The sequence below is a fragment of the Anopheles maculipalpis genome, chromosome 2RL (assembly GCF_943734695.1).
Source record: "Anopheles maculipalpis chromosome 2RL, idAnoMacuDA_375_x, whole genome shotgun sequence".
Lineage (NCBI taxonomy): Eukaryota > Metazoa > Arthropoda > Insecta > Diptera > Culicidae > Anopheles > Anopheles maculipalpis.
The window spans coordinates 69,792,106-70,030,126 of NC_064871.1; the positions used below are offsets into that span (position 1 = coordinate 69,792,106).

Here is a 238,021-nt window from a genome sequence, read left to right on the forward strand (position 1 = left end):
TGCATTCGAACATTCCAGCTTAAAGAAATCAATTCATGTCTTTATCTTAATTCGATTCGAAACACCCACCCCCGTACCCACACATCCGAATGTTCCGATACGAGTGTGGAATGTTCCAATGCTGAACGTGGGGACTAAGCAACCACCAACGTTCCATGGTTTCTAGCTCCGAACGGACCGCACCACATTCGGCCGTGAAGGTACGTTTCGGTTCTGCTGGTGGAAGTTTTTTCCCCGGATGAAGTGTGCAAGAGCACACCGTGTTGTTGTCATGCTTGTCCTAGTTATTCGCTGGTTGGTCGGCATCTTAAGACGACCCGTATCGGATGGTTGGGTATCTCGGTATCGTCGCACCACTCATGCCCCTGCATATGTTGACACTGGTGCACCGAACCACAACAAAAGCGAGGGATGACGCAAACGACACTGAGGGTGCCAGTTGGATCGGATGCACGTGAGATGCATCCGACGTAGAAATAAACGATAGCGATAAGGTGGAATAAATTTTATCCAATTCCTCTCCCTCTCTCGCTCGCCTTTAACCCTATCTGTTTCTCTCTCAGATGCTCTTTTTAGAAGGAGAGGAAATGTCAGATTTTATTGTCCCACGTCGTAAATGGACGCCAGTGCTTTGGTATTTGGAAAGGCTACGTGGTTTCGTGGAAGGAAAATCTTAGACCAGCGATTGGATCATGATATCGTTGCCGTGGGAGCAGAACTGAGCCCAACTTCCGGCCAGTCGATGCTGTACGTTTAGGAGTGCGCTGTCTTAGATGTTGTGCGAGAGTAAATCTTTACCATCTTGAAGGCAGTAGCTGCACGCGCATGGTTCTGTATGCTCGTTCTCCTCCCAATTAAGCGAGACTCTATGATAGAGAGTGTGTAAGGAAGACAGTATGAAGACGAAGGTTTGCTGCAAGCCACGTTCAAGAGGAACTTCATCATACACACCCGAGAAGCGATGGTGGTTGTTGGTGTAATCAGGACGTGTCCGTACGTAGACATCCGGGGACTTCCGGGACTCCAGGAGTGCCTGGGCGCACCGGAAGAGCAAACAACCGTTTGTGTACAGCGAAGGAAACTTGTGGGTCTTGTTAATTATGGTTATCTTGGTGTGCTTCGGGGGGTCTCGAGTGCAACACAAGCCATTATCTCGCCTTCTGTTTGCCAGCTTTGAAGCATTTTCCTCCACATTGGAGACTATGGTTGCACACTCTGCCGTGGACGTGTGCAGAGGTCGTTTCGGTTGATAACAATTTTGATAAAATCCTCCCCCAAGTCCCAAAAACCGAGGCGTCGACATTTACGTCCGCAAAACGTTATGAAGGTGACTTGCAGGTGCTTCTATTTAAAGAGACGATAAATTGTCGACGTACTGACTTTCCACGAAGATGGGGCTTTTCAAGTGTGTGGCTGCAAAGCGGAAGAGATGTCATACCCGCTTCGATTTTACACGAACCAGATGGTGTGTGTGTGTTTGTGTACGCGAGTTTATGTACATCCATTGGTTTGAATCAAGTTGATTGCATGCTTGAAAGCTACTAAAGCGCTTCCCGCTAATTGCGTGTCAAGTGTGAGAGGTATTCGTCTAACGTTTCACTGTTCATGCCAACCGCTGAACAAAAATACTTCCATAGCATCGCGTTTTAGAGGCAGAATTGTCTGCAAAAAAAAAAAAAATAACCTCTCGAACCACTAAAGAGCTTGTGGCGTTTGGTTAACCATTCTGTTCACTTTACGATGTTTGAAGTCGAGCTACTAGGTTTCAAGTTTTCCTTCCAGAAGTGTTGATAGAAATGTAAAATCTTCCATTATCTCCAGAAGCAGCTTGTGTTGCATTTTCGGTAATGCGGCTTTCGTTACTTTAATCTACATTTTTACCTACCATGAAGTAATTTGGCATACAAAACCAGTGTTATTTCATTTGGCGTACAGTCATGTTTTCCAAGGCTGCTGCAAGATACGGTTGCTTAAGTAGACGGGCTTTCGTTAAGCGGAGGTAAACCTAGATTTCTAATGTCTGTCGAGCACGGGAACAAAACATGTCTCGGAATTTTACTTCAAATATTGCTGCTAAACACGCACACAAATTGTGCTATCTGTGTAAAAGTTTAAATTTATTTTATTTGCGCTGGTGAGGTCGAGAGTGTGAAGCTTTGCTTGGTTTGCTTTATAATTTATTTCATTCAGAAATAGTTTTAGTCTAAATTGCTCTTAACGAAAGTAGCTAATAATTTCTCTGCTGGTCGATCATCGCCCAAGATTTGATGGGGCGAAGATTCTTTTCATAAATATCGTGAAAAAATACTAGAACACTTATACTTCTTGCTTCTTGTAGAAGAAGCAATTGACAAGTACGCATTAGAAAAGCAAGATCATATTTTACGGATGAATTACATAGTTCAAATAAAGGACGTTAAAGCTATCTCAAGTAACTACTGACTATGGTCAAACCGATGCGTTTATTGCATCACTGCTAGCTGTAATAAAATAGTGGTAAACCTGAACAATTGTATCCTATTAGTAGGCGAAACATTCTTCAGAACGTTAATTAAAAGGATTTTCGATGTGTAAAGTTACGAAGAAAAACTATGTGTCCTATAATTAAACCTTCCACGTAAATTATTCATCCAATATCACTTTCCAGAAGCATGGACATATTCATTCATAAATACAATCCACAAAACAGGTGCTGTGATGTAGTGACGGCAGTAATTACAGCGAAATAACGTCTCTACGTTCGAGTACCAAAGTGTTTGAAATGATTGTTTATGAAGCGTTATTGTCTTCGTGTAAGAACTATTTGTCTGTAAACCGACAAGGGTTTGTTCCAAAGCGTCGTTCTGTTTCTGCGGATCCTGTTCAATTTGTCTCTGAACATCTCGCAAGTCATTCACCCAGGCAGCCATGGGCATGGATGTTGTGTAAAGCGATTTCAAAGCGGCATTTGATTCCATAAATTATTGCTTACTTCCGGTTAACGTTGCCCATGTACACATTTCATTAGAAGCTATCGAATGGCTCACATTATACCACAAACAGATTGGGACTATCATGTGAAAACAGGCAATATAACTTCTGTTGTAGTTTGTACTTTATAGCGTGTCCCTGTTTATGTTTTATATGAATGACATTTAATTAGCTATACCAGACCATTTTATGCTATGTGTGCAGACGACAGAAACATATAAAGTCTGATAACTAGTAAAAGCGTCTGCAAAATTATACAACATTGGATAAAGAAATTCTCTAAGTGGTGTTTTATCTGTTAGCTTTGTGTGGAGATAAATAAAGTATAATTCTTTAAAATATTATTAAAAATTCCACTTTATCCGATTGCTTGAATATAAACCACTGTATGGTACAACCAAAATTTGAGTCATTGTAATTATTCTTGACTATCAAATACACTTTTCTCAAGTTTTTTAAATTGTGATAGGCAAGTATAATCGAGTTTTAGACTCTATACCAAATAAAATAAAAAATAATAAAAGATTCAATAAGCCCTAAAAAAACCCTTTGAAATTGGTGTTTGCACTGCTCCAGAATTTAATTTCGTGACTTGGCAAATTCAGAAGTTTCTTTCTAATAGAATAGACAACTAAACATCTACGTATTCTTGACCGCAGTTTATTCTCTGATTTACCACTTTTACCAAATGAAATACCAATACTGAAAATTGATAAAGAATCAATATGCACCTGAACGAACGCTTTAAATTAGAGAGACGTTAAGAGTGCCTGTAAGAATGTACTTAACATTAACAAAACACTGCCTGTTCCAGCAATACTTCACTGACACATAGGTGCAAATAATTTTGTGAATTTATTAAGCTGTACGCAGGTAATCTGGCGCCGTTTGGAAAAATATCTTCAGAAAAAGGACAGTAGTGGGCTAAACCCCTTAGGAGACTTAAATATTCAAAGACCGATAAGGGAAAAAGGTCTTTGAACACCGAGACAGGTGTTCCACAGGATGTACATCCGTGAAAAATTGCGAACTCAAGAATTATATTTTACTGAGTTCGATAAATTGAGCAGTCGCTGATTAATGAAGAAATTTTTTTTTTCGTTTATTTATAGAGGCTTTGAGCCTAAGAGACTACATTCGCCTCTCGACAGTATAAATAAGTGGCATAATCTAATTCAAAACTATTGCAGGTGTATCTTAAATATTATGGAAAACAAGTGCGATTATGGCATATGATAATGGATAAGTTAAAACTATATAAATGACTGATCCGTAAAAATCGAATAAGGCGGTTCTGATGAAGTTTGTCGGGTGATGGAGTTGCCGTGTCATAGGTGTCTAGTTGGCAGGTGGCTCGGTGTGTCGTGCATCCATGGCAATCGGTGAGGATGTGGCGGACACTTATGTCAACACCACAGTAACAGGTTGGCTGATAAGTCTCCGGTCTGACACATAGATGGCGCCGCTAGTATTAAATGCATATTATTTTTATATAGCACCAACCTTCAAATGATTCGTGTCAAAATTTGACGTCTGTATGTCAATTAGTTTGTGAGACAGAGAGTCTTTTGTCAAGCAACTTTTGGTTGCTTGACGAACGAAAAAAGAACGAGACGCGAAAAAAGTATTGTTCCACCAAGACAACGCACCGTGCCACAAGTCATTGAGAACGATGGCAAAAATTCATGAATTGGGCTTCGAATTGCTTCCTCACCCACCGTATTCTCCAGATCTGGCCCCCAACGACTTTTTCTTGTTCTCAGACCTCAAAAAGATGCTCGCAGAGAAAAAATTTGGCTGCAATGAAGAGGTGGTCGCCGAAACTGAGGCCTATTTTGAGGCAAAATCGAAGGAGTACTACCAAAATGGTATCAAAAAATTGGAAGGTCGTTATAATCGTTGTATCGCTCTTGAAGGGAACTATGTTGAATAATAAAAACAAATTTTGACAAAAAAATGTGTTTTTCTTTGTTAGATCGGGGACTTATCAGCCAACCTGTTAGCTGCAGAGGAGTGTGTAAGGCGGGTATGACCTATACGAAGGCGGAAAGTGCGATTGCGATTCCGGAGTGACCCGGAATCCATCATAAAACGATTTTGTGAAGGAATTGAATGGATGAAAGGGATGTCGTGAAGGAATTGAATGTGGAGGTCTTTGGAGGTGCCGTGTTCCAAGGCAGCCAGAACACTGGCACTGTCGCTGAAGATGACGTTCGGTCGGTCGGTCTGTAATCCCTCGTCGGCGGCTGATTGAATCGCTATTGCTTCGGCGGAGAAGATGGAGGTGTGATTAGGAAGTTTGATGGCGCAGTTATCATTGGTTGAGTGGATCGCACCGTCGGTTGATATGATGAAAATTCTTGTGTTTAGTCTTTATTTAGTGGGTAAAGATACTATTGGCGATGTGGCTGTTTTTTTCCGGTTCCCCGGAGAGAGCGTTTGAGTTCCCAGTCTATGGCAGGTGTACGATGATACTAGGGACGTATTCCCCGGCGGGTGGATAGGATATATATAAAGTTTATTCCATTTAGAATTCGAAACATAATCCATATATAATAAAGGTTTCATAAGGACGAACGATTTCGTTTAACAGTATGAGCAAATTGTTGCCTTATTGACGTTAATATGAGGTCTTATGTTGAGCTACTAATGCTACTTACTAATTACTTATCCTAGTCCATTAAACTACCCCTATTTGATACTACTTAAACTAACGCTATTGTGCCTATGGATAAGACTGTGGGTGGAGGCTATAGATAAGCGCGAAAGGATCCCCCCTACAATGATCCCGAAATTTTGCTGATAGAGTTTCCAATATCTCTTTTAGAGGTTTCACGTCGGCTATCGCGTATATGTCCGTGTTTCGAGTGACGCAAAATTTTGTTCAGCATGACCTGGAGTCTGCAGAGGTGAGTCCTCACACATGAGTCCCAAACTGGTGCCGCATACGTTACTGCCGGCAAGAGGGTGGATAGGATGATCGGTGGTATCTGTTGGTTGGTTAGTGTTTGTAGCTGCGCCGAGTCCTTTCTCAAGGATTCGAGCTGCAGCTTCCACTAATCGGTTGGTGATGATTTGTTCCATAGGAAGGAGGTCGCTTTCGCAGAGGAGTGAGTTAATCAAACTGGTGTAGAATTAATCAAAATGCAGAAGCCGATTGCAAAAGTTCAATCTCACGTTTGTCTATTGAAAACTGAAAACTGAAGATTGATAAAACAAATAATAAGAAGTAGCAAATAATTTGACCACGTCATGCTTTCCAAGATCTGGCTAATTTTAATATTCAGTCCAGTTTGGCTCACTGATAATTATCACTGACTTAGTACTAAAACCAACGTTGTGTGGAACTAATCATTAAACGAAAATAATAATATCTTTCACTATTTGTATAAATAGTAATAAAGTCGGTCGACACACAGTTACACTATGCAACCTTTACTTCCGGAAACATGGTCGATCGGTTGGATAAAATGATATTGGAGGTTAAAATACTATGTTTTGTATACCTGCTGGCTCGTGCATTGCTATTCAGGTGCAAGTTAATGGTCGTGGTTTCATGGTACTATTTTGTTGCACTGAATGATCCATTACTCTACCCAGACCGGTCAATGCAACCACTGCATTCGCGCTGTGGAAATGGCTATCCGCCTGTTGGTTGCACGATCAATTATTTAAGAGACTTCCATTTGCGACCGAACGGTGTATACCGTGTGCTTGTGTATGTGTGTATGTGTTGACAGTGTGGAACTCCAGTGCCCGTATGATGAACGGTTGATTAAATCCGTTGATAGGTGAAATTGAAACGTGCCGAGCTTCGAGACGGTGCAGCGCAACATGTGTTTACCCACGCACGGCGAGCAAACATTTGCCATGGACGGGAAGGGTAGAGCACAGTGAGACAAGGGGATAGGAAAAAAAAGCGCTACTAAAAAGGCAATGCTGTGTACCACTTTTCATTGGAAATCGGGTTACTTTTGTGTGGGGGAGCATGTGAGAAAAAAAAAATACCGAGGGAAATGGAGCTTTTTCGAGTACATTTGTATGATTGCATCCAGGCGAATGAGAGTGATGGTGATGTTGTGGAGTCCCTTTTTCGTACGCTTAAGGATTGCAGCCCGTTTATCTTCATTTGCGTTTCGGGCCGTTAAATTACCACATCACTAGCTTTGTGGATACAGGTGCCATTTGTGTTGGTTGATTTTCTTCGCTAGTGATTTTCATTGGTTTTGCAGCGTGCATGTGGTCTCTACTGCTGCTGGGCAAATGCTTGAAATGATAGAAAATTGTGACGAAAGCAAATAGAAACCTTTGATTGCAGTACTGTGCTGTTTTATATTTGTAATTCGTTTACCATTACAAATGGAATTCTCGAAACGATCCATGCATGATACGAAATTTTGAAGAACTGTCATATTGTACGATTTAAATCTATTTATATTGAGGTGGCCCGCTGGTCTGGCGACAGCGGCGTCGGTCTTCAAATGGCAGGACCGGGGTTCAAATCTCATCCGGACTGTCCTCCCGTAGTGATGAATTACTAACCAACTGTGTGGTATCGGCAGTTTAGTAAGCCATTTCGATGGCCGGCGTGACCTTAGAGGTCGTTAAGCCAAGGAGAAGAAATCTATGCAACGATTTCTTCCCAAAAAGCAAATAAGGATATGTAGCAAATAAAGAACAAATTGATTTATTGTTTTAAAAGAAACGCTTAGAATACCCTTGAATTAAGCTTGTTGCTCAATTTTGTATGCTTATTTTAAATTATGTTTAACTCGAAACTGAAACTAAATTTGCTCCAGCAGTACACATTAAAAATCCAGATTCGAATTAAGGTTTTTTCTATAGAAGGACTAGGCCGGTTTGCTAACCAAATTAACTTTTAATGGCGCCAAAAATAATAGGAAACCCATTTTAGGATCAAACTTCGAAAGCTAACTTTGGTTTTGTTATTGTTTCATCCTAATCCACAAGTCAAACACTGAATTCTTTCATCAACCATTTTCCGTTCCTCATTTAATCCAGGTCGAAACTATGACCGAGAAAAGTTCGCGTTACCAAACGCCCTTTTATGCGTCGATTTTCGATACAAACCGTCATCGCTGCGAATGGCACACGCCCACCGCGACCGAAATTAGATATTCCAAGCACGTCCATCCACTTCGAGCAATTATACGCGTCAGCCCGATTTACCGATTCATTTCCAATCGCACTTGCTTTGGTCGGTTTGGCTCGCATCACAAAAACCAACAGCCTTCACACGCAGCAAAATGCTTGCCTCGTGACTGCTACGGCACGCCAATTTGACTAGCAGCGTTTGGCAAAGTTCCCACTACGAGCAACTTCAATAACGGCCTGTCAACGAGGGCTCCCCTTGTTTTGGTGTTGGGGCTGGGCTCACCTATGGCCCACTATGGCAACTTGTTTTCTCGTTTGTAGCAAAACTGACAGCAATTGGAACTGCCGATCTAGTCGATAATGTTCAATTGTGAAACATTTTGTACACGCGTACTAACCACATGACGTTTGTTTGGTTAAAGCACTGTTACAACAACGATGCTAATGGTATGCGTAGGGCAAGTATTCGTTCAGTGAGGGTATACAGAAGTTTTCGGAGAGTTTGTTTTTTAATTCTTTATGAAAAACAGCAGAGAAAGAGTGAGTTCAGCATTTTTTTCTGGAATGAAGTTGCTTTTCACTGTGTTTATCTTGCCGTTTACGAACAAACTTCTTTAAGGGAATATATTACACATGTTTCGTTGATAAAGTTGTGTTCTGGCATGATGAACCGGGAAATGGGGGAGACTCTAAATAAATATTTCACTGCAAACAATGATGACACACAAATTGAGACCGATGCGTAAAAATAAAGAACTTTTCGATGAGAGTTCATGAAGTAAAAAACGAATTTTTTTGGAACATAGGTTAATTGACGTTTTGGAATCAATCGTTGTGGAATAGCTGAAATTGTACTTAAAAATAGAACTGCTAAAAGCAAATTATTATTTACTAACAATCACTCCATCAAAATAGAACCGGTTGTCTATTGATTATGAACCGACTGATAGGATATTAAGACAGTTTGGTTAAACTTCTTTTCGTTCATTTTGATTCAGAACCACTTTTCGGCGGTTCATAGCTTTCTGAGTAATTAATGCCCTTTGTTTGCTTTTTCGTTTCGGCTAACTTAAGTCCCTTATCATTTTCTTCTTCCGAATCTTCTGCTCTGAAGCCACACCCTTAAGATATGCTTGTCTTCCAAGTGACCATTCGTGCGAGCTAGTGTCGCAACGCTTAAACGCTTACGAAGCGTTTCGCCCAAACATGATGTTTGTTGTATTGACATGAACGTTTAAAAAATTCAACATTCACTTTAAGAAGTGATTTAGCTTTCTGCTCGCATGCTATGTATTTGTCGCAAATTTCGCTATCTCAACAAAACATAACCTGTGTTTATATACCTTAATGTAAAAATATTCGTTTCTTAAAGACTTGCTTTTGAATGTTTGTTATCTATTAGTTGTTATACTGCTCTTAGGCCGTTTTGGTTGACCTTTGCATGACTGAAATTTATTTATATTTGAGAATGACGACTGAATCTCCGCCTTATTCTCACACCACTGAAGTGTTTGACGTGATATTTTCCCCTATTCTGAAGAAGCTAAAACAGCACCAAACACCCTGCAAATATGTAAAGAGAATTTATTAAATGTGAAACAAACGGGACATTTATGAGGGCCTCATCAACGTCGTTCAAGTTCATGACATAAAACCAACGAATTCAGACGTCAGCCTGAAACAATCCCCTTGTTAAACGCATAGTTGTTTTGATTGTTGTCATTCTTTTTCCCAAGCCCTTTAATCTTGGTTATTGGGTGGTAAGTTGTTTGTTATTTGAAATACACATAAAAATCACCATTTTAACTTTAAAAGATGATCGAACACAGATAAGCAGCTTGATACAAAACAATAATCCACTTCTTTACAACAGTGTTACTAGGTGAAATTCTTTAAAACGTAATGTAAACACTTCAACAAATTTGTATTTTTGACAAGATTATTCTTCACACAGTAAACACATAGCAGCGCACGCGGGGATGCAAAAAAAACTTTTCACACGTGCGTTCATTTGCAAGCGCAGCTGGTTATGATGTGTGGCAAAAGTTCACTCGCAAGCAGTTTTCGAATGGTGCCTTCAGGATTCATATCCACCATACCTTTGGTGTATGCCTTCGGTACCGTCGGTACTGTCGTTGAGCTTCCTTTGTAGCATCAATCTCGCCCAGCGCACAGGCCTCATCAGGCTCATTCCAGTGTCTAGTGCATTTTGTGCTTCTGCTTAGCTGGAGCTTTGCGTTACTCTACGCGTTGGCCAAAGCCACGACCAGAACCTTTTTTTCTTTTGTCTCTACCATCACTCAGAAAGGTGAACAAAAGCTGCCAGTCAGCAAAAGTCAGTCATGTAAAACACACCCATCCAGGCAAACCCTGGCAACAATCAGAAGTATGTTTGAACCATTCACGCTGACATGGTGGCGTTTTCAGCTCCTCGTCCCAAAAGTTGCTTGATCTGTTTCGTTTTCTATCTGCACGCGCGCTTGCGAGGGCAAGTATTTGCGCTCCGGTTGCTGCTGGTAGTGGAGGGTATTTTTTCAGCTTTGCGCTTGTTTGTATGGTTCGCGTACAGCAGAAGGGCAAGAAAGTACACTCACTCTGTTCATTCTTTTTACTTACAATTTTAAAGGGGCGCTTGCGTGTGTGTTTGTGTATTTTTTTTCTTTCCTGCTCCCATCATGAGTGGGAAACATTCCCTCAACCTTGAGAATAGATCCTACGGGCGCGCCTTTTTTTTCGCTCCTCGTTAACACGTTACAGACTTTGGCCCATGGGTGGAAGATGATGGAATTATTGAATTGCTTTCCTCGTGTGAGAAGACTTTACTTATTGTTTTGCGTTACACTAGAGGCTATCCTATTTTGCTTTGTTGTGATTTTTTTTTTGCTTGAGATGGATGAAATATGTATTTATTTATTTTATATTTGAGTATTACGGCTCTCCGCCATATTTTCGTAAGAAATTTGTATATTATCGACCTTTGGCCTGACGTGTCTCCCAGTTCTTATGGAATATATAGATCCGTTTAGATGTATTTCTATGAATTCCGTCACATTCGAGAACTACAATATTAAAATATTTATAAATTAATGAGCTGAAATAATTAATAAATTTATGAGCTGATTGGTAAGTCATTTACTCCTTCTTCTATGCGTTATACCAGGTATACTCGGTTTAATATTTAAATACAAATAAATACTTGATGGTTTTTAGCATTTGATATATTCTATGTAAAAGCTCGTCACATAAATCGGCATGCCAAATTAACCTTTAATACGAAGAACATAATCTTTTCCAGTCTTAGTTGTTGGTTAGCACCTTCGATTTCACAGGATCAGAAGCTGTTGTCGGTGGTCTTGATGCTTGTGATATGTATGGAGCGTGCTGCTTTTGAGGCTCTGCAAAGTTTCTGTGGCTCCCCGGTACATACATGTTATCAGCATCAGAGCTATCAATAGCAAACCACCATGTACGCCAAAGGTTTGGAGATTTGAAGCTAGGCCAGCAAGGACAATTAGTGCGTCTATTCTGTTTGTCCACGAAAAGGAACAACACAAACGACAACCTTGGACACTGCCAGCAAAAATCCAAGAGAATAACCAAGCAAAAAGTTCACACCACACCACCAAGAGGCTTAATGGCAACAAAACTATCAGCCGAGCCCACCCGGAATAAGGTGTATGCAAATGGTGTGAGAAGGAAATAAATCCCACCCAGCCATACTTACATGAATTTTTAGATAAAAGCTTTCCAACTTTTCAGTTAAAATGGCGGGCTGTTGTTCAGTGAATACAAAAGACCTCAAAACAAAATAAAATTAATTTGCATACTCTAAACTTGTTTTTTTTTTGTAAAATTCAATATTTCTAAGAATGAATGATAATATTTAAGAGGAATAGAGCTGAAAACCCCAATTTTTTTCTATGGTTTTACCAAACTTCTTTTCTCTAGCTCACTTTTCCTTTGTCCTGCTCTTGTTGTAAGTAGTGGTTAAAAATTATTAGTTTGCAGATCTAATAAAACTCTTAACCTTTGTTTCAACGACCAAACATACACCCTTAATTCTATAACCACCTACATGGGTAGGTTATACGACTTGTATGGGATTTTTCATTACTACGCGTTAAATTGTGCATATCTCCGATTCAAGCTATTGAAATGACTTCGTTTTATAAGGCAACTTTTCCGGTTTTAATTAATGAAATGATTTCTTATTTTTAGTGAAGCTGCAACATACAATTTGACATCTATGAATATGCAAAATATATTCCAGCCCGTTTTTAACAAATAATATATGAAAGGATTTACAACAGCTTAAATTTATTAGAAATTAAAAATCTTAAGAACTTATAATTCAATTTCTTTATCATAACTCCAAAATTTTAAACAACAAATTAACAGCATTTAAGCTAAGCATATAAAAAATATGTTCTGCTATTTACGCTGATTACAGTTATTTTTTCCCCATGAGCCTGAAGCGCAGACGGGTTTTTCACATTTTCTATATGCTTTTTTCTAGTCGATTGCCGTTTTTCACATAGGTTACAGTTACCTTTGTGTTTTACCCTGTCCTGACGCATCACGGATTTCTTCTATGGTTGAATCTACATTTTCTCGCAAAGCTGAAGCTAAAGATTGTCCCAACATACTTTCTGCCCCACTGCGTGGTCCAAAATGTCGCATTATTTGAATATTTCCTGAGCAACGTTGTATTTCTTTTGCCACTAACTGTTTGCAAAGAGCTTTTAAAAATAGGCGTCTGTAGTTTACAGATCTATATAGAAATGAATTATTTTCTTTTTTTAATTTTAACGGCGACAAATGCATCTACATCCAACATTTTAAAGAAAAAACGCCAGTGGCCAAAGGAAGTATCATAGTTTTCTGTATCATAGTGGAATGTTGACTACAGTAATACAGCCCTATTTTTCTTGGGAACATATGAGCAAATGACAACGTTCTCATTGAAAGCAAACAAATATGACAAATCTTCTCTTCCCTTAGGATTTGAAAAACTGTTTGGAACAAACAGTTATTGTACAAGCTAATATATAATCTGCCATCAGTGAGATGGCTTCTTCATCTTCTTCTTCTTCGGTCGAGGTTTTCCTCGATACGGCTCAGGAATCCAGCTTCCTGGGCCTTCCTGCGCTACTTCGTAGATTTGTTATAACTAACAAGCCCTGGACCGGCAACTTTGGCCATATGTCTCAATTTAACTATTACCAAGGTGAATCTTACGACTGTCTGGATTTCTTAATGCTTAATGTTTTGCTGTGTTTTGAATTTATACTGGTTGGTCTGACGTTTTGCTTGCTTTCTTGTTGTTTTGTTTATACTATCTAGTTTTGTTCTTTTGATTAGGTGTCGTTGATTCTTTTCTTTTGTGCTAAATTGGTTTGTTTGTTATCAGAGTATTATTTTGTTTTTTTTTTTTTTTGTATGAAATTAATGATTTTTTGAATTTCACTTATTGTTCTTGATTTCCAGCTGTTGATAAAAAAATTTTCCGTTGGAAGATTATCTCTTCTTCTTTCTAGATCCAGCCTTCTGCATTTGAAGACTCTATGCTTTCTTGTGTCTAGGCTGTTGCAAATATTACAAGAGCCGTTATCTATAATCTTTTGTTTGTTGAGCCAGTAATTGCTGTAGTCGTGGCCTGATATCAGTCTATTAATCAGTTTGATTTCTTTTGGCAGTAACTTCATATTGTGATGCCACATCCTTTTTCCTATCTTGTTTTGGTATTTTTCATATTTTTTGCCTTTGACTGCACACATTTCTGCATACCAAACCTCTGTCTCTCTTTCGGCCTTTTCTTGTAGCATACTTATGGCATCCTTCAAATATCGTGTTGTTAACTACTAGGTTGCTGGTAATACCTTCTCTGGCTAATTTATCTGCTATTTCATTACCATCTATGTTTACATAACTGGGAATCCACTGTATTCTGGCCACGAGGTACTCACAGTTGTTTATGATTCCACTTATAATGTCTTCCGTGTATTTTTCTCTTGTAGCTTGCTCTAGTATTATGCATGATGATTTACTGTCGGTGTGGACTATTGGCTTTTTGATTTTTTCGAGAGCTGCATATTCCAAAGCTTTTTTTATGGCGTACAGTTCAGTTGTGCAAATTGATGCTTTATTTTTTAATTCAAAGGCTAGTTTTAGCTCTCCCTTGTTGTCATTTCTAATATACAAGCCTATTCCACAGCCGTTGCTGGTTTTGCTACCATCTGTGAATATTTTAAGTTTTGAATCGTCATTTTTAATCATTTCTATGCTTAGCTGTTTAGCTATTATGGGGTTGCAGTTTTCTTTGCTGACAGTCAAACCTGGAACGTTTGGCATTATGTCAATGTAATGATAGTTGTTTTTTAGATTGTTAAAACTTATCTTAGTTATTTTTTTCAAAATGTCTACGTTTTCCTTATATATTTGTTCTATTGTCGAGCTTCTTTGGTTGTTGCTTTGATCAGGTACTTGGGCTAAAATGTGAGCGTTCCTTGAGGGTTGCGCTGTGATTTTGGCTAGCTGCTTAGCGACTATATATCTACTTCTTATTGGGAAAGGAACTTCATCAGCAATTGCATGTAAGGAATTAATGGGGGTAGTCCTAGTGCACCCTGTCACTCTTCTCAGAGATTGGTTTAGAAGTGTGTCGATGGATTTGAGTTTGGTTTTTGTGGCATTGAGGCTAAAAGCTATTCCATATTCCATGCTTCCTCTGATTAATGCTCTGTGAACTTACTCTTTTGTACACAAAAGAGTACTCCTATGATCCACCCTGGGCAACCCAACAATATCTGTAACAATCCTAAAGAACGATTGCTCGGAACAACAATCATCTTACATACAATTCCTAGCATAAATTGATCTTTCCTTAAATAAGATAAATCGCGTTCTTTTCGATCATGATCAACTGAATCAATTAAAAAACATTAATTTATTGTTAAGAAGACTGATTCTAGTATTGTTTGATTTATTTAAATCAAGATTATTGTTTAACATATCATATTATTAACCTTTATCACTCTCCCATATCCCGAATACGTTAAAACTCTTATTTGAAAATGAAAAATGTCCAATAGGTACTCATCTATTTGTATAAAATTCTTGAGAAATAATCACAGACACCTTGTGAATCTACATTTTACTTTTTGGCTTTAATTTTATTACCAAACAGTCTGCCAATGAAACACCGTCATAATCATGTTTTTCTTCACCAAAACATTTTAATGTCCTTTCACACCTATCTGGCTCGGTTTGGTGCAGTTTTACGATCAAAGTTGAGTAATTTGCTTCTTGGGCCTTTTTTTTCTCTCTCTCTCTCTAGTAATCATACCCTTTGCGACTGATCGAGCTGCTCCGACTGTTCCTTCCATTTGTTTTACAAGCTCCTTTTTTTTTAATGTCACCAAATCTAACACTGCGTCGAACGGATGACAATTTTTACTTCCCGTGCTCACACACCCGTTAGTCACCGAGCTTGACATTAATTGCCTCCCAAAAGAGCAGAACGGCAGTAACAGCAGCCAGCGCACAAAAATGCGAAATAATGTCAGCGGCAGAGTGGTCGGTGCCGGGCTGGGAAAGGATTTTCTTTGCCTCAATGATAGGATTTTAAATTTCCTCCGAGTCTCGTTTGTTCCATTTGTTTTCCACCGGTAACGGTTAATGGTGTTCTTCTCTCTCTTTTCGTTTCGTTTCTTTCGGTGGTTTGTTTTCCGCGTCTTTTTGTGTTCCCAGACTCGTTCCCGCCCTGAAATGCTTGCCAAGCTTGCCGTCAGAACGACGTCAGTGAACCTCCTTTTTTTTTTTTTTTTGTTGGCCCCAGCAGTGGGACACCACTACCCGCTGCCATTGGTTTCGTGAGAGAAAAATCCATTTCCCGCATCATTATTTCTTCCGGTAATCGCAATTCTATCATCCATCAGCGCTACATAAAATGCGCATTCGAGTGGTAATGGCTGGTGGCTGAGTTTATTGCGAAACATCATCATTACCCGTAGCTATCATAATGTGTCGTCGTCACCATATTTACGACCCCATGGGGGGGAAGCGTACACGACGGTGAGTCAATAATGGCGTTGTGTCTTGAATGGCTTCAAAGAGGAAGCGTACATCCGGCACTGTCTGTCTGGCGTGTCGATGCATGCCGATGAGTTAAATCGGAATTTCTTACACAAAACTGCCCCCGACACCAACTGGTTGGGCGGTGGCTAACCTCATCACAGTACCACCGTAGGTGTTTGGGAAGGTGTTTTGAAGTATTAAAAATATACTGCACTCACACACATGCACACACACACACACACAAGCAAGGTGTTTATCTGTACGCGACCAACGCACTTGGGTGTTGCCCGACGTTACATTACACGAACATTGGTTCAATCAAACGCTCCTACTCATGCGTGTTATGAAACGGAACCCTTGGATAGATAACGCAAAGCAAAAGCTGTAAGCTTTTGATGCGGATTCTCGTCCACCCCAGCTTCCTCTCCATCCAAGCCAAAAGGAAACAAAACAAACAAAAAAAAGGCATCATGCAAGCAGTCGCCGTAATAGATGAGATATTTATGTATCCCAATCTTGTACGCCCAGAACACAAAACAACAACAGCAGCAGCCAAAAAAAAAAGGATTCACTTCTCAGGATGTTGCTCTTCGTTACGCGAGCCGTTAAGATTTGGGGATGGTTTTTTTTTCTTTCTATTTCGTCTTTTTGGGGCTGCTGTTAACCCAATGATGTGTAAATATTTGGTTCCATAAAATTTCGTTTGAACGAAGCGCTTTACCTTGCTAGGCGTGGGTAGTTTGATGCTGTGCGTTCGCGTGATGTGATTTTGTGAACTACGTTAAGCCCAAGATATTATGGGTTAAGGGCACGTGCATTAGGTTCGTCACAAATGGACTTGCAAAGTGAGTTAGGTACTGCTAAGAGGGGACGCTTTGTTCATCGCATTGGGTTCAGAGATTAATGTTAATAAGCAAATACTTAAGATCAGAAATTCTAAATTTTCTGAAGGTTCTTTTGAAATATCATTTTTTTAAAACGGCGTAGGTTTTAGTTAAAAATATGAGTAAAGACGAGAATTAGTTATAAGTAATAGAACCATGAACAATTTCAAAATAGCCTTCGTTCTAGGTTTTCTTTCATCAACTCGCTGGATTGTGAATGATCCCTGAGAAGGCGTGTTTTTACCCTTTCACGATCTTTGTCCTTCCCATTTACTATCCTGTTGATTATATTTGCCTTCTCGCTTGCAAGACGTTGGAAACCCTACAAAAGATTCCAACAAACATCCTGATTTCGTCGCGATACGGTTGAATCGATGGCTTTCAGCGTTCTGAGACGTTGTATGTCAACGTTTATCTTCCAAGATGGCAACGCTCAACTGATAGCTGTCCAAAGAAGCTTGAATAGTTAAAAAAAACATAATAATCTATATTAAAAACAGAACTGACTTGATTGGGTTGAGACTAGGTAGGAGTAGAACTGTCATTTTCGAGTCTGTTTAGACTCCCAATCGATTCTCAATCAAATCCGATTTGGTTGAAGATTCAAACGAATTGCAAATAAAATCTCAACTACCAACTAAAATTATCTTTCTCATCCGGGCCAGATGGCATACCATCATGTGTCTTGAAGAAATGTCAAATTTTTGTCCCAATTCTGTTTCGTCTTTTTTCAAGATTGCTCAGAAAAGGAAGTTTTTTAACCATCTGGCCATCCTCTGTGCTATGTCCAAAGTGTTCAATTCTCTGTCCTTGTTCAATCCTTCCCGTAGTGTCTAATTGCATTTCTCCGCACCAGCATGGCTTTATGCCCAAACGTTCTAATTCGACAAATCTTATGTGTTTTGTGTCTGTTATTATATCCAACATTGTCTGTAAACGTCAAGTAGACACTATATATACTGACTTCAAAGCAGCTTTTGATAGTTTGCCAAATGACCTACTGCTTGCAAAATTGGAGAAACTTGGGTTTGGAGGACCAATCTTTTCCTGGATCGGGTCCTTTCTTTCGAATCGATCTTATTCAGTCAGATTGGAACACTCGTTTTCATCGACATTTGTAGACTTGTCTGGCGTTCGTCAGGGAAGTGCACTTAGTCCTATCCTTTTTACCCTATTCATCAATGACTGCATCAATGTTCTTCCAACTGATGGACATCTTCTTTTTGTTGATGATATCAAAATCTTTCTCCCCATGTCTTCGTCTTCCTACTTTCGATCTCTCCAACGCTCTTTTAGTGACTTTTCTGTTTGGTGTTTGAACAAAGGGTTGGTGCTCGGCCCCCCTAAATGCTATGTCGTCTCTTTCGGAAGGCCTTCTGCTGGTCGGCTGTTATGGAACTACTCCTTAAATGAAAGATCTTGGGGTCTGTTTGGATGAGGGACTCTCATTCGATGAACACATTAACCATGTAGTTAATAAAGCTAATAGAGCACTAGGCCTAATTTTCCGCATCTGAGTAATGGCTTCTAAGATCAGAGATCCTTTATATTTAAAGGCACTGTACTGTTGCTGGGTTCGCTCCGTTCTGGATTATGCAAGCGTAGTGTGGACCCCAGCCGGAGAAAGCGCTATGCCGAGAATAGAGAGGGTTCAGAGGAAGTGTACGCGCATCGCTGTTCGTAGATTTCTACACGGTTACACCGTTCCTGTGGCCTTATATTCTCTCCCCTGCCGTATGTTGGGTTTAATAGATATTAGTCCTACTTCATTGCATGTATCCTTTCCTCTGAACTCGAAGTACCTTCACTTCTATCTTCGATACCCCTGTATGCCCCTTCTCGTTGAATTCTTGATAGGCCACCCATATTCATCCCTTCCCGCCGTTCGGTTTTTGGCCAGAATGAACCTTGGTTAAGATGTTGCGTGTCTTCCAACAGAGATCTCGAGCTGTTCGACTTCAACTTTCCTATTTCCAACTTCCGAACCCGCCTTCTAGAGTCCACGACCTTTATTCCATAAAAAGCCTTTACCTCTAATGACTCCTTATCATAATTTCCCCCCATAATTACCCTAGTTGAGGGATATACATACATCGCGTAGCCCGGAGAGGCAGACAATTTGAATTAAAATAATTAAATAAATAAATAAATATAAATCCAAATCGGATTTCATTTGAATCGAATGTGTAAAGAAAAAGAATCTTTGACTCAGTCTAGTCTAAAAACTGCTAACACTACATGTTCCTTACGGGAACAAACCGGATCTGAAGCATCCGCCGTTAGGTGGACCGATTACGCGAATGACTGACCGAATGCGAAACTTTCGCGCAGTTTCTTGGCGTTTGCAGATTCACTTGGATCAGACAAATAGGCTTATTCTTGCGTCGACCAGGCCAGTTCCTACTAGTGGATCGGGGTATCTGCTGAAAAGTATCCAACCGTGTCACCAAGTTCGGCTAGCGATGATTTCCCGGATCTCTGGAAGTATGGGCGACACCAGCTCTGGACTTGCCAGGAAAAGGTTTTAACCGTGGACAAAAGCACAGCCGATTATACCTTCTCCTAATTCTTCTGACGGAGTGGGGAAGCACTGCTGGAGTGAGGGACCAACATCCGGAGAGGCAAATGTGAAACTTGCCCGAACCTGAAAGTACCTTTAAAAGACCTACAAGCGATCGCATATCGCCTTCTCTAGGTTTCTATTGCTCTTGAACTTTCTTGTCAGCGCGCAAGTGCTCGGTGCGATCGCGCACCACTTATGCTATGTTGACATTATGCTACTATGCAGATGTCAGCCGCTGAAGCGATGGAACATTGCTCATGCTGTTCCGTTGATCCGCCTGATCTTGTTTATGTTTGCCGTTGCTTGGCGTGGTCCTATACCGATCGGCGAGTCAAGCTTCAAATTAAAATAAAGATTTTTAATTTTAGCCTTTTTAAATTTAATAATATTATGTATTATTGTTGTATTCGTTCAATACAAACACTGTATGGTAACTTAAGACAACTGGGGTACCAGGCGCCTCCATTGCACTTCCGTTATTCGTTTTGGTGAAACAAATTTGATTTGAACTACAGTGACAATACGGCGTTGAGCCGTCACACTGAATTAAATAAATAATAAATAAAATATTAGCCCAAAACTCTTAAACCCCGCTGAACAAAAAATCACTTCTATTACCAAACAAGTCATAAGTTAAGCAACCTTCACCCGTCCTGCTACCACTTGCTGAGCTTCATAAGCAGCCATGTTTCATCCGGTGCTTAACCAGTGCTTGACTTGCCAAACTTCATCAGCCACCATACGAATTGGCTCAATATACACTGCACCAATCGATTCTCTTCCGCCCGTTTTTCTCCGTTTTTAACTCTTCAACAGATCAGTCCCTCTGAATTGCGAGTCGGCTGCGGATTTCGATTAGCATTTCCATCCTCATCGACATCGTCAAGTGAGCCACTCTTGCATGGACGAATTGAGGACGAGCTTTGTCAAGTGACACGCTCTTTGGAGCACTTCAATGGCGGATAACTCTTCGCGCACAGCTGAGAGGTTGGCTGGTGGTTTTGGCTTTCATATATCGACCTTGAACTGGTGACAGTGGCATTTTTGGTCGTTATTTTTTCCTACGCCACTTCCACTCGATTAGTCCCACTATGCGATGGTTGTTTTCTTTTGCATAAAACGATAAAAGATATAGAAGTGGATACAGCATCTGTTTTTTCTACGTCAATAAGCACAGCACGGGGTTGTTTTATTTTTTATCATTCTGTAAGAACGACCTGTCTGTAATGCTATCAATTTTGCTTTGCTTTTGATTAAAAATGATTTTTTATTTTTCTTTTTACTGTAAAATATCGATGTAATACCCGTAGTTTACTTGTCTTCAGCGTTTGGAAAAGGTAAGGTTAAAAAGAGAAAACGCACAATCAAGGCGAAAAGCCATCGACACCTATTGAACGACCAAAAAGATGACCTTCAATGCTGTAAGCATTTCTTGAAACCTCATTAATTACCACGTGACATACAGACGCTCTATTTCGTGCAGATTTTACATCACCTGAACATAAGGGAAAGGATAAAGGCAAGGAAAACCCTGATTGAGAGTTAATTAAATTGAGAGGACACAAATTTTACGAAACCTAGCCATTCCTGGATTTGTGTCCTTTTTTCTTATAAGACGCGCAAGGGCAGGTAATCATTCAGCAAAATTGCAAGCATTCGCTGTCGCCAGCGCAGCCTGGCTCGGCAAAGCTTCTCATTTCAATTTATGTTTAGTAAGGAGAAAAAAACAACGCAACTTCCCAAAAAGAAAGCATCTTTGCAACGGAAGCGGCTTACCACGGGTACGGGAAGTGGCCATTGACTGGTGAAATTAAATGGACCGGAATTCAATTATCTTAAAAGGAATCAAACGACTAACCGGGCCGACGGGACAGCGACACTGAGTGAACTATATCTTTTCTATCTGTTTTTTTCTTTTTTTTTCACTTTGTCGTTTCGTTCGCTATCGAAATGAAGCTTAAGCAGCTAACACTGTGGCGACGGCGAATGGCGAAACATGCGTCCGGATGAATCTTTCATTCGGTGTGAAATTGTATCTTGTCGTTGGAGTGCTTCTGCTTTAATCTTACGACCCACAATCTCTTTGCCGAGTAGAAATCCTTTACCAATCCCGAACAACGCAACGATGTGTCAAACGCACACAATTTGGAATGAATTAAGGATTATTCACACTTTAGGCCCCCTGTGTATGGGCAAGCTCGATGAAAATTGTTCAATGCTTGATATGGGATATGATAATCAGCATTTTTAACTGATGCTGTCACTCAGCTCATCATAGATGAATAATTCGTAACATGTTTTGGTCATTTGAATCAATTGCATCTTACCTTTCGTTCTGTCAGGTCTTAAAATTATTGAAATAATAGAGTAAGTTACTGTGAAACTGTACGCCAAAAAGAGCTAAATATTTTCACAAATATTCACAAATATTTTCATTCTTACTAAATTCAATTTTTTTTTAATTTTCAGAGCACTCTTTTAGTTTACTCATTTACTTCAGGAAACTACCAATTTTTTCAATACGAATTTGATAACCACCAGGCGTCTCCATCATTGCAAAATATTGATCGTGGTCACTCTCGATATCCTTTCATTATTTATTGGAACAACATGTTACCAAGCAACTGAAGATATGTTAGTGATATCACACACACAATCGATTCTACCTCTGCAAGCTTTCAGTAAAATTGATTCTTTTACAGGTCGTTTAGCATTACCGGTTAGCTAAAAGGAACTAAAACCTTCCCACCCCTGATTTCGTGCAACTGGTAAAGGGGAGAATACTGTGTGTTGAAATGTTATGTATGAACCCAACAAAAAGACGAAACATATTTCCAATCGGAAAGGTATCGTCAAACCGAAGTCGAACCTTTGGTCCTGAATTCACATTTCAATCCTCCATCCTTTTTCTTGTTGCTTTAAACTCCTTTTAACCATATGCCACGTCCTGTGCGTGAGGGGCTATGGATGCAAAGAGCGTAATGATCGATATAAAGTCCCAAAACTGTGTCTGTGTATGAGTGTTACGGAACCTTCCGTAAGAGCAATTGAAACACGTTTTGTAAGACTTATCGGGCTGCCCGAGCCCAAGCGTAATGACGAGCTGATGGTCATCGATGAACGGTGTCATCTTTATATCCGGCTCGGGAAAGAAGTGTTCTGAAACGGCACTGTGAGCTGGCGAGGAGCAGGAAAACCGGGATAGCATATTTTATAAATTGTTATGGAGATTTTCGCCAAAGCTTTAAGCTTTTATCCCCGGGGGATGAAACGCATTTTTAGGGCTCTCTTGTAAATCAATTGAGCAAAATACGGATGGGTCTACTGGTAAGCTGTTTCGGTGTTTGTGGGATGCATAGTAAGTAGGGATGTCTTTGGTAGGCTTGCTTTAGTATCCGAAACCCAGCTTAGCTTAGGCTATCAACCGGTAGCTATTCTGTGTTCCAAGATGATGTAAATTTCCTTATTGCATACCGCTTTAGCGCTGAGGCTTAACCTAGAAATGTTTACCTTCCACTGGGTTCAGATAAATTCTTGCATTATTCAATAGGTTATTTTCTTAATTTCAAACACACTCGAGTGGAGTAGCTGTTTTAGCCGATTAAATCGTTCATTCGTGCTCAGATCAACTGATTGATTGATTGATTTATTGTGAGTGATAGTCGTGCCGGATGGTCTTAGGTCTTCACCAAACGATCTACATCCGCAGACGATAGAGATGGCTGTTAATTATACCGGAAATCTGCGAAAAATCTGTTCCCGGAAGTGAATTCCTGCACCTGATAGGCCTAATGTAGATTAATACGAGTGTTTCCAATTTCCTGCCATTTCTCGCTGTCGTACGGATTTCTTTTGACGTTTCGCTCGCCGAATAAATGCTGGGACGAGAAACAAAAAACGCAACCAAATCTAGAAATAGAACTACGTCCATTAGACCATTAAGGGCATCGGTTTCGTAGAGCAGCCTGATCGGTTTCAATTCTATTACCTTAATTCGATTGCCATCCGGACGGCAAATGAACGAATCGTCCAGTCCAGTGGGACGAGCGAGCGAAGAAAAGCCACCAGATCTAATTGTATCACCTGCTACAGGTCTCCACCACTCCACAAAAGGTATCAATGTCGCTTTTTTTGTTTGAGCCACTTCCCGGTTAGGGTGGATTCGATTCTCTTACACCACACTAAAAACCACCATTCCACAATCTCAGTGCGCTTGAAGCTAATGAGCCTTGACATGTGGGCATGTAATTTTTTCATTGGGTCCTGGAAAGGTTTTTCTCAGAAATTGTGGCATTAAAAACGATAGTTTGTTTGGATAGTTTTTTTTGCAGCTCGCATTTTGTCAGCCCACTTCCTAATGGTGTGTGATATTTTGTCTACGCCATATTTATTTTGCTCTTCAATCACGGCTCAGGAAAAGCAAACCGCTCGACCGAACATTCCCCTGTCGGTAACGATTTGAATGTGTGTATGTCCAGTGGTGGTTGGTTTCGGCCACGTCATGTGTCATTAGGCATATTTGAGCGTTTGACATTTTCGGCGGGCTGGAAAGCACAACGCAAAGCAAAAGAAGAAAATCAACGATGGCACGCTGGACACATAAATAACGGGTGGGTATTAGTTTATTGACACTAATAGGCCAGATAGACGCTTTTTTTGTGGCGTTTGTGTGTTTGAAGGCTAATTAACATAAAGCTCTCTAAACGTGCTTGAACCGTGGGAAGGGAAAATGCGAAACGAGTCGCAACCAGAAGCAATTTGTGTTGTGACAATTTTATGTTTTTATTTCGTAGAAAGTAGGTTGTGTATGCAATTTGTTATGGTTTGATTAAATGTTCACGAAGCAAATATTTAAATTAGTTTTTGCATATTTATATTTATCTATTGCACAGCCATCTGCTTTTGTACAAATTTATGTTTTTATTATATTTAGCGAGAAAATATTTGATTAGAGCACTCGTACAACTGAACACTATTTAGTACCAAATAAATTTCGCACAATGTCGCCATCAATTCTGAGTGCACAATAATTTGCTTGTCACCTCAGTTGATACTGTACACGCAGTCTTCGAACGCACCTCTACTCTTTCCCTTAGCACGAGATCTAAATGTACTTCCAAGATCATCTCATCCCATCCACCGTATGTTTATTCGAACACTCTGCAGCACTGCACATAACCCTTGCCAGTTATAAGCCTTGACAAAATGATTATGAATGGCTTAGCTGAGCCATTGTACCGAACAGTGTCCGGTCTCAACGCCTGTTTCACGACCAAATTGACCCAGCACGCGAGGGAAAATAACAAATTTATACTGCTCCGCTGTGCTGTACGTGCTATACGAACGATAACGAACGGTTTTGGGGCTAATAAGCTTTCGATGTTGCAGCATCGACTCCGTTTTTCCGGCTGCATTAGCAGGCAACCGATCCCGAAGCGGAGAGCTCTTTCAAACTCTGATTAACATTCATAGTTCATCCGTACCGTCGCTGCCGTCGTTCAACGTCAAAGTCGAAGCGACAAACCACTGAACCGGTGCGACAGCTACAAAATGAAAACTACAAATCGATACGGTTGCCGATAAATCTATTTATCATTCCGGTACACTCGTTATGCACGCTGTGTTGGCCGGTCACATACACACTGTTGTGGTGCAGCTGAACACGAAGATTTATAATGAACGACTGAATAATTCAAAATTATAAAATCACTGCCAAATGAGGCTGAAAGGGTTCGGGACTGAGCGGATCAGAAGGGCAAATCGAACCTTACGGATGATAGAAGCATGATTTGAAAGGTGAAAAAGAAGTCATACAGGATAAGATTTTATTATTCGGCAAGACAGCGAATAAGTTTGCGTTGAATGAAGTTCAAAGTGTTGTACTTCATGCGTAAGTTTAAGCAATTTTCTATTATTTTCATCGGCTTTTGGTGTTCATATAACAAATTATGGTTGTAGATTAAACCGATTTGCTTTCATTCATTATAAATTAATATAAAAAAATTGTATACGTTCTTGACTAATCTAACTGTTAAATACACTACATCGGCCACCCAATGGATTTCTAAACTTGCTGATACGAATTTTCTGGATAGTCAGTCTTCGGGTGAACGATCGGGATGCGATTTGAACCTCGATCCCACCGTTAGACAGGTTCATTTCATTGTTTACACGTTTTCAAGCTTGTGAGATTATTTGCTGTGCATTTTATGGATATTTGATATATTCACACGAGCTCTACAACATCAACAGATCAAAGCGTGGTCTCTCACTCGAATCGAATAACATCCTTTCCAAAGGCTATATCCAACAGGCTCCAAAACGATACATCAATGGTAATGGGAAGATTATCTACATATCTTACGATCGTGATTTTCGCCTACATTCAGCGAAACGCTTCGCCACAAGGAGCGAGAAAAAAGGACGTCCTAAACAGCCCTAAACCATGTTTGACAGACGTGATAAATTCACAAACAAACTGTTCGACAACCGTATAACTCCGGGGCCGATGGTTGAAGTATCGATTGGACGTTGCGTTGTGTTTCACATACGCAGCCATAGATAAACGTCGGGATAGGGACCTCCGATGAAGCTATCACAGTGAATTTATGATTGAATATTAAATAAGTCTCGTTCAGACACCGGCACACCAGCTCTCATCTTATGACTTACGGAAGACATACGAAGGTGGACGAAAACGGAGCTCAAAGCTTAGGACATTTGTTAGATTAAAGATTGCACAAATCTGCTCGAGGATTATTAAGAATGGCGGTTTTTTTTGAAGGTTTTTCTTTTTAAATTTAACAAATACATTTTATTCGATACATGCAAAAGTATCAGAGTTGTAGTGTGGTATTCCATTATTTACTACACAAATCAGAAGAACACAGAGTGGTACCTTCTTGGCAGAATTTTTACACTAGCGGACTTTTATTACAGTTGACCAGAGTTTCCCCCTTATCTTGTTCAAATTTATCTGTGACATTCTAAATTCTATTCCGTTATTTATACTCAAAACTATTAATCTAATCCTAGCATAAATTATTAACTATCTAAGTATCCCGAATTATTAAATCTTTAAGTAGTATCTATCCTATTCTAACCTATACCAACTATCTTCTACCAATCATAATCTTACCATCACACAATATCTTACTACAATTCTATAATCACTATTTTGATATATCTATTGCTATAATTATTCCTATCATATATCTATAGATGGTGTTGCCTATGTGCAGGTGCCACAGTAGTATACCATTAAAGTATAGTATTTAAGTTACGAGATTCTCCCTACAGAACTTGCAACATTCAATAACCTAAATTAATCCAAATAAAAATTGATTTTTCTTTAAATAGTCCTTACATGGGGAATATAAAACTTCAAGCTCAATTTAAGCGCTAAACTACTGGCACCAGCATTTGTCAGTGCTGCAAATGCAATTAAGTGTAAAATTGGAAAAAAAGGAATTAATCGTTGGTGATTTAGCAAATTGGAAACTGTTATCACTCCATTCACAACGCTCCTACGGTAATGCTCCAACTTGCCACCAAAAGTGTGTGTGTGTGTGTGTGGCAAATGAAATGGAATTGAAAATTTCCCCACGGAGTGCAGCATGCCGTTTACTCCCTATTTCGTCCATTGTCGCTGTCGGTCATGGAGGACATTATTATCCACGGTGTTGTAAACTGGAAAGACACATTAATGGTTGATTTGTGGAGCCATGTGTGTGTGTGTGTGTGTGTGTGTGTGTGCAGAGTGGTGAAGGTTGTTGCTCTCGTTTTAACTGGTTTTATGGTGAAAGAAGTTTAATAAAATATTTTTTTTTATCATCCTTTGTTTTTGTGGTCTTTCTTGGATTTTTAAAATATTTAATTACATATGATATGCTACATTTTCATTAGAATTGAGCTTTGATTATTGATTTATTTTATATCGAGCCGAAATAGTTTCAAATTACGATAATAATTTTTAAAAAAGGCAGCAATGTGCACGAAAAACTCATCTTACTGATTGATAACTACTTCGCAGAGGATTATTTTAATTTTGTTGCGGTTCATACAAAATTCAAAACACAAGTGTATGGGTGTGATACACATTCACCACCAGAAAAGCTGTTCCCATCGAACGGTGAAATGTATACCGTCTTCCGGCACAAAAGACACAATATTCCCACTGGCAAAGTTTTTACTCGTTACGCTATGTTTTTCATCCGATTTCATGCTCTCCACTTACCGCGCATTTTGCCGGTTCACCTTTGCCTCCTACCTTTCTTCATTATATATGAGCAAATTTTAATCGGTTTTGGCGAAACGAGCTTTTTTTTTTGTCAGATCGGTTTTGTTCGCTTTTGGCGCAAACCAAAGTTTATCTGTTCCGCCTTGTTCCAGCTTGCATTCGTTTTAAAGCAGACACACCGACACACACACATACTGGGTAGCTTCTTTGTGTAGCTTTTCTTTGTTTCGTTTTATAAAATTTCCTCACCAGCATCAGTCACTGAAAAAATGGAGGAAAATGTCAGGTTTGCCTGTTGCGAGGGTAGCATTGAAAGAAAGGAAAATTTATGTGATTTCTATGGCATTAATAAAATTATATCAAAATGATGATGAAAGTCAAATAACAGCCTAACAATCGGCCAATACGAGCTATTTACGGGCGACCGGTGTTGATATTGCTTAAACAGATCAAAGTTATGCTCGCGAAGAAAAATGAATAGATCATTAAGAATAATATTTTATGGTTAAAATTCCATAAAAATATTTATGTGAAACCGATAAAGTTTATATTTGGTTTCATTGTTCCGATCGTGATTCCGTATTCTTAAGCATTTATGTGTATTAAATATAAGTTAATCAATCTTCTAACATGTTCTTTACACTTTGGTTTTATTCTATTTCAGGCCACATATAATGCTCTTTGCATAGCACTGGTCCATGACTACCTATAATAGTGGTAAGTTAATCAAAGTTAAAGTTAAAATTATTTTAATTTATTCTTATTTCGAAACATCGAACCTACCGCACTACTAAGGCCGATAAGGTTACATTTGTTAACATCCAATTAACTCTTGAAAGTTAAAAAACTGTGACATTTAATTTAGTAAATGATGTGTACATGTTTTTTATTCTGTACCGTTTACAATATTTTTTTTCCAATTCTTTTCGAACAGAATCCAATCGCTTGTGTTGCTCGCTTTAACTGAAAACCGTTTGTGAAATTGATTTTGGTTTAATTGGTTTTTCCACCGATTTTATTTTTTCATTTTCCATCTCATTTTCAAGCTTATCTTGACGTTGTTATTCCTTGAAAATGGTGAATATTAGCCGAAATTTAGACGTCACCAGATTCAAATTACATTATTGACATGCACTCAGTGGAATACAAATAAAAAGGAAACATTTTTCGCGCTCTAGTGTCAATGAATGGACGAAACAAACAACTTTGTCCAGCGAGACCAAAGTGGATGCCGTCAAATTTTGAAGTCTGCTTCTCGGAACATCGTACTTTTTGTTCAATCGTTCATTTATCCCCGGGGCAGTGGACGATATTGTTTGTAATCAGATATTCGATGATGATAGCACACCAAATTGACAATATTGGATGCGAGAATGGAAGTGATGTGGGAGTTCGTGAGGGAAGGAAGCACACACCGATGTAACCGTTGCAGTAAAAGTTGAACGATTTGGAATGAAACCAAAAAAAAAAGGAAAAACACAAATCTCCAAATCAATTCGTTGCCAACATAAAACAATACCCGCTTAGAGGTCAAACAACGCAACTCGAGTGTTTTGTACGGGCATGTAACGCGTAGGTTGGTTGTGCTCTCTATTTCAGCAGCAAAAAAATGGTTTTCAGTTTCAATTTCGCGATATGCCCTTGGGTTGGGTTTTTTTTCCAGTGCAAAATTCCAACTGGGAACACGGTTTTGCTTTTTACCAGATCGGCTGACATGTTGGGCAGTTTAATTTTATTTGCAAATTTGTCACTTCTCGCAACTAAAAACCGATCCCGTTTAGATGACAGGATTTATGCTGCTATTTTGCGTGTTGAGATATGTTTGCGATGGTGCGGAAAATTGTGCGGACTGCTGTTGAATAAAATGGTTTAATATCGCATAGCTTTTCAACTGCAACTTTGTTTGATTACTGTAGCTCAGCGGAAAGTTAAAACATCGCGGAACTTATGTGTTGCGTTATATTAATTTGTGTAAATTGTGTAAATTGAAAAACTTCATTTCAATATCATATTAAAAATCATTAAATTTTGGAGCCGGTTTTCAGATTGATTATCAGTCAAAGTTTAAAAATAATAATAAAAGCTTCCTCTTGGCCTGCTCAGGATTGAGCACGTCGTGTCGGCATGGCCAGGTCTCCAATCAGTTTCTAGGAAACTCGGTCTAGGGCTGCAGTCCTCCATCTACGGCTGCATCCGGTCTAATTCTTGGTGGGGCATGAGCCTCTTGTTGCATTTCAGCTGCTTGATGGCACTGATGACTTCGGCCAGGGATGGCGGAGATACCATCGTCATCGTCATGCTGGCTGTTGTAGTTCTGCACTCCTCTGCTTCCTGCGCCTAGTTCGGTGCCTCCTGCATCTGTCAAAGGAGCACTTCCACCTATTGATCACCCGTGCCGCATTCAACATCCTGTAGAACTTGCGAGCTTCCCCCGACTGGGATAACTGCATCAGTAGCTCGTCAAACTCTTCGAAACTCCGCTTCTTGTCCTGGAAGAGCCGGATCTGATGCCTCCTCAGTCGTCTGTAGTGTTTTACGTTCTACAGGGTCTCGCGCTGGAGCATGCGGGTACGCGCTGCGTTCTTCGCGGCTAGTGCTCGCCTGCACTCATCATCAAACCATTCCTTCCTGTGGTTACGTGTCACGCGGCCAATTGTTCGCTCGGCTGTGTTGTTGATGGTTTGCTCCACCATACGCCAGTGGTCATTGAGGGACATCGCCTCCTTGGTGATGTCCTCCGACAGCGCTTCCCCAAGCGCATTTGCGAAGTCCCTTGCCACATCAGCTTGCCTCAGCCGATCTTTGTTGAGCCTTGGGGTAGGCTGAAAGCGCAGCTTATTGGCCTTCCATCGATAAGAACGTGGTCAATCTGGAAATATGTCTGTTGTGGTGATCTCCAGGTGTAACTGAACACGAGGCACGAGGTACGTGCTAGTAGCCGGTGCTGCGAAGAGTCATGTGCTTGAAGGAGGTGAAGTTCACGAGCCGGAACCCGTTGTCGTTCGTCAGCTGGTGGTCACTGAATCTTCCTATCGTGTGTTATCCGATGACAATCTTGACGCCATGTTATGGGCAGCGGTCGTACTCCCTCTCCAACTGCGTATAAAAACAGTCTTTATCGTCATCGATCCGCTTCCAAGGTGCGGACTGTTCATATTGATAATGGTCAGATTAAAGAACCTTACGCGGATCCTCAACCTGCTCATCCGTTCATTGATCGGCCATCACCCGATGACTTGCTTTCGCATCTCACCTATGACCAGGAACGCCGTACCGAGTTCATGCTTTTCTCCACCACTTTGGTAGATCATTGCGGTAGGGCCGCTCCGTTACTCCTTTCCAGCGCACCTCCGGAAGTGCTACTACTCCGAAGCCGCGAGCCCTCACTTCGTCCGAAAGAATGCGGGTACTTCCGGGTGATGTGAGGGATCTGCAGTTCCATGTCCCAAGGCCAACACATTACGGACCAAGTTTCAATCCGATTCGAAATGTGTTGGTTCCCTTTCGTTGCAATGGTATTGGGGGTGGCTTGCAAGGCCTCTCCTCAAACCCCATGGCTCGTCAGAGGGCCTACGCATCCTAGCTGATTATAATCCCGTAGGATGCCAGGACAGAAGGACAACCAGCCGCCCCTTACCTGGAGAATAGGCGCTGGCCATCCCCACCCCCGCTCAATGTAGCCATATAACCCATCTTCCCAAGGAGTTGGGTTTCTCCGTGTACCCAAGCTGAGATATTTGGAGAGATATGTTACCATTCTGTACGCCGTGGACGTAGTGAGTCGGAGTAGGGTATGGAGATCCTATATCAATTTGGATTGAAGATTTGGTATTTGGTGACAACAGCACCTGTCTTCAAACGGACAGAACCGAAGTTCAAATCCCATCCGGATCGTCACTCCGTAGTGAGGACTGTCAATCTAACTACGTGCTATCGGCAAGTCTAGTAAGCCATCAATACCCGGGGTAACCTAGTAAGAAGGGTCGATAAGCCAAGAAGGAGAAACTTGAATAGTTGCTTGCATTAAGATTCTCCAAGACAACCTCTGAATAATACAATAAACTTGCCAAACTGTAGAACAAGTATTGGAATAAATATAAAGTCGGACGGACAAAATGATTTTGAGGAATTTCTCAAGACAACATCAATCAACATTTAACATCAATTACAATATATAATAACAATATTGTTGCATTACATTGTTCAAATACGCATTAAATGTTACAGTAAACTCAAACTCGCTTAAAAAAAAAATTAACGCAACTGTTACTGGAATGTTTTCCACTACACCGCCACAACACTGCATCCGATGGATGATCACTTTTACTAAAGCGTCACTAATGAGCCAATTTCTTACTGATTTATTGTTAGAAATTTGTCAACAAGGACACGGCGCAGAAAATCCGGCGCCCAAAGGTCCCATCTGTTCGCCGCTGCCATCGGTCGGTCAAAATGAACTATAAATTTAGCGAAAATAAGCGACCGATTATACCTAATTTTCCAAAGCACTGCCCGTCGGCTGACTCTAGATAATCTGTTTCTCTTTTTCTTTTGCTCCTGCGGCAACACGCTGGCGCAAAACAACATGTACGCTCGTCAATGCTATCGATAACACGGGGTGATGTCAATCGTAGCCAAAGCAAACGCAGTATGCCACGCCTCTAGGCGCCCGGTAGGGAAGTGGCAAAATGGTGCCATCAGCAGGTTCATTTTTGTAGCCGTGATTGGAGATTTTTCACCTCATTGCTTATTGGATGTGTTGAAAATGCTTGAATCAACACCGCAATTCACTCAGCGGCACGACGTGGGAAGGATGTTTCTGACGCCTGCTCTGGCGTTGATGAGCTCTTAAGCTGCGAGTGAGCTTCATGAAGATTCTGGCATGTATGATGTGGCTTAAAGGGAATTTTCTAGCACCGAATGGTAAACACCATTATGGTTCGGAATGGTGCTATGTGGTTGTGGATGAAATTTCGCGCTGCGGCTGAAAATGATTTCCTTCTGCGTCGATGGGTCTAAAGAAGGATTGCTTTCATCAATTCATGTATTCTCATCATGCGACAATTTGAAGTCATTGGAAAAAAAGGCTCTTTGTTAGTTCAGGCGCATGTTTTGATGCTAGTATCAAAGGATCAAAGGATCAAAGAGCAAACTGGTTCAACTATTTGCCAACAAATAGGCAGAATTACAATCGGATACAGGATAAAAATTGCACAATACCACCTGTGTCGAAAGAAGCATTATAAATTCGGTAATATCGTACAAAACAATATCTCTCAGGAGATTCATCCTGAACCTAGAGTTTTGTCCGAGTTAATCAAAGCAAATTGTATTTAAATTGATCGAAGTGGTTGAATCTTGATTTCGCTGTTCATACGAAGAATTGGGAATCGAATGTTTGAGAAATGTTCCCAGTCGCCAGTTCAGAACACAATTTCACAACCCTTTTTTTCCCTGGGCGTGGAAATTAATCTGAAAGTAATATCAAAGTTCGAGCTCACAAATTCTAAACCAGCCATAGGCACGCAGAATAATGGGTTTTTAATGGTGATCGTCCAACACCGAGCAAGTTCGTCTCCTACCCAGTACGATGATGAAGCAATTTTGTCAAGCTCCTGCTACATTAGCGCCAAGGGAACTGTCCAGCAGGGGATGGCTTTTCTTTTCGCGTCACAAAATTTTCCGTTCTATTTCCCACGCGCAGTTCTTTGGCTGATGATTTTTCATCACACCACCTTTCGCGGTTCGTTCGGTTTTGCTTATGTTTTACGTTTTGTACTAAATGATTTTTACTGATTTCGTTGCGTTTCTTTTTTGGGTGCTTTTTTGAGAGCATTTCCCGTTCCAGCTTATCCGTTCCGTTTGGCAGCGCTATCGGAGCAATCGAAATTTAAAAGCTCATCAACGAGCTCACTCCTTGCAGTGAAGGGTACGGAAAGCAGAACGAAACTCGCCCAGTCCAACGGTGTGAAATCAGCCGAACCTAATGCCCTCCACAGCTATTGCAAATGGAAAACCGTGTCTTTATGGACTGTCGGGAGCTACTTTCCTAGTTGCCGTTCGTCAGCGGGCGTCTGATCCATTTCAGCTCTGTTCCGTCGAATCTTGGCACACAAATGGAACGGCACGGCTGTGCGGAGAAGCTTCGAACGGGCGGCTGGTGGTGCTGATTGTCAATGAGGATAGTCGGATTGCAGCGATTGAGCTCTTTCAGTACTGCCCGAGCTAAAAACCCCCGATAGTGTGGGTTCGCTGGCAGAAAAATTGTGACGAGAGAGTGGGAAACACTACACTCATCAGAAGGGATAGAAGGTTTGATCCGCTTCGTTAGTTAGCAACAACTCAACCGACCCAGGGAAGGCAACCAGCGTAACAAGACAATTTCGTAGCGCAGCTTTCAACGTCGATCCGGTCTGAAATTGGCCTATCATTCTGAACAACCGCACGAAAGAAACTTCACCACGCTGTATTGCAAAGCTCGAGATAAAGAGACAAGGCTTCCGTTTCCGGTTTTGAATATGCTTTTGAGTGCCACTGGCAAGGATGTGTGCCGGTTTCCTTCCGAGTTAGAATGAATGTTTTGTAGAGCAAAAAAAAGAACAATTCTTCATTCGCTTGCTAATAGAACGCTGGTGCTGCCGGGAATGTACATGTTCTATTGTTTGGTAGCAGCGGTAGAGCCTTGCCAGCAGATGTCGTTAATATATACTTCCGGTTAGGTTTCTAATCAACAAACAACCGAAAGGTCGTAGAATACAGTGGTGATGTATGCAAACAATAACTAACAGCCTTGAGTCATGGAATATTGAAACGTAAAAAAGTATTTTTGTATGAATAATCAGCTTATTTACAGATCACGCATCGGATCGTTGATTTTTTGTTGTGCCTCGTTTTCAAGACTACCTTTATTGTGACTCGTTTTTAACACTACTGCCATATATGGTCAATGTGACTCTATTTCTCCTTCTTGTCTGAGGTAAAGAGGTAAGGTCACGTTGGCTAGCTAAAGACATCTTCTTCTTCTTCTTGACTTAACGACCTCTAAGCTCATGCCATCCATCGAAAAAGGCTTACTCTAGACTGCCGATACCACGTACTTGGTTAGTCAGTCCTCACTACTGTGGGACGATCCGCGGATGGGATTTGAACCCCGGTCCGGCCGTTCGAAGACCGCCACCGCTGTCACCTACGCCACCGGGTCGCCCCAAGCTAAAGACATACTAGGCTCATTTATACCATTCCGTATGATGAGCAATCCTCATTACGGGGAGCAAAATTCAAGCAACAGCTGGGGATGGAATTTGAACCTCGGTGAAGACGGACGGCCGTTTGATAGTGTGATTAAAGCTTGCATTAGAAAAAGGGACACTTTAGAATGTTGACTTTCTCGCCTCTCGTAGTTGGATAGTCAGTTCTCGTGTCAGTACGCTACCTTAAAAGAATTCATGGATTTGATTCTTTATTCCATTGTACCACTCGCAGCAAATTTAACCTATAGCATCTATAAACCCTAACAGCGAAACTGGATTGAAACTGTTTTTACCGCAAAATGTGAAAGTTATAAAATGTTTATTCCAGCACCTCCTTGAACCAATCAATGTACATGGCTATACGATGCACTATGCGCGGTGAGGAGGAATTGCATCGACCATGGCTGTATATGTTCACCAGGTACTCCGTGAAGAGATTGAGATCCTCATTCTTCCTATAAACGATCGGAGTTCCGGGAGCGTAACAGTACTCTTCTGATCCTTGCACTCCCGGAATCATGCATGTTATCCGCGGATCTGTGAAGGGCCTGGCATAGCGTGCATTGCAATCCCTCAAATACATCGGATGGATGGGCTGCAAACCACCTGTGAAAAGAAAAGAAACGTTTATAAAGCTGTGGTGGTGTGATGCTCGCCGTAATGATTGCTGAATGAACTTTTGCTTACCCCCGGTCAATATCTCAGCCTGTACTGGATTATGGGTCATGTTCTGCCACAAGCAACCTGGGAAGACGGTAACGGTAGGTTGTACCGGCGTAACAAGCTTCAACAATGCGACGTTATTTCCAAACGTGCTAACATTAAACTCCGGATGTACCACTGTCATTTCAATGGGTATAAACGCGATATCGTTGGAAAACTGTCCAGCTTGAAACCCACCTAAGCGCACAACATCTGGAAAGAATTCTTTAGACGCCACGCAGGAAGCTGCCGATACAACGGCACGCGTACTGATGAGATATCCGATGCACTGAAACCGTATATTGGACGCTTCATCCCATCCTATCTCAGCCTTCAAGCAGATAATATGTTAGAAAATCGGAAACTTTGATGAGCTATTCGATTTACACCTACCACATGAGGAAACCTCGTTTTCAATGGTTGAAATCCATCCCAACGTTGCTGACGCTCTTTTCGTAGGTGTGCGTAGCGTTGCTCGCACTCGTTAAACTCCTTTTCGATTGCGCTCGGAGGACCTCTGATGTCCTGATTTGGGCAACATACTACCGAACCGTTCGAGCAAAGAGTTACCGGCACACCGTTGGCTATTCGCTGCTTTATGCTGGGACATTTATCATGCGAAACACATAAGCCCTCAACACCTCCTCCATAGTTGCATCGATCGTTCAATACCAGATCGGGATTGATGAAGATCACAGAATCTCTTGAGCTAGTCACGCTGCCCTTATTGCTGTTGCCAATTTCAGGCAACAGTACCGATTCGATCCACTGCTTGTGAGTGCTGAACCGCACAGCCACGGCCGCTTCTCCGAAGCCACAATCCCGTCCAAACAAGTTCATTCCGTAAGCGTAGTTAAAGTAACGCGAAAAGCGCCATATTTCTCGTTCGATAGGCCCACCAAACTGTTGTTCACAAGTGGCAGGCACCAGAAATGGTTTGTTCTGGAAGCAAATGTGTTCAGTTTGAAGACCGCGTCCTAGTAATGCGCGATACTGCTCGGCCAGCTGACATTCGTTGTTGGACTGCAAAGTCGCACGAGGTGACACTCCAACGATGCGGGCATCTTAAAAAAATATTTATTAAAAGCGTTTTTCTTATTAGAGTTTTAATCGTTATTGTCTTCTACATACCGAGCTCAGTAACTTCTTCATCGACGTTGTATGGCGTGAGATCAGCACGACCTTTACCGATGACCTCAAACTGTGGATCGGGAATGGTTTCATTGTACCAGACGCATGCTGGCACAACTGTTACCGCAAACGGGAGCTTCAAAATAGCGATATTGTTATAGTAACGTCCTGTTGCTGGGCTGTACCTTGGATGGATGATGGTTTCAGTAATATTGACAAAATTTCCATTACTCAGCTTTACTCGTTCTGGGCTTGCCCTGAAATGCAAACGGACAAAATTTAAAAAAATATAGGCATTGTAGTTAGTAAATCATTCCTTTTCAAAATACCCCATATGAGATGCACATTCCGCCAATGTTGCAACAGCGTCCCGCTCAATCAGAGTACCGGAACAGTTTTCTCGACGCGGTACTATTTTATTCGCCCAAACAATGTCCACCCGTTGCCTGCTGTCACCACTCACCAGATGAGCCTTGTCCGAGTTGTAGGTCTCGTAATTGTTTGACCTCGATTCAACAACATCATCTTCGTACTCACGCACATGTACGTAGCGTAGAGCACAGGACCATGGTTCAAACTTTTGAGCCGTGGCTGGTTCTCCTTCCCGCTTCAGCGTCTCAATTATCCAATCCACGAAGCTGGACACACGGGCATACACACCAGGATTTGCTTGTCCGCATGGTTTACCGAACGAAGTGACGCCTACTAGAAATGGTGTCATTTTGGCGTTATGAAGCAACTTCACATGCAGTGGCCCACCGGAGTCTCCCTGTTAGAAGCAAGAAGAAGAAAAAAAGGACAATTATTCTGGACGATTGTAATCATCCCGTCCGGTCTTACCGGGCACGTATCCATCTTCTCATCACCGGCACACAGATGATGTGCATGTAGTCCATCGCGCAGTCCACGCTCGGACGAGGTGTAGAAACGCGAACACTCAGTGTTGTTCATGGGAGTAAGTTCGACCTTCAGCAGAATGTTTGTTTTATCCTCAGCTGAAATGACATCATTCATCATCATTCGGGAGTTTTAATTATAGTTGTGGGATAAACTGCTTGGTTTTTACCTATCGTACGGATTTTCTACATACCAAAACCTGTTTTACCCCAACCCGCTGCAAAGAGCTTCGGGAAGCGCACCTCGTCTTCTAGCCAGAGGCAGGTCGGTGCAACCGTCTCATGTACACTAGATCGAAACCAAAAGAACAGGAGCAGATAGCGTGGATGGGAATAAAAACACTCTCTGACGTACACTTCTCCACCGTCGGCCGTCTGTCTTGTACGAAAATCTCACATGATATTCTTTTCGAGCTGCATCAGCGCTACATCGTAGTACTTGGCACTAAACCGGTGCTGCTGGTGGCGTATGATCTTCACAATTCGTAACTGCTGAGGGAACTCATCGTCCTCATCGCTGTAGATGTTGAGGTCACCCATTCGTGCCACATCTGGCGCAACATCTCTGAAAGTAAAGGGGGAGGCGATGAGAAACGAGCACGAGAGGCGAGTGTTATCACATACTCATCGTTTGCCGCACAGTGGGCAGCAGTGAGAATGAAATTCTCCCATATCAGCGACCCGCCGCATCCCCAGATTATTTTGCCATCCGTTCCCGTCCAGCCGATCGCGGCGATGTGAGCGAATTCGCGCAGCAACGCAGGACTACCGTAAGCCGGTGCCACCGTCCATTGGAACCCGTCCTTCCAGTTGCGTGTGTGACAATCTAGTTAAAAAAAAAAAAAAGCGCGTTATTGATCTTACAATTCGCGTTTTTTATCGGCATCTTTCACTCACCATCTAGCGATATTTTGTCAAACGGTAACATCATATCCATTTGATCTTCCGGCAAATGTGCAGGGATCGGGTACAATTTGGATGCACCTACAATTTACAACAAACAAATTAACGTTAACGTAACAATAAAGTATTGTTTAAGGGCAGTAACTCATACTCACTGTATGGTAAAATCACCACCACGCACATTACAAGTAGCGTCAAATCACACGCCATTATCACTGCACTGCAGCTGATCGTTTACTAACGCACGCTTGAAGTTAATTATGCAGTGGAAGTGATATTTGCAGCGGCAACGGTTACCACCTTCTCAACCCTTACGCTTTCACATACACCTTCATGAAACCGGTTTTAGTTCGCTCTGCCGTTAGCATCTCAGCAATAGAACTTACAGTTCTATCAGTACGATAGATTTCACGCATGCAAGAACGATAGGCGTGAGAGCTGTGGAGGAAGCTGGGAATTCACAAGGGATTATGTAGTATGGAAGGCAAAACCCATTTTCTGTATGTACAAACACAAGATCAAGCTATAGATCACAATCAGTCATACAAGATGAGAAGTATAGGCTTTGATTGCAGCGTCAAAGGTTATTTATTGCTCAAGGAAATACCATGATTTGACGGACGGACGTAACCGACTGATCTTCTAATACGAACTTCGCAAGTTATCCAGTATCCAAGGAACGTATTCCGAAATGCGTGCATTGATGAGAGGATCATCCGTTCCACAAGTTGTGTTGCTAAACATTCCTACCAAGTACTCGACTGGTGCCTCTTTCGTTCCTTTACCTCGCCACACAATTGGATCGCCTGCCGTAGGACAGGTTGATGCCATAGAATCGGTAGAAATGGTGCAATATTCCCCATCGTTTAGTTTGATATTTAAAGCTCGCTCACAGTGTGAACTATACATCGGATGCACTTCTTCCTGTTTTAGCTGTGATTCGACTGCAATAAAGACGAGACTGGGCGTTAGCTTTGGGCGGTTTTTTTAAAAGATTTATCTGAAACTTACCAATGGAGTGTATTTCCGAAACCAAGGGAGTGTGTGTTTCATTCCTCCATAGACAGCCAGGATAGACAGCTGCCGTAGGTTCTATGTGTTGAAATAGCATCAGCAGAGCGACATTGTTGGCTCCAGTAGTAGCATCATACCGGGAATGTGGTATGATGCGTTTTATTGGTGCACTAATGGAGGAATCTTCGTACTGACTGCTGATGGAACCCAACCTGAGAAGGTGAGGCTTGCGGTTTTTAATCTGAGTACAGCCAGCGCTGGTGATTGCCGTGCCTGTTGTAATGAGATAACCCAGACACAAGGTGTACAGCTTGCGGCTCGGTTTTTCCTCCCAAATAACCTCCACCTGAAACAGGAATAATATATGACGTAGATTGTCTAACCATCGGCAAACCATCATCAAAGCGTTACGCTTACTATGTGCGGTTTTGTTTTGGGCAGCTCCGGGTTACCAATGAAGTTCCTCCGGCGAAACGATTCGTATCGATTTTCACAATCCTCCACCTGTTGATCCTCGTCGTGCAGAAGCTGTTCATCGTCCATGATATTTTTCGGCAAGCAGCAGACAATCGTTCCATTCGTACAGAATATCAATCCTTCTCTTCGATCGATACGGTGCCGAATTCCTTTACAACGATCAACGGGAACACACAGCCCTACGGAACCATCATATTGATCGCACCGATCGAATAGCTCGAGATCAGTGTTGATGAACAAAACCGCATCTGGTGATTTATTGTAGGCTGATCTGTTCGGCAGCAGCACTGACTCCAACCAGTGCATATGAGTATGCAATCGTACAGCTACACCCGGCTCACCGTATCCACAATCTCGCCCAAAAAGGCTTATTCCGTATACATGCTTAAAAAAGCGACCCATTCGAGTAATCGTGCGTTGAAGTGGTCCTCCATTGGTGAGTTCACACACTTCTGGTACCAGGAATGGATCATTCCCAAAACATAAATGTTGCTGCAGAAGGCCTTGACTTAATTTCTCCTGGTATTGGAGGGCAAGTAAGCAGCTGTTGTTGTCGTACGCGAAAACTCGAGGCGTTAGCTGCATGCTGCTTGAATCTGGAAGAAAAAGCATAATTTAACACGCACTTTAGTCACTCCAATTGGATCAAATGGAGCTCTTGGCTGCCTACCGTGTATTGTTCGATCCTTGTACTGATAAACGTTCAAATCAACACGACCGATGGTGGTTATTTCTATTTGTGGATCAGGTAGTTCTGCAGCATTCCAAATACAGGCAGGTAAAATATCAAATGATCCGTTGATTTTCAGCACTGCTATGTTGTCATAGTAGGAACCTTTGGTGTGATTTGGATGTACGTGCATCTCTACCACAGCATATTGCTTTTCCTCGGTTTGATCATAATAGTAGCCCGCTCTCTTGCGATGTAGTACACGTGTAGGAGGTACTCTGTAAGAAGAAATTACCCGTTTAAAACTGTAAGCTAACTTATAAAAATATTTTTCGACTATTTTACCCAGCATGCACTGTACAATCACCCAACGTAACGACTGTATCATGATCGATTATGGAACCCATACAGTTATTTTTCTGCGGCGTGACTGAATCAGGCCACCTCAGCAGAACCATCTGCTCATCCACTTCCGTCGTAATGTACGAACGCTGTGCATTGAACGTTTCGTATATGCCTGACTCGTTCGCTACTACATTCGATATGGCCAATTGTCGTATGGCAACGTGTCGCAATGCACAGTCCGCGGGATCAAACTGACTGTCCGTCACCTCCGGGGCACCATTTTTTTGCAGTGTTTCCACGATCCAGGAACGAAATGGTGCTACACGCGTGTACACGCCTGGATGAGATTGTCCACAAGGCAGTCCGAACGAAGTTAACCCTACAAGAAACGGTGTGACTTTGCCATTGTGCTGCAGTCGTATGTGCAGCGGACCTCCAGAATCACCCTTGAAAATATTTCAAGCTGTTTAACCTGATTTAACCATCATTAAAACTTGTTTTACCAGACATGTGTCCATCCTTTTATCGCCGGCACAAATATGATGGTGATGAAGTCCATTTCGCAAACCTCGAACAGTGGTTGGCGTGTAATGCACTTTGCAATTTTCGTTACTCATCGGTTTCAATGTAATTTTCAGCAGTATAGGCGTCTGGTCTTCAGCTGCAACAGTACAATTTGATTCATTGTTAGGTGGAGGTGTGTTTAGCCTTCAATTTAAGACAACAGCTTACCAAACCCTGTTTGACCCCAACCGGCTGATTCGAGCTCCTTAAATCGTACTTCCTGATCTAACCATAGACACGCTGGAGCTACTGTCTCATGGACACTGGTGAAACGTCAAACCGTTCAAATGAGAATTTTAAGCTGAGAACGGTATTCTTCCGCACTTACGTGATGTTTCGCTCTAACTGTAGCAATGCTATATCGTAGTATTTGCCACTGAAGACGTAACTTGGGTGGCGAAATATATTCACGATCGCTAACTGCTGTGCATACGCATCATCTTCTTCGCTGTATATGTTTAGATCGCCGAAACGCACAACATCGGGTGGAATGTTTCTATGGAAGAATAAAACAAAACCTTGAATCAGTTTACCGCGGACTGGTTTACTGTGTCAGCGCAATCGCGCACTCGTCACTCAACTCGTCATTTGCTGTGCAGTGAGCGGCCGTTAGCACGAAATTGTCCCATATCAAGGAACCACCGCAAGCCCACACAATCGTACCATCCTGCCGGGTCCATCCAATTGCTCCGATGTGTGCAAACTCAGTCAAAAAAGCAGGTTTAGCAAACGAAGGTGCTACTAAACCTCGTCCTCCAAAATTGTAGTACCTTAGGTGACAATCTTTGACAAAGAGTTAAATCGTTTAGTGTTATATTTATTAAACTGTCAGTGAGAAATCGCTTACCGTCGAGCGTAGTACGTTCATTCGGCATGAAGGCATTGTCTGCGTTCTCATCTATTCCAGAACCGACGGGGTAAAGCATGGCAGAAATTACTATAAATGAATTGCACAAATAGAACGATTAGCTCAGACGATTTACGCTAGTTTAGATGAGACAAGTTAGTTACACTTTATAACACCCAGCAGCACAGCTAAACAGACACGCTGCATCGTAGAACAGTTAATCGCAAGAGCTGAGACGATACTGTGAGGTTTTGTTCGGAATTCCTAGGATAGGAACCGGATTGCAAGATTGCTTTGGAGTCGCAGAGGGCTCTCTTCATGTTTTTTTTACGCTCGCCAGCGTATAATTCTCTCCAGACACGACGCATTTCAATGTATAGGAAATTGATCGCGCTTGGATCGGAGGCTGATAAGTGCACTTGTATTTGATGCGACTATGCCATAGATGGATAGGCCATTGCAATGCATAAATTTAAAAACCAATCTTAACTAAGAAAACATTCAAATTATTCTCGTTTTTGATTAGACATAGACAACAAGTTTACATTTCGCATGTTGTACATCAACAAATAGAACAAACATTTTATTCTTTTTTATGAAAGATCTGACCTTATTTCGCCTAAAAATCTTTGTCTTCTACGTGGTTTTCTACGTGAATGTAAGATCAATATAACGCTTTCCGACTTCGTTAGGTCACAAATATTCGTGCAGTCAAGATTTTTGATCAGTGGCACATTGTATCCATTTTTTCGGGTTTACGAGTTTACTTTTTCTCATTACTCCGAACAGCGTCGTAAAAAAAAGGCTTAGCGACGACCGACACCGCATGACTCGAAAAAGTCATTCTTCTGCTCACTGAGCGCCTTTCGGTAGCGATTTGCTTTGTTGGCATTGTTCAATGAGTGACAAATTTTTGCTTCCGTCGCTGTCAAACTTACCACCCGTAGATTCCACCCCAGTGTGGCACTGACGGTTTGAAGAATGTAACGGATACGCGACAACTCATCATCATCATCATCATCATCGACGCTTTCATCATGGCGCGTGTGAACGGTGCACGGTGATGTAAAAGGCACGTCAGCTTATTAATGGTCTTTACATATTATGGTGTCCGTTGTTCAACCACACCCGCACGCCCGGACGAGTCAAATAACTACTTTCAAAAGGCGGCTTTGGAACTCCATCAGCTCTGGCTCATCGTACAACAAAGATGGATAAGAATATACAACCGGGACAGGTGAGGGTGACTCACGTGACTGATGAAAATATGACACGCGCAAACCTAAAGCATACTTCAAGAATACTGCAAACAACATTCAAGGACCTTTCTCAGATCTTTCGAACAGTGGCGAACGAGGCGAACAGAAGAAAAAAAAACGAAACTAAACAAACAAAGTGATTTATGAAGCTCCTTTGCCAACAAAGCACAATTCTAGAAAAGAAAAAAAAAAGAAAGCCGGACTCCATCATTCCATCTTGTCTTCAGGTGTTTCCAACGGAGGGAAAGAGTTTGTAATATCTTTCCCTTCGTCAAGGAACACCGGCTTAAACACGTTCCTTTAACACGATGGATGCTGCGTGGTGCGATAGTGCCGCTGATAGGTCCTTGCCTTCGTGGCCTCGTTTTCCGACCGAGAGAAAGGCATTCGACCCACACCTTTTGTAGCCATTTTTCACGGTACGCTTTGTTTCTTGCTCATCACTACATGACCACACCATTGTGCGGGCCGCCGTGTTGTTGATTTTTACGCAATGGTAGCTTTCGCTCTTGTTACACTTTTCGAAATTTTTAAGCTTTTCTTCGAATCCATAATCCACACGCCTTGAGCTTCTACAGCGTTGCTGTTGTTGTGTAAGTGAGTAATGTCATGTTTCACCCAATGCTAGTCATCAAGCGCCTACCATCATTCGTCTAGCTCTATACGGTCCTGAACGGTGGGTTCCGGTGGTTACGGTTTTCGCTTTTCGTTCGTTCCGGTGGAAAGCAAATGAATGGTGATGAATGCCATGGTTCCGTTGGAGGCTTGATCCGTTTGTAGGCAGATAGGCAAGTAGGAGGCCTTTTGTTTGTTGCCGTTACGTAGTTGGATTGTTGTGGAGTCTATAAGTGATAGTGCTAGAATTTGTTTTGCATAGTGTGCACCGCATAGTGTTTTATTTACTTGAAATTATTAAGCAAGCACATTACATTAAAAAAAAAACTATTTCATGCTCAAAAAATCATATTTTCACTGCATCACACGAAATCACATCGCTTGAGCAATTTTGATTTGGCCAACCATAAAAATGCTTTAATAATCTTTACTCACAAGTATAGTGTTCTTGTTGTACTAAACAATTTTAAGTAAGTTCAAGAATACTCAGTGCGTTTTACTCTGAAAACACCTACCCCCGTGGCTTAGCACAGTTGATATTTGTAGAACTTCAAATTTGCCAAGCATTGTTGAATTTTTCAGAAATTGCTAGTGTAAATATAATTTAAGAAGAATTAACATTACGCCAAGGGAAAGAATTGCACAAACGTTAATTATTATTTGATCTATCATTACTCTTTTTTCTATTCCTTTAGTGTACGGTGAGATTTCCGTAGCATAAAATAATAAATACGTTTTTAAAGCTTATAATAACTGAACTCAGTTAACAAAACCATCCAACACAAAATAAAATAAAAAAACACAAACAACGAAAAACGTCAAAGATATGGTGGAACCGTGAGACTGAGAAAGCTTGGTATGAAAAAATGAAGCACGTAAAATATTAAATCAAAACCGTACAACGGAAAACAAAGTAAAGTACAAAAGAGCTATGGCTCAGTTTAGATATACGAAGAAGGTACACAAAAGAGCCGAGCTTGAGAAGAAATTATTGAAATTAGAAGATGAGATGTGGCAACTCTTAGGCAACCTTAAAGGAAACATCACAAATCGAGAAGAACAAATCTTTAATCACCAAGACAAACAAGCAGCGAAACGCTTTTTGGAAGAGAACTTTAATTAAAAAAAAAATAGAAATAGAAGAGGTAAAAGAAAAATTTACCAAGGCGAAATATCAAGTAACTTAATGAATATAGAAAACTGGAATGATATATTAAAAAGAAAAAAAAACACCTCTCCGGGACATGACAACATATCCTTTGAGATCTTAAAAGGTCTCAACATTGTGGCAACCAAAAAGTTTGTCGATGAAATCAACAACATGTGGAAAACTGGAAAAGTAAAAAAGCAATATAAACAAATCAAATTAATAGCTATCCAAAAACCCCAAAACGAGCTCAATGAAAATTATAGCGTGATAGCAGTGATACCAATGCTTACGCAAATGGCAAAATCAGAGGTCTTAAGAAAATTAGAGAGACAAGCTGCCGAAAGAAACATCATCCTTGAGACTTCTTTCGACTTCTCGAAAAAATCGAACTACAAATCAGTGCTTAAATCTATTACTAAATCAAATATCGCAAAACAAACGCAGAAACAGATACACCGGAGTCATATTTGTAGACCTGGCAAATGCATATAATAATGTCAAGACGGAATTGCTAATAAAGGTTTTAGAAGAAAAAAAGGTAACAGAAGATATCAATAGGTGGATTGCGGGATTCCTTTACAATCGAACAGTAGAAATACAAGTAGAAAAGGAAACTATTCGAAAACTTGTGTCGGATGGACTGCCGCAAGGAGATGTTCTATATTCAACCCTGTTCAATATATATACAAGCGCATTCCACAAAAACAAAAATAAGAAGGACGTAGAAATCATCCAATATGCGGATGACTTTGCCATAATACAATCGGGAAAGTCACTAAGTGAACTAGAACAAAGGTTGCAAGAAACAATGAATCACTTTAGCGAAACTGCAAAAGCATTACAGTTACCTATAAATATACAAAAAAGCAAACTGTGGGTAACGGAACCAGAAGCAAATTCCATAAAAATCCAGATAGGTACAGAGACGGTACAACAAACGGACTCATACAAATATCTGGGCATATGGTTAGATGACAACTTTCTTTCCATAAACAAATAGAAGAACAGAAAGATAAAGCACGAAACAAATTCAATGTACTAAAGCACATATGTAACTACAAAAACAATCTGAGCCCAAACAAAAAAATTGGAATACATCGCACAATCGTAAAAGGTACACTGGAATACAGAGCATCCATTCTAGGAAATGGAAAAAAGAAGCAATTCAAGACAATGAACAGCATAGTATCACAATCAATTAGAAAAGTATCAGGTTGCAAGAAAACCACGCCTTTGAATACATCATACGCCCTAAACTCCGAAGTTCCATTGAACTACAGAAAGACGTACTTAGCCTCAAAATAATTTTTTAAAACGGTTAAACATTCTCCTATTCACAAAAAAACAACTGGAAAAAAACGGAAAAAGAAGAAAACGAAAAAAGAACTACATGGAAAGATTGTATGAAGACAATAGAGAAATTATACAAAACATAGAAGACATAAAACTGAATAATATAGACCATAGAGTAAAAGTTAGAACACAACTAGGTAAGAAACTATAAAAAAAGCACAGCTGACCGTAGAATGATGGAACTAGAATACAAGAAAGAAATCCAGGAAGCAATCAGAACAAAAACACAAATTTTCACTGACCGTAGTAAAACCACGGAAGGTGCTGGGATTGGAATATTTACTATGACTCACGGTAAAAACTCCTCATACAAATTTAAGTTTGAAAAAAGCACATACATTACTTCCATAGAAATAATCGCAATAGAAAAGGCGAAATGACAGGAGAAATCAGATGGATTCCTGGTCATTTAAGCATAATGGGTAACGGGAAATTCTGACACACTAGGAATAGGAATAGGAAGCTGACACACTAGGAATAGATTCACAAATAATTATAAAGAACAAATTGAGAATAGAGGACGCGATAAAATGGCCAAAACCAAAAAGATAGAGGATACAAAGCAAGAAATTTGAAAAATTTCAAAATAATTTTGAGATCATGCCATGGCACCGAAATAAAGACCCATCTGCCACAGAAATACGGAAAATGAATCGCATCACATCAGGACACGGTCTGGGAAAATACTGGTTAGAAAAGATGAAAATCGTTAGCGAGGCAAACTGCGATCTTTGCAAGGTGCCAGAAACAGCCAGACACATGATCTGTTCAAATGTTCCAAATATAACCCGCCCCTAGGACTGTCTTTCGAGGCACTAGCAAAGCATTGGAAGGATGAACATGGAAAGTGTGTGAAGGAAATAGTTAGCTATGTAAAAAGAAACAAGATAGAATTCTAAAAAAGGCAAACAACTGACCGATAACCTGCCGTAAGCGATCATCAAGCGAGAAAATAAACCGCCGATATGACTCTTGGAAGTCGAAAGACAAAATAGAGAGAGGTAAGCCTCTGAATATGAACGGGTGAGCGAAGCCTCGCGCGAAGAAGAAGGAGAAGAAGAAGATAGGTTAAGCCTAGGTTATACTTAAAAATATCAGTACCAGGGTTTTTTGGTTGTTGAAAGTTTCCCAAAGGTCTAATGGCCTCGCCCAACACAGTTTTCAAATGTATTGAATTAAGTTATATATGTATGAGAAACGAGATTCAGCACCAATGGCAAACATATAATGTAAAATGAAATCCATCAATAAAATACTCCTACTACACATTACTATTACTCTGAGAATACAAAACCACAAATCAAAAAACCGCTTTTGCCGCGCCCAACGTGGGGCTCGAACCCACGACCCTGAGATTAAGAGTCTCATGCTCTACCGACTGAGCTAGCCGGGCTGACGAATGAATTAGCATACATTAACGTGGAAGGTAGTAGTATAGTACCAGTTTGATAGTTCATAGCGACAAAAATACACAAAAAAAAATTTTTTTATTTTACTTACGAATTTTTTTTTGTTTTTTTATATTTAACAGAACAAAAATTCAAACTAAATTCATGGAATAATCCCTATGAATTGTAAGACATTACTTGAACCGTACCGTGACAAAATTTATTTATTTTTAACTTATATTATTGAATGTGTAATCTGCAGCCACCATGAAATGTGGAAATTATGTACAATTCCAATTTGCTCCCTTACTGACTCTATAAAAAAGGCAGATCACCATTGGACAGAATACATATAAAATCGGTAATCTCAGAGCTAATCATTGTAACGAAGATATGAAGCTAGAAATTGATGAAACTTTGCTAAAAAATTGATGACACAATAATTGTGTACCTTGGAAATGTTTTAAGACTCAGCTACAATAATTTACAAAATAGTTTTGCTATTGTTTTGTAATTGTGTAAGCTATTAGTTTAACGAATAATGGTTTGTAGTGATGGAGTTAAAAGTTAAAAATTTTAATTTTTAACCGTCAATCGACGATGAAAATTAAATGGAAACTAGTGGCGTTCATGGTATGTTACATTTAAAATTTTAATATGATCCAAAAACTTTATTTGGGACTTAGATCTTTGCTGCAAAATTTTTGTTTTGTTTAACTTTAGACGTAAAAATTTAAAATAATATTTTCATCAGAATTAGGATGTTTGTTTTGACTGCCGTTATCAAAATATCTCGTTTGCTAGACTCATTTATAAATAGCTGTACTCCTCGAACGGTCAGCAAAGTCGGGATTTAAAAATAAATCTGATCATGATACTCACCGTTTCTTCTTGACCTCAGTTTTTCAAAATCAATTTTTCTAAAATTCATTTTTAAAAATAACCGACCATGCCCGGGAATTTGCACATTACAGAGGCGTTGTTATCAACACGGTGGTAAGCCGTGTTTAACATCACGGTTTATTTATATAAATCAAATAAAAATAGTTTTATATACATAGTCTTGATTTTTGGTTCTGTTTTAGCGACAGCATGTGAAATATGTAAAATATTTATGTTTGACATAAAATTCCAAGCTTAGAAAAACAATGACAGTTCCAGTAAAAATTCTAAATTAAAATTATCCGTCAGATATGCGAACAACAATCATTTAAAATTGCATAAAATTGCAATCTTATGATACATTTCAAGTTCTACGATCACATTTAAAAACAGCTTTCTGATGCAAACAGACGGAACTGGCAAACATTCTACAGTATGCTTGATGGCAGTTGAAAATTATTCCTTTAAAACACTTCAACGGACCAGTCCATTGTGCCGCCGCAACCCCGGAGGCAAACAACTCGTCGAAACATTCAATCAAACCTGCTCGTGCACGATTGATCCCTATGCTCGAATCACTTGCCCAAGGTAACGAAAGTCTATTAAGAAGAGGAAAGATTCGGAAAACCTCCGATCAACAGGAAATCGATGTCCGGGCAGCAATCCGTCCGTCTGTCACGGAGAACGACTGGAAAGAAAAAAAAAAATGAAGGAAAATGGATTTTTTTTTCGTTCGCTCGCTTGTGATCGATGAAGCTAAAATTCTTCCTTTTTTTTTAAGCGTTTCATACTCTTTCAAAACCTGTCAGTAGAACAGGCTGCACAAGCACCGACGTCAAAACAAACAACAAACATTCGCACCCGGGCTTTCCCACTAGCAAAGAAAAGTCTCCGTGGTAAACACGTTTTTCTGTTTTTTTTTTTTGTTGATTAGTTCTTGAAATTTTGCATTTCGATTTTTCTCCCATTTTTGCTACCTACTTCCTTCCGGGTTGAGGCAGAGAGCAGCTCATCGAACATTGTGTACGTTCGTGTTAAACATTGGTTTGGGAGTGAAAAATCTGTCAATTTGGCGACAGCAGGAAAAACATGAAAGGGACGATCGAGTGCAGATAGTAAACGATTTTTTTTAGATGCATTTTAGAGAGAACATTTTATATTGTAGCTGGACTTTGGCAATTGTACGTTTGCCATTCATGATTTTGATGTTTAGTTTGAAGGCAATAAATTTTTTTTATCAATAAAAAACCGTCATTTTTCTCAATCGCTCGACCGCACACTGGCTAAAAATCCTAACGATTCGTGACGTGTTTTACCGTCCCATTGAAAACAAAACTGATACTAATTTGTGTGAAATGATAAATAAACACGCCAATAAATACTTTACCTTTTGTTTGCGCTTTCTATTTACGAAAAAACAACAACGTTATTTGCCTTCTGACTATTCTGCGGCACGCACCAACTGGAAGAAACCATTCAAAGTTGTTCAATTTAATTTGTTGCCAAAGTTGTCGAGTATCTCGCCCCGGGATGTCATGTAAATGCTTCCTGCCAGTTCTTCAATTTCTTCTCCGTCGAAAGAAAAGGACACCCGTAGGGGTCGATCTTCACGGAATTAGTTCCTTCCCAATACACAGATTGTGTTCGCTGCTGTCCAAAAGGTTTATGATTTTTCATTTCCAACTCGTTTTCTGCCTTTGCGTGTGGTGGGGTTTTTGTCTAACCGCTCGTTCAAAGATTGCTTTCTACGCTTTGGAAAATGATTGTTCCTTTTTTGCGTACACCGTGCCTGCATGCTGTAACGCTGGTACGAAGTAAAAAGGGGAAAACTTTTTCTCCCATAATTCCTTACCGAAAAACCCCCGTTCGGATTGGAGGGACCATTTCTTGAAGGTCCTTTTTCCTGAACGCGCTTAGAAGGGGATGAATTTTCGGAAGCATTTTGCCTGTCTGTTCCTTGGAAGCTAGAGCTGCCCCAGGATGGTGCCCATTTCCATCAACATCATTATCAGTATCATCATGATCGATCCGATTCGGTGTTTTTTTTTCTCCCCCCTTCGTTCTCCTACTTTCGCTTTTGAAACATGGCGTACTGTTGTTGCCTTTTGTTTATTCCGAAAATTACTCCTTTAAGGAAGAGATGGCGAGCAGGGCGCGCACACGCGGAACTTTCCCCGGAAGAGGAAGTTTTTCCGATTAAATTGCCTGCTTTTCCTGCTCGAGGCTTGTTTCAAGCGGTTGCTTTTATTTATGCTCCTTAGAAATACTACGGTGGGAAGGCAAAGACGGCGCCCAGTTTATGATGCTTGGGATGAAATATCCTGCGGTGGTTTTGTAAATGGGTTGAACGGTTCTATCAGTTTTGTGAAAATTTTACTGCACCGAAAACCCGGTTTCGTCAATCAGCGGGCACGAGGTGACGATTTCCGGACCGGAGGTATGCAAAAGCAGCGCGACTGATGTCGATAACAGCCACACCAGGAACGGCAAAAACGAGCACAAAAAAAAAAAAGGATGATGCCGATATGAATTTGTCAAGCGGAAGATAATTAATTCCACCGGATCATGATTGAAGATAAATATCCGGTCGGTCGGTTTTGTCGAGAGTTGACGGGACAGGATAAATGAACTTTCCAAGTTGGAAAGTGACCGAACGAAAGTGGTTTACTGAATGGAAAGTCAGTGAAAACGCATTGCGCACGGGACAGTTGTAATGGAGATAAAGATTTTCACCGATTAGGGAAATTTTGTAGAATAAATTATAATGCATAAATTATAAATTATGATCGCGAAATAGAGAGCATTGAACTGTAGTCTAGGTGACAATTATTCTTCTTAAATTGATGAATATCTTCAATTTGAAAAGTATTATTGTCTCTTTGAATTGGTTCATTGATAGTGTTTGCGCATATAATTTTCTCTCCATTCCATTTGGCTTTTGATTGGCTACCAAAATTATTCTAACCTGTTCTTATATGTATGTATTGACGGCTCATTGGAAACGCTTTCTGATCTAAGTATATTACTAATTACTTCACAGAAGGTTTTAGTCTAACTTCGGATAACTGGCGGTAGATTGGACAATTCGGAACAAACCACCTATGAACTCCTTGACATTTTGGAATAATATGGAGTACAAGTGTAGCATATCTCACCATACCTTCTTGCAAACCGATTTAACACACACAACACGAGACGTCGGGGATCACAGCGAGTTCGTTGCCTGGAACAGGTGAAGGGAGACCTGTCGGATATCGGGTGCCTACATGAATATGAAGCTGCATCCAGGGATCGAGTTTACTGAAAATCTATTGTTGACCGGGTCATGTCACGACGACGTGCTTTTTAAAAGAGCAGGCCAACATGATGTTAATGATGAAACTGCATAAAAGCTGCAATACAACTGATTCGAACATTGAATGCAAACATGCATATTAGAACTTCTTCTTCATCTTCATCTTCTTCTTCTTGGCCTGCTCAGGATTAAGCCCGTCGTGTCGACATAGCCAGGTCTCCAATCAGTTTCCAGAAAACTCTATCTGGGGCTGCAGTCCTCCATCCACGGCTGCATCCAATCTCCGACAGGTTTGCCTCCACTTGATCTAGCTGTGCTCCTCTACGCCTCGTGTCGAACAGGTCGCAGACGAGCACTTTCCTGGCGGGACATGAGTCCGGCATTCTTATCACGTGCCCCAGCCAACGTATCCTTTCGGCTTTGACTACCATCAGGATATCAGCACCGCCAAACAGCTCAGCCAGCACGTGGTTCAACTTCCTTCGCCACACGCCCTGCTCGCATAGCCCTTAGCACCAGCCGTTCGAAAATGGCGAGTGCATTGGCGTCCTCCATCAGCATAGTCCAGGATTTGTATCCGTAAAGGACTACCTGACACATCAAGGTGCGGTAAATCGTAACTTTCGTGTGTTGTTGGAGTCTTCTGGATCGCAGGAGTTTTTGGAATCCGTAGTAGGCACGATTCCCTTGAACAATGCGCCTTCGGATTTCGGTACTTACGTTGTTGTCCGAAGTTACGATCGTAACAAGGTAGCAGAACTCCTCTAACACCTCGAGAACGTCGCTGTCAACTGATACTCTGCTTCCGACTCAGGTTCTATCACGGTCAGAGCCTCCGGCAAGCAGGTATTTTGTCTTCGTCGCATTGATCCTCAATCAAATTATATTGGCCTCGCGTTTCAGTCGGGTTTACGCCTCGCGGTGTAGGAGGTGTGTGATATTAGAACATCAGATTAATTGGAAATTATCCAGATGACTCTGAGCTTAGAATTAAACAGAATCGAACTGATCACATGTAGCTCCCACGGGTACTAAATTTCAGTAATGCGTTTTCAAGGGAAATTCAACAAACCCAACCAAGGTAATTCAGTTCCCACAAGCATTGCACATAATTATACACAGTGTCAAGTAACAATCCGCACTACATGTACAACATGGATGCGCCATCGCCTATGACTTATCAAAATTGAATAAACAGGGAGATCAAAATACAAGAGGCATTTTCCACACTTCAAAAGTTGTTATGAATAAACGGACGCAGTTGATAATCTTGGCTCATCCCAAACAAAGTGTTATGCGTTTCTTTCATAAGAAAGAGAGTGTGGTAAATATCACACGACATGGATCCTCTTAACAATACACGACACAGTGATTTCTTTTTACCATTACACAAGGTTATGATGCTAAAATGTGGCTCAAATCATCAGTCATCAGAGGTCAAAGTTTATGGCATGCAGCATCCTCTATCAGAAACCCATAGCTGATCAAACTTGTGTTTTAGAGCCTATGATCTTCAGATGTGAGAGTTAATGGCTTTAGGGTTTTGTTCAATATCTACTCGATGAATTGATAGTAACTAGTGCATTATGATTCACGACTCAAATCCACTCTAAAACCTTGTCAGCTTTGTTTATTATTAAGGAGGAGAAATGATAATATTCAAATTTAGTATTTTTGAAATAAATTGTTTATTTCAATCAACCTAAAAACTAGTGTACAAAAGAAAATATGTAAGGACGACGTACAGGTTTTACAAAGAACATTTAAGGATATTTACATCAATTACAGTGTTACATTCATCCACAATTGTTGCAAACAAACGTGGGATGGGAATCTTCTTACTTATACTAATGTGACATACAATAGGTAAAAGGAGGGAAGGGAATTAGAGGTTATGGTTTGGAACGATGGCTTCCATAGTCTGCATCAGTATGCTCCAAGCACAGGGCAAACTTGTGCTCCAGAGTTTCTGGCTGAGAGCAGACTGAGCAGGCTGAAGGACCCCGATTCATCCTGTCGAGCAGCAGCCTGTGTGTCACCTTGATGTGCATTAGCAAATACAGCATCGAGCGTTGGTCTGATGAAAGGCTGTAGCGGGTGACGTTTTTCCAGCTCCATCACCAATCCGTGGAAGGTGACTCTATAGCCACTTTGGAGTCTGGAAGTCTGTCGACCATCATTTGCCGCAAACTTTTGGTTGAGACTGTAGGTACCGGATGGTATGCGAGCTGCTGGATTACCATCCGAAGGTACCGATACGTTGTGGCAATGGAGCCTATATTCGGTGGATTCTCAGCACAAGCAATGTGCTGAGCGCCTATTGTTAGGCATCCCTGCTCAGCAACGCTGTTGTGGTAATGGCGGGAATGTGGAAATCATGCATGCTAAACATCTTAACAATACCTAATGGAAAGAGACATTTTTCATCGCCAAAGAAAGAAGTAATATTTCATTCCCAAATTTCACACAGACTCTGAGAAATTCTGTCTGACTCAATTCAACTCCACTTACCTATATGTCAACAGGAATGCAAGAAATTCATTTTTAAATAGCTAAAAGCGCCTGTTAAAACATGAACTATACCGGTGCACGTGTGCAGACCTTGCTCATCTCTCTGTGGAGAGTCTCTCTAGCTAAGCTAACGCCTCGATGTCTACAAAGTTCCATCAAGGGAGTTTCCCAACTGAATTCTTCAGATTGCCTAGCCGGTCAATGAAATGAAAGATATTGTACGTTTAGTCAGCACCTTGTTGTTATGTTTTCATCGCGTTAAAAGTCTAATGATTCTCTTCACACACATACCCCCTCGTCCCCCATTACCTTTAGTAAACTTCAAATTCCTTATGCAAATTCGTCGAACACTTTCAGATCATCAAACTTTAAGCTCCCATTCCACTATGGTACAGTAATTAAAAGCACTTAGTATTTTAGTGCGGTAAGTGAGAAAATTTGAAAGTTTTATTCGCCATTTTTTTTTTGCTTTTAAGATTAGAAGACACACCGACACCACCGACGTTTCGACAAGCTTTCAACGAGCGTACATGAGTTAATGAGCATGATTCTGATCTGCTGATTGTGATGTATTCTGCATTAGAGAAGAAAGAGAGAGAAAGAAGCAAAATTCTATAGTCCTCATAAAAATTTTTGCTAGCCCAACACTGCCCATTTTCTTCTCCCAGTCGCTTGAAGCACTTCGGGCGAACACGGCTGGATGGATGGATCGGCTGAACTAATTATGCAAAACTTTCCCACATCACTAGCCACCACACTACGAGCCTTTTAGGTGAAGCTGGAAGCTTTATGTCCCCAAGCGGATAGATGACCATAAGGATCGGCAGTACGGTGCAGCTGGTACACATTTCGCCCCGAAACTTTTTCGCTGACATTCGAGGCACATTTCTTTGTTTGGTGGAAAGTATGACCGAAGAATGTAGGCTTCAGAATGGGGATAGAAAAACTTTAAATCAACCGTAAAACTATGAACAAAAAAGTGTGTGGATAGGTAGGAGGAAGGATCAAATAAAAGGCAAAGCTTGTGCTGTAGCCCCAGGCGATGAAGGGTCACTCTTTGAAGGAGTGGAATTTTTTTTAAATAAATAAGACACATTTCCTTTTCTTAGTTCCTGGTTTTAGCTTAAGATGTTATAATTAAATACTGTGAAAAAATCTTCTCAAAGTTTTCTTAGTCTATTTCATCCATTGGTTATTCGTATTCTTCTTTTATTCTTTAAAATGTTTTTAGCAGAGATATCTGCCTAACTCTTGTTATAAAACTAAAATTCTTTATAATTTAAAATCACTCAATTTCTTTTCTATCAACTTATTAAAAGACTGAATATATATGGCTCTCCGATTGCAACCATCCAAAGAACTACGTTTATTGTTTGAGTATAAAACATTATGATTTATTCCATCTCATGCAAAGGAGAAAGCTTTCCCACCAAGAAGACATGCACTCCCTTGTAGAATTGTTTCTGTTGATTTAACACGCCTGGATCGAAATCAAGCGAAGATTAATCGATCAACATGCCAGGCAGCCCTTGACAAACCGTTGGTCTGCCCTTTTCGAGCCAAGGATTTCCGCACATTCTCACATACGAAAGATCAGATCCACCGTCCACCTTGCCAACAGTCAAGTTTCGATGTGCAACTCTAACAAAACGATCCCTCATGGAAAGGTTGTACCGGTCGGTGCCGTGTGTTTACTTTCGCCCTGCCTGAACAAACTCCGGGTCCGGGCTCGAATGAATACCGGCTCGAGGAATTTGTTGGCGGCATCCTGCAAAAGCGAGAGGATGGCGTGCAAAGTGGGCCCAAGCGTTCGCTTGCTCGCCCCAATCAGTCAGTGGCAATAAATTTTCATTGGTCCTGTAAAATTTGATAGGAGCAAAATTTATAGTCACCCCATTTCTTCCGTGCGCAGTCCAGAAAATGGACCAGCAAATATTTGCCCCACTGATTGGCCACCGTAAAGAGGCGCGTGGGAATAATGGAGAAGGAAATAAGGAGGCAAAAAATTCACACACACACACACATTTTTTCTGCGGTTTTTCGAGCGAATTGCTACGAGCTTTATTCTTTTACACCGGCATGATTAAGCCTGTGCTGGGTTATTTATCACACAGAATTATGTTTCATATTTTAATGACTTCAGTGATCTTCACCGCACATTCCAGATGGCTGTAGAGGTGATAGTGAGGCTGTAATTTCGTGCAATTTATCAGCTTCTTTAAGGTTGTTTATATTGAAAATTCGATCATAAGGATTGGTTTAAAGTGATGTTCAATAATTGGAAAGAATTTGATACCGCATCCTGGGCCTTCGAGCAATGAAAATCTTATTGTTTTATACAGACCTCATCATAATCAAAATCATCAAAGAAACCTTTATTCCTTTAATTGAGGCTAAAATGTCAATAGGTCTGTCGGGCTCAGCATGTTTCTAGTTTCATCCTACAGTGCAACCTAAGCCCGGACAAGCAGAAACGACTCTGTATTGCCGGATGGAATCTTCGATAATCTTCCTTCCAGCTGTTTCTTTTGCTGCTCCTTCTAGCCGTCAAGAAAAGTAAGAACCATACCGTGTCTTGCCGTTCTTATCGTGACATGCTCAAAATTTAATATATAACATTCCACCGGACGATCGATGCGGTCCGTCTAAGTGGATTTGGAAGCGCTCCACTGGATGCATGCGTAAGAAAGGCGGACCGGAGGTCCCTTTTTTTTGTATTCCTTCATGTATCCATGGTAGGTGAGCATTGACGTTAGACGTTAGGAAGGGTGGAATAAATTCTACACGAAACAAACCATTTCCAGCCCGGGAATCGGTGAAGTCGATCGCCCAACAAGACTCAGGTGGTATTTGTTCACACGGGAAAGCGAAAGGATGAGCAGCTTTCGATGGCGAGTAAATACAAAAACTAGAGCAACATTTCTGTAAAACACGACCGCAGCCTGAAAACCCGGTCTGCCTAGTGTGTGTGTGTGTGTGCCAGTCACACATAAATAAACTTTTGAAGTGCCACCGGGAGGTGAACTCGATCCATCGGGTTCGAAAACGGAACGAAAGGGCTGAAGGATAATTTATTGGTTCATCCTGCTGTGGCTTGAAGGGGCACGACGAAAAGGGGCCCTGGGGATGGGAGGGAGCCCGTTGGTCGGTGATGCTCCGATGATGCTCCGAGATGGAAGGACTAACGAACCTAAGCTTCTTTGTTCCATGGTTGGGTGCAATGCTTGCCTGGGCTTGTTTGCATCAAAACCGCATCTCGATAGCCATTAGGGAGACCGAAATGTTTATCGAGCATGTTATGTGTGAAATTGTTCAATTTTGCAAAATGCAATAAAAGCTACGATGTAATCGGTAACAACCACACAGGACACCGGGCTGCCCGGACCGGGCAGCCGATGTAGTACAGGATGTGCACAACAAACTTCGTCCGGTGTGAGCGTTGTGTTGTAAAATTGCGTGTAAGCAGAGTGAATGGCGTTGTTCTTTGGGAAGAGTGGGGCGAAGTGCACTAGTTCAGTGTTGTGCTTTATGCTATTATGGTTTTATTTATATTCCTTGCTTTAATCTCATTTAAGTCAAATAGCTTACAGCAGTTTACGAAACATCCGGAAGGGTTTAACATAAAATTTAATACGCCAGATTTCAACTGAGTTCATTCAAGTTCGTTCGAGAATTTTTTTCACACCTAACGTAGCTGACCTGGATGGATGGCTGTATGATGCTGTTTTTTTACGTTATCTTATGAATTTTCTACTCTTTCATTGGTCAGGTGAGGGATTATGAGGTAAAATTTAAATGCATAACTCAGTTACAAACGGAAACGTAGAGCAATCTATGCCTTCCGATGTATATTTCATAATACATGCAGACGAATGTACGAATGTTAGACTCGTGACCTGCTAGAGTTCGACCTTTGACAGATGAGAAGTACAGGTGTCAAGATTGTTTTGCAAGATTAATATTCTTTCGATCATTGCCAACATGAATATTGGCTGGTCTCAATGTTTGACATTGCTTTTGAAATATTTGTGCCGGAATTGACAGGATCATAATTATGTAAAAGAATTACATCTACACAAATTCTAAACTTATACACACTGCCTTTGTAGTTCGTTAAGTGGACAAAGAAATTGCTTGACATATCGTTGAAATAAGGATTTTTAGTACATCTGACACTAACTAACTAGCTAACTCATTCAACTTTTATCATATTTGGAGGGTAGATAGATATATCATTCTCCCTAAATTCAAGTGCACCTTATCGGTTGTGGATGTTGTTGCTGCCAGGTATCGTTCTGATGCTGTAATCTTCTCTAGATCCAAAGGGTTGGTGCCTCTTCGTAGCATTGCACCGTGAAGCCTGGCAACCAAAGCATCCGCTACAAAAGCATCTTATTTTTCGTTTATTTATAGAGGCTTTGAGTCTTAGGGACTACATTCGCCTCTCTCCTGTATGAATAAGTGGCATAATCTAATACAAAACTATTGCAGGTGTGGCTTAAATATTATGGAACACTATTGCAACTATGACATATGATAATGGATTAGTTAAAACTATTGCTTAAATTTCTCTGTATAAATGACTGATCCGTAAAAATCTAATGAGGCGGTTCTGATGAAGTTTGTCAGGTGATAGAATTATCGTGTAATCGGTGCCTAGTTGGCGGGTAGCTCGTTTGTCGTGTATCCGTGGTTACTGGTGAGGATCTGGCGGACACTGATGTCAACACCACAGAAGCTGCAGAGGAGTGCGTAAGGCGGGTATGACCTATACAAAGGCGAGAAAGGACTCGTTGGATAAGGCTGGATTCGGTATCTTCCCATGAAGCGGTGTTGTGCTTGATAGGACGGAGTTTGTTGCTGGCGTCTACGTTGTGCCATGTGTAGTTCCCGTGTTGGGAGATGATGGTGTTGGTGAAGCGGATGGCATCACGGCGTGAAAGGGTGTTGTGTGGTTCATCAGGGCGGAGCCGACCATTGTTGGCAAGTTGGTCGGCTTTCTCGTTTCCGTTGATTCCGGTATGACCCGGAATCTAACAGAAAACGATTGTTGGGGATGCAGGTATGGAGTCTAGGAGCTGGATGTGGGGGTCTTTGGAGTTGCCGTGTTCCAAGGCAGCCAGAACACTGGCACTGTCGCTGAAGATGACGTTCGATCGGTCAGTCTGTAGTCTTTCGTCGGCGGCTAGTTGAATTGCTATTGCTTCGGCGGAGAAGTTGGAAGTGAAGTTATGGAGTTTGATGTCGCAGTTATCATTGGTGGAGTGAATCCCACAGCCGATTGAGTCCAGATGAACGGAGCCGTCTGTAAAGATATGATGAAATTTTTTTTTTGTATTTAGTCTGAATTAAGTGAGTAAAGGTACTATTGGCGATTTGGCTGTTTTTTCCGGTTCTCCGGAGAGAGCTTTTAAGTTCCCAGTCTATGGCAGGTGTACGGAGGGACGGATTCCCCGGCCACCCGCCGGGGTTGATCGGTGGTAGTTGTTGGTTGGTGTTGGTAGTTCTGCTTTTGATCTGGTGATGAGTGCAGTTACGTCGAGTCCTTTTTCAAGGATCCGAGCTGCAGCTTCCACCAGTCGGTTGGTGATGATATGTTCCATAGGAAGGAGGCCGCTTTCGCAGAGGAGGGAGTTGATTGGACTGGTGACAAATGCACCAGTGGCATAGCGGATTGCTGTGTAGTAAATAGGTGCTACTCTCTTCACAAAGGTTGCTCGTTCGCGTGAAACAATCTCGTTGCCGTAGAGCAGTTTGGGTTGGAGCCAGGCATTGACTACAGAAGCATCCAACTCACGCATTCTGCCAACACCAGTCACAACTTCACGTCTTCCAAACCTAATTCAATTGGTTCAGTCATCTAATGTTGTCACTGGCGATCCTGACGCCTGCAAAACGCATGGAACCGATAGCCACAAAAACTTTGTAAGATTACAGAAGCATTGCTATGTCTCAATGTGCTATGTGTCCTTCAATTTTTCCATCCGATAGTTCTACCTCTTCTGACATTTTGTACTCAGAACTTGTCAGACAAAAGCTTATAAATGAGGAATCTTTGACTTAGATCTATCGGCTAATGAATTCTCCGTGCCTCTATTGTTGGTTATCTGCCAATTTGTTTTTAACAAACATTTAATAAATGCGATTTTTTGTGCTTAATTTTAGCAGGTATTTATTTCTATTTTGGCTGGCAGCTAAAGTGCAACGAAGACGCTATGTATTATTTCAGAACGTTCGTTATTAAAATGCACCGAATACTTTATTCTATTATTTCCGCGATGCTGATTTTATTTCTTTCGGTTCCGTTTCGTTTTTAAAACCAGACATGCTGTAACATCCTACCGGGAACACAGATTTCTTGGCTGGAAGGCTCTTCTTTTTGTGTGTGTGTCGCTTCACACCGGTTGACATTGCTCGGCAGAGAAAAATACCATTTGCAATTGCAGCACTTTGTAACGTCTTCAGTTTCCGTCCAAACCGCACGTAGCCCTGAAGGATATTCTTTCCTGCAAAAGGAAATTGAAACGAGCAGAAACAGAATCCTTCTTTGGTATGAACCAGAATGCTACCACGTGTATCTACATAGCGAAATCTAATGTTTAATGGATGGCCTTTAGGGTGAGATCGCACCGTATAATGATGCTGTTTGCATTTGTAGTACGCCTGTTCTGTGTTTTTTTTCTTCCTAGTTTTATTTTTACCATTTCTATACCTTCGCTGAGTTCCTTACTGCAACGGGATAGTTGATGTATTCTTCATTCTTTCTTTGTAATTTCTTTCAAGCATGAACATGATTCAATATTATGTTCGTTTCTGTTTCATATAGTTGATATAGAATCCCTTTTTTTGTTCTTTCTACTGTACGAAAATTCTTTATAAATACTATAATTTGATTAACAATCGCAAAAAAAATGGACGGAAAAAGAGGTTATTATTACATTTCTGTATTCATTTCCGTTCAGGGCATGTTCAAGGCAAGGCAAGACACTATCCTTGTAGTTCGTATTGTTAGATTTATACAAACAAATTCCACAAAAAGATGTACAACGTTATCATTTTGCACAATAATGTACGTCTGTTTGTCAAAACCATTCTTTCTAGGTCACAATAAAAGATATATTCTCGTGCCGTTCCTACCAACCCGACAGCTCCACCGATCGATAGTTCATTCAACATGCAATCGGGTACAGCAACCAAACGAATCGGCGTGCCTACGTGGAGAGGAGAAAAACAGACAGGTTTAAAATTGAACTTACGGAAACGATTCCATTAAAAATTGAACGAAGCACAAGACGAACCGAAGGGTCACTCTCATCTTCCGGGCACGTGTGTCATTTTTCGCACACTCCCGACACGCTGCATGAATCTTCGCCCCCCCCCCCCCCCCAACCCCCGGTTTTCTTTTGTCCACCGGGTGAAGCGAATCCTTTCATGTTGGTTCTTCTTTTTTTTTTCGTCTGAATGTGTGACCTTATTTTCTGCGCCTGATGGGAAATGCCAGACAGAGTGGCAAAGTTCAGGATGCTCCCGGTTTCATATCCGGCCAGTTGAGCGGGAGAACGCTGAATAATGCAAACAAGCGAAACTTTCAAACCAGTTGTCACGGGTGCAGCTAGTTTGGCCGATAGAGAACGTAACGTGGGATAGTTCAATAAAATTGGTCAATCTATATTAATGAAGCAAACTAACGGCGAACCCGCTTTAGAAGATTTGACACAGTGTTTGCTCCTAGAAGAAGCGATTTCATGTTATGTAAATGGTTTTTTTGTAACTTAAGGCTTGACCTTATCATCTCGCCACTAGGAATTCAGTCTGGTACATCGGTGGTAGAGGATTGAATCTCTTAATTATGAAAATTTTTATTTTTATTTACAATTGATTATTACGGTCCAGTTCCGTATTGTCATAATTATGAACATGTTAGTCGTAAAATACAATTTATTAATTTGATAAAACTCCCAGTCATTTTAACTGGTAGAGTTTCACGAGACAACACCATGTGTTCTTTACTTCATTGGGTAGAAAATATCTGTGAAATAGCTTGTAACGAACATTTAGTAAAAATTAGACATTTTTTTTTCGGCACAATAGTTTAAGGAATTTTAGTTTTTTGAGTTTAAGGAAAGAAAAACAGATTCTTCAAAACTAAAATTAGTTCAAAAACAAAACTAATAGTTCAAAGGACGTATAAACATTGCGAAAAAGCGTTAGAAAACATCCCGAACCTGGAAAACTAAAACAATGATTCGAAGAAGGGCAATATTTTACAGTGACCGCCAAGAAAATAAGATCAACTGTTAATGCACATCAGGCAGAAATGATTTGTTTTCATTTATTTTTCAAACATATTTTGGGGTTTTTTATGATTGCACAAACATTGATGAATTTTTGGAGAAAAACAAAGATGTTATAGATAATTCAATTGCTGGTGATCATTTTACCATAATTTGGTAAAATTATACCTACCAAAAGTATCCAAAAAGGATTTTGGAAAAGCGGACATAACTAATATTATTGACGGTTTCTGTAGATGATGGCATGAAATAATTAATAATAATGTTTAGTTCTACCATAGAACCTAACATCGATCTTGCTCCGTTCTTTTCCATCAAGGTAGCTCTAGCCAATGGAAAACTTTCGTCAAATCGAATCTCTCTAAGTTGTTATTTCAAACTCAACCCTTCAACCCTCATTTGTGCCTCTAGGTGAGCGTGCGGTACAAATGTTTCTAACCTGCGGTAAGGCGTTCGAACAATCTGTCGAACCACACGAAAATACACACCGGCGAACGGCTGCACGAGTGCCTGTTCAGTGGCATCAGCTTCATCCAGAAGAACAACCTTATCTACCACATCCGAATACACAACGGAGAGCCTCCGAGGTGCTCAAGAAAGTCAGTCCGCTCGATTGCAGCATGTGCGGCAAGAACTACTATAATATTAACATCATTAGTTACTTACTTATCAGGCGCTACATCCGCTTTGCGGTCTTGGCCTGCCGCAGCACAGTCCGGAACCACTCACGGTCCCGTGAGCGGTTCCTGGGTCATCCGGTGCCATACGTAAAACATGGTCAGCCCATCGAAGCCTGGCGAGCCTAATTCGCTCGACGGTGAGGTCGTCATACAGTTCGTACAGCTTGTCGTTGTAGCGGCTCCTTCATTGTCCTTCCACACATACGGGGCCAACAATCCTTCTGAGCATCTTCCTCTCGAACGCGTCTAAGAGGGCTTCATCTGTTTTGGACAGGGCCGCCATGTCTTAGGGACGTATGTGAGTACTGGGACTATAAAGGTACGATACAGTCCCAGCTTCGACCGTCGCGACAGGTTTTTTGAGGTGAGATGTTTCCTCGGGCTGTAGAATGACCGGCTGGCTGCCGGTCCTAGCGCGCAACTCCGTCTCTATGCTGTTTTCAGTGCTGACTTTTGACCCGAGGTAGGTGAAGTTTTAGACGACTTCAAAAGTGCGATCACCTATCCGTAAATCACCCCCATGTAGCTCCAGATTTCTTAGTAGGGCCGCTGACGTCGTTAATATGCAACCCGAGGTTTTCTGCCGCCTTCTCGATTCTTCCCGAAGTCTCTACCTCCGACTCTCGGATGGCCCTCTCTAGCGTCAAGTTGAGTAGGAGACAGGCGAGCCCATATCCCTGACGCAGGCCTTTGGTGGTAGCAAAGGACCCTGAGAGTTTTCCATCCATCTTCACCTGGCATGTGACGTAGGTCATGGTCATTCAAATAAGCCTGTTCAGTTTTGCCGGGATTCCAAAAGACCTCATGGCCTTTTAGAGTTTTACCCTAGCTATGAAGAGATGGTACGTGTTCAACTGCTGTTCAGCCATTTTCTCCAAGATTTGCTGCATGGGGCAGATCTGGTCAGTGATAGATTTTCCGTTTCGGAATCCTCTTTGATAGTTTCCAACTATCTGTTCAACGAAAGGGACAAGCTTATCCTGATTTTTATTTTAGAATTAGGAAGAATATTTTGTAGACGGTATTCAGCACCGTACTACCCCTGTAGTTGTTGCAGTTCAACATATATCCCTTCTTGTAATGTGTGTATGGGATAGATGCTGCCGTGATTCCAATCACAAGCCATCGATTCGCTATCCCATACCTCAGTAACAAGTTGATGATCCTCATTTTCTAGAGAGGCTCCCCCGTTTTTGACCAGTTCGGCTACGATTCCGTCCTCATAATGTCATTAACGATTCGTACGATTCTTTGTTGACCTTACCTTGACGCCTTACTCTGACTTTAAGGTTGTTAGGATCAATTGGAGTGCATTGTCTAGATGCTCTTTATTTATTCTGCTCCTTTCTGTTCTGTTTATCAAATTATTCCCTTCGTATTTGCCCTTAGCTGCGCTTCAGCCCGTTCCTCAGGATCCATTGTTTCATATACTACGCTGGTACAACTCCTCGTCTTATATATCTTCTCTCTGTTATCTCTTTCCTTCCACGCAATATAGCTGTTATTTCCTTCCTTCCACACAATATATACACAAAATGGAACATCCATGTCAGGAAAAATCCTGAATGATCGACTTTGTTGTAGATGACATTTGTCAAAGGAAATAAAAGTCAGTCATAATTATGTGTGGAATGTTAACACGTTTGTTTGCGAATAACGTTGTTGGTTTTCATTAGTATCGATATGTTCCTCGGGTGTATTCGGCATATTGAAAGGCGACATTTTATTTTAGAACACCACAATAGGCGTCAATGATGAGCTTATTGATGTAATTTATATTCCTCATAGACAAAAAAGGAGAACTTTTTGTGCGATTAAATGCTTTTTGAAGATGAAATTAACATCAATGTAAAAAAATGTACAACCATATCATTCCATGTATCGTACAGCAGCAGACTTTTTTACATAAAAATCTGCTCTAAAATCATTTCACTACAACGTGGTGGGAACAAAAAAAATATTTCTATAAGAACCATTAATTTCTTCAAATTCCTACGAGCATTGCAAACAAAAAATATTTGCACACCATTCACCGCGGAGCACTATTTTTCCAGGCAGAGATTTTCCGTGAAACACTCTCACCACCCCGCACGTGGGAGGGTGTATTAAATTACAATAAATTTTCCATTTTTCTTTTCCCGTACCATCCCTCCCCCGTTTCAAAAAACGGGATGGTTCGATCGCTTCTCCATCGTTTGCAGTACATAATGAAATTGAAAAGTGTCCCCCACTTGTGTGCTGTCGCATCGGCACTCGGGTGGGTTCAACAGTTTGTCGGTTTTCAATTGGAAAAGCGATGATTTTCCCATCCAAATGCTGGCAATGAAAAAACCATTCACAAAACCCGGAAATCATTTTCAGCAGTGTGTTGGTGTGTGTGTGTGTATGTGTGCCAAGAACATCATACCATTACTACCACCTAGCTGCTAGTGGTTGGCAAGAGGAGAGGCTCGTTTTTTTATGATTATTTCACTTCAAAAATCCCAGCATCAATTCTGACGAGTGCTTGAAATAAAAGAGGGCAAAAACCAAGCGAAACAAAACAGATACTCAAATAAGATTTTCCAACCAGCTCCATTTCAGCACGAGCTGGAAATTCTTAAATGGCAAGTAAGAGCTTTTCGACCTTTGCGCGGAAGCGAAGACAGACAGACACACAAACACAATATGCAGTGGATAAAAAGACGATCGTTTAAGTGAAGCATTCTGCAACTCATTGAACAAGGGCTTTTACTAGGAGGAGCAAAAAAAAAACGAAGCAAAACAAAAGGAAATAGCGACAGTTTTCCTAGCAAAACCGCATCATTGGAGGTGGGTCGCGCGTTTCGCGTTCCATTCAAATTTATCACAAAAGTGATACCGCGAGCACGAATTTTAAACCACAATGACACGAGGACTTTTTTTTACGATAGCTTGAAAAGACTCTTCATTCCCATTCTTAGCCCGTCCGCGTTCCGTTTCCGGTATCGTTTGACTGACAGAGTCTGGTTTACATCATTGTTTTGTTCTCACTTGCCCGCCAGCCGCACCATTTTTGCACCGAGCACATCTCTAATACGATCAATTTTTCCTCCTGTTTCATTCGCAGATTCGCCCGGCTACGAGCTCGTGTGTCAAACCGCGACGAAGAGATTCATCATACCGCACATCCGGGATAGGAAGAAAATACATGCTTTCCGTGCATGGAGCGGTCGAAGCCGAGAAAAAGTGATTTAGATAAATGTGATTTGCAATTTTCCTGCAGGCCAGCGTGCGTCTTAACTTCGTGCTAGTGGAGCCCCGCTTTCAACACCCGGCAAGTGTGACGCATGGCGACCACTCAAACCGCGGACTAGCATTTCCGCCAAACGCGGCGCAAAGCGATTTTTCCATTATTTTGGTTCTGTAGGACAGAAGAAAAAAAAATCCCAAAATAAGTCAAAAAAAAACAGAAAACAAACCCATCACTTCCACATCCGGCCAGAACAAATAATCGTAGCAAACGAGAGGACACAAAAAAAGCAAGCTCCGGACTGCTATAAAGGAGCTTTCGTCGTGGGTTACTAGATGTAGTCGTTTAAAACCCGATTGCTTGCGCGATAAATGGAATGATATTTTTTTATCTTTATTTTCGCTCCGTTTTTTCTTCCCTTTCCTAGCGCGTTGTGTTTGTGTGTGTGTGTGTGTGTGTGTGTGAAATCTTTGAAGAAGAAAAACAGCCAGCTGACGATGAAAAGTGGCATTTTGAAAGTAGTGAAATGAATGCAAACGGAAATAGAAGCCCCGCCGAAACGAAAATAACACAAATTCAGCAAACCAAACCACCAGCACAAACTTGCTGCCCAATCTATAAGGTGCAAATGTGAAACCGGGAGCTTTCGGAGCAATAAGAAAACAGTGTGCAGTGTGTGTGTGTGTGTGTGTGTGTGTGTGTGTGTGTGTGTGTGTGTGTGTGTGTGTGTGTGTGTGTGTGTGATAGTTTGTTTGTTTCGAAAGAACGGCTGCAAACACATTGGAAAGTAGAATCTACATTTGAAAGGGCGCCAGAAAAACGGCTTTTTGCAGTGCAAAAAGAAAAACACCCCGGGAACGCAGCCAAACGCGGTCGGGATGAGATTGAAAAATGTGAGAATTTGCTCCAGCTGTGACACTGGTGCCGTCGTTGTTGGAAAGTGGCCCAGGGCGGAATGCGATCGCGGGTGCTCCCGTCGCGCACCGACGCACCGCACTCGGTAGGTCTTGCCAAAGGGCATTAACCTCGTCCAGGAGGGAGGAGGAAGAATCTGGCCCGTGTCCCGACCACCCACCCAGTAACGCCTGGAACGGTTCTATTGTGGTCAGGGCCAAGTGGGCAGTTGGTGGTGTACGTAACGATTCACTCAAACACATACGCGAACGGAAGGAGCGCAGCAGGGTGCCAAGTGAGAAGTGCGATGGTGAAGGGGTTCGTGAGGGCAGTCGTGTAAAAAAGAAAATCTTCCCCGGTGTAGGATAAAACAAGTGAAAACTCCACCCAAGCTTTTGGGTCGTACGTATGTGTGAAAAATAGAAGTTTCGTGTTGCTCTCGGCTGAGGAGCTGTGCGAAGGTTTTGCATTGAAAATATAAATTGCATCCCGGCTGCACTTCGCTCGCGAGTGTAGCTTACGTTTCGTCGGAATCGGTGGCCGAGTAAAGGGAAACCACAGGCGCAAAAGAAGAAGGAATCGCTACCGGAAGTGGAGTAAAAGTGCCCGGAGGGAAGAAAATCGTTTTGTGAAGTGATTTCTTACTACTGTGAAGCGTGTGCTTTTGAAGGTGGTTAGGTTTGTGTGGTGGTGGTTGCAGAACGGAAAAGGGAAGAGGAGTGAAAATAGCACAAGTCGTTGTTTGCGGCCACCAAAGCATAACAACCCAATCACCATGAAGTGTCACAAGCGGCTTACGTTGGACATCTGGATACTGCTGGCGTACGTGCTAGGTAAGTGCTTGGTCCCATGATTTACGGCATTTTAGGGGGAGGGGGGAGGGGGGTGGGGTTGGTAAAACCGAAAGAAAGAGGGAAGACATTTTTCTTTAGAGTGTGAAAGAATCGTTCGTTTTGTTGTGGGGGCAGTGTACGAGAAATGGATTTTCCAATGGTGTCACCAAGGGTCCGGGGTATTTATTGCTTAGTTTCAGCATAAAGTAATAAACTATCTCAAAAAAACCGGGAGAGGGAAAAAAACGCTCACTCTAACCGAGAAGCCAAGCATTGTTGTTTGCACCGAAGTACATTTTCGTATGCAATGCAACTGCACATTTTTCAGGTGTTTTTATGAAATATGTGCTGTGTCTTGAAGGCGTGTTTCTTTTGGCGATTTGTTTACGTCGTGTAGTAAATTTTGCTTATTTTTTATTTTGATAGAAAAACATGACACAATTACTTTATAGAATAATGGTTCTTTACGAAAATAGCTCCAAAAGTTAGGGCGAAAATTATGTTTTACTATGGAAAAAATAATTTATTTATTTAACACAAAGTTTTTAAAAGGATCCAACGGGTAGGATTCTACAAGGGAAAATCTTTCACTATCATTAGGAAGGGAAATTTTAAAAAAGCCGACCCTAATTATTTCAAATCCCGGTCTAGCACTTATTAGTACAAAAGTGAAGAGTACTTCACTACCAATAACCTTCGCCAAGGAATGTTACAGATTACTCAATCTAAAATCTAGCATGCGTTGGCGACATATTAATCATGGGTTTGTATATTGGGTCCTGTATACCGGAAGCTGGCCAAAAGATTGAGTAAGACGGACTAAATTTATTATTGGAGTTTAACGAGGCTAACTAGTTTTAGCACCGCCATCCGATCGCACCTGCGAAGTTATAGCTTGTAGAGTGTCTGCCACTGAATACTTACTGCTCAGTAGTCAAACAAGCCTCTCTCCCTTTTTAAAACTGAAGACTGTCTGTCTTCTTAGTTTAGTTCAAGAGCAAAATGCTCAGACTGATGTTAAGCTCTGTATTTGTGTAAGCAAATGGAAGAGTCACTACGATAAGGAGTTCTACAATGTGTATGTTGATCTCACATTCGTTGCTGCGAATGCTGCTGCTAGGCCTAGAGTCGTTTGTTGCGGGACTCCTGGACAATCGGATCGACTCGCCGGGGCCTTAGCCTATACGTCCCGCCGAGATCGTTCCGAGCTAGATCGATTCTCAACGTAGCCGATTTGGCGCCTCTGATCCGATTTTATGCATGTGCCATTTTTACATTCAACAAGAAATGGGCCGCTCTGTACGTACACAATTAGGGACGCAGAGCGCGACAGGTCTGGTTCAAAACGATCACACACGGCGTTGAATTCGCAGCAAATACTGAGGAACGAATCAGAGGCACCAAAACGAGTACGACGTTCCCCTACGTCAAGAAGTGATCGGAGCACGGAGCAATCTAGCCGGGGCGTAAATGTTGATTGCAGAGAGCAGCGCCGGCGTGTCGATGCGATTGTCAAGTAGACCTACGACAAAAAGTTCAGCCAGCCACGCAGCGCAAACCGTGTAAATTTACGCTGGAATCCAGGCGAGCCAACTTGCTTGCCGATATGAGCCACCACACCACGGATGAATATTCCACCACAGACCGAACTAAGGAGCAGTACAGCATCTTAACGGCAAGCGGATCGGTAAGATCGCGCGCAGCTTCTTCAGAATGCCACGATGTGCTCTACCTGGTCATGGAAGCTCAACTTATCGTCAAGGAGTACTTCTAGATCTCTGACGCCACTTTTACGGACAAGGGCAGTGTCGTTAATGGTATACGTGTATATAATATATCTCCAAGCCATTCGTACAGCACCAGAACTGGAACGCACTGAGAGCATTCTGGAGATGCAGCTGATCTTCCTGGTTGCGTATCGCAAGGTACAATTTAGCATCATCCGCGTAAAGTAGGTGGCTGTCAGGAGAAAGCACACGTGTGACGTCGTTCAAGATTGTAAAATTGTTTTAAATTGTATTCGCGGTGTGCAGTGGGTCGCACACCGCACACTAAGTTAACTTATCTCGTCCACGTTTATTAAAGTATTGTGCACTGATAATGGTTCCGGAGGGCTCCCGATCCGTGAAGTCTTTTTGGGCCATACACATGGACAGAGTCCTCATATTCTCTGACTTCTGTCTTGGATAGATTCTGACGGAAACCCTTTTAACTGCCTTTGATCGCATAATAAAGATCCTCGGAAAAATCCTCCACTTCACAAAAATCCACTAACTATCCTCCCACAAGCCAATTCAGTAGTAAGCCACGAGATACATTGGGCTGGTAATGTCATAAGTAAAGCACCGGATGTATCAGCCCGTAAAGTTCCGTCAGGTTTAACACTAGAACCGCCGATGGGATTTTTTTGTCCCATCGCACTCGAAAAAAGTGTGTTACTCCGCTTGCCGTCATGACAACCCATTGAAATTTTCTGACTTTTATTTATTTTTAACGATCTTTCGAATGCGCCCGTACAAAATTGTGTATCCGATATGGTACTTTAATAAAATCATTTCTAACCTAGAACCGCCGTATGGGACATTGTTGTCCCATATGCAAAATACGTTGTGATGGCTGATATTCATGCTGTGAACGAGTGTCGGATCTGCATCTGCAAGTCTGGCACCACTGGCGTGTACGGGTTTTCATGATAAAGCATGTCAATACGAATAGGACAATAAAAGTGCATGAATGTTTTGGCTGTCATCAATCAGCTAGTCTCCCTTATGAATAAAAAAAAAATCAGCTAGTCTATATTGGCACCATTTTTGTACACTCTACCGTAATTTTATTGGTAACATTGGTTCGTGTGAGCATCACCTGTTGGCTATTTGGATCCTCAGCACAATACTTACTGGTTCAAACAAGTACCCTACACGTTTCGACTTGTCGGCTTGCTTGGACGCTGTGTATGCTCTCCAAACACCCGCACAACCAGTGTGCCTGGTGCACTTAGGACATAGAAAATCAAAGTTTGAAACTGTGTGTTTGTACATCTCGATCAAGTACGGAGTTGATGTAGTTGAGTAAATGTGTAGAAAGTACTCCGTGAAAAGTGCTAGAAGAAGGGAATCAATGTTTGGGCCATGTACAACGCACTTACAAAAGAAAAGAGATTTAGACGCGACTTTCCATTCAAATTGAAAATAAAAGCGCCAACGCTACTACTAAGTCTACTTACCTGTGTCAGGTGCTGGAGGTTCTCTTCGGCGCTGCCATGTTCGAAAGTCTTGTCACGAGGGCAAAAGTGCTAACGAATGCTTCACATGCAATAGACCAGTATATAAAAAAATGTACTAAAAGTGTTTCGTACGTATGCGTTTCATGTGAGCCTGGTTTTGACGCAGCAGTGTAATATTTAGAAACCTAAATATGTGTTAAAGATGCATCAAAATAATTAATCTAGGTGTTCCTTTTGCTTTCGAAGCTTTGTCCTCTTCTTTTTGGCAATTTAAAGCTGTATTGACATCACATTTTTTTTAAATGTTTCTGAAGGGACTTACAGACGCCCGCGTAGACCCAAACAACTTAGAACGAAAGATTTGTTTTATTATCATAAAAACCCTACTTATCACTTGATTGTTTAAATAATTTATAGCTCTAAGTCTTGATTTACTGTCGTTCAACCCTCGAAGGAATAATTATAAGCGTTTATCACTTAAAGTTCTATAATTTTATATTAGTGTAAAGAAAACTGGCCTTGATATCCTTGGTTGGGCAATTAATATTGATTTATTTATTGATTGAGTTGCTAACAAAGCTTTATTTTACCTAATTATGATGTTTATGAATTGTTTTACCACAAGAAACCCTGAGGTAATAATAAACATGTTAAAATATGTATAGATAACGTATGGGACGAAATTGTCCCATATGGCGGTTCTAGTAAGGTTGAAAAACCCGGCGGTTCTAGTGTTAAGTCGTCTTCATGGACAGAAGAAGCTAAAGAGGCCTCAATTGATATAGAGTGATGGCGTTGATGAGTCCTTCAGAAAAGCCGGGAAATAGGTTTCGCAGATGACTGCGCTAGACCGTGAACGGTATCACAAAGCTTTTTTTTACTAACAATTTATTCTTGCTGGTTTAATTCCATTAGGTTTGATTTGAAAATAAAAGAAACAATTATGATAATTATAACACATTAATACTATTTAAATCAGAAACACAAAAAAATATAAAAAATATCAAAAATAATAAATCCTGCATTGTTTTTTAAATGTATAAAATATTTTTAAAAAACGTATAATGTGTTAAACAATACATATTTACATTTTCCTCTGAGGAGAGCACTGGCTTCAGTGTTTTTAGCGAGTCCACTGAAGCTTTTTTCAAATTGAGGCAGCCATGCAGTGTTTACACCGCAGAGCTAGCCACAATATTTTACGCACTATCGATGATAGCAGCGAGACCTTCGGACCAGTATTTCATCTTCACTAATAGCCTTAGTGCTATTGATGCTCTGAGATCTTCGAAGGCTGTTAAAAGTCAGGACTTCTTAACCATCAAAATCATTGAACTGCTTGGCTCAATGTTCGATAAGGCGTATAAGATCTCGCTTATTTGGGTCCCTTCTCATTGTGGCAATGAGAAGGCAGACTCACTGGCCAAAACAGGCGTCAAAGAAGGCTCTTTTTACGACTGACCTATCTCGGCCCAGGAGTTCCTTCGTTTCCCACAGCAACTTTTCCTGTCTCACTGCCAGAGCAAGTGGGAGGCGGATGATTCATCTTCCGATTCGCCAGAGACAGCGGTATTGTCCTATGATTCCACGTCTCCATCATCTTTCCAATCCGACAAGTTATACCAAAAAAAGTTATACTTAAAAAGTTTTTTTGTTATGTCAAAGCACCCAACCCATCACCCTTATTGATGTTTGCAGAACGTTTAATGAAACTATTATCTCCCTTCATTCGTACCTTTCGAATGCAAATTCCTGCGAGCATCGAGGGACGATTGTTATTTGCTTGTCATAAGGAATGCACAACTACCACCAAAAAGCATAAAACTCCCCGCTTGCTTTATTAAACCACAAACGAATTTTCTCCCCACACATTTCCCACCCGTTGACCTAGTTTCGGCCGCAACGAATTATGTTGCGGATTTTGCTGCTGTTGCCTTCGCTGCATATTTTTGTTTTTCGCTTTTCATTTCCTTTTCGCTATTTCGTCTCAAATTCTTGAACGGGAAAATGAAACCTCGCCGTACGAAAACATTAAAAAAATGAAATGAAAATTGATTAATGCTTTAATTGGCCGATTTTCCAAACGAATGGAAAGCGCGATGCGGATGTCCAGCCAGCACCAGCACTGCGATAGAGCTTTTAACGTGCATGTACACGTTGCTTTTTTTTTTGTCCTCTTATGAGCCAAAAATAAAGCATTCATTTTGGTGCTTCTGGTGTAGCCCACGCGATGCGGAAAGCAATCTAAATTGTGAATACCCACAATCGTGATGGTGATTCGTTTGGCTTAATTAGAAATTCATGGATAAGAAGTGATGGAGAATTCATAGCTTTTGATAAATGTGACAATCCTTGCTTCTTGACCGCTAGCGCTTGATTGTGTGATAATCCTTTATCGTTTATGTTTGCTTTAGAGTACTTATTGCAGTATATTTGAGTAAGAAAGCTTTGTTTAGAATAAATCATTTGAATATTTGCAAAATTGTTCCATTTTCTTGCTTTCCATCGATCAGTTCAACTGTTTTGCGCCCAACTATTAAAAAAACTGTACAAAATTGGAAGTATTTTTCGTCACTAAGAACATCCCATCCAGTTGAAATTTCTTATTCGATCGCACGCTCCTTCACAAGTGGGCCATTTAAGTGATGCTGAATAATGAAAACGCTTTCTCACCTGCATTCTAAACAGTTTTTCTTTCACCATTGGCTTTTTAGATTAACGTGTTTTATTCTCCTTTTGCCTCTCTAAACCACTTTCCATGCTGAACTATTGGACAAAAAAAGGTTAGAAAGCTAAAAGCACTGCAATGTTCCCAGCAGTGCATCCATTTATTTTCATCACCTGCATACTGCGCCCGATGGTGCCACAGCCGGCTGCAGATCGATTCCTTTTTTTTTGCAAAAGCTTTTCCGCCTCACTCGCCATGCATTTCCACGCCCTTTTAGACTTCAAGAGCACCTTCACAATAAACCACATATCCGGCGTCTCGAGTTTGGGAAAAGTATTTTTCCCCCGAGAAATAGAGCGATGTGTAGAAGCATTCGAGCGATTAAAGTTGTTCATCCGTCGTGTGTGTGTTTCGTGCCATTCTTTAAACTGCCTCCACTCACACACACACATACGCCGAGAAAGACGGTTACATTTGGCACATACATCGTGTCCGTTGACAGTGAAACAAGCAATCGTCCAAGCAAAGAAAAGTCTCCATTTTGCCATCTTTCTTCTCCTTCAGACAGATGCTTCCTTGGAAAAGAAAAGGCTCTCCTGTGTCCTTTCATTTTGTCGGAGCTGTTCCATAAATCTTCCAACCCCGGTGGTGGGCGGGGGTTGACCTGCGCTCACTCGAAATGCTCACTCGCAAGTGATTTTTCGTTGCATTTTTGCTGCAAAATGCTGCATCCTACTCCTACTGCCAAATGTTGCATTTCCTTTCGCCACCCGTTCAAAGGCAGCGCACTGTCTTTGTTTGTTTGCCGGGACGGAAAACAAAAGAGGGACACTGCTTTCCGCCGAGAAAGCGCAACCAGCGGAAATAGTTTTCCATTTGCTTCCCACGTGTCGGTGCTCTAGTGCGAGTGCGAGCTCGCAAAGATCTCGAGCTGCTTCCACAAAGCAATCGACGAAAGGCTCATGTCGTAACGGGGGAATGCATCGCTTCCTACGAGACACGACGTTCGGCCGAGTGGAAAGCTAATCGGTAAGAAAAATGCTTACTACGGGAAATTCGAAATCAATACCATTCTCCAAATGGTGCACTGGAAGAAACTGCCGTTTTTCTTTCAGGTTTCTCCATTTACAAAAGCTTGAACTTGGTGCTCTCTCCCCATCGCTAACATGGTATCCGAAGACAGGAAACTAGCGTATTTTTAAGTACTTTATCGTTGTTTCGTTTTGCTTCATGATACTGGCACATTCGGAGCTCAATTATACACACATGTACACACACACACACACACCCATGGTCCTTGAGAACTGTCCCGGTGGTGATAAAATTGAAAAGTTGCTACACTGTCCACATCCGCTCTGCTTCACTGGGCACTAGTGGCAGTAGTGGTGCTTCGTGACTGCGACAGTACGATGGTCCATTGCGTTCTTCCCCTTCGGGACGGAATTGATACGTTCGATTGGACGCGCAAAGCTAATGGATTTCTTATTCGAACTTTTGCTAACTTACTGCCGATACGGAACGTCTCACAATGGGACAATGTGACACTCGCCGGATGACTTTTGCTCATATTGCTGTAAAACTTGATTATTTATGGGTTTTGTTTGTGTTTGTTGCGATTTTTATATCTTCGATTGTTTGTATTAAACTCTATAATTCCTTTACTCTTTTACGCGCTTTTATTCGTCTCTTTAGGCTGTCTTATAGTCAATTGGCCCGATTACAGGGCTACGCAACAAAACTCCAGGGTATATCTAACTATCAGAGTGTACGCTTTTTCGGGCTGCATAAAAACATATCCAAATTTGACCGGCTAATAATTTAAGATCTGAGGCATTTCAGGGAAAATGTCAAGCGTTTTTGATGGAGTCGTTTCTTGAATATACTGATCGATGGTACAAAATGATCGAAAATGCTCAACATTATCCAAAAGTGGATTCTGATCTGAATTCTCTGTAGTGTATCGATCTCGATGCTTCCGATGAAAATCTTCGCAAAGATCGTCCACGTACGCGTCCTAAAGTCGGTGAGGATTCTAAGGCATTTCTTCAGTAAGAATAAGAGCAAACAGTTGACGCAGCTGCGAGGACATCCGAAATGAAACAGCTTCCTCGAGTGCACGATCTCACTCGACATCGTCTTGCAAAAGTCCGACAGCCGTGGCTGCCTGTTGAAAGGAAGCACAAATGGTACTTTTTACAGTCCGTAGATCCATAAATGACGTTGGACCCTTTCAATAGCAGAACGTTAACCTAAGGCAGTACCGTCCACGCAACCGACGTCCATGCAACCGACCACGATATCGTTGAGATGATCTCGGGGAATCCACTATTTCTTAGGACCGTTGTACCACAGCAGTCGTCGAGTTGGCTTTGCAAACGAATTTCGTGATACGTCAATCTGCATGCGGTTACATCGTTGGCCATCAGCTCAAAAAAATAGTTAGCGCGTTTAGCATAGTCTGATGCAATGACGGATTAACCTGAGCAGTGGGGGCCCCGCCAAACAGGGGGCTTCACCGACGAAGGATGCCTCGTGGAACGGGGAACCTTGTCGATCAGAGGGTGGGGGGGGGGGGGTTCTTCGATCAAGAGGGACCCGCCAGACAGAGGAACTTTATCGATCAAAGAGCCTCGCGGGTTAGGAAACCTCCTATGGGAATTATACCCCATAGGATGTGTGATTTGTGGAAGTGACGGAGCAACTACACATCCAAGTAGGGGTCTACTCTTGCAAGTCACTTGCAAGACTTGCAAGGCAAGTCTACTCTTGCCTACGGCGTCGTCCTTCTCCATACAATTTGTATGGCGTCAAAAGTTGACATCCAAGTAGGGGAAAAAACTATGCTTTGCCCATTGCAAAATTTGTATAGCGATTACATTAGTAGTTCTATTATCTCAAGGCACTACCTGTTGAGTAATATTTCAGATTAATCAATATAGAATTCGAATTTCAATGAATTTTTTCATAAGAAATTCTTTGTCTCTGAAGTGGGTCGTCGCTTCTTCTCCTTGGCTTAGCCCTCTTAGGCCACGCCGGCCATCGAAAAGCTTACTAAGACTTGCTGATGTTGATGTCTACCCCTCAAACCTATTCACAGGATTGAGATGACCCAATTATTTAAAGATAATGTTAAAGTATTTAATTCTTACGACAGAGGTTATGGGTGTAGCTAAGCGATACCGCTCAGTCACAAAAGACCCAGCCGTACAATCATGTAAGGGACCCAACAGGGTGAGGATACACGACCTCAGCTGTACAACTAAGCATTGATATTAGTCTTTGGCTGGAGTCCTTACTCGGTCCTACGGTACTTGGTCGTACAAATCTTTTGTATGGGGTTTGACAGATTTAGGTCGTGCAAGGAACTGTCAAAGTTGATTAAGTCAGACGTCACTACTGGATAACCCGTGCATGCAAAAGATTTGGACCCCGGTCCAGCCATTTTAAGACCGGTGTCGTTGTTACCTCGGGTTAATTCTGGATACCTTTTGCCTTTCGTGATGTGCTGCGTTAAGTGTATCAAAGGTATCTAAACTAGTCAGCTCCGTCACGATCCATAGTTTACTGGTGGATAAGGACTTCATCATGAGGAATTGAAGGAAAACAATTTGAGGTGTCTTTGTTACTAGACATTTTTAAACATTTAAATCTGGTACAACGAGTAACTACACCAGGGCAACATGAAATAGAGCCTAGAACAAGAACGTCAAAAGAAAACACTAGTTAACCCTAAGCTTGACTACGTCTGAGTTTCCCATGAAAATCTGTAGCCTATCTGTGGATGTTAATTAGAATCTTACAAATGTGTACTCTTCGCAAAACCACTGAAAATGGCGATTATTGTAAGTTCTAGAGCCACATGCATAAAACGATTGTGATAACTACTAGAAACCCGCTACTAATTTGAACTGGTAGGACTCAGTTGTTGACATGATTAGGAAACCTTGGACACAAGACTTTTATCCTTTAGATTACCTAGCATCCACGATAACTGTCAATATGTCATCCATAGTGATAATAGTGCTCGTTGGTACTTGTTAAGTGAGATAGAACTACCAATTCCTGAGTTTTTCTGAGTTCTGGTTCTAAAATTTATCAAATAGGAAATCTTCAAGGTTTTTTGTACTCAATGTACTATGTATTCCTATTCCTTGTCATGTGTCAAATGTCACAAAATGTTTAATCAAATACAAAAATTTTGGTTAAGATTAATACATATATTTTTCATATAAGAGGGAGATACTTGGCTTATAGTATTAATGTTTAAAATCTCGAAGTAATGATACTTCTTATTTCTTATAGCAGTAATATTCTGCTAAATTCTTGACTGATTAACGAATAAAACCATTTTATGGGCTTTAACTTTTCGATATTTATCTTTTGACTCCAAATGTATTGTTGAACTATGTTGTGCTGACTTTTCATCTGTCTTTACGATGGGGCTACATGAAACACAAATCCATTTCCCACAACACAACACTGATAAAAAGTTTTGATCGTAACAAGCAAATAATAATGCTCCCAACTACTTGCACTTCCTTCTTACTGCTTCCGTCACGATTTTACCATGCATTCGGTGTAGCCACTTGGTACAAAATGCTTCTATTTCTTCCTCCACACATCTTTTATGGCTCGTTGTTATGCTGTCAACACGTGAGCTCGCTACTAAACTTTTTCCATTCCGGATCCGAAACCATACATGCCTGACGGTGCATCATTGGAATTTTCAATTTTCGTCCATTGCCGCACGTTCAAACCGCCGGGCAGCTGGACGGCATCTTCACTACATTTATCCCCGGGAATCTGTTTGATCCTTTCTGATTCTCTGACGCCAAAGCACCCAGAAGGTCAAGTGAATTGGTCATTACGCGAGACGGTATAAAACTGCCATCGTCATAAACACCGTATTTATGGCGCAAAAGTTCACTCACAGTTATCGCCATCATTGGCCCGATGCTCGGCACCGCTAGACGACGCGCTAGCCTTTGCTGATGATCACTGTGGTTGCCCCGTGGAATCGCCTACTCGACCCGAGATCGTAAATACATTGATTACATTTGATGGACAACGATCGACCCTCTCGTGCGTGCGTAATGAGCCTTCGAACGTTTCCTGGTGCATGGATTACCGATCCCAGCGATATGGCCGATAGCACAGGGAGAGGAGGATTTCTTGTTGTTGTTTTTTTTTTTTATAACCTTGCCAATAGCAATTTGGCACTCTTTATCACAGCACCAGTCGCGGTCCCGATGGGGCAAAATGTACATCAAATATTTTTAGCGAATCCCCACAGCGCAAGTGGTCCAATAATGTTCCGGGCAATGTTGTGGTGCTCCTTTTCCGGGCACTATTTTGCGTTATATATTGTGGCCAAATAGTAGCCGCTTGGTTGGCGATTTGGCCGGCAACCAAATGAGATTTTTCCGACCTTTTTTCTTTGTGCTCCAAAAAGAAAGGAAACCAACTCAGAGCTCATTTGCATTCGTAATGAGTGCTTCACGTTTGTAATCGGCAAGGTTGCGGATTTTTCATTCCTTATTGGAAAGCGGTTTATTGGTACAGCATATTTGCATCGTGCGGCTTTGAAAACGTTCGATTAGAGCTGGAAACAAACTGTTGTGAGTGTGCGTGTATGTATTTATTTCGCCATTCGTAAAGACGTTTTAAGATGAAACGTTAATAGAGTAAAACGTTAATGGTGACAAATTTATTATGCGCAGCGAACCAGTTTATGTCTGCATTTATTACGCTTTGTAGCCAATGCTACATGAAGTTGTGTAAATAATCGACGTACCTTAATCGGCTCCAAAAAAAAACCCATCGATTACAGACAGTCACAATGGGGATTTGATAGTCGCGCAGTAAAAAGTTGACCGCAAAAAGCGATGAATAATCCTCCCATCAACTTCAACATGGCGATCATCTGCTGCCGGTGCCATCGAGAAGGACTTGAGGAGCGAGATAAAAATGCTCCATCCCAATGCGAATGTCCTACTGACAGTTATTTACGTCTGCTTCGCTCCTTCCGCTGGCCTAAAACAACAAATCTGTATCAAACGTTGGTCCCATTCGATCGATAATAAACAACGCTAAAAGAGCAAAGTCACCACATTATGTCCATCCAAACGCCCTTTACAGCACCGAGTTATGTGTGTGTGTGTGTTTTAGCGGAAATGAAATAATTTTTCCGACCCTACGACCATCGTGAGTGGAGCGATCGATTGATTGTGCAACCGCTGTACGGATGCATCGATTAAACCGTGGAACCGTATTGGTGAACACAGCGAAGGGAGGGAGAGAGAGCGGGTGCATTTGGATATATTAATGCTTATTTTTGTAGTCTCACCCATAAACGTGGCAAATGGCGGTTGTGCACTTATTTCTCACACACACACACTTTGGCTAGCGTTCGAGGATTTATGGCCATTTCAACGAGCACCGATGAATGATTGGCATTCGGAGGGAAATTAATTGATGCCATTTAGGGGGCACTGTGTGTGTGTGTGTGTGTGATGTTGGGGTCAGTTAATGAGTCTCCGGGCGATATGGGTTTTTCGGTTTATGCCCAATTTATTATGCGTATTGTGCGCTCGGGGAAGCGCAGTTTGAACGGAAATGGTCGTGAAAAGCATTTTTCCGCTCCGGGGCAAATGTTGGGTGGAGAGGATTTGCTATTCAAATGCTTTGCTTTTCCCAAGGCGCTTGGTGTTTGATTGAAATCTTTTGATTATTCCTGGAATTTTGGTGAATGATGCTAGCAATTTGGCCATTATCATATCCTGCCTGGGATTTGCAGCAGTTGTAGCTCTATAAGGGTTATTTATAACCATGTGTGACACCTGGTTTGCTTTATCCTGTTCAACACAACGCCCTGTTCGCCCAAAGTCCTTCGTATAATCTCCCTTTGCGGATCTTCTTAAAATGCATGCAAGAAAAATGGCGCCACGGCCTAACCTCAAAGACATGGGGGGGAGCAACATTTGTTCTACACAACTTCGGACGTATCGGAAAGCGTTGGGCGAACCCTTTTTTGTTCTTGCTTCCACTATTGAACATTGCCACCATAAATTAGCACTGGAGTGGAAAAGATGGAGAAGCTTAAGCTTCGACTAACGTTGAACGTCTTAAAGAAGCACCGAACATCCCCTTTTTTTGCCGTAGGATATCCCACCCGCAGTGTAGTGGACGAGGCATGTGTAGTCTCTAGCCTTGCGCTAACGAATAAATCTCCTTTCGCAAAACCTACAGCTTCGCCGGCGTTATCTGTGCCAGAAGTGACAGAAAGAAAGCACACAGAGGCATCATTGCTATGCAGAAAAGCCTGGGTCCCGGTTTTATGCTGCAACTGGCAGACCGGCAACGCTTATAAGTGCAGGCACCTTTTACCATTCATGTGAAGGCGTTTGGTATCATATTGTGTTCATGGCGTTCCGTTTCTGGTTGGACATTGGGTTTGTGCAAACAAATGTTCAATAATGATGGCACAGGAGAGATGCAAGAAGGTACCGCAGCAGGCGGCAACACGTGCATAGGAACATGAATGCTGTTGAACGAGGCGCACGAGTGCCATCTGACGGTGGGTAACGTGAACCACACTGACAACACACACTAAACCTACTGTCCCGAGCAAAAGCTGCACGGGTAACGTCGATGAGACGCAGTTTGGAGACATTTTAATGGATCATTGTGCTCGGTATTTTTGTTTGTTCGGTCATCGAAGAGCTACACGCATCCCCGTAAATGGCGGCATGTGCTCGTGTCTCGCTTCTTACGCACCTCTTTCACCCAAACGCGGCCCGGGATATATGTTGAGGCCAGCTGGTCCGCTGTGGTTTGCATTTGGGGTTTTCTGCTGAAGGTCGTAAATTTTGCAGATTATAAATTCCACACAAGCGCAGCTAATGACAGCACGACGGTACCTACCCCGCGTTACCTTACCCGTGGGGTTGTGTCTATCTGTGTGCGAAAACTGTACCCATTTCGATCGGTCATTCGGCGAAGGACAATCCCGGTTTGATGTTCGTGAAAAAAAAAGGACGTAATTAACTATGAACCAGTAGTAGTTTCAACAGTAGAAGCAGTAGTGTGGTAAGCACACCATCAGTTGGACAGCGTTTCGATGGCGGAAAGTTTTGGAAAAACACGCGACGTGTGTTGCTCTCAATGCAATTGGATTTTGGAATCAGCGGGCCTTTTTTCTCTTAATTTATGGATCCACGCAAGGCAGACGGTGCCTGAAGCGCACATCTGAATAGCTAACCGCCGCTCTGGTCAGCCATCAACGCGAATGTCCGGAAACGGTTCACGAGATCCTGCCGTTTTATGAAGTGTTTCGAAGTTTCATCAACTACACTAGTGTGGTTTCGGGTAGTGCTAGTGGTCGATAAATATTTTTATGTCCTTCATTAAACACAAACCGTAAAAAATGCAAACTTTTTATTGTGCTATAAATTTCTAGCTTCTATTTTGTGTTTTGCTTTGTGTTTGTGATTTGTTTAGATTCGCTTCCCATAACAAAAGAAGTGTTTTAGGTTTAAAGTTTGCCATCTTCTTCGGTAGACTTGCCCGATATTGGACAAATTCCATTTCGACTCCACCTTCAACCTTCAAAATTGATAAGTGACATTTAATCTATCATACACGTCAATAATGATTTTGCACATAATGAAATTAAATCTAATCAATTACTGAAAAAGCAAACTACTTCCGAATTTTACTCCCTACGTCCGTCATCCGACTAGAACGCATGCTAATGAAGGCGTTATCGTTCATTATTTAATAAGCAAACGTTCATCCAAGCACCCCGTGAAGTATTCGTGAGCCTGTCGTTCGACATTTCATGGGAACGACACATTGCCGCCTGATATGTGGGAGCTGCCATTTTTGAGCCGCCCACGCGCATAAGCTGCACACATCGCACGAATCTCGGCAGGAGCCAGCAAATTATACATGGGGGCTTATTAAAATCATTAGAGCGAAACGGTTAGGGTTCTAAAATATTTTACCTTCAAACCATTGCCACCCCCACTCGAACCATTTGACGAGGGTGTGAGAAAGAGACTGAAAGTGGATGGCTTTCGCATCCTGGTATCGTGCAGCTTTTCGTATGGTGAATTTTCCACACAAGCCTAATTGTTACGCGTGTTATATCCAGCAAGCAAAATCAACAGTCTGATAAAACTGAAAGCACGAAAAAATTTTGGAAACTACACAGGAAAATGGTTTCTCCAACTCGAGCGCATAAGAGGAATGAGCGCACATGAAGGCGGAACGATTTTCCAGTGGCTGCCAGGTCGCTTTCGAGATTCAGCAGAAATCTGATTAAACTTACGCACAGCGTTCCACACCAGACAAACGATGCTTAGGCGCGTGCAAATGAACGAATTAAAAGATTAGAATACGTCGACGCGTGTCGAGAGCGCTCGATGGAACGACGACTGCTTCGAAGCGAGTGCGCGACATAAACCCACAAAGAAAGCAAAGTAAGACGATAACTTTACCAAACGCTCGTGGCAGTGTGTGCAGATATGCTGGCTTCACCCCTAAGCTACCGTGAGGCGGAAAGTTAAGAACCTCAATCCACACCGCAGCACGTGATCACAGGTTCCGGTGGGACTTATTTCTTTAAGCACGCACAATAATGATATCTTCAGGGGCAGAGCAATGCTTAATCCACAATGAATTTCCCAACAAGTTACCTTCCAGACCGCTTTGCTCAATCTCTTTGGGGGATTTCTTTTCGTTAGTAGTTATCTGGCTGTGAGCGAAATAATATCTTCTGTTTCTCTTTCAAACGGATCTAACGCACACACACACTCCTTTTTTCGGAAGAAGCCCTCTCATGCAAATAATTTCTAATCTGCTGTGTGGGTTTGAAGGTTTTTTTTTCAAAGCTGCATTAAGATATTCTCAGCAAAACATTATTCGCTCTGTTCATTTTGTTGTAAAAAGGAGCTTTTTAAGTTCATTCAATAGCTCTAATTTATCGTTTACTGTATTGTCAATCACTAAGTAGTGTTTTTTTATGAAATTATTCATTGAAAACCTTAGCAATTATTCAGTTTTTTTTGTTATCGGAAATGTAACAAGATTTTTTGCGCACCTTTTAAACTTTTTGCGCCATATCTGATCGATTCAAATTAAAGTTCGAAATTTGTTTCGAACTACAGCTTCAACAATTTTCGGTAATCATATCGTCTGCCGTAGCGCCATCTGCATCTCAACGCTCGTACTATTACCGGTCGTTTTTTAACTTTGACAGCTGATCTTGGCATCATTTTGTTTGGTGTGCATTCGGAAGCTGTTGCCGCGAGACTGTGTTCCAGTGTAATTTTAAAGTTTTTCTTGACCTAAACTCCGAAATGGCACGCAAAGCAGAGGTGCAAATCGTTAACCCACCCAGCGATGTGATATCGACGGTGAAATTCTCTCCCAAAACCAACCAATTCTTGCTCGTCTCATCGTGGGACACCAGCGTCCGGCTGTACGATGTTGTCAACAATACGCTGCGGCACAAGTTTTTCCACTCCTCACCGGTGCTGGATTGTACTTTTTTGGTAAGTTCTTGTGCATCGGCGACTTTCGTGTCCGGCGCTCGGATCCCCTTTTAATCCGATTATCGCTTTCGGTGGGGTTGCTTAGGATTCCGTAAAAACCGTCAGCGGAGGGCTGGACAATACGGTGAAGCTGTACGATTTGAACACACACATGGAGTACAACCTGGGAACGCACGATGCAGCGGTGAAGTGTGTCGAGTACGCGTCCATGGTCAACGGGATCCTCACCGGAAGCTGGGACCGGACGGTGAAGCTGTGGGATGGTCGCGAGAAGGAGTGTGTGGGAACGTACGACCAGAGTGCCGGCAAGGTGTACTCGATGAGCTGCATCGAGGAGCGGCTCGTTGTGGCCACTTCCGACAGGAAGGTGTTGATCTGGGATCTGCGACACATGAGCAACTACGTCGAGCGGCGTGAATCGTCCCTCAAGTATCAGACCCGCACCGTGCGCTGCTTCCCGAACAAGGAAGGGTACGTGATGAGTTCCATCGAGGGCCGTGTGGCACTGGAGTACTTCAATCCCAGCCCGGAATGGCAGAAGAAAAAGTTCGCATTCAAGTGTCACCGGTCGAAACAGAACGATATCGAGCATATCTATCCGGTGAACGCAATTAGCTTCCACAATGTGTACCATACGTTCGCCACGGGCGGTTCGGATGGGTTCGTAAACATCTGGGACGGGTTCAACAAGAAGCGGCTGTGTCAGTTTCACATGTACGACAGCTCAATTTCTAGCCTGTGCTTCAGTGACGATGGAAGTGCATTGGCGATCGCTTGTTCGTACATGGAAGAGGCTGAAACCCCGCCGGAACCGTACCCGGAACCGACCCTGTACGTACGTTACGTGAGCGAGCAGGAAACAAGACCAAAGTAGGATGACTTGGGTGAACGCTGTAAATGTATTGCATGTATTAACTTAAGTTCAGTTAAGTAGATTTTATATCGATTTATGTGCGCTTGAATTCTGTGGGTAGGATTGAAGAGAGTAGAATGTTTTACCAGAAAATACAAGAGCATATCGCCGCTAAAGACACACTTTAATTCAATCGAATCAACTAATGGACCGGACGGACACAGAGAAAACAGGAAATGTGTGTAGGGCAGCATACAGGAACCATGTAAGGAGCATACATCCGTTCGTATGGCACTTCATTCTGACGAAATTCGTTTGAAGTTCAATGAGGTATATTGACGAGCATTTCTCTTCTCTCTCCGTGTGCGCCTGCGGTGAACTGCTTTGCTCCCGTGCTCCTCGAACAGCACATATGAGGGATTGTAACCAATGCACTTTAATGAAATGGCATTTCGGTTCGGAATTCAGTATCGTCGGACAAATTAGCCTCCGCTTCAATCTGTGGGCAGCGGTCGCTGCTTTCTCGAGGGAGCAAGAAAGCAGATGAAAAGAAAGATTACACAACTATTTCCGCCCATATGGGCGGAAGCGGACGTAGCACCGTGCCGGAACTTTTCCCAGTGTTCGTGCAATTTACCAAATAGCATGCCCCGGATTTGGATTGGAACCGCACTGGGCAACATCTTTTGTTTTCGGCATTCCCGCATACGTCCGCCATACTTTAACGATGGCCGTTGAATAGCGCACAACCGGAATGCTGCTGCTAAGCTGTCCAACTCTTTTACCCCAAAATCTGCCCGTCCGAGGTTGGGGAACGTTGGTTGGCGAATCGGTTTCTTGAATGGGTTGCAGAAGATCCCGCAAAACTTGCAGCACGTTTCTAGCTCGGTGTAAAGTTTGCACATAAAATTGTGTCCGATAAACGGAAAGACAAGTGTAAGTCGTTTCTGGCAATGGTCATGGTGGGCACCATTTACTGCTGATTCGTCTTGGCTCCATCCGTATGTAACTTCCAGTTCGGGAGCTATTACTGTGCTCCCTTCAGGCGGTAAGAATGTGGGTTTGTGTTCGAACTTTTTTTTTTATTATTCGTTCTCACGCTCCTCTGCTTGGCCTGGGAGAAAAGAAATTTGAAACAAGCGTGGAGGAGAGTGTTCGGTTGGCAGATTTGCCGCAGTCTGACAGCAACGCAAACTTATGCTGGAATGATACCACCAATCAAGCTAGCCATTTTCGACATGAAAGAACTAACGAAACGTTATCTTAACACTACGATGTCAAAAACTTTTTCTCCCTCTCGCGCGTGTAACGGTTAGCGATACGATTCGAGCGTTGAAGTTGATTTTATTTGTGGCAGAAGGAACTGCCGTCCTGATATCACCGATGAACAGATTTGCTTTGATCGAGTGTAAATTGAATTTGCAACTTTCGGAAGCTTAACCAAACGGCACTCGCAAGAAGTGAACTGCCAAAAGTTCCCTAGTGCCCTAGTAGACGTCTAGCGTTACGGGATGCCAGTGTTGCTCTAGATGGATCTGATAGTGCGTGAAGATACACAGAAAGCTTACAATTCCCAAACAAATTGTTTGTTAATTGAGGTCAAGGTCATGATTGTGGGGGATTTTTTTTTCTGCACATCATAATCTTAAAATCCTTAAAGAAATACGTTTCAACTTTCTATCCATTTTGAGGATTTTCTTCTGATGCATTGCACCTCCATAACGCTCAAATGCCATTTGATGAACTCAGCGTTTTAGGTCGCAGCTCTTACACAAGAATAAGATCGAAAAAAATATAGCTCTCATATTTTTGGAGAACGTTTTTTCTTCCGATCCCATCTGTTGCCGGATTCTGCTATGTGCAATCCTTTTTCTAGTGTAAGCCCGCTAGGTCTTCCAGAAAAAAATCTAATGCCACGTCCCAGTAATGGAAATAAATGAAGCGATTTATACCATGCACTGGTACTCACGGTGCTCTCGGCCTGTGGAGCTGTGTGCCCCACTTTGTATGAAGCTTACTCGCGGTTGATAGAAGTGGTGTAAAACTTTCTTTAGATCTCGCAGTCTCCGCAGTTCGTAAAGGGCACGAAACCATATTCCGAAAATCGCACATCAAGGTTAATCACGTACTACAGCGTGTGTTGTACTACGACGTAGTACTACGTACCAGCACTTCCAGGACGTGGTGGTTGGATGAAAGATGAAAGTGAATGGCATGCAATATGTTCCATTCGCTGGAATACGGCACGGATCGCCCTTGGTGCCCAGAACAACAACAACAACTATATCCCGGGACCCGGGAAACGAAAACGGATGCGAGTTTATATTACGGTCACAAATTTGTCTATATGCGTTCAAGGATCTCTCTCGAACAACACCGAGCTGGAACCGGATACCGAATCTATCCCCTGGAACGGTTTTGTGCTTGTGCGAAAATGTCATTACTTTTCTCGATTGCTACCAGGCAATCTACGTTGATGACAATCGTTACTCGTCGGATGTTTATGAACGGTGGTAGAATTTTGGAGGACCCAGTTCACTAGTGGCAAGGAAAATGGCGAAACCTCTGACCAGTGAACGAGCGAACAATTCCCATTTGCGGGTTAGCAGCAGCAGCAGTAGCAGTAGCAGCAGGATCGTAAATAGTACTTCATTACTTTTTGCCTAGAAGTTTGCCGTTGTAAGGACGCGGATGGTTGGTTTGCATGAGCATCTGCACTTATCTGGACGCTACGCTGCTGTACCTTGCTAAACTCTCGCCGTTCCGGCATCCGGTATCCGGCTAGGTTAGGTTTTGGGCGATAAGCTACCCATCATCAACACTGCTATCTTAGAAGAAATAAGAAAATTACATCATTTATGAATGATTCATTTAGTGAAGCGTCGCCGGTCAGAGTGGAGAAAGTTTGCGTTCGTGTCAACGACTGTCACGTTTTGTCGTGAATCGATTCACAGTTTATGATATCGTTTCGCTGTCATTCGCTAATGTTTCGTACCATCTGCTTTCCGACGCGTGCAGTTGTGGAGGCCTCTGTTTTAATCTTGCATCCTAGAACATTTCCGAAAAGCTGGAATCTTGGGATGAGAAATAAAATTACTTCACCTTATCAAGCAAGGTGTTTTCGGTGTGTTTGTGAAGAGGCCATCTCTTGGGGTCCTCTGCGCGGAAATGCTTTGACAAAAAAACTAAGTACGAAAATATGCCATCAGGACACTCTCTGTGCCTTGGACTATTTGCTTTGATATTTTTTTCCTGACTTCTGTTAGACATTTTGTGCCTATTTTTCCTTTCAACCCTAGTGTCGGTACGGTACGTGCATATTTCGTTCGTCCTTATCAGCGTGGAGACGGTTAACGAGCAAAAGAAAGTAAACTTTTACTGGGCAGCTTGGGTAACAGTTTGCTCCATTTTACATCCTTTGGAACGCGGCAAAGGACAGAACGACGTGAGGAAAGGTTTACGCCAAAGGTATTATTGCACCTGAACCTGTGTAACTGTCAGCTCCGTACGTCTTACAATCTTTGGACATTTCTTTTCGCCATTTTTGTTTTGTTTGTTGGTGGGTGTACCGATGATATAAAAAGAATCCGGAAGAGTTTTCCCGCGTTCGGGCTGGGCTGGGTTACAAAATTTGGGTAAAAGCACGTTTTTATCTTTTATCGTGATTTGAATGCCGCGCTGACCCGGTATCTAAATGTGAACGTCGGTACACGCTTTGCTAGTCTAGTTTTCCGTTCGGTTCGATTTCAGTTGTTTGCTTTCGAAGGTTCTGTGTCCCGGCGAACAGCATTTCACATTTCTATTGTTTGCATGATAAGATAGCAAATGTTTGCACTATGATGAGGTAGTGTAAATTATTCAGTAAAGATTGTTCTTTGCGATTTGAGTTTGTCGCTACTGAGAATGAAAGGACGTGTTCGTTACAATGGCAATCGCTGCACCGGTGCGGGTGGGATTATTCGAATGGAAAACCCCTTTCATAAACAAATGTTTCCACCATTTACACGCTTTTGTTTCCTAGCTTTATATGAGCAGTTTTTTTTTTTTACTACAATTTTGGAACGAGCGAAGTATGAAGAGTTATAAATCGATTGGAACATAATTTTTTCCCCTGCTTTTGGTTGTTCTTTTCTGCAGGGTTCATTGTAAAAATCAATCCTTAGCAACGTGGTAGATCAGGTTGGTTCTTCTGAAGGGCAAGATCCCCGAAGAAGGGTGCAAGATTAAATATGCGGCACCGGTTGATTCCCGGAAGTACAAAACCTTTCGGAATGTGGCGCCGGACACAAACCCTAGGTGAAGGTACTCGTCGGTGCTTGATACCAGTACGGTTCCGTTGAATGGCATATCCACCACGTCGGTCACAAAAATTGGTAAACAGTGGTCCGTTACCGATGGTTACATTGTCGTAAAAAAAGGGGGGAAAAAGCGCCAAACATCCTTCATAATCCTACGCAAAGTGAAATTTGGAAGTTTGCTGCCAAGAATCCCTCTCAAAGCAGATTGAAAAGGGGAAGCAATAAAAAGATCTAACCCGAACGAGGAGAAGAAAAAAAAGGATCAAATCCTTCAAGAGGGAAAAATAGAAATGGTTCGCTCACGTTTTTTTATTTAGCAATCATTGATGGAAACACATTAAATTTTATTCCGTCCAGCAACCAAAACGGAAACGGATTCGACGCTACAAGCAACCAAAAATTTCGTGTCCAATATGCAGAAACAACAGAAATCCAGCGCTCATCTTTACGACGCTCATAAAAGCCGATAATGCAAAAATCTTGTTGCTCCAGCACACCAGCGTTGTTTGCAGCGATCTGGTACTGTTGGTAATTAAACGTATACTTTGCACCGTTCTTATCGGATTACTTCCTAATTGATTGTTTACCATGCGTCTTAAAGCGATCAAGCATGTACTTGGAGATTCGTTGTAAGCTAATTTTGCTTACGAGATAGGCAAACAAACAATACAGCGCGTGATACTGTTTGCTTCCTGTATGACTAAACTCGAAGTACTCAAGCTTACTAACAATGTATCGTTTATATTCACGTGTTGGGGTGTTGGGTGAAGAAGCAATTTAAAGAGAACCCTTCCGAACGTAGGTGTATTTAAACCAACAATTTTTTAAAAATGTCTTCCAAAGGCTATCGACCCAGACTACCTACCACCAGTGTTCGGCTGCATCATTCCATAAAAGGGCAGCTTTTTTCTTCATCCTAAAATTGCTGTCTATTCACGACTCTCCTCGCGACTCAAAAGCCTATAATTTTCTTGCGCACTACTGTCTCCCTAGAGAAACAGCTTAACGAGCGCCCATTGCCTGCAAAAGTAAAGTAAAGATTTGTACCGTACACGAGCTCAGTCAGCGAGTGTTTCTGCATCATGGATGGAAAATAAATTTTTCAGCTACCAGTTGGGTTTGTCTCGATGAGGTTTTACTGTGCCTGTATTTTTTTTTTTTGGGTCTTCTGCCTCATCTGCCGCACTGGTTGCAGCCATCGCATTCAGATCCTGCAGCTTAGTTGATAATGATGGCAAAGGGGTTTTTTTTTTGCTGTTGTTGCTGCTGTTGCGCTGTGAGCTCCAAAACGAGACCTAAGAGAGTCACAAATTTGCACGCTTTCCGCTTACACGAAAACCTTCGCCCAGAGCTTCGCGTTGGTGCTTTATAGCTAAAGACAGGCTGTTGCTTGATAGAAACGAATAGAGGGGACAAGATCCGACAGACGCAGATAAAATCCTTCCCAAAAACGCGAGATACCGGTCCTTGTGCCGGGGAGTGTTCTCACTAGCAAGGCACACGATGGGAATTTATTTGCATTTATTTCATAGCAGTTGAAGTACTGAGGAGCAATGAAGCAACAACAAAAAAATCGTTGTCTCCCTTTGACAGGCGAGACGAGCATAAATCTTGATCAACGAGAAAAACCAGCAAATCCTTTCGAAACACCACCAAAGGACAAGATAATACCGCGCAATCAGCGGTGGCAGTTCGGGGCGAACACACTCCCCCACAGTCAGGTGATTAATAATGTTGACGCAGCAATAGGAACTGATTTCCACGGTATCAATTCGTCGTCGGCGAAAATTGTGCGTCTTGCGCGCCGTAAGCTTCATTCTGTCAGCGATGCTTTGCGCGGAACGCGGTGGCGTCAATGTTGGGCAAGTCTCTTTATTAATATTTCCACGGTTTCATATCCTTCCTAGAACGCTCGTATCATAAAGTCATCATGAGCGAAAATGCCATTTCGTCCGCGGGCAGACGACAGGCGCAACGAAAACATAAATCTGTGATAATTTCGGTTTTCGGCGAATTTCGATCCATGAAAAGTCATCAATGTTGGTGCTTCGTTCGCGGAATGGTTCGCGCACGGGGTACCGGACCAGCACCCAGGGACAGGTGTCGTAAAAAAAAATAACCATTTTTATTTCCGAAGCATATCCTCGTTAAAAGTCAACATGAAATCCAAGAACGCTGGCGACGAACACGCTTCGCTTATTTACACTTAAGCTCAACTATATACAAATACTGATACGGAAGTACTGGTAACGGGGTTGTTGGGGGAGGGAGCAGACGTGGGGGAGGGTTTGCTTTTCCATATCTAACGTGTCGAACTCGTCCTTGCGAACGATGATGTCAACGTGGCACGAGATTCCGATAGACGCATCAAGCAACACCCCACCGGCCCAACATGCTAGTCACGCCGCACAGGACAAGGGCACCAATAAATCCGGCGAAGGATGTCTTTACCGCGGCACCGCTTGCACCACCGAGTATACCCGCCGCTGCCAATCTGCTCGAGGCCGGCGTTGTACCCTCGTACTGGTAAATCAACCCATTGTCGGCAAACGGTTCACCGGACGCGCCCGAGTACAGGAACTTCCCATCGCTGTTGAACAAGTTGTCCGGCGTGTAAACGTAGCTGAGTGCACCCGTCTTCGCACGCAGTATGCGGAAGTTCACCTCGAGCGGGTTAAGGCGACCGGCGACAAAGTTGTGCAATCGGTTAACCACCACGTACAGGTAGCCTTCGTGGTCGATGCCCATACTATCCACCCACTGGATGTAGGTGGCATCCTTCGCGATGATCTGCTGGTTCTTCGCCGTGAACGGCTTGTAGCTGTCCCACTTGGCGATGGCATGTTCGCCGAGCAGTCCGAAGTACAGCACACCCTGATTGTCCATAAACATGCCGTCCGTTTGCGACTGCTTTTGACCGTAGTCTACGACCGCTTCGAGAATGTCGCGAGGGGTCGCACGGGCGTTGTACTCCGGGTCACGCAGCAGGGATGCTGGCAGCGAGTAGACGTGATAGCTGGACAGTGGGCTGTAGTAGACGTTACGCTCGTAGTTCTGGCTGTTGACAAGCGTATCCGAAACCGGCTGGTCCGGGGAAATGTTGGGATTGTAGTATGGTCCGAGTGCGATACTGTCAATGTGAATCGAAAAGTTCAGCTCCGTACCGTTGACGGCAAAGCGGACCGCATTGCGAGCTGCCCGCATCGAATTGTTCTCTCGCACCTTCCACGACTTGAGGAGTCGGCGCGAAAACACCACTATTCCTGGATCGGCACCACTGTTGTCGGTGATGTAGGCAAACCCTCCGAACGCGTCATCTACCACAATCTTGTTGAGGTAATTATTACCGGCAGGTACAACCGACTCCGGGAACTGATAGCGCAGAATGATGCTACCGTTGCGTTTGAGGTCCAGCAACAGGATCTTCGGCGGGCAGACGACATGATCTTTACCTAGAGAAGTTGGAAGAGTATAGGAGTTAAGTGATTTGAGTTGCTTTTTTTCAAACCGATCCCACCAGCGCTCACTTACCACGCGTTAGTGTCTCGGTGCGTCCCGAATCGACGACCCACATGATGCCGTGCTTGTCCACCGCTACGCCCTGGACAAACTGTAGCGCCGAACAGTTACCCCGTTCGTTCATCTCCCACGACGGGAACGGCACAATCTCCGGATCCGTACGGCCATTGTTTTCCGGCCGCACAACGTACCCAAGCGTCGCCGGAACTCCCGGCAGCATGCGCGGAATCGTTAGATAAAGTCGGTTCGCGAACGGCTTACAGTCGGAGATGAGCACGTTCTTCGGGATGTAGTGTCCACTGTACAGGGCTTGCGCTCGTTCGTCCTCATTGCTGAAGGCAAAATCGAGCACGTTCCATTCGTACACGACCCGGAACTGCTTTTCGCCCGACGCGATCGGTACCGAGGGTGTCGGGGGGCTCAGACTGTCGAGTGACTGTAGACTGTCATCGTTCGACTGCTGCCCCAGTGCACACCCAATCACTAGCACCAGCGCGATCAACCTTCGTCCCAGTGCCATTGTCAGGGGTTACCACCCGAAACCGGTCACCGTTTTAATCAATTAATTTGACGTCTTTTCTGCTGCAAACGATCACAAACGCCTCACTTTGGGCAACGAGTATCTCCGGCTCCGGCGTTTTTTTGTTGCGTTGGCTTATACTTTGGACACACAAATTAACCACCTTACTAAACGGTCCTATTGGTGACCCGGTTCTTCTTTCTCTGAGCACCGGCCGAACACTGTTTGTGGTTTATGCGCGACGGATTCAGGGACGGTGCTAGCCGCCCATAATAACGACACACAAACACACTCGTCGTCTAGCGCCAATTATCACTTCACTTTGGTCGTGCGTTTTGCTCTGGGAAAGGGAAAGACGCAATGAATTGGTGCTGTCGATATCACGAGCTTCGCTCCGGCCTGGGAAGGCCGATGATACGCGGGGACCAAAGCATGCAGGTGGCATGCAGAAAAGAAGGTGTTAATTTAATTTGCAATAATTACGCGATCGCTTCACGCGCAAACGATGATTCTGCTCGTGGTCAGCCGTAGAGTTTAAAGGACGACTCTCGGTATGTACGTTTTGGACATATTGCTCTCGATAACGCAGCACAAATCGTCACAGTCAGCTGAGCGGAAGGTGTGCTTGCACGGTGGCAGTACGATTGAAGGTCATCCTAATGTAAATTGCATGCGACCTAATCGACGTAAAGGCGTGTGATACGTATGAAGAAGTGATAAACTTTTCTGCACGTGAACGTGAAGCGGAAAAGCTCTGGGTGGGAGGGTGGGGGGGAGAAACTTTTCCACCAAACCGAAGGTAGAATCTTGAAAAATTAATTAATATGCTTCCAGCATGGTGAAAGCCTTTCCATTGAAGCAGATATTCCCATTTGCCGCGAGGATGAAGGATACAGGCGGTGTGGCATCGCCGGGTAGGCTTCTACCGCACGTACATCAAGTACAAAGGCACGCGAAAGTTTTTTGATGTGGATGGAGAGCTTTTCTTGTTTAAATTTTCACCCCCAAGGGAGATGGGGAGCGAACGAGAAGTTCGCTCACTTCCGGCGGGTTGTAATTCATTCTATTTTATTACTTCCGCAATGGCAAGTGCTGGACGTGTAACAGGAACGATCGCTACGGTTGCTTCCGGTCGCGTGGGTTCTCCCGTCGCGTTTCGGGCAATGTTAGGTGCTCGCTCAGGGCTCAACCATCAACGCCGGACGTACCGCATGGATGAAGGTTTGCTATTCGCGGTGCAAATAATTGCAATTTTTCATCGCAATTATGCTAATTTTAAATGGGAAAATTGGTAGTTTTCTTTTTTGCTCCCCTCGTGTACAACAGACCAAATGAAACACGCGGTGGAGGAGGCGAATGGGAGGAGGGTACTAATTGTTGGAGGGAAAATTCGGTTTTTTCTTGTCTACAATGGCTCCATTTTATTGTGATCTCACACGAATCATCGAAAGAGTCGAAAGCGAAACGTCCGTCATTTTGTATTGGGTGCTTCTCTCTACACCGGGGGACCTGTAAAAGGAGAACCAAATTCCCCAAATATGTCCTGGATGCATCGCGTCCCAGCAGATAGAGAGCGGACAAGCTAGTCGAATAAATTTGAATAATTAAATTATGCCATTATTTGCATTCGGTACCACACCGTACCGGGCGGGCGTTTATCGGCGGTAAATCATTTAGTAATGGTCCACCACCCGACACAATGGTTCGGAAATTGATGCTCTTAGAGTGGCAGAAAGGGTGTTCTCGATTTAAAAAAAAAATAACGCGATGGTTGATTTTATTATTTAACACAAATCTTGCTCGCTGCCCGGCAAGAGTGTTGTTTGGTCTCAGTTTTTTCGTACTTCTATTTTTGAATCATCCCTGCCCATTCGAAACGAAAACAAATAAAACAGGGGGGTGTTGTTATCAACACGCCAGGCTCGGTTTAATACGCCAAACACGAGCACTGGCACCTCGACCACCGAAGCCGCCAGTCAGTTGGTGCAAAAATATTTATCCACGCTCGGTTACGACAAGCGACACTCGATTAGCACATTGATTTGTAGCGGCAACAGCAGCTCAACTTCAAACTGACGGCCAAATGGGCAAATAATTAATCAAACTACAGCTGATGTGTCAATGCAAGGGGTAAGATTTGCCGATGGCTTGGCTGCAAAGCTGCAGATACATTCTTCCCGCACCGTGCGCGCTTGCAGCTCTTGGAGAGTCAATCTGGGATTTAATTGTGCTATGATTGATTGCCATTTGTTAATCCTTGCGAATGCAGCTGAATTTGACACGGCTCAAATCACAGCTGGGCCTGTTGGGACCCGGTTTCACCGAACAAGCTCGCCGCCCAAGTTCAAGTGCATCGGGAATGTCGTTCGTAAGCCAATAACGGCATACTCCGGAGGCTCTAATAGGCTTCCAATATAGTACGTTATTAATATTGCAGCAGCTTGTACCGCCTTTTGCTTACAATCTCATAAACCACCAGCGAATCCGAACCATTAGCGGTTGGTACGCAATTATTTGCTTAAGCTCGATGTCAATCTTCAACCCTCAGTGTTGCTGGTTTGGTCACAGCAACGATAACCAACACCAAACGCTGACCGGCGCGTGACACACTGTGGTGATGGCGGTGGTGGTGGTGATTTGTTTTGCCATGATTGCGATGATGTTGCGATGGAGCGTACTCGTTATTCCTCGCACCAAGCACACGGTCCACCGAATTAGAGACCGTTTAACGAAGCAACAAACAATCATCGATCGAAGACGCTGGTGAGACTTGCCAATCTCAAACCACCCCAGGAGTGAGAACCCTTCCCCCCAAACGTGCTCCAATGAGCCTGATTGATTGATCTCATCTCGTAATCATTAGGCGGCTCCTCCAAGTCCAACTACAGCTTGAGGGAGGAGATGGATATTACCGGACGAAGCGGGGATGTAGAGACGTATGTATTGCGCACAATTAATTCACACGTCAATTGCATAGCTTGATTTTCTCACCAACGGCGAGATCGAGATCGAGTTTGCGAGTAGTGGACAATTAATTCCATGATGCTATACCTCCGGAGGCTTAATCGTGGGAAACTCGTGCTAGAGTAACGATCATTGCCTTCCGAATGCAAATCTAATATTCTCCACACCATCCTGCAGTGTTCCGGTCGCGAGATGACTCACGCGTGCGAGTGTTCTCTTGGGTGTGCCGGGGGTGACACTAGGTTTTCTGCTGTACATATTATTAAGATGTCTAGTAGGAATATTGAAGCATAGAAGACAGTGTCTGTTTGTTTGCGTTTTCGCCGAGCAGTGAAACTCATCAGCTCAATGTCGCGTCTTCACACTAAGGACAGGGCGTGTGCATCCCAAAGACGTACAGGAAACGGACACAAACACAAAAAAGGCCGGCTAGTGCACAATGCCATACAAATCGTTTGTTAAAGGCCGTGGTTGTTTAGCACGGCGGAGACCCGCATACATCACACGCTTCATGACCCCTGCCCGGATACACCCGCCGACGAGTGTCCGAAAAGGGCCAAACACAGCTCGACGGCACACTTTTCTCGTCTGCCGCGCTTGCACAAGTCTTCCAAGTGTATGCTCGGGCACGCACAACCGGTCACATGGTATCACATGGAGTTATGGGTTTTAATTTCTTCGCCCGAACCATTTTCACTTTGGCAGCGCCGACACTTTCGGCCTTCGGTATAGATTGCACGACAACTATGATATGCCGTCCGGAAGTTCCGCACCGATACGAACTACACTGCCACACAGTCACTTAACTCACTTCCGAATTGGCCGCTCGAACCGGGAGGGTGTAAACACTCGACATAACCTTTAATTATCACAGACCAAACCAATCGACCCGCCAAAATAAAAACACGTAAAAGTCGTAATTTGCCACCCGGCCACTCCGGGGTTTAACCTCGACAATGCAGAAGGTCTTAGAAGAGGCTGGTGCGTGACACAATTTTTTAAATAACTCACTTCGAACACACCCTCGTTGTGGCGATGGGGGACACGGTTGTTGTTAGCGTGCGTGTTGCTGCAAGATCATCCGAACCTCAACTGAGCGCCATCGCCGGCTATCGAGGTGTAGATATACACTTCACGGTCTCTTGCCAAGCACACCGTCGCACATCACGTCGCCGTGGATCACTCTCACTACTGCTTCTTCTTGTTTGGGATCGATCGGTGGTGATGATTGGTGAGGAAGAGTCGGTCCTTTTTCGGTTGGGTCTGGTGGATGGTGTATGGGGTGGGGATCATCAAATAAAGAAGCAACAAAATGGTAAATTATAATGCGTGTTAATTGTAACACTTTTGGGGATGATGGAGGAGCAGGGAGTGGCGTGGGAGAGGTGCACGTTATATTTACAATCCTCTGATACAAGACGCAGTTGATGTAGAAGAGATCCAAATAATCCGCATAAGTGATCATGATGAAGAGAATAGCTGAAATGTCATACCGTGCGTTTGATATTCTTCACACTTCATCACGTCAGGTGGCATCTTTCGGCGACAATCTTGACCCACTCGCCCTGTCGGTTGTAACACTACAAAAAGCTCATTGAAACCCATCATTTTGCTTCGGTTTACCGATTTGTGGTTGCTGCTTTGAAGTCAGCCTGCATATGGACCTGTCGATCGGTGCGTAAATTGTCCATCGTCACCTAAACAACATGGAGACCTAGATTAAGGAGGAAGAGGGGAAGAAGAGGGGAGGGGAAGGGAGGTTATAGTATTTCTTGCCCATCTGCAAACGATTCGAGACGTTCTTGAGATAATTGGCGGAAGGGTAAATGCTTCGAAAAATTTATTCTATTGATGATACGCTATTGCTGAGGTACAACTTTTTGGAACAATTCTTGTGCCTTGTGACGTCTCAGTTCAGTTCAGTTAGTCGAAGGAAATGGAAATTACTATGTTGTCAATAGGTGCGATTTTATGGAGTTCTTTTTATGGTTTTATGATGGCATCATATCTTCAAAGTATTGTACCGATCCGGTAAGCTGTTGCCTACCAGTCTGATCACCTTCTCCTTCATTAGCTTTTTGTGTGTGTGTGTCAGAGTGACGTTTATTGGAGAATGAAATATTATCTCATTTAAAGTAATTCCGGGAAGCAAGTGCATCATCGCATCGCTAGTAGAGCCCATTTCAAAACGTGCCCATGTTGTCTTCCTGTCGCTTTGATATGATTCACTCGTTATATAATGCCTGTAAACATTCCCACGCTCATATATCCCGGACTCCGACTGCTACACGGCTGCGTACGAACGCCTTGGATCGATTCGAATTATTATCCGGACTGCCTCCACGCTCTTAGGTGGATTGTGCAGCAGAAATAGTTTTTCATGACATGAATACTAAATCAGTGTAACTAATTGCCACTCGCACTCATCGGGCGTGTGGTGTATAGCGTCACTGTATCGACAGCGCGTTGTATTGTAATTATAAACTACATTAGCTTCCAGCAGTGCCGGGTAAACGTCAGAATGGTTGGTGTCGGTGGGCACGGGCCACGATTTGTTTACTATCGTTGGGGCCTGGAGACGGTACGATGCTTTCTGGAGGTTACGTTACGATGACTCGCATCCATCCACGGAAGCTGGCTCGGGTTGGATAGGTTGACCGATCGCTAGACTCGCTCGAATGGAACGCTCGCCCGTTGCCGATAGGTGGAGATTCAACAGATATGGACTTCCACTCGATGGTTGATATACTAAAGGCAGGTATGGTTCGACCACCACATTACACACACCCGTGACGGCTATCGTTTTGGCGGTGACAGGATACAAAGTTTCCACGACTGAGCTTCAGTAATTATAGCCCCGGGTGTATGGCGAAACAGGTCAGCATCGGTGTGTCCCTTTCCGAGCACTCGCACCGTATCCTCGTCCGGAAGCTTGGATGCTTTTTAGCAATCTCAGGACCTATTGCGCACTTGGCGGTAGAACTTAATGGGATGAACTAGCGACAAACACATAAACCTGCTCGTCCTCTAATGGTAAACTGATTTGAATTTATTCTCTATCGGTTCTATCACCGCCTTAGTTTGATGAGCCGCTTGACCATGACTCGGCAAGCTGACCGCTCGCTACAACCCTTACGGTACGTCCTCGGCGGGAGTCATTTTATGCGCTTTAATAGACAACCGTTTTCGATGCCTCCCCGGATTGAACCGCCAAACGGGACGGTTCATCTCACCATCCATCGGGCAAGGTGTGTTACAACAGTGCAGGAAGAGAGAAGAAAAAACACATAAATGATAGCGTTTATTTTGATTGAAGAATAAATTATCAACAACAAAAAAAGTGTTGATCGTAGGTGTGGCAGGTTGGCACATGCTCTCTGTTCATATCACGCTACCAAAATGTGATTAAAGTTAATTGGAATCGTTGGGTGCGTATAGGTTTTTTTTTTTTTGTTTTACACTTGCCCAGCGTGGCAGCAGTTGTGATTCATTATCTGTGGGATATCAACAAACGCGGAGGGCATTTTTAGTGGGCAATAAAGGTAATAAAAATGGACTCATTTTTCACACTATTCACGAATGGCTGCTACAGTTTGACAAGCTATTTGCTGTGCTGGCAGCTCGTTATCGTCGACGAAGCGTGAATATTGGAGGATTTGAACAAATATGGCATGCAAAATTAGTTTATCGTTTTTAACTTTTACCATATTTTTGCAGACATTGGTGATGCATCTACTTCTTCGTCTTTTTGTTACAACAATCGGCTGACCTAGCTAGGTCACGTAGACGATTACTAAACTTTTGACACCACGTAGTTGGACTGTCAGTCCTCACTACGAGAGAAAGCTCCGGACGGGGTTTGGAGCCCGATTTTGCTTTGTGGAGACAGACTCCTCTTGGACTCACGCCCAAGAGCCTGCCGTTTTTCCTTCACTAATTCGTTTTGTCTTTTTCTGCTCTCCTTTTATTTTTGTGATATTTATGTCTAAAGAAATTAGTCTATTTTTTGTTTTAAATAAGTTCTTTAAGTTCCAGTGGCATTGACCCCAGCTATCTCGTTAGTTCTTTGTACTGATAAATGTTTCTACTCCGTTATATGCATTCGGAGTGTTCTCATCAAAGTTATATTTATCAAAGTTCCATGGAAGCTGAACGCACCTCGCATGCTATCCTTGCTCTGCTCCAATGTCTCCAATGACATCGGAGCAGTGTCAAGTTCAGATACAATGACCACCGTACCGCACAAAACTTCGCCAATATATCCCCAACCCGCATGCCGATAGAGGACCAGCAAACCGCAACGAGCCACATTCCCATACGGTTAGCAGTGCGGACCATAGCGGGCGGATGCTTCGACTCACACGACAGTTGGATTTGGCCACTCACGCTTAAACTGGTTTTTATCGTACGCCTCCAATCCCACCTCACCCTGAACGCGCGTTCTGTGACGTCGAACGGAAGCGACACGTTCAGCATCGCGAAGGCATCAAAAGGCGCTCGTCCGGCTCTAGTGGATTAAGCGATCACGATCACACCGTCGTACCCTCCCCACATCACGGCAACGATCGACCGACAATGACCGACCTACCGCTGAGAGCGCTTGTGCCACGGTCCGTGCAGGCTCCGTTCCGCATCATTCGGTGGTTCAGAGCACTACGCAAGCGCTCGCTGTGACTCGTTCGAGTGCCTGCTTAATCCATCTTCGCCCGGGCACCTTCGACGGTGATTTGCTCGAGTGCTTGTTCACTTTATTTGTACTTCCTTTGATGCGTGGTTTGCTGTACTTTGCTGTTGTTGTTGTCGGACGCATTCGGTTAACAAAACCGCGCAATGTTCTCGGCGAGAACGGTTTCGAGTTCACCTTGCGCGATTCTCGGTGAGGCGTATTTATCGGTCATTGGTTGTGGTTTCGCAAATGGAATGTTGACTGGGTAAGGTGCATCTCATATTTTACTTTGAATAATTTAATTGGCTGTTTTGTGTAGCAGGAAATATTTGTTTCGAAGTAAAACTTCGATTCAGTTATTGGCATTGAAGATTAATTCGTAAACTGTTCAGTACTAATTCAAACTCGGAACATAAACATTGATGTGACAATTATCACTTACGTGAAGCTTCCTCGATTTTCACTTCTTGACATACATTAGCGAGTTTCTAAAAATAATATTCTAGCTAAACATGCTGGATTGACGTTTCCTGTACACACCTGAGAAGCATACGAGTAGATGAATTGAATACATGTCGATCCATTTTCTTGTTATTCATCAACACCTGCGAGATTTTTGGGCGAAAATTGTATCTATAGCGAAGCTTGATATACTTGGTTCCCGCTGCATCTTGTAAATGGTGTGTTGTCAAGGATCATGGTAGATGGTAGATGGTAGATGATGTAATTTTATTTGGAATTTTATAGAAAAACAAGATTCTATAAATTTTTAAACTATCAAGAACGGAATGAAGGAATGATCGTGGGGTTTGGTAATTGAAATTGCTAGGAACTTGGTATTTGTTACAAATATTATTGCATGATTTCGTAATCAGTATTAATCACGCAAAATGTCCTGTAATTAAATAGCATTGGTTTATCCTTCCAGCTTATAATAATTTCTTGCGATTTAGAACACCTTACAGGGTTTTCACCGGTTTTATTGACACATTCAGCGCGTTATAGAATCGTTCGAGCATACTATTGACTCGTTCGGCGCGTTATTGACGTCTTCGGATGATTGTATTGATTTGATCGGCAGTGCTATTGACAACCCTTGGTTGACACATTTTTCTCACAACGATACAGGTTGTGGTTGGCGTTTTACTCTAGATTTAAGACACAGTATTTCATAATTTTCAAAGATTTTACACGCTTCTAATCTCCTGATTGGATTACCTGATAGGGTTGAGAAGAGCATTTTCGTAATCCTTCCTTGCCCGAGGAAGTAGTGATGTGCAGATCCTCATTTTTCCCGGAGAGGGATTCGGATCCAGAGTTAATCCGACTCCGACTCATTGCTTCAGAGTAATACGGACTTCACGCCGGAGTCATCCCAATTAATCCGAAGTCCTCTAAGCTATTTCTTCGGATATAACTGCAGATTGTACTGTGGAATCATTTGCTGTGAAAGACATTTGTTGCAAATGTCATTGCTGCCGATATTTTCCTCTCTTCCTTCTGGTAACCCACAGAATTGATGTGGTGGAAAAGTAGAATAGAAATGTAGTCTACAGTTGGATTGTTAGCCCAAAAATATTCATGTTTGCCAGGCACCTCTGTCTCATTCAAAAGGGTGTTCTTAAATAAACGAAATGGGTTTATTATCAACAAAAAGGCAAATTTGTGTCACAGAAAAAAGTACTTTTTCTTGTTTGGGAAGATGGCGAAGTACTAAGAAAAAAGCGGTTTCGATTTCGAGTTTTAAAACGAAGTCAAATCGGGAGTTGACACCGGATTTTGAGTTGACAATTCGGAGTTATCTGCAGTTTATTCCGCTGTCAAATATCGGAGCTTACTTCGGATAACTTCGGAGTGAAGTCCGCATTAATCCGGAGTTATACCGGAGCTAATTCGGAGTACTTACACCGGAGTATACTTCGGATTTTTTTGACCCATTGATTGATTCTCTCCTCGGACTTTCCACCGCTACGAGGAAGTAGCGGCTCACGTTAGGATCGGATATCGAATCCCATCCGATATCTTATGTCGCGCGTTGTTGTTAACCTCTAGGCTGTGGCAAATGTGAAAAAGAAGTGCTATATCGTAATCTATGTATTACAGTCTTTGTTAATTTTCACTGCTTAACTATTTCACTGTAAATTCTGCGTTGACTTTCGTTCTTCTTTTTCGCCTTTACCACCTGTGTTGACCTACTAAACCAATTGAATGGAGGATTTTATATCGAGAAATTCCCGAATTTATGAGAATCATACAAAAAATCCTTGAAAAAATATCTTTTGTAAATTAAAATAACCGTGAAACTGGTTGTTGACAAACAATGTTAGCGAACAGTGTCCATTTTTTGTTCATCATACAAAGAAGTCCCTGCTTAACAATAAACAATTCGTTTTTTTATTTTCATCTTGCTCGTTCTGAATTCTATGAAATCTCTACATGATGTAGCAATCTGCAGAAATAACTGCATCGTCAGACCCCGGCAAACCTGGCACTTGGATGACGCTAGTTTGTACAATCTGCAACGAGTAAAAGAAAATAACACAAAATCAACCACCTAACAATCTACCAACAAGTTGCATCTTTGTCAAATCATGGCTCGAAGAACAATCGGACACATAATGTGCACTTTGCCTCCGTAAAAAGGTGTCAGAAGAACAAGCAAAATGCTTGTCTTGTACGATGCTGTCTGACTTGACCGAAGACGAGCGTGCAGCAAGCTAAAATTTGGCTCACTAAAATGTTATTCATTATGCTGGCAATCTTTTCTCCAGTTTAATCTTCCACAGAGGAATTATTACAGAACCCCTTTTCTATGACGATGACGTAGATAGAGCGAGTGAGTGAGTCAAAATAGGAGCCAAAAGAAGGACGGTGGTGTGCGTTAGCTTCATCGTTTGACTTTTTTTTTTCATTCATCAGTACAATTCTCTTCGCTAAGCTTTCAGCAACTCTTTTCACCATCATGTTTTTTGCTGTTGTTTCATTTTGTACTCTGTCCATGTTACACTCGATGTCCGAAAGCCACCGCGCTGGTTGCTACCCTTGCAAACAGGACAGCTAAAAAAAGGGCAACAAACACAAGCATCAATTGTATCGTAATTAATTATGCTTGAGTTATGTTGACGCTTTTTGTTGGTGTGTCGTGTTTTTTCGGTCGTGTTAGCAACTGTTTTCTTTCGGGTGTGTTATGTCGAACGGTTTATGACAAGATTTTGGATGTATAATAAAAAAAACAGCAACATTGCAGATGCATCCGGATGTTGATGGTTGTTCGTTGTATGATTACGGTGAGTTTTTGCATCAATTTCAGCCAGAATTTTTGCTTATAATTTTTATTTGGCACGAATGGAATGTTTTCCGGTTGAAACTGAGGGGTGTTGAAGTTTTTTGTGTCAAAGAGGACATGTCGTCCCTGGAATGTGATAAATGATCAGTGTAATAATCACGGCAGATCGAAAAGTATTACGCATTGAATGCTTTGGTATGTGCCCTATTAATTCATGTGTTTGAATTGAAAAATTGTTCCAATGCTATAATATAAATAATGAAACTCAAAGTAAGACAGCGAGTAAAGTTCCCAACACTAGATATATGACCTCTTCATAATTATGAAATAAAAATAAAAGATTGAAGCACATTTTTGAAAGTGAAACTTCTGCATCGAGCAAAAACAATCGATGGCACTGAGCATAACAAAAACTGGGGTGTCCAATTTGTTGCCTTGATGCGTTACATTCATACATCACTTGGTCGCCCTTCAGGTATTACTTTACCCGTTTATGGTCTTTCCGAAATGCACGGTGAAAGTTTTACCGGCCATAGATAACCCTTCGCGTGGTTTGATGAATTTTCTCCCATCTTGTATGACCGTGTCATAAACGAAAGGCGAGTGAAAAAGCGACTGCAGAGAGTGAGAGTGTTGTCTGCGTCTTGAAGGTAGCAAGGAACCATCTTGGTAATTTCAATTTGACCCCGTAAAATGTTGAACAAACGTTTCACCAAAGATGGCAACAGATTGTCTGTTGTCTTTGGCTTTGGATTTGTTTTATCGCCTTCTCCCTTGATCTCTTGTTGACAAATCCGGGATTGCGGAGGTTGGATGTCTTTTTTCCCTCGTGCGAGTTTTGCCATCATTGACAAACCATTGTTCAAAAGATGGGGCATACACTGGCTCGGAACAGACGCAATTACGCAAATGCAACCCCTTTGCCGCGCGTGTGTGCTTTGAACATTTGCAGGGACATCTTGCGCTACGGTGTGTTGGACCTACTGGACCTTAAGGGATGTTTCAACCAGCGCCGGTTGAAGGTTACGCACGATCGAACACAGGCTACCAGACTACGTGTCGCTTTGATAATTAAGTGAGATAACGCTTCTCGTACGTAACATCGATGGACCGCAAGTGAAACGGATGAGTAGAATTTTAATGCTGTCCGCCATTGCCTGGCGCTTTGTTGCCGTGTAAGGGGGCTGAAGGGTTGAAGGTACGGGAGATGTATTTGCATGGTTCTCCTTGCGAAGGCGGATGACGATCCGCGTGAGGGTCGCAAACAAGTGACACCGGACCTGATCTCGCCATCCATTCTGGGACGTGGTTGTATTTTTATGAGTTATTGTTGACACAGAGCATGTTTTGTTGAGCGGCTGGTAATCAGCAGCATCAGGTAGTGTCTGCATGTACCGCACTGAGTTGGATATTTGTCTTAAAAATATGTTACGATGCAATGAATCAAGGTCAGTCTCTTATTTCTTCAAAATCGGTAGCTACTACAGTATCGGATAATATTTAGCATCGAGTAATATATAACAGTATTATAATATTGCCTTCAAAATTATATCTTATACTTTCCTGTATCGTTTATCTGAGATTTCGTAAACAGGCGATAAAAAAGGAAATTCATTGCCGAGAAAACATCCGTGGAATTATTAAAGTTTCAGTTTTTAAATAGCATTACTTAATTTTAGAAGTTTCACAAAATAAAAAAAACCAAAAATTTTGTGCTGCTTAACGTGCCGTCGTACTTGATAATAAATAAATAAATATAAAAATAAATAAAAGTTGAGGCTACTCAAGTTGACAATTTCTGGAATCTGGACAATCTGGAAAGGTCTCAAAGTTCTACTGTTTCTTTAGAGAAGGTTTTTTTTTTATTAATCCGGAACAAGCTCGGGATTATTCCGGAGTAAACTCTTCATTTCTCTGGACTAGTTCCTCCAAAGTTGCCCCGGAGTTACTCCGGAGTGCACTGTAGAATCAATTGTAGGTTACTCCGGAGTAATCTGGAGCCAACTGCTGATTTTTATTCGGATTTAAACCCGAAATCTAAATCGCTTCGATTCCGGAGTGATTCCGCATACTCCCAAATAATTTGCAACACCAACAAATAACAAATTTGAGTTGCAGAACAAATTTTTTTTTGTTTGAGAGTTTGTTGTAATAAAGTTTTTTACCCACAAATAAACAAGTTTGCGCAACAGAAGAAATGTTTTTTTTTCCAAAATCGACAGCGACTTCGATTTCTAATCCGAAGTGAAATCAGCAGTTACTTTAAACACCTGCATGATCCGGATTAACCAGCAGTTGATTTCGCAGTAATAATTACTCCGGAAAACTGCGGAATAAAGTTGGGTATGATTTTTCTTCTTCTTCTTTGGCCTGCTCAAGATTGAGCACGTCGTGTCGAAATGGTCAGTTTCCAGGAAACTCGGTCTAGGGCTGCAGCCCTCCATCCACGGCTGCATATGATCTCCGACAGATTAGACTCCACTTGATCCAGCCAACGAGCTCGCTGTGCTCCTCTACTCCTCAGGCTGAATGGGTCGCTGACGAGCACCTTCTTGGTGGGGCATGAGTCCGGCATCCTCATCACGTGCCCCAGCCAACGTATCCTTCCGGCTTTGACTACCGTCAGGATATCAGCACCGCCAAACAGCTCAGCTAACGCGTTGTTCATTCTCCTTCACCACACGCCCTGCTCGCACACACCGCCAAAGATATTCCTTAGCACCCGCGGTTCGCAAATGACGAGAGCATTGGCTTCCTCCGTCAGCATAGTCCAAGACTCGTACTCGTTAAGGACTACCGGACGTATTATGATGCGGTAAATCGTGCATTTCGTGTATTGTTGGATTCTTCTGGATCACAGGAGTTTGTGGAGTCCGTAGTAGGCACGATTCCCTTGAACAATGCGCCTTCGGATTTCGCTGCTTATGTTGTTGTCCGAAGTTACGATCGTACCAAGACAGCAGAACTCCTCTACCACCTCGAGATCGTTGCCGTCAACTGATACTCTGCTTCCGAGTGGGGCTCTATCACGGTCAGAGCCTCCGGCAAGCAGGTATTTCGTCTTCGTCGCATTGATACTCAATCTAATTCATTTTTTTTTTTTCGTTTATTTATGGAGGCTTTGAGGTATCCAATTCTATTGGCCTCGCGTTTCAGTTGATTTGCGTTGGGTATGATTACTCCAGATTAAACCATATTTAACTCCTCATTACTCCAGAATAAACTCCGGATTCATCCGGAGTAATTGCTGCGGAGTTACTCCGGATTAATCCAATTTCGGGAAAAATGAGGATTTATTCATCACTAAAACAAATGGAGAAATTCTGACTTTGTTGTTGTTTTTGTTGTTGTTGTTGGGGCTGCACGGTGGTTTGGCGACAACGGCGCCGGTCTTTAAACGGTAGGACCGGGGTTCAAATCCCATCAAGACCGTCCCCCCGTAGTGAGGACTAACCTGACTAACCAACTATGTGGTATCGGCAGAAGAACATTGTCTTTAGATAATTCGTTGATCTCAATCCTGTGAATGGGTATGAGGTGGGACATCATCATCATCATTTCCTAAAACTTTTCCCAACCATAGCGTCTTTTCTGTCTAGCTTATTTTATTGGTGAGCTCTAAAAAATAACCAAAAAATTAGTCCACTGTTCGCGCGCGCATATGTTCGTTTTTCAGATCTTTGTCCGCTCGTGATTGATTTTCGATTGACTCGATCGTTTCCCAACTGATCTCGGGGCAGGCTCGTCCTGCCCCTTTTCTGATCCTTCTTTTCTCTCCTTTTCTTCTTGGCGCCTCCTAACTGACAGGGCGTTGGGAACCTTATAAAGTTTCCAACAGTCATGTATCAACATGACTGGCGGCCTGGTAATGGAGGCAACAACGGTGCCGAGTCTTCACACGTGAGGACCTGAGTTCAAATCCCATCCTGGCGGCGTGTGTCGTAGAAGAAGTCATATGTTTCACAATGAGAATTTTGCAAGTGTTTACAGTTTAAGAGAATTGTTCGAAAAAAAAAATCATTTGAAGCAACATCTTTAAAGTTATCTCTCGCCATTTCACAAAAGCCTCGTTATACTGCCACACATTCCAATAACCATTTCGCAATCGATCACATGGTATGACCTGATTCTGTACCAAATCGATTTCAAGCGAAATGCACACACATCCGCACACTGAGCCGAACGCAAAGAATCAATCATTCGCCAATTTTCCTCCTCGGGTTTTCCAAACACACTACCGAGGGAAACGGCATATGCATGTCTAATATATTATTCAATCAGTCCAATGTTCGGCAGACGACAGACGCTTGTCATGTAAATTCGTTTTCCGATCGAAACATCCTGTTTGTCGATAGTAAACACACGTTTTAACCGGCCTCGCCATTCTTACATGGCGAGGCCGGAATTGTCTTTTGAGTATGTGTGCGTGTGTAGGAAACGCATGCGATCAGTATTGGTAGCTGTCCGTACCTTTAAAGCAGGACGAAAGGCAAAGCATATGATTTAGAAGCACAAACACTCGTCACTCGCATAAAACAAATAAGTTCAAATGAAGCATAAAATGAACAATCATTTATCATGCCACATTGTGATTTGCTTCTGCTTTTGCTGTTGCTGTTACCATCGTCTTTGTTATAATGTTTCGGAAACAAAGGAGTGCAGCGACAGTACATAAGCACAAAAGCAAAGGGTGTTCTTTTTATAGCAACAACGCAAAAAAAAAAGAAGATAACAGCACGATAAAACATTAAATGGATCATGTGAGTAAATTGTGGATTGATTGTTCGCAGCAATTGATCGGTGAAATGTGCGCTTAAAATGCACTCACGCATCGCATAAAAAAGGAGCATAACCCTCCCCCTGTTACAAGCATAAAGTTCTTTTACAAGGAAAAGCTTTCCGTGCTGTAGGTAACCGTTGCTCGGTTGCTTCCTTTTTATTGCTTTACATTTTTATTTCTCAAGATCTTGTGGGGCTTGCGTAGCATTGCAGCCGACGAGCGGTGACTAATTTTAAAAGCTCATCTGTTTTCCTGTGAGATATGAACAGAAAAATAAAAAGTTATCCTTTTTCTTAACAAAAGAGAAACCTGTTTTTTGTTGTTGTTGTGAAAAAAAGAAATGTGTACAAACGTGCTTAAGCAAACAATTCCTTTATTTTGCCATGCCAAAAGAGCAAGAAAATCTGCAGTCAAAAGCACTTGAACCGTACAATCGTAAAGATTTTGCCTGCGTGAAACGGCGCCATAAAAGTCGTCCCGGGTACGTACTATTTACATTCAAATTTATTAGCCCAAAAGTGCTGCTGGGGTGTGTGTGTGTGTGACGTGCTGAGCGACTTGGTTTGGAAAATCGACCACGTTGACATGTCTCCGTCATGCCTAGGACAAAGCAGCACGTCGTACGTACATTGTCATCGGACGAAATAATGTGTGTCCTTATCGATAAGCAACCGGAAACGAATGGAAACGTGTGTGTGTGTGTGTGTGTAGCAGTGTTGCCATCGTTTCCGGAAAATCACAATGCTTCGGTAAGCGAGAATGGTTGCCGGGGAATGTGTACGTTTGTATTTGGTGCTCGGCAACGGTTATAACCCTCAATTAGAAATTTGATTGGCCGTTTTAGCTTTACGGGAGCAAAAGGCGCACCCCATTAGGTTAAGTGTTTGGCCATTTTGAATGGCAAGCACCGTGTTGGGTAGAAAGACGAATGCTGGAAGGAAGTGTTTTAACCCCCATCCCCCGCCCCCCCCCTCGCTGCCTTTTCCTTCGCAAAATGAGAGCGATTCGAGCGATTAAGTTTAAGTGTTGTTATTCTATAACTATTATCATGATTGTCGTACGGTCACCTAAACATAAATTCACACACTGCTCATACGAGCAACACACATTCCGATTTTCCAATACCGGTTCGGTTGGCAGAAATCCGTACACCCCGTCCGGATCGTCGCCTTTTTCTCTTGCCAAGAGATGTGCTGCTCCAGAATCAGGACAGCAGGAAGCTCTTTGGGGGCTCATTTATTTTAAGGATACCGTCACCAACACAGCGGCCGGAAACGACTATTCCGTCAGAGCGCAGGCAAGAGCAAGCAGCTCTTGTACTCCGGGAAAACCTACGCTTACGCTCTCCGGCGTTCAACGCTTCGGCTAACGTGTGCTTGGTGTTGTTGTCATTGAAAATTATAAAAATGTTGACTGCACTTACGTGATCGGAGTGCAAAATGGCTGCTTAAATTGGCTTCCTTCTAAGCACTGGGTGGGGTAGATCGGTTGTTGCGACAAGGAAACGAAATGTCACCTCCCATGAGGTGGTTATACTGCTTTATTTGCTTTGCTCTTCGTTCTCGCTTCCTTGTGGAGGAACGGCTTTAAAATATCGTTAACCATCGCAAATGGCGTAACGGGCGCAAGGTGATGGGATGTGGTGCGGTGACGAGGATGATAATAGCGTTGAAGCTATTTTCGCTCACTTCAGTGTTGTGTGGATGCTGCTTTTTTGTAAGGGAATGTATGATTTGCTTTAAAAAAAGGAAAAAAAATTCTAAAAATAGTTTCCTGTGAAGATGGTGCTGATTTTCAGAATGATATAAATAGTACAATGAAATTCTTTAAGGCAAGTTTGTTATTCGTATCATCAGAATTCCGCGAAAATAGTACAATAAATATTCTTTCGAAAGTAAGCATGTTGTTCAGTTTTCCATATGTAACGATTTCTTTGAATTTTTGCATTATTATGTTACCAAAGTGTCACACAATGGGTTATGCCGTTATGTACCGGTGAACATTTGTCCTTAAACTGTGAATTTAAATCTCATTTAGTATCAGCAAAATAGGAGTTGGATGTACAGAGTTAAAAGGATATAGTTGTCTTCTTACGAGAGAGGAAGAAAAAGTAAAATGACTTAGAAGCTTTTGTTTTGTAACATTAATATGTTAACTGTTGGAAACTGTTATAAAACTCCTAAAGCAACAGTAGAATGGGAATAGAATGGGAAGCAACAATAGAATGGGAGCTAAGTGTAGAAGAAGAAAAAAGGACGGATCGGCAAAGAGCGACACGAGCCTGCATTGGGATCAGTGATGCAGCATGCGATCAGTCACAAATCAAGAAAGGAACGAGCACGATAAGCTACCAAAGTCGGACTTTTTTGTTGGTTTACTCCAGCCACGAAAATAGAATAGTGTAAAGCAAAAGATGCTGCGCCTCGTTTTCTAACACTAACGCAGTTGCTACTTGAAAGTATTTACTTAAGTTTTAATGAACTCTGCATCAACTTATAAATAAACCTTGTGTTGCGTTCAGCAACAGAGCCTCTCCTGGTTCGCGTTTCGGATATCACAGTTTTTGACAATATCGAAAGTAACGCGTCGGTAACTCTACAAATCCTTTATTCAAATTTTATTGTAGTTATCCGCTGCTTGATGAAGAAGGGCTAAATCATCGTGCGCTGCTTCCTTTTATCCACTAACGCTGCAGTCAATTCGTATTCGCCCTGATTAAGCCTTGCTGTCGGTTTCGACTAATCCGCTCCGATCCGATGACGTGGACTGTTGCGTACGCGACACCTTGAATTTAGTTTAACTGCATAAATAATTCTTCAGCCTCTTAACTTAATAATGGTAAATTTTTTTTAGCATTGTACATGAGAATGATCTAACCCATGATTGATCTTTCTTCTCCATGGGTATTGTGAGCGAAGACACGAACAAATAATCAAAAGGCGTCAAAATACGTCACCCTTATTGACCAAAATTGCCTTAATAACCTCTACTAATGGGGCGGCCCGGTAGTATAGGCGACAGAGGCGCTGGTCTTCAAACGGCAGGACCGGGGTTCAAATCCCATCCCGAACGTCGTTCCCCCGTAGTGAGGACTGACTAACCAACTACGTGGTATCGCGGCAGTCTAGACAGCCTAGAATTTCGATGGCTGGCATGACAATACGGCGCAAGCCATCATATTTCAAAAAAATAAAACCATTACAAAGGGATTTTTCAGAACAAATTTGCCTTAGTAGTTTAATGGCTTGGTTGGCAGATTTAGTCAATAGGGACGATACGTTGTTGTTGGTATGCTAGATAAACTTTTACAAAACATATTAAGTAAAGGTAGATAGGAAAATCTCAGTACTCTTCTCTAACGAGGGCTAATAAGATGTGCTTAACTTTGCAACCTTATGCTAGGCAGGGTTGTCGGACTCTCATAGGAAAAAACGTCCTCTTTCTTCCCGGAGTCCATCTCCTATATGTGTATCCGATCCTGACAAACACTAATGACAAATTCTCTCAGATAGGCCTCTTAATCCATCAAAATCTAAAGGAAAGCTATATAACCGTAGATGGGGATGGGGCCATAGATTTTGAGACACAAGTTAGGTTGCTGGCTGCCATCCGGTTATACTGCAGTCTAAGAAAACATTTTTATTTTAAACAGCTATCTCCACAAACATTTATACGACTATAACAGGTTGGCTAATAAGTCCCCGGTCTGACACATAGAATGCGCCTCTAGTATTAAATGCATATGACAATACGGCACTGGACCGTCATTATTAATTATAAATAAATATTAAATGCATATTATTTTTATATAGCACCAACCTTCAAATGCTTCATGTCAAAATTTGACGTCTGTATGTCAATTAGTTTGTGAGACAGAGCGTCTTTTGTCAAGCAACTTTTGGTTGCTTGACGAACGTAAAAAGAACGAAGAAGAAAAAAGTGTTGTTCCACCAAGACAACGCACCGTGCCACAAGTCATTAAGAACGATGGCAAAAATTCATGAATTGGGCTTCGAATTCCTTCCCCACCCACCGTATTCTCCAGATCTGGCCCCCAGCGACTTTTTCTTGTTCTCAGACCTCAAAAGGATGCTCGCAGGGAAAAAAATTGGCTGCAATGAAGAGGTGGTCGTCAAATCTGAGGCCTATTTTGAGGCAAAACCGAAGGAGTACTACCAAAATGGTATCAAAAAATTGGAAGGTCGTTATAATCGTTGCATCGCTCTTGAAGGGAACTATGTTGAATAATAAAAACGAATTTTGACAAAAAAATGTGTTTTTCTTTGTTAGACCGGGGACTTATCAGCCAACCTGTTATATGAATTCTTGTATTTATAGTGCTTACATACGCATCAGAGTCATGAACCGCGCCCTTTATCGACCCTTTATCAGCTCAAAATGGGAGATAACATTGACAAAATCTTTGTAAATCAACCGACTAAGGCACCACTAAGGCAAATTTGTATTGAAAAACCCCTGAATAGTGGTTATTAAGGCAATTTTGTCAATAGGGGAGGATGTGATTGCTGAGCGTAAGCCAAAACACCAAAATAACTGATCCGTAGACGGTAGCGCTCGGCCATGGCCGATTTAGAGGATTTCTATAGCAAGAATAGTTTATCGATGACGTTCATCGTAAATTTATAAATAAATTTGCAACTTTTAAATGAAACAATGCTTCTACAAAATCAATGCGATAAGTAGAACAGCTACAAGAGATATGAACTAGCTGGCAAAATGTTTAAATCTTTGAATTCATGCGTCATCGTGAATTATAACATATTATTACATCATTCTACCGTTTCGACGATGTTTTGGATTCTCATTGCGCATGCATCGCTGCTTAAGCACTTTACACTCCATGTCTGGTCACATTCACGAGCCATGGGCTTTTAGAAAACGGGAAGAAGGCGTGTATCGGCGTCGGTCGGCACCACGGCTCACGCATGTATGGACCGAGAATTAATATCATCATCATTCGCGACGTACCAGAAAGGGTCGAGACACATAACAATAACAGCAATGGCGACGCCTGTTAAGGGACGGTGGTAGAGAACGAAAATCGTGCATCACTTTCGGTCAAGGTTAAACCGACCGTTGTGAATTATGAATTCCTCCGTTGAGCTTATCATGCATGCTTAATGGTGTTGAGTGAGTGTCTTCGAATGGTGCCTACCAAAACCTCTGCATCAGGAGTATTGAGAGACGGTATGGTTCGGTCATTGCATTAAATTGTTGTTGACTTCAAACAGAAGAGTAAAATTGTGTGCAGAGATCAAGACAAGTTGGACATGATTGAAGTTGCATAGGTTTCGGGTTTCATAATCGAATTAGAGATGCAAACACAATATTCAGCTTTAATGGACAAAGTTTCTTGACATGCACACAACACTGTCTTTAAAATGTAGACTACAATTACGCACAAAACTAGTAGGATTTGCTCGTGACGGATTATCTTGAATAATTACTAGCTCGGCTAGCACTAGATCCGCTTTATTGATGTAAAATGCTGATTAAAACTTTCTCATTTTCTAACACCTCATGGTGTAGCTCCCATGAGAGCAATTCTATTTTTCATTAAACTATCGTATGCCAAATACTAAAACAAAAATATAATAATTAAACTATCGCAGCAATAAACAACGATTAACGCTTAAGTACTCCCCCCAGTGCTGGTCTCAAAATACGTTTACGCTAGTCAACTTTGCTAATCACGTCACAGTACGTCTACTGTGGAAGCGACCACAGTTTTGACTCGTTCAGAGGCCACTTCAATCGACTTTACCAACTGGTTAGTGATGCTTTCGGTTGGAAAAACACTGTCAAACTTTTCACCGCCTCACCACTCACTCACACACAGGCAAACGCTTCCACACAGGGTAGCTACAAAGTGCGCCGTGTGTCACGACCTAACCTTAAGCACATCAACCTGCCTTCCAAGCCTAGCTCCGGACGGATCCGGACATGTGTGATAAAGTGTGCTTGTGACAGTGCCGCCCTGTAAGCGTGGTTTTTCCTCGCAAACGGAGTAGATGTTGGCAAGGTGACAGCAGCACATGGCGTCATTCGGATTCTGGCGTGGATTCGGAGAGTGATGCAAGCAATGTTTAAATGTATTACAACCCTAATTCTCTGCCAGGCGGTGGACGGCTTGGTTCGGGTTGGTTGTAGCTATAAAATTAAGCATTGTGGTTTGAGCTTTATTTTTTTGCATCACCTAGACTAGAGCTAGCGTGTCAAATGGTGGGAATGGAAACGAGAGAATCGAGAAAGTCAACTTGCATGTTGGTAATGTCGCGGTGTAGCTTCGAAAGAATACGGAAATGAAAATGTGTGAAAATCTCATTTTTTTCACGCGTAGGTTGAACAGTTTTGATTGAAAATGTATATAAAATATTTATTTTGTACTCTTCGCTGATAACAAGCTTGTCAAGAGGGAACCAATTCCGACATTGACCTTGCTCTTCGCCTTTGAGCACACAAACAAGCACACAGATGCGACATGATATGATTGAAAATTCTGCTGGAATCAATGTCGTGACAGTCATCATCGTCCGTGGAAATGTCAGGACAAATTGAACCGTCGATAGAATATGTCCTCAGTTGGATGCACTCCAAAGGTTGAGAGTAAACATACCGTCGCCCCATTCCGGGAAGCTCGTGGAAATGGACGTATCGATCTTGAAAATTTTCAACTGAAGTACATTATCCGTGAAGATATTTCTACCGGGAGTCGGTGTGCTATTGGATGGAAGTTTGGATTTCAATTTCTGTTTCGTCAAACGTTCGATCTTGTTTGACATCACAAAAAGAAGCTGATTTCATTATAATAATATCACATGACCAACTAACGATTTATGCAGACTTTAAGAAGGATTTTTTTGGAAAAAGTGGGTTTTGATACTTTAAAACTAAAGTAGCTCTGGTTAAATTTATATCGTTTTTCTAATAAATTTATTTTGCGATGACATATCAGACAACACATTCACACATACTACACACAACTGTACTCTGAGTAAGAATTGCCTACGGACGACACGTTTACCTGTATCCAAATCATTCCAGGGGATTGTGATTGTGACCAATAATAATTACATGATTGAGATCACATCTGATGAAATCCTCGATGCAATTAAAAAAGCTGCGTCGCGAAAGTTTCCTAACCCTGATGGGATCCCTAAGGAATTTTATCTTCGTGCATACGAGATAATCCAAAGGGAACTACATCTCATTTTGAATGAGGCTCTTGAAAGAAGGTTTCCGCGAAGCTTTGTTGACAGTGTCATAGTTCTAGTGAAAAAGAAAGGAGGTAAGGGCTCCGTTTCTTGCTTTCGGCCCATATCCCTGCTAAACACCGGCTACAAGCTACTGTCGAGAATTATTAAACTAGGCCTTGATTCTATAATCAGGAAGTGGGGGATATTATCGACAGCGCTAAAATGTAGCAACAAACCTTGCAACATTTTTCCATGGAACCAGTCTGCTCTCTGTTAAGGAGAGGGTGGTTGATCTCAAGAATCAACGAAAGCGTGGTAAGCTAGTTTCTTCGATCTATCACAGGCCTTTGACAGAGTTAATAGAACTTTTTTGTGGCAAACTCTTCTAGTGAACGATCCTCCTCCCGTATCCTTGTAAATGGAAACCTTTTCCCGTCGTGTCCCATACGCTGCTCTGTCAGACAGGGCGATCCTTTATCCATGCACCTTTTTGTCCTTTACCTGAATCCGCTCATCTCCAGATTAGAAAGTATTTGTTGCGATCAGGATGACCTGATCAACGTATATGCTGACGACATCTCGGTGGTGACAACCTCCCTTCCCAAACTCGAGGAGGTTACAACAACGATATAGAAGCGTTTGGCAGAACCGCTGGGGCGAAGCTGAAAGTGGAACGGCACTGGACATAGGACACATCACACCAACAACCATCCCGATGCATGTTCCGTGGCTGCGGGAAGTAGAAAGATTTCGCCTGCTTGGCATATTGTTCACGAACAATATACGGGAGGCCATGGGGCATAACTGGGAAAACGTAATCCAACAGTTCCGCTATTTGGTCAGATTGCACCGAGTTAGAGACCTCAATTTGGCGCAAAAGGTGGTGCTTTTGAAAACTTTCTTTCTGCCCAAGCTTTGGTTTGTTGCTTCGGTGTGTGGCGCACGATCGATGGACATCGATTTGGCCTCCAAGACTCCAAGGTCTTACCTGTGGGACGGATCTGGGGGTTTTCGAATCCTATTAACCCATTTGGCTCTTCCACGCAACCGAGGTGGACTCAATCTTCACATTCCCATAATTACCGCAAGAGCGTTGCTGGTGAATCGGTACGTTACAGAGCAGGGTTCCCTGAAAATCTGGACTCAGCACAAAGATTGTGCTGGGAATCCTCTGAATATAGGCTCCATTGCCATAACGTATCCGTGCCTTCGGACGGTAATATAGCAGCTCGCATACCATCCGGTACCTACAGTCTTCCAGACTCCAAAGTGGCTATAGAGTCACCTTCCACGGATTGTCGATGGATCTGGAAAAACGTCATCAACTACATACTTTCATCCGACCAACGCTCGAAACTGTATCTGCTGGTGCACAACAAGGTGCCAAACGGATTGCTGCTCGACAGGATGAATCGGTCTCCTTCAGCTTGCTCATTCTGCTCCCGGCCAGAGACTCTGGAGCACAAGTTTGCCCTGTGCTCTAGGGTGGCTAGTGCTTGGAGCATGGAAGCATAGTGATGCAGGCTATGGAAGCCATTGTTCCAAACCACAACCTTAACTTCCCTTCCCTCCTTTTACCTATTTTAAGTCACATTAGCATAAGTAAGAGGATTCCTATCCTACGTTTGTTAGCAAACTACATCATCCACATTGTTGGAAACAACAATGCTATGATTGATGAAAATATCCTTCAATGTTCTTTATAACATTTCGTCGTCCCTACATATACCCTGTTTTTCTTTTTTAAGTTGTTTTAAATAAACAATGTCTTTTAAAAAAAGATTGGTTTTCAAGCAGTTGTAGATCAACATCTTCTTCTTCTAGACTTGACGACCTCTGTTAGGTCACATTGGTCATCTAATGCCTTACTAGACTTGACCTGATATCACGTAGTTGGATAGTCAACTATCTAAACGTCAAAACGGACCGGATGGGATTGAAACCCCGGTCCAGCTGTGGGGAGACTTGTGTCGCTGTCGCTTCATCAGCAGGCCGTCCTTCTTCAGTTCTACATCTTATATTTGTATGAAAATGTTCCGCTTAGATTAACAAACTTTACTTACCAAAAGAAACGTGTGTCTTCAACAAAACAATTAATTGCAACACAATTAATGTCGCTTAGTGTGTTTTCACATTATTTTTCCATTTTCTCTTTATTTTGCACCGTATCGTAGCTCAATATTCACTCGTGGCACAATACGACTTTCTGTTTTATGTTACTGATTGATCGATAAATGTCCTAACAGTTGTGAACAAATCGTTGATTGGTTTATTTACGCGAATGGACGGTCAAAAAGCTGACCGATAGCAGTGAAACGGAAGTAGCCGAAACAAACACACACACACACACATACACAAGTAAAGCGTAAAAGTAAAGTTCGCCGGTTCGCCTACGAACAAAATGTGAAGAAAAACTTTTTCTATTAACGCCACCAGCTCCGATGTGGGTTAGGTTCCGAATGGGTAAAATATTGGATAACTGGAATTCACATGTTTTTTTTTTCTTTGCGATGGAAAAAATATACATCACGAGCCTGTGGTAAATGGTCGTATGCGAGTAGGGATTAGAGGCAAGTACAAAAAAAAAGGTTGACATTTTGCATTTTTTTGTCTTGTTTATCTTCTTCCAATCTATCATAATTGACCGCACACACTGGGTGCACATTATCCTTTCGAATCTAATTTTCTTTTGCTTTTCATTTGACATTTGCGGTTCGTGGATTTTGCTATCCCTTACTCGTTCTTTCTTTTCGTGAAACATGTGATCTTTTGGTATTTTTCCTCTCGGTTAGTATAGCGACAATTGTGTTCTGCAATACGTCTTTTATAGTATTTCTTTTTCTTTCTTCATGCTCTTTACATTTTCATGTTAGTTGCACTGGTGTCATTTGATTTTCGTTCTTCTTTATACCATTAAACGTATATATCTTAAACAGATCCATCAAGATAATGTTCTATAGACGGTTTTCGTTTCTTGCTTTCTTGTGTTAGGCAATTTTGTTGTTTTACCACGTCTTTCACATGTCTTTCCTTCAGTATATTCTTATACAAAGAAACTCCTATCCCTTTCTCGCTCTATCATTATTTTTTCGCTCGCTTTTTCCTCGGTGTTCTGTCACTCTTATATGCAATCACTTTATCGGCGATAAACTTCTTCTGTAGAACGAGAAGAACACAACCTTGCTGCCAAAAATATTCGTGCTGTCCCTCGATATTCATCACCCGGGAAATCTTTGACCCTTTTCACTAAACCTTTTTTGTCCCCCAGTGCCGTTCGAACGGGGTTCGGATGATACAGATTCCGTGTTGACTTTCATGGATACCCATGCTCGGTGGATAGAAAATTTCACAGCGTATTTACGAGCGACGGGAGTCAAACGATTTGTGGTAGCTTCTGTGGTCCCGTCAAGGCGTACAGTTGTGGTGTACGGTGGAGGTAAGGGGCCGGGGTGTTATTATTTCACCCGAAAAATAGCACCCACATCGTAACACATCGGCATGGCGGAGGAGATTAGTTTGCGAGTGGCAAACAATAACCTCACGATGTTCGAGATGACCCCGTGCTAGATGGTAATAAAATGAAGAGTTATGCCCTTCTTCAAATCAGTTCGGTGGATGGGATCGATCTCGTCATCCCCTTAGGCTTAACTTCATTTAGATTGATATCTAATAGGTCGCTGGAAAGATTATTAAAGGATGATGCCGTGGTGATTTGTGGAAGATTAATTTATACAATGCCATAATTTCCACAACAAATGAAAAGCTATTACGCTACCTAAAATGATTTTTAATTGATTCAACGTAAGCGTTTAATATTTGTTATAATTTCTTATTTTACATTTATTCAAAATATTTTATGTTTCTGTCAGGACACAAGTCCCACCATTAAGCCATCTTTCCCATCGTATGAAGCATCCTACAGCATTATATAGCTGTCTTTTGCAACACACTTCTCCGCAAACCATAAAGACAAACTGGTCTATCCGGGTACGATTGGGCGAGATAAATCGGATACGAAACTAGGTCATGAAACCGGCAACAGCAGTAGCTTCCCCAAAAAGGTGGATTGTGGCTACCGATGCGCTTAGGCCGTGCGATTGAGAATGGTGGATGGTGTGCGTTATGGCTCGTTAACTGCTGGCAGGATTGTCGTAGAAAATCTTCCCAAACTGATGACTGGTACGGCCAAGGTTTAGGAAGAAATAGAAAAACAAAAAAACGAAGCAAAAAAACAACCGACAGACGAGACCAGAAAATCCTCTGAAGACATAATTACGTGCATTAGCAGATTGTTGAGGATTAGCTACGCTAGTTGGGGAGGGGCAAAGGAAATGTGTTTTGGCGCCGGTGTGAACGTAAATGCGATTGCAACTGATTGAGTGGCTTTTTTTTACGTGTCCTGCCAGCCGAGAGGAGCGTGCGGAACACGGTACGTTGATTGGTGAAAGACAAATTAGGGGAAGGTTTGTTAGAGCAAACGAATGTTTGGGTCGATCGTTCGCTGTGTGGTGATGTAGATTATCGATTTCGTGTATAAATTAATTAAAAGCAATGAGATTAATTTAGTCTTTCCGTTCTGCTCTTGCGTTCTTGCGGCAAGCGAGTGCGAATGGCGTTGCTCTGGCTTTAATTGGGAGTCGCAAACGGTTAGAAATTCAACTGAATTGGCTAAACCTTGACTTAAAGCGTGTATGCAATCGAGCCCAGCGCCACATACAAGCATAACTTCAGGCGCAAAAGAGAAAATGCCGAGCTTCGTGCAATGAACGTTCGTTTTAGCCAATTTTGTGCATCAAAACCTAATGAAATTTATTCAAAAAGATCCACCGAATGTGTTTTTTTCCTCGACAATTTTTTTTTTATAACTTTCTCTTTTTCGTTGCCTTAACTTCTTAGACGATTGCTCGTTAACTGCTGTTGTCTCCTGGTGACTGGTTTCACTGGTATCAACCCCATCCCTGGTAGTACCGCCTGCAGTAATACGCACTGAAACGAAACAAGACAAACTTCCCGAAAGGAAACGGGGTGGACCTGCAATGCTCCCACTTTTTTCCCGAGATTTATTGCTTTGTTTATTTGATTAATGGCAATAAATCGTTATCTTGTTCTCGTTCGCCTATTCTTGCCCGATTGGAGCATTTGCACAAGAACAAGCCACAAAGACCATCACACCAGTCAACCACAACTACCGTTGGAACATCCTGTTCCCCCTTCTTTTCCTGTCAGGGGGCGGAAACGGAACAAATGAACCGGACGTGGTCTACGACACTTGGTTTACATCATTTTTTGTATTGTTTCGAGAACGACAAGACACACACACACACACGCACAAAATGGAGCAACTTCCCGTGTGTCTGCTAGCTTCAGTGTGAGGGGCAAAGTTTTACCCATTTTTCCCTTTTTTTCCCCCAAATTGACATTTGTCTGTTTTTCCTTTGCTTCAGCTTTAGACACCAGGTCGCACCCTGTCATCTAATCAAATTGCAAACGCCATCCGATCGTTCTGGCCACCGCATCGAATGGTGTGTCGCCTGGCAACAGACCCATCCTGGAGGAAATTTATAACCATCGAAAAGTCACACTTCAAACACCAAACACTGTCAAAGCCACCCAACCGAAAGGAAAAGGTTTCTTTTACCCGTTTCGTTTCGTCAGCTTCTTATACAGTTCCATTTTCCCAGCACTGTCAGCTACCCGGCCAGACAAACAATTATATCGACCTGCGAGTGAACGACCATTCAAGCAGAGGGGATTGTTTTTTTTTCTTTCTTTCTCTCTTCTGCTAATTCCACAAGAAAAACATGACCCACGTGGGCCATTGCTGAGTAATGAAATGGGACAAGTTCTTGCCCCGATGGAGAACACTACTTGGGTGTATGCAAATATAGAAGTGGAAACTATTAACATCGCTTCGGGGTGGAATTGAATGGAGGCACGGCAAAAACAGCACGGGGCCAGAGTGCACTTTAATTACTCGCCTTTTCCTCACTCAAATGCAAATGAAGCATTTTTTCGGTGGAGCAAGTTTATGGGAGAGCAATGTCGCTGCGCAATGCAGTCACAAGTGCTTGTTTAAATGAGTTAAACGAGGGGTGTGGCTTCTTTGGATTGCTACACGTAAAGTGACTGGGAGGGAGAATGGAAGATGCGATTCTTTGAGTGCAATGAGGCACCTAAGGTAAAGTCAATTTAATGTATGGCACATTAGGTTTTGTAAAATATTAATAAGTGCTGAAAATATGGTGCTTAGCAAAAATAGTTATAACTTGACCTATTATTGCTAAAAATGGACGACCCATTTTATGCAAATATTATATTTTTAGTTTTGCAATTAATGTGTCGGATGCTAAATTAATACAGCTTTCAATTATAAGACAAAGAATTAAAGAGCATGTTCTAATTACTTAGCACATTTTTTAGACTCATCGCTGTTTTTTTTTTTATTTTGTAATAACGGCCAGGCCGTATTCCTTAAAATCTTATCTCAAATCTAGCTTAACAATTCATCAAACTTATATCCTATTTGGAGGGTAGACATTTTCTTCTCCCTCAATTTAAGTGCACCTTATCTCGGGTGAGCTCGGTTGTGGTTGTTGTTACTGCCAGGTATGGTTCAGATGTTGTCCTCACTGTTTCCGATAGCGCCTCTTTGGAGTACCGTGTCGTGGAGACTAGCAATTCTCTCCCTTTTCTTGTGGATACTCCTTGGTGTTCCTCACACCATATAGTTGCCAGCATTGGCATGTTATGGCTGGCGGCCCCACCATTGACAGAAAGCACGAGTCCGAAAGCCACTACAAGTTTATGAAGCTACAATAGCATCTAACTCACGCATTCCGCCAACAGTAAAGCCGCCAGTCACAGCTGCACGTCGTCCAAACCTAATTCAATTGGTTCAGTGATGTAATGTTGTCGCTGGTGACCCTGACGCCAGCAAAACGCAAGGAGTCGACAACCACAATAACCTTGTAGGGTTACTGCAGAATCGAACCCTGACATTCCGTCAACGACAAGGTCGCCAGTTACGACTTCAGATCTTCTAAACCAAATTTTAATCGATTCTTAGGTCGAAATAGCGATTGGCGCATACCGATGCCACCATTGCGAACGTGTAGCAAACATAAAGGGGAAGGGACGATTCCCATCTTTTTGGCAAAGTCAAGCAGAATCCGCGCATATTTGTAGTCTTTCTGTCCTAGGATATGGCGCATCGGCACCACCGGGGAACTTACTGATGCCCGAACGGCTGCTAAGAGTCCGGGTCTAGCCGCATCGAACTCCACACATGACCTGAGGATGTGGTCAAAGTCGTGATATCCGTTGTTGCTAGAGCTACAAACCTTGGAGTTGGCGTTACCTATACGTTGAAGATGTGCATTCATCGCATAATGGTTCGACATAAGTCTCGACATCATGCGAATAAACGCACGATCTACCGGGAGCCCGTGAAATCAGGGACGCAGGGAAACCAGTGGTGAGATGGAGTGCAGGAACCTCCCGTAGATCATCGCTGTTGACAGTAAAACAAATGAAAAGATAAGCAATACCGGCTTGTACGGCTTTGAATTTGAAAACTTCCATAACACATCATCAGTAAACAGTAATACCTCATGGTTAGATAATAATATGGCTACATCACATATAGGAAGTGTTGTTGAACCGGGCCCTTGTCCCGTTCAATGGATTGCGACTGGAGGATACCTCCGATTCAAACTTTCAGGACCGGAGAATGCCTCCGATCCTTGACGACGAATAAATGAGGGTACCTTGAAGACCTGAGGATGCTTCCGACTTCAATAAACAGTCTAACAGTCAGTATTGGTTAGAATGCTGCTTTATTCAAATTCTTACTCGTTAAATTGTACTTTAATAATCCGCAGCCAGCAGATATATCTAATCTAGTTTAATTGTTTTCGTTCGCTCTCCTGATTACTATGGAGCACTCAGGTGATAGTCTGGAATAACGCTTAGGAATACTTATGTGAAACACGTTCCCAATGCTTTACGTTACAATTTTACAACCTATTACAGCCCTTTGCTTCGGTGACCACTGGCGATTGAAGAGGGAGAAACGCTAACATACATCGCACAAGTAACAGACGTCACTTGTCGGGTTGTAAAGTCTAGTACACTACACACAACCGTTCCTCCACAACAGGAGCGTATCCATCTCACGCCGTTAGAAGAAACTCAGGTTGTCAATTTTTGCGAGGAGTATTTTATGCGAAACCAAATCGAAGACTGCCTTTAGGTCTCCATGGATTGCGTCCACCTGTGTTCCGGAGTCAAGTTGACGTTTACAGAAACTGACAAATTGGACAAGACTTTGTTGAGGTTACGTTTCGCTTTAATCGTATCTGAACGATCTACTTAACACGTACGTGCTGGCCGGCGGTCAAAGGATAATAGTGCCCTACTCTATCCCTAGAATTACATCTACTAGCTATACTATAATACTTTACTACAGTGAGATGTCTGAGAGTGGTAAATTTAGAAACGAGGTAAAGGAGCGTATCGTTTGATCAATAGATGATGATGATCAACCACAATTTGTAGAAGTTGATCGTATAGGTACTTATATAGTTTAAAGATGCTGCTCGTAAGAGAGTTGTGAAGTGAAAGTTTGTACACCTTTACTGCAGCCTTTGGTGCTGCTGTATAAGGTGGCGTCAGAGAGATCGGAGAGATGCGTTAAAAATGGTTGCTTATTAAAGATCATACACAATAAACCATTGATTAGTAACAATCCTTTCATATTTCAATTTCCGAAAGGAAACGAACCCATTTTTACTTTTTGAAGAGCAACAGTATCAGTATTGTTTTCATATGATTATTTATCTCCTATCGAATATGTAATCTACACAACAATTCGTATACTTCTGCCAAGGATTGCTCATCTTTCCTAACAGAACAGCTCCTTAATTCCCTTCTGATATGTTTCTGTAGAATAGAATATCTTATTGTCAAGTTTTATCGAGAATGTAAGGATCATATTGCAATACGGTTTAATCATGAAGACTCATGACTGAAGAAGAGTTTAATGAAGAAGACTCGGTGCTTGAACGAATCACGTTTAATTGAATGTTCTGTTGAATTTTTCCTTAAGCAAAGAGACTCTTCAGCAAGCCTCCCAGAAAGGAAGTGGAAAAAATCCAACGCTTACAAAGACCAACAATAAATCCCACTACTCTGCATGAGAGACCACCAACATAGAACGATGCGACGCACATTTAGCTATTCATCAGTCTGATTAGTGTTTGGGTGTGTGTGTAGCATTGGAAAAACGTTCTCGCACAGATTGGACAGAATGCCCCACACCCGGGACACAAGTCACTGGTTTGTGTGCCATTTTCTTCTCCATCGGCAATTGAAAGCAACCCCGACAGGGAAAGGCTCGGTTTGTGGCATCACCGGAAAACGCCTTTCTCGTGAACCGTTTAACTATTAAAGACGAATGAAAAACACTTCCACGGGGCGCGGTGCACAACAAAAAGAAACGAATCAAATGATGGAAAATTCAAAGGAAGTCAACAAAAGGGTGCGGACGAAGGGGTGCGAGTGCGAGATGATAAACCACCCGACGGAAGCAATCAACGTGATGAGCTCGGATGATGCGTAGTGCTTGCGAGATGACGTACCGCGATGGCATGTAAACGCCTTTTGATGCGTTGCCGTCACTCATCCCGCCGTCTAGACAAACTACCGGCCGGGCTGTTGGATGTGCTGCGTGGAATAATTAATGGTAACTTTCTGCTGATGGTGATGCCCACACGGGCTTTTGCGCCTGGTACGGCAGAAAAGGCTTTTCCGTCTTGTTGGTTGGTTGTTTTTGGTTGAAGTTACCATTCGTTTCATCGTTTGAATTTTCTATGACCATCGCATCATCGCCACCATTAACCGCAAACGAGAGAGACGGTGTGTACGATCCTTTCGGTTATTTGCGTTCCCGATGAGTTTGTTGTGATTTGGCTGATCTCTTCTAAAAACCTTCACTTCAGGGTGCTTGTTGGCAGGAAGCTTGGGCACACACAGACACACAGGTAATTTTTGCGATACGCGACTTCCTTCACGCTCCATGTCTGAGAGGTCTGGTCTGGATTAATTTTTCCACACACAAATTTCCATCATTGTCTGTGCGCACACTGGCAGTGGAGGAAGCTAGCGAACGAGCTGAGAAGCCCGTCCCATTGTGCCGTGCAAAACAATCGGGTCGGGAAACAATCAGAAACATCTTCAGCATCGTTGTACGAGGGTGGAATGTTTTATGGTTCGGGTGTTGATGGTGCCGAGAACTCTGGTTGGTAAAATGGCAAGAAAATGGTAACATTGTTTGTTCATTAAAGGGAACTTCGGCTTCCAAATTCCTGCTCGCTAATGATAATGGCTTCTGCCGTGATTTACGGTACGTGCGTCAATGTTTGGGGATTATATGAGGCGATGTTTGTGTGTATGTGGTGGAGTTTTTTTGTAGCTTGTTGATGAGTCTTGTTTGCTTTCTTTGAAGCACTCGTTGACATGCATATCGCAAAAGCAACGCATAGCCCTTTTTGTGCGGGCTATCCTAATTAGTTTACAATGCTTCGGTTGCCAAATTGTCATGAATAGTTAGTGTTTCGTGTAAGGATCCACTAACGACACTTGAGATCTTGGAGAATGGAGCTTAAGCATCGTCTAGAACGGAAACAAACACTACTGAATATATTATTTTCCTCTTCCAAAAGGTATAAGAGCTAGCTTTATATAAAGTGACTTTACATGCAAGCGCCTACATGTATGCAATATTGAAACATTAAGCGCATACTTGTTACATGACACGGAAAAGGTATGATACGCTGTACATTCGGACGCATAAAACTCATTCCTTTCATCATTTACCTAAGGACCAAATGAATGCAAACCCCTCGCTGACTGTCAAAAATACGATGATGCGACATAAAATAAATAAAGAGATTGAATCCGGACAAAAATCTCTCCACCAGACAACGCTATGCGTACCACGAAACAGGATCGCCCTAGCCGTGGATTGAAAATTGTCATTCTCGACGTGTGCGGTGGAGTCCGGACGGACGTCCTACTACGAAGAAAAATGTTCGCCATCGGGCACGACACATAAATTTTAATATTTTATCACACTCACAACCTATTTGGCAGCGGCGGCCCAGGGGGAAAAAAAACGAGCGAAATAAATAAAAGAAAATATTCAGCGGACAGCGACAGCTACCATTCTCCTGAACGCTTTTGAACGCTCTTTTCGACTGTTTTGGCCATCGAAGGACGCTTTCAACCGGCGAGCGAGATTGGCAGGATATTGGATCGCATGTATGTGGGTTTTTTGTGTGTGTTGTTTTTCGGGGTCAGCTTTGAAGGCTGGCGTAGGAAGAATGTTTTATGTCTTTTTCGGTGAATTTTGTTGAGCGTTTTTTTTTCTTGAACGTACAGTACACACATCCATTCCGGCTGGAGACACAGAAAGGCATATATTCTGGTGAAGCAGGTTTTTACTTATTTTTTCAACAACAAATTTTTCACATATTGCAAGACGTCAGTCTGTGTTTGATGACGTGCTACAAATTTCTTTTCGGCACTTCGGATGCATTGTATCATTTGTACAAAATAAAAGGACAACGAATAAAGTCTGTCACAGCGTTGCGTTTGACGCTCTGTTCTTGAAACGACGATCCAAGGAGGAACGCTAAAGTGCGTATCTAATTTATAGCGAGCAATAAAAATCGACAATCGAGCGATAAATATTGAAAACCGTGTGCTTCCGTATCGAAGCAGAAGAGACGCATTTTGGCATGAGGATTAAAATTGTCGTAATTATGTGCGATGTTTGTCTTGAGAATGATAACCTGTTTCTATCAAATCGATCTTAGTTTCGAAGACATATGTTGGAACATTGTTTTACTTTTTTGTAAATCCTCCGACAGTCGACTTGTCGGAGGAGCGGATTGCGGCACACAAAAGATTGTTGTTGTGGTGATGGCAAGGGAACCAACTGTTCCTCAAAAGACAATAAATAGGGGGCGAAAAGGCTTTTTGCGCTCTCTCCATTTTCAAAAGCGAATCAACTGGTAACTATTAGCTGCGACAAACAAAACTTATCCGAAATTAAATCCGCGAAAGAACATTGGTGCCGTGACCAGGATATTTACAACCCGAATACTCGCGATTTTTTCGATAAGTTTAGCATAATCCACGCGCGCGCATTTCGGTAGTTAGCTCGCATTTTAGTACACTACACTCGAGTACGCAACTTTCGCACCGTTTAACAAAATGCCTACTCAAACAATTTTGGCTTCACGAAGGACGATTTTGCTCACTACTTTGGTGCGACACGAACAGTTTTTACGGGAATTTGATCCCGAGCGAGACTCCAATGCCGTGGAAATACGACTTAATAAAGTCCAGCAGTTGGCAAACGATTTGGAGAACATTCAACAACAGCTGGAAGATGCATCAACCACTGTTGAAGAATCCGAGCATAACGACGCGTTGAGGCAGGATTTCGAGCCACGCTTAATCTACGTGGAAGGCGAATTAAAAGCGAAAATGAAGGAAATTTCGCGTAATGAGGCCGCGCAGCAAAAGGCTGGCAACAGCTCCCTGAAGGGAATAAAATTGCCCACCATCACACTCCCGGAATTCAATGGTGACTACATGCAATGGTTGACCTTTAGGGACACTTTCGAGTGTCTTATACACGACAACGTAGATTTGCCCGCCATACAAAAATTTCACTACTTGCGTGCAGCGCTGAAGGGTGAAGCGGCGCAAGTTATCGAGGCGATTACTATCAGTGCGGCAAATTATGACCAAGCTTGGAAAATGGTCACTGCAAGATATTCCAATGAATATTTGCTAAAAAAGCGTCACCTGCAGGCCATGTTTAGCATGAAGCCGATCAGGCACGAAGGTGCGTTGACCCTTCATCAGCTGGTTGACGAATTTGAGCGCCACAAAAATACGCTTCACCACTTGGGTGAAGATACTGACGCTTGGAGCAGTATTTTGGAGCATTTATTGTGCACCAAGCTGCCAACAATCACGCTCCGTGATTGGGAAGAGCACGCTTCCAATGACGAAAATCCAAGTTACGAGAATCTTGTAGTTTTCTTACAACGTCGAATGCGAGTACTCGAAACATTGTTAGTAAACAAACCAGATACGTCACTCGCGGAGCCTATCACACACACGCGACGTCCAAATTTACTGCGCGCTACGAGCTTTGCGACCGCCGATAGAGAACCTCACAGTTGCCCTGTATGCAATATGCCTCACGCCGTTACGCGATGCCAGCGATTCCTTGCTATGGATCCTGCACAACGATACCGAACAGCTTTAGACACACGAATTTGAATAAATTGCTTGCGGGACAATCACCGAGCGCGTGATTGCTCCTCGCAATACAAGTGTCGACACTGCCATTTAGCGCACCACACACTACTACACGCACAAGTTTCACACGGCACATTTCCCACTGCACCCACCACGCCAGCTGCGCGAAATGCTCCCGTAAATGCACCACACAGCACTAACGATCACATGGCGAATACACAAGCACACTACGTAGCAGCACACGCGAGCAAGCAAACGTACGATCACGTTTTTCTCCAAACTGCCGTAGTTCGGATAGTTGACGCGCACGGTGTCGCTCATCCTGCGCGAGCACTTTTAGATAGTGCGTCTCAGCCTGATCTTATGAGCCGCCGGCTTGCTCATAGATTAGCGCACAAATGCGATGCGATTAACATCGCACTTATCGGAGCGGGAAATTCGAACACCCCGGTGACAAAATCGGTGCGTGCCAACATTTCCTCACGAACGAGCCCGTATGAGTTGAGCGCCGACTTTTTGATAGTAGACAACTTGATAGGGAATCTGCCAGCACATGACGTGAACGCGAATGATTGGCAAATACCCTCGAATTTTATGCTTGCTGACCCCCAATTCCATAAGTCGGCACCGTTAGATCTCATCCTCGGTGCCCGGCATTACCACGAATTCTTTCAAAGTGGGGCACAACATAAAATCTCGTCAGGGCTTCCCGTCCTCATCGAAAGTGTGTTCGGATGGGTCGTGAGCGGCTCAGCATCGTCTTTGAATCCTGCTGAGGAAAACTCGAATGCAACATCCATCGTTTGCATGAACACTCTAGAGGAATCGCTCGAACGATTCTGGAAAGTAGAAGAGTTGCAGGATAGAGATTGCTATTCACCTGAAGAGCAACTATGCGAAACACTTTTTAAAGAAACCACCCAACGCGACGATTCGGGTCGGTATATCGTCCGTTTACCTCGACAGCCTGACTTTAACGTGAAGTTCGGCCAGTCCAAGACAACAGCATTAAGACGCTTCGAATTGCTGGAAAGGAGGCTGGAACGCGATCCACAACTAAAAGCGGACTATCATCAATTCATGAAGGAGTATTTGAATCTCGGTCACATGTCGCCGATAAATGTTGGTAGGGAAGAGGAACCGGCCTACTATTTACCACATCATCCCGTTTTTAAATCATCCAGCTCAACAACGAAACTGAGAGTAGTGTTCGATGGATCTGCAAAAATGAATTCTGGTTATTCATTGAACGAGATATTATGCACCGGTCCTATCGTGCAAGACGATCTGCTGGACATAATCTTACGATTCCGTACTTACAAGGTTGCGCTTGTGGGTGACATAGCGAAAATGTATCGACAAATCTTGTTGCATCCTGATGATCGTCGATTGGTTCGAATCTTTTTCCGTTTTTCACCACAAGCCCCGATGCAGATTTTCGAACTCAACACCGTTACGTATGGACTTTCGCCTTCATCGTTCCTAGCTACGCGCACCTTGCTTCAGCTCGCAGATGATGAAGGTGCTCACTATTCGAATGCACAAGCTGCCCTGAAACGAAACTTTTATGTAGATGATTTCATTGGTGGTGCCAATACAGTAGAAGATACTGTACGTCTTCGCCAGGAGCTATCGGATCTGCTTGCGAAAGGTGGATTCGAATTGCGCAAGTGGACATCGAATCATCTAGGTGTTCTCAGCGGTTTAAGTGCTGATCAGATCGGCACCCAGTCATCGTTGCAGTTCATTCCCAATGAAACGGTGAAAACACTCGGTATCTCCTGGCAACCAGAATCTGATGAGCTGTGTTTTGATTCGAACGTTTGTGTTGAATCAACATCCTCAACGAAGCGATCCATACTATCAGGCATCGCGAAGATGTATGATCCGCTTGGGCTGATTGCACCTGTATTGGTCCGTGCAAAGTTGCTAATGCAGGAATTATGGCTGCTAAAATCCGGCTGGGATGATCCCGTTCCCGAACAGATCTACAACAAATGGACAACGATTAGTGATGAATGGCAATCTCTAGCTACGTATAAAACTAATCGTCATGTTCTTTTACCTGATTCACAAGTAGAGCTCCACACGTTCACCGATGCCTCCGAAGCAGCCTACGGAGCCTGTATCTACGCGCGTTGTGAAAACGAGGAAGGAGAAATACGGATCAGCTTACTAGCATCGAAGTCCCGAGTAGCACCTCTTAAACGCGTCACATTGCCGAGACTCGAACTCAACGCAGCTGTTTTGGGAGCCCATCTCCATCACCGGGTCCAGAAGGCGATGCAGATCGATAGCGTCGAGTCCTTCTTCTGGTCAGATTCAACTGTAACGCTGAAGTGGATAGCATCTCCACCCAATACGTGGAAAACATTCGTGGCGAACCGTGTTGCTGAAGTGCAGCGCTTTTCTCATCCGCGGCAATGGCGACACGTTCCTGGTTCCAGCAATCCGGCCGATTTGGTCTCTCGCGGCATGTCGGCAGCGAATTTCATCAAAAGTCGACAGTGGCGCTCCGGTCCGGATTGGCTAGCTTTTCCTTCATCGTCATGGCCCAGCTCAAAGCCTGATTCCATCGACGGAGTGGATCTAGAAATCCGGCAGATTGGTGCGTATAATTGGGTACTGCGTACGTTTTACGCGTAATACTCAACTGAAGGCGCGCACACAACCATCATTACACCACAACGTAGCACCACTAAGCATCACGCCAGAACACTTGGAAGCAGCTAAAGCTGTGCTTTGCAGATTAGCACAGCAGGATGCCTTCGCTCACGAAATCAAGCACTTGACAAAGGGAGAAGCATTATGGAAGCAGTCATCGATACGCAAGTTAAGCCCCTTCATCGACGAGACGGGCGTAATACGAGTGGGAGGACGATTAAAGCTCTCGCAGTTGCCGTACCAATCGAAACATCCCGTGGTGCTTCCTAAACAGCATAAGTTTACCCGTCTCATGGCTGAACATTACCACGAACAACTTATGCATGCTGGCGGAAGACTTCTACTATCCCAGATGAGAGAGCAGTATTGGCCACTAGACGGACGTCGACTGGTGAAAAGCATCGTGCGGAATTGCTTTCGCTGTATTCGCCAAGATCCCGCATTGGCACAGCAACCCATTGGTCAACTCCCATCATCACGCATTACACCGAGCCGGCCTTTCTCCATCACTGGAGTGGATTACGCCGGACCGTTCTACTTAAAGCCTGCGCATCGAAGGGCCGCAGCTACTAAGAGCTACCTGTGCGTATTTGTTTGTTTCACCACGAAGGCTGTTCATCTTGAACTCGTGGGAGACCTCACAACCGCAGGATTCTTAGCCGCACTACGACGTTTTACTTCGCGCCGCGGCCTACCGTCCCACATCCATTCCGACAACGGTAAAAATTTTGAAGGAGCCGAACGCGAGCTCAGGGAGCTTTTTCAGATGTTCGACGACGAGCAACAACGGAACGTCATTGTTGCTGATTGTGCAAATAAGGGCATCACGTGGCACTTCACTCCACCGAAAGCTCCAAACTTCGGTGGATTATGGGAAGCAGCAGTCAAAACCGCGAAAAGACATCTCTACCGGCACCTAGGCGGCACGAGGCTGTCTTACGAAGGCTACTGTACCGTGCTTCAACAAATAGAGGCAGCAATGAACTCCCGACCATTGTTACCACTATCCGATGATCCCGACGAACTAGCTGCACTAACACCGGCACACTTTCTAATCGGCACATCGATGCATGCTGTTCCCGAGCCGGACTACACTCAACTGAAATCGTGCACCCTGGATGATCTTCAGAAGTGGCAGCTGCTAGTGCAACGTTTTTGGAAACATTGGGCCACCGAATACCTACAAGAGATGCAGAAAAGTTACACACGGCCGGGCAGCAACAACAACAACATACTTACCGGCAGGTTGGTGATACTAATGGACGAATCTTTACCTACTACTCGTTGGCCTCTAGCACGCATCATACACACTCACCCCGGAGAGGATCAGATCGTGCGCGTGGTAACACTGAAAACCGCGAAGGGAATAATAAAGCGTCCGATAACGAAAATTTGCATCTTGCCGCTGCGCACCGACAACGAGGACAACACATGCTGATAGGATCACGGTTTTGACATCCGTCAAGGTGGGGGAGGATGTTGGAACATTGTTTTACTTTTTTGTAAATCCTCCGACAGTCGACTTGTCGGAGGAGCGGATTGCGGCACACAAAAGATTGTTGTTGTGGTGATGGCAAGGGAACCAACTGTTCCTCAAAAGACAATAAATAGGGGGCGAAAAGGCTTTTTGCGCTCTCTCCATTTTCAAAAGCGAATCAACTGGTAACTATTAGCTGCGACAAACAAAACTTATCCGAAATTAAATCCGCGAAAGAACAACATATCTTGAAGTCTTGAAAAAAGTAATCTATTTTAATATATTTTCCTTTTTTTCAAATATAAGCTTTATAGTAAAATTTTGTTAAAAAGGAAAACTTTTCAAGACTCAGTAGCAAACCCTGTCGCATAGTTTTTAGCGAAGTTGCTCTAGCGAATGCTGCTGTATGCTAACTTTCCAAATCATCCATATTTAAGAGTGGTTTCGAAATGCAAACTTACTGCACACTCCGCTCAATGTGGCCTTTGGCAGGTCATGAAAGTTTCCGTAGCGCCTGTCGAAAGTACCGCAAAACGCCCGAACACGGTATTGTAATCAGTTGCGAGAAACCTTATGCCGGAACATTCGGTGTACTATCACTCGCAAGAACTTTAACTTGACCCCGGCAGTCACTAGGGCAGTCGTCTGGTTGGCACTCTGGACGCATTACAGTGTAAAGTTGACAGTACCGTTGCTAGTGACAAGCGAAATGACAGGTCGAGCACCGGACGAAAAGTTTTTGCCAGCGCCAGTGAAGTTTAATTATAATTCTATTAGTTCGTAATTTACTTACGAATTCAATTTTGTCGCTCGATCGCGTCGTTTCGAGCGCTGGCGATGGGTCACATGCGATGTTTCTCTGGTTGCTGCCGCAGAACTATTTCGCTGGTGAAGAAATGTTTGCAACGAGATGAGGTGAAGTTGAAGTAATGGTGTAATGGGTGAGCCTGATGTTCGCTTAATCAATAAGACACCGTTTGTACGGTTCTTAAATAAAAGTGTTTTAGTAGCAGATGACTAGACTTCTTTATACCTGACAGGCAGAAACATACTTCTTTTCTACGTTCGAACGGTCCTAACAATATTCGATACTCAGGACGGCTGTGTAAAAGACCGAGCCACACCGAAGCTAAAGAAATTTTACACCACCAAAAATACATTGTCAGAGTAAAGTGTTGATTTCATCGTGCGTTCTACCGCCTTCAATATTGGTCCATTTTCATCTGCATACGATATTAAGCACTTTTGCCATCGATAATGATGACGATCGGGATAAAGATATCCATCTACTATCGTTTCTAATTTGATTTCGCTAAATTGTCCCATTAAGGACCGATCCGCTCCTAATCATTTGTCTCCCTTACCCTTGTGCTTAAACATTGTTTGCAAAACTTCACATAATTGACGCACTTTTGAAGAGTAAGTGGTGATGCTTACACCATGGCCAACACGTTTAAGCACAACGGTGTAAGGCAGATCACGTGGAGCAACGGAAATTTAAATTTTATAACCCATTTGTTTCTTCTGCCGTGCGATTCCTTTTCGCTACTCTGCTTGTACAAGTGCTGGGAAAGTGCTTTCCTTCAAATGATACCCTGCGTCTTGAGCAATATCTAAACGTTTCTTTCTTCTCACCGTTTTTTTTCTTTTCTTTTCAGGTAAGTGCCATCTCTGATCATCGCCGCGTGCACGTCCTTGCTGGAGAGAGCAATTCGAGATAAGTAGCTGCTCCATTTAAATTACTTAGCCCATGGCTGCATCTACCGGTGGACATTAAACGTAGGTTCTATCACTACGAAGTTTGTAATCAAATTACTGCTAAATGATTTGGGAAACATTTCACTGAAATGATCAAATGAGGGGTCATAGTACTCGTGCAAGGCAAACACTAACGATATTACATTACGTGATGCTATTGCAGCAAAAAAAAACCTGTCTTCATTACGGGGAATTAAATCGATCGCGATGCCAAGAAAAAGATTCGCACGATGGATGTGCAAGTGTGTCATTACCACCTACTTTCTTGAAGAAATTGTTGACGCATCACAACACCTTACAAAGGAAAAGTCGTCTTTTCCTTCTTGGACGATGTGTGCCGGAACGTTGATCCCATTTAGCACGCTTTTGCGCTGTTGATTGCGATCCTTTTTCCGTGTGAAAAAAAAAATAAGGAAAGGGAAGAAACTACTTAAACTGATTTTAATTCTTACGCTTTGTGCAGTTGCATCACGAGCTAATAAATCCTTCCCGCCGATTTATCAGCTGCAAGTGGTTATTACTCTTTGCTTAATAGCGTTACATGAGCAAATATTTTCCCGCTTGCAGTGTCTTGTGCCGTTCCGCACAATGTAGCTGCTGTGCCGTGAAATACATTGATAAAGAGAAATGGAAGAAATCATTTTAAAGGTGTGATCTGGCCATAAATTTCTTGCGAATGCAATGAAAAGCGGAGCAGTAATGATTAACGCGATGACTGCCTTACACCCCGTTGCGTTTTCATAATGCCGCTCAAACGACTCTGATGAGCTCGTCATTAAGTTTGCGCATCGTCTTTTTGTAAACGCCGTTGATTCTGGCTAGGTGAAATGGTCCTGTGAAAGCTGATACGTTTATATTACGACTGGGAATAGATTTATTTATCACAAACCTAGCTTTTTGCCTAAAGAAATAGAGTATTTTAAGAGATTCTAGAGCCATTATATTTTTTAAAATAATTTCTGACGATGACGTGACACATATTTTCAAGTGAATTCCCTGACTTCCCTTATTAGACACAAGCTTCTTTAAACGGACTAAGTTGTGCATCCAAACCGAAGCGAACAACGAAATTATTTTCAACGTTTCCTGTGGGAGGAATAAATCAGAAATTTCAATATTTGTAATTGAAAAATATTGCGTAAACTTCCTTGGCGCTCATTTCTGAGCCCCCTTTTTCGCACTGAGCCGTTACTCAGAAAGTTTTATACAAAGAAAGAGCATTGAATGTGAACGTTACGTAGAAATTGATCGCAGGTGTGTATATACGTATGAGTCAGCGAATAATTAGGACTCACTCAGGAACGCAGACGGCGCAACTTTCCGGAAGTGTTTCCACTTTGGAAAATACCAAGCAGCTTTTAATGAAGCCAATTTTTGTTTTGGAATGTGGAAAGGAGCAAGTAAAGTGACGTTCGGTTCTACTGTACCTGATGAAACACTTACCCCTGTTCGTACGAGCAATTTCTCAAGAAGCTTCCTTTCGGTTCAAAAATGACAAATCGCCATTTTTGCACTATCGTGGGGCTACGTGACTTGGGTGGTGATGAATTTTTAAGCATCTCCATTATCTCTATTAACTTAATTATATTTCGTAAAATATTTTTGGCGATGGTTGAGCGATAGACACGCTTCAAGCATTCCATCAAAGGAAAGTAGCTATAGATGAGGGCGTTTTTTACTGATTGAAGTTCAAAAAGAGTTTTGATAATTTTTCTAACTGAAGTTTTCTATTGAACAAAGCATCGACAATGTTACACAATAGCTTTATCAGCAAAATTTGCACTAAATCAAGTGTGGATACGTGAATATAACAGTAAGAAATATAACGAAGAAAATATAACGTTTAAGAAACATTCGCCTTGAAGTCTTTGTAGAGGAAGCTTTTAAACTGGAAGCTGGATATGCTTTAAACGAAGACTCATCTTTGACTACATGATCGTTTTGTAAATAACGCTCCTTAGACTACCAAAACGCTTGAAAGGTCCTTAAAAAAGAAGGACTCTTGGTGCCTTGAAACATTAAAGAAGATTTTTTGAAAGCGATCGAACTTTGAATGACGAGACTTTTTGGCCTTTTTGACCCATAGTGAGGACTGATTATCCAACTATTATCTATGAGTATCGGCAAGTCTACACAGCCATTCGTTGGCCGGCGTGAGCTTAGAGGTGGTTAAGCCAAGGAGAAGACCAGTACTCGACAAGAAGGACTTTGAATGTCTTGAAACATATTATTTTTATTTATTTATTTATTTACAATTGATTATGACGATCCAATGCCGAATAAGGTTAAACCTTATTCTTTGCCTTATCCTGGGCATACTCGGTTTATTGAAACATTTAAGATGATTTATTTATCACCATTTACTAAGTCATACAAAGTTCATAAATAAACTGAACAAATAATGATTTAAAAAAATAACATCGAGCTAGCTCTGAATAATACTTTAGCCACACGCACCAGTCACCAATTTGTTCTCACCCATTTTAATTATTTTAAAACATCAGCTAATGAATTGATTCGGACAAACAATGTGGTTTTGCAATGCTGTGACTGTCTGGTTTTATTAAGAGGATTACCGATACAAGCAGCTAGTCTCTCCGTTGGTCAACTTCGTTGCAAGCTGTGGGAAGAAGTAGTAGACTTTTAATTGAATTTGCTACATCACCGCGCGCTGCTTTTCCGATTCGATTATTTGCTGTTTCACACCATTCGCCACGTCTACACTGACTGCTACAGTTGATTACTGGCCGCTGTTTGCGGGGTAGGATCGCCAACAGCTTTCCTCTTACGTTTCGAGAGCAGTCTTAATCCATTCCAATGATTTCTATGCGAACGTTGTAGCTGCTGGTATGCGTGAGAGTATCTTATCGGTATCGGCGTAATGCTATCTTGTAACCTGGTTGGACATTACCTTTCTCCACCATACCCCACACACGGCAGGGCAGACACCTTCAAGAGCAGTGTGGTGAAAAGTTTACACCAGCCCCTTTGCTTGTATGTTGGTAGAAAATTTTGTGTTAATTGATTTTAGTATATTCCAGCTTGCTCACCAAACCAGCCGAGATTGTTGGCATGGCATGAGGGGAAGGGTTTGTTTGTGGGTTGAGGTGGATACCTTGCTCGTGGCATTTGCGGATTTCTATGGATTGAAGATGCGAGAACCTTTGTAATCTAGTTAATGGGGCAACCAGCACCAGAAATTGCATATTTATGAAGGTAGAGGTTGGACAAATGCTGTTCCTCCTGCTCGTTACTACACATGGAGGACCTTTGGGGTGTTTGTTGTGGTTTGTTGGAAAAGCACAAAATGAGCACATTCAATTACCGTTCTGATTTGAGGGCAGAGCTGAAAACGGTAGGGTCGAACCGAGGACACATATTTACCGGCGTAAAGGGTTTAATTGTTAAATGATGTTTTTAGTTCAGTTTTGTGATTAGATGAAATAGCCTGTAGCCAGGTCCTTAAAATCATTATTTTTGTTACGGGAAGGTATCAATTTGTTTTTGTATTTAAAAGTCGTTTTATTACATAAAATGCATAAACAACTTTCAGAATATGTGTTACACCGCAACTAGTAATGGAACAACTAAAAAAGACACGAAGACACGGCAACACTTAAGCCTCAAACTACTGTCAATAATTGCACAGAAAACAACCATTCCTGGCCCATAATTATCTAACAATCTGACCAAGGTTTGAGGGAAGCGTAATTAAAGAGAACAATCGTCATTTAAACTTTGGCACCAGACAGACTGTGGTTTTTTAAAATTATCCTTAACCCAAACCATCCCATCACTGTCACTGCCTTGCCATTGTGGCCTTTCCTCGCAATGTTTGTTGTGCTTTCCAATCCCAAATGTACACAGCCATAAAGAAAAACTCATAAAATTGTTTGCGTGCACAGTCTGTTTGCGTGTGCTGCTACCTCCTGATGCGTGTGAAGGTTAATCGTGCTAAACATTGGCATTTATTTGACGTTCCTCGTCTGACAAAAGCATCGTGACGCACTGCTACAGCTCCCGTTCCGGACGACCGATTTGTGGCTTGCTGTGTGACAGCTTTTACCAAACAGAAAATTTGGAACGTTTAAGAGCTTCATTTGGAACGAATATTATAAAAAAAACACACACACACACACACACACACAAAGCACGTCGCTCCACTCCCGATTCTCCTATCCACCATACGGCTATTATGCCAGTTGTGTAATCTTCCATCAATTAGCTTTTTGGACAAGCTTGCGTCGGTTGTGCTATGCTCGCCCAGGGTTTGGTCTTCTCCTCTGGAGGCCTGTAAAAAGCCAGTCTCTAAGGAGCTTATATTTACGGTCGTTGAGCTGCCGTGGACACCTTTCCTACTGCTTTTTTTACGGGAGATGGGGCTATGAGTGCTTCCGTTCGTGACACTAGCAACACCACCGGATTTAAGGATCCAATTCTTGTGAAGCCTGGGTGCAGGATCCAGCCGCAGTAGCGAACGATGGTAGCTTTGGTTTCTAAGCTCGCTAGCGGGGTCGCTAGCATTGCGTTGAATTCATTACGTTCTGACCGTGTGTTCTGGCCCGGACTGGACCACCCGGACACGGTGCCATAGGTGGCAACTTGCATCCCAACCCAAGAACCTGCGAAGCAAAACTGGAAGAGCACGCGGGGAAGCCTTAACCGGAGCAGAAATGGTAATTAACCTCAATTATGAAAAAGGGACTATTTATAGGCAACAAACAGAAACCAGTTGGTTATGGTAATTTTTGGTTTTTCCTCTCTTGTGCCTGTGCCATCATACTCTTCCGATTCATCCCTAACATCCTGCCCTTTTTTTATGTGGAGGTAGCTTTGCTCCCGGGAAACACCTTCATTTTCTGGCCTAAGGAAGGCTTGACTGGGAATAGGATTATAACAATAGCAAACAGTGTCTCGGATTTGGTGCACTGGAGCCGTTTCGTTCGGTTAGCTGTGATTTCGTCGTCAACCACAGTGACCGCAGAAGCCACAACAGAAAAGCCTTCCGTATTCAACAGGAGTGCTGAGGGATGTTTGGATGTTAGACAACGAAGTTGGAGTCTTCCTCCGAGAGGGACAGTTGTGGGATGAATCGTTCAGTATAGCTCATTCTGGTAGAGATAAAATCATTTCCTTAATGGTTACATGCAGTTGCTTGTTCATTCAAAGTCATATCTACAATTGAACTGATGTATGTTATTTGTTCTACAATTGTTTAATTGTTGATTTTAATCAAGATTTAGTAAATGCATTGGACATTTACTGGAATTATTCTCTTAAACCAATTTTGCATCTCGTTTGTTCTAAAATACTTGTTTTGCGTTTTGATTTCGTTAGGGAAAAAAATTGTACGTTTTGAAATCGTAGATTTGTGCTTATTTATTTCTTTATGTAAAGTATGACGGCTTGCGCCATTTAGTCAATTTGTGCTTACGCTGATTTAAAATAATCGTGCGTTGTTTAAAAATTCTTTAAATTTTTAAAGCATGTTGACATAAGCTACAAATAAGCTACACATTTTATGTGCACAGATGTTGAACTATGTTGAGTACTGAACTATAGGAGTTAGTAGTATAAGCAGTATAGGAGCTTAGCTGTAAGCAAAAGCATAAGCATAATTGTACTAGTGCAAGGAATAAAATAAGCAAATCAGAACCAAAACGGTATAGAGCTACATTTTGCCGGAGTTATTTTCGCTACTTAAAACCTGGTCCTCTCAACCGGATTTTATAAAAATGTTTGAACTAAAAACTCTCGCAAACTCTCGCATCCCATAGCCTCACAGATTTTGACATCTGAGTTTTACGTGGATGATATGTAGAGCAGAGCAGACGAGGAGATTGAACAAGGTAGATTGTTCTGTGCCGTAGTTATTGATTTACTACTATCCGCTGGGTTCTAATTACGCACATGGGTCTCGAAATCTAAGCAGTTATTAGCTTCCTACCGAACTGTGCGATATGGGAGAGGAATCGAAATCCACAAGTGGTCTTAAAGGAAGACCTCGTTGCTGATTCGTATCGAAGCTTGCTTAATCTCGCGACCACTAACTGAACTATCTGCAGATGGGGGACATGGAAACCTTGAAACCTTGAAACGTTTTCTCATCCAACGAAGCTTCGTGTAGTAGTAGTAGTAGTAGTAGTAGTAGTAGTAGTTTATTCGAGTGAAAATCAATGTGTACAATATACAAATATTACATTATTTTAAAGGGTTCGATCTTGTCTTTCCTCGTTATTGTTAAGTTATTTTTGACCTTGTCGATTTTGAACGCCCCGATTAAATTAACCGATCTGGCGTTTGAAAATGAAAATTTGTTTGCGAAAAACCCACATCAATAAACACATTATAATTATATAAATCTATGCTTAATCTAGTTTATATCCTAGTTTTTACGTATTTATCCTATCTTACTCTATTTTTATTCTTACTTTTTCAAGAATAAAATTGTTATAGTAAATTGTTAATTTCATTATGTACTGTTCTATGGTATTTATGATACACCTTCTGTGTGCTGAGTATGTCCTGTACCATGGTGGAACATTTAAAATAGTTTTTAGATATTTGTTCTGACAGATTTCAAGCTTATTTTTGTGTGGTTTAGCGCACATTACCCAAACAGGGGAGGCGTATGTTATGATTGGTCTTATTAAAGCAATATAGAGCAATAATTTGTTTGTAAAACTAAGCTGTGATCTTTTGCTTAGAAAAGAGAACGGTGCACGAAAGATTTTTTCACATTTTATAATTGTGTTTTCTGTATGATGTCCAAACGTTAATCTTTTGTCTAGTAATAAGCCAAGATATTTGACAATTTCCTTCCAAGGTATAGGTGTGTTTTCTATATGAGGTTGCGTGGTTGGAATTTTATTTGCACTCGTGAACCGGGTAAAAAATAATGCTTCCGATTTATCTCTATTTATTTTAAGCTTCCAATTGAGACAGTACTTTGAATAACTATTAAGTGCATTATTAAGAGTTTTAATTATAGTCTTAGCTTTTTTACCATTGGCACTTACTGCTACATCGTCAGCATATATGTAAGTATTGGTTGCAATCCTTCATTTTCGGTTTGTCAGGGATGTAAATATTAAACAAAAGACGAGAGAGTACACTTCCTTGCGGAACACCTGCTCCAGGCATGTATGTTTCTGATGTACTAATTGAAATGTGGACTAAGTTTTTATAAAGCGATGTATAATGTGAATTAAATTCTAATGAAACTTTAATTTTAGTAGTTTAAAGGGCAAAGCTTTATGCCAGATGGAATCAAGCGCTTTTTCTGAATCTAATAATACTAAAGCGGTGGATTTTTTTTACGTTTCTATTTGAAATAATGCTCTTTTTCAGTCGATCTAATTGGTGTGCTGTAGATAGTCCTGGGTGAAATCCAAATTGACATTTTGGAATGATATTGTAACTGTCGGTGTGGGATCTTAACTTTGTTGCAATAATCTTTTCGAACATTTTTCTAAGACAACTGAGAAGGCTTATAGGTCTGTAATTAGCCGCTAAAGTATTGTCTTTCCCTGGTTTTAGGATAGCAACTACTCTCAAAATTTTCCGTTTGATCGGAAAGTATTTTTTATTGCTTTATTATTTATGCTATCGATCCCAGTGGGTTTTTTGGATTTTAGATTTTTTATAATTTTTAGAACATATTTTGGCCTAATAAGTTCTCTTGGGATTAGCAATACGGCCTGGCCGTCCCTTATGAATAAAAAAAAAAGTGCTCTTGGGACAAAGTCTGTGATAGTTTGATTATTGGAAAAATGATTAAAGGTCGTATTTACTTTGTTTTCTTGGGTACTGAAATTGTTGATGGTAGTGTTATGTGCTTTTTGGAAATGCGATTTTAGAGACTCACATTTTTCGACAGGGGTCAGCAATATTTTACCATCCCAAAAGCTTGGTGTCAATCCCAGAACCTTCTCATGAAAGTTTCAATGTAAGTCGGCTCGATCGTTTCCAGAAAAATCAGGTTTTCATGCGTCGTATTTGGAAACCGCGAACGAAATAGACAAGCCAATGAGATAATCTCAAAGTTGGCACTATGGTCCTGTTGAAAGGAAGACAACTTGCTGCCGTTGAAATGAGCTAAAGGAAGAGTGGTAAAAATATCGAGGCAAAGACGGATACCTTCGCGTTGTTGATGTTCGGCACAAAGGATGGAGTGTATCGTTGAGTGATTTCGAAGATTTGTATATTTGCCAGTGCAATTTTAGACATTTTCTTCTTCTTCTTCGTCTTGTTATTGGCTTAAGATCATACCGGCCAACGAAATGGCTTCCTAGACTGCCGATACCACGTAGTTGGTAAGTCAGACCTCACTACGGGGGGACGGTCCGGATGAGATTTGAACTCCGGTTCTGCCGTTTGAGACCGGCGCCGCTGCCGTCTACACCATCGGGCCGCCCTGACCTGAGATATAGATAGGCTTATAAAAATTTAAGCTTGAACTGCTGGTAGAAAGTTACTTTACCTATAAGGAAAAGCATAAACAAAATTGTATTAATGTAAGGAATAAAATAAGAAGTAGCAAATCAGAACCGAAACGATGTAGAGCTATATTTTGCCGGAGCTTTTTTCGCTACATTAATGATTAATCATTTTGTTCATACTTTATTTCCCCTTTTTTACCCTTATTTACGGTATGAGGCACGTGGAAAACACAATCTCAACATCGTTTGTTTGTTTGTCTGCAGCGAAAACTTGAAGTAAGAGAAACTGTCATCTTCATGATCAAAAAGATCTATTACGACCCGTCCGAAACTATGACACGCTACCACAGACATGTGTCTAAAAAATGCTAAAACTCCACGGCTACACTGCGAGACCGTAGCAAGTTTCATCAGCTCGTCAACTCTTTCGAAACTGTCTCTCTTTCTCGGTTCATGTCTGCCCTTGACATTTGGGGAGCAAAAACTCCGAAAAGAGCGCTTAGCTGGCTGCCTGTTTCATTTGACTTTTTCAAACGTTTGATCGTAACTTGAGACGTTTCGTTTTTGTCCGCACGAGGCATATGTTTTGTAACGAATTTTGCCCAATGGATGCAACGTAGACACCTTCTCGTTCGTACCGTTAGAAACAAAAACCCCACTAAATAATTACTTGCTTTTCTCGGTGCAACTTGGTATCCCGATTTTCATTTGCCGTATGGCATTTTTCCATGACAACTTATCAGAGTTTACAACGCAAAGAGTTACAACGCAAAATAGACAATACACTCACATCCCCGCAGACACAATGTGTTGGTTTGGGGCAACAAGGAAACATGATTAATTTTCTTTTTTCTGGACGAGAAATCTTTACTGTAACGCTGGCTGCAGGAAAGCGTCGTACAGGAAAGATGAGTAAGTTTTTTTTGTGTTTTGTTCTTCAAAGCTTAAAATTCATTTATCATGACTCGTGTGAGTATGTGTGCGATAGATTTTCCTCGAAGAAGAGAGAAAGTCTGACAGCGATGGTCGTTCTCACTGCACGGAAGAATTACTTTTGAGAGCTGTTCGCCAAGATCGGAAGAGTGAAAACTCACATGAACGATTGTTTAAGAAGTGATTTTTAGAGCAGCTTAGCAAGAAAGTTATCTTAAATTCAGGGAGCTTTGGTTTTTATAAAACATGGCAGGATTTTATTCATGTTTTTTCACTCCAAAGCAAGATGGCACCATTCAAATCGACCGCTTGAAATAGTTTTCTTTGCGTCTCTTCTCAGTCGTCCATTTGCGTTAAAAATTCAACTCATGAAACACTATGAACCTTCACTGGCTTTTTTTTTTGTTTCAAGCATATCTAGCCCAGCTGGAAAATGGTTTTCCCGGACCGGAAAGGTTCTCCTATTTTACGCAAACCACCAACAACCAGGCGAGCAAAGATATCAGGTGCATCTCGGTGTCACATTGTGTCACCCCACGGAACCTCATTACAGTTCTCCGTGGGGTTGCGAAGTAATCGACGAAGATTGCACATGCTACCGAAAACAGCCCGCTAGACGCCGAGATTATGGCACGCGTGCCATAGCCGTACGTGGGAAGGAAACGATTAGATTAATAGCCTCACACCAGGCGACGGGGAAAATTCTGCTGCGAAGAAGCTACGAACACAGCGGCACTGATTCTGAAATCTGTCCCCGACATTTTCCAAAACATAATTATCCCGTCCGAGGGTCCGGAAAATGTTACTTTTCTAGCTAGGTCGGATCGCACCGGTGTTGTTGTTGTGCTTTCTAAAGATTCATGCTAGCTCCAATTGCTTTTGCGTACTGTATGTATTGCAACGGATGTTCTTAAAGCTTCCGGGGATAAGAAGCAGCTCAAATGCAGCTCTTCACAGGTGGTGGTCGCTTTACAAAATGTTTCCCATGGCCGTCATGCACGGTGATTTCTACTGCAAGGACTCCTTTCATACCGAAAACAGTTGCACTTACATTTACTTTGCTGAATGATGTTATTTCATTGCTTCAAAAGACAGTTTTTGAAATGAACAAATGAAAGGTTAAATGAGTTACAAAATCACTTGTATAATATTCCATTTTACCGATGTAGCACACTTTGTTGCAGCTTCAAATGCGATGGTTTTATTTTCACTATTGTACTTTCCTCTTGCTCATTTCCTTTAGCAAAACAAAGTAGCAAAGACGCTCGAGAATAATGTAGCTCAGAATGCTCAAAATATACAGTCAATCACGGCTTCAATCTCTACGCTTTACGATCGGCAACAGCAGCGTTGGTCTTGGCCTGATTTGACTGCCAATAAAGGACGAGCAATGCTTGGTATTTGTCATTATTTACTTTCGCCATCCCGATGCGCCTCGATTCTTGCCATCCAATGAATAATTTATCTTTCCCACGAAGCAAACGCCAATGCATCGTACTTCGTTCAGGCTTTGGGGATTTCTTCCGATGCTTTTTTTTTTCGTTGCTCGATGCGGACATAGAAGTGCTGGCAGTCTCTGCATGCCATTGGTAAATGGTGGCCGGTTCATGAATTTTGTTGGCTTCCCTTAATTCTGCAATCTACGGGTGACGCGGGATGACTTCCGTAAGCTGCAGATGATGCTGTTCCCAAAGGAGAAAGAAGGCAATATCATTCAGTGCGAAAAAGAAAACGCACTCGTTCCAATCCATTAAACATTGATAATATTTATTGTTAGCTAAATTAGTTCAAATTTATTAATACGTTTCGTAACACATTCAAGCAATGTTTTCAAACTAAAACAAAATTGTAACGTTGCATTATTATGGACGTTTTTTTCTCTCTTTAGACGCCATAAAGAGGTTCAGTTATTGTTCCAATACACTGTTTTGCCTTATGCTTTCATTTTGTTTGTATTTTCCGCTGTAAAATCCGCACCGGGCCTAAGCCACATGGATTACAATTGTCGATGAACGCATGAATATTCCTGCACAGATAATTTTCATCAACCTTTGAAATGTTCAATGACTCCCAAAGGCTATATGTGTGTCAATTCTACTAAAAACTCAGCCACCAGTAACGCCCGGAACTACTGAAAAATACCTAATCTCTAGCTTTTGTTAAATGATTCCTCAATTTCATCCGTACTTTCAATGAGCATTCCATTTCCCTGCAGCTGGGAGATTCCGAGCACCGAGCGGGAATTTCAAACAGCTGCAGCTTGAGATGGGAAATATGGCATGGACATGGACATTTCATTGCATTTCAAGCATCTTCCGGACGTTTTGAAGCTCCTCCGGCACAGCTAACGCACCACAGCCAATCAGCCAATTGTTGAGAAATCTAGTGGTCCTTTCAAAAAGGGCCGTTCTTTTCTCTTTTTATGGCAATGAAAATGCGATACAATTCTTCGTACTCCGCTTTGTATTCCCCGATCCCGTAACGATGTGTGCTGCTTTTACAAACCCTCCCCAACTGTGCCACATGAACCGACGCGAAACGGTTCGAAATAGCTTGAGCTAGTGTAGAAACTAAGCACACCGTGCGCTTCGCACGCTTGTAGGTGAGTGTGCGATCGATTGCCTGAAATCCTCTGTCATCCATTAGCAAAATCATGCCCGGATTTTACGCCGCATCGGTTACGTCTGGTGCGATCGTTAACGGGATGCCAGTGAGCGACTTTTTGCATCAATTTCACCAAACAACCCCGGTTGTGGATTTTCCGTGGTACATAAAATTCCAATTCCTATAAAAATTGACTACATTTTCCCGTGCACCGTAAACGGTAGCGTTGAAAATGCGGTTACGTGTGTACAGTGATTGTGCTTCAATCGGCACTATGAGCCACAGTTTCGTTTGGTTTTGTTTGCACAATTTCTCTGCGGAAATTTCGATTAAATGGTCTGAGTGGTGGGACAGTACTATGTTTTATTGATGGGGATGCATTCCACAAAGATTACAGGCACAACCGGCATCATGGTATGGATTCTTTCGAGAGCTGTTTTGAAGCTTCCTTTGTTGGTGCAGAGAATAGAAAATTAAAATACTGATGAAAACAGCTTTTTTTAAAGGCAGAAAGTTTAAAAATTTTAACGCTTTAACAAAATTCTATCCATAAGCTACAAAACCGGACGTTTGATAGAATTCTATACAGTTGTAAAGCAAAAATGAGTGCATTGACATCGAATAACTGTGTGGTAGTAAAGCGTTATAAACGTTCCTTACCCTGCCGTTGTAAAATATCGTATAAAGTGCACGTACCGAGGGGCACCCATGCATTATAACTTAGCCAATGGGGTCTGATAAAAATATCTTCCATCCACTCGCCTTGCAAGCGGTGAAATCCATCATCAGTTTACGTTCCATCAGTTTACCGTCGGATCGTGACAAACTAGTTCGACTCGACGAGTCTGAAATCATGTATGGGAATTTTACATAACTTGCGCTTGTGAGCGTATTTTACTGTGCTACACTTTAAACGGCTATTAAAGAAAAGTTCCCTTTAAAACAAAAAGTTCAACGAAGTTATGGCTCATCTTGAGAAATAAAGTGAAGAAATTCAATCTTAACTACTACGCAACGTAGATAACTCTTTCTTAATTATTAAAGTTCATTGAAAAAACCAATAAAATTCAGTTGAAAGGAAGTAATTAACAACACTTTGATCTTACTGATCTTTTTGCTCACCATAATGTTGCTACTCTTGTACAAAGAAAAAACTGCACTCTTAATCGGATATTGGAGTAAAGTATAACCAAGAAGCAGGAAGCTTGACTCCCTACTAGAAGCGGAAGAAAATGTTTCCAAAACAGTTTTTATTCTGCTATTTATGCATTCTATTTATAACCCAAAAGCATCAAAGCTTTTAAATAGAATAAGTTCTAACAACAACACAAAGAAGAGAAAACAAGGAACTGCTTTTACCCATCTGCCTTCTGAGTATAATGTTGATCGGGAAAATTTATTAACTTTTGCGCATACTTCCATTCAATGTATGCTGGAGTGCTGCGAATTGCATGAAATAATTTTCCCGGAAGATATAAAAGTAGCTTATCATGCGGAAGTTTAAGCAGCTCTTGCGAAATGGTGTTAGTTTTTTCCCAGAAATGTGCTTGCTGAATAATTGGTGTTAACGTAATTGTGATGTATATGAATTCAGCTTTTTATTCCTCCGATGATTTTCTATTTGAACGCTGATTTGATACAAGTGTTTTATATAAAAAATAACATTTATTTTAGTTATACTACTTATACAACCAACTTTGCCTAGGATAAGGCTAAAAACAAGGAGGAAATGCTTTGAGGTTTTTTTTTACAAAATCGGCTCAAAACCCCTCAAAAGAAGCTTTTTTTTTAAATTGTTTTCAAGACTCAGTATTTGACAATATCTTAAAGAAGAAAGCATATTGGATCCTTGTGCACGTTGTAAACAATCCGGAAAATGGGTTCGAATTACCGATTTGCATCACGTACGCTGACAGACTTTAAAGTATTGCTCGTTGGGTCCGATATTGCAAGCAAAGGCACACAGACAAAAAAACTAATCCTACAAAAAAAAAGCGTGAGAAAAGGGTTCAAAGGGTTTCAAAAGGATACTGTTTCCGGTAGGAGTCAAAGATTTTTTTTTTGTCGCTCTGCTGACCAAACGATAATAGAATGGTTGATGAAATGTTTGACCTTTGGGTTGGAGACCGATGCCATTTTGGACCGGAACCAAGTATCAGGTTAATTAAATCTTCAAGAAGCGAGATTTTGTTGCAACAGATTTCATTTGAGTATTATGTTGGTCACTGAGCAGTGTCAATTTTGCAACGTTTTGATCTTCAGTTGGTAACTTCGCGTAGAGTACAGAAAGCAAATTGTTTAGAATTTATCGAATAAAGAGGTTTACACATTTCATAAATTTATTTTTATTCGTGTAGAAAGGCCTGGCCTTATTGATATAAAGCATTTTACATATAAAACTCCTTTCACTTTAGTTGCAAGACATTGGCTTCATATATTAATTCCGGGTGAGGTCGGTATAAACTTATTTTTCCAAAGTGACAGGTCATTGCGTTGAGATCAACAACGATCTAGTACTAGGTCATGTTGATTTGTCGATACCCCCGCAATTGGGAAGACAGTTCTCACTACAAAAGATCGGTTTGGATGGGATTTGACGCTTAGGCCTGTCTTGTGAAGACTGGCGCCGCTGTCGCATCTTCCACATCATTTTCATTAACGCATTTTTACTTAGTTAGTAAGTAAATTTTATTTCCGTTATTGAATTATTTTCGTACAATACTGGTTTGATAGCTTATAATTGCTGAGTTCTAAGCTAGGTTCACTCCTCATCGGCGTATTCCTTCATATTAATAGCTACTTGGCTGATGTAAATTTTACGATTTATCGTGATTTGAAACTTTTTGTCGAGGGAAAGAGTTTTTGAAATTTAAAACCATCGAAAGCTATGAAAAAGTAAAGCTATTGGATTTATCATATCCTTAAATCCACTGATTAACTTAGACACGTATTAAATACTAATTTCAAATGATATAACCTACAGACCAACAGTTTCCAAGTGCAGTTCGCTCAGGATTTCCCACCTGCTGGATGAGACCTTGGCATTCTATGCCGATTTTTGTTTTTCTAACATTTTCATTTTGAGTGAAGACTTTACGTTTTGTACTAAGGAGAGAATCTAAGAATAGCCTTGAAAGATTTGTTTTGCGATCTTTGCAGTTTTAGGTTGTGTGTACGTGCACAGTTTGACCATACTGGACACGCATTTTTACAAAAATACGTTTACAACAAAATGAAGGGCGCGATTTAAATTCCACACCTTCTTATTCTTCTATTTTTTCTATTTTTTCCTTTCCCCCTTCTTTTATCTTCTCTTCACTGCACCAGCTTAAACCTATTTTCAGTAATTGGTCTGTCAAGGCTTAAGTTATACCGCACTGTCCCAAACATACCCTGGGTTCTACTTCCACTCGATTTTCCTTTTATATTCTCATACGTATTGGAAAGTTTTACAACACATAATATACATAACAAACTGCAAAGAGAAAATCCGGATGTAAGGCAAACAAAGGCATGCCGGCGCAAAAGGCTCGGCATAAGGCCTGTGGTCTCTCGACACGCAACGAACGGATATAAAAGAGAATTAGCGGCTCAAACCGGACAGTTCAAACTAGCTCCATTAGATTCCTCCGACTGATCCTGAACGCTCTTCTCTGGAGACGGCTTGAGGAGCTCTACGATGCAGCCAACACAGCACCATTTGACGACATAGCAGACAACATTATCAAGCGACTGCAAGTATCAGCAGCAGCCTCAACTCACCAACTGGTGCACAACCTTGTATTTAGATGACAAATTATTTTGTTAAGTAGTTTGATTAGTTTTTAAGTAGATAAGATTATAAGTTTGTACTAACCACTAGCCTTAGCATTTTACATATTAATTATTATTCTCAAACACCTGCCTCTTGGCATATATTACAGCAACAGCGCTGAAAAGCTTATGAGCTGCGCCTCTCAAACTAAAATTAATCGTGATAAAAAACCGTTGACATTCTAAAGTCACAGAAAACAGAACATAGCGGATGGTTTCCAACATAAGAAAAATAAGAAAGTGTCCTTTAGTACGAAATCAACGGCTTCAATTTCAGTGTCGTAAACATGCCGATGACTCATTTCTTGTAGTTAGTAAAATTGAGTGGAAATGCCATGGTTGTTACATTCAAATCTCTCATAAGGAAAAAACAACTTTTATATATTTATACAATGTCATTGTTTACCAGAAATTGTACACTTCATAGCAAATGAACGTTTTTATCGTTTTTTGCTGTCTTGTTAAAACCAGTGATGCGATTGTAGGGGAATTAATGCGGATGATTATTATTTTTATTACCTTTCATCTGCTGGCGACGAATGTAACGATTACGATGGAATGTAGATTTTTATTTCGTTTATTTAAATCATCGCTGCACAATCAAATCCACAACATGTTATCTCAGCCACACGTCAATTGATCAAACCCGAACCATACGTTTGGCCTCTGCCAGGCTTGGAATTTCGATTGCAAAGTTTTAGGGTCATTTGAAATTTTATTTCCACCCAGCGTTCAATTATTATCATTGTGCACCGGTTAATCTCGTGTCAGAAACAGCCGTAAGGTCATGAAACTTCCCCGTACCAGCACATTCACCACCGTGGCAGCTGCTAATGAACAATGTGGCCGTGCACGCTTGCGAAGCACCGAAACACGGGATAGAAATAATCAAACGTACGATGTGTGGAATTTATTGCCTGTGCGTAATGTTATTTAAGTGTGACATTTGCAGCCGGCCCACGGACACTATTAAATCACTTTAATGCAATCTGCATCCCAAAAGCCTGCCAGCCAAGCGCTTGGTGCTTTGCTGTGCTTGGGGACAGACGCAATGTGTAGCGATAATGAGGGCGTTTTTCGTTTGATCCACGGTGGTGTTAATTTTCTGGTCAATCTATTACGTGCAACACATTATCGTTTGTAAATGTTGACAGATTTTTAAGCACATAATTTTCACACATGTTTTGCTGCATAAACTGTTGGATTTGTTTGTACGCGTTCAAACCAAACGAATGTTCAACAAAACACGTCGCAATCAATTTCTACGTGCAATTACTTCATGTACTACGGATACTTTATGAATACTTATGTACTTTTACTTGTGGCTGTGTTATGCGTACATCACCATAATGCAAAACTTAAACACAGAGTTTGAAATTAATCGTTAACAATTGCTTACAAATGACTAGGCGCCTCCATCAAGAAAACAATTCAATAGAATTTCGATTTTATTTTTTATTAAGTAAGTGTGTCACAATTATCACATTTTTTTTTTTGCTCTTTCATGAGTCATTCAGCGTTTGACTCATAATGAAAGAATGGATTATTAAAATATCTCATTAAGAGGCGGATCAAAGGATCATTGAAACGACCAAAGATCGCCTAAGAGTAGCAAAAAATTTGAACGTTTCCTGTCAGTTCTTAAAACGACCGCAGAAGGAAGTGGTGGAATACAACACAATGGAGACTAATTATGTATGGAATGTATAGAACTTTGGTGCCGTTTGGTACTATTACAAAGACAGACAGTTTGGCTTCATCCCTATTGTTCGACCGTAATACACTAGGGGTGAAATATTTAAAATTGGGATCAGAATTCTCTGCTATGGAAAAAGTGTTTTTTGCTGTGTAAAAGCAAACATAACGATGTTTCATAGGTCGCTGACTCGGAAAAATGTAGCAGTGTCCCTATCGTAGAATACATAAAATTTTGCTGGCGGTGCGTTTTTTGAATTCATTATTCTTTGTGTTAAACGTTTGAAATAGTCATTGCGAATTAAAACATGTTCCTTGAAAGCGAGTTTATTATATGCCTTGTTGAAATAAGAAACCACGGTTTTGAAACATTTTTAACCTTTCCCGAGTGAGAACTCTCCATGGTAAAGCCCCTATCCATGAGCGTTCAAATGCAACAAACCATACAGGAAGTTGAAAACAAAAATTGCTGGGGCGCTTTAAGTACGGTCACCCGAGAAGGACAACGAGAACGGTAAACAAGCGTTTCAAAAACGTCATGTAGAACAGGCATCAAAACCCAGGAACGACAACGATGAAAGCTATCCATCTATCTCACTATATCCATGTCCACTTTTCTAAGCTACCTCACTGCTACTGGGTGCACTACTGGCGAGGGTTATTCATACACCAAGATGATTCTTTCAACTTGCCCACCACCCTAGTGTGCAGCACCCTCCCCAGCGAACGATAAAGGATGTGCAAAGAAAACAACTTCCTGTATCTTTCATGTGGTTTCCGTTAGTAAAATGTCCATCCCTTCCTAGAAGCTGATCATGACAGCTCCAAACCAACATGACAGCAGTAGCAACCAAGTTTCCGTCGAAAACTAACACCAGCAGTAAGAAGAAGTAGAAAAAAAGACAGCAAATTGAAATGCTAAGAACTCTCCATGCGAAGATTTATGCTGAGGCACGTTTCTCATTTACCAACACTTTACCCTTCTGCTCATCCTTACACGTTTAGATGAATCGGACTACAGCGGACTAAAGGAAAATCTCACCATCAAGACGCATCGCGTTGAGTTGAGCTTTTCCCTGATGAAGGACATTTTCGCTCTCGAGAACCGAAGTACACAATTACAAATGTCCGTTTTCGTTTGCTGCTGCAGTGCTATCCCCGGATGATGGCCACAAGTGGCGGAATATGAAACATGCAGCCATAAGGGTGATCCGGTTTGTGCTTTCCTTTAGCGAAGGTTGCCACCGTTACGGTTCGGTGTTGGATGACATGCCCGTGCTGGTGGTTGACTGGTTGTAGGCGTCTAATTTATTTGCGAAATAATTATCATGTAATAGCATTAGGAACAGGGTGCTCGGTCGTGCCCGCTCGCTCGCTCTCTCTCTCTCTCTTTTCTGGCCTCTCGAGATCAGTGTTATCTCCGTTGAAAGTCGAGTAGTCCCTGGATAAACGATCCGTTTCTTCGTTTTTCAGAACGTACCAGGCTGGTTTCGCTGGTGCTCAAGTGCTAGATGAAGCGTGTGCCACACTCATACACACTCTTTGTCCTTTCTCAACACCGTTTGCTAATGACGTCCATGTGACTGTGTTTCCATAGAAACCGGGCTGTAGAAGAAAGCAGTAACATCACAAGAACATGTACTTTGCACGCCAACTCGTTTCTTCCATGCGTTGCGATACTGTGCCTAAGTTCTGATGGGAACCGGTCACGGTTTGGTTCCATCCCTTTCCCAGAGGACAGGCTAGATTATGTTAGGTTAGGTTATGGGATTTTGATGTGCGATGCCGATGCCTTTGATTACAGACGCTGAGTGATGTCTGCAAAGTCACTGACATTGGTTTCTATTTGTTCCAGTGTCGCTTACGCTTTCGTCACTGTCACTGGGCCTGACTTGTGCACGGTCGGTTGTTGGGATCGTTACTAATGAGTCGTACGGTAATTACATGAGTGAATTAGCTCGTTGGGGATGAATTTATGACGTTGTTAGAGTGTGGTGGTTCTTTGGAATTTCCGTGCCCCCCGCCCAAGTTGATTGAAGCCTAACGTTCGCCCGATGACAGTAGATTCATTGTTCAATTAGAATGGAACATTCCACAGGGAGATGTGATTTGGTTTCATACAGATATATAAGAATATGTGACAGCTATGTGCTTTAGTTTGTCTATAATGTTTACATCTTAGACTTGCTGATATTCTTTGCTTACTTTTATTATGAAGGAACTTGGCATTATCTTAAGTAGTAAAGAAACTCTTTCACGGGTTTTGACGAATTTTTACCGGCTGCTACTCCAAGACGACTAACGTCTATCTTTTGGAATCGATGGCGCAGGATAGGGCGGTTTGGATGTTCTGGTATTTCCAGTAAATGCTGCTGCAAATATGCTGTATGTTGGTGGCCGTACTCTGTTGTTAAATTGTTCGCTATATTCCATGTGATTTTTTCGCTTCGACCTGATTTGTAGTCATTTTTTCCCATCTCGTTGTCAATATCACGGTGAGAATAAAAAGAAGAAATAGACTGACATTGACTTAAGCCGTAACGTATTTGCTATAAAATTGCTATAAATTACTAACCCTTGTGCTAACAAGACGTATGTATGACACTAAGAGATACGTCTCGGTCCTTTGGGGACCTGCTGCTTGTAGCAATTATTTACATTCTGCAAATTGTTACCACAGCCTATTGCTGAGAAACTGAAACAGCCTTAGCTCCTTCGTTCCAATTGCGTTTTTACTGGAGAAATATTTTAATAATCTTAATGATATGTGCGATACACTGAATGCATCAAGGTTGTGATATTCACTTCCATGAACTCCATGATGACTTACAATGTTAAAACAAGGACACTCAAGAAAAACCCAGTGTCAACGTTTCTCTAACGTCAGGACACGCATTGTATTGCGACTTCCTGATTGAGTTTCAAATCCGCTCGATGGGCCTGGGTAAAGTCGTACCCCGTTGGTGTTATACAACTTCTATCGTTTCCTCCTGCTACGGATTTGAAAAAAAACCTCTAATTAAGATAGCTAAAGCATCCGAGTCAAAACCTACCGTGGTTGCAACGCGGTACCTCTATTTGAAACAATCCATAATATATCTTGCTTCACAGGATAGGTCCGTTTTCTAAAGTGGGATTTGGAAATTGTCTCTAATAACACGATGGAGGTATATGGGAAATTTGGCATTGATCTATTCCCTTCTGCCATTGGGGTATTCCATTCCTCAGGAGGCTCCCTAACCCGTGAGATCCTATGATCGGTGAAGCTCCTTTCTCCGGCGTGGCCCCCCTGATCGACGAGGCCCCCTGGTCTGCGAGGCATTCTTCAGCTTGAAGGTGGCATCCCTTTCGAGTTGGGGGCGGCCCTCGCGGCTGCTCAGTCTGCTTATAGGAAGATCCGACACTGTTCCCAACAATTATTATTGAATGCAGTTTTCATTTGAAGTGTGAGAATTGCACAACAATATCCTTTTTGGCTTTTGTAGGGATTCCATGCAGGTGTAGCACAATCTGTCTCATATCGAATGGCGGCTCTTGTTGAGCACTTTACAGAAATCCAAACTGACGTTCCGAAAGTTCTGGTTTTCTTCCAAGTAGTTGATGAACTCTGTCTTTGCAGCAGCCTGCCATAACAATTGTTAAGCTACGGAGCAATGCTTAAGATTTATTGAAGAACTTAAACTTTCGATTCGTTTCGAGCATTAAACCAGCCTAGTTCAGCCTGTCATATGTGTTATTGCAACTGGTTCTGCACATTCTAGACGTAATGTGAATTTGAAACCTTTTTCACATGAGTGATTCTAGTGATCACAGCTCCAACAACAATTAAGCCGATCTCAACCTTGGCATCGTCAAAATCGCAGTTTTGGATGGAGTCCAGATTTTTCACTACACTCAGTTTTGAAACAACTCATCAGTATAATATTAGCCTATAAGAATGACTGCCTCTTTAAATTCTCTCTTGTCCAACTAACAGCCCCTCCCATAGATGAACGACATCATCATCATCATCAGACAAACTTACAACCACAATCACTTCACGAGTTCTTTGCAGTAACGAGTGCCTGTGTGTTGGTGTTGACTGTATAGCAAAAGATTTAAAATGCTGATCATAGCTCTGACAACGCACTCAGCAGTAAGTTTTGTGCCCCGATTCTACTACTGCACCTAACCTGTACTCTCTTCGACGAGCTGCAACTTCTTCGCCCAAAGCAAACCGACACAAACATACAACAGCCACACCTTAGCTTTGAAATCATTGTGGCTGAAGGAACGCCACACGCTGTACTGACAGTTTGCTGAAAATGCTCGCAGCACTACGTCAAAGTTGTTGCACGCCCGCTGTGACTGGGCTGTTTTGCGAAATAACTTCCTCCCCAAGAAGAAGATCTTGCAAGCCTTTTCGCCAGAAACCGAGCAGCAGCAGCAGCAACCCGTTGTGCAAACTCGAAACTTTCTTCTTCGTGCTTCAAAAATGTTAAAATGAAAGTGACGTACAAAAGTGTCTCGTAAATCCATTGCTGCAAAGGAAAAAGTTTGCATGAGTACTATTTTTGGTACTTCTTTTTATTTTCGCCAAACTTTTAACCGGCTGTGTTTGGTTTGGCTGGAGGTATAAACTTCACTTTCTTCTTGTTGTCATTTTTAAATTGAGAAAATGTCATCACTACGCGTCGGCTGCAACTTATCAGACGATTCGATTCTGATAACATGCCGGCAGTAGAATACTGTTGCCAGTAGTAACTTTCATGTTCATTTTTCTGGAAGAAACTCGGTGCCAAACATGATAATAAACAATGAAACATGCCAACCAAGTTTGTCAGACAATAATAAACGTTTTGGTCTCTACACATCTCACCATATCGTACACCATCTATCACATATATGTTTTCGCTCCAACCGACCCCGAAAAAGAATCATAACCATAAACGCATACACAATCGAAAATGTACGTCCTGTTCGGGTTTTCGCTAGTTTTGCCTCACGTTTTGCTGCTGTGTCTGTACTCAATACGAGTTCCTTTCCGTCGTTGACTAACCAAATGGCAAAGCGTTTCGCTGATGCTCCGCCTGTTCCGGCACCGTTACGATAACAAACTTCTGCCAGTGACGTGCTGATGACGTTGCCATTATTTGATGCGTTCCCTCTGTCATTCCTGGTTGTCGCAATTGTTAACTGGCTACCCATTTGCTTCCTCCCAGCACGAGTCGCTTCTCAACTATTTGCCTTTCTTCTTCTCAGAAAGCACATTCATCGACCGGAGATGAAGCATTGCGCTTTACGGTTTCACCGGTTCCCACACCAACACGTAACACAAACACACGCACACACACACACACAGCCATCAGCGGGCAAAAACTCAATGCTCCACTGCATCTCATGCTTCGGTGAAGCGTTTCGTGCATATGGCACGATGTTATTGTTTTTGTTCGTGCGCCAAACACAACATAACCTTATCACACAAAACATAAACCCCGGCCACATCCATCCATCCCGGGCTGCCCGGGTGTACGGCAGCCCTTGCGCCGTAACGGTGGAGATGACAGGTCCTGTAGTTGTTATTTTTGTTCGGTCTTGCCGTTGCTCCATATTGTCTGCAAAAGGCCGCGCAGGCCATATAAAACTCTTTTTATGACACTGTTTTGAAAAGAGATTTGTATGCGATCAGACCTCGCGACCATATGCTTGATGGCTCAATCCTTTCTGGTAGCACCCGGCATCCGGACGGGAGCTTCATATGAGATGAGTAAATAATTCCTACGGGAATGTGACGTTTGGTTTGTTAGTTTTTAGTTTTCCACACGTCCTACAGACAATCTGTGGAAGTGGAGGGAGAAGGTCTTTATTGGATTGAGCAAGAAAAAAAGATTGTTTAAAAACTAGCAAGCAATAAAATGACTTGGATATAAAATTTTACCAACAAGCTACACACTTACCAGTCGTTCCTGTTTATGGCATTTGTATTATCCTCAAAAACCCCACTCCATCTGCGGCATTCAGTCCCGCTCGACTGCTCTCTGACACTGACTTCCGAGCCTGAAAGTTAATTGCTTTGAGCAGCAACCCTGTACAGCCACTCGCCGTCGATCGATTCCACTGTTGTTCGCCTGACGATGCATGGTTGCGATGAAAATTAATAACTAATTAACTTCTCCCGTAGCAAAATCCTGGTCCAGTTCAAACGCAAACCCGAGCGCCTTAGTGCGATCAAAGCACAGAAACACTTTCGACGTCCCAGCTTTTCGACTAATTTTGCCGTGTGAATCATTCGCAACGCTCTTTGAACTTATGCTAATTCATTTTGTGGAATGGAAAAGTGGAGTAAGTGTCTCAAGGCCCCAAGATATAGCGTTTAGGTTTCTGCGAAGCAGCACGCGCCATGCCGGAGAGTTCACGCGCCGTTCCGGGACAGTGGCGCGGTGAAAGTGAAATTTGTATTCGAATTGATTAATTAAATAAACTATTCACGACACGTACTCAAACGCACGCCTGGTAGCGGAAAATTTGGCTATAAAGTAGGATAAACGTAGCGTGTCGTCTACGAGAGGGTTTTATAAGCAAATAAAAAAAATTATTAAAAATTAAAAAAAAAATGTGATTTCTGGCTAGCGTAGGAATAAGATAAAAAAATATTGCACATTTAAACTTGTATTGATGTAGTTTGTTTTAAATTAAATCTAAGTTGCGATCTGCAAAGGCCACAAAAATGCTTAAATGATGGCTTTACTGAAAGCTTTTATTTAAAAAAAAATCTCTTTTTTTACACAAGACTGTTGACATATAAAGTTAGGAATAATTCACAAGACACTACCCACTGAAAGGAACGCCGGTTTTGATGTCCCAAGAGCAGATTCTATCCGGTTCGTCTCGCCGTACACGGGACCGATTTGGCGATCCAGTACATGGCTGTCTAACATTTCCTGAAGGTAGAAATGTCTAATAAAAAGCCTAAAAAGAACCACACTCAATCACTCATGATGGCCTGATGACTCATGATTTCAAAGAACACGTCGTCGTGACATGGCTTGGTCAACAATAAATTTCCAGGAAACTCGATCCCTGACTGCAGCTTCCCATCCATGTAGGCACCCGATCTCCGACAGGCTTTTCTTCATCTGATTCAGCCAATGAACTCGCTGACGAATACCTTCTTACCGGAGCATGAGTCCGGCATCCTCATAACATGCCCCAGCCATCGTATCCTGCCGGTCTTTGCTACCGCCAGGATGTCCGGTTCTCTGTACATCTCAGCAAGCTCTTGGTTCATCCTCCAACTCCACACTCCATGCTCGAACACACCGCCAAAAATGGTCCGGAGGATGCGACGCTCAAACACGCCAAGAGCGTTTACATCCGCCGCTCGGAGTCTCCAAGACTCGTGACCATATAGGACCACCGCGCGAGTCATTGTGCAATATATCTCACATTTCGTGCGGTATCGAAGTGGTCTGGATTGTGCGGTATCAAAGGACTGGATTTCTGCAGACGTTGAAGGCCGTTGTAGGGACGATTCTCCTGCACAATGGTCTCCGGATTTCGCTGCTGACATCGTTATCCGAAGTTACGACAGTCCCAAGATAGCAGAAATCCTCTACTACCTCGAGGTTGTCGCCGTCGACTAACACGCTGCTTCCCACTCGGGCTCTACCGCGATCACGGCCTCCGGCAAGCAGGTATTTCGTCTTCGTCGCATTGATCATCAATCCAATTCTTGACGTTCTCGCATTCTCCAATCCAAATGTTCACGTTTCAGTCGGGTGTACGCCTCACACACCTTCACTGTCGACTTGCCAATGGTGTCAATGTCATCTGCGAAGCCAAGAAATTGAAGAGACCGGTAAAGAATCGTGCCACGGATATGGTTGTCTAGCTCCGCGCTTCGTATGACACCTTCCAAGGCTATATTGAACAGTAGACAGGAGAGCCCGTCCTCTTGCCTCAGACCCGACACTCTCACTCTGCACAGGCCGATCGACTTTCTAGGAAAGTGGTGCTTATGCATTATGTTCCATAGCTCATTTCGATCTATGATATCGTAGGCCGCCTTGAAATCGATAAACAGGTGGTGCGTAGGGATCTGGCACTCTCGGCACTTCTGGAGGATCTGCCGAAGAGTGAAGATTTGGTCGGTGGTGGATTTGCCTCCAACAAACCCCGCTTGCTAGCTTCCGACGAAATCTGTAGCTAGGGGGGCAAGTCTGCAGAATAAGATCTGGGACAGGGTGTTATAGGCGGCATTAAGGACTGAAATGATAGTTCGAGCATTCCAGTCTGTCACCCTTTTTTAGGCTGGGTGAATAACGCCCAGTTTCCATTCCTCCGGTAATTCTTCCTGTTCCCAGATTCTCGGGATCAGTTGGTGCATTTCGACGGTGTGCTTCTCTGGCCCCATCTTGAAGAGCTCGGCCGCCAGTCCATCACTACCAGCAGCCTTGTTGCTTTTAAGCTGCTTGATGGCGTTGGCAATCTCATCCAGAGATGGCACTTCGTCCTCTGCACTGTTGCTGTCACTGATGTTGCTGCTGCTTTTGGCTCGTTCTGCTACTTGCATCAACCTCTCCTGTCTTTGTTCCATTCAGGTGTCCTGCAAAGTAGCACTTCCACCTTTCGATCACCTTCCGCTCTTCTGTCAGGAGATTTCCGTCAGCGTCCCGACACAACGCGTTTTTAGGAGCAAATCTACTCCGTGTCTCTTTCAACCTCCTGTAAAACGAGCGGGCGTCCCCTGACTGAGAGAAAAAGAAGCACGAAGTTCCTAATTTTGAAGGTTAATTAATGCCAACACAGTCGAAGCGAGGGTACGGTATGTTACAATGTGTTGCGCTACTTCATCGAATTTTCTGACGGATTTCTATTTTGCGTTTTGCCAGTACACCGCGAACCAGCACCGGCACACTTGTGCAAACTCCACATGTTGCCATTTTAATATGTGCCATAAAAATGTCTTCATATTAAAACTTATTCCACTGCTGTTGCCTCACCCTTGAATTGGCAGGTTAGAAAGTTCCAACACATGTGTACCAAAACACTGACACGCACTCACACACTTTGTCAAGTGAAACTTTGCGCCAACCATATTAATTTGCTGCCGGTTGCAGGTTGCCGATTTGATTGCCCTCCCTTGTGAGGGTTAGCGTCTTAATATGCCCATTCGGGTAAGAAGTGGAAACAACTGTTCAGGGAGCAGTGGGTGAAGTGAGCTGAAGCAAAGGAACCGTACGGAGTTTGCACTGCAATCGTAATAAAATCACGCGCGCCACGCATTCAACTTTCGGTAAATCTGTCTGTGCAGACCGTAAACATAATTCATTTTTATGTCCCTTCGTCATCGATATGGATTTGAAAACGCATTGCCATATGTGACGGGAGGACTAGCAATTGAAACGAGCGGGGCCAGTAGATTGGGCAGAAACTTTTCCCAATCCAATTGCGAGACAATCGCTCGGGTGTCAAAAGCGCTTCGCTCCGCAAGGCTCAGAAGGTGCGAAAAGAAGGGTCACACCATATTTTGGTTGAAAATACAATTCGGGAAATACTTTTCACACAACAATTTCATTTATTGCCAGCCCTCGCTGGCGGTAAACTTTTGCACCATTTGTGCGTGAAGCCAAATTATTATAGTCTAATATTGGAAGGTGCTTTTCAAAACGAAATCTGTGCCAGCATGTACCTTTCAAAGCTCTTTTTTTTTGGTTGATTTCTCCTTTTGAAAGCTTTTGTAAAATATGATGATTGAAAAATATGTTGAAATAATACCGTTAATATCAAGTACAAAGCAGTGAAAAAAAATGGTTCAAGGCTCATAAAAGACCATCAATCAAACAAAATGATTATTCATCTACGGACCAATATTCTCTCAATCTCCATCAATCGCCAATCGATCGGTAAGTCAAACTGCAGCAAACGGGTTTTTTTAGTTTATTTTTTTAGTCTTTAAAGCAGTCTGATGATGGATGATTGGTATCATGTGTTGTTTCCTTGACACAGATCCGCTCATAGGTTTTTGGGTGTAATGATTTGATTACCGTTTTTTCCATAAGTTGTTTAAAGCGCACTATTTTGAAGCATTCATGCAAGTGAAAATATTTCATGTAATCCTTTCAATAACATTTCTCTAGGAATTAAAGTAAAATTTATAAATGTTGGTACGCGGAAAAGATGGCACAACCCATTGCACAAAGCATTTAAATATGTAAATTATTTACAATCCTTTTACATTTGTGACTAGGCTAGCTTAAACGTGTCATGAACTATGTCATCGGATTCGAATGTCATTAATCTGTCGGATTAATTTCCAATTTCGCTAATCTGGTAATTCCATCAACTATAACTGTGCTATTTTTATTATGGAAAATCTCAAAAAAAGCATACGCTATCGGCAAGGATTAGTGAATTTTGCTGCAATCGCTTGATGTGTTGACTGATGGATTTTCAATCTTTAGCTGCCTGCTAATCTTGCCGTCGTGTGAGTTTTCCCACCGGTAGGTGATCGATCGATTTCAGGCCGAAATATTTCCACTCGCGTAAACCATCCACGTTTAATGCGATTTCCGGTGCTGCAATGCCGTAGATTATTTTCCCCTTTAAAAAGATTTACCTTGATTGTGTTGTATTTTTTTTTTGTTTTCAAATTCAACTAAGAATCAATATGTTCAATTGGTGCATGGTTTGCGTACGCTTGTCTTTTGGGTTTAAGGTGAGCACAGATTTTTCTTCGCTTCATTCCACACAAAATACAAATTTATCACACACTTCCCCGGCTCTGTGTGTACGTGCACACGGATGTGAAAAACGACCTCCATCGAAAAGGAAATGAAACCCACCTTGTACTTACTCCGGTTGTTTGCCGCTAGAATGGATTGGGCTGTTGAATTTTACTCTCTCTCTCTCTCTCTCTCTCTCTCTCTCTCTCTCTCTCTCTCTTTCCCGTTCCGGAATTCAATCAATGTTTCACTTAATGGCTGATAACTCGTACCTTTCCACCCGGTGAAGCATTTTTCTTTCCTGCGTTGGCATTTTTCCTAAGCCTAGCCGGGGCAGGAACGTTTAACGAAAAGTGGCCGGAAAAAGGTGCTTAGGTACACGCAATTGATCGGGAGCATTTTCCACGCTTCGCTAGCACCGTCAGTTAACGCAGCTCGTTTCACCTTTGCGGGCTTTAACCGGCTTAATGGGAAAATCGGAAATTCAGTAGCGAATAAAAATAAAAAAACGGTAGATACTAGCTGGTAAGAAAAGGCAAGCTGGAATTCTACCAAGAACGTTTCAAGTGATTGGTTGACGTATTTGATGGAAAAGTACTCTCGATTTCACCTGTTAAATGGTGTTTCGAATGCGGAATGTGTCAGTTTGATGTATCGAGTGTATAGCGACACGACAGGTTCGGTATGTGGAGGATGCTTTAGGTTCTCTGTGATACAATTTTGGAAGTATAGCTCGCAGTGGAAATTATGCAGGGATGACAAATACCATGTTTGAATTCGAAATGGATGGAATAGGAACGAATTGGAGTCTCGTTCCTTTTCCGAAATAATTTTAAATATTCGCGCTTGATTGTTCAAATTAAAATAATTTTATTTATTTTAATTTTAAATAATTATCCACCAATAATCATATGGATGGTTAGGGTATGAATAGATAACAAAATTAATTTACTTTTATTTTAAATAACCATCTCCTCGTCTTCTCTTCTTGGAGCACGTCCAACTCTCTTCTTCTGTGTCCAAATAAAAGTCAAATTATTTTTTTTCCCGTTCTCTAAATCCTGACTGTGTGAAGGATCTGGGCGTTTTTGTCGACTCTAGGCTAACGTTCGCTAGTCACATGGGCTAACAAAACTCACGGAACTGGCGCTGCGTCGGTTGGCTTCGCATTTCCGCGATCTCGGGTGCCTGCGCGCTCGTTACTGCTCGTAGGTGCGCACGACGCTGGAGTATGCCTCAGTAATTTGGTCGCCTACGAGCGAGTCCAGAGGACCTGCACGTGGTTTGCTATGCGCAGAGTGTTTGGAGGCACTGACTCAGCTCTGCCTTCGTATCCGACAAGTTGTCGGCTGCTGGGTCTGTTCCTGTCTATCCATCCTTTCTGCGCCCTCGTCCTGGCCGTCACAAAACGGCGCACAGCAGCAGATGCGAATGAATCCTATGCTGCGCGCTTTTCGTGCCTTTAATTCGTCTTCAGACCAATTTGACTTTCCCCTCTCCCTTTGCCACTTTCCGTGCTCGTCTTCGCGCCACATCCTTTAGTCTACTTGACTCCCCTTGACCTCTTTCCCCTTAACGTTAAGTGATTAAGTTAGTGTTTTTAAGAAAACGTGTGTAGTCTTAGGCAAACAAACTGTGCAGTGAGATAAGTAAATATATAAATAAATTAAAATAAATTAAGAGAAGTGTTCAAGACAAGACTTCTACCACACTCAGCCATATTTGTTGAATGTAGAGCTCTAAAGAGGAGTTCTGCTATCTTAGGACTGTCGTTACTTCGGATAACGATGTCAGCAGCGAAATCCAGAGACGCATTGTGCAGGGGAATCGTGCCTACGATGGCCTTCACCGTCTGCTTAGATTCAGAAGACTTCGATACCGCACGAAATGTGAGATATATTGCACACTGACTCGCCCGGTGGTCCTATATGGCCAAGAGTCTTGGAGACTCCGAGCGGAGGATGCAAACGCTCTTGGCGTGTTTGAACGTCGCATCCTCCGGATCATCTTTGGCGGTGTGTTCGAGCATGGAGTGTGGAGTTGAAGGATGAACCACGAGCTTGCTGAGCTATACGGAGAATCGGACATCCTGACGGTAGCAAAGACCGGCAGGACACGATGGCTGGGGCATGTTATCAGGATGCCGAACTCTTGCCCCGCCAAGAAGGTATTCGTCAGCGACCCCCAGTTCGACACGAGGCGTCGGGGAGCACAGAGTTGACCGGGTCATGTTGACCGGGCCATGTCACGACGAAGTGCTCTTTAAAAGCGCAGGCCAACATGATGATGATGAGAGCTCTAAATTTAATTTGAAATTTCTTTAGTAGTTGCTAAAATCAAAGTTCCGGTTTGGTGGCCAAACAGGGCCGGTCATTACGCCGCAGAACCAGATATCGAATCGGATTGGACTCGCCTCCCCGTACGCATTACTGACCATCATGCTGTGGGTAAAACGAAACCACAGAAAGCCAGCAATTGCAAACTAAACTAAACCACTTAAGGTTGCAATGCTTAAAAAGAATAAGAAGCAGAAGGTCACAGTTCTTTCCCTTAACTTGATCTCATCTCCATAGATAGACTCCAGTGGGTGCTAACTTTCTACTAAGATTCAAATTTTAGCCTATCTGATAAATATTTGAATGACTATCGGTTCCAAGAAGCTTTCCAAGCACGTCAAAACGATTTCCTCTTGATTCGGACCGGGAACGCACACTTCAAACGAAGAAATTTTGGGGCACGTTTCCACTTGAAAGGGGATCCATCCCAATGCGGATGCCTCGTCCCATTTACGACTCCAACGTGGGAAGAGATTACCGTTTGATAAAAATAAATACCATATCGTTAGAAGACTTCTAATGCTGTGAAGTATCGAGGGCATCTGTGGCCGTAGAGCGATGTTCAAAAAACCGCCATCTGTCAGGCGCTGCCGTTCCGCTTCCTTTATCGACACGCATGCCAAACCGTTTGCGGTGTGACAAGACATTGGCATATTTATGAGCGGCCATAAAAATAAATTGAATGCTACCATTTCTGCCACCACCGTGTAGGGATATTGCACTATAATGCTCGAAGGTGGTGGTTAACATGTGAGTTAGGTGATCATTCTGAACAGCTTGTCATTTGCAGGACGATTGGGACACTAGGACACGATTCAGCAGTGTAATAAATACGAATTAATTTTTAGCTCCAATAAGATTTCAGTGATTGTTCCTTGCGGTGGTGGAAGATTGGACATTTTGCCTTGAGATAACCTAACAAAGGTTGAAAAATCTCAACTTCAATCTTTTTGTTTCATGTAGTTGCCGTCAGCAATGCCATGGTCAAAACTCAACACCAAAAATGAAGCATTTTCATTTCAATCTACTTGTTGCTGTTGCTCTGGAACAAATTACAATGCTGTATCAAGATTTATTTATGTTTTTTTACAATTTCATCTAACGACATCATTCACTTATCAAGCACAACATCATAAATGGGCCTGTACTGCTCAAAAACAGTTTTGCTGCTGCAACAGTTTCCGAAGTGATTTTCTTGCGAATTTTTCTTGCGAATTTAAACAGACATCGCCCACTGGCGACACGTCAACAAGCGACCGACATGCGCTCGAAAATCAGCATCTCGAGGCATTGAAAGTAAAATTTAACTTTATTGAAGTAATTACCTGTTTACAACCGTCGGAACGCTTCCTGTCACCATGGGAATGTTACGCCTGGAAACTTTTGTTTTTTTTTTTTTTTTTTTGGTACTTCAGATGAACCTCCACGTGCCCAGAAGTCGTCACACGAATTGAAAACAACACCAAACAGTATCAACTAAAGCACAAGGCAGAATTCAGTCGATGAAGAAAATCAACTCACCGTCTGAAATTCATACTAACAAACTGCTCTTAAGGTGTGCTCCCAAGCAGGTACGGCGAATCTTGTCAACATCTTGTTAGTACGTTGGGCACCTTGCTCGCTACTCTCCCAGCTTCGAGCTAATTACGTGTGGCAATGGCTTCTTTTATGATGCTTCATGGTCGTAAATCCGCCGTAGGATAAGTAGCAGGGAAGGTAGCTGCTTTAAGAATCCGTAAGTCGGTACGAAACTGACTGTCTTGGTCACATTTTGGGGCAAAACGGTGCTTCTGCAATCGCTCGTTTGCATCCGTAGGGCGTTGAGGTTAATTTGAGCTAGCTTAAATGATGCGACGTACTCAAAGGAATTTAAATAGCATCAATTTTAATGTTAAGAAGGCAAAATAGAGTACGGAAATCAAATCCCTAGACCAAAAACACTGACTCATAAATTAGTCACCCATAAAGTTTGCGCCATTCCCTCCCATCCCATTCCCTACGTTGGTAAATTAATGTCCAGCAGGTACTTTATGCTGTGGGGTCGTAAAAAAAAGCTTCTTTTCAGTGTGCTTCAACAGGGAACCCGGAAAATGGGGGAAGGAAATAACTTGCAGTGACACTGCGGGGCCAATTTGGGTAAAGGTGAATAAATATTTGGCCATCTATGAGGTGAGATCTGAAGCCAACCCAACTACTACAGGTCGCTTCGGTAGTTAATATATCTTTATGGCAATAAACCGAAAACACCCGCTGCGCAAAGATTGCCTTCTTGGGGTTCGGTGAGCGGTTGAGAAGAAAAACCATACTTTCCATTCGTTCAGTAGACATTGGTTCTTTTACAAGCTTTCGGACCTTCACCGCCGCTTCTATCAGGTAAGATATGGCTGATCTTGTGGATCAAAGGAAAACGGAACAATGCATAAAGTTTCCCAAAAATCCCAAAGTCAACATTTTTCAACCTTACAATACCGGGGCGGGGCAGCTTGAGTTCTGCGCAAGAAAAGGTACGGTGAGGCTAGAGCTAGAGTGCTAGATTTTTAGAATACCATCGTGTGACATTCCTAGCCGAGTAGCGAGTCAATGAAAAATGAAACCATAATTTTATGGACCTCCACTTTCATCGCTCCCCGCTTTTGGAATATTTCTTCCTTTCGGTGAGGTTGAAGTCGTACGTTGTGGCCCTGCCTGTGCATGAACCCGCTTCCACTGTAAGCATAATTTAAAGCGAGGGTTCTATTGTGACCTTCATGCTGTGGCTCGCATCTATCTTTCGATGCAGATTATCGTCATACCCGATATCCCGGAGATAAAGTGCGAGTTTATGAAGCGGTAAATAATTAAAATACATCCAAGCAAGCTCATTTGTCACGTTCGGCGAACTGTAACCGGCTGAGTTATCCTGCCTAGTTACGAGCGAACGGTGTGTTTCCTTCCGGTGGACTTTTGGGATGGCGCTGTTTCAGCTTGTTTTTTTTTTTTTGGTTATTTTTATTTGGTGATTTGATGATGGGTTTATAAAATGAAGATGCATATCTTTTCCATGGGAAAATGCTGAATTCCGTAGGATCACGCAGAGAACGAAGCATAGAAAGAGACGTGGGCAGAACATCATTGAAGGTGTATAAATTAAATGTTTAAACAGGTTAGCCGTATTGCGATAAGAGTGTCGTAGTTCACCTGTATTTTGTGATGGGATTTCTATGAAGTATTTGTTGAGGAGTCTTGAGGAGTCAAAATGAAAAAGAAGATATAGACAAACTGAGAACCTTAGTTTGTACGAAAAAATAGTTCAGAAGACGTGTTCTGTAGGCTCAGAACTGTTATTAAAATTTTAGAATAAACTGTCGTTTAAATGTATCCCAAAGAAAATAAATGTTGTTTTCCGTTTTCTTGTTCTACAACTCTGCTCTACACCGACTCAGAAAAGCCTCCAAAAGTATCCACGGATCATAATTTTACACGGTTGGCATTCGTCTCCAAATACAAAGCACATGCTGTACCCCAATTTTTACGACTAACACAAGCTTCATCGTACCGAAGCCCCACGTGCAATTGCAATTTTCTTCCGTGCTAGAAACGTACCGGGACACGTACCTTTGCCGGCGCAGCGTTAGGAAACAGGCCCGTTTTATAGTGAGAGAGCAAATCGCACCGTGAGAATATTTCGGAAGTCAGGTCGACGGGCGACGATGTAATTTATGGCAAACTAACGCTATAATTCAGCGGGCAAACACAAACTTTATTGAAATAGGACAAGCATTTTGCAGCTTGCTCTCTCGCTTCGTGAGCAGTCTGGGGCACTGTTTTCTTTTCGATTTTACCCGGCACTCATGCGAGCGTGAAGCTCCGGGCGAGCAGCCATCCGGGCTGTATGCGTGCGAATATACTTTTGAAGTGTATTTCGTTTCCTTGCACTGGGGAAAACTTTTTCCTGCACACTGAGCGTACGTGAAAAAATCGCTTCGGTTGCAAGGTGGAAACTGTGTCGAAAGGCGGAAAAATATATATTTCAAATCAAGAAACTATATACACACACACACAAAAAAAAAAAACAAGTGGCACATCCCTCACGGGATCCGGCAAGCGTTTCTGGTTTTTTGACTGTTTTGGCTACCACATTTGGTCGAGCTTCTGTCGCATGTGCATTGAAATTTGGCTTTTTTTGTGTGTGAGTCCTTTTACCCTGATCCCGTTTCTCGTCGCTCAGCTGAGCAAACACTCAAAAGCACTGGGAAAACTCAAAGTCAACCTTCTGGCAAAACTACTCCTTTGTAGCAGAGCCATGTTGCTGCGGGCTTTATTCGGAAAAGTGTGCACCGATAAAGGAACTGGCTGGCAGTTGGATCATCTCAACCAAGTCTAATGTTGGTGGTAGAGTCTAAAAGAACACTTTAACCGACCTACCACCACCGCGCCTATCCGGTGCAGTAGTGGCCACACGAACGGTCGGGCGCGAAACGAGCAAAAGGGAACATGGACTTCATGTATTTATCTTCGTTGCACTGCAACACACAGGCACGGCAGCGTTCGTTTGCAGAAGGATCTGTCCGGAGTTAAAAGACACCTTCTGTACAAACATCGAAATGAACTGGTGTATCGTGTGTGTATGTGTCCCGGTGTGTGCGTACACTTTCCACCGGGTTATTAGAGGTTTATATTAAAAGGTGAAAACGGCATCATCGTTGGGAAACACCGTACATGCAATAGGGGTAATATTATTTGGCACAAGTATGGGTACTTTGTTTGTATGAATTAGGCACTGCAAGGATTATGGTGGAAAATGAAGCTTTAAATTGAGAACAACTTCAAGTACAGAATCTTGTACAATTCAAACGGATACGAAGGTCAAATTTTATTTGTTTATTAAAAAAAATGGTATTTATGCTTTCTATAGAGTAAATGACAGATTAATCCATGCGGAGATATTTGAAAAACAAAACGTTGTTTCAAGATATTATAAAAATAAGTTATGGGAGGAGTATTTGAGTCTTGTCCAGGTATTATTGGTAAGACATAATGGGACTGTTGAGACTTAAAAAAGCAATATGATTATCTCAAAACACTAAAGAAAAAGTTATTGCAGGACGCAACAACCCGGTTACAGGGGTATGCAACTTAACTCCGACTACGCAACAAAAAACAGGTGTATATCTTTATACCAGAGTGTTCGCTTTTGCGGTATGCATTAAAAACATACTCAAATTTGACCAGCTAATTATTTAAGATCTGAAGCATTTTGGGGAAAATGTCAAGCGTTTTTGATGGAGTCGTTTCTTGAATATACTGATCGATGGTACAAAATGATCGAAAATGCTCAACTTTATCCAAAAGTGGATTCTGATCTGAATTCTCTGTAGTGTATCGATCTCGATGGTTCCGATGAAAATCTTTGCAAAGATCGTCCACGTACGCGTCCTAAAGTCGGTGAGGATTTTAAGGCATTTCTTCAGCAAGAATAAGAGCAAACAGTTGACGCAGCTGCGAGGACATCCGAAATGAAAAAGCTTCCTCGAGTGCACGATCTCACTCGACATTGTCTTGCAAAAGTCCGACAGCCGTGGCTGCCTGTTGAAAGGAAGCACAAATGGTATTTTTAACGGTCCGTAGATCCATAAATGACGTTGGACCCTTTCGATAGCACAGCATTAAACGAAGGCAGTACTGTTCCATGTGCGACATAGGACAGTACCATGAAGCCGACCACGATATCGTTGAGATGAATGCGAAGAATACACTGTTTCCCAGGACCGTTGTACCACAGCAGTCGTCTGGTTGGCTTTGCAAAACGATCATCTGCCGAAATTTCTTGATACGTCAACGTGCATGTGGCTACATCCACATACAAAAATCACGTTAGCATAGTGTTATGCAGTGACCAATTAACCTATGGGCGGAGTTGGTGGCCGCCAAGGGAGCCTCACCAGACAGATTAGGGAGCCTTACGGATTCGATTATGCGGATGAAGGCACTCTCCTCTCCCTCCGCAAATTTGATTTTGTTATTTTGTTAAAGCTCCTGGCTTCTGGCGTTGGACCCCGATACCTATTCCGCCAAGGGCCTCCAAAACCTTGCCTTGAACCGCCTCTGTTCCCCACGTTGAATACAGAGTTGAATACTGAGCGTAATGACGGAGGCCGGCATGATACTACCCGTGGACTGCACTTCGTTGGTGTTAGTCCTCACTGGATCATATAAGACTGTAAGTTAGTCATTATAAAAGCAATACGTCTTCTATGACGATGCTCGGCTTGACGTTTGCGGCGCAATCGTAATGTTTTTCCAGCACATCTCCGCAGGTGGGGCCGCTGCATCTTGATCACCGGTAACCGTTTGAGGCACTCGATGCTGATCATTCATTTTATTACAGTAAAATATTCTCAACCGTGAATTACTTAACTTTTTGCAATCGTAAAACCAAACGCCCATTTGTTAATTATTCTTTATAATCATTCTGACCATTTCATAATTATTCTGAAAGACTTGTATTATTGATGTGTGATTTCGGGGAAACATTTTAGATATCATGAATACGGGACCTCTACATATCCAAGTAGGGGTAAAGTCTACTCTTGTCTAGAGCGTCGGCGTTGCACCTACTTGGATAGTAGGGGCAAAAACAACGCTTTGTCCATTGCAAAATTTGTATAGCGATAGACCCTACAAGGTTATTGTGACTTCATACGTTTGAGAGACGTGAAGTTGTGATGACGTGACGTTTGGAGACGTGAATTACGATGAGGCAGCCCGGTGGTGTAGGCGACAGCGGCATCGGTTCTCAAACGTCAGAACGTTCACAAAGTTGTGGTTGCTCCCGAACTCGTGCGTTCTACCGATGGTGGGCCGCGAGCCACAACATCCAAATGCTGGAAACGAAAAGGAGTAGCAAACAACACAAAGTATCCTCAACGAGGGGGATATATTGGGAGCCATTTGCGAGTCCCCACGGCACGATGCTCCAAAGAGACGCTGTCCCTCTGGAACAATAAGATGCATTTGAATTGAGGGAGAGGGAAATGTCTACCCTCCAAATAAGGCATAAGTTAAATGAGTTGTAAAGCCTAGATATAAGATTAGATTTAAAGAAATACGGCCCGGCCATCATTACGAAAGAACAATTAAAAATGGAGAAATTTGCTAGACATTAATTGCTTGCCAGTAACACAATAACAAACGAATCTTTTTTCTTTTTTTCTTTTTACGGACACAAACAATTGAACTAGTTTTTCTCAAAACAAAAAAAAGCCTCAAAACATTGTAAAATCAATTTTGTCTGAAAAATTTTTCAGCACAAAAACAAAATTATTTAAGAAATTCATAAAATCTCTTCGGAAATAATTAAAAATAAAATGAAAAGCGTCATCAAGTAAGCGAAAAATGTCAAAAGGATAAGAACTAGCTTTTTTACGAAATTCGTATCTTCTTCTTCCTGGCTTAACGATCGTAAGATTTCACCAGCCATCGAATGGCTTACTAAACTTGCCAATACCGTAACCCCGGATTCTGTCGTTTGAAGACCGACGCCGATGTTTTCAACCCACCGGGCAGCCTCGTATCAGTACAGTATACAGTTTTAGTCAGGTTAAACATTAGCCATAATGTGGGATATCAATGCCCTACTTCATTTAAGATTCACAAGAACAAAATGAGACCATCACATGCAAGCAATTAGTTTCACAAGCACTGCAATTTTGTCCCAAAACAAAACGACCATAATTGATACTCTTCAAGTTCACATGCACATGCAATTTATTTGTAAAAGCAGCTTGCGCTACGATTATTGAAATATTTATGATTCGTGCCACTATAAACTATTCAAGAATGTGATTTGATCATTATTGGCACCTTGTTGGGGAAAACAGGGAGGTTCAGTATACGAGACGGTAGCGCTGTGGGTTTTCAAACGGAGGGACCAAGAAACAAATCCCATCCGTACTCGCCTCTCGGAATGCACTTGATTATCTAGCTACAAAATCAAACGAATGTAAAGAATCCAGTGTTGGCAGGGCGAAACCTTTTGGAGAATAATTAACCTTTCATATTTGTACATCTTATGCTAAGAACCAAACCTCACCAATATCATGCATGTAACTTTCATACAAAAAGATAGGAAATTAGTTTTCATATAAGATAATCCATCCAACACATGGTCATTTTTCTTCCCAGAACAGACTTTGTTAACTGCTTCGTTCAGCTCAACAACCCATATCAGAACCCTCCATTGCGCGGGATAAATTAATTTAATCCCATGATCCGTCCACCATTTCTGACGCATCATTTATTTCAAATGAAAAATGATTGTCGGACGAATGTGTTGTATTATTTATTAGCATCCATGGCGAAACGCCACCACCACGGTACGGTTGGGAGACCAAACTAAACCCGTGCACCACATGTCCATCGATCTTCAGAGAGAACAGGCGGAGGAAAACCTGCTTCACTGGCAAACGGTGTCTTCCAGATGCAAACGCGCACTGTTTTATGCAGTGCGAACACTAAATATTCCTAGCATTGCGTCTACACTTTATCTCCCTCCGTCCATCGGTGGTTGCTGATGGGAAGATAATATCCATCAGCTAAGATAACAGATTCATGGCAATGTTTGCTGGTAGTTATGTATCCGCATTGTTCGGCGCGACAGTCGAAGAGCGAAAGCCGCAAACGAAATCGTTCGTGACAATGCGCATCACACCGGCAGGTTATACGGCAGGGAATGTGCCCATTCCCAAAACGACCACCGGATTGGTTTAAACACCATCGCAATCGACCGCACGTAAATACGATTCAAAACCCAACAAATTTCCTCGTCGGTGTGACACCATCGCTACTGTAGCTAGCAAATTCTTCCGACAGCCACACCTCTAACTAATAAACCGCAAAACGGTCCCCCATTGCGTAGCATAAGCTTCCCGACACGGCGAGCAAAACACGGCGCACCCGAGTGGGAGTGCAAAAACCGCCGACTGCTGGCTTTTGCGTGATCGATGTACTGATACAATTTTCCTTCCCATCTACCATCTACCGTGCCCACACTGTGGCGCGTTCCAATTACAGATATCACCAGCGGTGGCGTCCAGCATCATCAGCCGTTCGATGGATATAAATCATTCCTCGATACCAGCACGGCCCATCTGCGGGCGTACGTGGCGTCCGGTTCGGTTGCTGCCGCATCCTCCAGCCAGTACGGTGGCCAGCTGCATCACGGTCAGCAGCCACAGTCGGGCCAGCTCTCACAAACCAAATGGGAGGAACCGTACTTCGATGACACGACGCCGACCAATGTCACCGGACTGGTAGGCAAATCCGCTTATCTGAGCTGTCGGGTAAAGAACCTGGGCAACAAAACGGTAAGATGCCACTCACTGTCTTCCCAATGTGTTACTTACTTTTCCCCATCCCTGCAGTACCCTACCCATCCCGCTCATCAAACTCATGTGTTGTATGCATTTTGTATGCTGACCCAAAAATAACAGATCCCATACAGTTTGGTTCGATATGTCCGACAGCCACAGGGAGTTTGGCAAGGCAAGGCTTTAGCAAATAAGTCCTAACGGGGGATGCTGAAAGAAAGGATTACACCGTCACTCACTAGGATGGCTTTTGGTTTTAGAAGTGTTTTACAAATTGAAATCTGCAGTTCGTAAGCGAACCGGTTACTTGTTGAGGCTGATTTCCTGCTGGCTGGTTGGTTTCAGTTTGAGGCAGCTGATTTAATTCAACCGGCTTAATTTTGCATCGTTGATATAACGTGACGTTTTTATCAGTACAATGCCTTTGGTTAACACAGTTTTCTCATGTGCAAAAGGTAGTACGAAACTCGCATAATTATTGATTTTTGTTTAATTTTTGGGCCGTATTGCTAGACTTATTAATACCACGTAGTGAGGATATACAGTCCTAGCTACGGGGGGACAGTCTGGATTGAATTTGAACCTTGATTCTGTCGTATGAATACCGGCGCCACTGTCACTTGTACCACCGGAATTTTTGGCCCAATTATGGAATATTTTATTTATGAAAAATTTCACTCTTTAAATTTTTATCGAATAACATAATGTTGGATTTGAATAATGTTAGCTAGGAAAGATTTCACTAATTTATAGTCTTGTGTTTGTATTCATTCTTGACAACACTACGACCTAGCGGTATAAACTGTACAGATTAGGAACAACATAGGAAATGAAACGCATGAATTACAAATGAACTCTTTTGGATGTAAAAATGAACCACAGACGACGAATAAACCGTAGAAAATTGTAAGCTCGTGAGTCCATAAGCATTTTCAAACACAACTATCACAAATATTGGCTACGCCTTCACTAGCATCCATACACATCACTTTTATTTGTTCATTACGCTTTGAAGGCGTTTTGAAACTTTGACTGAAAAAAAAAAACTGAAACAACTTTGAAACCTTGAGGGCAAACATAAGGGCGATGTGAAGAAACAGAATTGAAAAATCAAAAGACAAAAAATAGTCAATTGAAAACGGAATTCATCATAGAATAACGTATGAACTCAATTTGTAAAAGTTTGTAATAATATCTCTTAAGCTCCGAATCGCATATATTAGTTTGCAGAATATCGAAAACAAATCTACTTTTTTATTTTGAAAAATTTGGTTTTTAAATGGTTTACAAATCATTGCACAAATGTATACTAAAGTGCCCTTAAAATAAAGTGACTTTACGCTTTTCTTTCTGAAAAGGTTTTTTATTAGGCCAAATGAAGGTCAAGTAATACCCTTCCGATGCAATGCACCTCTTCCACCTCTTCTCCCAATTCTCTAAGCTGGTGGAAAACGCAAATGCTGGGATGTCTTTAAGTTCCGCCGTCGCTGAGGCTTCTATCTCCTCGATAGTGTCAAAACGGTGTCCCAGAAGCGGCCGTTTTAGCTTGTTGAACAGCTAGAAGTCGGCTGGTCCCAAATCTGGTAATTGCAGCGGTTGCAGAACAATATGGGTGCCAGTTGTTGTGAAAAACTCCCTCAAAATGACGGCACCAGGAGAGACTTCAGCCATTTCAACCCCAAAACATCTTTCAGGATGGTCGAGGATGATCGAGGTCTTGGAAATCTCTACACTTTTCAAAAGGCCTCGTATCGTACCGTACGATTTGTTGACCACCAAATTCTTGATCCACAAGCTTGGACATGGTCAAAATGGACAAAACCACTTAGCGCAGCTCCGGAAAAAAATTGTCACTCCTAACGTGGCAGAACTGTCAAAAACATACATATTGACAAACGAAAAATAAAACCAAAGGGGCTTCTTTTGGCGCGCGAAATTTCACATGCCAAGTGACCTTTCGGACACAGCAGTACATAAAATAGAAAATGGTTTAATTATTATTGCTGAAAAATGTGTTTTCAGCTAAAACAATATCTTTGTTGGAAGTAAAACAACATTTCAACAAAATTTAAAACTAAACAAAATAATTTTACTGCAAAACGCAATTTTTTTCTTAAAAAAGGGTTTGAAGAAAACAAATTGCTTTGTTCATATTTTTAGTGAGATCGAGAAATTGTGACTTCATCGTAATATTTCATCCACACACGTGCGTTAATTTTATATTTACCTTCATGCTCTTCTCAATTCCATCAACATTCCGTGAATGATGAATCTCTGGTTTTGACGTTGAGGCCATCCATAATTATTCAAATTATACAACTTCAAACAACCGCTGCACGGTGCACGTGTGTACAACATTTTATTTCGATGACTCGCCAGAAAAGCCAAAATTTATGCAAACATTTCTCCCTCGGGACACAACACCACAAGTCGACGCAAGTTACCACCCAGCAAAGGGTTTCTACGATTCGATTAATTTTTCGCACCACATCAACAATGCAAACGTACCCCGAAAAAAAGGGTTAAACTCGCGATCGCGGAAGCTACATGACCTCGGGAAAATAAACATTCATTAACGGAAAGACAAATTAATTTACTTGCGTTCCCGTGTTTTTTTTTCTCTCCCCGAAGTAGCGGTGTTTGCTAACAAATGCTTACGGAAAGCGGAAGAGAAAGTATATGCTCAACAATTGCTGACTTTTGAGCTCCATTAATTGCAAACATTAACCTGAAATAGCGCACAACACACCAATCGCGTTCGAAGGTAAGCGACGAAACCTACATTGATGAAAGTTGCTTTAAAAAAAATCGCCACACAGGATGGGCTCCGAGTTTGGCCATTCGGAAGGAAAATGGCTGCAGCAGTTCGTAAATTTTCATCCGCTAGCCATAATTAACAGGTTGCCCGCACCCGTCGATTACAATGGCTAAAAGAGTTATGGCCAGGCGTAGGGTCGTTTGGTTTTAACTACTTTCCTTCTATCTCGCTGCGTTCGGAGTCAGCCGGTAAAATCGACCAACCGTTTGGAACTTATTTTACTTTTTGATGTACTGCCAAACTGGAGTGTCGTTTTGGCTTATCAAATTTAAGACGCCGCTCGCGAAGCAGTCCGGCAAAAAGGGCGATGAAAATAAACGGTCCGTGGGACTGATTCTTAATTGCTTTTTTCTGGTGGATTGCCTGAGGCACAGGGTCGCCTGCACAGTTCGGTACTATTGGTAGCAAGAGAAAGGGCCATCAAAATTATCATTTTCAGATGAAAGAAAATTTACGGCATCAAAATTATATTTCCAGCAGGAAATAAGGACTAATCTACGTCGTTCATCTGAGTTACTGTATATGGTTCAAGCTTATTTTGTAGATTGAATATAATTCTCGCAATTTTTTGGAAAGAAGAGTGACATAACCCTTTAGAATATACTCAAATGAGTTTCGAAATGTGCCTGGTAAATGATTTTAATCTTCTTAATCGTATTAATGCAAAATTTAATGTATTAGTAAATATTAAACAGGATCTCATAAATATTTAAAGGAAGCTTTCTGTTTATTTCTTACTATCTCAATGCAAACAGACATCCGTGATTCTGCAATTTGAAAGGGAAAAACTTTAAAAAAATGTTATAAGAATTGTAAATCATACTAGCTGAATGCAGTATTTAACTCACGTTGCTTTCTCGGCAAGAATTTCAATTCTGGACAATTTGGAAATGTTGAATACCAAAACAATCTTTCCATCATCGACAATCTCTAGTATCTAGCAAAAAAAAAAAAAAAAAAAATAGGAAAAACTTATCCCACACCATGCACAGGTTGGTTGAAATATTTGGATTGGGCATGCTTCATCCGGGTCACAGTCTCCGGAGTGTAAAAACAACGCGTGCCTAATCGTGTCCAGCAACTGGCAGCTGTTACCTCAAAAACTTCTCAAGATGAATGGGTACTTTCAGCGTAGCTTGCCTCACGCGACCACTTTTTCCACGTCCTCGTCCAGCAAGAAGAAAAAGGTCGATAGCCGCCTTTTTCGAAAGTCGTTCGCCTTCGAGATCGTTCGAGAGGTTGGATAATTTGGTATTCATAGCCAAATCGACGTTGGCAGGCAAATCGTGCCTGCCGACAGGCGGCGAATGGAAAGAGCGGGAGTCGTAGCCCATCAAAACTGGCTCTACTCGAGATGGAAGGCTTTTCGCAAGAAAGCCATTGAGAAATTATTAAGCACATTAAATCCTGCCCAAAACAAAGTTCCACTTTCAATAGTGTGCAAGGCAGGGAAAGGAAAAAAAAAGGTCCCATCCCATCCTGTCCCAAGATCCGGGTGCTCCAAGAATGAAAATCCATTATTTCGTGCCATCGTGCACAGCCCTGATCCTGATCCTCATTTTTGAATAATCAAATTAAATATTTACTCTTGACGAACAATTTCTCATTTCATGCTACTCGACGCGCGCACACACACACCTCGCCCTGTGGCATTCCAATGTGACACCGAATTGGAAAATACTGTCGGACGGATCCGTTGACACGAATGGCGGGGATTGATGGGGGGATTGCAGGTCTCGTGGATAAGGCACCGGGACATTCATATACTCACCGTCGGTAGCTATACGTACACTTCCGACCAGCGGTTCCAGGCCACACATCACAAAAACATTGACGACTGGACGCTGCAGATCAAGTGGGCCCAGAAAAGGGACGCGGGTATTTACGAATGTCAGATATCGACCCAGCCGGTGCGCAGCTTTTTCGTGACGCTGAGTGTCGTAGGTAAGTAGAATGTTAAATTTTGGTTTTGTAATTTTTGTAACAGTAACAGTAATTGTAACAGTAATTGAAGAATAATCAGTTTTCATTGCAATAAAATAATAGTCAGAATTGCAAAACCTTTTTAAACTGATTTCCACAATGTTTGACTAATTTTATTTTTCTTCCTAAACTATAAGGTAAACCTTGCTTATACTTCTTGTTTCGACGGTTCCTTTTGCTCAATACGCCGGAAATCGATTGATTACAAACTCTCGCGGGTACCGTTTGGCTAACGAGAACAAATCTTGAATGTCGAACCTCACTGCTGCTATCGCGTAATCCGTCTTCGTTAGTGGCATGTGGCCTTGATTTGCATTTAGAATTTCGCTTGCAAACCAACGCTGAGGCCTACCACAGCTCTATACGAGCGCAATCCTCTCCTCCCCCCCCCCCCCCCCTTTTCCATGAGCTATGTTGTAATTATGTCAATCAACCCATTTCGTATACGTATAATCAAATAACATGTACGGGTGAGTTAACTGGAACGGAATTGATTTGAATTCCATTATAACGTTTCACCGGCCGGAATGGATGTGAAATGCGATAGCTCTTTGGCATGCACCTTAACCTGTGCAAATACACTCCCTAGCTGTACCCTCGCAAGTTTGCAACATTAAACATTTTCGAAATCGAACTAAAATTTATCGAACAATTAGCGAGTGGAAAGTTTTATATTGAGCGGCATTGACAGTACAGAGTGGGTTAGTTATTTCTGTACACACTCACACTCACACACACACTACGCCGCCGAAAATAGTTCTCGTGGGAGAAGATTGATTCCATCAGTTGAAATTGGCATCCTGCGGGCGAAGGTAATTTAAATCGATCAAAGGTGCATAATCAAACATGCAAATGGATTAATTTTGCTTTTGCTTTTTACATATTGTGATAACATGATTTATTAATAGGTGGATGGCATAATTCCCTCTCTAAGTTATGCTTTTGTTGTAAATTTTAGAGCATTGGACCCATACCGCTAAAACACCAGGCGGCTCCATTACGGCACCAGGCGTCTCCATTGCGAAAGAACATTGTCACAATTCAATTAAGAATATACCTGATTTTTAATCATTTGTCAATAAAATGAAAGCTGCACAATCTTGTTAAAATGGGGACGTTTTTCAGATGTTTCACGAAATTTCCATTTTAACTAATAAACTCGAAATAAAATCGTGAAATTAATCTGCCAGAAGTTTGTGTGAGCCTTGCACAAAGAAACATTGTAGCACAGCAAACATAATATAGTCTGTTTTTGCTTTTCGTTCACGTAAGCTGAAGAAAATAGAAAGCAGGAATTTGGCGCTTCCGGGAACTGTTTGTTCAAAACCAGTTCATGCTTCACCGATTATTGTAGGCATGTAGGCGAAAACAGGTGGCAAAGATCATCGAGCACGATACATTAGAGTTCAAGGGCAAAAGGCTGACTGAATAATAAACACTTCGGTGCTTTTTTTTTGCGCTCACAAATTGATCATCTTACTTTAACTTCCGGACGTGTTAAAATTGCACAAATTTGATTTCCTATGAGTTGCCTGCTGATGTACGAAAATAAGAAAATAAAATAAAACCTAATAACCCGGAGTCGTACAATTTGCAGAAACTTGAGGTTGAGTTTTTATGGTTTGTTACAAGAACGAACAAGCCTTATTGCTTATTTTGAAAATAATTTGATCAATCCACTATCAAACTTAAACGCATTTTTGTCAACGCAGATTATCTTTACCAGTTATCTACCTCTACAAAGTCTTTATTTCATGTTATGTAATGTCATCCTTTGTAAAGTCCTTATATCATCCTATCGGAAGTCTGCGATTAAACGGCTTATCGCTTCATAACAATGCTCCCACTAACAAAAAAAAAAAAAACGTTAGACTGAAATTTGTACAACCTTTCACTTCATTCAAAGCTACCCTAGTCCAAAGATGTCCGGATGATTCCACTTAAGGATGGCAATGAAGTAGCAACAATGGAACCTACCTTTCCAGCAGAATGTCGCTCACCATCGTCCAAAATAAATCGTTCAATTGTCCTTCCGCAGTTGGCAATGGTCTTTTTCATGCATTCACTGCCGTTGCAAGTCATCGACGATGGAAATAAGCACCCGGAAGGTGTAGGGTAATTTTCGCACAAATGCTGCCACACAGACTCCGGAAAGAGGAAGTCACTCCTTCGCTCCGAAACTTTCCTCCACCAAAGCCAAAGAAAGCCTCGCTCGCTCTTTTCACTCTTCAGCATCACGTTATTTATGCATCGAAGCATTCTTTAATTGGGCCACCGCCTCGAAATGTTTAGTTCGGTTGCCATGGACTGGAAGAGTGACTGAGGTTATTCGGGCGGCTTTTAATGAGAAAACTCCTGCATCCGGTGATCTCGGTAGTTGATGGTAGGGAACCGTTGTGGCAAGCATTTCCAGGTCGCCTCTAATGTGTGCAGCGCTTTGAGGTCATAGATCGACGGGGGGGGCTTTTTTTTGTCTTCTCCAGAGAACCGAAAAGTCTCATCAATCCCAATCCCACAAGTACCACAATTCAAGCGAAAAGTTTTGCCGACAGTGCGCCTTCAGCGTTGCGATCTATGTTGCGCCAGGAATGCCGTACTTCCTCATTATCTGACGTCTGTTCTGTCTTTGAGCATTATATAAACCAAACGGCCGGAAGCACACACATACGCGATTCGTGCGTGTGCGTGGAACATTGAGACGCACGTACGTTGTGTAGCTAATTATCGAAGGACTAGAATCTTTCCATCCTGCAACGTGAAGGATAGGTTTTGTGGTGTGTGAAAACTTTCACGGTACGAGCTGTTGGTAAGCAAAATAATGAGCATCAAAGTTATGTTACTCTCCTGCGTGTGTGTGTGTGAGTTTTCGTACGAACCCTCCAACATCCGACCATAGTCACCGAGAAAATTGTAGGCTTTGGGTTAACCAAAACCCTTTCCTTTCACGCCTCGTCCCAGCCTGTGCAGCGATTTGTCTGCATGGGAAAGCATGTAAAAAAAGCTCGCCCGTGGCTCATTACGTTTGTGTAACGGTTGACGAGTTTAATTGATGCAGGGAACCGTCAGCTGGTAAAAAGCGCAATTTTTAACACTTACAACTGGGCCGGAGGAAAGCAAAACTCGGCCTGGGGTGGCTAGACTTTCGACGTACCGGTGGCCAGATTCCTCTAACCCATCCAATATAAACGAGCAAACTGGATGAGGATAATGAGGCATCAAAAAGATTTTTTTCCAAGCACTCTTAATAGGCAGCCAACGGATATGTCAACGCAATTAATCCACACCGTACGCCTCGTGAACTGCTCGTTTTTCCCATTACCATTTATGCTTGGTAAGTGCGCTGGATGGGTACACAAATTTGAAACCATTTTTGGGAATTGCTTTACCATCGTGCGTAATTTCTTAATCATCCTAACGACTGGATTGCTCTCGGTAGTAGGCACATGGTGATAACTGTTTTTGCATGTGTGTGTGCGTACTCTTTTTCAATACGAAACAGGGAAGTACCAATTACGTTACGTTTAATCACATTTTAGAGCTAATCTCCGTGATCACAGAAAAAGGGAAAACCGGTTTAATAAAATATCCTTCACAAGTGTTTTTTTTTTTATGAAGGACATCAAATGAGGCCAAATGAAGAGTGTGACTGAATGCAACCAATTTGATAAAATAAAAGGGAATAAAAAGTTGTAGGCACACTTTCAAATTTAAAAAAATACAGGTGTGATGTGATTGAATTGAAGACAGGGCCTTACGCTAATTGTAAAACGTTTTATGGTAAGCATGAATCTCTTATTTTTACAACAGTAGATTTGCTCTCGCGTCTTGGCTACTGCAATCAATTTCTTCCATTTTTGTGTATTTTTCATGGTCAACTTTCTAATCTTGTCTCTTTCAACTAATCTCTTTTCAATATTTAGTTGAATGGGCGTCGCTTTCGCTTATTTTATTTATTATTTCAATAATATTCGCCAAAGCGAGCGGTCTTGTCATATGATTCCACATCCTCATTACAGTATTTTCAGTTCATAGAGTGTCACGTAGACATCATGTTTGGAACCGTGGGCGATTTTTGTCTGAACAGTAATAAGACGTTTTGTTCGGATTGTTTGTTCTGTCAAAATCGACGATTGTTTTAAACATAGAGATACTTGTTCTGCGACCTGATAAACACTGTATCCTTCCAATTCTAAATTCGTTTTCCAACATTCCCTTTTCGTGATTTGTTGTGTTGTACATGTCTTAAGATTTTTTTTTTTGTCCTTTGTGCCACGGGTGATCCGATGACGGGACAACAGCATTTGGGGGGATTTTCAACACTGCCGTAATAGGGACACAGGCTACTTCCACAGATTTCTCCAAATCAGTTCAGCCTTGACACAACGAGTTTGGTTTTGTTGGCTTTGGGTTCGGGAGTGTTTGGCGGATCCAGTCTTGAGAGTAGTGAAGTTGCTCTTGCTGCTGGGAGAACTGAATCTGTCAATGTTGGACTGTTCGGGAAACACTGTACACAGGAAAATATGTGTTTGTACTGTCATAACAATGTATTTGTATGCTACAGTCCAACGTCTGAAGAGATTCACAATACCCACAAAACCAAAACGTAAAAAACTTCCATCGCTGTAATTGTCAAACCAATAGTACCAGAAATAAAACAAATGCTTCCACCTGAGGAATAACACACATAGACAACACTAATAGACCTGGACAACAACCCCACATTCACAACCGAACATGCCCGGAATAAGGCAAATTATAAGGAGGAAATGTCTTAATAACAATGTCAAATTGTCAAATGTCACACATTCAATAAATATCACACATGGTGTTGACAATAAGGCAACGTGCTGTCAAACTTAATAATAAATAAAATAAATAAAAAATTCAATATTTTTATGGGACGCTAGTCCTTCTCGCAATCATTACAGTACAATAGATCCTTAGCGATCATAAAGTGTGATCGTTTTTTAGTCAACCGAAAGGATTATTATTATTCAACAGCCCTATTAAGGCAATAAATCTCATCAAATCAAATACAGAATGCCGCTCGATACTCCTTGTAAACGAAAAATGTTCGGCGATCTTTCTCAACGTGGTAGATAGTCAAACTTCTCGCTTCTCACTTTTGTAAAGTTACTTCACCGTGGAGTGCGCAAAACTTAACGACAGGTTGAGTCGGCTAGGCGACTTTAGATGTTCAGAGCGAACATCCCTTACTAGCTCGTTGGAGATTTTGAGGCCTTACTGTGGGTAGCGGGACACTAAAAGCTCTTATCGAGTCAAAGCCCAAAAACAAACTTCTGCGTTGACCAAGATAGATAGCTTTATTGACATTTTTTTTTTTGATGAGGTTTTTCCTAAAGTTCATTTTCCTTAATTTAGGTTAAGGTTAAGTTGGAACGTTAATTCGAAAACAACTTTTTACGTATCCGTATGCTTATATCGCTCAATAGTTTTTCCCGTTAGTGAAAAGAGCATAAGACTTTTGTCGTAAACACAAATGTAATATTTCGTCTTTTGGATGGATTGCTCGACTGTTTTGTTCGTTCGAATCAATTTTGTTTTGTCTGTTCATTTAACTGTAGGGTTAACCATCTTGCTTCCAATTACTTTTCGTACGGAGACAAGAGCTTAAGTTTCTCGGCGCTAACCAATGTGTCGGGTTTTGTGACAAATGTCTCGGTAATATTGTGCTGGTCGGTTGCGGTGCGATCGAATGCTGTGCCTGCTTAAAATGTGTCGGGTACCGTTCTGATTTCGATTTATGCCTAATTGCTAACCACTGTCTGTACTCCCGTGCCGGTTGGTGTCTTGTGCATGCTATCACGCCGAGGGCAATATCAGGCTAACAGGGACAACTGTTTATTCTCTTGGCTAATATGCTAATTTACACTATCTTACTCTAACAAGTTGATCTTTTTGTAATGTTTATCATAGTTCACAGTTCATCTCTTCCTGTTAGCCGTAATGCACATTGCCTGCATTTTGGCGTATACAGTCATATAAGCATTGCGTCAACTACTAACGGCAACTACTACGTTTTGTTGTTCGTGTTATGTCATGCAATCGATCAAATAGCTAGATACGCAGTTCCCGCACTCTTGATGATATTAAGAATACTTAATAACAATAAATTGTGTGTCTGAAAATATGACATGCTGAATTTTTTGTTTCAATGCGGTTCAAGCAATGTCTGTGTTAATAAAATATTGTTAAGACGTATAGCAAGTATGCTACAATTGATAAAATGGGAATAAAACATTAAGAAATAAAAAAATGACAAGTGTGACGTGATGTGATTGAACTGAAGAAGGGGTTTCACGCTAATTGTAAAACGTTTTATGGGAATCTTGAATTTCTTATGTTTACAACAGTATGCTTGCGTCTTGGTTGCTGTCACCAATTTAAATCCATTTTTATGCATTTTTCACTTTCAACTACACCTTCGTATCTTTTCTCTTTCTCCCTTCTCCTTTCAATATATACGTTAGGGCATTCGGGATAATTTTGACAGTCACCTACGGAGAAAGAAAAACAATTTTTATCACAAAATAATCATCGAGGAAATTTTTTTTGTTTTAGAAATAGTAGCTTACCATGTATTTTATTCATTTTATTCAAAATATCCGCCCTCGGCTTCTATTACGGCCTCCACCCGTCTCCGGAATCGGGAACAAGCCCTGGCGACAGTTTCCCGGGGTAGGGCCGCGAAAACGGACCTGAGCTCCGCCTTGGTGTTCCTGGATGTTCTGTTGGTGTCCCGTTTCACCGCGCCCCACACGAAATAATCCATTGGATTAAGATCCGGGGAGCTGGGAGGCCACACATTCGGCGTGGTGAAGTCGTTGTAATTGGCCGCCAACCACTTTATCGTTTTGGAGGCTGTACGGCACGGAGCGGAATCCTGCTGGAACACGTACGGTCTGCCGTTGGCCACTCTCGTGATCCAAGGCTTTACGACGGTGTCCAGCATGGAAAGTGGGGCGGCATCACGTCCCCTTCCGATGACACGCAGGAAAACACCATCACCGTCTGGGGGAACTTGGTTTGCGGCACCTGTGGCACGTCCGCCGGGCAGTAAGCCAGCCACCGGTTGTTCTGGGTGTTAACCGTGTCGGCGGTTGTCGCGTCCGGCGCGAATCATCATGATGCATGTGATCCGCTTCCACAATGTACTCTTTTTTGGCATTTTTTTATCAAGGGATGCTTTTGCTGCTTGTTTTGTACACTTTTAGCTGTCGAATGACGTATTGCTTGTTTTCCTATGCCAACTCCATCACGAGTTATAAACAAAAATGTAACTGTCAAGATTATCCCGAACGCTTGAAAGGATTGGGACGCTAGTCCTTGTTGTAATCATCAGAAGAATAGATCCTTACTGATCACAAAGCGTGATCGTTTTCCATTCCACCGAAAGAATTTTTATCGAAAGTGCCATAAAGTCAGGAAGACAACATATCTCACGGAGTCATATACAGAATTACAAAATAGTTTAGTGACCTAATGTGCATCAGCATTGCACCCAAAATCCAACAATCCAGAGATTCTTAGGAACCCTTTTCCTCTTCTTTTGCATGGCTCTGCCACCTCGAGAGATCTTCGTCTGATTTTTCTGGCGTTGTTTGACTTCGTTTTAGCTGTATGGTTAGTTAAGTGTAAGGGGAGGCCATAGCGATTCAATTTTTAGTCCTGGTATGTGAAAATCGGCGACGTTACAGACTTACCCACTACCCATCAGAAATCAGGATTTATCTGGTTCTTTTCTAAGGATTTAAAGGATGTTCGAATCTCTTTTTGACTTTTTTATCTTTTCATTAAATTTTGTCTGTACTGTATTGATGATGTGCTGAAATCTTAGGCTTTTTTAAAACCCTAATCGAAGTAAATGTGTGAATTGATACTTGTGTTTCGATGTTTTTTCTGATAGCAGATCGTTAGCTTGTGATCATTTTATCGCTCTTCTAACTGGCGCTGAATCCAATAAAATTCGCACAACCTTTTATTTTCAATAAGTATATGAATAATCAAAGCAAAAAAAGCAATCGTTTCTGAATATGCATATCAATTGACACGTACCGTAGCCAACTCCCGAGGCATTCTCAAGTATTTAGTGAAAAAGTTTATATCAAATGAACTCTCGCAAAAATGGAAACTTTTATCTGACCGGATTCTACAGCGCTTCCAGCAAATACTCTCTGCCCACTGGGGAAGCGATCGCGCAGTTCGGTACGGTTTCGGTCTGCTGGTCAGGGAGCAAACCGACATCGAAATGAATCGTCCGTGTAGTCCCGGATCGCTGCAAACTCAATCTCATTAAAAACTTTATTTCTGCCCACCGTTGGCCACCCTGTCTATCCCACCCTGTCGAGCCGACGCACGAAACGTTCGCCAGCCCGCTTTCTCCTGGTTTGGGTTTGTGATGAAGCGTTTATTCTAATTTCTCCAGCCGTTGTTCTCACCTACGATCTTTTCCCTTGCATGTTCATCTTTTTCTCTAGTGCTTGTGTTAAACGAAAATGTTCGTTTTCGTCTTGCGTCTCGCCAGGGAATGCAACGGGAGTGATCTTTTATTTCATTTTTTTGACACATTTGCACCACAAAAGGTTCGCTCCCTGTCGTTAGGTTTCAATTTCGTCAGGAGAATTGAAATAATATGTAAATGTAGCAGTTGGTGCGTTGGGGTAATGGGTGTGTGACAATTTTAAACAGATGCTTTTCATAAATGATGGACACAGAGGAAACATAAAATTAATTAATGTTACAAAGTTTGAAATTTGTGAAAAGATTGCTCATACATATTTTTTGGTCTAATATTTCAATTGAAATTGTATATCCAGATCCTGTTGTTACGCCGAAATGTCTTCAAAGCTAACTAGAAAAATGACCAAAAAAAACATTAATGTAGTTCCGGTAATAGCCGCATTATGTAATGTGCTTTCAACTGCCCGCGGAATTGCTGCATATAATAAGCATTAATTATTGTCCATTTATTTTCGCTAGTTTTTGCTATTATTTAGCAATAAATCTACCAACGGTACGTCACATACATGTAAATGAATTCACAGCGAGTTTTTTTCTGTTACGAATGAAAATTTTTTACGAAATTAATTGAAGAAAAAATCCACCTGTTTTTGTAACGAAAAATACATAATTTACGATTTTTTTATTTGCATCGAAAAGTGGTTGCAAAATCACAACATACTACAAAGAATTTGCATGCGAATTATTTAAACCAGCAAGGCTCTTTTAATGCCGAAAATTCTGTATTAAAAATGATTTTTGCTTCCATAAATTTTTCGAGCTTATAAAAAGACTACCTTTTTAATTACTCAGATGCACCCAAACAACTGTTTCACAGTTAATGCTTTTAAACTTCCAAAATCCATAGCTTAAATTAAACTTTAATCATTGATAATTGCTACCCTGCAACCTGATGTTCTTATCGAATAAAACTATAATAAATGCTCAACGCTTAAACATGTTCTCTCGCAATTGAATGCATGTGTTATCATTTAAATAAAAATATTAATAAATATATTAAATTAAACTAGGATTACCTGTTTCTCTCTCTCTCTCTGTCTCTCATTCACTTATTGGCTCACAGCATTAAAAATTCGTTTTGAACAACGGAAAACAGCTATTTTATCGGTATCATATTTGTCCCCGGCACAAACACGCCCCGGTTAAGCGCCCTCTAATTGTATGCAAATTGTTGTAGACGAATATTTTCGGTGAAATATGATAATCTCATAATTACCCTGCTAACCTTGTCCACTCCAAAGGGCTCACCAGTGAACTTAGCCCTCTTTTGTGTTCGCTTGTTTGAAGAAAATTCCACTTGCTTACGACGAAAGGAAGCAAAAGCATGCGTAAAGAAAAATACTTCCCAACAGTGCGGATTCTTTGGACTTTCATTCACGGCGAGGCACCTTCTGCAGATCTCCTAAGTCCGATAAACGAAACGAAATGAGCCCAAAAGCTTCGTTAAAAGAGTCGTCCACGTTCTAGCGGGCACGGAAGACCTACATCTAACCCAATGCCACTGCCCATTCGCCTCATACGCGCCCTGAGATGGTAGGAAAATTATTGCATGAAAGTTATAATTTATGGACGACGACGACGACGACGGCAAATGGGGACCGGATAACAACGTGGGTCCGGGTGGCATGAGCATTAGAATACTGCCCACTGCTCAGCTCGCATGCTCCCCCTTGGTGGGAAGCACTGGAATTTCGAACACTGGAATCAACTCAAGTGCAAGTGCTTCGCAAAAAGCCAACTGAGACCATGTTTCGTTCGGTGTGCCGTCTGGTTGAGCTGGTAAGATATTCGCTGATTTTTCTTCGTTTTGCAGTACGAAGGGTAAACATTCTTGAATATTTATTAAACCATCGAACCCTGTGTCGCTGGTTTTGGCCCCCGGTTTCGATGTTCGTTTTTCGGTTGGACATGACTAATTCCAGAATATATTGTGTCCGGCATTTTTTGTTTTTTATTGCTCTAGCTTCCGCTTTGCTTGTGAGGCACAATGTTTTTCTATACCTATCCAGTGCTGTTTCACACAAACAAACACCGGAAAGAAAATGCTTCAAGGCATTCAAGCTAATGCTCTGTAGCGCTTCGGCACAACATCACCGGGGAGGTTTTTGGGGGTTAAATGTTACCTCGGGCTGGTTTTGATAGCCCTATCGGTACATGGTCGTAATTAAATGTTACACGAATCCATACAGAGGGAGAGAGGGTTCCATTCTGTATACAGTGTCAAGCAGTTCGCCGGAGTTTCCTCACTACATTCAGGCAAACAGGCTAGAAATAGTTCATGAAAAATAGGTTTCCCCCTTTTCACTTCCATGCATCCAGCAGAGTTCAGCATGGTGCAAATGGAGGAAAATCACGTCAAAGTGAAATTTTGCATCGTTTGTTCCGCGTGTCATAGAATGCTAACAAAGTGTATAGAAAGGGGAACCAAACATGTTCCGTCTGGAACCGTTTAGTGTAATGGTAGGCTCTACTAGGGATAAGATTGCTTAATTAAACCTGTGTAAGCTTGGACCTCTTTTTATTTACCATACGAGAGTAGCTTGAAAGCAATCCAGAAATAGTTGTCTGCTATCACAAAGCTTATGAATCACTTGTAAGCTTCTGGATTTCCCGACTTTTGAGTCGGGTTCAATTTAGTCAAGCTGCAAATTTTCAAACGAATCCTGAGAGTAAAATGTCATTTTTGTGGCAAACTGAAGATAGGTAAGGCAGACGGGGCATTGAAAGTAAAGCAAAAATAAAACAAAGATAGTTGATTTTCTTGGGGCAACGGCGCCAGTCTTCAAACAAGAGGACCGGGTTTCAAAACCCATCCGGACCGTCCCCCCGTAGTGTGGACTGTGAGTCTTCGATTCGATGGTAGCCTTAGAAGAAAATATTTGATTTCCAACTCGAAAATTATTCAAAATAAGCTACCAAGTAATTAAATCACTTTCGTAACTTTACGCTAAAATCGCTCTCCAGTCTTCACTACTTTATTTTAAAACAATTCCACTAATAAAATTACGTTCAATGCTTCTCGTTATGCTTAATGATTGCGTGTTAATTAAGCTTCCCGTTTTTCGCAGCGACCCATCCCAAGGGCAAGCGTTCCTTTCATTTTCCATTTTGCGTGAAAGGTCCGCTTTCTTTCACCCATTCCGAACGTGACGATTTTGCAATTTATTAATAAACTGCTTCTTCCGCATGGTCCCTTCCCTTTCCGTTTCGAATAAATCGGACCGAACCATCGAAGCATAATAATTACTTTTCCATCGAAGCTGCGCATGGGATGGATAAGCAAGTAAAACTAGCATATGCTGAAGTAATTATTGAGCATGCATGCCTGATGGCATTCAAGACAGGACGTACGGCAAGGGCTATGGTGAGATTTTCCACACTGAAGAAGTTTACTCGTATCATAAGCATTCTTCGCCGTCTGCGTTAACTACGACAAGCACACTGGCGCACGTCGGCGAGGCACGATACATGCGGGTTGGTAAATAATTTTCTTTTAATCAATGGTAGTGCTTTAATTTAAATTTAATGACACCATCACTTGTGCTCGCTGGTACGCACCATTATGGAGCCCAACCGATGCGTTGATTATGAAGCAAGCGGGACGGAGGAGGAAACTCCAATGAGTGTTTCACTTATCGACAACGATATGTACGTCGGTTATTTACAGATTTCGTAGAAGCAACATTAATCTTAAGCATTTATTGCAAGATTTCCTAACCGTTTGTACATCATATTTTACGGAGGCACGATGAAAATCTAAGAAGCGAAAAGTTCTTCGAGTTGGGCCCTTTCCTGCCGCAAACGGTGAACTTTGAAATGATTTAAATTAAATTAATTTCCCCATCGGAGAATCCCCCAAAACAGTTCAGCCGTAACGCTCATCCTTGGCTGCTCCGATGCCAAGGGTTGGTCCGGGTTTCGTGCAAAATTAGCTCAAACAAATTGTGTCCTTTCATTGGTTCAAAATTATACTTCAACATACTTTCCTCGCGCTTTCTGTGCGCTTTGCTGCAGCAGTAAGTTTGTCGCGTCATTTATTTCGCAGTGAAAGTTTTATCTAGTCGACTCGCACTCGCAGGGAAGCGAAGACGAGTTCGCTTTTTTGCTTCAATTGGTTCGTTAAATGAAGTTGTTAAAATATGTTTGTTTTCTAGCGAATTTTGTATGACATGCTTGATTACAGCCTGTCATCAGACGGTACATTTCATCAAACAGACACGAGAATATTGTTTGGAAAACTTAACAAAACTGCATTTCTTTGCTCAAAGAAAGCTCAGTAAATTGGCACCGTGACATAACTGGCTTAAAATAAAATCTAAAACCTAACCCTTCAGAAGCTTCTACTTAATGGTTTTAAAATGCATTCAATCAAAGACGATCTAACTGTCAAAAAAGGTCATTTGACAGCTAACTGTCAAAATGACGTCAAAAGTAGGGCCAATATCCTTCCAAGTAATTGACATATTGAGAGATTCTTCTCAGCCGTGTACGGGGAGCTTTTTGTAGCAATGTCTGTCTGGCAATAAGGTCTCGATTTTGTTCAGCCTTAGTATCGCTACAATTCCAAAATAGAGTCCCACAAAAAAAATTTAGTTGAGATTTTATTGCATTACATTTCTCCTCACTCTCTAGATAAAGAAAATGCAAACTTCGTAGCGTTTGTTATTGCGGAGTCAGGATGTGCCTCACTTATTCATAAAACTCCTCGAACGAACAACACTTCACTGAAGCTCTTCAGCTATTTTCAATCGAAGCTACTCCAAATAGAATTACATATACAGACCCGAAGATCTCTAGGGCACAAGGTCTGGACAATCTTAAAAAATTAGTTCATTTTTAAGTCAATATGTTAGCTTAAATAATGATCAATTTACTAGTTTCTCAACTATTGTTTGGTGATCAGTTTTGCTCAAATTCCGTGGTCCAGTATAGTAGTTCATATGTAGAGTCTCACCGTAACCTTGTTTTCAAACATAAAGGCAGATCATCCCTTCGATGCGTTATAAAATACCATAGGAAATAGATTAAAACACGTTTCAAAGATAAAATAGCAGTCCAAACCAAGCTACACAGTGCACAGAGAAGTCACAAGCGGCAAACAAACCGCAAGGCCACGCTACGTACGGGAAATTATTAATGATTTTTTCATTTGCATGCAGCAGCAGCGCCATCGAGCTTGGTGGCTTGTACAATAGACAGACGGTTTCCGAGAGGAAAAAGCAGAAAAAGGCTCCATCGTACAATGGATGTATCTTTCGCGATTCTAACTTCCTTTTTTTGTATGTACACCAGTAATTGTACTTACTTTTTGTTGCATTGCAGTTTCATTCGGATTTTTTGTTTTCGTTTTATATTGTTTTTTCTTTTTCTTTACATTCAACACACAGCCCCACATAATGCTTAATTGCATTTTAATTCCTAACACATTGGACTGTAATTACAAAAACCACCCATCCTTTGTAACTTCCGGCTTCTCGGTGGGAAGGCGCGCCCGTTTTTTTGCTGCATGCTACGTTTACTGACGTGTTGATTGTATCGGGAGTTCTCGATCTCGAAGCTGGATGAAGACGGTAGAGAAGCACGAAGCGGAGAAGCGATTTTCAGCAAAAAAAAAAAAAGAGGCGTAGGAACTGTACTGTTTAATATGCACCTTGCAACACCTGGGTGGTTCTCTTTTTTGTTCTCCTTTCCCTACCTTGGTATTGAAATGGATAATGGAAGGAAAAGAGAGAAAAAAGCACGAATCACTTGCAGTGGCAACCTGACACAGATTAAAATAGCTTTAAACCAAGAAACGGCCATGCTATTCGGCTTCACACTACGGACCTTCTTTATGATCGTTTCAATCCCTTGCTTTCCTAGCTTTTCAGCGTCATGCAATTTTTTGCAGCAACCCTTTCTACGGTGCTCACCGTGCACAATGGAAGGATAAATTACGCGACAGCCGGTCAGTTGTGGCTCGGAATCTGACCACAACAGACGACAACGATGACGCTGACTACTACCTGTCGGGCTGGTGTAAATTATGCAGTTTAGATTTAATCAATTTCGTGCTTGATACCATGCAATACGGTGTGCGAGACGAAGACACGAATCATATTGACTGATGAAGTATGAAACATGCAAGTTGAAACCCTTTTTTATGTGTTGCAATCTTCGTTAAAGACTTAGTAATGGTTCTATGTATACAGTGGGACGTTAATCAAAAAGAATCTTTTAGTTCATTTTTACAATTTGTTTTATTTACAAAGTGTACACCATACAGCTCGTGTGCTTGGCTCGTTAGACATTGATAGTTCGCACAATTCAGTATGTTATCAGGTGTATATTTAGTTGTATCTTCGTTAGACGTATGTTTTGAGACATTGAAATTCAATAGTCCGAATAAGAGAGCCAGTGAAAGTGCCGTCTATAAATGACAGCAGTTCAAGGCTATTCGCAGGAAACATGCGCACGTTCCACAGAGCCATCTATACAAGCATTACAAGAGAATCGAGATTGAGAAGTCAACTTTTGAGGAAGTTTTACATCAATTTCAACATTAAAAGTTAACTTATGAATCATTCGTGAAACAATCGAGTTAACATTTCGAAACAATAAGCACGTCTTTAGTTTATTTTAAGACGCCTCAGTAAAACACTTTCCACATTTTCATTACCTCGGTGTAACCTACTGCAAGGTGCATTAATTAAACATGCAAATACATTCATTCGTTTATGGTGCTACAGTTCACTAGATGAGCTTATAAAGAGCAGTTAGTAAATGTGCAATTATGGTTTAAATTTAGCACCGTATGCATAAGTTATAAGCAACAGTAACGTATTGCGTACAGTAAATGTCATGTTTTCGAATGGTCATGTGAAGTAAATTTTGAACGTAAATAGTTCTTGGCGTCATTCTTTGCGTTATTTGTGTATTTGCCCTTTTGCTGCGGGTTTTTTGCATGTTTGAAATGACGCAAATGAATGGTTTAATACTTTGCGTTAAGGCTAATTTTCTAAATAATTGGGAGAAGTTCATAGAAGAAGTTGTGCTAATTGTTTTTAATGTATTTTAAGATACTGATTTACAATGTTGCAAACATTATTCAAACAATATAATTCATTACTAGAAAGCCTGGCTCTGATGTCAATCTAGCAATACCGCACTGATAAGGGCATCGATCCGACTCCTCTTGAAGGACATCATAGGCTCTACGCCCCACACAATACGTCAACGACGTCCAGAACGGTAAAATATAATTATGTGGTTGGTCACAAGTTCACAATAAAAAAAATAATTTTTATTGATTACAAATGGCACCACGCGGCCCCACTTCCTAACTATGACAAAACTAGAAATGAAAATGAGGCCCTGAGCTCTATGTTCCCTGTTCTTTTATACCTATCGCGAAGGGACAAATTATAATCAGGCATTCTTATCGTGGGGAACGGGCTGCTGGACGATCGCCAATCTGCAGAGGGGAGTTGGCTTCCGTTGAACTGTTGAAGGAGAATCGGACTCTCAGGAATGCATCTGTTTCCGTGGGGGAGAAGATTGTCCGTTGGCCGATGACTAACGCGATCGCGAGGAGAATCGAACTCTCAGGAATGCATCTGTTTCCGTAGGGGAGAAGATTGTCCGTTGACCGATGACTAACGCGATCGTTTCATTGGGGCTGGATTCTGACGCACGGATGATACTTCTTGAGACGTCCAACTTCCGTAGTGAAGAATTTGTTTCCGTTGATCGAAGCGAACGAACGTGGGTCAACGTTGACTACGCGTGTAACATAATTATATGTCTCCAAATATCTGACCTTGGGAGTACGAGCAAAACCCAACCCTTGGGAAGATGAGTTAAATGGCTAAACTGAGCGGGGCAGGGTCTCTTCTCCATGTAAGGGGCGGCTGGATGTCTTTCTGTCTTTCTCCTATGCCCTTCCATGCCCTTCAATGAGACAGGGGGTTGGGGGAGAGGCCTCGCAAGCCTTTCCCAATATCATTGAAATGAAAGGTCACAATAATGCTTCGAATTGACTGATCTCTCCTATTCCTTGGCTTCGCGGATCAGGATCAATGCGACGAAGACAAAAAACCTGCTTGCCGGAGGCTCTGATCGTGATAGGACCCGATTCGGAAGCAAAGTATCAGTTGACGGCTACGTTCTAGAGGTGGTTGAGAAGTTCTGCTACCTTGGGACTGTCGTAACTTCGGATAACGATGTCAGCAGCGAAATCCGGAGACGCATTGTTCATGGGAATCGTGCATACTACGGACTCCACAAACTCCTGCGATCCAGAAGACTCCAACAACACACGAAATGTACGATTTAACGCAGCTTGATAAGTCCGGTAGTCCTCTATGGGTACGAGTCTTGGAGTATGCTGACGGAGACTATCTTTGGCGGTGTGTGCGAACAGGGCGAGTGGCGAAGAAGAATGAACCACTAGCGCTAGCTGAGTTGTTTGGAGGTGCTGATATCCTGACGGTAGTCTAAGCCGGAAGACTACAATGTTTGGGGTACGTGATGAAGATGGTGGACTCATGCCCCACCAAAAAGGTGCTCGTCAGTGATCCGTTCGGCACGAGGCGTAGAGGAGCACAGGAGTCTAACCTGTGGGAGATCGGATGCAACCGTGGATGGAGGACTGCAGCCCTAGATCGAGTTTCCTGGACTCTGATTGGAGACCTGGCCATGACGACAACGACGAATCTTGAGCAGGCCAAGAAGAAGAAGTAGAAGAAGAAAAAGATCTATGACGCATTGAGATATCAATACAAAGAAACAAAGTAGTATTAAACTACAGATAACTGAATATGCTTGTAAATCAAGTGAAAAATGTTTGGTAAACAACCATTTGAATATTTTATCATTTCTTATATCACTTAATAAGCAAAACAACTCTGGCCAGCTCTAATGAAATCATTTTTAATGCCGAGGTGAACATCTACGCAAACATGATTTAAAATTTCTAGCCCCTGTCAGCTTCTTTTTGCCGGATGCATAATTGAGCTCTATTTTCTGCGAGAATTCGCATTATTCAAAATGCATTTTGGATAAATTTCGTTTGAAACAAGCTATAAATCTATCACCAGAAAGAAATTACTCTGCATCAGAAGATTACATTTGTGTTTTGCCTCCTGCTACTTACCTTCTTTTCATAGTCTTCTTGCTTGTCTTTTGTGAAATGTTTCAAGCCAGCTGATTTTCCACTTTCAGCGAACACCATTTCTTGCCAAGGTATTATCTCAAAATCGTATCAACGTATACTTTTCTTCGACATTTTTCTACTTTCAATTTCCTTTTTCTCCTTGCACGGTGCATGTCAAACGGACGGAGGAACAAAAACTTCATTAATGGTAAAGTTATAAAATCCACCTGTAAAGCTCCGTACATTTTTGTCCTCTTTTTGGAGGGTCTGAAGAATTGGTACGATGTAGAGAGGAAGCTTTATTCTTTGCTTTGCTATTATTGTTTCGTCCATTCTCGTTTCGTATCGTCCATTCTCACCGCTGAAAAGAGAATTAAAACTAGTTAAACGAACTCCGAGAAGCAAAAAAGACAAAAACTTTCAAAAACTGACCTTTCGCAAATGATAATCCCTTTTCCCTTCAATGCCTTACGGTGAACAAAACCAAAAGTGTACGAAAAAAAAAACAACAGGAAAAAAGTAGTCAAACATGTCCCGTAAAATCGCCCACCGTCTTGGTAATGTTTTTTGCTGCTTTTTAGAAGCAAAAAGGAAAGGAACTGCCAGTATAAAAAACTAAATCCGGTAAAAGCATTAGTGTTCGATTAATTAACATAGAAATGTGTCCTTTGCGAAACGGTGCTTTTTTCTCGTTCATGCTTTTTCCAAGCTTTTCCACGTACCACACTGTAGAAGAAAAAACAACGGACCAACGACAACCTTCACCACCAACGGCAAAGCAAACGGTAACCATTAGAAGGTACGAGCACAAATGGAAGTAAACTTTGAGTGGATTTATTTTCGTTCTTTGGCTAACGGATTTACCCATTTGCCCATCGTATGCCCTGGTCGGCAAAGTTTTAGTGCAAATTATTGAATTTACCATCCAAAATCTTCGGTAGCATGTGAAACTTTCCGACGCTAAGAAATGGCAATCTTCGATTCCGTTCGTAAAACAAAATGCTGAGTAATTGAGAAAGCACTGTAAGAGTTAAATATGGTTGCAGAACTGTCACCGGGTTTTCCCAAGCGTCTTTGGAAATGGAGCAGGTCTAGTGAAAACCGGACTGGTGCACTTCACAAGCATGAAGACAACAAAGCATAGAAAACATGCTTTCGGAGCAAATGAATACACTGATTGAAGGCCAAATGTCAAAACACTTTCTAAAGCCAGTTGTTACAGAGTTTCGATGGTTGTTGATTGGTGATTAGTGTATGTATGAGTAATCTCAATCCATATTTGATAACGTCAGTCGGGTAGCGGCCCGGTGGTTTAGATGACATCGGCGCCGGTCTTCAAACGACAGGACCGGGGTTCAAATCCCATCCGTTCCGCCCCTCGTAGTGAGGACTTAACACCCAACTACGTGGTTTTCGGTAACTCTAGTAAGCCATTCGATGGTCGGTGTGACCTAAAAGGGTTGTTAAAGTAAGAAGGTGAAGAATGCCAGACGAAATCGCTCTTAAATGAGCTCAATTTAATATTAAAATAACTATTTAGAAATTGAAAAAAGAGTTTAACAAATGAATATATTTTTCAAAAAAATATCAACAGCATTTTCATTGCCAATTTGTCCTAAAGTTTCCAAAATTCTTGCAAAACATTATTTATAAAAATATAATTATTTTCATACTTGTACTGGCAGTGAGTAAGATTTAAGATTTATCTTTGTAATTTATAATAAATAAAGGAGAATATAAATCTCACCAGCCTCCAAAAATGATAAATTTCCTGCAAAATCGTATCCCCAAGGATTAAAGTGTGCTCCCTTAATACCGCTCAACGTTCCTAGAACTAGAAACACCCAGAACCAAACGAAGAAACTTTAAAATTTGGTCAGAAATTGTAGGTCTCGGCCGAAAGGTACAATTCCTTCCGTTTGCTGTGCAACATTAAACAGTTTACATTAGTCCTAAATCACGATCCTAGCTGCCGTTCCATCTGTTAACCCGTGGTCATGGGCCGAGGATGTGCAAAAATGGACGACCCCGTACGGGAGGGCAAAAACGAAAGCCATAATGTAAACATTGTCAGTGACGACGATAATGATAATGAAGGAATTTAGCTGGAACGCACAAAAAAGGCACCAAGGCAAACAAGTTGCCCCGTGTCCTGTGTACGCACCCAGCCACGCTCAGGGGGCACCCATACATTGAGAGCTGTTTTTACTGTGTTTTTCGCGGGTTCGGTCCCGGCCGAAAAAAGTTGTTGGCTGGTAGCTTTGACGGTGGGAAAACAGATATCCCTGTCACAGCCTACAACCTACGGCAACGCTACCAGTTGGGACCACTGTTTGTCGCAATGGAATGCTGCAAAACGAGGCGACGGAAATGAATCGCTGTTGATGTTTAATTTTAGTCCAGTCCGCCCATCGGAGCAAATGGTTCCCCTGGAACGCGGCGCAACGTACACGACACCGATGGATGACAGTTGCTACGGTGTGCGAAATCCCAAAGCATGGGCGTGTGTGTTTATGAGGCGGCAAGGGCAGTTCGCCTTAGTTTTGGGGGTGTTTTTATTTTTCACGCCTCGTTGAGAACGCCCACAAATGAACGATGAACGCTTGATGTGGTTTTTTTTCTTCTCTGAAGTCTCTCGCTCGCACTCTGAATCTGAAACCATCCAGTATCGTTTAGATAAGGACGTTCTCATTTTTCATCCAACCGCTGCTATGCCATGCCTTCCAAGTGTCCTGTAAAGGTTGCAAGGCAAACCGAAAGACTTTAAGCTTTACCGCTCTGCTGGTTTAGAACAGCTGTTTGTACTTGTTGCGGTTTGATGAGCGGGTCAGTCTGCATGGAATGGGGACCTAATTAATTGTAATGGCTATTCCGATATACCCATCCTCGAGTGATTCGCCCTTCCTGGCCGAACCCGAGCGGAGAGAAGTTCTTATCCCTGACATTAATGACCGATTGTTTGATGGAACAACAGAACAAAACGGAGCTGAAATGGTACCACACAAAGTCAGATGCGGTAGGATTTGTTTGGTTTGGTAAAGCAACGCAAACATTCGTACCGTTTTCTGAACTACCGTAGATAGGGGACGGCAAATAACAGGGTGTGGCAAACCATGTTGCGTTGATACAAAGATGCTAGAAGGTACGATTGGTCATCGATCCATATCTGCCAAAGTACTCCAAAACACGCATAAATGTTGTACTGATCATTGATACAAGTTGTTGGCCAATGTGTATGTTATCTGTTGTAGTCGATGGCTGATGGTACAGAGATTATCTGTCATAAGTAGTGTCTCATTCGAATGGAGTCAAATTTAAGAACAAACTTGCTCAACGTTAGCGTCTTCTAAGAACTTTTCGGATAAAGACGATATCTTAGTATTTAGCTGAGAGTGCGGAGAGTATCCGATAGGACATATCAGCTTGTAAGTTTCTTAATTCATTCTTGAACTGTGTGTAAAGTATGAAAAGAGATAATTGGCAATGCAATCATGTAAAAATATAACATAAATCTGATAATGACGATAAAAAGTCTTAAAATATTGGGTTCTTATCGAATCTTGGAGTGAAGTAACAGTTTAGGCTGGTCAAGGTTCCGAGGCACTAGTGTCACTGGTCTTTATAAAGCATCGAATCCCGTCCGGAATGTTTCCTTGGAGCCAGGATTTTTTTTTGTTTATTTATAGAGGCTTTGAGTCTTAGAGACTAAATTCGCCTCTCTACTGTATAAATAAGTGGTGTAATCTAATACAAAACAATTGCAGGTGAGGCTTAAATATTATGGAACACTATTGCCATTATGGCATCCGTAAAAATCGAACAAGGCGGTTCTGATGAAGTTTGTCGGGTAATCAAATTGTCGTGTAATCGGTGTCTAGTTGATAAGAGGCTCGGTGTGTCGTTTATCCATGGCAATCGGTGAGGATGTGGCGGACACTGATGTCAACACCACAGAAGCTGCAGAGGAGTGCGTAAGGCGGGTATGACCTATACTAAGGCGAGAAAGGACTCGTTGGATGAGGCTGGATTCGGTATCTTCCCGTGAAGAGGAGTTGTGCTTGATAGGACGGAGTTTGTTGCTGAGGTCTACGCCGTGAAGCGGATAGCATCACGGCGTGAAAGGGTGTTGTGTGGTTCGTCAGGATGGAGCCGACCATCGTTGGCAAGTTGGTCGGCTTTCTCGTTTCCGTTGATTCCGGAATGACCCGGAATCCAAAAGAAAATGATTGTCGGGGATGCCGGTATGGAGTCTAGGAGCTTGATGTGGGGGTCTTTGGAGTTGCCGTGTTCCAGGGCAGCCAGAACACTGGCACTGTCACTGAAGATGACATTCGGTCGGTCAGTCTGTGGTTGAGTGGATCCCGGCGCAGTTGTCCGTGGTGGAGTGGATCCCACAGCCAGCTGAGTCAACGGAGCCGTCTGTAAAGATATGATGAAAATGTTTGTATTTTTTACTGGGATGTCTTTAAGTTCCACCGTCGCGGCGGCTTCTATCACATCGATAATGTCAAAACGGTGTCCCCGAATCGGCCGTTTTAGCTTGTTAAACAGCCAGAAGTCGGCTGGTGCCAAATCTGGCGATTACGGCGGTTGCAGAACAATAAGGGTGCCAGTAGTTTACGCTTTACGCTTTAATAGTACTCTTTGTTCATCGGTTGGCCCTTCGGAAGAAAGTCCTTGTGAACCACCCCACAGTAATCAAAGAATATCGCCAGCATCACCTTGATTTTCGACCGGCGACGCGATTTCTTGGGCCTCGGCTCGTTCGGGGAACGGTACTCGCAGGACTGGTCCGTTGTTTTCGGGTCGTGTATGTAAATCCACGTATCGTTGCCAATTACAATCGATTTCTACTGTCCAGCATAGTCTGCCAGCATTGTTTTGCAGACTTCGACGCGAGTCCGCTTTTCGAGCAGGTTCAGGCATTTCGGCACCAGGCACCAGTGACTTCATCCGCTTCAACCCCAAAAACATCTTTCATGATGGTTGATGACCGAGGCTTTGGAAATCGTCAGGGCGTGGGGCGTCGACGTCGTCGATCGAGGTGGATGGTCACCCCGGACGGTACCCGTCTTGGACCTTCTCACGGCCATTCTTGAAATCACTGTACCATTTGTACACATTTTTCTTGAACTTAGATTCTTCCCCGAAGGCTTTTTGTAACATCCGCAATGTTTCTGCAGCGTTTATTTCATTTCGTAAACAAAATTTGATACATGCGCGCTGCTCCACACACTTGGACATGGTGAATATGGCGAAAAACATTTAGCGCAGCTCCGAAAACAAATTGTCACTCCTAGCCTGGTTGATGTTGTGACTTAAAACGTGGCAGAAGTGTCAAAAATATACATAGTGATAAACGAAAAATAAAGACAAGGGGCGCTTCTTTTGGCGCGCGAAATTTGACATCCAATGTCACCATACTTTTCGAACACAGTAGTTTATATAGGGTCTTTGAGTAGCTGATACTACATTTGCATCTCTTTCAAGCCAAAAAATGTTGTACTAATCTGGGAATACATGCAAAAGCACACAGCAAATGAAAAGGTTGATTGTGTCAATTTTGTTGAAGTAATCGCCTCATACCTTCTGTTTCTCAAAACTGGCGTTGTTACTTGTTGCTGTATTCTTGAGGGTTGAGGGAAGGGGGCCTTGAGGGGAGGATTGTTGAGCATTGTTGTAGGCTCAAGAATTAAAGCTGTAGCCTCCAAAATTCCTCTATTGTTCGTCCTATTCCTTAATGACATTACTTCTGTCTTGCCACAAGATAGCTTTCTTTGCTATGCCGATGATGTGAAAATCTTTTTCCCAATCTCATCGGGTGCGGATTGCGTTTTCCTTCAAACTGTTCTTAACCGTTTTTCCTCTTGGTGTGCTCATAACTCTCTCACCCTTTGTCCTGTGAAGTGTCAAATCATTTCGTTTACTCGTTCCCGCACTCCTTTCCTCTATCCTTATGTGCTTGATCAGGTCCTAGTCAACCGGGTTTCGCTGGTCAAGGACTTAGGCGTATGGCTCGATAGTGGCCTTACCCTAACGTCCCACATCGACTCTATGGTTGCTAGAGCCTGGAAAACACTGGGTATCCTGAAACGTATTGCTCGTGACTTCTCTAATCTTCTGTGTTTGAAAAAGCTGTACTGTTCGCTGGTCAGGTCATTGCTGGAGTATTGCTCAGTAATCTGGTCACCAACGGCTCGGATCCATATGGATCGAATCGAGCGGGTGCAGAGGTCTTTTACCAGGTTTGCGGTTCGCAAATTCCTTGGAAGATCCACCTCCACCCTGCCCGGTTACGAGTCAAGGTGTCAGCTGCTGAGTCTTGACTCTCTCGAAGACCGTCGATCACGTTCCCAATCACTTTTTATCGCTTCCCTCTTGTTGAACTGTATAGATGCTCCTTCTCTGCTTGGTTCCATCCCGTTCTATGTCCCTAACCGTTCCCTTCGTATTCTTCCCCCTTTGATTATCCCTAGGCGCCGTACGTCTGCCGGTCGCAACGATCCTTTTTTGAGGGCACTGCGTTCGTTTAACTCCTCGTCTCTTGTGTTCGATTTCCATCTCTCCCTTCCATCCTTACGCTCCAGTATGCGGTCTTCCCTTTAGCACTTAACTCCCTCCCCATTTCTCTAAGTTTAGAGTTAAATAATTTTAAGTAGAGTGTAAGAGTGTAGTGTAGCCTATAGGCAGACAACACGTAAATAAATAATAATGATAATAATAATAAAATTCATGACCTCTTACTAATGGTACATAACAACTCTAAAAAATGTTAACCTTAATATTTTAAAATTTTTACAGTGTAGACGTGTTCGTAATATGACAGTGAAATTTTCTTTCATATTTTTAATGCTCTTATTCGAAACTTTGAGGCAGCCCGATGGTATAGGCGACAGCGGCTCCGGTCTTCCCAGGAACGGGGTTCAAATCCCATCCGAACCATTCCCACGTAGTGAGGACTGACTATCCAACTACGTGGTATAAACAAGTCTAGTAAACCATCCGATAGCCGGTGACGGCATGACCATGTAGGTCATTTAGCCAAGAAGAAGAAGAAAGACTCAAAGATTTTTGACTTACTCTGTTTATACTTAAGGTCGCAGGCCACGAGAGATTTCCGAATCTGAATTTCAGTTTCTCATGAACTTTTGTGAAATTTTCTCGCTCTGAAATCGCGTTTTGAAAACCTGACGCATACACAAGCTACATGCACGGGCAGTGGCAGATCAAAGTGTTTGAATGGTTTGAAAGGGGCCCAACATCGTGTAGCAGCGCGCGTTTTACACCAAAAGTGTCGAAACTTATTTCACTATTACACACGGGACAATGGTGAGAAAGATGAAATCGCTGTTTTGAGATTTTTTTAACAGTTTCGCATTGATTTTAACAGCTAGAAATTCGTCGTGGCCCTTTTTTCAGTTTTGTATTAACTCACAATCGTTGTATTAACGATCCTTGCATCTGATATTAGCGCCTAAAATGCAATTTTGCGATGCATCACGCCACGACATACCTTTTTAAAAATCGGTGTGTATGCAGTGAAAATTAATACACAGATTTCAAACTCATAACAATTTCATCCATACTGCACACATGATTAGATTTCGTATACCTTGTAGGACTTCGGCACTGCATCATCTGCACCATCAATCTTTCCCTGGAGTCTTTTGAGCGTTCAATAAAGATGCCTTTCACTGTCACACCACGATATCATCCAACTCGAGCATTGGGACACATTTTCCCTATTCGCTCACTTCTTTACCGAGGTCATTCGAATTGTATGATGAACATACGCATCCTCCGAGACATTCCCCGGACAAACCTATCGCAAACCGTTCAAAGTTCATCTCAATTCTACTCGCACCATACGCAAATAAAAAAGGACATCTAACCGAAACTGCTGGTTTCTCTTTCGCTTTTTTTTCCTTTTTTCGTAGTGCCAACGGCAACAATAATTGGTGGACCGGATCTGCACGTAGACAAGGGCAGCACCATCAACCTTACCTGTGCGGTCAAGTACAGTCCCGAGCCACCGGCATACATCTTCTGGTACCATCACGACGAGGTGATCAGCTACGATTCTAGCCGGGGCGGTGTGTCGGTCATCACGGAGAAAGGTGACGTCACCACCTCACACCTGCTGATTCAGAACGCCGATCTGGACGACTCGGGCAAGTACTCCTGCTCGCCGTCGAATGCAGACGTTGCCAGCGTACGGGTGCACGTTCTCAACGGTAAGTGTAACCATGACGGGTGTTTCTATTGTTTCGGACAGCGAACGAGTGGGAATGGATGCATGACTGCAGGGAAAACTTTTCCCGCTCCCAGCTCCGCTTCCTCTAACCATCCGGAAAAACACATACACACACACACACACCCCACACCACGCTTCTATTAACGCTGATATCAGTTCGCGCGGTCGTTTCAGGTGAACATCCGGAGGCGATGCAGACCGGAGGCGCCTCAGTTGTCGTTTCGTCGGACGGTCGTTCGGTGCTGCCACTGATACTGCTCGCGCTGCTACTGCTCCTCACGCTAGCACCATCCGCATCGATGGCTGTCGTCCCAGCGATTCCCCGTAGACAGCACGACCGGCGACAGACCTCAAGCCAACGAAAACCCTCGGTGACGTCGGCTTCACGCTGCACCGGTTGCTGTAGCAGCGAACCGGCTCTGCTTCATCGTCAGGTGGCTTCGAATGTTCGCCACTACATTACCGACACTGCCAGCCTCGACAAACGTTCGTCCGTGCGGTGTGATGCTGTGAGATGATAAACCCCTATCGATCGATGGTCCGAGAGCAGTTGTGTCGTACCGAAATCGGGTTCTTTGTGTTCTCTTTATTCCATCTTCTTTCCCGTACATTTGCTACTCGTTTTACCTATTTTCGACTACATAAAGTAGAGCACCGGTGTGATTGTACCTTGATGGGGGGGGGGGGGGGGGGGGAGGAAAACGTTCATAAATCCGTTCCTTGTCCCGGGAGACGTCAGAAGCGTGAGTGTTTGTGAGAATGATGCGATTTTGTGGCTGTCTGCAGGTCTGAAGGTGCAACTGAGCGTTAGAATAGTGTGGCACCGACGCAACCACGTGCAGAGACGTCCGAACACAAATGAAATCAATAGACAGGTGGTTTTATTGCGGCTGTTGGATAAGATAAATTTGATTTGTTTCATTGTTTTCCAAATGCAAACTATCTTCTGCTGCCGGTTGAGTCTTGTGGCAGGGATTGATTTCAAATCTGGTGTGATTTATTTCAGTTAATGGATCACACAAAACGTTTTGCGGTGTATTTATATGGAAAATTATTGAGCTAAATGCACGCATTTTACTTTACTTCCCATTAAAAAAATCGAGATAATTAAGTGTACCATGTTTATTGGAGTAAAACAATTTCTTTACTAATTTTACGCAAAAATTAATTGAAAAACAAAACGGTACAAATATAGCACGTGTGTATATTGACTTGCAATCACCTAAAAACCGTTGTTCCACGAGAAGTGTTAAGTTTTAGTTTTGATGTAGCAAATCAATATTTTGTTTTGCAGAAAATTGTAAAAAAAAGGCGGACGGTTGATAAATAGTTTCAATCATGTTAGAAACAAACACGAAAAAACCAAAGTACATTTGAGTCCTTGCATTGAAAAAGAGATAAAATTGTAATTTTTTTTCTGAGCAAAGGAACAAATGCACCACTTCATTTGAAATATCTAGATAAATCAATCAAATTGATAGTAGAATAAGTAAATTAATCCAACTTTGGTAGTCACAAATTGAAAGAGAAGCAACATTTCTCATGATAGGACATCTTGTACATAAGAAAATATATAAGGAACATATAAACAAATCCAAATTCACAGTGCGTACAACAAATGTATGACAAAAAACTACACAGCATAATAGGAAATCCTAATCGAAACTAAGATCTGCTACACAAAACACCCAGACAATGCTACACTCAACCACATACAAAAAAAAAAAAGAACGATGAATGATGTCAAGTGAGATTTTAACCGTAATGTAGTTTTTGAAACATAAAAAAAAACTATAAATTGAACTTCAACAACCAATGTTGGAAAATCATTGTCTGTAAAGAAAACCGTAGAACAATGCATTATGAACAGAATTATTTTCACCCAACAACAAATTGGAAGCAAACAAAGAAAGGAAAAAAACGATGAATCGCGTGATGATTTTTCTTTTACTGTTTCCCCCCAGCGTTATCTTTGATGTAATGAATGCTTCTGATTATAAAATATGTACGGCTTTATAACTTCACAACTGTGCCATCAAAACCCACACATATAGAAGCAATGAAAGGAGATTCAAAAGAAAATGTGTTTTATTACTTAAAGCAATGACGCAGCCCTTCATGAAAAGATTTAAGAACAGTAAATCGATCGTAAAAAGATTATTCATTTATTTACAATTAATAATGATAGTACAATGCCATATAATCAACACCGCTTGTGATTTCTAAATTATATGATAGGGCATTTTCTCCTTACTCTTTGCTTTATCCTGAGCAATTGTAACAATTTTTTTAATGCTAATTAACTTTTATAGAGAGAATATTAAGGACGGATTTTACCGGCTATTGTCTAATTTGTCGAAAAATGCTCTCAATTGTCTCTGCAAGGGTACTGAACTGCTGGAAAAAATCTCAGATATGCTAAGAATTTATATGATTTTTTTTAAATTTTGTATAATAAATTATTTAAATTTGTATATGATTTTTAAATAAAAAAAAATTATTGATTTTTGAAAATTAATTTTCAAACGTTTTTTTAAACGTTTTTAAACGTTTTTTCAAACGTTTATTGTTATTTTACAATTGATAATGACGGTCCAGTGCCGTATTGTCATACGTTTATTGTTACTCGTGGCATTTTTATTTGTAGAAGTTGGGTCAATCAAAGTATTGGTCATTATTATTTATTACTTTCTTCAACCTTTCGGGTAAATCGTGGATTCCGTTTCGAAAAAATGATACGTTTTTCGACGCAATCCAGGTATTCAACCAATTCTGGAAACATCTCATTTGCGGGTGTAAAGCTAGTTTTTCACTGGTTGCGCAACATGTGGCCGAGCATTGTCATACAACAGATTATCTTTGTCGTGGCGTGATGAGTATTCTGGCCATTTTTCACGCATTGCTCGGCCGGTAGCGTTCAGGAGTTCGTAGTAAATGACGCCGAGCTGTTCCCACCAAATACTCAGCATAACTTTCGAGCTATGGATGTTCGGCCGAGCTGATAGTTTTGGGGTATGACCGGGGTATCCCCATGATTTTTTGCGCTCAGGATTGCTGAACCAAATCCACCTCTCGTCTCCCGTCACGATTCTCTGCAGGTACCCCTTTCTGTTGTGCCGTTGGACCAGCAATTCACACATGAAGAGTCTGCGTTCAATGTCCCGCGGCTTCAACTCGTGTGGTATCCATTTGCATCTGTATCATGCCTCACGCGTTTAGCCGTGATGATATGACCTGACAAGTTATTCCAAGCACGGCTGCAAGCTCTTCTTGCGTTTGGCAGTGATTTTCCTCCAGTAAAGCCGTCAATTCTTCCTCGGCAAACGTTTTGGGCCTTCTTTCACGTTGAGCGTCGAAACCAATCCCGCAACCTTGTTTCACTTAGAGCAGCATCGCCGTAAACACTCGAAAGTTCTCGATGCGCTTCGGCTGCCGTATTCTTCGCTCGAAACAAAAACAGCAAAACCTCCCGCATACGACGCTTATTTAGCTCAAAATCATACATTTTCAAGAACTAGAAACATTTACTAGCTCGAATAATCACTAATCTGTTTACACAGTTCAATTATGTCATTCGAGAAATTGATTTATGACGTTTGTAAAAGTCAAAATCGCGACACAGTCCACAGTGGCCCCAACGATTTTAAAACGGTCGGTATTTATTTGCGGCTTGATACAATTATTATCAATTAGGAATTGGCAAAACGGCACTGTATCGTCATAATTAATTGTAAATAAATTTATTATTGATTATAAAAAATATCAATTATCTGTTATTCATTATTGTTTAGTACAACTAAAGACCAGTGAAATGTTTGGCGAAGTCAAAATTTCGTTGCTGTGGCTAATTGCTTTCCACATTTTTTTATGAAAAACTTGCCGCGAAATTTAAAAAATCCATTTTTATTCAGAAACTTCCAATTCATAAAAGATTTAAAAAAAGGAAACGAATCAAAGCCACCCACATCGTAGTTTATTATATTTCATTCAGTTAATTAACTCACCATGATCCAACCCAAATCAAAATGGATGTTTTATAGCTTTCCGCAGCAAAACAAAACCAAAAAAAACAACCATCACAGCACACGAAATCAATTGCAAAACAATTTGTTCATAATCAGCTCATTTATGGAGAAAAAAAAACCATTATAATGCCATTGACAGATTCTGGCACGTTTCCAACCATCCCTTTTCCACCACATCGCTAAGCGAAAATCGTATAACTCTCACCGTTTCAGTTAACTTTTGTTTTTTGTTTTCCTTTTTCCCTGTTGCGATAATGGGTGTGTGGTTTTGCTTTTGCTTTCAGTTTTATTTTTCTTGCAGCTTTATTAAACTCAGCCGCTTATCCGGTAACTGTTTCTGCTTCGGCTGGATCATCCGTGACCCCAAAAACCAAAACGCTTCTCAGTGGGCTTGCCCACCGCTTCGCATATAAATGCGTACAGTGCGTGTGTGTTTTTGCGTGCTGGCTTGTGGTCGAAACGAAATCGAGCCGAAATGGAAGCAGTGAAATAAAAATGATCCCACCGTCTCCTTGAGATACATGTTTCCTTTCACATCGTGTAGAGGAGCGCGAGTGCAGCAAGGGGGAGTGGACGAAAACAATTTCCGAAAAGCAGACACGCAATCTCCGCGAGGCACGCCTGGGACGCTTCTCAATATCATTAAAAAAATATTGATGCATAAATAATTGATCGGGTTCTCGCATCGTACTCCTCGCACGAGGCTTTGACTATCCAGATTCCTTTTAACCAATAAGGGTTCGAACATTGACCATGGTTTGATGGGTTTTACTTTCCGAAGGCGGCATCCTTTCCATCACGTCTGCTGTATGCTTATTTTGTGCGATTTGTTTTTGGTATGAGACTTTCCATTTTCCTCTGCATTTCGTATCTCCGTTGCTGGAAAACTGCTTCAATAGCGACCCAAATCCGATCACATATAGGTGCAGAAAAATCCTACAGTTAAAGCCTAAGCAGGGCATGTCTGGAGAAAATCGGATCCTTTGAATCATTCAACAGTAACAACCAACCTTAACCGACACCTTGCCAAAGCAGCGGGAAAAAAAGAACTCCCTACAGCATCAGGCACGAACTGCACGTTTTCTTTAGGGGATGCTTTCATACAATACGGCCAACTTCCGCTAACGAACGTACAACAAGTAATTTCACCCGCGGTTAGCCCCGGTTCGTCTTATTCGAGTCTAATTCGCAAAGCTTTTCACTCAAAACAAAAACACAACAACCGAAGAATAAATTGAGTGGCTTTCCAACTTTTGGCAGGTGGCGGAATCATGCGAACATCCGCCAATGCTAACCCGAACTGTACCGGGAGAGTAGCTTCATGGGAAATTGATAAGATTGTTTTTATTGCTCGAAGGAAGGAAGCAGTGGAGGTTTCGGTGCCGACAGATCGAAATCCAGCTGCCACCGAGCTCTGCTGTGCGAAAAGTGATGAAGAAGAACTTAATTTGTGTGTTTGAAAGTTTCGGGAATTTTGTGGGGGAATTGAGGTTTGATAATTGAAACCATAACTACCGCAGCTAATCAAAATCGCGGCTTTGGTAAAGGTAGTTGAAGGGAAGTTTAATTTTCATTCGAATGTGGCATAAATAATGAAGGGTTGCTCAAAGCACTGGAAGGGGAAAAACGCGAATAAAATTTACAATAAAAAAGTGTTAAAAGTTGTTGCATCTACAAAAGATTACGATAGAAAACAGCAAGCACTCCATTTACAATCAACCAGTGAAAAACTGGAATGAAAATCTGTTTTTATTTTCTATCCCAAACACTTGGAGATATTGACGATTCGATTTGAAAAAAAAAATGATAGCAAAATGTGTAAATATGATCATACAAGTAGAGGAAAGTACACTTGAAATGTAAGTGACTAAAAAGGAGAAATAAAACTCTACATAATGTATGGTTTGTTGTAATCAGAATAAGTTAGAGTGTGGAAGTAATATACAAAAAAACCCATTAAGCTATAACGGAGTATATGAAGAAGTAAAGAGCTAATATCCTGTTCCGTAACAATAATGATCCGTAATAAAAAGAAAGACAACACGAAGAAAACAAACATTTAAAAACCATTTGTAAATAACACAGTGTAAACTAATTAGCAAACCCGGAAATAGAAAACAACAAACAAAAAAAAAACAAAACAAACGAAACCTGAGTGACTCGCACCGCATAAAATCGCTACAGATAAGAGAACCAAAAAAAAATTGAATTCAAAGCAAACACCCAATGTGACGGATAGTCACGGGTATTTGAGCACAAACATGGATTAAGGAAAGGAAAGGAAAAAATAATTTTAAACCCGTTCTAAAGGATGCGGTTCGAATGCTGTGAAAATACATAAAAAGATTGAAAAGAAGAGGAAAAGAGAGATGAAAAAAGAGAGAAACGAAAGAGGAAAGGTTACGAGTAAACAAAAAATAGAGAAGAGATCAAGTGACAGAAGTGGATTGTGAAGTGGTTTGAAGCAAGATTAATAAATATAGCATCTGAGTTGATTATAAAACTATAAACGTCCATCTTGTTTCCCATTCACGTTCTTATTTTTACTTGTTTTCATTTTACTCCTGCTTTCCCTTTTGCCTTTCTTTATAGAGCCGACCATTCATTCTACCCGTACGAAGGAATGGTATGACGCCCTTTCAAAAAGACAGTATGTCTCGACAGCAGTCGATCCAGCGTACTTAGACCCAGCGTACCCGCTTGGAGCACAGTTTGTGGGTAAAATTATGAACCTTCGTCGTCGAACTGTTGAGCTGTGGTGTCCCCTTTTTGCGCTTCAATATCTTCTTCTCATATTTCCCAACACTATCCCTCTGTGCATCTGTGAGACGGTTATTAAAATGGAAAGAATTTTATTGACCGAAGAGCGCTGTGTCGTGCAGCACTGAGGGATCAGTTCTCGGTAGCGACGATTGCTACGGTCTTTAGCAATAGGGTATGAAAAGATTTTCCACCATTTTCTGCCCCCTTCCCCCAGCAACTGTTCTGGGTTGCCATTTAGCGTTGGGAATACGTATAAAAACATGTTATTTATGTTACGTTTTCTTCTTGTTGGTGGGGCAAACCCCCTGAAAATGCTTAAGTTGTTTTTCGCTGGGTGAGTATTTAAATTATTTCAATTTAGTGTTTTTCGAGCAGAAGGGTCTGAAACACGAGAAACGGGAGGCACGGAGCAATTTTACGACCGGAAAAGAAAATCATAAGGGAATCCACAGTCTTTTTATGCATCTGTCTGATGCCTAACATATTGTAGGGATACTTGCCACACCGTAAAAATGATTTTCTCAACCAAAAACAAACAAAAATGGGGTTCATATAGTGACAAGGGATCAATAACAAAATATCAACTATTTCGTGTGACGATTGCATCAAGTGGTTATTTGTATTTTTCGAAAGCTGTACAAAACATCCGGTAGCCTACCAAGGGTCCATAACAGGAACGTTCTTCAGGAAATTATTTGAGATCAACCAAAAAAGTGGTCTAGCCATCAACGAAATAGAATTGGTTAGACAACAGAAAACGTCAGTCCGTGAGGACTTGGGAGCATCCTTCCTATCTAAGTGACTTCTCATTTCATGAGAATCGAGAGCTAAGAACCCAATGTAATGCTGCAATATCTCCAACGTTCCAGAAAGAAAAATTTCTTTCAGCTTACCATGATCACCAGGACTTTATTATTCTTCTTCTTCTTGGCCTGCTCAGGGTTGAACACGTCGCGTGAGTTCCAGTTCGCCAGTTCACCAATCCGTTGCCAGGAAACTCGATCTAGGGCTGCAGTCCTCCATCCGCGGCTGCATCTCCGACAGATTAGACTTGGTCCAGCCAAAGAGCACGCTGTGCTCCTCTACGCCTCGTGCCAAACATGTCGCTGACGAGCACCTTCTTGGTGGGGCATGAGTCCGGCATCTTCACCACGTGCCTCAGCCAACGTATCCTACCGGCTTTGACTACCGTCAGGATATCAGCACCGCGAAACAGCTCAGCTAACTCGTGGTTCATTCTCCTTCGCCACACGTTCGAAAATGGCGAGTGCTTTAGCGTCCTCTGTCAGCATAGTCCAGGATTCGTATCTGTAAAGGACTACCGGACGTATCAAGGTGCGGTAAATCGTACATTTCGTGTGTTGTTGGAGTCTTCTGGATCGCAGGAGTTTGTGGAATCCGTAGTTGGCACGATTCCCCTGAAGAATGCGCCTGTCCTGCTCGATGTCATCCGCAAACCCAAAAATTTGGAGAGATCAAATGAAAATCGTGCCCCTAATATCGAAGCCCGCGCTTCGCATGACACCCTCCAGAGCAATGTTAATGCTTTGTTGTTAAGGACTGCCAATACATCGTAAAGATTCTGCGCGGTGAGTATGCACCCTGAAAATATGATCTTATAGCCTTATTAGCTGCAACACTGTGTTCTAGGGCTACCACTCTTTTTAAGGCAGATTCCAATACTATCTTCATCTTCTTGGTTTAACGTTCTCTAAGGTCATGCCGGCCATGGAAATGGCTTACTAGACTGCCGATACCACGTAGTTGGAAAGTCCGTCCTCACTACGGGGGGACGGTCCGGATGTGATTTGAACCCCGGTCCTGCCATTTGAAGACCGGCGCCGATGTCGGAACACCACCGGGCCACCAAATACTATGTTCTTCCCAAATAATGCTGCTCTGTCAACGAATTACTGGTGCCAAAAAAAAAACTTATTAGAAAGAGAACACAGAACAAAAAAAGGGATCTTTAAGAAGGAATAAGCATTGCAAGAATAATGGAGCAGCGAAATCATAAGATAAGGCCTCATGTCTTCTCATCGTAGAATCCGTCCTCATATCCGCACACTTTCGTCTGAACCAGAGTGGTACACAGTGAAAGAATGCACAAGATATTAAATAGAATAAAATGCACAATGGTGTAGACATCATTCGACATTACCTGACTGTCCAGGCAGTCTGAAGATTGTAGACGAGAATCTTCCTTAGTGGAACATTGGAGAAATTGAGGCCTAACTTTTGGTAGACGGACTCTCGATGCTCATCGGCGGAGCAAGTCGGCCAGGCGACTTTGGATGTTCAGAAGGAATATCCCGTACAGGCATGTTGGAAGTTTAAGGCCTTACCTCAGGCAGGGAGACACTCATATCTCTAGAAAAAATTGAACGCAAGGTTTAGTTTGTTGCACCTTCTCTCTAGACAGCTCCACAGTGACTGAGAAGACAACTTTATTTATACCCAATTCTAACAATAGTTTTTGCTTGCATTTTGTAACCGAAAAAGGTTCCATAATTCCATTTTGTTGAAAGATGTTCAACACAGTTAAACACTGTTCGATGTTTGGCGTACTGGTTGTTTTAAAATGACATATTGCATTATCTGGTCAGTGTTTGAATGTTTATGGTTGTAGCATTCTTGATGGAAGTTACTTGAATTTAATGAAATGACTGTCTGAAATGGTGGTGTGAAGACTAGTTTGTTTCTATAAGGTTAAGAAATTTCTATGTTGAAAAAATACTATTAAAATGTATAGCAGATACGCTTCACTAGGTTTGAGTACTTGAAAGTCCGAATAATGTTGATATTTGTGCATCACGAGCGGAGCGCAGAGATTCCACCAAACCATTGTAACCCCAACAGTTCCATTTAGTAAATTTGCATACGTCACAAACGTAAGTAAGCGAGTGTTTATCAAAATTTGGAGCACATCGATCGAATCGAAAGCAAATTCATCAGAACACTGATAAATGCTTTGTTACCGTTGTTTTGTTTGCTTGAACTACAAGTATAGACGATGTAACGTAAACTATTGTTCTATCTTTTGATGCTGGAGGCAAAGGCAGTGAATTTGAGGTCTTCACTCGGTAGGACCAGATATCAAATTCCTTCTGGACCGTGCCACTGTAGGGTCGTTATCCGAAAACGTGATATCAATAAGCATAGTAAGCCAGTATATGGTCGACGTAACCTAGCATGTCGGCAAGTCAGGAAAATGAACATTAGAGCCTTTCATGCAACAATCAATCGATGAAGGAAAAAAAATTTAAACGCAAAGTTGCTAAATCAACGAACCCTAACAAATTATTGATGTCCCCATTCCCACACTTTGCAAGATTTTCGACGAGCAAACAGCAGTATAATTCTGAAATCAATCGATGTTTACATCTTATCAAACTGCTATAAATAATGTGATCCCGCTGGACAGCTTCCACAATCAGAACGTAAGCTGTTTTGATATGAAAATAACTCACTGATTGGTTGCGTGTGTGTGTGCCTTCCCTCGAAGCTCTTCACCATTTTGACAAGGGGCTCGGACGAAACAGAAAGGGACCTAACTTTTGGGCCCCGAAAAAACACAATGAACACCGATTAACATATTGTGAATGGAAAGTGCTCAAGTTTGATGCGTTTTGCTTGTGTATATTCAAACAACACTTCAGCCAACTTTCAATCGCACTTCAGAATCATCAATTCCTAAAGCTCCCGAAGGAAATGCCACTTTTAGGGATCGATGGAGATCAGATTTATTGCTTGGCGCGGGCAAAAGACGTATGTATCCAAAGCCTATTCATTCTTCAAACTCTACTGAATGATTTTGATTTAAGAGACAACTTGATTCATCTCCCTTGCCATATCAGCAGTAAAAGTAACAAATTTCGCATTCAACTTACTGGATACGATTTTTACTTTTCTTATTCGTTTTTTTTGCAAAACTTTTTCAAGTTTTCCTGAAGGTTAATGGAAAAGTTTGTTTCACTCTTCTTGAGTTTTTTTTTTTGTTAACAATCGAAACATCCTGAATCGTAACTCTTGCCCTCCACCGAACGACGATGCCAATACGATGCGAAGAAAACATAAAATCAATCTTCTGTCCAGCGTACTGGCAAAAGAGTTGATGCGGAATTAAATCATAATCCGGTTGAACTCTTCCAGCTATTCAATCTTGATTTCATATATTCTTTGCAATAAGAAATAAGATGTTCACGAAGAGCGAGGGTCAACGGATAGTGTCCGCTGAAGAACTTTGGTGAGATGAACATTGTGTGCCCGGTAATAAAGATACATTAGAGTAAAGCACAAGGACCCAACCCTTGGAACGATTTGCGAAAATTGGAAAGATAAGCTTGGATTTATTGTTCTGCGTTTTTGTCGAATGGTGATCAATTTGTTTCCAACAGAATAAGACCATTTTGAACTGTTCGGTATTGGTAATAATTGAGACAAATTATTGATGAAGCTGTGGAAATGGTTTGCAATTGGTCTAAGTGAAATACACAAGAAATTGACTATGAGCATCGAAACAAAACCATCAGTTGGATATTTTCGTTTGTATTTTTCTTTAACATAACTGTTTTGTTTCTATTTTTCATGGCACTATCACATCTATAACATTATAACTTGAAAAGGGGCGGCTCGATAGTTTAAGGCCACAGCGGCGCTGGTCTTCAAACGGCAGGACCGGTGTTTAAATCTCATCCGGGACCGTCTCTTCGTAGATGAGGACTTGACTATCGAACTACATGGTATCGGCAAGTCTAGTAAGCCATTGGATGGCCGGCGTGACCTTAGAGGACGTTAAGCCAAGAAGGAAAAAAAGAAGAAAATTAACATTGAATGGTGTTCAGTAAAATTCTAGACACATGTTTTACGAGGAAAATCCTTCAAATTTATGAAGATTTTGTTGCCCTACAAGTACATCGTAGTTCTCCACAGGCATTAAATCGTGCTTCCTGAGAACTATAGTTCCATTTTAATAACAGATTCCTCATTGCGCGAGGAAATTGAGTCCATACCGAATTGATCTTTGCCCGAGGGTAGTTCAGGGCATTTTCATGAACAAGTATGGTCATTTAGACCAAATAAGCCAGTACTACACTGATGGATCATCCTCTGAGGAGGGCACTGGCTTCGGTGTTTTTAGCGAGTCCACCGAGGCATTTTTCTAAGTGAGGCAGCCATGTAGTGTTTACACCGCAGAGCTAGCCGCAATATTTTACGCACTATCGACGATAGCAGCGAGACCTTCGGACCAGTACTTCATCTTCACTGACAGCCTGAGTGCTATTGAAGCTCTGAGATCTCCGAAGGCTGTTAAGTGTCAGGACTTCCTCACCATAAAAATCATTGAACTGCTTGGCTCAATGTTCGATAAGGCAAATAGGAACTCGCCAATTTAGGTCCCTTCTCATTGCGGAATTTCCGGCAGTGAGAATGCAGACTAACTGACCAAAACAGGCGTCAAAGAAGGCGCTTTTTACGATCGACCAACATCGGCCCAGGAGTTCCTTCGTTTTCCACAGCAACTTTTCCTGTCTCGGTGGCAGAGCATGCTCATCTACAGCGTATAACTCTGGCTCAGACAAAAGTGTGTGGCTGCGGTGACGGATTCCACGATGTGGATCACCTTCTGTGGTCTTGCGTGGAGTTTGAAACCGCAAGACCCTCCTTGTTGAGCGTAGTCGAGAATGTCGGCAGACGACCGGGTACAGAAATTAGAGAAGTGTTGGCTACTAGTGACCTCCCCTACATGAGGATCATTTACTGATTCGCCAGAGACAACGGTCTTCCCCATTGATTGGTGATTCCACGTCTCCATTACTGCGTTTTCTCAGATCATAGAACAGTTCTCCATGTTTGGAACAGTGGGCGATTTTAGATTGAACAGTAATAAGACGTAGATTGTTCGGATTGTTTGTTCTGTCAAAATCGACGATTGTCTTAAACATGGAGACACTTGTCCTGTGACCAGAGAAACATTGTATCCTACTAATTCTTATTCGTTCTTTACCATTTTTTTTCTGTTACACAACAAAGTGTTGTCTACGTCTAAAGTGTTTTTTTGTAGATGACGTGGCAACATCACTCGGGGGCAGTTAGAACACTACCTTTAAAAGGGAGGCACTCCATTTCCATCACACGCGGTGTTGGTAATACGGTACTGTACGGTCATAATTAATTGTAAATAAATAAATGAATAATTTCAAACGGACTAACCAAATGTTCGTTATAATTTATTCCTCAAACTCAAAATCCATATAACAAACACATATCAGACATAATAAGCTCAAGGAGGGCTGTGTGGATAAAATTCTTATTTCAGGTGGCTCGAGTACAAACTGCTATCCAAAAACGAAATTCAACTGTGCTGCGTTCTGTAAAACATAAGCGTAAACCTAAGCGTATTAGGTACTTATTTGAAATGAAAATACAAGAGCAGGAACGAACGAATCTAACAGGAATAAATCAAGTTAAATTAATTACATATACACTCAGAGGTTCCTTAAAGGACACGATCAAAAACGCTGTTGACGAGTTTGACAGATAGATGACGGTCTAAAAAACAGAATACAGCAAGTACAATTCCGAATTCGTTTTGGGTGGCAAATATCTGTCAAATGAAATGCGAGGTGTTGTTTTTTTGCTGCTTGATGGCAAACAACAAATAAAATCATGTGATTTTATGAACGCGTATTAGAGAAAACCCGTATTTTCTTGTTCAAATTTCAATTTCGGAAAGCAAAATCTGACAAAAGGCCCTTTTTTATACATATAGGACAATTAACTTATCAGTAGGATACACCTTTAGAAAAATACCTTTGCTGCGAGACATTTCCTTCTTCGAGGACAGCAAGGCACTTAATAACAGATAAATTGCAAAATCAGCCGACTGAATTATCTCGCGTGTCTCCTTAATTGTCTTTCAGTAAATAGAGATCTGAATCAGCCTTGCTAAAGGAGTGACTTTAGCATCTCATCACCACTCATTGTTTGTAGCTCAGAAAGGTATCTTACAGGATAAGGGCACTCAATAAGGTCAATAGAACAAGAAAATAATTATCTTCTTTTTTGTTCAGAACTTTGACCAAAGAAGATCTTGATGCCTCACTGACGATGATGAGTGATAAACACTCATGTTGGCAATGAGTCTTTTACGACAGTGACACAAATCTGGCAAAATAAAAAAAAAATACAGTACCTACACCAGATCTCGCCTTAATGTAGACTTAGTTTAAGGCACAAGTTGTAAGCGTATGGCTGGTTCGGATAGTCTCTGTATCTCGCTGCACACTCGTTAGCGGTTCTGTTGCTAATAGTTTTGTTTCTAAATTCTAGCCTCTTCTTCCCGTCTAGTACAAGAATGCCCACGCCGCCATCCGCGAGGATCCTTCCTTCACGAAAAAACTCGAGAAGAAGGTCACCAAGAAGCGGTGGACACTGACCAAGCTCCTGCTCGCCGTTCGCAAGGAGAGGATCGACAAGCACAAGGCCGATTTCCTGACCAAGATCCAGGCCGACGTTGAAGCCTTATCCAGCTCTAGTGGTGGTGGTGGTGTTCGTCAGCGGTTGTCATTCGTTCTCTTCTTGGTGGTGCATTGGTACTATTTCGATGAAGATGAACATTATGTTTAAACATTAACAAAATTATGTGTGACTGTGGATTTGTTGTCGCACATTTGGTGTCTTAATATAGAGGGAGGATAGTGTGTTTGGTGGTGTAATAGCTGCGTTTCTCTGGAAGATCTATCTACAGATCATTGTGGTTGTGTAAGGGGGAACCAGTTCTCTAGATAAGGATGACATTGGTAATAAAAGTAATGTTTCTATTCAGCCGAATTGGAATCAAATAATGAGCGCAGTTTCGGACTTTGTTGATAACCCAACTGGCCTCGAAGAAGGGTAAATTTTTGGTTTACATTGGTTTACTCGGTCGTCGGCCATCGTAAGGCTTTTACCAGACTTGCCGATGCCACTTAGTTGGATCGTCAAGGCCTTAACAACGGGGCAACGATCCGGATAGAATTTGAACCCCGGTCATGCCTTTTGAAGACCGGCATCGTTGTCGCCTGAAACCACTGACCCGCCCCTAGCTACAACAGCTAGCCTCATCTAATCATTCTAATTCATGGATCTAACCCATTTTACTTTACTAATCGAATTCTAACCGTGAACATTATACATTGTATAAAATTTAATACTAAATTATATCTCAACTTATATGGGAAACATTCTTCAAACACCGTACCATTCGTAACCACACTATGTTTTAGTTTTAATTACACATGTTCTACACTGCAACCTGGCTTTGTGTACATACATCGTAGTTGTGTTTCGAATTTCAGTAGAATTTGATTCGGTGCACCGAATCTACACACCACTTCATCCGTTTAGCACGCTCTGGCGCTAAACTGTTCAACAAAACATAAACTTTCGCAGAAAACTATGCTCGAATCGAGTGTCTACAAGTACCACATGCACCGGTGCACGAACTTTGCTGACCCCACACGACCGGAAGCTCGAGTGGAATCAAAACACTAACCACCGTTTCAAAATCTGCTCAACCGCGAATGGCTGACGTCCCTTAATTTTTCTTTGAGTGCTCACACCCGATCGACCGGGAGCCAGAAATAATGCAGCCTCCCCCCCCAGTTTGGCACACCGCGATCGATGCAACGATTTGTTTTCAAGCTCTGTTCAAACACCGGAAACAGGCGACGCGTAAAACATGCAAACCATAGATGCTGAACAGCCCCGGTCGCTGCTGATCCTTCAGCTTGTGTTTTTGTAGCGATGTCACTCGTCCGAAATAACCGCAGTTTCGTGTGGGTAGAGCTTTGAAGCTGGTGCTCATTTTATTAGAACAGGTTATACGATAAAGGCAACGAGGATTGGTGGAACATCATTTGCAGTAAGTTGTTGAAAAGGTTCATAAATCAAAGCAATGCGACAAAATTACGGTTGGACTGTATCAGTACCATTAGGAGAGGATTTAGAAACTGTGTTGAAATAATAAAGTAACCCAATGGGAACCATTTGATCCTTAAACTGTCCTTAAACATCTAAAAATAATTAGCTAACTAATTATTTTAAGACGATAAAATGGGTTACTATTAACACATCTATAAATTTGTTTCGATAGTTTTTATACATACGTTTACTAAAAATTGCTAAAAAACTTTTGTAAAATCTGACAACACTGTTATTTTGAAGAGTCCTCTTCAGGGTTTGTTTTCCTCCTAGCTGTCATTTCATTAATTTAAAAAAAAAGTATTTTCCACGTGGTTGCAATAAATTCGTTTCAGGAAAATTGTTTTTGTGGGGACTTCTCCTTCATTACTTTGTGGTGAAAGCTTCGTCCACCGAGACGCATCGTATAATGGCGATCATGATTTTTCGGAAAGAACGTGCCTGAGATCGACGACGAAGATCGCTCCGGGCGGCCAACAAAGCACGAAGATCGAGAACTGGAGACAGCACTTGTTGGAGACACTACCCAAACACAGACTCAGCTTGCAAATACGTTTGGGGTTACTAAGCGATTCAATGCATTAGGCATGATACGGAAGACAAAGAATTGAGTGCCACATGAGCTGAAGTCCCGTGATATAGACCTCCGTTTGGTCACCTGTGAGCAACTGCTCCAACGACATAACCGGAAGTGTTTTTTGCACCGGAAAGTGGAATCATTACGACATCCCAAAACGTATGGTTACCCGGGACATGGTTCCTCCTCGACACACAAGCTGAACAAGCTGAATGGCCCCAAGGCAATCCTGTGCATTTGGTGGGACCAACTGAGTGTGATGTACCACGAAGTGCTGGAACCAAACGAAACCATCACGGGTGTTGGTTGTAGCATATCTGTTAACAGCATTATTCCATACCTGCCGTACAAATCAGGAAGAGGAGCTAGAACCATTAAAAGAAACAGAAACTAACATAAACTACCGCATACCGATGTAACAATCCAAACATGCAATATGTAGACCATAAACAAGCGCAACCCAAAAAAAACCCATGCAGATGCAATAACGCAGCACCAGGATAGAAAACAATAAAGCGTAACGAAACATTCATTGTTGACGCCAAGACCATAGACAAAAGAAATACGGAAGAGCCGCACTCTGCAAATAAAGAAAAACACACTGTAAACACAAAATATCCCAAACCCGGAAAAACTCATCAGCCACACATTTGCCAAACACACGATGGACAAATGTTGGCTGACCATCGAAAGAAAGAAAGCGTTAAATAAAAGCCGCTCGAGAAGCAAAGGTAGACAGTGCCGAGTTACAGTTCGTTGACGAAGCATGTTGCTGATGCAACTCGAGATTCTTTCATCATTAAAGTAATAAACGTCTAGAGTCTTATTTCAACCCGTCAGTGTTCTCTAACTAGAAGTTAGGCTCGATCCGGCACCAATCGTTTAGTCCGCCTTCACAAAAATGATTCACCGCGTAGAAGTGCGAGCTTGCACTTTTCAGTAAGTGATAAAATCGATGCCTATTCGGGCCTATGAGGCTAGCAACTCCGTAAAAACCCAGTCAAAACTTATTTATAAACCTCATACAATAAACAGTTTAGCTCTCCGTGGTCAACAAACAATGGAGCAAGCCTACCCCAAGGCTCTATCTGGATCGGCTGAGGCGTGCTGGTGTGTCGGAGTGGTATGCATCAGGGCTCGGGGAAGCGCTCTTAGACGACAATCCCGCAATGCCCCTCGGAGACGACTGGCGTATGGTGGAACAAGCCAAGCTCCTCATGCTTCAGCATGAAACCCGTCAGAACGTGGAAAACTACAAACGACAGAGGGATAACAGCAGACCTTGCTCTTCCACGACAAGAAGCGCCGCTTCGAAGAGTCAGATGAAAAGCTGCTGGAGCAGCTTTCTCAGTCGGGGGACGCCCGCTCGTTTTACAGGAGGTAGAAAGAGGCACGGAGTGGATTTGCTCCTAAAACCGCGATGTGCCAGGACGCAGTCCTTAATGCTGCCTATGAGACCCTGTCCCAGACCTTGTTCTGCAGACTTGCCCCCCTTGCTACAGATTTGGTCAGAAGCTACCAACCGGGGTTTGTTGGAGGCAAATCCACCACCGACCAAATCTTCACTCTTCGGCAGATCCTCCAGAAGTGCAAAAAGCACCATATCCCTATGCACATGCTTATCGACTTCAAGGTGGCCTACGATACCATGGATGCGCTATGGAACATAATGCAGTGGCATCCGGGTGTTAAAGGCCACCATGTATGGGGTGCAGTACAGAGTGAGAATATCGAACACGCTGTCGGAATCGTTCTATCCTATCTACTGTTCAATATAGCCTTGGAAGCTGTCATACGAAGCGCGGGGCTAAACAACGACATCCGGGGCACGATTCTTTACCGATCTCTTCAATTTCTTGGCTTCGCGGATGACATTGAAATCGTTGGCAAGACGACAGCGAAGGTGTGTGAGGCGTACACCCGAATGAAACGTGAAGCAGCAAGAATTGGATTGATGATCAATGCGACGAAGACAGAGCCCGAGTGAGAAGCAGCGTGTTAGTCGACTGCGACAACCTCGAGGTAATAGAGGAGTTTTACTTTCTTGGGACTGTCGTAACTTCGGATAACGATGTCAGCAGCGAAATCAGGAGACGCATTGTTCAGGGGAATCGTGCCTGCTACGGCCTTCACCGTCTGCTAAGATCCAGAAGACTTCGAGACCGCACGAAATGTGAAATATATCGAACACTGATTCGCCCGCTGGTCCTATATGGCCACAAGTCTTGGACCATCCGAGCAGAGGATGTAAACGCTCTTGGCGTGTTTGAGCGTCGCATCCTCCGGATCATCTTTGGCGGTGTGTTCGAGCATGGAGTGTGGAGAAGAAGGATGAACCACGAGCAAAGACCGGCAGGATACGATGGCTGGGGCATGTTATGAGGATGCCGAACTCATGCTCCGGTAAGAAGGTATTCGTCAGCGAGTTCATTGACTGAATCAGGTGAAGAAAGGCCTGTCGGAGATCGGGTGCCTACATGGATGAGAAGCAGCAGTCAGGGATCGAGTTTCCTGGAAATTTATTGTTGACCGGGCCATGTCACGACGACGCACTCTTTAAAAGAGCAGGCCAACATGAGTGAGTGAGTTTTATTTTTAATTCTGTAGCGTTATTGTTGTTTAGTGTGTATTGCAAATTTATTGCAAATTTTTTCTTTCATACAAAAAACATATCTTTAATCTCCTGAAAATTATGTTTTTTCCATTGTATCGATTGTGTCAGATCATCAAAAATATAAAAAAGACATAAACAACTACGAAAAAAACAAAAAATCAACAAAAAGCGATAAAAAATGTGAGTCAATCAAATTTAAACGTGTGATATTGCGATTACGTTTCAATCAACAATTTTAAGCAAACAGGATGATAAAAATAACTTTGTTCCTCGTTGTAGCAAGCAATATTCGGTCATTTTTTGGTCCTTCCTTTTTGTTCTGTTTTTTTGTTTTGCTTATACATCTTTCATTTGCTCTAACGGACGAACATGGAGCAAAAGTTGAATCGGTTAAGGCTGAAAAAAGGTTCGCGCGCTTCAATCGGAAAGTTATATTGAGAGCTCATCGATTTATGAATGATTTTATCGTTGGATGAGTTTTGAAAATGATGATGAAATTTAAACGATTTCAGCGTAACGAAGCTATGCTCCGGACCTCCGGTTTCATTGCATAGAAACAATGTGTGAGAAAAAGATTTGCAGTATCATATAGTCGACCTAAAAAAAGGCAGTACTGAATTTCCGAAAAATGAGCAACAATAAAAACCAATTATGAAAAACAAAACTTCTGAAACCGGTACGCTCGGCAAGGATTTCGTTTGAACAATTTAACGAAGCATGTTTTTCGCTTGCCCGTTGAAGCATTGGTTCTATGAATCATCTCATCAGAATAAAATAAAACCTTTTATATTTTACCTTGTATGTTTTCTTAGAAACAAAACAATATCGTGCATTATAATTTCATTATTCATATTAATTCATTTCACTCTTGGAAGCATGGCAATCTCTTAAAACTGAATTCATTTGTTCAAGTGATATAATGAAGTAAACTTTTGTAATTGGAAATTTAACAGAATTCCAAATTTTACGCCTCCCAGAAGAGAGAGAGTTTGATACCATGAGTGACCGGTGAGAAGGTGATTAATTCACTTGATGGACTTAGGAATCAGAGAATAATTGGATTGTAAACAGTCGAAAATGATCCCGTGAGCAGATAAAAGGTTGTCACACAAACAAATTCCGAATCAGGCTTTTAGTTCGTGAGCACCTTTACTCATGAGCTCTGAATATACAACAACGAAAAGCACATTTTGATTTAAAATACTCAAAATATCTTACTTTTAACAAAACTTTTCAATTGAAAAAAGGTGAAAATAAAACAATCTGTTTTCTCAGGCAACGACTCGAATTGTTGGACTGAAATTCTTGAGCCATTTATTCATTCCCCAGTTTGTTGTTTGCAAACATGTTTCGTTTATATTGTTAGAAAGAATTATTCTTTGCACAGGCAGCTTTGTCGACCAACCGTAATCATGACAACGCATTCCACGTTCTTACACCCTTGCATCTAATGCTCAACAGACTTTATCATTGCTACTTTTTTGCCGGAATCGATATAGCAGCATACTCACCTTTCCCATCTTGCTGCGGTGCGGTCTAGCCTTAGTAGTGCGTTTCTGCAAACCGAAGCCAAATGGATCCGATATCGATATTTCAAACGTGTCTATCGTCGCTTAGATGGTGTTGATGATAGCGTTGAGAAATAATGAGTATGTGCGCCTTCTGCCGCATTCACACCACCCAGCGTCACGGTGCATACCACGGCGAAGGTGTTGAACGGGAACGAACGTGCAAAGAACACTTCTTGCGCTCTCGAAGCAAGAATGGATATATCGATTGCCGGTTGCAGCGAGAGTTTTTCCTTCCGTGATTCATTGCACAAGGGGAAAAAGTCCGTTGCAGGCAGGCGAACACTTTTCACCGTATCTTATGTCGATCATCAATCGCTTCTTCTGAAGTATAAAAATGAGGTTGAATAAATAAAATCATGACAACGGTGTGAGAGCGTGATAGGCTTTTGTGGGACATGTTATACTAGTTGGAATAGCTAAAGTTATTTACACATAAAATAGAATTCTCTTAATCCAAACACAGTCATTAAAATATAGAATGTTAATCTAAAGTTCTGTTGCAAAATCAGTAAAGAATAAATCGTCGAAACAACCCAAAAGAATCTAGTTCTACTTGAAAACTAATACTTCATCTCGAAAATAATTTGGATAACACTTGATCATTGCTAGATAATCTTGAAAACTTGACCATTTATCAAGGATTATAACCACTCTGAGGTCTAGTCCTACGACAGAATTTCTACCTATCACAATCCATCACGATAGTAGGACCTAGTACACATCTGTCCTAACGACAAACCAATAAAGACTGTACGATCTAGATCGTCTGGTGTGATTTTCATGACATTACTCGCCTACTTAGTTGGTTCTTTTGTCAGTTTATATAGCAATACCGCACTGATATGGGTATGGATCTGACTGCTCTTGAAGGACATCATAGGCTGTCCGTAATCTACTCCGACTTAATACGTCCACAGCGTACAGATCGGTAACCTATCTCTCCAAATGTATAACATTGGGAGTACGGGCAAAACCCAACCCCTTGGGAAGATGGGTTAATTGACTGATCTCTCCTATTCCTTGGCTTCGCGGATCAGGATCAATGCGACGAAGACGAAATACCTGCTTGCCGTAGGCTCTGATTGTGATAGGACCCGATTCGGAAGCAAAGTATCAGTTGACGGCGACGTTCTAGTGGTGGTAAAGCAGTTTTGCTATCTTGGGACAGTCGTAATTTCAGACAACAACGTAAGCATCGAACTCCTGCCATCCAGAAGACTCCAACAACAGACGAAATGTACGATTTACCGCACCTTGATATGCCCGATAATCCTCTACGGGTACGAGTCTTGGACTATTCTGACGGAGGACGCTAGTGCACTCGTCATTTTCGAACGGCGGGTGCTAAAGACTATCTTTGGCGGTGTGTGCGAGGAGTGTGTGGTGAAGGAGAATGAACCACGAGCTAGCTGAGCTGTTTGGCGGTGCTGATAGCCTGACAGTAGTCAAAGCCGGTAGGATACGATGGCTGGGACGCATGATGAGCATGCCGGACTCATGCTAATCCGGGAAGGTGCTGGTCAGCGACCTGTTCGGCACGAGGCGTAGAGGAGCACAGCGAGTTCTTTGGCTGGGTCAAGTGGAGTCGGATACAGCCGTGGATAGACGACTGCAGCCCTAGACTAAGTTTCCTGGAAACGGATAGCCGACCTGGCCATGTTTATGTAACGTGCTCCACCCTGAGAAGGCCAAGAAGACAAAAAGACCATACAGGTCGTAGAGTATATTCTTAGAGCTCCATGGTCCTAAAGTCGTTACAATTATGAACGTGTCCAACATCAGCATTTTCGTCTGAAACGTGGCTGGAAAGTGTTTGTTAGTTTTGCCCAGATTCCATGTCTCAGAGGCTTTTCTGATTACCAGGGCTGTTTGAAGAAGATTCCTTTGACCGACTGTAAAGCATCAAAATTATGTGGGCCCATGAACAAAACAATATAATTGAGGGCTTCAACTGTGCAGCTGATTTCTTTATCAAACACATTTCAGTGTGTTAATGTAGAATGATAGTTTAATGTTTAAATGTGAGACCAGTACCGGCAGAGAATGTTAAATTTGCAATCGTAAATTCATTGGCGGTTCATTCAAACCGGAAAAGGTGTTAAAGGAGTCACTATAAAAGTAAAAGAGAAAATAAAAAGGTGCGAAATACGAAAAAAATGATGTAACGAACCAGCAACAACTAAACGCAGCAAGTACATCGCAAAAAAGGGATAAACGCCAATAGAAACGAGAAACGGAAAACGTTTCGCTCATCATCAAATAGAGCGGGTAATATAACTTTTATGATTAATCACCTTCTAACCATGCTTCCCGTGCTATACCCGTGCCAGCACTCACTGCCTAATGGCCGCCCTAGTACTGTAATTAATCATCCTAATCAAACAACGCTCAGTTGCCGTGCGTACCGGGCAAGATACTTATTTTACCATTTTCTTCCTGCCCATACCTTTTCCGATCTTGATGGAAAAGCATGGTTGAAACAAGGCAGTAGTGAGATTTACATTCACCTTCAAATTTCGTTCCACTTTCTACTAAGCGTTCGTGTGACACATTGCGTTTGCTTTGCATGCAAAATTCGTTTGTAATTCACTGAAATGCTATCGATTCGGTGACTCAAGGGAAGTTCGCTTCCAAAGGAACAGGACCGTTCTGTAGACAGTTTGGACGGATTGCTGCTGCTTTAAGGACCGTTTCTGCAGCATCCTGATGCAGACCATCAATCTACCTGATCGCTGACCTACGGTGGGGACGAAAGATTGGGGGTAACGAAGAACCAATCATCGACATCGTCAACGCCAACTGGCGGTTATCGTTCCCGGGGTAGCGTCCCAGCAGAACCGGACAGCGCCGCTGATTAAGTATTAAAATGAGATTTATATTCCTCGGTTGAATAATTAATTAGGCATTAGTTAAATATTAATCCTCTCGGTAGCCGGCAGCATTGATTAAAAAGGTGTGAGTGTATGCGTACGGACCAAAGGGAAACCTGGGAATGGTCTTGTTTGGATGTATTGATCGTTGGATTACGAAGGAACTTAAATGGGCAACCAAAGGTCAACAATGAATTTAAGGTGCAAGAGGGGACAAAATTTTCCCTTTACACTTTGTGTAACGATATATTACTAATGATAAGGAAAAGGGTCTCTATTTTTGGTTCTCTGGAATGATTATCTGTAGTTAAGACCCATTTTAACTTAGATCAAAACTCTATCAAAATCTTAACATTTGCATTAACCAAGTAACTAATTAATCAATTGAAATAATAAACTGTACAGAGAACAAAGGTTAAATTTATTGAATATACTTTAGATTGGTGAAAATCTAAGAGTGCAAGAACGTTACCAGTACTAACGTGATCTCCTGAAGTACCTAATTGAATCAGTATCCATTACGAATTAAGACCGTACAATGAAAATATACTCTGCTGTCACACTGCATCAACATTGTCAAATCTTTGTTCGTTAGATAGTCATGTTAACTAAACTACGGTAAGTCTAATATTTTAGAATCCACCAAGGTATGGAAGTTCATTAACATAACTTGTCCAAAATTAGTAAGAAGCTGAGTATAATTTCAGATTATTATGCTTACAGATACATCCGTAGTAAACTATTGAGATTTTCGTTGATTTAGTATTAACCATTATTGTGACACGTCTCATTGTGTAGAGCTCTCCGTACCGACAATTTGTTTAAAACACACTATTACAATAATTTACAGTTTTTATATAATGATTTTAAGCTCCAAACGCGGCCCGGTGGTGTAGGCGACAGCGGCGCCGGTCTTCAAACGGCAGGACCGGGGTTCAAAACCCATCCGGACCGTCTCCCCGTAGTGAGGTCTGACTATCCAACTACGTGGTATCGGCAAGTCTAGAAAGCCATTTCGATGGCCGGCATGACCTTAGAAGTCGTTACGCCAAGAAGAAGAAGAAGCTCCAAACAGACACGATCTTTTAGTATCTATGCAATGTCATTTGTGTCAACTTTTTTCATTAAATTATCCATTTCGTTCCCTAGATATGAGCATCTTTTTATATTTTCTTGGTTATTTATTTGGTGCCAAATAAACGGCGGGCGTCAAGAATAAGTATGGCGATCATCTACGTCAAGAATCGATCTGTCTCGGAGCGATATCGGCGGAACGTGTAGACTAAGGCCCAATAGTAACCCCAGCGACTCGATCCGTTTGTCTAGGAGTCCCGCAACATACAGCCTCTATCTGCAGAGAGCCACCATACCACTGAAGCATATTACAAAACCGATTGCACCAAGGAGCAAAAAAGCATTTTCTTACAACCCCGGTCAGTGAAGTCGCGTGCTAGTTGCTACAGGAAGCCGATCAGTTGCAGACCATTAGTGACTATTTGCTCCAGCTAGTCGTGGAAGCTCAATTATTCGTCAAGGAGCAGTCCTACGTCCCTGAACAAGCTTCTGCGCTCAATCGTAGCATCATTTAACGGGTAATCGTACACTATAGGGCATCGCTTCCTCGCAATCGTAACGACAACACAATTTTCGACGCAAAATTCAAGACCATGCTCAGAGCACCAGGACTCCAGCGTGCTCAGAGTGGTTGAAGGCGGAGTTGGTCTGATCGGTAATGGATCGGTAGGAATAGCTTAGCTTTTTCAGCGTACAATAAGTGGTTGCCAGCAGGCAACACCCAAGCTACCCCATTAATAAAAATGACTAACAGAAGTGGTTCCAGATTGCTTCCTTGAGGGAAAAAGCAAACTAAGCCAAGTCCCCTCATCCTAAATTTCAAAATTGTTGCATCTCAAGGCCCCTTGATTTTTTGCGGCACACCTGGTCGGTGAAAAAACTTGGATTGTAGGAGAAATATAGTCGTTCCCAGTGCAAAGGATGATTTGAGACGGCCGATCGCTTTCACAATTAATGACTCGTCAATCGTCGGCAAACTAGGAACCATGGCATCCAGTGATATGTTCGTCGTTCGGTAGGAAGGATGCGGCGACACGTATGCTGTCAAAAGTGCCACAAACTGCGGACGAGGCGTTGCCATAATGTCCGTTGTAGCTGATGGATCTCACGAACTTCCAAAGTGCGCGTGGGTCACTGAGCGAGAGCGACCGTATGAAGCGCAAGTATTGCTAGCTACGGTTTAGTATAAATGCTTCTTAAAGCGTGGTCCCTTTGCGTACGATGTTATCGATAAGCAGCTGCCTTAGTCGTATTGTGTCTTCAATATGGGACCTCGATAAACTTGGTAATTTTTGACTACTGTAAAACAGTCATTTAATGCCTGCTCATTGCGAGATGCCCGGCAATGATAATGCGGACTCCTTGGCCAAACGAGGTGCCCCTGATGGCAGCATTTTTGAGAGGTCTATTGCCCCCCCCCCCCCCCACCAATTTCTTCGCACCCCACAACAACAGCTCCATCTCACCACAGGTTTCCCTACGTCACTGGTTTCACGGACTCTCGGTAGATCGTGCGTTTATTCGCATGATGTCGAGACTTATGTCGAACCATTATGCGATGAATGCACATCTTCAACGTATAGGTAACGCCAACTCCAAGGTTTGTAGCTCCTGCAACAACGGATACCACGACTTTGACCACATCCTCTGGTCATGTGTGGAGTTCGATGCGGCTAGACCCGGACTCTTAGCAGCCGTTCGGGCATCAGTAAGTACCCCGGCGGTGCCGATGTGCCATATCCTAGGACAGAAGGACTACAAATATGCGCGGATTCTGCTTGACTTTGCCAAAAAGATGGGAATCGTCCCTTCCCCTTTATGTTTGCTACACGTTCGCAATGGTGGCATCGGTAGGCGCCAGTCGCTATTTCGACCCCAGAATCGATTAAAATTTGGTCTAGAAGATCTGAAGTCGTAACTGGCGACCTTGTTGTTGGCGGAATGTGTGGGTTCGATTCTGCAGTAAACCTACAAGGTTATTGTGGTTGTCGGCTCCTTGCGTTTTGTTGATGTCAGGGTCGCCAGCGACAACATTAGATCACTGAACCAATTCAATTAGGTTTGGACGAAGTGTAGCTGTGACTGGCGGCTTTACTGTTGGCGGAATGCGTGAGTTAGATGCTACTGTAGCTTCACAAAGTTGTAGTGGCTTTTGGACTCGTGCGTTCTGCCGATGGTGGTGCCCTAAAAACATCCACAACCTAGATCACCCGGGATAAGGTGCACTTAAATTGAGCGAGAAGGAAATGTCTACCCTCCAAATAAGATATAAGTTGAATGAATTGTTAAGCTAGATATAAGATTAGATTTTAAGGAATACGGCCTGGCCGTCATTAGCGCCGTCATCACGAAAAATAAAAAAAACAGTCATTTAAGAAGATCGACATGTTTAAGTTTCACAGATCCAGCCCAAGAACCGAATTCCTGAGTTCCGCAAGCTATCCTAAACTCCTAACAGTTTTGTAACTCACCTCAGATTCTGACTTTCCGAATATTTTAGACATCAATTGCTGTTCACATCTATTTATTACCTATCTGAAACACTCTTCACGTTCGCACCTTCTCGCTAATGTTCATACCAAATATTTCGAATAAATCATATCCTCCTGCCTCGGGTATTCGTGCATCTCAAAGCTGAACCATGTCGTACCGCTTTACAGCTAACATACCATCGACACTCAAGCGGTGAAAGACGAAATTCATCACGCTCCCGGTTGGATACACCACAAAGGCTGAGCATTCTTGATTCTCGGTCGTGCAAACTATCACAACACGGTTCGATTATTGTTCAGCTTCATGGAATGTTTTGCAAACAGTAACAGTATCCAAATGCAAGGTAGGTGCATCCAATAGAATCGTGTAAATGCAACACCGTAGAAGCTTCGCTTGTCGTATGCAATCCGACATTCCTACGGTCCGCAGATAGGACACCAGGACGACGAGCCACTACGCTTCCTTTGAAATGTTAGTGTTCTTGGTTTGCTAATGTAAGGTATGCAATACAAGCAGATTACAGTAATTAAAGCAAAGTTTTAACAATACTCTAATAATCTTTTTCTAAATTTAAAAAATATTATTTTTCCTGCTGCACGTGGCGCGTTTGCTTGTTTCATCAACATCAAAGCTGCAAAAAATATTTAAAAATTACTATCAGGAAATGCATACGAGTAAGCATGCAAATATTGCCGTGAAATCAACTGAAAAGTTATGCAACTAAACATTCTGGTTTGTGAAATATTGATCGAAAGCTTCCTTTCACCGTGCCGCGTGCAGAATACAGGAAGCACAGACGTTATATCATCCGATAGGCAATTATGATTTCTAATGCATAGCGTAGCAATGGCACATCTTCACCGTTCGCATCTGTACCGCAACGGGCCAATAGCTTCCTAAGACAACGAATGACAAGGAATGCGATATCTTGTATTTCCGCGAACAGGTTCCACGCACTGGCAATGCTGGAAGGACGCACGTAAAAGCACATTGGGCTTTCGATAGTGGTCGATCAAAATTGTCAAATCCAAAATTCAATTTTGGTTCCTTCCAACGTTTTCAATTACAGTGGTTTTATTAATTTATTATTCAGTCTTACCTAACTGATCTTCAAGATCGAACGAATTACTTAAGTAAATATTTCGGCAATTAAATTTTCAGTTTAAACATATTGTCTTTAAGAGTAGCGGAAAAACTGCAAAGCCTGTACAAGTTGTGTTTTTATTCAGTCTGAACAGCCTTGACATTAGAAAAATTTTGTTTAATTGGTAGTTTTCCTCATCCCATAGTTAATCACCCCATAGCTCTACACGAAATGGCCGGCCACGTGATAGAGGCATCAGAAAGAACGAAGCTCTTTGGGCAGAATGAAAAGCTAGCGACTTCCGCCTTCGAATTCCGCCCGCCCAAAAACAGCCACCACTAACTAAATGGGAGGAAAAAGGCAAGCGCGAGAAGGGGAAGGTTGGAATCCGACGGCGAGAAATTGTTATTTTCAGCGTCATGATTTTATATTATTCATACGGCAAGTGATGATTTATGTGCCAAAGATACTAAAAGTTATTTCAGCATAATTTATACGCTCGGAAACACTCCAGACCGGGCTGCGGGCTGCATTCAGAGATTTCTGTGCATTCTGTGCACAAACCCGGACTGTGTCCGGATCGGACGCTGGCAGAGGGCCAGCATCCTTTCCCCCAGGACGCCCTTGCCCTTTCATAGTTCAGTCACCCACAGGCACACACACACACACACGTACAAAACGGGAGGAAAACTATGTCAATTGGAAAACGGAATTCAATTGACGGCATTTATACGTTTCCTATTGTTCTGCTCAAGTGGTCCCATTTACTGTCGGACGCGATGCTGCTCGACCCCGAATGGCGGGGATCGCAGGCAACGTGGTGGCTGAGGTTTGGTCGTGGGTGTGCAGCATTTGGCATTCCGTGCAAATGTGCATCCGAATGATTTGTTCGTGCTTTTAGGCACGTTCCGAATTGTGGGAATAGGTGAGGCACAAATAACTGGCACAAGAAAGCGTCGTTAGATTTGTGATTTTCTTTGCCAGTTCAAAAATGGTCCTCAAGTCGGTCGCTTTGCTCAAGTCGCGACGGGGTTTGTTTTTGTGCGATTATTTGGCTTGTAACATGTTATCGCTAAATTTTCTCGTGACACTTTTGTTTGCGATGGGTCAAATGGTATTATTTATCTTGAGAAATGAGAATTTCGCAACAAAACTGTTTAGTATTTTACTTACAAAAAGTCTACAAAACACCAGAGAGAATGAATTTTCTTTTAAAAAAAATCACATTTAACTAGAAGCATAATTTAAACCTTTTTTTTGCAATGTAATGTTATACAATAATCAACATTACTCCTCCTTACTGGCCTAGCTGTACGGATTGCAACATGGGCGTACCAGAGCATGAACATATTTTCTAAAACGTGTTGAAAATGGACAGTCGCTGCCTCGATAATTTATGCCGAGCCAGCTGTTAAACTGACCTCATTCCTGCTTTATTAATTTAATAACAAATTATCTAGCAATAAACATATTATTTTAACGTGACCTCTGGGAAACACTGTTTCGCTTTTACGATTCCTCTCGTACAACGTCGCGTGCCAGTACATGTTGCACCGTTTTTCATTTTGCCCCACTGGTATTCCCCCTTCACGTTCGGAAGGATTCAGTGTTTTCGTGCACATGTTTAGTTCAGCGAGCATGAACTAATTTTGTTTTGCCAATCGTTCTAATTTGTGCGTCGCGTCTATTGATTATTGATGCACTTTTGCTGGGATACATTTTTGTTACTAAGAGTCTTGTTGGTTAGCACGTTTATTATTGCTTATTTTACCATGATTAATTAATTGTGGAAATTATTGCCAATGAAATGCTTTACAATCATTTTGATATCTCAATAACAAATTTGATTATTTTCAGCACTTTAAGCTAGCAATCATAAAGTTATTGCAAACATGTTGAGGGCAGGAAAAATATTACAGAATTAGTCTGTTTGACTAGCATGTCAAATATGTAATCCCCACTCACATCTAATTGCTATCATCAAATTGATACATTCATTCCTAGCTAACAAGGTAAACAGTGTGCATATTTCAAAAATGAGTTTAGAAAAATTCACACCTGTAGCTGGAGTGCCGCAAGGTAGTATACTTTACCGTCTACTGTTCAATATCTTCATTTCAGATATTCCTGATACGAAACAATTGCACACAGTACCTATACGCTGCAATAAAAATGCAAAGACAATCATTAAAACTCTTAGCAAAGCATTCAAAGTTTACAAAAATTATTGCCGAAAATGTATATTAAAAATTAATAATACTAAAACTTAAGTTAGAACCGAGAATGCCCGACATAGGGCAAATAGCAGGGAGGAATGTAACAGAAGCTTTATTTCTTACACGAAATTGGTGTCGCCGCAGGTTACCTGTTCAAGACCTAACATTAAACTTTTTTTTTTAGTTAGTTAGTTAAGTATACTTCCATTTTAACACATTTAATCTTACACTAGTGGCTGTGATCTGAATATTAATGGGTACGAATGCATCTTCTCTCCTCATTGGCATTTTACCGTATTAGCAACGTGGCTGAAGTGAGAAAATTGGCGATTGTGTTTTTTAAATGTTCAGGGAAAAAATGTATTGGAAAT

General features: G+C 42.0%; 4 protein-coding genes and 1 non-coding gene across 5 annotated transcripts; 2 read left to right on the top strand and 3 right to left on the bottom strand.

Moving 5' to 3' along the window:
- Nucleotides 1–35,416: 35,416 nt before the first annotated feature.
- Nucleotides 35,417–42,872, bottom strand: LOC126567441 (uncharacterized). Its single transcript, XM_050223661.1, has 21 exons — nt 42,811–42,872; nt 42,647–42,736; nt 42,381–42,582; nt 42,128–42,295; nt 41,968–42,062; nt 41,739–41,896; nt 41,236–41,681; nt 40,891–41,168; nt 40,161–40,816; nt 39,741–40,089; nt 39,383–39,673; nt 38,724–38,810; nt 38,451–38,652; nt 38,224–38,391; nt 38,021–38,115; nt 37,771–37,925; nt 37,260–37,699; nt 36,931–37,187; nt 36,193–36,863; nt 35,785–36,130; nt 35,417–35,703 (listed from the first exon to the last, which is right to left on the bottom strand). The coding sequence occupies exons 1-21, from the start codon at nt 42,851–42,853 to the stop codon at nt 35,417–35,419; spliced, it is 5,484 nt and encodes a 1,827-aa protein (XP_050079618.1). The 5' UTR covers nt 42,854–42,872.
- Nucleotides 42,873–48,343: 5,471 nt separating this feature from the next.
- Nucleotides 48,344–48,416, bottom strand: Trnak-cuu (transfer RNA lysine (anticodon CUU)). The gene has a single exon. It is a non-coding gene; the product is annotated as a tRNA-Lys (tRNA).
- A 20,499-nt stretch (nt 48,417–68,915) lies between these two features.
- Nucleotides 68,916–207,974, top strand: LOC126556135 (uncharacterized). The gene is made up of 5 exons (XM_050211353.1): nt 68,916–69,011; nt 176,375–176,667; nt 181,222–181,432; nt 207,083–207,379; nt 207,556–207,974. The coding sequence occupies exons 1-5, from the start codon at nt 68,954–68,956 to the stop codon at nt 207,915–207,917; spliced, it is 1,221 nt and encodes a 406-aa protein (XP_050067310.1). The 5' UTR covers nt 68,916–68,953; the 3' UTR covers nt 207,918–207,974.
- LOC126556204 (mitotic checkpoint protein BUB3-like) lies at nt 85,239–86,332 on the top strand. Its single transcript, XM_050211431.1, has 2 exons — nt 85,239–85,458; nt 85,544–86,332. The coding sequence occupies exons 1-2, from the start codon at nt 85,264–85,266 to the stop codon at nt 86,330–86,332; spliced, it is 984 nt and encodes a 327-aa protein (XP_050067388.1). The 5' UTR covers nt 85,239–85,263.
- LOC126556062 (protein yellow-like) lies at nt 92,977–94,694 on the bottom strand. Its single transcript, XM_050211259.1, has 2 exons — nt 94,141–94,694; nt 92,977–94,061 (listed from the first exon to the last, which is right to left on the bottom strand). Exons 1-2 carry the CDS (start codon nt 94,646–94,648, stop codon nt 92,977–92,979), a joined length of 1,593 nt encoding a protein of 530 aa, XP_050067216.1. The 5' UTR covers nt 94,649–94,694.
- Nucleotides 207,975–238,021: the final 30,047 nt, after the last annotated feature.

Bases quoted from the DNA above. Each gene is read 5' to 3' on its own strand.
- LOC126567441 (XM_050223661.1), bottom strand. From the start codon at position 42,853: ATGCAGCGTGTCTGTTTAGCTGTGCTGCTGGGTGTTATAAAGT. The intron at 42,737-42,810 runs GTAACTAACTTG...ATTCATTTATAG, and splicing joins GCTGCTGGGTGTTATAAAGT to TAATTTCTGCCATGCTTTAC. The intron at 40,090-40,160 runs GTAAGCGTAACG...TTCCTGTTTCAG, and splicing joins CCAAAACAAAACCGCACATA to GTGGAGGTTATTTGGGAGGA.
- LOC126556135 (XM_050211353.1), top strand. From the start codon at position 68,954: ATGAAGTGTCACAAGCGGCTTACGTTGGACATCTGGATACTGCTGGCG. The intron at 176,668-181,221 runs GTAAGATGCCAC...GGGGGATTGCAG, and splicing joins AGAACCTGGGCAACAAAACG to GTCTCGTGGATAAGGCACCG. The intron at 207,380-207,555 runs GTAAGTGTAACC...CGCTGATATCAG, and splicing joins ACGGGTGCACGTTCTCAACG to TTCGCGCGGTCGTTTCAGGT.
- LOC126556204 (XM_050211431.1), top strand. From the start codon at position 85,264: ATGGCACGCAAAGCAGAGGTGCAAATCGTTAACCCACCCAGCGATGTG. The intron at 85,459-85,543 runs GTAAGTTCTTGT...GGGGTTGCTTAG, and splicing joins TGCTGGATTGTACTTTTTTG to GATTCCGTAAAAACCGTCAG.
- LOC126556062 (XM_050211259.1), bottom strand. From the start codon at position 94,648: ATGGCACTGGGACGAAGGTTGATCGCGCTGGTGCTAGTGATTGGGTGT. The intron at 94,062-94,140 runs GTAAGTGAGCGC...CAACTTCTCTAG, and splicing joins CACCGAGACACTAACGCGTG to GTAAAGATCATGTCGTCTGC.